Source organism: Ictidomys tridecemlineatus, chromosome 8 (genome assembly GCF_052094955.1).
Source record: "Ictidomys tridecemlineatus isolate mIctTri1 chromosome 8, mIctTri1.hap1, whole genome shotgun sequence".
NCBI lineage: Eukaryota > Metazoa > Chordata > Mammalia > Rodentia > Sciuridae > Ictidomys > Ictidomys tridecemlineatus.
In genome coordinates, this window is record NC_135484.1 from 122974468 (window position 1) to 123180346 (window position 205879).

The 205879-nt window shown below is 39.7% G+C and overlaps 4 protein-coding genes, 2 long non-coding RNA genes and 3 pseudogenes across 11 annotated transcripts in view; 4 read left to right on the plus strand and 5 right to left on the minus strand.

The window, feature by feature from the left end:
* The window catches only part of LOC106145415 (uncharacterized protein C9orf40), a 5053-nt gene extending 3041 nt beyond the window's left edge, over positions 1–2012 (plus strand). The window contains 1 exon segment of the mRNA XM_078020349.1: positions 1–2012. This exon segment is cut by the window's left edge and continues 413 nt beyond it. The gene's annotated coding sequence lies outside the window, so the exon portion shown is untranslated.
* The window catches only part of LOC101959493 (HLA class I histocompatibility antigen, alpha chain G), a 14806-nt gene extending 7758 nt beyond the window's left edge, over positions 1–7048 (minus strand). The window contains exons 1-5 of the mRNA XM_078020348.1: positions 6901–7048; positions 6410–6679; positions 5884–6159; positions 4041–4316; positions 1991–3916 (exon numbers count right to left, since the gene is read on the minus strand). Of these exons, the coding sequence (XP_077876474.1) occupies positions 3678–3916; positions 4041–4316; positions 5884–6159; positions 6410–6679; positions 6901–7027 (1188 nt within the window). The 5' untranslated portion in view covers positions 7028–7048 and the 3' untranslated portion in view covers positions 1991–3677. The remainder of the gene's footprint in view (positions 1–1990; positions 3917–4040; positions 4317–5883; positions 6160–6409; positions 6680–6900) is intronic.
* A 38996-nt stretch (positions 7049–46044) lies between these two features.
* LOC101960068 (dolichyl-diphosphooligosaccharide--protein glycosyltransferase subunit 4) lies at positions 46045–46305 on the minus strand. Its single transcript, XM_005341018.1, has 2 exons — positions 46263–46305; positions 46045–46130 (listed from the first exon to the last, which is right to left on the minus strand). Exons 1-2 carry the CDS (start codon positions 46303–46305, stop codon positions 46045–46047), a joined length of 129 nt encoding a protein of 42 aa, XP_005341075.1.
* A 10893-nt stretch (positions 46306–57198) lies between these two features.
* Positions 57199–74766, minus strand: Trim39 (tripartite motif containing 39). 4 transcript variants are annotated; one of them, XM_040282277.2, is made up of 10 exons: positions 72101–72553; positions 70752–70847; positions 65651–65881; positions 64283–64305; positions 63414–63529; positions 62323–62507; positions 59111–59211; positions 58936–59018; positions 57569–57694; positions 57199–57348 (listed from the first exon to the last, which is right to left on the minus strand). In XM_040282277.2, exons 1-10 carry the CDS (start codon positions 72551–72553, stop codon positions 57227–57229), a joined length of 1536 nt encoding a protein of 511 aa, XP_040138211.1. In that variant the 3' UTR covers positions 57199–57226. The 4 variants fall into 4 exon arrangements, with proteins under 4 accessions (XP_040138211.1, XP_005341116.1, XP_005341076.1 ...); XM_005341019.5 differs by lacking the exons at positions 57199–57348; positions 57569–57694; positions 58936–59018; positions 59111–59211 and adding an exon at positions 74627–74766 and having other exon boundaries at positions 60526–62507; positions 72101–72560; XM_040282276.2 differs by lacking the exons at positions 57199–57348; positions 57569–57694; positions 58936–59018; positions 59111–59211 and having other exon boundaries at positions 62364–62533.
* Positions 74767–75539: 773 nt separating this feature from the next.
* On the plus strand, positions 75540–197511 carry LOC144366285 (uncharacterized). The gene is made up of 3 exons (XR_013425306.1): positions 75540–75628; positions 193320–193592; positions 197388–197511. It is a non-coding gene; the product is annotated as an uncharacterized LOC144366285 (long non-coding RNA).
* Positions 102611–116454, minus strand: LOC101970430 (N-alpha-acetyltransferase 50 pseudogene; annotated as a pseudogene). The gene is made up of 2 exons (XR_013425305.1): positions 116301–116454; positions 102611–115877 (listed from the first exon to the last, which is right to left on the minus strand). The product of XR_013425305.1 is annotated as an N-alpha-acetyltransferase 50 pseudogene (transcript).
* LOC101958919 (myeloid leukemia factor 2 pseudogene) lies at positions 124698–126153 on the plus strand (annotated as a pseudogene).
* LOC144366284 (cytochrome c oxidase subunit 7A2-like, mitochondrial pseudogene) lies at positions 131408–137967 on the minus strand (annotated as a pseudogene). Its single transcript, XR_013425304.1, has 3 exons — positions 136992–137967; positions 136664–136875; positions 131408–133706 (listed from the first exon to the last, which is right to left on the minus strand). The product of XR_013425304.1 is annotated as a cytochrome c oxidase subunit 7A2-like, mitochondrial pseudogene (transcript).
* Positions 197512–201147: 3636 nt separating the features above from the next.
* On the plus strand, positions 201148–204193 carry LOC144366286 (uncharacterized). Its single transcript, XR_013425307.1, has 4 exons — positions 201148–201688; positions 201775–201989; positions 203697–203852; positions 204030–204193. It is a non-coding gene; the product is annotated as an uncharacterized LOC144366286 (long non-coding RNA).
* The last annotated feature ends 1686 nt before the right edge of the window (positions 204194–205879 follow it).

The following is a 205879-nucleotide window of genomic DNA, read 5'->3' on the forward strand; positions in this document are numbered from 1 at the left end:
TTATAATAACTTATTAATAAAATAATTTCTAATACATCTTACTGACTCTTTTTAGTTGAACAAATAACTGACTTGAACATCTATGCAAAATTAAAATGTGGGGATTCTTTGAAAGCCAGTATTATTTTTTAAGTTTTGTAAAAATAAAAAGTAGTGAGAAATTCAATGCTCACTAATAACTTCCAATATTTGATATTAATTATCAACATTTGATATTAAATAACTTCCAATATTTGATATTTGTTGGACTCTATTATGGTTAATCAAAAATGGATAAAGAAAAGTGACTTCCATTTCTTTAATGTGCAGACAGGGTTGAGAACCACTAGATCAATGTTAGTATTCCTGTTTAAAGGAAATTACTAGGGGTTGGGAATGTGGCTCAAGCGGTAGCGTGCTCGCCTGGCATGTGTGTGGCCCGGGTTCGATCCTCAGCACCACATACAAACAAAGATGTTGTGTCCACCGAGAACTAAAAAAATAAATAAATATTAAAAAAAAAAAAGGAAATTACTAATTTGAACTGAAACAATGCCTGTTAATTAGCTTTGTTTTTATTAGTCTCCATTGATGACTTTGTCATAAGTAATTTATAGTGTTGCTGTCACTTTTCATTGTTAAAAAAATAAAGAAATTTGTTTTGTAGTTAAGTATCAATGACTAAGTTAATTAACATTTGTACTGCATCCAGAATATTGGCTTTGTAATTTAGTAACTTGTCCTTACTTGTATATTTTTTTGTTGTTGGGATGACACTAAATCCAAAATTCAGAAAAGGTAGTAAATGCTAGAGGGGAAATTTTTGACATTTTGTATGTACTGCAATATTTAAATATGGGTTGACAATAAGAACAGAAGACAGTGTCTGTCATTGTGGTCAGAAATGGTTTTAAAGACTATACTGCCACTTTCTACCTATGTAGCATTAAACAAGTTATTTTTCATCTCTTAAAAAAAAATAACTTTTTCATTGGGGTCACTGTGACAACTCCTCCGACCTTAAGGGTCTGAAGGAAGAGAGAGAGCAAGAGTACGCTGTAACCCCATTTATTGAGGAGAAGCTATTCAAATGAGATAAGGGGCCAGGTTTCAGGGGGCTGAGTCTATCTTCATAATGTCCACTGTTAGCAGGTTGACTGACATCTAGGTAGGCCACATCCAAGTGCACAGTAAGAGAAGGGTACACACCCAAGGCACTTCCATGGAAGACTCTATCCTAAACAGGGCAAGGGGTTATATTACAAAGGAACAGATGAGCATAGCTCCACCCATGGGGCTTTAGGAAGACACGCCCAGGAACAAAGACAGTCACTCAAACCCTAGAAGAGTGGGGCAGACTAGCATCATGGGTGCCTGAGGCCACATGGCCCAGCAGGGGAGTTAACTCAAGTTTCTCACAAATGAAGACATTCTAGCCTCACATCTGCTACACCGGAAAGTTGACTGAGGAAGAGAACAGGGCAGTATGGGGAGGGGTCTTAGTGATCAGGGATGGGCTCCTCTCGGTTTCCTTACATTAGGATGATAGGAACACAGATACATAATCAGAAAGAGAAGTTGGGACCTCTTGAAACTGTAGTAGGGAGCAGGAAGAGAACTGAAGAAATCCTGTGTTGCTCAGTCCCACAGAAGACAGCTAGCTGTCTCACACTATAAATGAAGGTATTATGAACAAATTCATTGTAATGCAGACACTCTGAACAACCCATTAAACATTCAAAATGTCAGAAATTCCTAGGAGAGTCCTGTAACCCAGGAGTCTCTCCATTTCCCAATCCCTCTCTCTCTCTTCCAGCCCTCCAGGGTCTTACCTTTTTAAGTCATGAGAGACACATCAGAGCTCTCGGAACTGTCATTACCTGAGCAGAACAAAAACAGAACCTGGTCAGAGCCCACAGGAGATGCAGATAATGGAGAAATTATAGGATGGATCAGCTCCCAACTACCCACTATCCCAAGGGTCTCAGGGCTCACTGTTCTTCATACTTACACAAAGCTGAAGCATTGGGCCCTTTTTTTATACCTGTGGGAAGAAAACATCCTGTGAGAGAGCAGGTTAAAAACAGGTCTTAGAGGTACCCCCTAGTCTTGGACACTGGGGACATTTCTAGAACTGTGACTACAGATGTAGGGAAGGACCAGGAGACTAGAAGAAAATAGATGTATAGTGATGGAGCCAACTGCTCTGCTGGAGGTCTGTCCTCAGCAGGGAAATTCCCCTCTGGCCTCTAAATGCCAGCGGTGTAAGAGTCAGTTCCCCCTCACCGCAAAAATCAGGGGAAATTTTTCTCCATTTTTTCCCATGTGCTTTACAAAAGAGTAAACAAGTCCAGTATTGGAGGCCATATAAATTATGGGTTTCTTGGAGCCATTAAGGCAGAGAAGCTGCATAATCTGCCAAACACCAAAGAACCTGTTTACTGCCAAACCGAGAAACAAGACTCCTCCCACACTGAAACCTCATCCCTGCCTTTGATGTACTCTCCCTTAAATAAAGAATTAGGGCATCAACAAATATATTAAAAAATGTTACAACATTGCTAGTAATTAGAGAAATGCAAATCAAAACTAAGATTTTGTCTCACTCTAGTCAGAATGATAGCTATTAAGAATACAAGCAGTAGTAAGTGTTGTAGAGGATGTGAGGAAAAGGCACACTCATACATCACTGGTGGGACTGCAAATTGGTGCAGCCAATCTGGAAAGCACTATGGAGATTTCTTAGAAAACTTGGAATGGAACCACCATTTGACCCAGCTATCCCACTCCTTGTTCTATACCCAAAGGACTTAAAAATAGCATACTACAGTGATGCAGCTACATCAATGTTTATAACAGCACGATTCACAATAGACTACCTAGATGCCCTTCGATAGATGAATGGATAAAGAAACTGTGGTATATATACACAATGGAATATTACTCAGCATTAAAAGAGAATAAAATTATGGCATTTGCAGGTAAATGGATGGAGCTGGAGAATATAATGCTAAGTGAAGTAAGCCAATCCAAAAAAACAAAGGCCAAATGTTTTCTCTGAAAAGTGAATGCTGATCCATAATGGGGGTGGGAGGTGGGAGCATGGCAGGAATAGAGGAATATTGGATAGGGCAAAGGGGAGGGAGGGGAAGTGAGGGGCATGGGGGTAGGAAAGATGATGGAATGAGATGGACATCCTTTCTCTAGGTACATGTATAAAGACATGAATGGTGTGACTCTACACTGTGTACAACCAGAGAAATGAAAAATTGTGCTCCATTTGTGTACTATGAACACATTCTGCTGTCATGTATAACAAATTAGAACAAATTAATTAATTAATTAAAAAAAAAGAATTGGGGCCTTTTTCATTTGTTCAGTTCCTATCAGGGCTGGAAGACCCCTCAGGAACTCCACTTTTTTTTTTTTAATAAAAATATTTATTTTTTCATTGTAGATGGATACAATTTCCTTTATTTTATTTATTTATTTTTATGTGGTGTTGGGGATCAAACCCAGGGTCTCACACGTGCTAGGCAAGTACTCTACTGCTGAGCCACAAGCCCAATGCCAAGGAATCCCGTTTTTTAAATCTAATCTTTGTCTTTGTCTTTATTTCTTACTGATTATTTCAGACTTTTCATTTTCCCACACAGCTCACACCTCCTGAGCAGGAAACTGCTCTGCTGGGGTGCTGGTCACCCCGTCAGTCTAGGCTGAATAAGCACATGTGGGTAGACACTACTTCCCATTACCAAGGCAGGGCACACTTCTACCAGGTACTTGAGACCACCAGTGGGACAAAAATTCGACCGTGCACTTTCCCTACCTGTGTTTTTTTTTCTCCACAAGACAAAACCGGCCACAGCTCCAGTGACAAGGACAATCACAGCAGCAGCAATTCCCACGATGGGGATGGTGGCCTGAGGGGGTGGCTCTGTGAGGGAAAGAGAAGTCAGTTGAGGGGCCCTGATCCCCAGCTCTCAGTCCATACCCTGCTGAGGGTCTCCAGAAAGCCTCCTGCTTGCTTCCTGACAACAGGCTCCGGGCCCTCATCTTACCCCATCTCAGGGTGAGGGGCTCAGGCAGCCCCTCATGGTGCACATGGCATGTGTATCTCTGCTCCTCTCCAGCAGGCACCACCACAGCTGCCCATTTCTGGAAGTTTCCATCTCCTGCAGGTCTGGTCTCCACAAGTTCCATGTCCTGGGTCTGGTCCTCCCCATCCCGCTGCCAAGTCAGGGTGATCTCCTTAGGGTAGAAGCCCAGGGCCCAGCATCTCAGAGTGACATCCCCTTCAGGGCTAGGGTGGTGAGTCACATGTGTCTTCGGGGGGTCTGAGAAAAAAATAGGGCAACTCAGACATTTTGGTATTACCTCTCCTGGGCCACTGAAGCAGCCACTCCCATAACCATCTGGAGAATGCACAACATGATTGGGGTGGGGAGGGAGCACAAAACCTAGACAAAGCCTGGACTCTGTGATCTGGCATCATCTCCTATTCCTTGGAAAGTTCTAAAATCAGGTTGAGGTAATGCAGTGTAAGAGGTTTCAGCTCTGAGAGGGACTTCACGTTCTGATCAGGGTGGAGGCTGAGAGATGTGGAAAAGCTTGAGTCACACCTCCAAAGACACTAGGCAGAAATGGCCTGACAGTGTGTCCTTGATGTCAAGACTGCTGCCAGGGAACTGTGGTCAGTTATTATCTTTCCCATCAGCCAGGGAGAAAGAGACTGCATCCCTTACTTGTCCTAGGAGAAAGTAGCCTTCAGTTCCTCTCTGGAGCAGCATCTGGGAATCCAGGTCCACTCACTTCCCTCTGGACAAGGGTGGTGTCCTAACATGGTGCCATTCTCCTCCCCTTCTTGGGGGAAGCAAGGGAGGAGATCTACAAGACATCATGCAGCCCCTCATACCTAAGTGCTGCAGTGTCAGGGTGATCTCAGCAGAGTAGAAGCCCAAGACCCGCACCTCAAGGTGCTCTTGTGGTCTGAGATGGGATGTTGGGTCATGTGTGTCTTTGAGGGGTCTAACAGGAAGATTCAGAAAACGCAGGCACTTTGCATTTATCATGGGAATAGAGTAGTGTGAACATTCTGACAATAGAACGTACAACTGGAGGGAGGAAAGGGTGCACAAAACCTATTACCAGGACTGCCGCAGTCTGGCTGGGCTAGCTGGCGCCACCTCACAGACCACTCCCCCTGGCAAAATACCAGGCACCATCCAGACTTGTTTACAGACCCTAATTTTTGCCAGGCGCCATCTTGACTTGTTTACAGACTCTAACACAGGACATAGGCATCTGGGTTAATTTCCTTTTCCTTGAGAAGTTCTAAAATTAGGGTGAGATAGTTCAGAGTAGAAGGCTCTACGTCTTTGACAGTAGGTCAAGAGGGAAGGGATTCTGGTGCTGACTTAGGTAGGGGCTGAGTGAATCAGAAAAGCTGGAGTCAGACCTCCAAAGGCTCTGGCTTCGGGGCAGAGAGGGAATAAGGCCAGAGAAAAAGTATCCCCAGTTGTTCCCAAAGCTTCTGACAGAGTCAAGGAACCAAGTCAAAGAGAACCACTGATCAATTATTTCAAGAAAGGTCTTCCTCTAATCCCAGAGAGACTGGATTCCTAACTGTCCCTGAGGGAAAAGTAGCCATCCTAGCGTGTTACTCCGTGGTACAGGATCTGGAAACCCAGGCTACTTTTACCTCTCTCAATTCTGACTTCGAACCTATTTTTCTCTACTTTTTTCCCCTGGCTGGGTATTGAATCCTGAGCCTCCCGCCTTCTAGGCAACGCTCTACCACTGCGCAACACCTCGGGTCCTTTCCTCTACTTCTTGAGGGTCTTCAGCTGCTGGCACAACCCCAGCGTGAGGGAAACTGCGAGAGTTTCCTATAGCCCCTCTTACCTATGCGCTGCAGGGTCTCCTTCCCATTCTCCAGGTGTTTGATCAGCCACTCCACGCACTCCCCCTCCAGGTAGGCTCTTTGGTACTTAGCCTCTTGGGCTGCCTCAGATTTGTGCTTGGAGATCTGAGCCGCGGTGTTCGCCGCGGTCCAGGAGCGCAGGTCCTCGTTCAGGGAGATGTAATCGGTGCCATCGTAGGCGAACTGATTATGGCCTCGCAGGAAGCGGCCATCTCGGCCCACGTCACAGCCGTAGGTCCACTGGAGTGTGTGGGAACCTGGTCGGGTCCCTACGTTAGCCACACCCACGTGGCCCTGCCCCAAGTTAGTACCGCCCACTGATCTCTGGGGCCGTAGGACCAAACTCAAAACGAAACTGAAGCGAATCCCCGGGGGCTTTCTCTAGATTGAGATCGGGCCAGGTCAAGGGGAGGAGGGGTGAATCTCCTCCCCAGCGACTCTGGACGACCTGGGCATATCCGTGAGGGATGAGGATCCTGACCTGCTATTCGGGCCCCAGTCGCTCACCAGAATCACTCTGGTTGTAGTAGCCGCGCAAGGTTCGCATGTTTACTCGAAAACTCCTTGCTATGTCCTTGGCGCGCTGAGTCTGTTCCTCCCAATACTCGAGTCCCTCTTGCTCTATCCACGGCGCCCGTGGCTCCATCCTGGGATCAGCAGCGTCGCTGTCAAAGCGCACGAACTGCGTGTCGTCCACGTAGCCGACTGCCAAGTACCTGGGCTGTCCGCCGCCGGGCCGGGACACCGCAGTGTGAAAATATCTCAGGGAGAAGGAACCTGGGGACCCGGGAGTTGCTCAGACACGGCGCTACCCTCCTCCTGGAGCAGGCGAAGAGAGGGGGCGAGGAGAGAGGGCAGGGCGCGGGCGGCGGAGGGGACCAGGGAAGAGGTCTGGGGCTGCGTAGAATCAATTTCTCGGGGTCCTGTACCCGCGTGGGGCCATCCCTTCCCTCCTTCCCCTCAGAGGCTGTTTCTTTCTTTCGGGACTCCGCACTCACCCGCCCAGATCTCGGTCAGGAGCTGGCTCTCACAGAGCAGCAGGAGGAAGATTCGGCTCGCCGCGGGCTCCATTTCCCAGCTCAGCGATAGTCCTATAATCCGAAATCGCAACTGTGAAAACTTCATCGAGACGATGATTGGCTTTTCTAGAATCACTACACTCAATGGGAGTAAGAAGTGGGGCCGCGTCATGGGTTTCCAGGATGAAGGACTAGACCAGGGCTGAGAAACGAAACTGCTCAGGCGGTTGTCAACAATGGACTTGCTCCTTCTAGACACTTAAGGGCAGGACTAGAGCCGTGTCTGAGGACCTGGGACGCGGCCCTGACTCCTATCCTGAGTGGAGCACTCTGTTACATTGCCTCTCTGAGCCCTGGCTCAATGAATGGTGTGCTTTTTCAGTTCTTAAACTTTTAGGTTTCAGGATCTCTATAAATATATTCAGAGAACTAGTTAGAACTCATCCAAAGGGATTTTTCCCCCCTGTGGATTATGTCAATATTTATCATGTTAGAAATTATTAAAACAGAATTTTGAAAAAATTAATTCATTTGAATAACATAAATAACCATTGTATGTTAGCAGAAATAATATTTTTATGGAAAATAATTAGTTTTCAAAACAGAATTCTGTGTGATCATTTTACATTTTTGCAAGTGTCATTCTTATCTGGGTCATTTGAAGACTGATGCATTTATATTTGCTTGTACATTCTTTCTCTTAGAGTTTTTTTTCTTTTTTTAGTGCTGAAGATTTTTATGTTTAAAACTATAATTATAATTTTGCAGTGATGGAGATAGAACCCATGATTTTGCCCATCCTAGGCAAACCCTATACCACTAAGCTACATCCTCACCTTATTCTCTTGCTCTGACTGATGTTTACTAAAAAAAAAAAACAAAAAAACAAAAAACAAAAAACAAAAACAAACCCAAAAACCTAAGGAAAGAAAGAAATCCACTTGACACAAATATTGAGTTTAAAAAGAAAGGATTAGTTTTAATAGTTTATTCAATGTAATAATTATGTATATCCATCTTTGACACTACACTAAGACCATACAAGTGATAATTTCATAAAGGTTAGTTACAACCTGGAACCTTATTATCAAATATTTCTGTTCTATTACATTAAAATCAGTTGATTTGGGGCTGGGGATGTGGCTCAAGCGGTAGCGCGCTCGCCTGGCATGCGTGCGGGCGGGGTTCAATTCTCAGCACCACATACCAACAAAGATGTTGTGTCTGCCAATAACTAAAAAATAAATATTAAAATTAAAAAAAAATCAGTTGATCTGTAATGCCCATTGAATGGATCTAATGGATGACTTTTTTAATGTAAGTGTTGGTTCACTGAGTATGCAAATCTTTCAAGTGTTAACCCATCTCAACAAATTAACAAAAGGTTAATTTTGGCTGGACACAGTGATGCATGCCTGCAATTCCAGCTACTGGGGAGGCTGCAAGTTTGAGGACAGCCTGGAAAACTTTGTGAGATCCTGCCTCAAAATATAAAATAAAAAGGATGGAGGATATAGCTCTGCCATAAAGCACCACTGGGTTTAGTCTTCAGCATTGCCAAAAAAAAAAAAAAAAAGTTACATTTGTTAATAACACCACAGATACCATGAGAAAAATTCCTAATTTTGTGGAAGCTGTCAAGGCTTAAAGTGATAGATTTCAAAAATTCAATTTTTTTCAGAATGCTTAAATTTTTTAAGAGAGAGTGAGAGAGGAGAGAGAGAGAGAGAGAGAGAGAGAGAGAGAGAGAGAGAGAGAAAATTTTAAGTATTTATTTGTATTTTTAGTTCTTGGCGGACACAACATCTTTGTTGGTATGTGGTGCTGAGGATGGAACCCGGCCGCACGCATGCCAGGCGAGTGCGCCACCGCTTGAGCCACATCTCCAGCCCCGCTCAAATTTTATCTTAGGAAAGAAATATACTTTCCTTGAAATGACAGACTTTCATTCAAATACCCCAAGTGTCCTCTAAATACCCCCAATCTATCCAGTATCCAAGAGAGTTTCTCTATCATTTATTGTTGCCTTTTGTTTGTTTTTCTGATGCTGGGCCAGGGCCTCATTTAAAATGCTAGGCAAACATTCTACCACTGAACTACAGTCTGTGTGTACCACTCATTCTTTTAAGTAAAAATGACATTTCATAAGAAAGAGACTACTTCAGTTCATGCAAATTATTTTCTTGAGCCAAGCATAGCATTTTGGTTTATAGCATAAGTATTTAATGCATAGATCCCACTTTATTACATCCAGTAGTTTACATATTTGGAAATCAAGAATGATTATGTAATAAAGTTAATTTTTATAATTTCAACAAAATATTTGAAACTTCTTCTTCCTCTTCCTCTTCCTCCTCTTCTTCTTCTCTTCCTCCTCTTCCTCCCCATCTTCTCTTTCTCCTTTTTCTTCCTATAAGAAATAGTGGTGAAGAACAAATTAACTAGTTGCAGTTTGGTGCCACAATTTTGATTCTTTCGAAAGTGCCAGTAGAATTACCTTACAAATGTCAAACTGGGGAAAAGGTAACTATTGTCTTGGTAATGCTATGAATTTAGTTTGTCCTCAGTGTGGATCCTGTGAAAGGATCTCAGTGATTTCAGGGGTAGGGGTGCCTTAACAGAGAATAACTCTTCTGAGTAAACCAGAGAGAATCTTCTGATTGCCCCTTGCCTCTTTGCTTCCTCTTCAATTTCCAGAATCCTTCTCTCTGAGCTGGACTGCTTTCCAAAACTTAGGGTGGAACTCTGCTTCTGGATCTTTCTAGAAGAGAACTTACTCCCTGAAAATTTGATGCCAGTTTCCTCAGTCAGAGAACTGGGTGGATAGATAGGTGTTTCCTGTTTGGAATTGGAAACATTTTGTATTTGAAGGCATCAGACAGGTTCACTCATGACTCTTTGGGTTTTGTTACATAGCGCTTTAATATATATTCATATCTCAATGGGAAATTGATACAGGAGAAAAAATATTGATTCCTTCTGTATAGTGCACTTGACCAGAGACCCACAAAGCAGCAACAGCAATGCTGTCCAGTAACATTATGTGTGATGAAGGAATTGTTCTATACCTGTACTGTCTATTATGATAGCCACTAGACATGTGGCTATTGAGCACTTGAAATGTGATTAATGTTATTGAGCAGCTGAATTTTTAGTGATACTGAGGATAGAAGCCAAGGCCTTGTACATGCCAAGCATGTACTGTACTACTAAACTACATACCCAGCCCCTTGAATTTTAAATTTTATTTAATTAATTTTAAAAATGACATGGCTAGCCAGGTGAGGTGGCACACGCCTGTAATTTCAGTGGCTCAGGAGACTGAGATAGGAGGATTTTGAGTTCAAAGCCAGCCTCAGTAATAGCGAGGTACTAAGCAATTCAGGGAGACCCTGTATCTAAATAAAATACAAAATAGGGCTAGGATGTGGCTCAGTGGTTGAGTGCCCCTGCATTCAACTCCCAGTACCCCCCCCCAAATGACACATAACTAGTAGCTATCATATTTGACAGTGCATGTGTAGAGTGCTTTTAGTTTTTAGTCTCCCCTAATACCGTGAGACTCTAAAATTGAAGTATATTAAAATTTTCTTCATATGGAAATCTTGGATATGTCTATGTGAGTCTTAAAATATATCCTTAAATATAGCATGTCTAATAAAATTTAATTGATATGTATTTTAATAACTAAAGCATACAGATATTAATAAAAACATGATTTATCACCTCAAAGTTCTAAGTGTTAAAAAATGTTTATCTTTGGGCTGGGCAATAGTAGAGTATTTGACTAGTATATGTGAGGCCTGGATTAAATCACCAGCACCAAAAAAAAAAAAAAAAATCCATTGTGGAAAGCCATTCCAAATGCACGCACCTTTTAAGTCCTGCTGCACCACTGGGATCTGAAAGATCACTGTAGTCTGGAGTGATCTATCTTTTTCCTGCTTGGATAATAAGTCATGGCTTCAGGAATAGGCATACCCACTGGGGTTGAGCTACACTCACCTATTCCTTTATAACCCTACCCCTTGCCTCGTTTGAATGGCTTCTTCCCAATAAAAGGGTTCAGCATGTGCTCCTCTCTCTCTCTTTCCAGGGACCCCTAAGGTGGGAGAAGCTGTCACAGGACACAAAGAAAAAGGTTTTACTCTGTCTCTGTGTGATTATTTTAATGCAGCCCAGTTCACCTGGAGTGACCCTGAATGTTTAGTTATGGAACGTAACAATCCATTGCTGGTATTAATCCTAGTCTGTTACTCTGCATTATTTGTTTTTTCCTGATCAATGTAAGGAGTCAAATAAGTCTTTATCCCAAGATAAACTATTCACTGAATATGATATTTATCAAATGCCCTGTAAGACATATTTCTTTATATTATATATGTATATATTTATATAATTTTTTATTTGTAGATGGACACAATACCCTTATTTTATTTATTTATTTTTATGTAGTGTTGAGGATTGAACCCAGTGCCTCACAACCATATTTCTTGAACTATAAAATAAGAAATTTAAATCTTAGAATTCTACCACCTTAGAATTCTTTACCTATTGCTCTACCTACCCTCACATTCCAACATTTTTTTTTCTCATTACTCTTGGACCCCCTTTTCCTTGCCGTCACAACGTAGATTGCAATATGCATGAAATATTTAAAACTGTGGAGTGAAGAGGGATTCTTAAGCATGATCTGAAGTTTTTCATCTTCATATGGAAAAATATGTCCTTAAAATATAGCATGTCTAATAAAGTTTAATTGATTAAAAATGATAGCAGTTTTAACTACTCAGTTGGACAGCCATAAATACAAAAATGTACATTTTCCCATAATTAATCTTATAGGCACATAAGAGACTTGATAGGCAAAATAGTAATGTATCCATGCCCTTCAGCCAAAGATGACCAGGAATACAATATGGGTGTAGAAATTGGATTTATTACTTACAACTGGGTACAAAAGTGTGTAGCATGGAAGGCCATGTGACATCTGAGTAAGAGGGTATTAGAAAGAACCTATTTAGGATTTGGCCTTGTTTGGGTAATTCTGGGGAGGGTCTTAGGAAGTGGGCTTTGTATATAGATTATTTGTCATAAAACAGGGGCAAGCTGGGGGTGTGGCTCAGCGGTAAAGCACTCACCTAGCATGTTCAAGGCCCTGGGTTCCATCCTCAGCACCACATAAAAATAAATAAATAAAGATATTGTGTCCAACTTAAAAAAATAAAAACAGGGCAATTCTGTAATTGGGTGTCTTAATATCTTGTCTAGGGAGGGCAGATGAGAGCAAAATAAAGCTGTAATAAGAAGTATTAGACATTCATATTGGTCAGAAAAGTGCTTTGACCAAATTATGGAGTGTCTTGTCTTGGTCTCAGAGTGACCTTGTCTGACCTTGTGTTGGTATTTTATAGGATGATTTATGTTCATCTGGAGAATCACATAGTTTAACAATGAACATCAGGCCAGCTTCACATACACTGAGGCTTAGTTATTTTAAGTGTTAGCTAGTTCCCAGATATCAGAGGCTGCTTTATTTTTCTTAAATTCGATATTTAAAAATCTCTACATCCCATTTGGAAAATAATGAATCATAATGTAATTTGGAATAAAAATATGCAAAAGTCAAGTGTGTTAGTACTAAATGAGAACAAAATTAAAATGTGTTCTAAGAGATGGGAATAAAATCTACCAGCTTGACAAAGATGAAAGCAAATGATAATATTGAATACAGGAAAAATATACTGCCACAAATGTTGATGGGATTAAACGTTGGCATAAAATTTCTTTTTAAAAAATGCCAAGATAAGAAACAATTTTTTTGTGTAGAGAGAAGAAAATGTTATCATCCAAAATATAGAAATCTGTACATCTGTATCACAATCAATATACATGAACTGTGCAAATTTACACCAGCTCATCATTTACCAAATAAAAGATAATAGTGGTTGGGGTTGTGGCTCAGTGATGGAGCGCTTGTATCTTGTTCCTCATGACTAAAACACTCAGGGTCACCCCTTGTATCTTGTTCCTCATGACTAAAACACTTTGGGTCCTGTGATGGCTCCTCTGACCTTAAGGGTCTGCGGAAAGAGAGAGAGAGCATGTGCTGAACATTTTTATTGAGAAGTCGTTCAAATGAGGCAGAGGATCAGGTTTCAGGGGGTTGAGTCTACCTTGGGACGTCAGCTGGCAGCAGGTTGACTGACAACTAGGAAGGCCACACCCAAAGTCAGAACAATATAAGGGGACACAAAGGGTGTTTCCCTGGAACATTCTATCCTAAACTGGGCAAAGGTCTAGTATTACAAAAGAATAGGTGAGTATAGCTCAACTCCACGGGTGACACGCCTACACCTGAAGACACGCCTTCCACTTCCCAGGCTGGGACAATGCCCAGGTCAATACAAAATGTAATGATTGGTCAAAGCCTCCTGCTTCAGGACTAGCAGGCATTCAGAGTGACTCCCCACATGCCTGTTTGGTGTGAGGCACTGGGTTCGATCCTCAATACTGCATAAAAATAAATAAGTAAAATAAAGGTATTGTGTACATCTACAACTAAAAAAAAAAATTGAAAATAAAAGGATGATTAACAAAGTTCACAAATAGATGGTAGTTTGTGAAAAAGACTTTTACCCAATTAAGTACAAGGAAAGTTACAAACCAGACTTCCACTTTCTAAAAATAAGAAGTTTACTCAGGGTGCTGGGATTGTGGCTCAGGGGTAGAGTGCTTGCCTAGCATGCATGAGGCCCTGGGTTAGAACCTCAGCACCAATAAAGATATTGTGTCCACCTAAAAACTAAAAAAAAAAAAAAAAGAAAAAAAGTTTACTCAGTCTTAGATAACTACAGACAGCTAGCTGCAGTTGATACAGTATCTTTTATAAGTAAGTGTCTTTTAAAAAAGCCTGTTGCCACTGCAGATTCTGGTCACTTGTTACTTCCTAAGCCAAAACACAATTCAAGATCTGACTATTTCCCCAGGACAGGCTTACTAGTTGTCTCTATGCACATTTATACCTATTTAAGTGCTCAGTAAAAGTCTTGTAAAATTTCTAGCACTACTATGTTTAAAACAAGCTTTCCTATTGAGCTGCCAAAAAAAGGTTATAAATAACAATTTTCAAGTGTAATAGTACAAATTCCTCTGCAAGATCTACTGCAGAGAAAAGTTGTTTTTTTTTTTAAATACAGATTATTCCTTAGAGGGGATTGATGTTAAAATTTAGATATGTCAGAGAGAAACTGAAAGTACCCTAGGACTTCACTCCATAGTAAATAAAGTGATCATTTACTTGGACACACAGGCTATTAAATCATTGAAGGTACTGTCCAAAACATGGCACTGTCACTTAAAAAAAAAAAAAAAAAAAAGATTTTTTTTTTTTTTTAATCACTCTGTCTTGTGCCAGATCTTCACAGTTGTGACATGATTTAAATTCCATAGTCCAGGCTGGGGATATAGCTCAGTTGATAGAGTGCTTGTCTCACATTCACAAGGCTCTTGGTTCAATCCCTAGCATCAGGAAGGAAAAAAAAAAAGTTATTTTGGAGACAGGAGGCGGCAAGAGAGTGGAAGAGACAGAGATGACGGACCTCCCCAGCTGCCTTCTCCTCCAGCTCTGTCACTCCAAATATCCCAGGAGTTGCATTTCCAGTTCTGTAGGGAGAAGTGGCTTAAATTTCTAAAGAGTATATTTTTAAAATGTATCAGTAATATAATTATGCTTACATTTTGACACAAGAATTTCTCTCTTTCCCTCTCAGTCTCTCTCCCTTCCTCCTACCTCCCTATGGGGTCTTGCTGTGTTGCCCAATCTGGTCTAGAACCCCTGGGCTCAAGTGATCCTCCCACCTCAGCCTCCCCAGTAGCTGGAACTATATAGGCATGCTTTGTGCCCAGCAAAAATTTCTCTTAGGGGCTGTATTAGATATGGAAAATGACAAACCCCCAAAATAGTGAGACCTGAAAAAAGGGGAGTGAGAAGGAAAGGCATACGTTGAGAGCATTGATCCTTTCCAATACATTCTTTTTCTGTGATAAAACAAATCCTGGGGAAGAGGTGTCCATCAAACCTAGAAAGGCAGTCTGGGGAAGGGGCCAAAGCATTAATCTTTCTATAAACATATCCTTTCCAGATACCAACCACTGATCCCAGGCCCTCCATCAGGTCCAGTAAGATAAACCCCAGAGACTGCTGACCCTAGACTCCTCACATTTGCCCAGTAAAACAGACCCCAAATTCCAAATTCCAAGTTGACACACTCATTAATTAAGTCACCTCTCAGTATAACCTACATAAACCCAGACCCTTCCTTTGTTCAAAGACTCATTTTCCACCAGGAAAGTGGATCCATTCCCATAGGTATAGCTCCATTCCTGAATAAAGGCTGAAATGATCTGTGAAATTTGCACCCAGCTTGGTCTCTTTGTTCTAACAGGCTGGGGCTATAGCTTGGTGGCAGAGCGCTTGCCTGGCACATGTGAGGCACTGGGTTCTATCCTCAGCAATACATAAAAATAAATAAATAAATAATAAAGGTATTGTGTCCTTCCACCACTAATAGTATTTTTAAAAATATTTTTCTGTTAGGAATTTATCCTAAGAAGACACCACACACACTTTAAAAAATATATAACAAGGATAGCCTTTGAATTTTGGTTTATAAAAGCAAATGAGGGGCTGGGGTTGTGGCTCAGCAGTAGAGCACTTGCCTAGCATGTGCGAGGTCCTGGGTTCCATCCTTAGCACCACATAAAAATAAATAAATAAACATATTGTGTCCAACTAAAAAATAAATATTTTTTAAAAAACTTAAAAAAAAGCAAATGAATGAAAATAACCTAAATGATATGTATAATCAATTTGATAGTAGTTATGAGTAGTGAACACTTATTGTGTCCCAGACACTTATTATGTCCCAGTAGTGGACACTTATTATGTCCATGAGGACCCAGTATGTGATCCTTTGTATAGACAGAGAAAAGGAGACTGAGAGAGGTTAAGAAGACTGGTGAAGTTAGCTGGAACCAGGGGGTTTTCTCTCAGGGGCCCTGTTGACTCATTTTCCATTGATTCCCTGCCCATCAGTTGGTGGGTGTGACTCTGTACCCCATACAAGTGATCTGTTCTGAAATGTGCTATGAGAGGAGGTAACAGGACTCAGAGCTCAGGAGGACATCAAGGAGCAGTGTGACTTCACTGTCCACATTTTACTAACATCCATCATCTAACAAGTTTCAAGGTCTCTGACACATCAAGTGATCATCTAGACACCAAAGCTGCAAGAAGTAAAGGAAGACCTTTGTGATATGGAACTTACACTGTTAAGAACAAGATGGACATTTAACAAAAATTACCAAGATAAATGTAAAATCGCTACTGAATTATAAGAGAAAATTTCATGATGCCATGAAAACAGATAACAAGGAGACCCAACAGGTGTCCTATCACTATTATCAATAATATGTAAAAGATGTAGGGTTGGGGATATAGCTCAGTTGGTAGAGTGCTTGCCTTGTATGCACAAGGCCCTAAGTTCAATCCCCAGCACCACACACACACACACACACACACACACACACACACACACACACTCTCACACACATAGAAAAAAAAGATGTAATAAAATAGGTAGTATTTATGAAATAGGGACACATGTATATAAAATTATATACAAGAACAATATAGAATCAAATATGAATAATTCAGCAGGTGAATTAAAAGCAAAAAAATGAAAAATGATTACAAAGAAGAAAGATTGCTAAAAATTAACAAAACTGGGTATGATAAAATTAACTATGAATGCTGAACAATAAAAACAAACAAACAAAAAACTGGAGAGGCTAAAAATTAATCTGAGGATGATAAAACTGACAAAGCTAGTGTCATCTAACCATCAACCCCAAAACAAAGGAAAATATATTTAAAATGCCAATCAAGAAACTGCAAGTGACCTGCAGACTCAGCTAGCAGAAGATGAACAACTGGTGAGGCTTTAATAGACCTTGGACCTCAGGTGTCACTGACTGGCGAGTGATGGCCCTGGGCTTGGGGACCCAAGGCTCTTCTTTCTCTCCTGGCAGAGGAAAGTTTGCAGCGTGAGTAACCCTTCTTCTGAGCACTGAGTTTCCAGTTCTGGCTCATCTGAATCCAAGCTGGTCACTTAGGAGAGACTTGAAACATTGAATAAGCATGGACTACCTGGATTCTTCCGTAAAGGAAACTGTGAGCCTCAACTGTGAGTCACATCCTCAACTGTGAGTCACATCCAAAGTCACATCCACAGTTGAGGCTCATAGTTTCCTTTCCTGTAATGAGACTCTAGTCTTTAGGACAAGAGACAGACAGACATATCTATGCTGAAGCTCAGTTAGTCATCTGGGGTTATAGATGAAAAACTGCAGCCCAGCCTGACAGGGCTTTATTATCTGAATAAAGGTTTTCCACTCCCATCCCCAGTGCCCAGCTTAGGGTCTCCATCATGCTCCAGATTCCTGAATACTAAGGGCAAGGTCCCACCCTGTTTTAATCAGAAATCTCCTTTCCCACTCAGTAGGAAGCCTGGCTTTCCACTTTAAGACCCCCAAATCTGCCTACTAAGCTCAGGTCTATCTTGGGCCCTGCTCCCTTACAGGACAAAACCTTTTGGCCCAGCACTCTAGAAAACTCCTGTGAGACAATATTGTTTGCTGAGCAACTGAATCACAAATAGCAAATGTGACCCTACTTTGGGAGGAAATAAGCTGCTATCTCAATTGGCAGTAGAAATAGATACCATCTAGCCACAAACCTGAAAACAAGAAACTGCAAGCAGCAACCATCCTCAAAAGAACCAAACTATTTCACCAAAGCAAAATAGTTAAACCAAGCTGTGGACTTACTTGCCTCAGCTAGCAGAGGATGAACAAATGGAGAGGCTTTAGCAGAGCCGGGAATTCAGTTGTCCCTGGCTTGCAAGCTGTGGCCCTGGACTCAGGGACCCAAGGGTCTTCATCTTCCCCTGATGAAGGAAAGTTTGCAGTGTGAGCAACCCTTCCTCTGGGCTGAGCTTCCAGTTCTGACTCAGAAGTTAGGCTGGCCTCTCTGGGAGTCTTGAAACTCACTGAATGCTATTTGAGCACCAGCACTTGGGTTCTTCTGTGAAACCAAGCTGCTAATGCCATCTGCCCACAGAAACCCATCTGGACCAACCAGGAAAGACCCTGACCACATTGTTAATGTGATCAGAAGATGGGGCTCTGCTGCCTGTGACCTCTTCTGCTCCCACCCTCAAGCTTGGGTCCCCAATCGAGCGTTTAGGGGACCAGGTTGGGGAACCTCTCTCTGCCTTGAGGGCATGCTTGGGGCTTTCTTGGGAGATTGATCACTGTGAAGGAGGAGAGAATAGGCAGGTAGACTCAAACCAGCCTTACATCAAGCCCAGGTCTCCCTGTTTCTACATCTGGTCTCCCAACTTTTCCAAACAGGGAACCTGAAAAGAGATGATTTTATTGCTTCTGTCATTCTCCTTATGTTCAACTGGGAGGGGATATGATATGTAACAAGGAAAACTCCAGCCCACAACAGTGGACCAAAGAGGAGTGGCCAGCCCTCAGCAGGCCCTGGAATGGCAATGGTCAGCTCCCAGTCAAGTTAGACTCCCTAAATTTGTGTTTGTGCATCAGGTGCTACCCTTCCAGCCTTCCTCTACCCACTCCCCATCTCTCTCAAGTGGGACTTAGCCAGAGTTTACCTGACCAGTGTGTCTTTTAGAGAGTGGTCTAAAAAGGCATGTGGAGGAGGAAGGACAGTGAGATCAGTGAAGAGAAATGGGAAATTTGGAATTTCAGGTTAGGACCCAGGAAGGAGCTGGAACCTTGCCCCCACAGGTGACTAAGTTATGGACTTTGAAGGTATAAAAACATCTTTCCATAGTTGGAGACAAGAAGGAGCCATCAGTTTTTTTCCCTATCAGTCAAAGATCTCAGCTCTATCTTCAGTGAGTTCTGGCTGCTTCTGGGGAAAGCTGAGCCCAAGAGATATTTTTACTTACACAGATGAAGATTCTAGGATGAGGTTATCTCTGGTCACAGAGAAGGAAGCCTAAGTTTATATTAGTGTCTTTGAAAAGAGTTTTTAAAAAGAAACAAATAGCATTTTGCTTTCCCCTACTAAATATATATGATCAATTAATTGGTCCCAGGGGTGACATTGATAGCACTAAAGCTAGTCTTCTGGTTCATATTTGTCTCCCCCCACTTCATAAAGCTGCATCTCCCTACCTCTTGAAAAGGGTAAACCCCAGCACAGGATCCCATATCCCCAGCCTGCAGTTCCACTTCTGGTGACCCCACAAGTCACATTAATCAGGAATGGGAGAATAACTCTCTAAAGAGCCATTTGTAGCCCAAGAGCCTGGAAGAGCATCCCTGGTAAGGGATTGCCTCAGGGGTGCTGAGCTGATTGGGTGGAAGGGGCAGGCTCCCATTCAGGCTGTTCCACAGGCACCCAGTGAACAGTCCAGAGTAGAAGAAGAGATCCCTGAGGGCAGTAGGAAAGGGCAAAGGCACTGCTGGGTGGTCCAAACTTTGCTGCAAAACAGGGGAGGTAGATGAGAATGGAGGAGCAGGGAGGCTTGTTTGGAAATCTAGACCAGTGTGGGAAACTGGAATGGGTATGTTACTAACATACATGTCTCAAGGTTTTGGCAGTGAAAAGAGACTTAGTTAAAAACAACAAAAGTAACAACAGCAAATTAAGTTAATTAGAGAAAAAGTGCTGTGAGAGAAGAAGCAAATAAAAATGACAGTAAAATTAAGTAATTCAGAAATTAAAATAATAAGAATAGGATATAAGATAGCTAATCTCACGATTAAAAGTAACCTTTAGAGCATTCTCAGTGAATAAGAAACTACATAATGTCTAGAAATATTTGAAAAGACAAATCTATAACATTTAGAAATTAAAATCTAATAATTGAAATCAAATTTTGATTGATTTTTCCAGATAAGGACAATTTGATGTAAACAGATCTTTACTAAAAGAAATTCTGAAGAATGTACCTCAGGCCAGGTGCAGTAGTGAATGCCTATAATCCTAGTGGCTTGGGAGGCAGAGGCAGGAGGATTGTGAGTTCAAATCCAGCCTCAGCAACTTAGAAGCCCTAAGCAACTCAGTGAGTTGAAATAAAATACAAAATAGGGCTGGGGATGTGGCTCAGTGGTTGAGTACCCCTGAGTTCAAACCCCAGTATCAAGAAAAAAAAATGTACCTCAGGAAAAAAGGGGAGATTCCTGGTGGAAAGTATGAGATGAAAGAAAATATGAACAAAACTAAAGGCAAATGTATTGGTAAATTGAAATTAAGGTTAACTTTTGGAGAAATTATGTTGACAAGATTAAAAATAACAGTATAAAGTTGGGAGAGGATAAATAAAGTTAGTTGAAATATAAATAGTTTTTCCTCTTTTCCCCACACCAATGCTGAATTCTTTTCTTTATATTCTGATTAAAATTTTGAATATAAACTTCTCTTTCATATGTGGTCTGTTTTGTACATTTGATATAGGGAAGAAAAAAAGAGAGTATCCTGTAGGTCTTTGTATGTTGTCCTCATACTTCAGAGACCTTAACTTTGTAAATAATGAAGACGGAGCTTTCTGCAGTGGGCAGTTTTCCACAATAAGAATGACATTTACGGGCTTGGAATGTGGCTCAAGTGGTAGCGTGCTCGCCTGGCATGTGTGAGGCACTGGGTTCGATCCTCAGCACCACATAAAAAAATAAAACAAAGATATTGTGTCCATTTAAAAGTAAAAAATAAATATTAAAAAAAAAGAGGCTGGGGTTGTAGCTCAGTGGCAGAGCACTTGTCTAGCATGTGTGAGGCACTGGGTTCGATTCTCAGCACACATATAAGTAAAAAATAAAATAAAGGTCCATTGACATTGAAAAAAATATTGAAAAACAAAAAAAGAATGACATTCATGGTGTTGGTTGGACCTGCCTGTCAGTTTATTCCTTTCAGAACCGTGGACAGATCCACATATGCTGAGAGGTAGGGAGCTAGAGTTCTTAGCTGGATACAATGGGACACCATGGTCGAAGGTTTAAAATAAACCCTAATAGTCTTGGAATTGTGATTTCAAATGTAGTAAATAATTAGTCTCAAATACTGCATTCTCTCCACCATACTGCTACCCCACAAACTCCTTGGCTATTGATTTCATGATCACAAAAATAGAAGGATCTTTTTTTTTTTTTTTTAAGACAAAGAAAGCAGCTTCAAGCTAGTCTTGGCATGATTATAGTGAACTAAGAGGAAGAGATCTAGAAAAAAAACCAAAAAACTGGAACCTAGTTCTGTGGCCTAACTCTTAATAACTGTGTTACTTTGGTCAAGTTACATAATCTCCATTAACCTCATTTCCTCATTTTCTTGAACAAGTTACTTTCATTTTCTAGATTTCATTTATTTATTACGGATAATATCATCCTTTTTGCAGGGGATACCAGGGATTGAGTTTAGAGGTACTCGACCCCTGAGCCACATCCCTAGCCCTATTTTGTATTTTTATTTAAAGACAGGATCTCACTGAGTTGCTTAGCACCTTGCTTTTGCTGAGGCTGGCTTTGAACTCGTGATCCTCCTGCCTCAATCTCCTGAGCCACTAGGATTAAGCGTGCGCCACCGCACCTGTCCAAAAAAATCATTCTTCTTTAATGATTGTGGTCAATATTGAAGCAAAAAATAACTCAAGTATTTAACTCAAGTATTCAGTGCCTGGAATGTAGCAAGTATCCTTTTAGTGCAGCCATTATGATTATTATCCTTGTTGCTTTGTTATTTTCCATGTAATACCATCAGAAAATTTCCTTTTTATAGGTTGCATACAGAATCTCTAAGACTTGAAGTACCAGCACTTATTTTATATGATTTGCTGAGATTGTGAAATTTCTCTGGCAAGCCCAGCCAAACTTTCACACAAGTTTCCAGTATCTTACCCACAGGTTTCCTTTGATTCCAAATACTAGTCCTGTTTGGGACATCACTTCTGGAGTCCTGATATGTTTATACTTAGTGTTTTAAGAAAAATTATTTCCAAATAAAGTTTATTTTATTGAGGATGAGAGTTTAGAAAATTCCAGTTCAGGAAGCAAGGCAGAACAGTTACTTTCTAAGCAGGAAGAGAATAATATGCTAACTGCAACAGTTAAAATGTTTGCTTTTTGCCATTGATTATAACTGTGTTTTTATTAGTCAAAGGCCTTATGTAGTACCGCCTTCCCAAAAAATTTCTTTAAAAGCCTCTGCAATATTATACCTCTAGATAATGCCATCCTTCCAATCAAATGAGAGCAGAGCAGAGAAGTTAGAAATTCATTCATGAAAAGCTCAAGTTTCCCAGCTGCTTTGAGAGGCTGAAGCAGGAGGATCACAAGTTCAGACCCAATCTCATCAAGTTGTCGAAATCCTATCTAAAAATAAAAAAACAAAAAGGGCTGGCTAGGAATGTGGCTCAATGGTTAAGTATTCCTGGGTTCAATCTCTGGTATGAAACAACAACAATAAAACCCAAACAAACAACCAAATAAAACTCTTCAAATTTCAAGTGCTACATGATTAAGTTTAAATGTGAGAAGATAATTAGCAGAATGCAACATATATCTTGCATGCAGACCCTGACATTTTAGCTTAATATTTATAGGTCCCAGAGAATTTTTATAAGAGATGTGATGAACATATATTTGGTCTGTTAGGTACTATTGCCAAAGATCTCATAGATGCCCATAGGTACTCTGTAAGAAAGTTAATAAAGTCATTTCCAGAAACTAAGTTGAAAATTTAGTAGCATAAACAACTAAGCATTTGATAGAAATCCTGGCTACCCTTTGCCATTTAGTGTAAGTATTGGGTGACTGTATCTAGGTATCTTCAATTTTAGGACTGGAAGGAATCTTAGAACTTACCATAACCAACTACACTCATTCACAAATAAAATTAAAAAATAAGTACCTTGAACTTTCTAACACCCTGCACTGATGTTTTCAGTATATGTTGCTATCATCAGTTAATTCAAAACATTATTTCTAATTCTACATCTAGTCTATTGCAATAACATTTGGTATATGTAATTTTTGTGACACTTTCATACACGTGAACTCATTTGATCCTTATGAGCCTATATAGTTGTCAGACAGGAGTTTATTATATTTTTACTAATAAATAAACAAAGACTAAAAATGTTAAACAAAATGTCCAAGGTGAGAGTAGTGAACTCCTGGACACATAAATCTCTGACCTTTCTATTGGCCTCTCTCCCCCTCTGTTAAACATATGAAAAAACATCAAGTTGATGGTATTTTTATACTCTGGCAATGAACCAACTAAATTGAAGAATAGATTAAGACAATATTTAGACAATCTTATGTCAGAATTTTAAAACTTTGGGCTGGAGATGTGGCTCAAGCGGTAGCACGCTCGCCTGGCATGCGTGCGGTCCGGGTTTGATCCTCAGCACCACATACAAACAAAGATGTTGTGTCCGCAGAGAACTAAAAAAATAAATATTAAAAAATTCTCTCACTCTCTCTTAAAAAAAAAAAGAATTTTAAAACTTTATTCTGTACTGTTGGTACCCTAAGTATGGATGCATGTATGTATTTGTTTTGGTAGAGGCATGAAAGACAATGCTTTGAGAGATTAAATAATAATACCTACTATAATTCCTCCAATTAATAAGCTGCCAACACTTATTAAAAATGTATATATTGAGGTTATATATGGAAGGGGTGGAGGAATGCCTAAAGGGAGAAAATAAGTAGGAAGTCTTTATCCTTGAGATAAAATGATAAAAAGGTCCATTAGAGGAAAAGGACAAGTGGGCTGGGAATATACAGGAACATCTGGGAAAACTGCCAGGATGTGGTGCCTGACTTTCATAGAGGAGAAGGAGAGAAGAAAGGAAACTCAGAGGTTAACTGACTGAAGGAAGCAGATATTTAAAGGTACTGAAGTATGGTATGGTGAATATGAGTCACAGGTCCATTGATTAGTTTCTCAGGATTCCCTAGAGTTTTTAAATGACCAAAATTTTCTGCTTCTGGAGATTTGATTCAGTAGACCTGGAAGGGACCCTGGGTACTGGTGCTTATCAAAGTCTTCCATGGGATTTGGCATGAATCTGGATTCTGGTTTCTAGAATCTAGAATGCAATATAATGTAGGCCAAATTAGTCATGTTGAAGAGGAAAACTGTATCTGGAAAATGCCCTAGAGAATGCCCTAGTTAAGAGAAATAAATAATGTCCATTCTATTTGAAAGTAGAGATTGCTGCTAACCCTTGAGAAATGGTAAGAGGGTGAGAAAGAGCAAAGGTGCAGAAGTGGAAAGAACCAGGGCATGACCAAAGGACAGTGAGGAGTGTGGCCTGGCAAGAGCATGTTCCTGGAAAGGTGGATTGCATCTGAAGAGGGTGAGGAGCCCAGGAATAAATTATTTCTGGGAAATAGTCACTTAAATCTTTGAATAAGGCCAAGTTATGAAAAAAATATCTATCAAGATGTTTACAGTGACTGAAAGACTAAATACCAGAATATTTAACTCAGCCCACCTGGAAATTTCTTAACTTAAGTATGAGCAAATGGAGATAAACACCTCACTTACTTACCTTCTCCTGATGACACCATCTACCAGTTAGGAAGTGGTAAAACCAGGACTACAGGGCTAAAACAGCTCTTGAAACTACAAACATAGTTTCAGGGACAGAGAAATTCAGAATACACTCTGAGACTGGGAAAGATTAAGTATCTGGGTCTGGAGGATCAGCATTCCTTAGTATTATATATAAAATAATATTTAAAATATGAAATCGATGACAGGTCCATGATATGATTTACCAAATAAAACACAAAATAACACTGAGAATAGGATAGTTTTAAGAAAACTAGAATAGAGGCTGGAGTTGTAGCTCAGTGGTTGAGTGCTGCTTAGCACGTGTGAGATTCTGAGTTCAATTCCCAACACGCACACACACAAACACACACACACATGCCTATATTAAGCAAGAAAATGAATTAAAAGGCAAGCAAATTGAGAAGGAAGAAGTTAACTATCTATTGAAGATGATATGGATACATAGCTATACAAAAGAATTCACTAAAATTACAACTAATAAGCAAGTTTAGCAAATTGGGAGGATATAAGATCAAAATACAAAAATTGATTGCATTTCTTTTTTAAAATATAAATATTTTAGTTGTTGATGGACCTTTATTTTATTTATATATGGTGTTGAGAATCGAACCCAGTGGCTCATACACACTAGACAAGCACTCTACCACTGAGCCACAACCCCAGCCCCCCCAAATTGATTGTATTTCTATACTATCAATGAATGAACCAAAATGTTATTTTAAAAGGTCAATTTGTAAAAGTATCAAAATAGAAGAAGTTGAGAGTCCAGAAATAACCCTCATTAAAAATACACACACACACACACACACACACACACACACACACACACACACATATATATATTAGTTGTAGTTGGACATAATGCCTTTATTTTATTCAATAATTTTTATGTGGTTCTGGGGATTGAACCTAGTACCTTGCATATGCTAGGCGAGTTGAGCCACAACCCCAGCCCCAATCACCCTCATTTTTATGGCTACTTTTCCTTTTTCATAGAGATGAAACCCAGGGGCCCTTTGCCACTGAGCTACATCCCCAGCCATTTTTATTTTCATTTTGAGACAGGGTCTTGCTAAGTTTTTTAAGCTGGCCTCAATTTCCAATCCTCCTGCCTTAGCCTCCTGGGTTGCTGGGATTACAGGGTTGCATCACCTCCACTATTAAAAGCACAAATTAAAAAAAAAAAAAAAGAAAGAAAAGAAGGAAAAATTGAACAATATAAAAATTAAAAACTACACTACAGTGAGATTCCACTTCCTACCCACTAAAATGGCCATAATAGAAAAGATAAGAAGGAGGATTCCTGAGGATGTGGAAGAATGCAAACACTCTTCACTGCTGCTGGGAATGGACAGTGGTGTAACCTACAGCTCTTGGTATGTCTACAAGTGAGTTGGTCCTATGGGAGGGATCTGTAGCTTGAAGCCCAAGAGGGCCAGTCACCATGGACAGGGACAGAATCAAAAGGGCCTTCTTTCTATTCTTTTTTCTTTCCCTCCACCATCCCAGCAGTCATTGCCTAATTTACATCTACTGTTATTGATAAATCTGTCATTTGGAGACTCTGAGATAATAGATAATTTTTTTTGAGATAAAGAAAATTACACATCTTTTATTATCAGATGATACTAGATAATACTAAAGAATCACTATTAATTTTGTTGGCAACACATAACAGTAGTAATATAACAGTAGTACTGTTATATACCTTATGGTTATTAAATCCTTACAATTTTTGAGGGAACCAAATACAACACTCTACATGGAAATATCTATACCTTCATATCGTTCTTTTGTGGAAAAGCAAGCTTTATTTCAAAGTAACCCAAGAAGAGAAGAGGGGTCAGGGGGAACACATTTACAAACTGGATGGGAGCACACAGATACTGAATCCATTTGGCAAAGGCTCAGTCAGAAGTCTCAGCAATTCCTGCTGATCCTCCAACACCTACTCAGTTTCCTCTTCAGTCTGAAACTAAAGAGTAGTCTTGAAGATGCCCATGATGTCTTTGTTATCCAAACACACTCCCATTTCAGGAAAGAGGACACCTGGGGTCTTCCTTCTGGGGCATCTGATTAATTATTAAAAATAAATATTTACATTGAGAATATAGTTAAACTAGTAGTTTCCTTCACATTTTCACATTTTAAAAAGAATCAGAGGTTTCATGTTTTAAGCAGTTGAGTTGGTAAAGATCCTGTCTCCATTTTATAGGAGATGGATTACATTCAATTACTCCTTACAACTGAAAGATCATTCCATTGCTTTTGAAGTACTGGATGGGTTGGCATCTGCGATGGTAGCTAAATAAATAAGATTTCTATATAACACATGCTGGTAAAATTGTAGTTAATCTGTGAGTGAGTGGGCTGAAGATGTGGCTCAGTGGCGGAGTGCCTGCCTAGAATGCATAGCATGCACAGGACCCTGGGTTCTGAGTTTGATACTGGACACACTCATTCGCTCCACCCTTGTTCTGATACTCCACGATACAGCGGATCAGCTGGTCATTCTCCTCCAGGAGCTGCTGGATAGTCTCTTGAATGACTTTCGCCTTGCCCCTCATCCAGTCAGGTACAAAGGCCACCGACATCGCTGGGGGCCGGGTCGGCACCCCACCTCGGAAAAAGACGCACACCCTGCGGCCAGATAGACGCTATCTCCGCGCGGAAGTCATAGATAATTTTTTTAAAAACTGTTCTGAGGTAGGGAACGGTATCATTATAGGCTTTTTTTTTTTTTTACTTATTTTAGTATTCTGAGATTAAAGTATCACAATTATTAATATTTGAAAATCTGGGAGTGGAGGAGCAAATATCAGTGAAGTCATGTGATAGGTAGAATAATAGTTTCTGAAAGATGCCCATGTCCTAATCTCTGAAAATGTCACCAATATGGCAAAAAGGAATTTTGAGATAACATTAAACTAAAGTTTTTGAGATGGGAATATTATCCTGGACCATATAAACATGTCCAATGTAAACACAATGGTCCTTATAAATGAAATAAGTAGGCAGAAGCGTCAGAGAAAGTGATGTGACAGCAAAATAAGAGGTGAACGTGATGTGATTGCTGATGTGGAAGACAGAGGAAGGCGCGACAAGCCAAGGAGTGCAGATGGCCTCTAGAAGTTGGCAAAGGTGAGGAAATGGATTTTCCTTTACAGCCTCATGAAGAACGCTGACCTGCTGATACTGTAATGTTAGCTAAGAGACATCCATTTCATAATTCTGGCCTTCAGAAATGTAAAATAATAACTGTGTGTATTTTAAATCTCTTCTTTTGGTAGTTTGTTATAGCAGCAATAGCAGATGACTACCAGTTATGACTGGAGCTCTTGGAAGCTTCAATTGGAAGGTCAGGGAAGCATATGCTGAAGACCTCAGCCTATAGCACCATTGGGGGGTTCTCAACAGCATGTTGGGAGGTTGCTATCATTCCCTAGAACCTCTGAGAAAGCTCTTAGTGTTCATCTCAGTCTGCAAAGGAAAGCAGGTAATTCCAAAGCCTAGTAGAGAAGCTACTAAGAATCTCACATCTGCCTACTCTTCTACCTGTAACCACCAGGTAGATAGAGATCTTTTTCCCTTTTCTCTGCCCTATATCTCATGCAAATACCTTTCATTGGAAAACTTGAACAGGGAAGGGGAGGAGCTACGTTTTTTGTTTTTTTTTTTTAAGAGAGAGTGAGAGAGGGGAGAGAGAGAGAGAAATTTTTAATATTTTATTTTTTAGTTCTCGGCGGACACAACATCTTTGTTGGTATGTGGTGCTGGGGATCGAACCCGGGCCGCACGCATGCCAGACGAGCGCGCTACCGCCTGAGCCACATCCCCAGCCCAGGAGCTATGTTTTGTGTCTTTTTTTTTTTCTGCAGAGAAGAAGGCTACCAATTGATAAGATAAAATTCTGCAATATTGGTTAATATTATGAAGTATAGGTGAACTGACTGACCCTTGATTGAAAAGCAAAGGTTTCAAAAGCTGATATAAGCCAGTGATATATTTAAAAGATTCATTTAAATCTAGCAAATGTTTTGGTAGCTTTGATATGTCAATGATTGTGAAAAGAGGAAATCCATGGTTTGTGCAATTTTTAAAAATTCATTTTATTTATCTATTTATTCATTTATTGGTACCAGAGATTGAACTCAGGGGCACTGGCCCACTGAGCCACATCCCCAGCTGTATTTTGTATTTTTTAAAATTTATTTAGAGACAAAGTCTCAATGAGTTTCTTAGCACCTTGCTTTTGCTAAGGCTTGCTTTGAAGTTGCAATCCTCCTGCTTCAGACTCCCAAACCGCTGGGATTACAGGCATGAGCCACTGTGACCGGCTGGTTTGTGCAATTTATCTCAGTATTAATGAAGACTACTAGAAGCCCACTAATATAGCCAGAACTACACATATGAATTGGAAAAAGCTGTGTTGTGCTATTTTCTAGAGACTTACAGAATGCAGTTTATAGTGACCTGGTATAACAATTTCTAGTTAAGCCAGAAGATTGAAGTGATTTCAGAGTTTAGGGATAAAACTTCAGTGAGATATAGAAAAATAGACAGTGTTTTACCATGTTAATTAACCAATCCCATAAGTAGTTTTTAATCTAAGTTATTTCTTTTCTTGTTTGCCTTTCTCTTTCTGAGGATTGAATCCAGAGGTGCTCTAATAATGAACTATGTCCCCAGCCCCAACTTTTAAACTTTTATTTAGTTGTATATAGACACAATACCTTTATTTATGTATTTTTATATGTAGTGCTGAGGATTGAACCTAGTGCCTCACACGAGATAGGCAGATACTCTACTGCTGACCTACAACTGCAGCCCCTTTTTAAAATTTTATTTTTATTTTTATGTTTTTAGTTGTTGATGGACCTTTATTTTATTTGCTTATTTATATGTGCTGCTGGGGATCAAATGCAGTGCCTCACACATATAAAGCAAGCACTCTATGGCTGAGCTACAACTCCAACCTCCAACTGAGACAGGGTCTTGCTAAATTGCCAGCTGGCCTTAAACTTGCAATCTTTCTGCCTCAGCTTCCCAAGACACTGGGATTATAAGCATGGGCTACCATGCCTAACCTGTAAGTAATTTCTTAGAAATGCTCAAAGAGAGATGAATATGATTCCAAAATTGAATTTTGTAAACACAGAGGTGGCGGCAAAGGGAAACAACAAACCCCAGCATCCCAGAGTCATCAAGTTACCCTCAGCCAAGAAACTCAGCAACAATTGCATTCAAAGGGAAAAGAGGCCATCTGAAGGGGCAATCAGAGCTGTATCACAGAACAAATATAGATAATATCCCAAACACAGTCCCTGAGGTTAATGGAGAAACAGGATAAGAAGTTTGGTTGCAGACATTAACCACAAAGATCCAAAGGTATCTCAAGGTTTACTTTTGGCCTGGAGGGATTGGAGATGGGAAGTGCTGAAGCTCTGTAGAGGCAACATAGCCATCCTGTTCCTCTGGAGAAAACAGAAGTCTCAGATCAGACATCACAGGATCTGATATTTTCCAACACATATTTCAGGCTTCTGAAAGAGAAAATTCTCATTAGAAAATTCTCATCTGAAATTAGCTTTCAAAGATGGAGCAACTACATAAGCCTGAGTAGGAAAGAACACCAATCCAGAGACCAGGACCGCAAAGCTGAGTACTAAACCCGAGCTAAGAGCATTTAGAGGTTCAGGGGGAAAGGAGATGGGGATCTCCTGGGTTGGCATACTGTAGCGCAAACCAGGTTTGCAGGGATTAAATGTTAAATATTTATGGACGAGGAATGAGCGCGAGCAAACGAAGAGAGCAAGGCCAGCTCAGTCAGAGCGGAGGACCGGCGCCTCTACTCAGCCCGGAGACAGCGGCCACAGAGCGGCGCCAATGCAGGGGCCGTGGGCGAGCGGTGGGATCGTGGCAAACGCGACAGTCCAGGAACTTGAGGAAAACCACTTTTCCTACGCTGATTGCATCATATTTGGGTTCTCATCAACTGTTTTCTAGCACTAGAATCCATTGACCTCTCTTCTTCCTTTAGATCCTTTCTTGAATTTGTCTGTCTGCCCCCCACCCCCGCCCCGCGCCTCTTTTTGAGGGAATGTCCTCCTATTGAGAAGTGGCAATCTCCAGTAAATTAAATCGCGAATGCTGTCTCTCGAATTTCCCCTGATTTCTCAGTGACCAGTGTCCTACTCTTCGCACATTCAGCAGGAAGAAGAAGGGCCTAGTCAAAAACCTTCTTCTCCTTCTCTTAGGAAGGCAAGGAAGGATTCTGACACTTCCAGAACCTGGGAAGAAACATCTCAGCCCGGAGAATGCAGACTTCTGGAAGAGTCCCGAGTCCATGTTTGTCGGGAGGTGGGGTAGGGGTGCTCTGCAAGGGGAGGGGCCACCAGGTGGGAGTTAGAGCAGGAGGTCCTAGGGATACCGGAAAGTGGAAAGAAAGGAGGAGAGAAACGTCTCAGCAGCCGCAAAGAGCAAGATCTGGAAGTGGCGTTGGTTTCTCCCATGCATAGCGCAGACTGCAGTGCTTAATGGAATTTCGATCAACTGATAGGCATTTAATATTCTCTACTTGCCAGCCACTATGCTGCACTGCACAGATACAGAGCTCAGGGAACTTTCTTCCTCAGAGTGACTGATCTGTCAACACTCAGTTGGGACCGCAACCTTTGGAAGCGCCTTGGCCCTTTGCGGGCGGGGTCAGTCCCTCGCTGCCGAGCCAGAGAGCAGCTGCAGTGCCTTCAGACTTCAGCAATCGCCTGCTCCCTCACTGCTGGCCTGGGGCAAGGCCACAAGGCTAAGAGCAGGCAAGGATCCCTGCTCCCCATTATCCCCCCAGCTCTGTCTTGCTTGGGCACAAGCGTCTGCCATAGCCAAGTCCCAAGATCCAACAACCCGTGAAATCCCAAGGTAGATTTGATTTTCTATGTCAGAGACAAACTGAACTGTCCAGGAAAATGCATTTGTAAATGCTTCACAGTTCCTAATGAGGATCATTCTCAGGGTGGAAAAAGAGCAAAGTCAGTGTGGAATCTATTCTGATAACCATCATCATCAAACCCCCAAAACTCCAGAATCATTCATTTTAGCAAAAAAAAAAATCTGGAAATGTATGTTGCCACACCTCCAGCTCCTTAAATTATCTTTCTCAAATGAACTGAGTTGGAGGAAGATCAATGCTGTGACTTTGGAGCACTTGGAAAAGTTTAAGAGGCTTGGATTATAAGCACCTAACTTATATGCACCTAAACTAAATCCAGATGCAGCAGCCATTTATATTTAATTCTAAAATGATGGGAAAATCCTTTATTGAGGAAATGATTCCAGATCCTTAAGTAATAAAACAAGAAGAAAGGGCAGAATTCAAATGCAGCAGCTGAGACAGAAAAATCCAAGAAACAGTCACATGCATAACAATCTAGATATGACACAAATGCTAGAACATGCCAAGAAAACAGCAGCAATGCAAGAAATGATTAAAAAAATGAAGCAGAATTTTGATAACAGGTTGTTTCCTATGTGGACAAATGCTTTAGAGGACTGAACAATATCCATGATGTTGATTCCTCTCCTTCTTGCTGAGCCTTGACTCCTCTGGTGAAGGTGATCTGCTCTCCCACACAGAACCTAGAGGCACATTAAACAACCCATGGCCCACAGCAGTTCCCTCAATTCCCTAAAGCTCAGCAACTAACAGCAACAGGGTAGGATCCCTCCACCCCTGGAACCCCCCACTAAAGTTTCACTGCACCAAATAAAGGACCTGGGATGGGGGGAATAAAGAATATATTGCAACAGATAATTGAAAACTCACAGGTAATATACAATGTGTAGGCTTTTCTTCTCTACAAGAGCCACAGCACACTGAGAATAGAGAATCCTGAATTTGTGGCACAGTGGCAGAATTCAGATTTTTTTTTTCTGCCCTGGCATACTTCAGTGAAGTCCATTTTCCTTAGTTACAGGAACCACCAGGCTCATCTCAGTGTTATGACTGTCCTGGATTGGGAAGCACTGATGGCTCTACAGAGTGACACATCTAGCTATGCAATTACCAATAGCACAAGACCGCAGCAGGCATCATACTAATCATTTTTCCAACAAATTCTGCAAACCTCTGTCAGATGGAGCAAATCCACAGCAGCAACCAACTATTACAGTAGCAGATGAACATTTTCCAAAATGAGCTCTTGAACTCTGAGGCAACTAGAAGTTCTAAGAGCAAGAGGAGTTGGTGATTAATATTTAGTTAGTGATTAATATTTAGGAACACTTTTTGTTCTTGAAAAGATTAATTTTTTTAGGGACTGGGGATGTGGCTCAAGTAGTAGCGCGCTCGCCAGGCATGCTTGTGGCCCGGGTTCGATCCTCAGCACCACATAGAAACAAAGATGTTGTGTCCGCCGAGAACTAAAAAATAAATATTAAAAAAAATTCTCTCTCTCTCTCTCTCTTTAAAAAAAATTAATTTTTTTTTATTATAGCTCCTTAAGATGTCTGCTGCATTTTGAGTTTTGAAACATTTCCTGCTAAAAACAAACCCAACAATATATTATTCTAAGGTGAAGTGCAACTAGTGGAGTGTTTATTTGGTTTTGTTTACGCTGAGAAGAAACAGTTTTTACTCAAGGTGGTTATTTATTTATTTTTTTTCTTTTTTGGTGGTGCTAGGGATTGAACCCAGGGCTTTGTGCATTTGAGGTAAGCACTCGATCAACTGAGCTGTATCCCCAGTGCAAAGTGGTTATTTTTTATATATATATAATTTTAATATTTGTTTTTAGTTTTCGGTAGACACAACGTCTTTGTTTTTGTATGTGGTGCTGAGGATCGAACCTGGGCCGCACAGCATGCCAGGCGAGCGCGATACCGCTTGAGCCACATCCCCAGCCCCAGCCCCCAAAGTGGTTATTTTCATCAAGCACTTCCCTTCTGCATTTTTTTTTTTTTTTTTAAATATACCAGGGATTGAACTCAGGGACACTCAACCACTGAGCCACATCCCCAGCCCTATTTTGTATTTTATTTAGAAACAGGGTCTCACTGACTTGCTTAGCACCTCACAGTTGCTAAAGCTGGCTTTGAACTTGTGATCCTCCTGCCTCAGCCTCCAGAACCACTGGGATTCCAGGTGTGCACCACAGCACCTGACTCTTCCACATTGGTTGAAAAAAAAATTACAAATATTAAATTTCACATTTTAATAAACAGAATTTCTTCTACAGCTCACCAGTTTGTTTACTCTCAAATACAACCTTATCAGTAATTTATTAAACTCTAATTTATTAGAGTAAATTAGAGTAATTCATTAGAAGCAAATTATTTACACTCTGCCTGTACTACAATGTTTCGTATTAGGACATTGGAATATATTTTTGGTAAGCAATGTTTTTATATTTATACCCCACATTGGCAGGTTCTGCTTTATTTGTATTCTGCATAGCATGTGTTTTTGTGACTGTGCTTGCCTCACCCATATTAGGCAAGCACTCTACCACTGAGCCACAACCACATCCCCAGTTTCTAACATTTTTGATAAATGTCAAGCAGTAAACATCTTGCTTAAGTACTGTCCTTGACAATATAGTAAAAAATATGTTGGTTATTATTTTTTCTATTATACAGAATACCAACATTGCACCGTCTCTACATTTATGGATTGATTGGTTCTCCCTGAAGGAGGTTTATATCCTGCAAGGAAAGTGTATTTGGCAAGACTTTTTCTCTTCTCCAGTAGAGCATCTGAGATGCAATTTGATTTGTAATTTAGCAATGTCACTTTCATGGAAAGTGTCATATGATGCTCCACTTCCTTTTATATTCTATGCATAGATACAACTGTATCCTGAATGTATCAACTTATTTTCCATACACAGACAATATATTAATTTTAAATTGGAAAAACTAAAAAATGTGGCTGGAATGGAGCTTGGAAGCTTGGACACTCCCAATGTAGGAGGTATGTGTGGGAGGTGAAAGTGACCAAAACACTCCGATGGACCAGGAGATCTTTATTGCAGCAGTGCAAAAGAGGAAAAAAAAAAGAGAGAGAAAACGGGGAAAGAGGGAAGAAACGGGGGTGGGGGTGGGGGAGAGCAAAGAGAGACAGGAGAGGAGAGAGGGAGAGGAAAACAAGAGAAGAAAGAGAGCAAGAGAGGGGGGCCTGGCAAGAGAGAGTTTTTATAGCCAAAATCTAATGGGGTCTTTGGGTCTGCAAACTGCCTTGTTGGCAGACAATGATTGGATCATACAGTAGTCGCTAAGGGTGTCATCTTCTGCCTTCAGGCAGACGGCGCAGGGGTCAGATGTGGGTTTCCTTACACAAAATGAGTGGGGGTCCAGTGTTCAGCCTTGAGTGGAGTTGAGTGTTCAGCCTTGAGGCAAACAGGTGATAAAGGACCAGACAGAGGGGGGTTGGGGTGGGTGGGTCATCCTGCAGCTAACATTTGTTCAGCCTGCCCTGCAGACAACATAGTTCAGCCTGTCCTGCACCTGACAGGGGGGGTCGCTTTTGGTCCTCAGTCACTTCACTAAGGAGTGGCGCCAAGGGACAGAAGACTGATCAGAGGTTGAAGGTTGGTGGAAGGAAAGGTCCAGTGGTGGGGAAAGGGCGCAGCGGATTTCACAGTCCCTGGGATTTAAGCTCTCCCGGAAGAGCATGAAGTGCCTACACGAGGGTGAGGGGGGTCAGCGCTTCTGTCTCAGTATATGACTCCGCAACTTGGGGAGACTCTTTGACCCTGGACCATGCTCTTTGCAGGATTTGGTGGGTAACCTCAGTGAAGGGCGGAGTCTTCCAAAACAGGATGACAGGTGGGAGGGGGAGCAGACTTAGTTGTGAAGATTCTTTTTTCAGGTGTTTCTATTTTAGCAGGTTGATCAGTTTTCTCTACTACTACAGCCCTTCTATAAGCTGGGACTCTGCCTTCTTTCATAGACCAGAAAGTTTCATTTGCTTTCCATATTTTTCCACTTGTGGGAGTTTCTCATCATTGGGATTCATCCATCTCCCTTAGGATTTGGTTTTCAGCTCCCCTGACAGTAAGGATTTAACAATATGTCAGGATGTCCAGTTAGTCATCTTGAATTCACAGAGTTCTGAGAACTCTCCCCGTCCCCGCTCAGATGGGGGTCTCCTTACTTTGCCCTGGGCTGGCTTCAGCTTCCAGAGTAGCTGGGACTACAGGCAGTGGGTTCTCATTGCCTTGGATCAGAAGTATGTCAGGGGCAATCTGCATAGTAAAAACAGAACTAGAATGGTGAAGTCAGATAAATTGAACAAAAGTCTCAACTGGTCTTCCCTTCAGTCATTAAGTCTTGGACATGTCAAGATGTAAATTAGATGCTTAGATGTAAATTATGTAAGCATTAATTGTGGTACGCATAAAATGAATGTAATCAAGTTACCATCTACATTGGAGTTTTAGGAAAACTCGTTTGACACTTTACATTTAATAACCTTCTTTTCACCTCATCAATCATTGTTAATTTCTGTTGCTTCCTAAGAATCTCAAAACCGAATTTATGGGCTGGGGATGTGGCTCAAGCGGTAGCACGCTCGCCTGGCATGCGTGCGGCCCGGGTTCGATCCTCAGCACCACCATACCAACAAAGATGTTGTGTCCGCCGAGAACTAAAAAATAAATATTAAAAATTCTCTCTCTCTCTCTCTCTCTCTCTCTCTCTCTCTCCTCTCTCACTCTCTCTTAAAAAAAAAACGAATTTATTCTTCTGCCAGTCATTTATGAAGTAAGTATGTGCCAGGTGATGTTCAAGTTTTAAGAAAAAAATGTGAATGAGGCATGAAACACATAATTTCAAAACAGAGACCTCAGATAGAGGCACCTTCTCCAGGAGCTCATAGTTTTAGTGAGACAAGCAACATACAAAATAACCTTGCAGTGTGATGAGGGTCACAGCCATGTTTAGGTGGTGTAGGTGTGTCGGGGAGGAAGCCAGCCTAGAGCCTCAGGCTCAGAGGAACTATGCCTACCTAGCAAGGTTCTCAGCATTGACACTAAAAGGTACTTAAGGGGCTGGGGATGCAGCTCAAGTAGTAGCGCACTCCCCTGGCAAGCATGAGGCACTGGGTTCATCCTCAGCACCACATAATAATAAAATAAAGATATTATGTCCACCTAAAGCTAAAAAAAGACACTTGGTGTTTTGGGCCTCATGATGATGATGATGATGATGATGATGATGATGATGATGATTTTAATGAAGGTTGTCTGGTGAATTGTAGCATGTGTAGCAATATACCTGGGCTCTGCCCACTAGATCCCCATAATACCACCACCTGCCCAATTGTGACAAACAGACCAGATATTGCCACACATCCTGGTTGGAGGTGCTATGTATTTGAGAGGACTGTGCAGAGATTAGCTGAGAGATCATGCAGAGTCAAAGTCAAATTCCCACAGAGGAAGGTGAATCTCACTGAGAGGATGGAAGGCATCTTAATGTCATGTCCCACAGTGACAAATTCATCTTTAATGTCGTTTTTCTGTATCTTAATTTTATTATTTATTTTAATGTATGTCAGAAAAATATCAGTACTTAATTCAGAATGAATTACATAATTTTTTCCTTTTAGATATTCATTTGGGAAAAGTGGGACTTGCAGAAAATAGTGAATGAAAGAAACTAAAAATAATTGCAACTCTTGTATATACAATTCCTGGTAATTTTGTAATCATCATGTTAATTCACTCTTCACCTCAAACTCTGTTTCTATTTGTTTAGACCAGGCCTGGAGAAGGGCAGAGTTTGGGTGGGATGCAGATAGTGTAGAGCAAGTCAAGTCCCCTACTAATGGGCAGAGCCTCCATTCCTGCTGTGGAATGCCTAAAGCTTCAAAGAAGGGGTTCTTTCTAGTCCCTTTTTCTCTCCAGTCTCAGCCCCTTCTTAGACTTCACCGGACTTCGAAACTGAGGAATTGTTAGAAAATGTTCTTAGCCATCTGAAGCTGGAGAACACAGGATGAGAGTGCAGGGAAGAAGTGTGTGCAGATGAGTTTACCAGAGAGTGGGGACCCAGATCCTGGAGATGGCAGCTACCTGCAGGAGTTTTAATTTTCCTAAACACTGGTTTGCTCATGTACTGGATAACTTTTCATTCCATCTTCCTACGTCCTGTCCTTGCTATGGGCACCTTGGAAGCATTGCAAAGGCAATGTGGGTGAGAAACATTAAGTCTCTTTCATTTTAGGGGATAAGAAAGGGTAGACATAACAGGAGGGGTCAACCTATTCGTTGGTACGAGTAAGTATGAGACACAACTTAGGATACGTTACCCACAAGTCACATTTTCATAGACACTGGTTTCCCATCTATTAGAGGCTAAACATTTGAAAGTTATTTCTATACATAATTTTCACAAATAAAGTTATTAGGGTCCTACAAAAACATAGATTAACACAAAAGTTAAACAACATTTATCAAGTGGGCAAAGACCAAAGGATGCCTTATTGTGTTGGTGAAAGTGAGGTAATCAGGCACTATTGTGGGTACTGGTAGGGGAGTAAACTGATATAACATCTACGAGAAGTAATTGGGTACCAGGTGAAATTGGGCACATCTGTAATCTCGGTTACTGGGGAGAAAGGAGGTAGAAGGATCACAGTTCCAGGTCTCTGAAACTTAGCAAGGAAACCCTGTCTCAAAAAAAAAAAAGAAAAAAAAAGAAAGGCTGGGGATGTGGCTTAGTGGTAAAAGTACTCTGAGTTCAATCCCCAAATATAATAAAATAAAAAAAAACAGAAAAAGCAATTGGGCATTTTTCATAAAAATTTAAATGCAAAGGTATTTAATTCATTGATTTAACTCTTAGGAGTATACCATGCAGATATAGATTCTGAACAAAAATACTAGCTGTGGCATTTTTTTTCAGTTTTAAAAAGATTTTATTGTGAAAATAACATTAAAACATAAATTCGAAAGAGCACAGCTTAGTTAAGTGTACATACAAGGTAACGACTTTAATTGAGAAATTAACATTGTTGGCAGCCCAGATGTCTCTACCCTAGTAATCTCATCCCTCCCAATTAACCACTACCCTGATTTTTTTTTTTTTTTTTTTGTTACTGGAAATTGAACTCAGAGTACATTCAACCACTGAGTCACATCCCCAGTCCTATTTTGTATTTTATTTAGAGACAGGGTCTCACTGAGTTGCTTAGTGCCTTGCTAAATTGCTGAGGCAGATTTTGAAATCACAATTCTTCTGTCTCTGCCTCCCAAGCCACTAGGATTATAGGCCTGCGCCACTGCTCCTGGCTCACTACCCTGAATTTTAAGGTCATATTCTCTTACTGGATTTTTGTTTTTTTCACCTGAATTTAGACAACCCTAAACAGTAAAACAATGTGTGTATGTGTACATAAACTTTTTATTGTTTCTGAATAGTACACAGAAGGAATCACATTGTGTGCATTCTTTTGAATCTGGCTTTTTTGCTGAAAGATATATTTTAAAGATATATCCATGATGGAGGTATAATTATAGATCAACTGTATATATTATTTAATAACAAAAAGTTCAAAAAGTATACATACTTGGACTGGGTTGTGGCTCAGTGGTAGAGCACTCGCCTGACACGTGTGAAGCACTGGGTTCAATCCTCCGCACCACAAAAAGATAAATAAATAAAATAAAGGTATTGTTTCCATCTACAACTAAAAATTTTTTTAAAAAATATATAAATACTTAGCCACAGGGATCAGGTTAAATAAATTATGACACATTTACATAATGGAATATTATATAACAGTGGAAAATGATGCCAATACTTAGGTACTAAACTTGTAAGAGCCTCAAATTCTGTTGCTAAATAAAAAGTAATACATGAAGTCTGGGGTTGTGGCTCAGTGGCAGAGCACTTGCCTTGCACATGTTAGGGACTGGGTTCGATCCTCAGCACCACATAAAAATAAACAAAATTATTGTGTCTATGTAAAATTAAAAAAAATTTAAAAAGTAGTGCATGAACTGTATATTATACTCTATCTGTAAGGGTCTGGCGGAGCGTCGGAGAAAGAGACCACACAAGAGATTGGCTCCATGCAATTGGCAAAAGGGGATTTATTTGGGATCCATTCCAGCGCACTGGGGCTCCGTGCTCACTCAAGAAGGGAGAGCAGCTTAGAGCCCAGAGCAGAGGCTAAGCAGAGCTTAAGTACACTTTCTGGAGAGGGCGGTGGGCTTTGCATACATCAGAACAAATCATCATGAGGCGCGGGAAAATTGAACAACAACTCTGAGACCTGATTAGCACATTCATTGGCGGGAACAGGTTGGGGGGGTGTGATTGGTCACTCCTAAGCGGGGTACACATTCAAACTGATTGGTTCGGGCCCTGTGACAAACTGCACAGGGCCCTAGGCTAAATGGCCAGTAGGGCGTTGTTTTAACTATCTCAGGAATTTCAGATTCTGGGTGTAACAGAGGAACTTAATAATACCTAATCTTTTACATTCAAGCTTTCCAGCTTAGAAACTTTACCCTTTCATATCATTTATATGAAAGGAAACATCTAATCAATATAAATTTATTTGTTTATATATGTTCGTAATAATACCAGAATATTTTTACAAAATACTCAGAGTACTTGCTTTTTGGAGCGGAAATGGCAGCCAGAGAATGAGAGTAGGAAGAAAATTTACTCCTCATTGTTATCTATTTATATATTTTTTTTGAATTTGCTATATGATCTATTACAGATTCAAAATGAGGCCAGTGAACTGACTTGCCCACAGTGGCACAGCTAACCAACATCAGAAGCTGGCCTAAACCAGTTACTAGGATTTTAAGCCACCGATATTTATGCAACTGCAAAGTCAAGGACAGAGCCAGCGAATGGTCTCATACTCCTTAACCTAGTAAAGCCTTATGAGCACACTCCTAAGACTGAATATTGGTCTCTTCTTTCTTTCTTCCCACTACTTCTTTCCATCTGTGATAGAAGATTTTTGCTGGGCTGAGACCTGGATGTGTTTTCAGCATGACCCACCATACATTCCCACTAGAACCCTATTATCATAAGCTTTGGTTGAAAATTATACAGTAATTTTACATTTGGACAAAGTTCTTCTGCACCAAAGATACAACAATGATAGGAAAAAAATATAAAGAGTAAACTCAGGGGCTGGAGTTGTGGCTCAGTGGTAGAGTGCTCTCCCAGTGTTACTGCTATTTTACTGTGATGAGTCCTTGCTTCCCCAATGTTGAAGTATAACACCAGAGAAGCATGCCGAGGCAAGGTCAGAGTGGAAAGTAGAGGCTTTACTAAAGGACAGCAAAAAAGACTTCTCCCGGAGGAAGAAGGTGGAATCCGTGGAAGGGCAATGTTTCCCCTTTTTATAGCTAAGGTCTTCATTCAGCTTTCCCACATTCCTGTTCTTTGTTCTGTTATCTTTCAGTGATGGAATGTAGGTGGGAAGGCCCAAAGGGTGGGGCACAGACGGGCCAAAGGAGTAATCTGGGCAGGAAGGACTTTTGGGTTAGTACCTCCATCTTTGCTGGGAGCTGTTTCCTTAACTTTTCTTTGGGATGGGCTCTGGGCCTTGGGGACATAAACATTCCAAGAGTTGTTCTGCTTTTCCCGGACTCCATTCTCAACATGGCCTAACTACACTAACTACCTATCTTTAAATATGTCTTCGCTAGCACACATGAGGCACTGAGTTCCATCCTCTGCACCACAAAAAAGAAAAATAAAATAAAATAAAGGTATCATGTCCATCTTCAACTAAATATATGTATGTATATATAAGTAATATGTATAAAATATATGTGTGTGTATATATATATAATTTTAAAAAATGTAAAAGAGTAAACTCGTAGGTGAGTTCAAGGACAAAATAATCACCAAGATTATTAATTTGGATATGCCAAGATCCAGACAGTGAAGAAAGCTGTGAGAGGAGCTGACACTTCTGTGGGCTGCACTTCAGGCACTGTCTTGAAGCCAGGCCCTACCCTGAAAGAAATTGCCACTAACCACTTCCTGGGGCTGTGGCTTTGGCTTCCTGAGAAGCTCCAGGATAAGGCAGATGAGAGAACTCAAGAAAGGCTTGTAGATAAGGGAAATCACTCAAGCCTAGTAACTAGCAGATCATCTAGGTCACCTGCAGAAATCAACATCAAATGGATTAAAAACACAAATGTACCAAGTGAAACTCCAACAGAATTATTTTCCATTGTCGGAGAAACAAACAAACAATGACAAAACAATCCTGAGTCTTAACTCAGGTTGCTTTGAAAAGTACCATAGACTGGGTGGCTTAAAAAACAGTCATTTATTTATTTCAGTTCTGAAGGTAGGAAGTCCAAGATTAAGGTGTCAGCAGATGCAGGTCCTTGTGAGGGCCCCTTCCTAGGTGCCCTCTTGGTTCTCCTGTGGCAGAGGATGTGGGGAGGAAGTGCTCTGCTCCCTCTTCCTCTTATAAGAACACAAATCTCATCATGCCCCCGCCAAGACCACATCCTAACTCCAATTACCTCCAAAGGTTCACCTCTAAAGATCATCACATGGTGGGTTATGGCTTTAGCATATGAATTTTGGGAAAACACAAACATCCAGTCTATACACCCTACAAATAAATAAAAAATAATACATGAAATCAGTGGAAAACTAGGAAATCATCTGAACAAGCAAGTGAAAGAGGAAGAAAATGAATGCTAGATTATCTGAATTGTCGCATAGCATCACGGGTAATCAGAGACATGCAAGTTAACACAGCCAAGGGAAACAATTGACAGTTGAAAGATCCTGTCAAAAATTAAACAACTGGTGAAAAACCAGCCTCTACCTCAGAGTAAAGCCTGTCCAAGGAAGGGTTGTGACCCTTGTCCTTGGAAAGACCCACAGAGCACTCCTAGGCACATTCTCACCCTGCTGAGTTGTTTATCTACAAATAACAGGAGAGATCTGCTGCACCAGGTGTCCCTGACTCAGTCAGGCTAGGTGAGGACCCATAGCAACCCCCTAACAACCACCACTCAGCATGAGACAGGGTGCCAGATGACCCTTCCAGTAGTTTATGGTGGTTGATAACATGTTGGGAAACCATGTAGTTCAGCAGTACTCCCTTTGTGGCTTAAACCAATCAGTTCAAAGGAACCTCCCTCTTGTACTAACCAATCACCCTTACCCAACTTGTTCCTGCCAGTGAATGTGCTAATCATGTTTTAGAGTTGTTTTTTTTTTTTTAAATTTTTTAAAGAGAGAGGGGAGAGAGAGAGAGAGAGAGAGAGAGAGAGAGAGAGAGAGAGAGAGAGAGAGGAGAGAGAATTTTTAATATTTATTTTATTTATTTATTTTTTTTTTTTAGTTTTCAGTGGACACAACAACCTTGTTGGTATGTGGTGCTGAGGATTGAACCCGGGTTGCACGCATGCCAGGCGAGCACGCTACCGCTTGAGCCACATCCCCAGCCCTAGAGTTGTTTTATGATTTTCCCACAGTGTGTGATGATTTGCTACAAGATGATATGATGTATGTGAAGTCCCTGTTCCCCAAAGAGTGTATAAAACTGCTGCAAACCCTGGGCTTGGGGCTTCTCTTCGTCACCAGTTGCTGTGTGCACGTGGAGGACCGAGCTAGCTCTCTATAAACACCTCTTTGCTGCTTACATCGATCTTGGTCTCTGGTGGTCTTTTGGGGGTCCCGAATTCGAGCATAACACTGGTGAGCACAAGGGCAAATGTAGAACCCTGGTGTATTCCTGGGGAGTATAGAGAAGTGCAGGTAATGTTAGTGTCATATATTTGTGCAGCTGCTGTACAGGTCAGATTGAAGCCAGATTTAAAGTTAGGTAGTCGTGTAGATAGGTTGGGTCTAATATCGAGTGAAATCTAAAATTGAGGCCATGCTGAGAATGACTCAGGGAAAACACAGGACAACTCATGGAATGTTAATGAAGTCCCGAAGAGGCCCTAAGCCAAAGTCCACCTCAAAGAAGTGTTAATGAACAGCCCCCAGCAAACTTAAAGATAGCCCATCACAAAGAAGTGTCCCACCCCTCAGGCCTTCCAACCTACATTCCATCACCAAAACTATAAAAAGGGGAGACAACAGCCCTTCCACGGATTCCACCTCTTGGGTCCCCTTCTTCCTCCGGGAGAAGTCTTTTCTGCTGTCCTTTAATAAACTTCTAATCTCTACTCTGGCCTTGCCTTGGTGTGCTTCTTTGGTGTTATTCTTCAACATGGGGAAGCAAGAACTCGTCACTGGTCAACAGCGGTAACAAGATCCGATAGACAAGAGACATTTTTTTTTTCTTGGTAAGAGACAGCATTTATTTAGTAGTAATACGAAAACAAAAGCAATAACAAAAATGATAGTTGAGATGTAAAGACCAGAAAAATACGTCACTGGATCAGGGGAAACAGCTGAAGTCATATAACTGGGGAGACCCAGGGAAGCTTTTCAGGGTCCTAACTGGGAAGTCCCAGGAGGACAGAACACCTTCTTCAAGGGTGATACTCCAAAGTCTTATACCCAGTGGGGTTCCTTAAATACAAGTTAAAACAAAGAAAGCTTCTTTCTATAACCTGCAGGACCTACATATTCTCTTAAGGACACGTCATTCTCCCAAGGACTAGCCAGATCCCTGAGGGATGGAGTGTCAGCCTTGAGATAAGTGAATGACTCAAAGTTCTCTGGAATAAGCCCAACCCAGGGAGAAGTCAGCATCATTTAATTGTACCATCCAAATGTGCGAACGTCATCGCAGGCACATGGACAGGGAGGATCTTTAATATTTAACCCTTTAAACTGAAGGAAGTTTGGCTTTCCTAAGGGAATTTCCACACACAAAAACCTACAACCCACTTTGTTCTCGTGGTCACATAGTTTAGAGGCCCACTCTAATAGGTCCATTTTTTTTTTTTTTAGAGAGAGAGAGACAGAGAGAATTTTTAATATTTATTTTTTAGTTTTTGGCGGACACAACATCTTTGTATGTGGTGCTGAGGATCGAACCCGGGCCGCTCACATGCCAGGAGAGCGCGCTTCCGCTTGAGCCATATCCCCAGCCCAGAAGAGATGATTTAAAAAATATATATATATCTATGGACTGGGGTTGTGGCTCAGTGGCAGAGTGCTTGCCTAGCATGTGTGAGGCACTGGGTTCGACTCTCAGCACCACATATCAATAAATAAAGGCCCATTGAAAACTAAAAAAAATATTTTTAAAAAATATATCTATATCTTTGTAAAACAAGAACAAAGGTCAGGCAATTGGGGTAGATAGATGAATCATGTCAGGTCTGGAAGACTGAAGCTTGTTCAAAGAGAAATGGAATGTCGATACCTTCAGGACACATCCCCCTCACTCAAGGCCAAAGTCACCCACTTCTGGGGGATTGGAATGTTCATACCTTCCAGACAGTTCCCCCACCCCTAACCAACAACCAAAAAGTCACCTGCCTCTGGGGAGATTGTTCCCTCCAGCAGGGAATTATTAATGGGTGTTCCCTGGGTGGCTTCCCCTGAATTGCCCCTCTCCCACTTCCTGCCCCGCCCCCTGAATGGCATGGGCAGGATAAAGGGAGGGGCCTTTAGAAGTAGGAAACCTGGAAATTATAAAAAGGACAAGATTCACCCCCTCCTATGAGCACCCAGCTCTGGCCCCCCTTCTCTGTGAACTCTGTTACTACATATTAAATAAATAAAACTTCAGCCTTTCCTGGGTGTTCAATCTTCACATCTGGGGAAGGGAACTCATTGTCACCGGTAACCAGTGGTTACATGTGTTTGGGGGGGTAGTAGAAAAGCATCCCCTTTACTGGGTCCTGTTCACTGGTACTTCTTGTTCCACAGGGTTAAGGAAGACTTTAAGGAAAGAGAGGTTGTTAGGAAAAATCCAGGTGTAGTTGCTTTGCATGTTTCGGTGGGTAGAAGGGATGAAGTGAAGTGTGAAGGCCGCTCACAACCTCCATTTTTGCCTCAAACTATGTCCTGGAACCCTGGGGTGGAGAAAGTTCTGCTCCCTCACATATTGAAGTTTGAACATTAGAGAAGCATGCCAAGGCAAGCATATAAAGCAAAGTTATTAAAAAAGGGGTAACATAGACTTCTCCTGGGAGGGAGAAGGGGGCCATAGCTGGTATCCTGGTAATCCAGGAAGCAAGGTGTTCTGCTCTTTTTATATGTCCTAGGCTTCTTTTGTTCTCTAGCCTTCCTCTCCTTTTCTCTCTCTTTCCTAGGAATGCTCAGTGGGATGGCCAAAAGTTGGGAAACAGGAAGGTTGGAGCTGGGGCAGGTTCCATAAGGGTGGAGGAAGGGCTGTGAAGGAATTAACATTTCAATCCCTTAGGGGACAGTCTTCAAATTCCCAGACTCACTCAAAATTGGCCTCCTTAATCTGACCTGACTCGATTTACCTACTTATACTGACTGCCTGTCTAATTCTGCCTTCAAAAGTGCCACTTTCATTGCTTCTTTTTGGGATTATTGACAGCTACATAGTGATAGAGAACCACAAACAAGAAGAGCAACACATGGACTGGGGATGTGGCTCAAGTGGTAAAGCGCTTGCCTGGCATGCACGGGGCGCTGGGTTCGATCCTCAGCACCTTATACAAACAAAGATGTTGTGTCCGCCGATAACTAAAAAATAAATATTAAAAATAAAAAAAGAGCAACACACCCAGTATGTTGGCCAAGATGGCAAGCTGTATATCTGTGATCATCCTGAGGAGAAAGGGAGGGGCTGAGCCTGCAGCCAGCATACTCCTGGTGCTCTCTAGGACAGGTCCTGGCCCCCATGAGGGGATTCTATTTTAGAGTTTTATGGTTGGGGCTGTGTGATGTGGTGCAAATTTATAATCCTAGTGATTTAGGAGGCTGAGGCAGAAGAATCACAAGTTTGAGGCCAGTCTCAGCAACTTAGTGAGACCCTCAGCAATTGTGTGAGACCTATCTCAAAATGAAAAATAAAAAGGGGGGCTGGGGATGTGGCTCAAGTGGTAGTGCACTCGCCTGGCATGCGTGCGGCCCGGGTTCGATCCTCAGTTCCACATACAGACAAAGATGTTGTGTCCGCCGAAAACTAAAAAATAAATATTAAACAAAAAATTCTCTCTCTCTCACACTCACACTCTCTCTCTTTAAAAAAAAAAAGAAAAGAAAAGAAAAATAAAAAGGGCTGGGAATGCAGCTCAGTGGTAAAGCACCCATTTCCCAGTACCAAAAAGAAAAAAGAAAATCCCAAACCAAAACTGAAAAACCAGTCTCTATCTCAGAGCAAAGCCTGTCCAAGGAAGGGGGCATGACCCTTGTCCTTGGAAAGACCCACAGAGCACTCCTAGGCACATACCCTTGTTTATCTACAAATAACAGGAGAGATCTGCTGCACCAGGTGTCCCTGACTCAGTCAGGCTAGGTGGGAACCCTTAGCAACCCCCTAGCAGCCACCAATCAGCATGAGACAGGGAAAATACCTGGGATCCCAGATGACCCTCCCAGTAGTTTATGGTGGTTGATAACGTGTTGGGAAACCTTGTAGTTCAGCATTACTGCCCTCTTGACTTAAGCCAATCAGTTCAAAGGAATCCCCCTCTTGTAGTAACCAATCACCCCTACCCAACTTGTTCCTGCCAGTGAATGTGCTAATCATGTTTTAGAATTGTTTTATGATTTTTCCCGCGGTGTGTGATGATTTGCTAAGAGATGCTATGATGTATGTGAAGTCCCTGCCTTCTCCAAAGAATGTATAAAACTACTGCAAACCCTGGGCTCGGGGGCTCTCAGCGTCACCAGTTGCTGTGTGCATGTGGAGTACTGAGAAAGCTTGAAATAAACACCTCTTTTCTGTTTACGTGGATCTTGGTCTCTGGTGGTCTTTTGGGGGTCCTGAATTCCAGCATAACATCACCAGTTGCTGTGTGCACGTGGAGTACCGAGAAAGCTCAAAATAAACACCTCTTTGCTGCTTACATTGATCTTGGTCTCTGGTGGTCTTTTGGGTGTCCTGAATTGGAGCATAACAAAAGAAAAACCCCAAATAAATATATAACAAACAAAAATCCCAAAGTATTACAGTTGGATAAGTATCCCCTGCAAGGCTCATATATTAAAGGTCCCTCAGGCAGGGTTATTGGTAGGTGGTAAACTTTTAGGGCATGGGGCCTAGTGGAAAATCTTTAGCTCACTGGGGAACATGTCCCCTTCTCTGCATCTCTCTTTGCTCCCTGGTCATGAGGAAAGTGAGTAGTTTTGCTATGTCATGTGTTCCTACCATTCATTATGTACTGCCTCACCACAGGACCAAAGGCAATGAGTCCCAATGATCATGGACTAGAACCTACAAAACAGAGTCAAAATAAACCTTCTCTCTCTCTCTTTACATTCTTTTTTTATAGGTTAATAATCGTGAGTATTTGTTATAGTGATGGAAAGATGATTAACACAGATATACATGGTAATATATTGTAGAAACAAACTAGTGAAGCCAGATTTAAAAATAGGTAGTCAGTGTAGTTAGGTAAATCAGGTCTAATATCCAGTAAGATCCAAAATGGAGGCCATGTTGAGAATGAAGTCCGGGAAAAGCAGGACAATTCATGTTAATGTCCCCAAGGCCCAGAGCCCATCCCAAAGAAGTGTTAATGAAACAGCTCCCAGCAAACTTGAAGATGCTGACCCAAAAGTCCTTCCTGCCCAGGTTATTCCTTTGGTCCACCTGTGCCCCACCCTTGACAGAACAAAGGACAGGAATGTGACAGGAATGCGGGAAGGCTAAAGAAGGCCTTAGCTATAAAAAGGGGAGACAACTTTCCTTCCACGGATTCCACCTCTTGGGTCCCCTTCTTCTCTGGGAGAAGTCTTTTCTGCTGTCCTTTAATAAACTTCTAATTTTCACTCTGACCTTGCCTCCGCATGCTTCTCTGGTGTTATACTTCAACATTGGGGAAGCAAGGACTCATCACGGGTAAAGAGCGGTAACACTAAGTGATGATAAATAAGAAAATGGTAAATAAAATGTTTTATGAGAATAATCTATGGCAATCTGAAGCCCTGAATTAGACTTACACATAGTTTACAGATAGATCCTAAAAACATTGTCAAAGAGATGAAATAGTCCAGTGTCACTAAGTTAATAAGTAATGGAGTTGGGTCTAGAACAAGGTTAGCCATCCTAGTTCTGCTTGTCATAGCAAAATGTTGCCAACAGCCCAAGTAAATGTCAGTTGGGATCAGGTGAAATGAACCAAGAAGCATCCATGCAATGCAATATTATTCCCAAGAAACAATAAATCTAATCTTTATGCTGATTGCAAAAATATGGCTATTTTTAAAATGTATGGAAAAACATGGAAAGAACTACCTTAGAAAATTAATCTAGGCCTGAGTCAGGACTGGCTATACCTGGTCCCACCCTCAGTGCTGAGGTTCTAGAGACAGGATCAACCTCAAATCAGCCTCTGATCATGTATCTTCATGGGACAAGGCCCTTCTGCAGGGGTAAGCACAATGAAGTCGTAGAGATGACATGGCTGGGTAATGGCCAAGCCCAAATCAATATTTTTGAGCACTGGCTGCCAAGCATCTTTTAAACTGCTCCTCTACCTCTACCCAGGTTTCCAGCTGCGCTCACCTTTCAAATATTAAGGAAATTTTCTCCATCCTGTAAACCAGTAACATCAACTACAAAGATTTAGGAAAAATACTACTTTTAAGTATACATTTATTTATTATTTCAGGAAATAAATTGCAACTTTAAAGTCACAAAAGTCAATGCAGTGCAGAGCAATGGCAGAAGTTAGACTTTCCAGCTCCTTCTCCCATGGACAAGGAATGTTTGTATAAAGGGAAGAGACCATAAGCTTGGGGTATGAGCAGTGAGGTTAGGTGGTAATGGGCAGGACCAATATCTATTCTTATGCAGATATGGGAGGTGTGTGTCTGAGGAAGATACTTCTGGATTCATGGAGTTTATGTTTCAGAGCACAACTGCAGGAACCAAATGTTCAAGGAGAATCACATCAATGATGATTGCTATGGTGGGGATGGTGAGCTAAGGAGACAGCTCTGGGAAGGTCAATGAGGGGGCTTGACGCCCCTCCAAACTCTGACCCTGCTGATGGTCTCCAGAATGCCTCTTTCTTTCCCTGACAATAGGCTCTGTGCCCTCATCCGCTTTACCCCATTAGGGTGAGGGGCTCAGATATATGTGCTGCACATGGCACATGTATATCTGTACCACCATAACCGCCCATTACTGGAAGGTTCCATCTCCTGCAGGCCTGATCTCCACAAGCTCCATGTCCTATAACTGATTCTCCCCAAGCCACTGATAGGTCAGGTAATCTCTGCAAGGTGGAGATCAGAGAGGTGGTGGATCATGCATATTTAGGGGGTCTGAAAAGGGTAAGAGAAAATTTAGGGAGTTTGGTTTCCTTCCTGTAGACCATTTGTGCAGGAATCATGTGGCCACCCTGGGACTGGATAGGAGAATTTGGTAGCAGGGATGGAGCACAAAACCTAGACACCGGCTTGGATGCAGGGATCTGGGATAATCTACTCCAGTTCTGGTTCTGGGCAGAGGTGAGACCGCTCCAGGTCTGAGAGGAGGAAAGGCAGCTTCTGATTCTGACGCAGAGTCAGGCTCCTAAAAGGTTGTGAGGTGGAGCCAGAGAATGGGGAAGGAGAAAGTCTTCCCTGCACAGCCTGGTTTTCAAGGCCATGCTGAGGTCAAGGCCAACTCCCCTTCCAGATAGGCCTTCTGGTGTTCCATCACGTCATTCACCAGCTTCCTGCTACTGCGCTTGCGCTAGGATCTGTCTGTAGCACAGGTCCTCTTCTCGAAGTTGAAGGCGCCTCAGGTCCCAATTCTTCGCCTGAAATCACCTGAAGAGGGTGAGAACCAGGTAGTCCCAGGTCAACCCTATTTACCCTCCTGCCCAAGACAGCCTGTGATTGGCCAAAGGCGATGTCAGTTACAACTCGGATTGGAAATAAAACCCACCGAATAAAATAAAAATCCTGCAGGCTCATCCCAGGTGTGAGGTGTCTTGTGGGTGACTGCCTCCCCAGAGAGTTCTACCAGTCAGTGGGGGCATGGGTAGATGTGCCTATCCCCCTCGTTGGCCGAGCTTTCTGGTTGTGGGAGTCGCGCTGAGTCCGCAGGTTCCCTGCGTACTTCTGCGTGGCTCTTGAAGCGTGGTGTGCTTCTGACCCAGTCCTCCCGCTCCTATTATACTGGGCATCCTGGCGGGACCACCAAGACGCCGAGGTTTTGAAATAACTTATGGAGTGGGAGCTGAGGGATCCGCAGCTGCTGAAACCCCGCAGGGGGAAAGTATTCAGCTTTTCAACATTAAATGTGATTTTTAAAAAATATATATTTTAGTTGTAGATGGACACAATACCTTTATTTTATTTTTCTATAGTGCTGAGGATGGAACCCAGTACCCTCTGCATGCGAGGCAAGCATTCTATCACTGAGCTACAACCCCAGAGCATTAAATGTGATGTTAATCAAGTTTTTCATACAGGCCTTTCTCCCCTCCCCCAACAGTTCTGTGTGCCCACCTTCCCCCCACTCCCACCCCCATGCTGGGGATTAAACCCAGGGCCTTGTGCATGCGTGGCAAGCACTCTACCAAATGACTTACATCCCCAGCCCTCCCCACAGTTTTTAGTGCATTATAATTATAATGGTGGGATTTGTTGTCACTTATTCATACATGCATGTGATATTAACAACATAATTAGTTCAATATAATTCCTGGTATTTCCCCTTTCCCTCTGCTACCTTTCCTCTATTCTATTGATCTCCCTTCCATTTTCATGAAATTCTCCTGTCTCACCTTTATTTTCCTTTTTCCTCTCCAACTTCTACATATGAGAGAAAAACCTATATTAATGGTTGGGAGTTTGCTTTATTTTGTTTAACATTGTTCTCAAGTTCCATCCATTTCCATGCAAATGATATAATTTCACTCTTCTTTATGGCTGAATAAAAATCCATTGTGTATACATACCACATTTTCTTTATCCATTCATCCATTGACAGATACTCAGGCTGGTTCCATAGTTGGGCTATTGTGAACTCTGCTATTAAACATGGGTATGCGTGTATCACTGTAGTAAGATTATTTTAATTCTTTAGGATAAATACTGAGGAGTGGTACAGCTGGGTTATATGAAAGTTCCATTCCTTGTCTTTGGAGGAACTTCCATACTGATTTCTATAGTGGTTGTACTGATTTACAACCCTACCAACAGTATAAAAGTGTTCCTTTTTCTCTATATTCTCTCCAGCAGTAATTGTTGTTCATATTCTTTTCTTAAAAATTTTTATTTCTAGTTGTAGACAGACACAATACCACATTTTATTTATTTTCATGTGGGGCTGATGTTTGAATCCAGTGCCTTACACACACTAGGCGCTAGGTGAGTGTTCTACCACAGGGCCACCACCCCAGCCTATAATTTTATTCTTGATGACTGCCATTCCAATTAGAGTGAAATGAAATCTCAGTGTAGTTTTGGTTTGCATTTTTCATAAGTCCTAACAATATATTCATATATTTGTTGGCCATTTGTCATATAGGCCTTTCTGAAGTTGTCATTTATTCCTCATCTGCTAAGAGATTTTTGTCAAGAATGGATGTTAGATTTTATCAAATTTTTTTCCACCTTTATTGAGATTATTATATGTCTTTTCCATGTTAGGTTGCTAATATGATGAATTATTGCCCTGGTTCCTTTGAAACAGAAAATTTCCTTCTGATTTATAACACAAGTCTCCAAAAGGCTCAGAATGGACAGTGTCAGGTACTTTCAGAAGAAAAAAAGTCACCATAATAAGGATTGTTTGGAAGATTTAATAAACAGCTTGATTCTTAGTCCCTATTCCCACTCTAAGCTAATGGGTGGGTAACAGTCCTTTCTTCCCTACAGCACAAGGAATCAAATCTGAAGATATTAAGAAAAAAAAAAGTCCATGAATTGGGAACACCCAGCACTATTTGAGGCATGAATACCAAACAGGGAAATTATAGTTACCATATGCATCTTGGGTTCTGAATACCCTAATCCCAATGTTGAAATCCTGAAGGATAAAAATTCTTGTCTAAAATCCAGAAAGATCAAAATCTCAAAAATATAATTCTGAAAAAATAATAAAAAATTTGACTTTTTTATACTTTGAAAGAACATTTGAGAAACAAAAACAATAGATTCCTTTAAGACTACCTTTCATATTAAAATAAGCAATATCATACATCAATACTCAGAGAAAAAATAGTTATATGGATGTAACATTTATTAGCCCAAAACTGTACTCATAAACAAATAGATCAAAAAGTGAGATATAAATATGTATCATTATCATTGGTAAGCACGTGAAACCAGCTTTATAGCTGTGGTCATCTGAAATACAATGGGTGATGGACGACCTAAGTCTTCTGAAGAAATAAATCAAAACCTGCTGAGTCAACACCATAACACATGCAATCACACAGAACTGAGATCTTGAGAAATTTTATCTTTCACAAATGCAGTTGTAAAAAAAAAAAAAAAGACAACTCTTCATTTACTGAGGTACTGAGGAAGTTTCAAAGTTTGTAGTACACACAAAACATTTAAAAGCCAACATATTGATACTGCATTTTCCTGGCATTAAATTTGCAAAAACTTCATAAGGCAAATTAGAATTTTCTAAAGTCTTTTTTTCCTAAAAATCTTATTACAATTTATACCTCCAGTATTTGAAATCATGTTAAGATGAAATATATATTACAAATTATAATATAATGTTGAAAATTTAAAAAAATGAGAAAACACTTAACAAATTCCCCAAACTAAGCTAAAAGGAAAATAGTTGGAAAACACCAAAACAAACACACAAATAAAAGACTCTAAGACTAAATTTAAAAGAAAATTCAGCATATGAAAAAAGTATATTACAGGGAGAAATTATGAGCAACTGCATACAAGTAATTGTAAAAGTTAGCTAACTTTCATGATCATTAACTTATTAACTATATTTTAAAGTCTTATATAGTGATAAATAGCTGCTTTTTCTTTTCAAATTTGTTTTGCAGTTCTGGGTTAAATTCCCAGGGCCTTGTATAGGCTAGGTAACACACACGCTCTACTACTGAGTTACATTCCCAGCTCTGATTCCCCATCACCCCACTTTTTACTTGTAGGGCATGACTCACCTTAGACAAGGCTCACACTCATTTCCTACATGGCATTACTCTTTTTGGAATTCTTTCATGATTCAATTACATCAACATGAGTGTTCCTTATTAAATGTTCCCATCTGCTGTGCCATGCTTCTACATTGTTTTGGGTACATGATAATTCATACCCCATTCACTCACATACAGATCATTAATTTGGAGGAAACAATCATGGTGATCGAACAGCAGAACCACTGTATCAAATGTCTTCTTATTCTTCCTTGTACATAAAATCATTTTCAAACCAGTCATTAAGTTCACAGACTTCTTAGGGGAAATACAATTTTAGTTCATTAGAATCTTCTGGAATTTCATCAGCTGGAAGGAACACCAGCATACAAATGATCCATTTGTGTGTGTGTGTGTGTGTGGCTGGGAATTGAACCCAGGGCCTTGTGCATGTGAGGCGAACATTCTACCAACTGAGCTATATCTCTAGTCCATGATACTTTTTCTGTCTTTGGTGGTGCTGGGGATTGAAGCCAGGGCCTGTGCATGCAAGAAAAGTACTCTACTGACTGAGCTATATCCTCAGCCCCTGTGATACATTTTTTTTTTTTTTTAGAGAGAGAATTTTTAATATTTATTTATTTTTTTTTAGTTCTCAGCGGACACAACATCTTTGTTGGTATGTGGTGCTGAGGATCGAACCCGGGTCACACGCATGCCAGGCAAGCGCGCTACCGCTTGAGCCACATCCCCAGCCCTGTGATACATTTTTTTTTTTTTTTTAAAGAGAGAGTGAGAGAGGGGGACAGAGAGAGAGAGAATTTTAACATTTATTTATTTTTTTCTTAGTTCTCGGCGGACACAACATCTTTGTTGGTATGTGGTGCTGCTGAGGATCGAACCCGGGCTGCACGCATGCTAGGCGAGCGCGCTACCGCTTGAGCCACATCCCCAGCCCCTGTGATACATTTTTAAATTGAATTTTTTTATTAGCTACACATTTACATTGAATTTTTGTCATTGCCCATATCGAATGACCAATCTACATATTCCAATTTTCCAACAAATGGGTTGGGTTGATTGAAAAAAAACAAACTTTATCTATACTACTTTAAAATTTGCTTTTAGAAGCCTTGATTGCCTCTCATTCCAAATCTGTCATTATGGCTTATGCATTCAATTGAAATTTAGTTTCTTTTGCAAAGTCCATTAAGTCATCAAGTAAGATTATAAAGTACCTCTCTTTTCCTAGCCATTAATACATAAATGTGCCAAAAAGTTCTAGAATTTTTGGATTCAATAGGGGTATAAAAATATTTATTTAATAAAACAAAACCAAAACCAAAGAAACAGACGGGAGCCAGGCACTGAGATGCATGCCTATCATCCATCACTAGGGAGGATGAAGCTGAAGGATCACAAGTTCTAGGCCTGTCTGGGCAACTTAGTGATACCCTGTTTCAAAACAAAAAATAAAAAGGGCTGAGGATGTAACTCAGTGATACGAGTGTCCCTAGGTTTAATCCCCAGTGCCTAAACAAAAATAAAAATGAAAATAAAAGGAAAAAAACAATGGGGACAGTTTTCAGAGCACCATCCATATGTCAAACGGAAGGAACTTCTATATCACCAAAGTCTGGTTCAGACAGAGGTCACTGAACTTGTTTTTTTTTTAGTGGTATTGGGTATTGAACCCAGGAGTGCTTTACCACTGAGCTACATTCTTACTCCCCCCTTTTAGCCCCAAGAAGGGCTTTCAGGCCAGGCATGATGGTGTATACCTGTATCTGTAGCTACTTGGGAGGCTTAGGAAGAAGGATTACATAATTGAGGCCAGCCTCTGTAATTTAGTGAGGCCCTGATTCAAAATTAAAAAAATAAGATGTAGCTCAGTGGTAGAGCCCCATTGGATTCAATCCTCAAAATGAAACAAACAAAATGAAAAGCCTCTCAAAGTTCTCCCTGCTTACTTACTCTGGATATGTTTCATCACCTGACATCAGAAAACACTCAAAACAATCTTGAGCTCAGAACTGAAATGAGACTCACTTGGGGAGCCAGGGAAGGTGAGACAAAGATGCCAAGGGTCCAGATATGCATGTCATGTACTTTCAGGCTACATGTTTTTGTTGGCTGTCATAACTGATTCAAGTAGTCACAATTCCAGAAATGAACTGTCAAATAATAACTCAGAAACATTTCATTACTTGTATTCTCAGACACATGAAGGAGTCAGTGGAGAAACAAAGTCAGGGGCAAAGGCAAGTGGTAGATTATATCTGTGGTCCCCAGGGAATGAATGAACCTCCCAGTATTCATATTCTGACACAGCCCCTTCCATGTTGAATTGGCCACATGGCTTGCTTTGGCCAAGAGGATATTAGATTATTGGGTCTTCCAGGTTACCTACCAGCCACTAGCTAAATGCAGCCATGACTCTAGCTGATTCCATCCATATGGAACAGAATTACAGTTAAGATCTTTCAGAATTCCTAATGAAGATTCATTGCTATATTAGGCCATGATATTATGAAGTGATTTTTTAAAAAAATATTTTTTAGTTATAATTGGACACAATACCTTTATTTATTTTTAGGTGGTGAAGATTGAATCCAGCGCCTCGCACATGCTAGGCGAGCACTCTACCGCTGAGCCACAACTCTAGCCCCTGAAGTGATTTTTCATGCAACAATAGAGAGGTGCAACAAAGGGTTTATAAGAGAAAGGGAAGAAACAAAACTGCATTCTAGGAATAGTAAATTTGTGTATTTGGGGGGTAACATGACTACCTGGAAGCTATTAAAGAGGTTAGTCTGGGAATTCTGTCTTGAGTAGGCTCTCTAGGGTTCTCTTAGAAAGCATTTTAGTTTTTTACCAATTCTCAAGAAAAACTTGAGAGTTTACCTATGGGTATACTTGTGTACTATCTGCCAGTATCCTTCTGTTAGTACCCTTGGCCTTATTATTTCAAGTTTGTACCATTTCCCTGATCAGAATTTTGTAGATTACTCAGAGATAAGGAAAAGACCAACCCTGAGTAGGCAAGAAAGACATGAATATTCCCTCACTGCTATCTTTTCACCCTTGCTTAAATAAAAACAGCAGCAGCAACATAGATATTCTGTCTTTAGTCAACAGTCAGGGCTATCTAAATATGGAATGCTCCAAGGAATTCAGATTCTTGCAGGAAACTGTGAAACACAAGTCCCAAACACAGTATTGCCCTGAGCAAGCAGTGATGGGGCACTGGAGTCAAGGCTCTGGAAAGGAGAACTGCTTAATGGGATTAAGTGGTCTATAGAATTTGGGATCTCCCTACAGTATGCTGGGAGTACAAACATTGGAAGGATAAAGGAGAGGTCAGATGGTGATCAAGAAATACAGACAGAAATAGAGGAAAATGGAACTGGGAATTAAAATACCCACAGAACAGAATCATTCAAAGTGAAAAAGAATTAAACTTTATTTATCTGGAAGATGGGATGAATCCGTCGCTGGTTACTGGAACCTGAGGTTGCGCTTGCTCTTTAGGAAAGTGGGTTGGAATGGGATGAGCTGTGTTTGGCAAGGGCTGCGGTGGTCTAGAATCTGGAGAGATCAGCAGAATTAGAGAAGCAGAATTAGTTTTCTAAGACTGGCACCCCTTACATCAACCAGTACCACCTATGTGTCCTCTATATCCTCCATTTTTTTTTTTTTGGTAGTGCTGGCGATTGAATTCAGGGCCTTGTGCTTGCGAGGCAAGTACTCTACCAACTAAGCTATATCCCTAGCCCCATAGACCCTATTTTTGTCTACCACCTCTTACCTGCCTGGGTCCCCAACTGAGCCTCAGGCCGGTCTCCCCAGAGCAGATGCTTGGGGTCATTGAGGAACCTCTGGCTGCGCTGGCATGTCAGGCAGGTCTGTATTGTCCAGCGTTGTCCCCTGCGGCCTGGGGTAAAGGTGGGAAAAAGGAAAAGTGCCCAGGTTCCTCCTTTTGCCTCCAAGTTTTTCCAGTAGGAATCCTATTCCCTACTCCCACTTTGAATGTAAATTTCATGGCATCAGGCCTCAGCACCAATTCCATCAATTTCTTGGAATTTTAAGACAAAAACTAAATTCCTTAACAGGATAAAGATATGGATTGTTTCCCTTAACTCTTGTTCCTGCGAACTCAAATTCCAGCCTCCCCAACTCTGATTTCCTTGACAGTACCACAAATTCTCAAGTCTGGAAATTCTCATCCATGCTTAGAATTTCTCTCTCTAGCTCCCTTTATTTACCATGTACCTCATCACCACTGGCATAAATAATTCAGCATTCTACTTTACCCTCCTCTCAATTAAAGCATTTTTCTCCCCTACATTCTTTTGTTTCTATTTTAGTCTATCTCTCCAGGGTGTAATTTGAATACAGTACTTGACATATTTTAGCAAATAAGGTCTTTTTTTTTGGGGGGGGGGAGAGGTACCAGGGGTTGAATTCAGGAGCACTCAACCACTGAGTCACATCTCCAGCTCTTTTTGTATTTTATTTAGAGACAAGGTATCACTGAGTTGCTTAGGGCTTCTAAGTTGCTGAGATGACTTTGAATTTGCGATCCTCCTGCCTCAGCCTCCCCCAGCAGCGGGGATTACAGGCCTGCACCACTGCGACTGGCAGAAAAGAAATATTTCTTGAGTGAACGAATGAAAGGTGCTACCACACAGTATCTGTTATTGTGCCTCGGTGAGATTGCCTCTTAAGGCATAATTTTTCTTCTACCCAAATAGGAATAAAAGCCAAGCCCAGACTTTAGTTTGTCCCAGGGATATTAGAAATTTAATTTATACGGGGCGCAGTGGTGCACAGCTGTAATCCCAGCGGCTCCGGAGGCGGAGGCAGAGGCTGCAGGATAGCGAGTTCAAAGCCAGCCTCAGCAATTTAGAGAGGCGCTAAGCAACTCAGTGAGACCTTGTCTCTAAGTAAAATACAAAAATAGGGCTGGGGATGTGACTCAGTGACCGAGTGTCCCCGAGGTCAATCCTCGGTACAAAAAGCAAACAAAGAAAAAAACCTTTAACTCAGACCTAGAGAAAGCTGGCTCCAGCATATCCAAAGCCCTACCCATCTCAGGTGAGGATGGAGCGGTTTGGCCCCGCCCTCCCCTCTTCCCGTGCTCCGCAACCACCCCATTTTGCCAGGAGCACTCACGTCTCTGGCGCTGGGTGCTGGTGAGGCCAGGGATGAGGAGGGAGGAGCAGCCGCGACATAGGGTCCTTTTCACCGAGGGGTCCCTGGGGGCGGAGGGGGAAGGTCGTCTGAATGCCCGCGCTCCCTCACCTTTCCTTCTCGGTCCCGCCCACCGCCCAGACCCGCGCCGTCTCACTGTCGCAGGACTAGTCGCTTCGCAATGGTCTTTTCCGTGTGGCAGTAAAACCTCGCCAGCGCCTGGTTCTCGGGGTCCTGCGCAAGGACACAGTGGGCGGCCTGGGGGAAGGCAGCGGTCACTCCAGGGCCCGGCGCACCAGAATCCCTTCCCCACGCGGCACTTGCTCACTCACCTGGTACAAGAAGCTGAGTCTCTGGAAGGCCTCGCGGTCCTTCACTGGTCCCGCCATCCGGGCGCCCCAGCAACAAGCGGACCCGCTCGCAGGCCCCGCCCCTTGCGCCCGCGCAAGGCCTTCTGGGAGGTGTAGTGCCCAGGCCCGCAGCCTTAGGTTTGGGAACCTGTTCTCTGCCAATCCAGCACAGGATCCCTTTATGACTTTTGAGTTCCTTTCAATCTTCCTTAAAACGATCTACTTAGTAGAGACTGGAGCGGCAAATGGGCAGGAGAGGATCTTTTTATTATTTTAGTTGTAGATGGACACAATACCTTTATTTTTATGTGGTGCTGATGATAGAACCCAGTGCCTCACATGGGCTATGCAAGTGCTTGACCACTGAGCTACAACCCTAGCCCAGGAGAGGTTCTTAAAAGTGGGAAATATTTTCAGGAGATAAAGCTGGTTTCCTCATGCAGACAGATTGGGGAAATGGTTATGTGCAACTTATACCTTCTGCTCTACTAAGTCAAAGGCAGTTTCCTGGAAAATCTACAGACTGAAGGAATAGAGGCTTACATTAAAAACAACAAAAAATTGGTGTCCTCTGAGGTCAAAGTGGAAAGGGTCATGAGGGTGGCAGGATAAGGAAGGAGGGCTCCTGGCCCTCAGCACAGCCTGGTTCCACTTTTACACTTACCAATGAAACACTTGTTACAGTGCTGGACATGTAGCAGGTGATCCCTACTTGCTCAGTGAATAGTTTTATATTCCTTGTTGTATGTACAGCAAACTGCCAACAGTATCCTCTGCCCAGACTGCAGCATACTTTCTCCACAGAGACATCAACTTCACACTCCTCTGACCTCTTTCTGCCTCCCATTTGTTGTCTGGCATCCTGTGTTTATCACCAATACCCAGTTAATGACAACTAGTTTCTGAGGTCAAAAGCAGAGGAATTAAAACTGGAGGTACAAAACATGATTGAACACTAAGATAGAGAGGGCAGTATAAGTCAGGTGAGGGTGATATTCTGCTCCCTTCTCAGAAGAAGGAAATTAGCTAAAACCTCCTCTAGGTGAAATTTAGCAAGGGTCCTCAGATTTGAATGAGGAATGTATTTAAAATGTTGAGATCCCCAGGTCCAACCAGACATTGATCAAACACTGCAGGCAAGACCCAGGAACATGCATTGTTCACACCCAGTGATTTTACAATAAACATAAGGCCATGCCCAAATTAGCACTCGACACAGAGATCACTTCAGTGGATCCTTTGTTCCATATTATTTTTACCAACCAAAGTATCTTGCCACAAAGAACCACAGTCAAGGCACAAAGGTAAGAGGAGGAAAGTGGACAGAGTCCTGTTGAGGTGGTAAGAGGAACTGAAATGCCCTCAGTAAAATGCAGCTTCTTGTGTCAGTCTTCTGTGAAGATTACCCAAGCAGCAGATATCCAAGATGTTTTAGTTTGGTTTGGCATGCATCTCTTTACCTTTTTTTGACAACATATATACCCTATAGGTTGTTTATTTTGGCCTAACATTAAAATGATTTACATTCAAAAAGGGGAATGGCAAAGGGTGAAGGATGGCAACAAACAAGCAAAAGGCTGTTGTGAACACTAGTTCCAGGCCAATGCACAGGCAAAAAGGAAGCTGCCTATCCAGCCCTTTCCTAAATGTACCCTGTCTTCAGGGTGAGAAAGACTCCCTTATCTTTCTTCCTTTCTGGCTTGGACACCTGAGCCAGGTGACAAGGCTAATGACTTGGGAATAGTTATTCAGTAACATTCTTTAAGGCCAGGGCTTTGGATAGATATACTTTTCTCTTTTCTCTAATACCTGACTCTCTGCTCTCCAAGTTCTTTTGGGAAAAGTGTAAGTGTAGCTGTGTCTTGCACAATCTCTTCCCCTTGCCTCTGAAGAGGAACAGGCAGTGCAACTTCTTGGAGACCACCGACTGTGAGGAGGCAGGCAAATAGCCAGCGGAAGGCCAAGGTAGGGACAAAGGTTCTCCTTTATTCCCATCCTTTCCTTTTCTCCACATTCCTACCTCTGGCCAATCCTACTCACAATGGCAACCTTACCCTGGGAATAGAACACCGAAGAAACTTCCCTCTCCTTCATTGGTTTCTAGGAATCTGTTGCTTTAGTCCTCTTACCTGATCTTCTTTGTAATATACTTTGATGTCCAAACTCTGCCTTCAGAAAAATTCAACTTCTAGACCCATGACAGCAATGGTCATTCATCTTTTTTCAATCTAGAGGTACACCGACCCCTGTGATTTTCCTCAAAAAACAAGTCTATTCTGGGTCAAAGAAGTCCCTAAGGGTTTCTGTTTTCTCCTCCTACTTAAGCAAGTTAGACTCTCCCATAGACTTTTTGTTTCTGGAAGTCTCTCCTTCCTTCCCAACCTTTCCTTGTGCAATAGAAAACCTGATGGATGTCAGGGAGACATTCTCCTGGCAACCAGCTCCCCACGGTGAGGAGGGAGACATACCCGTGCTCCATCATGCAGCCCAGTCCTACCTACTCCTCCACACAAACCATCCCGGAGGCCAGAGTGTTTCTCCAAGATGACTCAGGACTGGAACCAGGCAGACACCAAGACGTTCCAGCAGGACACAAGAAGGAAGGCCCATAGCTTTTGACCCTGCCTCACCCCAGTTAATCCCACATCTCAACCTGTCACTCCCAATCTGTTGGGGGCCTTATGGTAAGTGGTGCAGCATTCTTCCGACCAGCCCGGATGCCTGGGTAGAAGAGGGGCCAAAGTTTCTCAGTAAACGTATCAGTAAAGGTGTAGATATGAGAGCGGTCTGTGACGTTGTAAAATGATAGCGTGCCAGCCTCATAGTCTAGGAATATGCCTACCCGCTTGGGTTTTACCTTGATGTGCAAAGGGGTAAAAGGTGTAGTGGTAGCTGCATACTTGTCCCCATTCCACAGCCGCACACGCCAGTAGCCAGTCTCAGGGAGTGGAGTCAGCTCGCCCTTTCGGCTCACAGAGTCCCGGCACACACCCACTGCCCAGTGGGTCTTGTCCCCCACCTCTACCTCCCAGTAGTGTCGACCTGAGGTGAAACCTTCAGTAGCCAGGACGCAAGGGTAGAAGGTGAAACGCTGTGGCGTGTCAGGGAGATCTCGGAGTCTTGTCTCCACAAACTTGACGCTTTTACGATCTTCTGACAGGACTAGGTTAGGATGAGCAGTCTCAGGGTCCAGGGTCACATCCGCTGGCGGGAGAAGCCAGAGTGGGGAGCTAGATGAGGATGGGAATAGCTAAACACCCCTGCCTCACTTTTTCAGCCTGCCTGTATATACAGAGCCTGGTCCCTTAAAGGTTCTCAGAACACCATGAGTTGGTTAACATTCTCAATCCATAATGTCACCAAAGGAAAAGGAGGCAACAAAGGTTTCACTTTTCACCCTGATCCTAAAATAAACAGATAATGATCTCTTGACTCTGAAAGAAAAGTCTCTGTGGGGATAGGTTCCTGTCCTTGTCTTTTCCTCATCTGATTTCTTCATTTATCTCACTATATGGAAAAGTGCAAGGTGTGGTATGAGGGCCAGAATGGAAAGTGGAAGAAGAATCCAGAGCAAGTCAGCAGTATGGTCTAGGGACAAGGTTAGCATGTATCTGTTTTCTTGGAATGGTTCTGCTTTATGACTATTTTCCCTGCATAAATATTATGATATTCCTGTTCATGCTCAGCATTGCCCCAGCTGAGATGGTAAATTCTATGGCCACTTCATCTGATGTCTTGGGTAAATTATTTAACCTTTCTGGGTCCCTATTTAGAAAAATGTAGATTTAGAAGTAGACGACATCTATGGCTTCCTTTCACTCAGAGTTCTGTGACTCAGGGTGAGACCGAAAGCCAACTAAAGGGGTGGAGGTAGGAGTGGGCACGAAATAATTGAAGCCCATATAAGGTAGGATTTAAAGACTTTTCTCTTGGGCTGGGGATGTGGCTCAAGCCGTAGCGCGCTCGCCTGGCAGCATGCGTGCGGCCTGGGTTCGATCCTCAGTACCACATACAAAGATGTTGTGTCTACTGAGAACTAAAAAGTAAATATTAAAAAAATTCTCTCTCTAAAAAAAAAAAAAAAAAAAAAAAAGATTGGGAGCAACTCACCAATTAGCTGTTTAAGGATTTTCCTTAGGGCAAAGTATTGTCGGGGGAAATTGCTGAAGTTCTTTTCCAGCTCTATGGATACTGAAGTCACCTCCATGGTCTTCACCTTCTCACATCTAGGACGGATAGAAAGATAGGGGGAGAAAGGGCAGGGTCAGGGGATACCAGTCAAGTGAATATTCAGATGACTTTAGGGAGAAACTAAAATTCTCCATCTTCCCACTTTCTATCTTCTCCCTGAAAACAACTGCTTTCTTGTGTTATCGGTGGAGAGCCATGTGCTCTCCTACACTGATACTTATCTTGAGAATAAACCTCTAAACTTACTTTCTCTCTCTCTCTGTACTTGGAATCCAACCCAGGGCCTTATGCACTTCTACCACTATTTAACATCCCCAGCCCTTTTTGTATTTTATTTTGAGACTAAAGTTACTCAGGTTGGCCTTGAATTTACAATCCTCCTGCTTCAAGTAGCTGGGATTAATAGGCATGCCTCATGGTGCCCAGCATGGGGTATTCTTAGTATAAGATGATTATCATGCAAATGATAATCATCCTTCTTGCTTTCCCATCCCCTTTCTCCTGCCCTCTTGTTTCGACACAATTCCATCCATAGGTACAAGCAGAATATGGTTCTACATTATCATTGTCCTTACCAACCAAGTACTGATGTTTAAAGGGGAAAAAGTAAGGAATTATTACTTTTAATGATTTATTCTCTACCTGGCTTCATGGCTACAATGAACCTCTCCCATGTCCTATCCAGATGCTGCACGATTTCTCCCATCTTTACTACCCCAAATCATTATAATACCTTTAGTCTCTAAGCCAAGACCTAACTTACTCAGAAAGATATAAGAATCACTTACTTTTCCAGGGTACTTTTGACATCCTAGAGGAAATGAGAAAAGAAAGCAAGATTGGTCCTGGTATTCAAGCGTCCTGAAGGCAAAAGGTCCCCCCCCTCCTCATCCCCAAAGTTCTAGATCTATAGAATAGGCACAGTGCAAACTGATAGTTATAATGCAAGGGTTAGAGTTCCAGAGGGATCTGAATACATCTCTCTTAAAATAATCTCCACTTTCAACTGTTGGTCATCTGGAAGCTTGGTAATTTATATCACTTCCAAATGGTTTCTTGTATGTTTGTCTTTGCTCCTCAAGGACACTGGGAGCTCCCTGCAAGGTATATATATTGTGTCTCTCTTTACTCTGTTCCCCAAGTACCAATCACATACCTCAGTCTCCTCGAGAATCAGTACAGATAGTTCCAGATTGGTGGCATAGAACAAATCACACTTTCCCATTGTGGTTTGGTATTCCCTATCTGGCACGGGTTAATAAACAATAAGTGTGTGCCAACCCTGATTTGAGAATACTTGGGGTCCAGAAGACAAAGAAGACAAATTTCTGCCCTACGAGGATTTCCCAATTTAATGCAGAACATACATACATGAAAGGACGGCAATCAATACCAAGCAATACATAACATGTAGATAAACAACATACAATGAAGCTTCACTGATTCAAATGCTGGTATCCTGGTCTCTTAAGAAATATGTACCCTATAGCCTTACTAACATTATGCATCTTTTGAAGAGAACAAAACTATTTCAAACATTTTAGAGGCATCATTAACATATCAAAAGCAATGTTATTATTTATACATAATTTCAAGTATCCTTTAAACTAACTTTCTTTTTAGCACTAGGTAAATCAAGTATTAGGATGAAAAAAGTAATGGAAACTATATTTACAAAATTTTTAATGCATAGTTTTTTACTACGTAGACTAGACTCCTCTCAAGGGTGATTTTTTTTTCCTCTGGGACAAATTAAACACAAGGGCTGAGGATATAGCTCAGTTGGTAGAGTGCTTGCCTCTCACGCACAAGGCCCTGGGTTTAATGCCCAGCACCAGAAAAATCAAAACAAAAACAAAAACAAAACAAAACAAAAAAAATAAAAACAAAACAAAAAATAAAAACAAAAACAAAAACCCCAAAAACAAATTAAGCACATAATTGTTGATGAGACATAAGAACACAAAAATGATTAGAAGGGGATGAGAAAAATCAGAGAAGCTTGCTGTAGAAAAAGATCCTCTGTGTAAGTCTGGAAGAAAGAATTGGACTTGGGGAAGTAGAGCAAGGGAGTGAGCACCCTTGACTGACAGACTGGCCTGTGCAAAACTATACTGTGTTCCACCTGAGGGGCAATGCAGGGGCAAAGGTCGAACCTTAAGCATCTCGAAGCCTGACTGTAAGCACTTGCCCTCCACCTCGGCAGCCAAATGGGCCAGGTCCCGGCGCATGTCCCCAAGGTGAGCAGCATTTTCTCGAAGTCTTTGTAGAATGTCCTGTTCCTCCTCCTCTAGTCTTGAAAGCAATACCTGCTGTTCTTCATCCAGCCGCCTATGAAGCTCTTCAAACTCCTTTAAGATCTGCTGTCGACGACTCTCCACTAGTCTCTGAGGAAAGAGGATATTGTATCAGCAGGATCAGTGGGCTTGGGGGTAGCTTCTCCATGACCCACCTGGTACATGAATTTACAGAGTTCCAGTGTCATTGGAAATAAGTTAACAGGACACATTTTCTCTCTATTGAAATCTATAAAGAATGGTGCCATTACCCACTGATGACTTGATAGTGGAGACCACTGGGAAACTGATTTAATTATTTTTGCAGAACTGAGATTGAGCCCAGGGCACTTTGCTACTGAGCTACATCCCAGCCTTTTTATTGTTAGACAAGTCTTGTTAGTTGTCTAGGCTGGCCTTGAATTTGCCAATCCTCTTGCCTCAGCCTCCTTAGTCACTGGGATTACAGGCATGCCATTACCAAACCCAGCCTACTGAGAGATTACTAACTCTCCTTCCCATTATCTAAGAAAATTAAGTTTGTCAGTAAATAAACTTCTCAAAAGTTAATTTTCATGTTTTAATAAAATATATTGAAGATATAAGAAATCAATAATATAACATCTACTATTTATGAATACTAGAGATATTTCTGCTATTCCCAACTCTGAAGTTTATATAATCTGTTAACAAAGAGAAAGTAAAAATACTAGAAAATTAAGATAAGACTGTCATCATTTGTATATGGTAAGATATCTACTTGATAAAAAACAGAGAACTGGAAAACTATCACAAACTGTATTAGTGGGTTGTTACAAAGCATATATGCAGATTTTAGAACTGAACCTGTTAAATAGTTTCAAGTTATTTCTGAGAATTGGTAGTTTTCATCCCAGAAACAGGTTATGGATGTTTTTTAGTAAATCAGTTGCTTGAAATTTGGAATATGCCTTCTGTATGCCACCACATACATTTAAACCTCTAACACTCTTAGATTTGATAATGTAAGACTCCAACATCAGCCTTATCACTAAGGATTTCAGTGCATCCTCTCTTGTTCCTCCCTGAAATAAGAAATGATCTCCCGAATGGAGGATTCATGTGACTGATGAGGAGGCATCAACCCAAGAGGGAAAAGTGGAAGTAAGGCAGTGGATAAGGACTGAATGGCAGGACTAACGGCAAAGAGAGGGAGAGAATGTAAAGCTTAGGCTGGCCTTACAAGCCTGGCATTTCTGCACTGCAAGCTAGTTCCCAATGGAGGCTGACTAGTTCTAGTTCCAGGGCCACTTGCCGCTTCACTCTCTACTGCTGCATTCTCAAGTGCACACTAGAATAGAATATATTCTCATGTTTGCCATGGAGTAAGATACAGCCTGTGTGCCAGCATGCTTAGGGGTGCTATATAGGCAAAAGTTTAAAATTCCTAACAGTGGTAAATAGGAAGAAAGAAAAGATCCCCTTGCTCTTTAGATGGACAGAATGCCTTTATTTTATTTATTTATATGTGGTGCTGAGTATCGAACCCAGTGTCTCATACATGCTAGCCTAACACTCTACCACTGAGCCTCAGCCCCAGTCCCAGATTTCCCTTCTTTAAAACCCACCATCCCTTTTCTTTTTTCACTCTGTATTTGTAGGACAGTGGTTCTTAACAAGGGTGTCATGTCCCTCTAAGGCTATTATTCCTCCAATGTGTGACAGACAATCCTACATGGTAAACTGTCTTGCATCATTTTTCTTTTTGGTACTGGGGATTGAACCCAAGGCCACTTAATCACCGAGCCACATCCCCAACCCTTATTATTCTGAGATAGGGTCTTGCTAAATTGCTAAGGGCCTCACTAAGTTGCTGAGGCTGGCCTTGAACTTGCAATCCTCCTGATTTAGCCTTCCAAATCACTGGGATTATAGGTGTGTGCCACCACACCCAGCTTCCTTCATCATTTTCTATGTTATGCTGGATATTAAACATGTAGGTATGGACTTGAATGTCATTTTATGTAAACACACAGAGGAATTCTTACATGGTTTAAATATACCAGAATTTCCTGGGAATAACTAAACAAACTCATTAGGACTAGATCTTATTAGAGCTTCAGCAAAAGTCATTCTTTTGAAAAATCATGTCACCAAGAGCTGTTTGTGGAATTTGAGTCACATTACTACACATCTGCCTCAGTTTGAACAAGTATTTATTGTATTATTTATGTTGCATGTAGGTGCAAGCTGACAACTATGCTATAGTGTCTTTCAGAGTTGTCATACCCAAATGTTATACATCATATTTTATTATAAATATGTCTATGGTATATCATATTACATTAGGATATAATAGTCTCTTTAAAATTATGTAGATAGATTAGTTCATCTATACTTTTCATTTTAGCATAGTTAATTACAAACTTGTTTTTTGCTGTACTGGGGATTCCTATACTCTCAACCTCTACCAACTATTTTTTTTTTTAATATTTATTTTTTTAGCTGTAGTTGTACTCACTCCCTCCCTCCCTCCCTTCCTTCCTTCATTTTTATGTGGTGGAGATGAGGGAAAGGGAAGAACACGAATTCAAATAGTCACAAAAAGAATATTTTCTGTGGTAGTTTAAGTGTTGACGAGGATGTGGGGAAAAAGGCACACTCATACACTGCTGGTGGAACTGTAAATTGGTGCAGCCAATCTGGAAAGCACTATGGAGATTTCTTGGAAAACTTGGAATGGAACCACTATTTGACCCAGCTATCCCATTCCTTGTTCTAAACCAAAGGACTTAAAAACATATACTACAGGGACCCAGCCATATTAATGTTTATAGTGGCACAATTCACAATAACTAAATTGTGGAACCAACCCAGATGCCCTTCAGTAGATGAATGGATAGGAAACTTTGATATATCTATATATGTACACAATGAAACATTACTCAGCATTAAAAGAGAATAAAATTATGGCATTTGCAGATAAATGGATGAAGTTGGAGAATATAATGCTAAGTGAAATAAGCCAGTCCCCCCTAAAAAAGGCCAAATGTTTTCTTTGATATGAGGATGCTGACTCATAATGGTGATTGGTGGGAGGGAGCATGAGAGAAATGGAGGAACTTTAGATAGGGCAAAGGGGAGGGAGGGGAAGGGAGGGGACAAGAGGGTGGAATGAGCTAGACATCATTACTCTAAGTACACGTATGAAGTCACGAATGTTGTGAAAATACTTGGTGAATAATCAGTGACTTTTGAGTTTTATTTTTGTGATAAAAATTTGTTCAAGTTTTTAAAAACCTGAATGTTTGCTTTGGTAAAATATATGAAGCACTAAAATAATAATTGCTTTCTGTTGAAATATTATCATTCATTATTAAATAATTAGTGTTTTTACTTTAAAACCCATGTTTAATTTCTGGTGATCCCTGAATTTCCACTCTAAATACTTATTACTTCTTCAGGAAACCTTTAACAAGATCAGATTTCTATGCTGTCTTCCTCCCCTCCCCACCCATGTTCTGGTACTGAGGTTGATTGAGCTCAAGGGTGCTCTACAACAGAATTACATTCTAGCCCCTTTTATTTTGAGACAGGGTCTTAAGACCTAGGCTGGCCTTGAACTTGTGATCCTTCTGCCTTAGCCTCTCTAGTAGCTGAGATTATAAGGTGTTTGCCACTGTGCCTTACCTATATTATTGTCTTATGAACTTGCAGCTGTGCTTTTTGTGCTATGTCATTATTTATTTTCTCCACCTGACTTTAAGCTCAGGAGGACAGGGACTGTGTTTTTGTTCATCATTATTTTATAATGTCAAATATAGGCCTTGGCCTATACCAGGAGCTAAATAAATACTTACTGATTTACAAAGAACTAGTGTCCCTGGTTTTGCCACTTAATGGATACATGATGTTGGACTAGAAAAAGCCTCTTTTTCTCTAGTGTAAACTGGGGGTAATAATCTTTACTTTACAGAGTATCTAAAATTACCCATGTTGAAAATGGCCTTAGGATATACTTCTATTTGTCATCTAACTTTTCTATATCCCAATGTCTCAAGTGTGGCCTGAACTCTTAGACTTCCAACTTGGGAAGAACCCTAAGATTTTTTTTAAAAAGTATTTATTTCTTAGTTGTAGTTGGACACAATACCTTTTATGTAGTGCTGAGGATTGAACCCAGGGCCTTGCACGTGCTAGGCAAGCACTTTACTGTTGAGCCATAACCCCAGCCCAGAACCCTAAGATTTAGTATGACCTTATAAATTTGGAAAGCCATGGACTTCCATTCAATTAATGCACAGAACTAATATTAGTTACATTTGTTACTACTTATTATTTACCATCCAATAGAAGAAATAACTTAGACATCAAAATGCCATTCTACAAATAAGATAATGCTATGAAAAAGATGCAAAATTGTATAAAATTTAATAAAACTAATTTCTGAAGAGTCATGAAAGTCCTAATAGGAAGTAGCTTTTATTCTAACTGAAGGATGACAGGATTCTTCTACAGGTGAAGGATGGGGAGGGGAAGGACATTCTAGGAATAAACCTGCATTTTCTACCTTACTTGAGTTACTAGAATGTGGTCCAGATGTCACCAGGCAGTTTTAGGGGCTGTTAGTCAGCTCCTTTTAACCTTCTCCCTTGTGAATCTTCCAAATTCTTCTCTCCTCAAAGAAAGTCCTATCCCTACCTTCTTAGCAATCTCTTTCGCTTAATGAAAAAAAGGAGATAAACAGACAAGAACTCCCTCAACTTACCAGATTAGATATCTTGTTTTATCCTTCATTGCTTACATTCTTTTCCTCAATTCTTAATTCATGACAAGTAATTTAAGTACAGTATTTAGTGACAATAAAGTGTAATAAATTATCATTTTTGAGAGAACAGCATTTTTCTAATATACTGGAACCAGTGGATTAAACAATGTGTAGTTAATTCCCTCATTTACAAATACTTTGTAAAACAACATGAATGGGATTGCCTGTCTTTACCTTGAGTTCTCCAGGCTTCTTCTCCTCAGAGGACTTGCATCGAGTGATCTCCTGTAGCTTCTGCTCCAGGGGCTCTAGGCACTTCTGCAGTTTTTCCTGAGGGTTAGGGAGGAAGTAGGAGAGATAACATTTGGGTTTGGTTGGTATATCCACTGCTCAAGAGGATAAACCATTTTTTAAAAAATTTCTTCTTCTTCTTTTTTTTGTATGTGTTGGGGATCAAACTCAAGTTCTTGCACACACTAGGTAAGTGCTCTACAACTGGGTCATATCCCCAGCTCCATCACATTTGTTTTAAACCATTTGTTTGCTTTCTATCCGTTTTACCATCTCTTGATCCAACTCTCTTTGTAGACAACAATTTGAGATGTCAACTTCTTGGAGATCCCTCCTCCTGCTACAGCTTAGCCCTAATTCATCCTGCTTACTCAACTTCCTCCCACTGAATCTAGCTCTCATCAATTCTGTATCCTTCCCTATCCATTTTCTTATGGACAACTAACTGCCTATTATTGCCAAATATTTTTTTTTGGTGGTGCTGGGGATCAAAAGTAGGGCCTTGTGCATATTAAACACACACTCTACCACTGAACTACATCCCCAGCCCCAAGCAATCTCCAGATTGCTGAGAATGTAGGTTTGTTCCTGGGATGTCCTTTTCCACCCCATCTTTTGTACCCTGATACCCTTCTTTAAACCTATCCTCCTATCTAAATCTACCCACTTAATTATTATTGATTATTACTTGATTATTATACATATACATATATAGTAATATATTATAAATTACCTTAATTCTCTTGCTTCCAGATTTCATTAATATAATTAAGTATGTGATGAAGACACTAAAATCTTTAGTTTCTATTACTCAAACATTTACCCTATGTCCCAGCAGTAAGTCTGACAAGGCGCCATGTTACCCATTATCTGGGGAAGATGCAAACAACAGACTAGAGTTCAACTTTGTATCAGTCTAAAGTAATGTTACCTATTCCCAATACCGATGGGAAAACAAGAAGTATCCCGAGCAGTGAGGCAGAATGAAGAAACCAGAATACTTTTCAGTTCTTCCCAAATCTGATCTTTGCCACAGGTTTCACTCACTTATGAAAAATATGATATACTCCAAGGACACACATACCAAATATTCATCCATGACTCTTCATGCAGAGGACAACTGATCAGATGTACTGTGTACCCCCATTTATGTAGCTACGAGGGGAACTACATAATGAGGACCAGATATAGTCTTGTCCTCAGGAACTTAAGTTCCTCTACCCAAAGAGTATGCCATTCTCTGCTGCTCCTCCCTTCTTTCCCACATTGGTATCAGGCGTCTGGTGGCCCACCTTATATTCCTGTGTAGCATCGTCCAATGGCACGACAGTGTGGGCCCGGTGGGTATGGGAAATTGCACATATCAAACATACGGCCTCCTGGTCCTCATAGCAGAAGAGGCTGAGGGCCTCGTGGTGCTGGGGGCAGAGGCTCTCATCCCGGATCTTCCGCTTGACAGCTTGGAGCTGCTTGGCAATTTCCACCATACTGCCTAGTTGGCGATTAGGCCGAAGACTGCGGTAACGGGATGTCTTCCGACAGACAGGACAAGGGAAGTCCCTCTCTAGGTCCTCCCACCAGCGGGTGATGCAAGCTTTGCAGAAGTTATGCCCACATTCAATGATGACAGGCTCCTTCAGATACTCCAGGCACACAGAGCAGCTTGCCTCAACTTGTAAGTTCTCCAGAGCTGCAGCTGTGGAGGCTGCAGAGGCCCCGGCCTCTAACAGGCTTGTCTCTGCCATTATTTAACTTGGGGATGGGTACGGAGACAGAGAAAGGAAAAATATTAGTCGGAGGATGAATTTTTTTTTTTTTGCATCTCTGGATTGATATTTATCCCCAGGTTAAACCTTAACTCTAGATTTAACCCCAACTTGGTATTTTCCATCTTCTCTTCCACTATATACAATCTCTTTTTCTCCATTTCTCAATTTGATGACTCTCAGTCTTTGACCTAAGTTTTATTTTTCCCCCCTCTTCAGCAAACTGACACACAACTCCCATCTCTCTTCTCTTTTATTTCTGTTTCCTCTTGTTAGAAACATGAGTTTCCTTGAACTTTAGCCCAGCATACTTCTGGTCCAGTTTCACCCTACTTGTATCTTAGAAACAGTAGTTCCAGATCATTGCATCTTAGTTTGAGATCTTATCCTAACAAACAGAAGAGGAGCATAGGAATGAAAAAGTGCCACATAAGTCGAGATATTAAGATTTCTTAAATTAGGTATATTCTAAAGTTTAGTGTCACATAAGAGTTAAGAGTTCACTGGAGCTTTAGCTTGATTCTCTGTCATTCCTGTTTCAAAGGGTAATAAACTGAATGAGTTAGGCAAAGGTTACAATCTCCTCTTTTAAGGAATGTTTGAAATTATTCTTCCTTTTACCAGGACTAGCCTAGAGGAAGAAGTGTGTCCTCTTCTTGGAATAAAATCTTTCATTTCTACTTGTGTGTATTTGAATATCTGGAACTGCTGAAAAGTGATAAATGTATAGCAACTCTATTAAAGAACACACCACTGAGCCTAGGGCAATAACTTCTTTGAAGAAAGAACTTTGGAGTCTATTCAAAATATTCAGTGGTGACTTCAAAATAGCTACTGATAACTAATTCCTTAGACATACTGTATCTGCAACTAATAGCCTTTGGAGCGTTGGAATTAAAAGAAGAAAAGTAAGGAGACAATCAAATCTCCTTCAGGTGAAGTCTCAGTTGGAAATGCATCAGGATGATTTATAAAACAGAAAACTAGTCCCCCACTCCATCTCTAAAACATCAACACTTTTATACATGGAGTAAGCTGATTTCTCTAGTCCTGTAACCCCTCTGCCCTCCACACCACACCCAAGAGACCCACCAAAGGAAGGAAATTTGGTAGGTTTATGCACAGAGAAGTGACTACGTAATGAGTTGGATTAACAATTATTGTTTCTGTATAATGATGTGGGAAGTGTTTAATTTGGAGTTGGAGCTGGTAAATTATTTGGGCCATAATTTCTTCCCTCAATATCAAGAGAGAAGTTCGGCTGGATGATTTTTCTCCACTCATTAGAATCCAACTTTGACTAGTCTGCTCCTTCCCCAGTCTTCTTGACATTAGGTGGCCTCCTGACCTGGATGAGTTGATTGTATGCACATTTAGAGACCAAGATGGATCCAGACTGGCAAAGTGGTGGGAAAGAGAAATAAGGAATGCATTAGGGAAGAATAGACGACTTGGAACTGGGGGAATAGAGTGGAGAGGACAGCGAGTGGTAGGCCCTGCGTGCCTCTGGGTTGGTCTTTCCTATTCCTCATGTCTTAGGAGAAGGACAAACTTCAGGGACGTCCTCATTTTGTTTCTATTACTGTTCAGGTTCCACCTTGTGACCCTCTCATGAGGGTGGTCCACAACTCTGTCCCACCCCCATCTCCGTGGTCTCCGGCCATATCTGGGGCGGGGAAATTGGAGAGGTGAAAGAGGAAACGTCGTGGTTGTCGGGGAGGGAAGGATGCGTGTCCAGGTGAGAAAGAGGTGTGACGTGAAGGTGGGATGCCAGCCGCTCTGACGCAGCCGAGACCCGCGGTGACGGCGTCAGTTTCACCCGGGGAGACTAGCGGCAACGGGACGGGGGAACAGCGGGGTAGCCAAGCAACGCCGGACGCGCTGACGTCGCCGGGGCGGCAAAACGTCCGCCCGGGCCCTAGGCGGGCGGAGGCAGCTGTGGTTACGTGCGGGGGGCCGGTGACGCAGTTGCCGGGCGCTGGGACGCGGCGTGCGGAGCCGGCCGGTGTGGGCAGGCACCCGGCCTAAGCGCGGCAACGGGACAGCACCTACCTTCCCGGCTTCGGGTCCGGGAGTACGGGGCGCGGAGCCGCCGGAGAGCTGCCTCCCTCCTTCCTCCTCCCCTCGCCCCCGCCCCGCGGCGCGACACACAATACTCGCCGGAAGCGGAAGCGGCGCTGCGCGGAGACTCGTGTCAGTGGAAGCCGGGGTATCGGCGGGCTAACGCGCCAGGGCCTAGCAGTGCCTGCGGAAGAGGAAGGAGCAGGGCCGGAGTTGAGGACCAGCAGGAGTCGTCAAGGGTGAGAAGGTACCCGGAGCTGCAGGTAGCTGAAATGCCGGCGTCCAGATGACCTGAGGACTCCTCCGGAGATAGAGGACGGCGCATGCGCGTGATGGAAAGCTGAAGCCCATTGCTCGCAGGGCGCTGTACCGCCCAGGTTGGCGGAGCTGTTCTGTCCAGGTTGCGGGCCTGGACTCTGGCCAAGCGATGCTGATCCTGGTGAGGCTGGAAGTCGTCGAGGCCCAGATTGTGGGCTTTCGGCCACACTTTTCCTCTCTTCGGGTTAGTCTGGGGAAAGGATGGTTATTTAAGGCGGTGGCCAATTGCGTGGCGGACCTGCGGTCTCAGCTGGCACGTCACTTCCGACTAGTTGAGATTTAGCCTTTTAATGTTTAAGGAGCAGGTAGGCTCTTCCCATGGCAGGCTTCCGATGCCCCTTGTTGCCCCTTCTTGGCGAGCTTTATCGAAATTGACTGCCTCTTTTGGGATGGAAGCTACTAGAGCGGATATCGCGACTCTGCTGCTCACCTTTATATCCTTAGCTTCTCGCTCGGTGTCCAACCGCCCCAGGCGCTCAGTAAAACTTAACCGGGTGAGCGCCAAGGCCCATTCTTTCCAATTTTAGGGCTAAGTTCTTCCATAATAGCAGACGATACTTGCGAGGGAGACACAAGACTTTTGCATCATGGTTTCTCTGCTTTGCTCTCCCGCGGCTGGATCTTCGAAGATCTGATTTTGGAAGAAGTGATGCAAGGGGAAGTGTGCTGGTTGAGGTAGGTGGAGTTGGGGAGGAGTTAATTCTGGGAGGGGTGTGACAATGCTGGTAGCAAAGGTAGTTTGCCTCTTCTGCCTTCCATAGCAGCAAGCAGAATGTTTGAGCAAATGTTAGTGTTTAGGGAAAAAGTGGTTCTATTTGTTCCTGTGTAAGTTTTGTGATTCTGCTTTCAAACACCGTGTTGTATTTAACCTCCTGTCAGAAACTATTATTCCAGAAAACATCATCACATTTCCAAAGTGTAAAGATTTTAGCATCACACATGCTAACTAATTACAGTAGGCCTATTTTTTTCTGACCTTTTCTTCTTCTTGCTCTCCCTTAGCTTCTCTGTGTCTGTCTCTGGTAGCTAACAACTTGAAGATTAAACTCGAGAAAAATATATGTATTAACTTTTTTTCTGCGTTGCTAGTTTGGCTACTAGGGATTATAACAGCAGTACATAAACACCTGAATTCATAGGTAAGGTAGTTTGAAAGACATTAATTGGGCAGTCAGTCTTGACTTAGGTTTGACTTGGAGGGATTGTGAGGCTGCTGAGATTTGAGTTCTGGTTTTGATATGTTAATTTATAACATTTAAATTTGTAAGCCCTTCTTTCTGGCTTCCTGTTCATGGGGGACCAGGAATGTTTAAGGAAATTACCAGAGGTTGTGCATTCCTAAAGACTATAAAGAATGTGCTTGATTGGAGACAGATTATTAAAGGAATTTTATACTGAATATGGAAGGAAAAAGGGGAGAATGTTTTGGTAAAATTAAAAAAAATTATGAAGATTATGTAGTATGATATAGAACAGAGGTTGGCAAATTTTTCCTATAAAGAGAATGTCTTTTTGTCCTTTCATCCCATACTCAACTGTCTTTATAATGTAAAAACATCATTAGATAATATGAATAAAATATAATGTGATGAAATGAATGAGCTTGGCTGTGTTTCAATAAAACTTTGTAGATGCTGAAATTTGAATTTCATATAATTTTCATGTGTCACAAGACATTTTCTTTTTCACTCCTTAAAAATATAAAAATGATTTTTAGTTTCCAGGCCATACAAAGGCAGATAGTGGACCATAGTGATCCACTGAATAATAGTGAAGTATTCTGTATTTTTCAAGAGAGAATAATTGGGAAAGAAGGTAAACATGGTGCTGTGATCTGTTATTTTCATCTGTCTCTTTACTTACATACAAAATAATAAAAGAATTTTGAGATTCTAACACAAATTTGTTTTGTCCTTTGGAACTTGATCACCTGGATTTGTAACTGTACCAAGATACAAGTATATTCTTTAAATAAAGAAGGGTATTCCTTCTTTAAAATTAAAAAGGGATTTTAGTTCAGAAAAACTGGAATAACACACTGAGTCTTTTTTTTTTTTAAAGAGAGAAGGAGAGAGAACTTTTTAATATTTATTCTTTAATCATCGGCGGACACAACATCTTTGTTTTGTATGTGGTGCTGAGGATGGAACCCGGGCCGCACGCATGCCAGGCGAACGCGCTACCGCTTGAGCCACATCCCCAGCCCCACACAGTGAGTCTTAATGCTTTATACCAAGAGATTTCTAACACAGGAATAGACAAAAACGAACTATACTAATGAGATGAAAGATAACTTTTAAAAATTAAATATATGGTGTAAATATTGTTTTTATATCAGGAAAGGAAAACAGAAGAAATGAAGCCATTGGATTTTTTATAGAAAGATACATGAGCTGTGAGGGCAAATAACTGGCTAAGGTGGAAAAGGTGAGATGGAGGTGGGTAGGGCTTAACTATCCAGACTTTGAGATTATTATTCAGGAAAAGGCAAAGCATCTCATGTCCCCCTACCATTTTGTTCCGTTATGCTCGAATTTGGGACCCCCTAAAGACCACCAGAGACCAATAGATGACTTAGTTCTTTTTATTTTTTATTTTGAGTCAGAGTCTCACTAAATTGCTTAGGCTGGTCTCCAAATTGTAACCTTCTACCTCAGCCTCCCAAGTTTCTGGGATTACAGGTATGCACCACTGTGCCTGACTTTTGGTCAGCATTTTTTCTTCTAGGAAATAAAAGGAATCCAGGTGCAGTGGTGCCCAGCTGTAGTCCCAGTGACTCAGGAGTCTGAGGCACGAGAATCTTGAATTTCAGATCAGCCTGGGCAAAATAGCAAGACCCTGTCTCAGACATATGCGCACACGTATGCATGCACACATGCACCAAATGTTATGTCCGAATTCGGGACCCCCAAAAGACCACCAGAGACCCAAGATTGATGTAAGCAGCAAAGAGGTGTTTATTGCGAACTAGCTCCGTCCTCCGCACGCACACAGCAACTGGTGACGCTGAGAGGCCCCAGCCCAGGGTTTGCAGCGGTTTTATACACTCTTTGGGGGAAAGCAGGGACTTCACATACATCATAGCATCTCTTAGGAAATCATCACACACTGCGGGAAAACCATAAAACAACTCTAAAACATGATTAGTACATTCACTGGTGGGAACAAGTTGGGTAGGGGTGATTGGTAAGTACAAGAGGGGGATTCCTTTGAATTGATTGGTTTAAGCCACGAGGGGAGTACTGCTGAACTACATGGTTTCCCAACATGTTATCAACCACCATAATCTACTGGGAGGGTCATCTGGCATCCCAGGTATTTTCCCTGTTTCATGCTGATTGGTGGCTGCTGGGGGTTGCTATGGGTCCCCCACCTAGCCTGACTGAGTCAAGGCTACCTGCCACAGGCAGATCTCTCCTGTTATTTGTAGATAACTCAGCGGGGTGGGTATGTGCCTAAGAGTGCTCTGTGGATCTTTCCAAGGACAAGGGTCACGCCCCCTTCTTTGGACAGGCTTTGCTCTGAGGCAGAGGCTGGTTTTTCAGTTCTTTTATTATGAAATATTACAAATGTACAGAAAAGCCATCTTCAGTTTGATTTTTATACTTACTTCAAACCTGCTACTTTTCAGGTCAGTGACATAGAACCACATCTTTGTTTTTCAAGTCTGTATTTTCATGCCATTGTATTAGCAGGATAAATTTTTGGAAGTTGGACTGCTGGTTCAGGAGATGTGGAATCTTAAAATTTTAGTATATCCTTTCAGTTTCGTTTCCCATCTAGCACATCATTATGTTTTGTGTATGCATCTATTTATATATAAACCAGTATATTATGAGACAGATTAATCCCCTCTTGTCTGTGGTTTCACTTTCTGTTTTTCATTTATCTGTGGGCAAATGTGGTCTGAAATTATTACATGAAAAATTCTAGAAATAATGTTTCAAATTGTGTACCATTCTGAATAGTGTGATGAAATTTCATGTTGTCTTGTTCCCAGGGAATGTGAATTATCCATATGACATGTATACCGCATGGACTACCCATCCCATTAGTCACTTACTATCACCTCAGTTATTGGATTAACAGAGGAGTGTGACATTGTAAAAGTTATATGTAAGTAATCCTTGCTTAATAATGGCCACAAAGTTCTTCATTTAAATGAAAATGGAAGTTCTCAACTTACTAAGAAACAAAAGGAGCAAGATCCAATGCTTAGGTTGCTAACATTCATAGTAAGATGGAATCCTCTGAAATTTTTTTTTTATAAATTTTTTGTTGTTGTTGTTGGACACAATACCTTTGCTTTATTTATTTATTTTTACGTGGTGTTGAGGATTGAACCCAGTGCTTCACAGTTGCCAGGCAAGCGCTTTACCACTGAGCCATAACCCCAGCCCCTCCTGAACTTTTTTTTTAATATTTATTTTTTAGTTTTAAGTGGACACAATATCTTTATTTTACATTTATGTGGTGTTGAGGATTGAACCCAGTGCCCCACACTTGCCAGGCAAGCGCTTTACCACGGAGCCACAACCCCAGCCCCTACTGAACTTTTGAAGAAGCAAAATTCTTGCTAGTTTTACTTTTGCATCTCAATCTGCAAAATATCAGCCACAGAGTGTGTTAAGTGCTTAATTAAGGTGGAAAAGGCATTAGATTTGTGATGGAAGACATGAATGGGAAACGTGATTAAAGGCAATGTGTTCAGTCAGAGCACTGATCTTATATGAACTTGAGCAAGGGGATCCCCTGAAAGGAGGATCATGGGGTTTCATGGGGTTTTATCCACTGGGGGTCTTGGAGCATATGGAACATATCCCGTCTCCTAATAAGGAGAGGGCAACTGTCATCTGTTTACCTTCAGGGGAGCTAGTGATAATATTGATGATATTTTCATATTAAAATGTATTCATTTATTATTTTTTCAAACTTTTGTTGGTAGATAAGAATTTACTTAGTTTCCTATTGATTGTTACTTCATTTTCATTTCTGCTTTAGTTTTTTTTTCTATTTTCTTTTTGTTGCTACAGCAGTGTTACAATAAAGATTCCCCTGAACATATGTCCTTAATGTGTGTTGGATTTATTTCTGTGAGAAAGATTCTTGTTGGAGTGTATTACATATTTTTAATTGTAATACATGTTGCCTTTTTCAGAAGGCTGTTTACTTTTACATTTCCTGACAGTAGTGTATGAGCCTGGCCCCTTCCCACCTCCCCAGCCAAGATAGGTATTATCTGTATTTTGTTGTTGTTGTTTGCTTGCTTGATATTGATGTCTATGTTTTTATTTTTTCTACAGCTAGTAAAGAGAAGTCTTAGTTACTTGAGTTGCATTTTCTCTTTAGTAATTAAAAATTTTATTTTTTAGTTGTAGATGGACACAACAATACTTTTATTTTATTTATTTATGTGGTGCTGAGGATTGAACCCAGTGCCCCACGCATGCCAGGCAAGAGCTCTACCACTGTGAGGATGGCCTTAGGCCTGAGCCTAAGCAACTCCATTCTAAAATTTATTTTTAAAAACTTCAGTTTGAAACCTCTAGTCTTACTAGGCATGCCTAATGGAGTCCTCCAGTGTGGCCTTCTGGCACAAACAAGTCACTTTTCACCCTGATAAACTCAATAGTGAAGCCTCAGGTAGGCTGTCTAAGAGGGAAATGTGAAAAGATCAGGGTGGGGATGACAAGACCAGATGTTTTAACCCCAGGGTAAATGATATCACTAAGAAATCGATGGCATCTGATAAAGGATTGAAAGGTGGGGGAGTCAAATGCCCTCAAATTTGGTATAAATAATAGAGCAAATGAACAGACATTCAGCCAGCTGATAATGATGCCCTCATGCTGAGAGCCTGACTAGGACCTGGACTGACATCCCAACACTTTTCATCATTTGCTGATCCTCTGCGTTTTCCTCACCGCTCTCAAACTCTACAGCCACATCTTGACCCTGGTGAGAGCCGTCAGCTCCACCCCAGGAGAAGCCTACCTTAATTCCTGATCTAATCACCGTGGTCTAAGTGAGTGTGTATCTTCTGGACTTAAAGCCTAAGGCTTAAGACTTTTGATCTGACACTTGAACTTAGCATGCAGAGGGAAAGTCTGTCATTAGCCTGTCATGATTAAGTGTGTTTGCAGTGCTTAAAATTAATTAATCTAGAATTGTTTGCTGTGAATTAATTAATCTAGAATTGTTTGCTATGAATTGATTATGTCTGTTGCAGTGCCTAGCATTAAGGATTGTCGTTTTCTTGATTAAGAACCTAAAGAGTGAAATTGTATTGAGTGATTTGAGTGAAGAAAGCATTGAAAAGGGCAGAAGTGCAGGAACATTCTGTATTTTCCCCCTTGGTCTGCCTAAGTTGTACCTTTTGCCCATTGAGACAGCCACTGAGCCAGAACCCCAGCCCCTCTTTAGTAATTTTTGATTTTGTCACTTACACTTGTTTTTCTCTGCATTTCCAGTTTTGTCCTTTCTTGGAGGAGAGTTGGTTTGGGTTGTTGTTTTTCTTATCACTTCTACATACATGTGTGTCCTCATTAAGAAATGTATTTCTTGGGGCTGGGGTTGTGGCTCAGAGGTAGAGCACTTGCCTAGCATGCATGATGCACTGAGTTTAATCCTTGGCACCACATTAAAAAAAAACAAAAAAAAAAACTAAATAAACAAAGATATTGTGTCCATCGAGAACTAAAAAAAAATTTTTTTAAAAAAAGAAATCTATTTAATAGTTTTTTAGATGATATTTTTTATTTTTTATATTTTGCCTTCATTAAAAAAAAATATGATGTAAAGAGCAGTGCTATCAATTTCTCCAAAGAAAATTTGTCTTGAGTTCCAAGTCTTTATTGTAAGTGTCTTTTATGGTATACAAAGGAAAATAAAAGTGAAATATAATTACAAAGTAAAAAGACAGGTGAAATATAATATGGCTGTTCTCTTTCAGTCAGTTTTATGACTGTTACTTCTTTTTTTTTTTTTTTTTTTAAAGAGAGAGTGAAAGAGGAGAGAGAGAGAATTTTTAATATTTATTATTTTTTAGTTCTCAGCGGACACAACATCTTTGTTGGTATGTGGTGCTGAGGATCGAACCCGGGCCGCACGCATGCCAGGCGAGCGCGCTACCGCCTGAGCCACATTCCCAGCCCGTGACTGTTACTTCTTAATCTATGAATTTGGACTGTGGTAGCTCATGTTTTGCTTTGTGAACATGTATTATGATTTCTGCACTTTCCTACATGTACTTAAATATACAGGTTTCTGAAAAATTCCTTGGAAGATTTTTAAAAAACACCTCCTCTTAGCACAAAACTACTGAAATAAACAGCTAATTGCCTCAGAAGCCATTACAAGTTTTACTGTTTACACCTTGTCCTTTAGTGTAGACAGCAAGTAAACTCAGTGCTGTTTAGTAGTATTAAAGAAAATATTGAATGCTCTCCTCATAATAACACTGGAGATTTTTCAAAGTGAATTGGTATTAGGGAGCTTTTGGTGATCTTGACTGGGAGTGAGATGATGAAAATGGGATTTAGAGTGTTTTCTAAATTTCTTAGAAATGGCTAGCCAAATGGTTAGAGACCAGAGGCAGAGATACACAATGTGAAATGATGGAATGCCTGAATTAGACTCAAAGTCAAAATTGCTACCAGAGAAGCCAGGCCTATGTGTGGGGGAGCAGTCACAGAAGATTGGTGTGGCTCTGCAGAGGAATGTTGGAAGGTGGTGGTCCAGGAGGCCCTCTCTGCTTTGCTTGCCTTTTTTTCCTTCTGTGAGATTTTATGTGCATAGGATTGGTATTTGGCAGAGAGAGAAGTAGGAGAGAAGCAGTGTAAGTGGAAAGGTAAAACTGGAACAAGAGGAGAAAATAAGAGAGACAAAAACCTACCAAGTAATAACAGCTATATAACATATATGATGCTTTATGGTGTAATGAAAGATATAAAACTTGAAGTCTGACCACCAGTAGTTCAAATCTAGAAAGTCTATTTCCTAATTTTCTGACTTTAAACAAATTACTTAATTTTTCCAAACTTCACTTTTTTTTTTTTTTTAAAATCTGTGAACATAGATGTGATTTTCTATAAAGAAATGGTTCCATTAATACCAGATTTATTGTGTGGAACTTGAATTACTTATAGTTTGCTATCACATTCTAAGGTAACCTATCATTTCATAAGTTTCTGTAAATTTTATTTCATGTAGGCTAGCTGCACCCAAGATGCATGATGATGAAATTATAATTGAATTTCTTCTGGAAAACAAGGCTTGCATGCAGAATCAGTATCAAAGAAATCTGCAATGAAAAATCCAGAAACAGCTGTTTAATTTTATTAAAATGCTTTCAGGTCCAGGGTTTGGGGGAATTTAGAGGAAGACCCCTTCCTTTCAAGTTCTTCTATCTTGGGGCTGGAGATGTGACTCAGTGGCCGAGTGCTTTCCAAGCAAGTATAAGGAGTTGACACAACAAACAAACAAACAAAACAAACCCTGCAAACTTTCTGAAGTTTTTCTATATTGTGAATGTTTCATGTAGTTAGTCAAACTGAAACTTGAATATGGAATTTTGATAGTCTTGCCTGCCTTTGTCCAACTTATTCCTACCAACACCATCTTCAGGTGAAAATTCATGTAATTGCAGGGGAGGATATTCTTTTTTTTTTTTTTTTTAGTTAGTTTTTTTTTTTTTTAAAAGAGAGAGTGAGAGAGAGAGAGAGAGAGAGAGAGAGAGAGAATTTTTTAATATTTATTTTTTAGTTCTTGGCGGACACAACATCTTTGTTGGTATGTGGTGCTGAGGATCGAACCGGGCCGCACGCATGCCAGGTGAGCGTGCTACCGCTTGAGCCACATCCCCAGCCCCAGGGGAGGATATTCTGACACATGTTGTCAAGCTTGGCTCTTCCTCTGTCCGGTGATTTGTACAATCTTTGATTTTATCTTCATGTGGATAAGATCTGGCAAAGTCAGAAAAGCCTGTTGATGAGTTTTGTCTCTAAATCCAAGCATTAGTACTTTTGCCAAGAGTGATTGCTTCTGTTTGAAAAAGAAAAGGGTGGTGGTAGAAAAGATTGCTGGTTATCTCTCAATACCTTTCTTCCTCTTCTTCCCTAATAAAATAATTTTTATCTGGATGTATGGCTGACTGAAATAAAATTTACTATTATCTGTATCATGCAACCAAGAGTGGCCCTGTGATTGGCTAGTGAGTGAACAGAATCAAGTATTTAGATTCAGGTGATGCTTCCTTCCTCTTCCCACTGTTTGGGATGCAGGTGTGATAGGCCATTTTGGACCAGATAGATGTGAGCAATCCCGAAGGCAGCAATTCCCAAACTTTGCTGCCCATTAAAATTACCTATGGGATTTTAAAAAATCCTTTACTGGATATGGTGGCCGGAGGCTTGAGGCAGGAGGATCGCTTGAGTCCAGATTTTGAGACCATCTTGGGAAATATAGTGAGACCCTGTCTCAAAAATAAATAGCCAACCAATCAATAACTTAACTAATGTTGTCGGGTGCGGTGGCTCATGTCTGTAATCCCAGTGGCTCGAGAGGCGGAGGCAGGATTTTGAGTTCCAAGCCAATCTCAGCAATTTAGGGAGGTGCTAAGCAACTCAGTGAGACCTTGTCTCTAATAAAATATAAAATAGGGCTAGGGATGTGGCTCAGTGGTTGAGTGCCCCTGAATTCAATCCCTGGTACCCCCAAACAAAAAAATACAAAAATAACTTACCCAATGTTGAGGTCACACCTTCTATCAATCAAACGAGAAGGATTGGACCAGACATTCTCACTTTAAAAAATCTCCATGTGATTCCTAGGTGCAGCAAAGTTGAAAACAGCTGCCTTTGGAGTTCTAGAGCAAGAACATTAAAGTCAATATTGCTGACAGCATACCAGCCCAGACCTTCCTATTATAAAACCATCACAAGTCAGAGTAGCCTGTTATTTGGAATTAAGTTATAACAACCGAACCTATGTAGCAGCTAATAAACATGGGTCATGATAACTCTATTATTTTTATTTTTATTTATTTATTTTTATTTATTTTTTTATTGGTTGTTCACAACATTACAAAGCTTTTGACATATCATATTTCATACATTAGATTGAAGTGGGTTATGAACTCCCAATTTTACCCCAAATGCAGATTGTAGAATCACGTCGGTTACACATCCACAATTTAGCCAATCCCTAAAAAACAAATACCAAATGTCTTCTTTGATATAATGAGAGCAACTATGAACAGAGTAGGGAGGAAGAGCAGGAAGAAAAGATTAACTTTAAACAGAGACATGAGATGGGAGGGAAAGGGAGAGAAAAGGGAAATTGCATGGAAATGAAGGGAGACCCTCATTGCTATACAAAATTACATTTAAGAGGTTGTGAGGGGAATGGGAAAATAAACAAGGAGAGAAATGAATTACAGTAGATGGGGTAGAGAGAGAAGATGTGAGGGAAGGGGAGCAGGATAGTAGGGGATAGGAAAGGTAGCAGAATGATAACTCTATTTTACAGAATAATCTTGTTGCCATGTTTTGCTTATTTTCCACATATTCACATGTGGAATTTTTTTGGAGATACCTTGGTCATATTTCCTTAGTATAATACATCTGAGGTTAATCCATATTGTGGCATGCATCATTAGTTCATTCCTTCTTTTTGCTAGTATAGTGTTTATCCATTTACCAGTTGAAGGGCATTTGGGTGGCTTCCAGTTTGGGACTTGCTTTGGTTTGGGTATGGTATGAGTGTCCTTCAGGGTATATTGTGATTGAAACCTTGGTCCCTGGGGTGGTGTTTTTGGGAAGTGATATAACCTTTGGGAGGTAGAGCCTAGTGGGCAGGCCTTAGGTTATAGCCAGGAGGTGGCTGGATAGGTAGTTCTTGTGGGACTTTGAGGGTTGGAAAAGCCTGAATTTGGTTCTTCCACCTTCTGCTTCCTGGCTCAAGATATAACCTTGCTCCTGCTGGTGCACCTATTGTTGCTCTTTGCCACAATGTGGCACAGCGAAGGGGTGGCCTTTGCTACAGAGCCTGTGCTGTTTTTTTTTTTTTTTTTTTGGACATTAAACCTCTGTAATTGTGAATTAAATAAACCTTTCCTCACAAGTAGCTTGTATTAGGTATTTCAGTATAGTGTTGAAAGGCTGACTAATACAGGGCTGTTTTGAATAAAGCCATTATTAATACTGACTTAGGTTTTTGGGTGAATGTTAATTTTTAAAAAGTTATCTTAGATGCCTAGGTGTGGGATTACTGAGTTTGATAAGCTTCATAAGAAATTGCTAAACTGTCACTGTGCCTGTAATGTTTTGCATTCCTACCAGCAACATATAACAGTATATCTATACCATAGTTGGGATAGTCATTTTCTTGCCTTTTTTTCCTGCTTTAATACGTAATTATTTACCATTCATATATCTTTTTTGATGAATGCTGAGGTATTTTGTTTTTTAAATTTTTTTGCTTTTGTTTTTGAGTTTTGAGAGTGCTTTATACATTCTAGGTATGAGTCCTTTATTGGACAGATGTTTTGCAGATACTTTGTCCAAGGTGTAGTATGCTTTTTTATTTTATTTTTTTTTGGTATCAGGGATTGAACCCAAGGGCACTCTGCCATTGAGCCCCATCTGCAGCTCTGTTTTGTATTTATTTAGAGACAGGGTCTCACTGAGTTGCTTAGTGCCTCGCCATTGCTGAAGCTGGCTTTGAACTTGTGATCTCTTGTGATCGTCCGTCTCAGCCTACGGGGCTGCTGGGATTATAGTTGTGTGCCCAGCTTTATTCTTTTTATAGTATATTTTGAAGAGGCAGACATTTTTTTTTATTGGTTGTTCACAACATTACAAAGCTCTTGACATATCATACTTCGAACAATAGTTTCAAGTGAGTTATGAACTCCCATTTTTACCCCAAATACAGATTGCAGAATCATATAGGTTACACATTCACATTTTTACATAAGAGGCAGACATTTTTTTTTTTTTTAAAGAGAGAGGAGAGAGAGAGAGAGAGAGAGAGAGAGAGAGAATTTTTTTTTAATATTTATTTTCTAGTTCTTGGCGGATACAACATCTTTGTTGGTATGTGGTGCTGAGGATCGAACCCGGGCCACACGCATGCCAGGCAAGCGCGCTACCGCTTGAGCCACATCCCCAACCCAAGGCAGACATTTTTAATTGTGATGAACTACAGCTTTTTTTTTTTTCCTTCTAGTATTTAACAAATCTTTAATCCTGAATTATAAACAATTTCTCCTAGGAATTTTGTAGTTTTAGGTTTACATTTAGGTCTATAATGCATTCTGAGCTATCTGTTTACCTGACATATCGCAGAAGGGCTCTGTTGAGGTTCATTTTATTTTTAGTTTTTGCATATCTACAGTTGCTTTAGCACCATGTGTTAAAGACTATCCTTTCTCCATATGTGGGTTAAAAAAAAAAAATCTCTGTTCCATCAATGCTTTTGCTACTAGCACAATGTCTAGAATACTGCAGATTTAAAATAAATGTTTAAATTAATCTGTGTCCCCCAACTTTTTATATTTTCAATGATGTTTCCCCTGTTTTATTTTTTAAAAAATATTTATCTTTTTTTAAGTGTAGTTGGACACAATGCCTTCATTTTATTTATATATTTTTATGTGGTGCTGAGGATCCTATCATAGGTAATAAAGGTAATATTCTATTACCTTTCCATAGAAATTGTGAAATCTGCTTATTAATTTCTAAAAGAAATCCTAAGGGACTTATGAGTATCTATAAAAAATGCTGGGAACCTGTAAATCAATTTAGAGAGAATTGTCAGCTAAACAATTAAGCCTTCCAGTGTATGAACATAGTATACCTCATCATTTATGTAGGCTTTCCTTGAAATTTTTCCCATGATTTTTTTTTAATATTGTTAGTCTATGGATGCTACCCATATTTTATTTATTTATAAGCATTTTGTGAAAAACTGGTATATTTTTGATGCTATTGTAAATCGTTCTTTAAATATTTTAAATTGTTCATTGCCAGGATGTAGAAATGCAGTTGCATTTTGTAGATTGACCTTAGTTCTGTAATCTTGCTTATTCCAGTAGCTTTTTCAATAGTTTCTTTGAGATTGCTACATAGGTACTCATGTTTCCTGCAAATAGGAACCAGTTTTATTTTTTCTTTTCTTATCTGGATGCTGTTTTTTTTTTTTTTTTTTCCCTTGCCTTTTTGCACTAACTTTTTCCTTCAGTACAACATAAATGGTACGAGCAGGCACTCTTGCCTTATTCCTGACCTTGGGAGGAAACTTTAGACTTGTAGTGTTAAGTGTGATATAAGCTATTGATTTTTTGTAGATGCCTTTCTATCAATTTTAGGAAGTTTTTTTCTGTTTCTAGTTTGCTGAGAGTTTTATCATGAGTAAATATTGAATTTCATCAAATGTTCATAATGCAGCAATTGATATGATAATTTTTCTTATGATTTATTAATTGTGAATTATATTGATTGAACTGCTTTGATTTTGAAGGATAAATCCTACTGAAGTATGAGGAATTGTTTTCATAATTGCTGGGCTCTGCTCAATAGGTTTTTGTTGAGAATCCTTGGCTTCTGTGGTTTATTTTTTTATTTTTTATTTTTTTTGTGATGTCTTGCATCAGAATAATGCTGACCTCATGAAATTAGTTGGGAAATATTCCCTTTCCCTCATCCCCATTTTGTTTTCTGGAAGAGATTGTGTAGAATTGGTATTATTTTTTGTTTAAATGTTAGTTAAAAAGCCTTTTATCTTTTGTTACTTAGATGAGAAATAGCTATGTGGTACTCTCACATTTTTGCTCTGACAGCATTTCCCCTTCTTTAGTTCTGTGTCTTCTGTGACCTCCTTTCCTGTCTCCCATCTTTCTCCTGAGTACCCTGTGGAGGTTTGTGGAGGAAAACCTGCAAGTGGGTATGAACTACCATTTTACCTGTTGCTCCTAGGAGTTCTTTTTTTCATGTTGTCTTTTAGCAGTTCATAAAGAATTTTAGCTAAATACTTCTGATCCACTTGTATGGTGGCCCTATTTTCCATTGTGCTCTACCTCCTGTGAGTGGATACTCACATCCTGTCTCTTTTAGATTTGAGGCTACTTGGGTAGCTTTCTGAGATTTTAAGAAAAATTATTATTATTTTCAATTGTTTGGCTTTTTATTGTCATCAGGACAGTTAGCAGTGTTACCAGCTTTCTACATCTGCAGTGGAAGCCAGAAATGAAAACCAATTTGTTTTGGTGTCCTATCATAGATAGTTGTGATGTTTCTCAGTGCAGGGCTTAATTTTAATAGAAATGGGCATTTCCTGAGCTTGATAAGTGTCTTCACATTCAAGACATGGTATCAGTGTAGAGTTCTTTAATAGTGCTACCAGCCTTCTTTTTTATTATTCCTTGTAGTACCTGGATTGAACCCAGGGGCACTGTTCCACTGAGCTACACTGCCATCCCTTTTATTTTTTTATTTTGAGACAGGGTCTTGCTAAGTTGCTGAGGCTGGCCGCAATTGTGCAATGCTTCTGGCTCAGCCTCCTGAGTAGCCGGGATTACAGATGTGGGCCACTGTGCCCAGTGCTGCCAGCTTAGTGACTGATATGTATTATGAGTTTTATTTATGTACCCTGAAACTTTACTCATGAGTCATATATTGCTTGGATGAGGCAGTTCTTTTAAGATTTCTTGCAAGATCTTTGCCTCATTTTTACTGCTAAATTCTGTAGTCTTTGACTAGATAATTCTTATTCCTAAATAGTCATGTGGCTGAACTAAACTAGACAGTCTCCAGATGAAGGGATTTTCAGATATGGTTTGCCAACTTTTCCTAAACCTTGGGTAGAGATGTGCCTGCCTGTTGCTACTTATACCATTGTAATGACATCTTGTCTCTAAATTTTGTTTTCTAATCCCAAAGAGTCAACTGAGACACATTTCCAAGCTAGTCTTTTCTTTCTACCACATCAGTGTTGTGGTATGATCTCTAAATTGCTGAGAAGTTGTATGGTTTAGTTTTTAGTAGCCCTGGGATTATGGTATCATGTTTGAAACATGAGTTTTTATGTTGAATTCACTAAGAATTCCTTGGTGAGAATCAGTGGTAGGTTGGGGCAACATTGGCAGTACTTTAAACTATTCTAGAGAGAAGAGGCACTGCAGAGCCAGAGATCTGGGGCAGAAGGCAGTGAGATAGTTGTGGGTTGTACCTGGTTTAGCATACATACCAAAAAAAAAAAAAAAAGCCTCAGTTCCCAGTTCTCAAAATTGGCCCCAGTTAAATCAGGGGTTTGATGATTAGCTGCCTTCAATATTTGCAGTCCTTTATATGATTAATTTATCCTTGACAACTTAGTTTGTATCTTTCCTGTTTTAGCCAATGAATGATTCCAGGATGTGGGAGTCATCCAGGGAGGTATACTGTCCCATTTACTAATTACTAGCTTTTTGTATTCTAATTGATTTTCCTACCTTAATCTTGCCAGCCCTTATTCCATCTTCTGTATTGCTTAAAAAAAAAAAAAAGTACTAAAACAGAAATAAGACTCTCTAATTGCTGCTTAAATCAAGGTCCTTCATCATTTAGTTTAAGAGATGCTGCTTCCTTTGCCATGGTGAAGGCCCAATATTACCATATTATATTCATTCCTGTTGAATCCAGATTCACCCTTAGATTTTTTTTTCATTATACTGTGTTCTAAGCAATCACTGTTAATTAGAGTGGGCTTGTGAAATGGAACCCTGGCTTGGGTTTCTAAGGGGGCAGAAAATACATTTAAAGGTGGATTAAGACCCCTGCCCATCCTGGACATTCTTTGATCACTGATCTTAGTGGTTCTGATCTGGTTGAACATCAGAATTGCTGGTGGGTTACAAAACACTCAGGCATCTCCATAGACCTGCACTCATACGTGTTAGGCATTTCAATCCAAGAATTGCTTATTTAGCAAGTCTTACCAGAGATGCTCACAAACATCCTGGGAATCCTTGTCTCTTTTTTTTATTTTTGGTAGAGGGGCACTCAACCACTGAGGCACATCCCCTGCCCTATTTGTATTTTATTTAGAGACAAGGTCTCACTGAGTTGCTTAGCACCTAGTTTTTTTGCTGAGGCTGGCTTTGAACTCGTGATCCTCGTGCCTCAGCTTCTTGAGCCACTGGGATTACAGGCATGCATCACAGTGCCTGGCCTCATCTCTGATCTTATTATTAAATGTGTGATCAGCAGATCAGCAGCATCAGCACCAGCCTTGTCATATAGAATCTTAGGCTTGACTTAAAATTGTCTGCAGGTGGGCTGGGGATGTGGCTCAAGCGGTAGCGCGCTCGCCTGGCATGCGTGCGGCCCGGGTTCGATCCTCAGCACCACATACCAACAAAGATGTTGTGTCCGCCGAGAACTAACAAATAAATATTAAAAAAAAAAATTCTCTAAAAAAAAAAAAATTGTCTGCAGGTTATGGTAACATCCAGGTCATTCTTGTGCACAGGAAGATCTGGGACTCCCTGGTCTGTGTGTCTTCTAGATGCAGATCCAGAACTGTGCATTATGCTCTTGAAATGTGGTTTGATCAGATCACTTACACTGGGTCTCAAGGTCTCAGTCCTTATGCCCTTTCTCTCAAGTAACCATCATTCCCCTTGGTGACCTCATCATATAATTTCTATGATGTCATCTCCCAATCTATTTCTTCTGCCCATACAGTTCTCCTAAATGTGTCTAGACTCATTTGTCCCATTACCAACCTGCATTTTTTTTTTTTTAATGGTACTGGAAACTGAATCCAGGGATGCTTTGCCAATAAGCTACATCTCAAGTCCTTTTAATTTTTATTTTGAGACAAGGTCTTTCTAAATTGCCCAGGCTGGCTTTGAACTTGGGATCTTACTGCCTTAGCAGGAGTTACAGGTATGCACCACTGTGCCTGGCTCTCACTTGGATTTCTTGTGCACATCTCAGGTCACATCCCCTGCACTAAGTGTCTGCCATGTCCCCTATTCTTATATGTCACTTCCAGAGTCTTTCTCTTCTTATCATTGGCAGCTCCATCTCTTTTTATATAGTCTGATATTGTGGGTGTTCTCCTTGACTCCATTTTTCTCTTACTCCAGATTTAATCCATTAGGAAATTCTGTAAAGTCCATCTCCAGGGTGGATCCAGAATCTAGTCACTATTCCCATTGTTCACACTCCAGGTAAAGGGACCCATATATCCATCCTGGAGCATAGCACCAGTTCCTACATTTTTCCCTATAGCCTTGCTAGCATTTGTTTCGATTCTATACTCAGCTTAACTTCCAGAGTGAATCTTTGAAAAGAGAAGATGCACTGTGTTCATCTTTACTCAAAACTGCCTCATTCAAAAGTAGGAATTCTGACATCCCTCAGATCTGTAGCATCTGGCTATATCTCTGCCCTCTCAATGACTTTGCTCAGAATGTCCCAGATTCCTTGCTATCCCCACAACACAGAGAGGATCCTACCCTAGTACATTTGCATTAAAAGTATCCCTAAAAAACTTACTCTGGACATCCTCATCACAAATTCTTTCATGTCTTTTAAATCTTCCAAAGTTCTTTTCCATAAGGCCCACACCGACTGATCTGGTAAAACGGTCATTGTTTCTGTCCCTACATACCCACACTCTGGATCACTTTCCTGTAGTACTTACCACCTCCTATATGAACATTGTCCTTCATTACTCTGCCTGGAGGGTATCAGCTACCTCTTCCTCTTAGAAGATATATTTTATCAGGTGGGAGTGTTAACCTGTTTTTCATTCACTGATATATACTAGATGCAAACATAGTGTATCATGTAGCCAATGCTCAAATATAGTCATACTTTGGAGATACTGTGTGTTCTGTTCCAGACCATTGTGGTAAGGAGAATATTGTAATAAAGCAAAATTTTTTTTGGTTTCTTAGTACATTTAAAAGTTGTGTTTACATTATGATCTAGTAAGTGTGCAATACCATTATATCTGAAAAAACAAGGTATGTACTTTTAAAATACTTCAACACTAAAAATGGCTAACAATCACATGAGCCCTTGTTGAGTTGTAATCTTTTCCTGGTGGAGGGTCTTGCCTTGATATTGATGGCTGCTGTCTGGGTTGGTGGTTGCTAAAGATTGGGATATCTTGGGCCATTAAAAAAATCAATGTGGGCTGGGGATGTGGCTCAAGCGGTAGCGCACTCGTCTGGCATGCGTGCGGCCCCAGGTTCGATCCTCAGTACCACATACAAACAAAGATGTTGTGTCTGCCGAAAAACTAAAAAATAAATATTAAAAAATCAATCAATCAATCAATGAAGTTTTCTGTATCAGTTGATTCTTTTATAAAACATTTTCCTGTAGCATGTGATGCCGTTTGATGGCATTTACCCATAGTAGAACTTCTTTCAAAATTGAAGTCTGTTCTTTCAAACCTTGCCATTGCTTTATCACCTCAGTTTTTGCAGTATTCTAAATTCTTTGTGACATTTCAACAATATTCACAATATCTTCACTGGGACTAGATCTAGCAATCATTCTTTGCTTATTCATGAGAAAGAAAGAACTAGTTGAGTGTGGTGGTGCACACCTATAATCCAGCTACACAGTGGACTGGGACAGAAGCCTCAACAACTTAGTGATAGTCTCAAAATAAAAAATAATCTGGGCACAGTGGCACATATCTATAATTCCAGTGAGTGGGGAGACTGAGGCAGAAGAATTGCAAGTTTGAGGTCAGCTTCAGCAACTTAGTGGGACCCTGTCTCAAAATAAGAAATAAAATGGGCTGGGGATGTAGCTCAGTGGCAGAGCACCCCTCGGTTCATTCTCTAGTATTGGGGGAGGAGTGTGGTGGGAAGAAGGAACTCCTAATCTATTCAGATTTTATCATGAAATTTCAGAGGTTCAGTAATATCTCCAGGCCCTGCTTCTAATTCTAATTCTTGCCATTTCTACCACATCTGCAGTTACTTCCTCCATTTAGGTCTTTAACCCCACAAAATCTTCCAGCAGGGTCAGAATCAGCTTCTTCCAAACCCCTTCCAAACTCCTGTTGCTACCTTCCCCTATAACTCACCATTGTTCTAAATGACATCTGCTATGGCGAATCCTTCCCAGAAAAATTTTCAATTTTCAGATACATCAGAGGAATTGCTGTCTTTGGCAGCTATATCCTTATTAAATGTACTTAATAAATAATAAGACTGAAAGTCAAAATGACTCCTTGATCCATGGGCTACAGAATGGATATTGAACTAGTAGGCCTGAAAACAAGTCTCATTGTACATTCCCACCAGAGTTCTAAGGTGACCAGGTACATTGCTAATGAGCAGTAATATTTTGAAAGGAATCTTTCCTAAACAAATAAGTCTGAACAGTGAGCTCAAAATATTAAGTAAACCATGTTGTAAACAGGCTTATTTTCATTTATAAAGTACGGGCAAAATAGACTAGTGTAATTCTTAAGGGCCCTAGAATATCCAGAATGGCAAATAAACATTGCCTTCAAAGTCCCCGGCTGCTTTAGCCCTTAACAAGAGAGTTGTCCTATTCTTTGAAGCTAGAATTGACTTCTGTAGCTATCAAAAGTTCTAGATGGCATCTTTCAGGGCTGTTTTGTCTACACTGAAAATCTGTTGTAATGTAGCTGCCTCCATTAGTCCTCTTAGATCTTTTGGATAACTTCAAATTTCTGCAGCTCTCTCTCAGCCATCAGATTTTTTTTTTTGAAAGCAGGGATTGAACGCATGTTGTGTTTAACTTCTGAGCCATGGGCTGGGGATGTGGCTCAAGCGGTAGCACGCTCGCCTAGCATGCGTGCGGCCTGGGTTCAATCCTCAGTACCACATACAAACAAAGATGTTGTGTCCGCCAAATACTAAAAAATAAATATTAAAAATATTCTCTCTCTCTCTCCCTCTCTCTCACTCTCTCTTTAAAAAAAAAAAATAACTTCTGAGCCACATCACCAGCCCATTTTATTTTTTAAGACAGGGTCTCTAAGTTGCTTAGGGCCTCACTGAGTTGCTGAGGCTGTCTTTAAACTTGAGATCTTCCTGTTTCAGTCTCTAGAACCACTGGGATTATAGGCATAGGCCACCACGCCCTGCTTCAGACTCAGAATTGAAGAGAATTAGGGCCTTGCTCTGCATTAGGCTTTGGCTCAAGGGAATGTACTGGCTAATTTTGATCTTCTGTCTGGACCATAAAAACTTTCTCCATCTCAGCAGTAAGGCTGTTTCACTTCTCTTACCGTTTGTGTTCAGTGGAGTAGCACTTTTAATTTCCTTCAAGAACTTTTCTTTTTTACTCACAACATAGCTAAAACCCAGATTTTGGCTTCGCTCATTGTTCCATGTGTGTTCCTCATTAAGTTTTATGATTTCTAGCTTTTGATTTAAAGTGAGAGGCCTAGAAACTCTTCCTTTCACTTGAACACTTAGAAAGTATTGTAGGGATTATTAATTTGCTTAATTTCAATATTGTTATATCCCAGGAAATAGGAAGGCCCCGAGAGAGGAAGACAGGGGGAATGATGAGCCAGTGGAGCAGTCAGAACACAAACATGTATTAAGTTTGCCATCTTGTGGTGGTGGTTTGTGGTACCCCCAAACAAAATAATAACAGCAATGATCACTGATCGAAGGTCACTGTAAGAAGAGATAGGATAAAAAAAGGTTGAAATATTGCCAAATTACCAAAATGTGACAGAAATGAAATGAGCACATACTGTTAAAAAAATGTCCCCAGTAGACTTGTTATTCACAGGGTTATGGCAAGCCTTCAGTTTGTAAATAATATTTGCAGAGGGCAGAGCAAAGCACAATAAAGTGAGACATGCCTGTATTGGTGAAACGAGTGATCAGTGTACAGTACCTCCATTTTCTAGTAACTTTATTAATTGCCCCTCAGACCCAGTGTTATCCTGTGACAGCTGCAGTACAACATTCTCTCATAATGATGTTCTCAGTGACATCAGGGCTGCCCACCCTTTCTCCCATACCATACCTTCTGCATTCTACAGCACACAAGTATATTTCTCTAAGAAAAGGTAATCCTTGACTTAATGGGTCTTGTTTTCCAATCAAAAATCAAAATTAGATTCTGCTGTATAAATCCATGTATTGGTATTTGAGCCAGCATTAGGACTTTTTTTTTTTTTTAAAGAGAGAGAATTTTTAAATATTTATTTTCTAGTTTTCGGCGGACACAACATCTTTGTTTGTATGTAGTGCTGAGGATCGAACCCGGGCCGTATGCATGCCCGCTACCGCTTGAGCCACATCACCAGCCCGGCATTAGGATTATTAGAGCAAAGGGCAGGGAGAGGGATGGGAGAATAGAGCAGAAGAATTACAAGAGGAATCTAACAAGAAACTATCTCTGGTAGTTCCAGAATCTGGTTCTTTAAAAAAGATTGGGGAAAACAGCCTTGGAAAGAGGGCGAAGAGCTGGACAGGCCCGAAAATTGGGTTTCCTAAGACTGTAGAGACTTCTGTGTATAGTGACAGACAAAACACCTCATACTGTCAAGGTTGGGGGCACCCAGGTGAAATGAGGCCAGGACTTGTACACAAGAATAAGAATAATCTATAGAAACTAAGAAACAAGCACATAAAAAAGTTTGGGGCTAAGAGACTCAGATCTGAGCCTAAGTTGACCTGGCCACACAAAACCCTCACTACCTGTTGTCTTAGATATAGGACAATACCTGGGCTGTACTTGTGATCAGATCCTTGTGTGACCAAGTTCTACTGAATGGACAAGGGCAACCGAGAAGTGAAGATGACTCAGCTGAAAAGTGAATACACCCAAACCCACAGTGGGCTGAGCACCGACTGGGTACCAGCCCCATCCATATTGGGCTCCTCACAGCTTTTTTTTTTTTTTTTTTTAATCTATCTGCAATAGACTTAGTACAATAAATGTGGATTCTGGAAGGTTTTCAGGTTTTATTCCCTTCCCCAAGTTTTTGAAGACAAATTTTATGTCCAGATTCTTATTTTCAGAAGGGAAGTAAGAAATTGCAGTTAAGTGCTACAAAACATTAAGACAGGATGGGACATCTTGCCTTCTCTCTGCTGAAATAGAAAAGTTGGTCAGGAAAGACCACACAAGTCAGTGTGGGGAAGGGGTTTGGGTCTTCTTATTTTCTCGCATTTTGCTGATAAGAACAAAGACCCCATAGACATATGCACATGCCAGTTGCAGAAGAAGAAGTCAGGAGCTCTTGAAGTCACATTGTTATATATGTGTTGAACCAATCTTGGATCCCTAAGTCCCACACAAGGCAGCTGTCTCATACTGTATAAGAAAATAATGAACAAATTCAGATCAGTCACTGTACTTGATGACATTCTGAACTGCCCACCATACATAATATGTTCAAATCCAGAGTTCCATACATAGTACTGTTCCCTCTGGCCTACCCTCTCTTCAATTTCAGGCCCTCTGGTGTTTCATTATTAGAAACTTTAAGAGATATATCAGAGTCCTAAGCATTGTCCCTTCCAGAGACAGTGACACATGACTGACACACAGCCCACAGGACACATGACTCAAGGAGGAATTATGGAGTGGGCAAGCTCCTCCATGGATTTTCCTGTCTATACTGTCACAGGGTCTCAGGATCACTCACATGCATAATTAAAGGCAGTTGTGTATAGCTTCCTTTCCTTCCACCTGTGAGAAGTCATCCTCGGAGAGGCCAGGAAGAGGCAGGGCCATGAGGCCACAGAGGAACCCTCTAATTCTGGGCCCAGGGAAGTTTGTAGAACTGTGTCTGCAGATGCAGGGTAAGATCAAGAAACACAAAGAAGGAGGACCAACTGTACTCTTGGAAGTCTGTCTTATAGGCCCTTCACCTCTGATCTGCAACTGCTGGGCATCAGGTTCCCTTGGCCACAGTCACCACGGTGATAAATTGGTCCTTGATTTTTCACATGTAATTTACAGAGTGTTATGCAAACAGAACGCCAAGCCTGGTAAGCATGTGTGTGTGGATGGTTCTTCCCATTAATGAGGCAGGGTAAACTTCCATCTGAGGATTAGAATCCCCCAGTGGGACAAAAAAATTTAGACAACTACTTGTACCCCATCCTGACCTGTTAACTTCCGCCACATCAAAACAGGGATCACAGCTCCAGTGACCACAGGTCCTAGGTGAACCAGGCCAACAAAATTCCCATGATAGAGATGGTGGACTGAGGGGGTGGCTTTGGGAAGAGAATGGAAGGGAAGGAAGGTGAAGGACCCTGAATGGATTGTGCTTTCACTGACAACAGATTCTGTTCCCTTCCTAATTCCATCTCAGGGTGGGGGTTAGGGCAGTCCCTCATGCTGCACATGGCAGGTGTATCTCTGCTCCTCTCCAGAAGGCATCACCACAGCTACCCACTTCTACCCCCTGAAGGCCAATCTGCAATCTTCATGTCCTTGGTTTGCTTCTCCCTATTCAGCCAGGTGATTTCCTCAGGGTAGAAGGTCAGAGCCCAGCATCTCAGGGTGACATCATGGTCAGAAATTGAGTGATGGGTCATATGTGCTTTTGAGGGGAGGTCTGAGAAGAATCCAGAAATTCAGACACTTCATTTCTTCCCATTGATTACTGAAGCAGCACTTGCCTGACCACCCTGGGGTGGGAGAAGGAGTACAAAACAGTCACCAGTTTGTACTTAAGGTTTTTAGATGTTTTATTTCATGGAAAGTTCAAATTCAGTTGGGACAACCCAGGGAAAGAGGCTTCAGGTCTTTGAGAGGGACTTTTGGTGACTTGGATAAAGGTGGAGTGACTCAGAAAAGCTGGAGTCAGAGTTCCAAAAACATTCAGGGTTAGTAGGTGTGGTGGTACACACCTGTAATCCCAGTGGTTTGGGAGGCTGAGGTAGAAGGATTGCCAGTTCAAAGCCAGCCTTAGCAACTATGAGGCGCCATGCAACTCAGTGGAGACCTTGTCTCTAAATAAAATACAAAATAGGGCTGGGGATGTGGCTCAGTGGTTGAATACCTCTGAGTTCAATCCCTGGTACAAAACAAAAGCATTTGGGATTGCCTCCACCCCATTATCCCGTTTGCTGCCAGAATTAAAGGGAACTGCTGATCAGTTATCTCAGGGATTGTCTTCCCCTCCAACCCTAAAAAGGGAGACTGCCTCCGTTAATTTTCAGAGAAAGTTGGGCCCTCAGAGTAGCTCTCTGATACAGCATTCGGAGTCTCAGGCGAACTCATCTAGTGTGAACCAGAGGGTGGGCGGTATAGTAGCATAGGTTCCATTTTCCACTCCTTGTGGGGGGCCGGAAAGAGATCCATAAGGTGACCTGCTGCCCCTAGTACCTGTACACATAGCATCTCCTTCCTGTCGTTCAGGTAGAGCCCCTCCATGCCTATAACTTCTAGATAGGCCCTTTATCTTTGTGCTGGGTGATCAGAGCCACATTGTTTGCTGCAGTCCAGGAGCGCAGGTCCTGGTTCAGGGAGATATAATCTGTGCCATTGTAGGCGGCCTTGTAAGTACCGCTGGGGTGTAGCAGCCAAGCATAGACCCGATGGTGTGGAACCCTAGCCAGGATCTACCAATCAGCTGCACTGGTCTGGCGGGGGCGGGGGGGGGTCCCTCACACTTAGCCCCGCCCCCTGGTAGAAAGATGGGCGATGACTGATTAGGGCCTTTCGAGCCAAACCGACGGGAAATCCAAACAAATCTAACAGACTTGGGGAGGTCCAGGCCACTTAACGGAGGATGGGGGCAGGTGGGTCCGGGACCACTCACCGGCCTCATTCCGATCGTAATAGCCCAGAAAGGCCCGCAAACTCACTCACAAAATTTGTGCATTGAGTCTGCCGGTCTCAATATTCTGGCCCTTCCGCTCGAGCACCTCTCTGGGACTTGCGAGTTATTGTGGGTCATCCAAGTAGCTGAAAGCCCCGAAACCGGGCTCCCTGCGACCAGTGGGGTCATGGCAGTGCAGAAATACCTCAGCAGGCGGGAGCTTGGGGGCGGGGAGGGGCTGAGACCTGTCACCACGGTCCTCGGTCCTCCTGATGGTCCTGATGGCTGGGGCGCTCATGAGACCGAAAGGGGCAATGAGATCAGAAGGGCCAGACTCTGAGACTGGAGAAGAGGAGGCGGGGCTGGGTTCAGAACAAGGAGTTGACGAGGTAGAGAGGACTGGACCGGAGGTGGCTGAGACACTGTCCTACTCTGCAGAGTGGTCCCTTCATTCCTCCTGAGAAGAGATCATTTCCCTCCTGACTCCTGGTCAGAACCAGCAACCCCGAGGGCAGCAGGAAGAAGGTTCCGGGCTTCATGGCCTCATTAGAGACTTTGTAACCTGGAGCCGTGGCGAAACCGATTGACTTCTCCAGGTTGCCATAACAAAACTCAGTAGAATGAATGGTTTAGATAACAAAAATTCTTTTTTTAAAAAATTTTTATTTATTTATTTATTTTCTCACACTTCTGGAAGTTCATGGCCCTATATCAAGGGTGCAGGATGATTTCCTTCTCCGTAATACTCTTTTTTCTTGGCTTGCAGAATTTATTGTAAGGATCCCTTCTTCTCCAGTTACAATAAAATATTCCACATGTTCATCTGAGACCTTATCACAATGGTCTGTGATGTCTGTTTTAAAATCGATCTTTTGCTCATGATTACATATGATGATAGAGGCTTTGCCTATAGCTTTCCTCTTGTCTTTTTGGACCTTCACCAGAACTGTCTTAAACATCTATATTACTACCAACAACACCTTCGAGCCAATCATGTACCGAAAATTCTTCCAGCCTCAACCCAGTTCCAAAGTCTCATGTACAATTTTTGGCATGTGGTAAAATAACATTCCACACTGGTTCCAAAATCCATCTTAGTTTGCCTAGACTGCTATAACAAAAGACCACAGACTGGGTAGCTCAAACAAAATATATATATATATATATATATATATATATATATATATATATATATATATATATATATATATATATATTTTTTTTTTTTTTCAGAGTTCTGGAGAAGGAAAGTCCAAGATCAAGGTTCTGGCTGGTTTGCTTTGTGGCCAGGGCTTTCTTCCTCAACAGTAGATGGCCACCTTCTCACTATGTTTTTGTCTGGTCTTGTGTCAATGGAAGGGGAGGGGGAAAGAGAGAGGATAAAGGGGAGGGAGAGAGGAGAGGAAGATCTCTTTTTTTTCCCTACTCTTATAAAGCACCTGTCTTATTGGTTTTAGGGCTCCACCATTTTTTTTGTCTATTCTTCCCTTCCCCTCACCAGCCTCCTTATTGTGGGTTAGCTTCCACATATCAGAGAAAACATTTGACCTTTGGTTTTTTGGGACTGGCTTACTTCACTTAGCATAAGAGTCTCCAGTTCCATCCACTTGCAGTCTAATGTCATAAGATCATTATTCTTATGGCTGAGTAATACTATATTGTGTATTTATACATTATCCATTCATCTATTGAAGGCCACCTAGGTTTGTTTCATAGCTTAGCTATTGTGAGTTGAGCTATAAATAGCTTAGTTATTGTGAGTGGTGCTATAAACATTGATGTGGCTGTATCACTGTCCTATGCTGATTTTAAATCCTTTGGGTATATACAGGAGTGGGATAACTAGGGTAAATGGTGGTTCCATTCCAAGTTTTCTGAGGAATCTCAGAAAATTCCAGAGTGGTTGCATCAACTTGTAGTCCCACCAGCAATTCATGAGTGTACCTTTCCCCCCACATCCTCGCCAACATTTATCATTCTTGAATTCCTTATAGTTGCCATTCTGACTGGAGTGAGGTAGATTCTCAGTGTAATTTTAATTTGCATTTCTCTAATTGCTAGAGAAGTTGAACATTTTTTCATATATTTTTTGACCATTCATATTTCTTCTGTGAAGTGTCTGTTCAGTTCCTTTGCCCATTTGTTTATTGAATTGTTTTTTTTTTTATGTTGTTCGACTTCTTTATATATCCTGGAAATTAATGCTTAACTGAGATGCAGGTGACAATGATGTTCTCCCATTCAATAGGCTCTTTCTTCATGCTGTTGATTTTTTTTCTTTGCTGTGAAGATGTTTTTTAGTTTGATGCCATCCCATTTATTGACTTTTTTTTTTAGTTGTAGTTGGACACAATATCTTTATTTTATTAATTTATTTTTATGTGGTGCTGAGGATCAAGCACTCTACTGCTAAGCTACAACCTGGCCTCTGATTCTTGATTTTACTTCTTGGGCTTTAGGAGTCTTATTAAGGAAGTCAGTTCATGAGCTGGAATGCTAGAGGGTCATGACTACCTTTTCTTCTGGTATGTGCATGGTTTCTGGTCTAATACCTAGGTCCATGATCCATTTTAAGCTTGATTGTGAAAACAGGAGTATTTTAGATGTCTCTTATCCTATTAAGCTACTCCCTACATGCTGGAGAATGATCAGACAAAAACCATTCTTATTAGTAGAAGTCATGATGATATTTGCATAATTGACACTTTATGCTTCTACCTTTCCTAGAAGCAATTTGTTGTAATAATCCCTCCTTCAAATTGGGTGTCACTCTACTTTATATACAAACAGAGATATGAAAAATTGTGCTCTATATGTGTAATAAGAATTGTAATACATTCTGCTGTCATGTATTTAAAAAAATAAAATCAATTAAAAAAACAACAATTTCTTTTATTCCAAATCCTCACTTAGTATTGTAGGCACAGAGTATAAGAAAATTTGGGATGTTCTGCAATAGATAAGCAATAACAGTCATGTTATTCTCGAATATACTATCTAGATATTCTTTCCTGTACACTGAAATGTTCAGTGGCCATACTGCATTAGTTGACATTAAATGCATATATTGTGCTATAAGTCCATCTAAATTTTCTTTTAGATATTTTTAAATATTCTCAGAGAAAACACCTGTTATACATTGATTTAGGGGTACTGACTTAAAAGAACATTAACTCCATTTTTAAGTTTAGATTATTAAGCTTACCAAAGGAAAAGAATAGGAGGAAAAAAATCACAACACATTTATTTCCTTTTTTCTTTTGTGGTGCTGGGGATTGAACCCAGGAACTTATGCATGCAGGGCAAGCACTCTACCAACTGATCCATATCCTCAGTCCTAAAAGTCTCTGAAAGTATTAAAACTTCTGTTGGAAAGAAAAGAAAGGAAAAACAAGAACAAGGAGAAAGGAAAGCTTAGGAAGGGGGGTGTGGGCAGGGCATCAATGGATCTCTTTTATTTGGCAGCAAAAAAGTTCATTTGTGATTTGTTAAGTTTTTTTGTGCATCTGCATTCTGACCAGAAGGTTTGAAGTTTTTCTGAAGCACACGAGCATCTGCATGTTCTATCCTCTTATAGAATTTCTTCTGTCTCAATAATCTCAAAGCCAAACTTCCCCCCTGGAAGTCCATTTCTGACTCATTGCTCATCTGGATGTGCAGATAGATGTTGTCAAAAATGCCTCTTTTCCACAGATGTTTAAGACGTGGTTTAATATTTCAGTTCCTATTCCCAGTCTTTAGTAAGGTGCAAGACATTCTAGTGTTATGATGGTAAGTCCCTTCTGATTCTGAGAACGATCCACCCTGCAGCATACTGCACCTACAGCAATATCATTGAAACAGGCAAGTTTTGCTAGTTCCTTGACCATCCTTATAGAACTTGTCATTGTAGCTAACTGGAAAGATGACCTGGTTCAATTTCTTCAGCTGTTCAAAATGGTGTGGTGTTCCATCCCCTAGCTCCATCCCATTACTTTTCATCTTCCCACATCTGCTAACGCTGGTTACTAGGGTTATCAAAGCCAGGGGTTCAGGGATCTCCCTTGAGTTTTTGTTTTTATTTATTTTTTCTGTGCTGGGGATTGAATCTGGGTCCTCATGAACCTTAGAGAAATGCTCTACCACTGAGCTACATCTCCAGTCCTCCCTTGTAGCCTTTATGCTCATATTTCTCTAAATGGAGCCTCTGCCTATTTGTCAATTACGTTTCAGGTTTTTGTAGCCATACCTGTCACTGATTCCTTCTGTTTTCTGTGCTGGTAAGTTGTGATTCTGTCTACCTGTCTGTTTCTCTAATTCTGGGGATAACCATTTCCCCTGTGACCTTTCTTGTCTAGGAAGAGTTGTTGATTCCAGTTTGTTTAGCTTTTTATTCATTGGTAGAATAGAGTATTGACTGGAGGATCTGTACTCGTACCAGAGATTGGCAGACTTTTAGGATTGTCTGAGGACTGAGCCTAAACAACTCCATTTTAAAAACTCCAGTTTGACCTGCAGTCTCACCAGGCAACACCCACAGATCCCTCCAGTATGGCCTCAAACAAGTTACTTCCCCTCACCCTGATAAAGAGAGTGAAGCCTCTGGCAGGCTGTGCTCACCTGATGATAAGATGGAATGGCTAGAAGATCAGGGTGGAGACCACCAGACCAGATGTTTCTGACCCCAAGGTAAATGATGCCACTGAGAAATCTGGTGGTAGCTGATAAGGATTGAAAGGGGGGTCAAAAGCCACCAAATTTAGTATAAATGATAGAGCAAATGAACAGAGATTCAGCCAGCCAAAACAAGGATGCACTTGAGCTGGAGAGCCTGATGAGGACATGTCATCCATCACTTGTTCCTGAGCCTCTGCGTGATCCCCCAGCTCTCAAACTCTGTGGCCTTGTCTGGACCTTGGTGAGAGTTGCAACTCCTCCCTACGACCACCTCCTCAACTGGTCATCCACTCCACGCCAGGAAAAGCCTGCCTTGGTTCTGGATCTGGTCACCGCGGTCTTAGTGAGTGTGCATCTGCTGGACTTAAAGCCTAAGGCTTAAGACTTTTGAACTTAGCATGCAGAGGAAATGTGTGTCATTAGCCTCTCATGATTAAGTGTGCTTTGCAGTGCTTAGAATTAATCTAGAATTGTTTGCTGTGAATTCATTATGTCTATTGCAGTGCCTAGCATTAAGGATTGTCATTTTCTTGATTAAGAACCTATAGAGTGAAATTGTATTAAGTAATTTGAGTGAATAAAGCAAAGGAAGGAGCAGAAGCATGTGGACATTCTTTATTTCTCCCCTCGACTGCATACATCACAATTTTGCCCCCTCGTGACACAGATGAAGTTTCCTTTTGATCCATTTGTCTGGTCTTGTATCAGGGTGATATTAACCTCATCAAATTATTTGGGAACTATTTTTTCCTCCTCTATTTTTTTGAGGAGTTTGTGTAAGATTGGTGTTTATTCTTAGAGCAGTGATTGAATTTACCAGTGAGCCATCTGAGCCTGGAATTTTCTTTTTTTTCTTTTTTTTTTTTGAGAGAGTGAGAGAGGAGAGAGAGAGAAAGAGAGAGAGAGAGAGAGAGAGAGAGAGAGAGAGAGAGAGAGAGAATTTTTTTTTTTTTTTTTGAGAGAGTGTGAGAGGAGAGAGAGAGAGAGAATTTTTAATATTTATTTTTTAGTTCTCGGCGGACACAACATCTTTGTTGGTATGTGGTGCTGAGGATCGAACCCGGGTCGCACGCATGCCAGGCGAGTGCGCTACCGCTTGAGCCACATCCCCAGCCCGAGAGAGAATTTTTTAATATTTATTTTTTAGTTCTTGGCAGACACAACATCTTTGTTGGTATGTGGTGCTGAGGATCGAACCCGGGCCGCACGCACGCCAGGCGAGCGCGCTACCGCTTGAGCCACATCTCCAGCCCCCTGGAATTTTCTTTGTGGAATATTTTTACATTATGTTTTTTGTTTGTTTGTTTGTTGTTTGTTTATGTATGTGTGTGTGTGTGCTGGAGACTAAACTCAGGGCTTTTCACATGCTAGGCAAGCATTCTACCTCAGGGCTATGTCCCTAGCCCCTGGTATGGATGCATGTGTCACGCACACACACTATAGATATCCTTATGTATATACATATAAATAAATATATACATGTATATACATATATATTATATGTATTTGGTACTGGGAATTGAACCTAGGGCCACTTAACCACTGAGCGACATCCCCAGTTCTTTTTTTTATTTGAAGACAGGGTTTCTCCAAGTTACTTAGGGCCATGCTAAGTTGCTGAGGCTGGCCTTGAACTTAAATCCTCCTGGCTTAGCCTCCCAAGTAGCTGGGATTACAAGTGTTCACTATTGTGCCTGGCCCCCTGGAATATTTGAAATTATGAATTTAATTTGTTTAATTTACATGTATGGGTTCACATTTCTTATTTTGTCTTGATTCAATTTGTCCAGTTGTGCCTTTAAAAGTATTTATTCATTTTGTGTCATTATCAAATTGACTTCTTGGCATAACTTGTGTATTGTAGTTTCATTATTATTTGTTTAAATTTCCCTCAAAAGACTGCTTCAGTTGCATCTCTCACATTTGGTTACATTTTTTTTTAAAAGAGAGAGAATTTTTTTAATATTTATTGTTTAGTTTTCGGTGGACACAACATCTTTCTTTGTATGTGGTGCTGAGGATCGAACGACGGCCGCAAGCATGCCAGGCGAGCGCGCTACCGCTTGAGCCACATCCCCAGCCCTAGATTACATTTTTAAAAATATTTTTTAGTTATAGTTGGACACAATACTTTTATTTATTTATTTTTAATTTTTTTTGAGAGAGATAATTTTTCAATATTTATTTTTTAGTTATCGGCGGACACAACATCTTTGTTTGTATGTGGTGCTGAGCATCGAACCCCGGGCACATGCATGCCAGGGGAGCATGCTACCGCTTGAGCCACATCCCCAGCCCTTATTTATTTATTTAGTTTTATGTGATGCTCAGGATCAAACCCAGTGCCTCACACGTGCTAGGTAAGTGCTCTACCACTGAGCTGCAACCCTAGCCTCTTGGATTACGTTTTAAGTTAAAAATTCTGATTTCTGTTGTGATTTCTTCTTTAACTCATGGATGTTTTAGAAGTACACTGATTGATTTCCAAATATTTGAGGATTTTCCAGCTATCTTAATGTTATAGATTCTTAACTGTGTTTAGAGAATATACTCTATAAATTCAGTTTCTTTAAATTTACCGAGACGTGTCTTAAAGTCAGGAAATGGTTGGTTATGGAGAATGCTCCATATACACTTAAGAGAATGTCTGTGCTAATCTTGTATGTGGTTACTTAAAAAATGTCAAGTCCAATCAGCCTACAGTGGGGTTTCAATATTCTATATATTTATTTACTATTAATTTTTACTTGTTCTGTTAATGAGAGAGAAGTATTGATCACCAAATATAATTGTGACTATTCCCATTTCCTTTTTATATCTTCTAAATTATGCTTCATCTATTTTCTGTAATATATTTATAGTCATTTCTCCCTTCTGAGACAGGTATTTTTAGGCATTTTCATCATGCTGTGAATACAGAGTGTACTTATGCAGGACTAGGTGGTATGGCTTACCACATACCTGGCCGGATGGCATAGTCTTCTACTCCTAGGCTATAAACCTTTGAAACATGTGACTATACTTAATATTGTAGGCAATTGTAACACAATGTAATCATTTGTATATCTAAATGTATCTAAATAAAGTAAAAAACCGGTATTCCTGTATAGGGCACTTATGATGAATGGAATTTACAAAATTGGAAATTGTTCTGGGTGAGTCAATGAGTGAGCAATGAGTGAATGTGGAGCCCTAGGACCTTATGTACACCACTGCAGACTTCATGAATACTCTATGCTTATGGTACAATAAATTCATTTACATTATTTTCTTCAATTATAAATTAACATTAGCATACTTTTTTCTCTATAAACTTTCTAATTTAAAAAAATTTTTCCTCTTGAAATAAAAGCTTGTTTATCTTAAAACACACATTGTGTTGTAACTATACAAAAATATTTTTTTCTATTTTTAATATTTTTTTTTTACTTATTAAGCTTGTTTGTTTGTTTATGTATTTATTTATTAGTGCTAGGGATTGAACCCAGGGCCTTGTGCATGGGAGGCAAGCACTCTACCATCTGAGCTATATCCCCAGCCTACTTATTAAGTTTCGTTGTTGTTAAAACTAAGACATAGCCTGCCATGGTGGTGCATGCCTGTAATTCTAGTGGCTCAGGAGGCTGAGACAGGAGGATTGAGAGTTCAAAGCTAGCCTCAGCAACTTAGCGAGGCACTAAGCAACTCAGTGAGTGAGACCCTGTCTCTAAATAAAATATGAAATAGGGCTGGGGATGTAGCTCAGTGGTTGAGTGCCCCTTAGTTCAATTCCCAGTAACAAAACAAAACAAACAAAAAAAACCCACCACCAACAACAAAAACACCTAAGACACAAACATACACATTTATCATGGGTCAACACTGAGGATCATAAATATCGTTGTCTTCTGCCTCCACATTTTGTCCCACTGGAAGATCTGCAGGGGCATAAAGCTGTCATGTCCTATAATAGTGCCTTCTTCTGGAATCTTTTCTGAAGGACCAATCAGAGGGTATTTTTATAGTTAGTTTTTTTTTTTTAAATAAGCTTAAGGAGTATACCCTAAAGTAAGGCTAAAAATTATAGTAAGTACATAAACAAGTAACAGTTGTTTATTATCATTATCAAGTAGCATGTACTGTACATAACTGCATGTGCTATATTCTTATACTATGGGTATGTTTACACCAGCATCACCATAAACCTGAAAGTAAAATGTTGCATGACATTACAAGGGCTTCCTGTCAGTAGGCAATAGGAATTTTTCAGTTTCATTATAATCGGAGGGATCTACCATGGTACATAAAACATCTTTATGTGGTGAATGAATGCATTTTAAACACTTTATTATTGTACAGTAAATAATATGCCTACTTTTTATTTTGTGATGCTGGTATTGGAGTTTTAAATTTTTTATTTTGTAATATTTTTGTGAATCCTCTGATAAGTTGCCCATTTGGTTCATCTTTTTGAAGAATCATTGGGTTTCATTGATGCTCTGTATCACTTCTTTATTCTCTATTTCACTTACTTTCACGGCAACACCCCTCCTCATTTAGTTTGCTTGCTTCCTTTTTTTGCATCTCTCTCTTCTTTTGAATTGAACCCAGGAGCTATACCCCCAGCCCTTTTCATTTTTTTTTATTTTGAGATAGTGTCTGGCTAGATTGTTGAGATTGGCCCTGAACTTGGCCTCCTCCTATCTCTGCTTTCCAAGTTGCTAATTTGCTGAATTAACCACCAGTATGCTTGGTTACTTTGCTCTTTTTTCCTTCTTTTGGAGTTAAACCCAGGGGCACTCAGATCACTAAGTCACATCCCCAGCCCTGTTTTGTATTTTATTTAGAGACAGGGTCTCACTGAGTTGCTTGGTGCCTCACTTTTTGCTGAGACTGGCTTTGAACTTGCAATCCTCCTGCCTCAGCCTCCCGAGCTGCTGGGATGGCAGGTGTGGGTCATCAATGGCATTCTTTTTTTTCTTCTTAATGGAAAATTAGATTATTCACTTGAGATCTTTATTTTTTTCTTTTTAAAAAATATTTATTTTTTAGTAGTTGGACACAATACCTTTATTTTTGTTTATTTATTTTTATGTGGTGCTGAGGATCGAGCCCAGGGCCTTGTATGTGCTAGGTGAGTACTCTGCCCTTGAGCCACAACCCCAGCCCTCTTTATTTCTTTTTAACATAGGTATTACAGTTATATATTTCCCTCTAAGTGCTCCTTCATTTGCATCTCTGTAGTTTTGGTGTGTTGTCTCTCCATTTTCACTAATCTGAAAGTGTTTTCAAATTTTGATTTTATTTTATTTTTCTTTGATTCAGTGATTATCCTGTAATGTTTTGTTTCCATTAATGTGTGAGTTTCTCAAATTTCCTTCAGTTAGTAATTGATTCCTAAAATTTTATTCCATTTTGGTCAGAGGACATAATTGAAACATTTAAAAAAAATAACTTTATTTAATTAATTTATTTTTTTATGTGGTGCTGAGGATTGAACCCAGTGCCTCACATGTGCTAGGCAAGTGCTCTACCACTGAGTTACAATACCAGCCCTTGAAACTTTTTCTGTTCCTTTAAACTTATTAGTATTTGTCTTGTGGCCTGACATTTGGTGTGTATCCTGAAGAATGTTCCATATGCATTTGAGAAAAAAAAGTGTATTTTGCTCTTGAGAGAAATGTTTATGGATATCCATTTGATTGGGATAGTTTATGGTGGTGTTCAGATATTCTTTGTTGATCACTTGCTTAACATATTCGTTAGTGAAAGTGGAGTCCTGAAGTCTTCAACTAAGATTATTGTGTGTATATTTCTTTGTTTTTTTAAGTTTCATCTTTATGTCATTTGGTGTTTGGGTGTTAGATGTATATATGCTTCTAATTATTGTTTGTGATGGACTGACACTTTTATTACTGATTAATCTAATTAATAAAATAAAGTCTATTTTGTTGATCATTAGTGTAGCCACTCCAGATTTCTTATGGTTGCTGTTAATATATATCTCTTTTTCACTGTTTTTTTTTTTCCCTTTAGTTCTCAGGATTGAACCCCCAGGGGTGATTTACCACTGAGCAAAAAGCCCTTTTTAAATTTAATTTGAGACAGGGTCTCAATAAGTTGCTGAGAATGGCCTCAAACTCCTGCTTCTGCTTCCAGAGTTGCTGGGATTACAAGAGGGCACCATAGCCATTACTTTCCATCTTTTTTATCTATGTATGCCTGTGAATCGTAAGTGTGTCTAATTAGACAGTGTGTAGTTTAATCTTATTTATCTAGTGTGACAATCTCTGTCTTTTGATTTGCTTATTTATTCCATTTCCATTTAATGTTAAAGAACTTTGTCTGTAATTTACTTTGTCTTATGTCTTTTCTCCCTCTTCCTTTACTGATTCTGCATGTATTAAGTGGATATTTTCTACTATAATATGTTAATTCTAATTCTTTTTCATTATAGTTTTCTTCATGGTTGCTCTTGGACTTACTTTATACAATTTGTCTATCAAAAACTACTTCAAAATTCATACTTAATTTCAGTGAGATATGAAGATGTTATTCTCTATTTCTTCTTTGTTGTGCTGATATTTTTAAACATCATATCAAATTACGTCATAAACCTGACAATATATTGTAAGAATTGCTTTATGCAAATTTTGGAAAAGTTTCTATTTCTTTGTCTCCAAGGTCACTGATCTTTTATTCTTCAGTACAGTCTACCATGAATCCCACCTCACATTTTGTACATTTGACATCTCAGATGCTTTTATTTTATCTTTGGAATTTTGATTGTGATCTTTTATGTGTCTCATGTAACTGCTTGAACATTTGGAATAAATTTATGAACACTGTCTTAATGTCATTGTCTGCTTATTCTAATATCTGTGTGAAGCCCAGTGTTTTCCTGGCAGCTGGATGTCAGGGCTGCCCTCTCTTCCCCCACTCTACTTCCCACACCCTGCACTCCACAACACATGAGTACATTTGTCTCTTCACCAAACAAGATGCTAGGATCATAGGCCCTATATTTCAAGCAATAAATGTCTAAATTAGATTCTGCTTTATAAATCCACAAGTTTGGATTGGAGCAATCACTAGGATTACTAGAACTAAGGGCAGGGAAAAGGGACAGGTGATTAGAAAAAACAAAAACTTAACAGGAATCTATCTATGATGAGAAATTATAAAGTCCCTCTTTTCTGCTAATCCCCAAATCTGGTTCATTTAAGAAGGTTAGGAAGTGGATGGGAAGTACAATCCAAGGAACACTTCTAGAAGGAGGGCAAGAGCTGTATAAATCTGAAAATTCATCTCTTGATGTCACAAATTTCCTGTGTGCAAGGGCTGGCTGAACCTTGTAAGGGTAACACTATAGTTTGGATCTGAAATTTCCTTCAAAAGTTCATGTTAAAGCTTGGTTCCCAGCATGTGGTTCTATTGGAAGATGGTGGGAAAAATATGAGGTGGAGCCTTGTGCGAGGTTTCAGTTATTGGGGTTGTGCTCTCAAAGGATGTCATGTGGCCATGGTTTCTTCTCTCTTTTTTTTCCTCTGCTAGATGCTGCCACCATGACATGCTGCTTTGCCAAAGGTCTAAAAGCAATGGGGACAATTGATCATGGACTGAAATCTCAAACTATTAGCCAAAAATCCTTTCCTCTTGTAAAGTGATTATCTTGGGTATTTTTTTTTTTTTTTTACAGTAATGGAAAACTGACTTAGACAATGAGAGGACAAACAAGAGGGACTAGATGCTTAGGGATAGGCTCGTGTCCACATTTTCTCACATTATACTCCTTGGAACACAGACATGTAAGTTTTTAGAGGCCGGTTGCAGAAAGAGAATTTAGAAGCTTCCCAAAATCTCAATGTTGGGGGGCACTTGAACAAATCTTGTATTTCTCAGTCCCATACAAGGCAGCTATCTCACACTAAAAAAAAAAATAAATAATCAAAACCAAATTCATATCATTCACCGTAAGTGGTGACACTCTGAACAGCCCACCATATACTAAAAATGTACAAATCCAGAGAATCCCCATAAACTAGGAGTCTTCCCTTGCCCTCCCTTCTCTTCCACTTCAAGCCCCCCATGGTCTCACCTTTACAAGCCAGGAGAAATACATCAGAAGCCTGGGAACTGTCACTGCCTGGAGCAGAGCAAAAAGGGCCCATAACAGTTGTGGCTAAAACAGGAATTATGGGGTTGGGTGATCTTCCCCATGGGCTCCTGTCTACACTGTTCCCAACGGTCTCAGAGATCAATTCTCTGCATACTTATAGGCAGCCTGAGTGTAGCTGCCTCATTCTCCACCTGGGGGAAGAAAACATCCTGTGAGAAGCCAGGGTTGATCATGAGTCATGAGGTTCTAAAGGAATTAGCAAATCCTGAACCCTGGGGAAATTTCCAGAACTATGACTTCAGATCAGGAGCAGGATCAGGAGCCATGAGGAAAGAAGAGGTAAAGGGGTCAGGAAACTGTCTTCCTGGAAGGTACCTCATCAGGGACCTTCTTCTGTTACCTGCTACTGCTGGGAATCAGATTCCCATCATCACCATCACCAGAGTGATAAACTTTTCTTTTACACTCATATGCTTTAATAAGAGGCTCCAGGGGCTGGGGTTGTGGCTCAGGGGTAGGGCACTTGCCTTGCATGCAGGAGGCACTGGGTTCAATCCCCAACACCACATAAAAAAACTAAATAAACAAAGGTATTGTGTCCATCTACAACTAAAAGTAGAGAAAAAAAAAGAGGCCTCAGGCAAACAAGGCCTCAGGGTGGATAAGAACTTGTGTGTAGATGGTACTTCCTATTAACACAGGACACCTTTCTACCTACATTTGAAATCCCCTCATGGGACAAGAACTCTGACCCCACTCCTTCCCTACCTGCATTCTTTTTCTTCCACATAATAATACTGACCACAGTTTCAGTGACCACAACTCCAAGGAGAACTAGGCCAGTGATGATTCCCATGGTGGGGATGATGGACTGGGCAGACTGCTCTGGGAAAGGAAGGAAAGCTGAGGGGCCCTATTATGGTTTGGATAGTGTTTGTCCTCCTGGGTTCATTGGAAGTTTGGTTCCCAGTGTGGTAGTGTTGTGGTGGTGGGATCTTTAGGAAGTAGTGCCTAGTGGGAGGTCCTTAGGTCACTGAGGGTCTGCTCTCATAGGACCCTTAGTTCTCTAGAGAACAAATTACTAAAAGAATCTCTCTCCTTTCTATGGCTTCTAGTCTTGCCATGTGATTTCTCTCTCTTTTACTAACTCCTACCATTCTGGTGCCATCTGCTATGAGGTTGTCACCAGAACCCAACTTATGCTAGTGCCATACCTGTGAATCTCCAGAATAAACTTCTTTACTTTATTAAGTACCCATCTTCAGGTATTTCACTGTAGGAAAATTGACCTATTCATGCCCTGATGTCTAGCTGTCATCCCTGATTCTGCTGAGGGTCTCCAGAATGGCTCCTGTTTGCCCTAATGACAGATCTGTGCCCTCATCCCCCTCCTTACCCCATCTCAGAGTGAGGGCTCAGACAGCCCATGATAGTGCACATGGCATGTGTATCTCTACTCCTCTCCAGCGGGTACCTTCACAGCTGCCCATTTCTGGAAGTTTCCATCCCCTGCAGGTCCCCACAAGCTCCATGTCTTGCGTCTGGTCCTCCCCACTGCAGCCAGGTCAGGGTGATCTCCTTAGGATAGAAGCCAAGGGCCCATACCTCAGGATGACTTCATTGTCAGAGATGGGGTGGTAGGTCACATGTGTCTTTGGGGGCATTGTAGAAATATCAGGAAATTAAAACATTTCGCATTATCTCCCTTGGGCTACTGAAGAAGAATTCTTCTGATCATCCCAATAAGTGATGGGACAATTAAGATGGGAAAGAGTGTAAAACCTAGCCACTAGCCAGTCCTCAGTTATCTGGACAGTTCTAGAAGCAGGGTGAGACAGCCCAGGATGAGGTGCCAAGTCTGTGAGAGGGACCTAGAGTTGTGACTTGAGTGAAGTTCCAGGGATTGGAAAAACTGGAATCAGACTTCTAAAGACACTGCTTTGGGGGCAGAGAACAAAGCATGAGAGAAGTCCCTCTGTAATGTCTAAGGTTGCTGCCAGAGTCAAAGGGAACTGCTGGTCAGTTATTTCTGGGACTGTCCAATCCAGGAGAGTGTGAAGGAAAGGTAGAAGGGCCTAGGCAGCAAGAGCAAATTGACAAGTGAGGAAGGAGATCAGGGCAGGGCCAAAACAAAGGAGCATGGAGAGGGTCTTCTGATGAGGTCAACTTCCTGGTTGAGGAAAGTGGACACAAGCAGGGGACCCAATTAGACAGACACTTCCTTACTCCTCCTTCCAAGTGGGGGGTCCAATAGAAAACCTAAAACAGACACCGAGGACAGAGGGGGCATCAATCAATAATATTGAGGAGAACGTGGACAGGGAAGGAGATAAGAATAGGAGGAAATTTCAGAGACCATAAAAAGAGCAGACCCCCGCCCCCCCACACACACCTGATTCCCAGCTCTGGGGCCCTTTCGCTTCGAGAAGTCTCTGTAGCTTTTGTAATAAACTCGCTGCTTGCTTGCTATCTCTGTGTTCTGTCAATTCTTTGCTGAACTGAGACAACGAACCCAGCACCCCTAGATGGTAACAACTGGATCCTTAAGTCATCTCCGAGAGTAATACTCTCTAGTACAGTATTCGGAAACCCAGGGGGATTCCATCCTTTCTGGATTCAGGGGAGAGCGATATTCTAGCATTGGCCCAATTTTACTCCCCTTCTGGGGGGAAGGCAGGCAGTGACATCGGCAGATCATGGAGATACCCTCAGCCCCTGGTACCTGCGCGCTGTAGCTTCTCCTTACTGTACTGGAGGTATCTGCGGAGCCACTCCACGCACTCCTTCTAGAGGTAGGCCCTACAGCGATAATCCTCACTGGATGCCTCCCATTAGCGCTGGGTAATCTGAGCCGCTGCGTCCGCGCAGTCCAGGAGCGCAGGTCCTCTTTCAGCTCACTGTAATCCACCATCGTAGGCGTCCCGACAGTACCCGCGGAGGAGGCGCAGGTTCGGCCCCGGGATGCAGCCACAGAGAGTCTGGTAGGTATGAGCTCCTGGCACCGCCACTCTTGTCAGTCCGGCCCCACGGACTTTCCCCGCGTGACACTGAGGGGCGGTGATTGATCAGAGCCTTTTCCCAACGAAATCGAAAACCCAACTGGAGTGAATCCCTGGGGCTTTCCCCAGGTCTACGTGACCCGCGAGTCCCGCAGCCTTAGGGTGAAGCTGGGCCATTCCGACCCGTTCATGGAGAATGAGGGTGTCTCGTGTCCTTCGCTCTGGGCCCGGGTCACTTACCTGCGTCGCTCTGGTCTAGCCGAGCAGGTTGTTTAGAATCACTTGTGCACTGCGCTTGACGATCCGTGTGTTCCGGTCCCAGTACTCAGGTCCCACCTGCTCCATCCATGGCACCCGCGGCTCTGCCCTGGGATTCACCACGTCGCTATCGAAGTGGCCAAATATTTAAGTCATCCACGTAGCGGATAGAGATGTACCAGGCCTCCCCGCCGCAGGGCCAGGACACAGCCGTGGGAAGTGGAGTGGGAGAAGGAGGGAGTGGTGGGAGCCTGAAGACAGGCAGCAGCTGAGATTTCCTCCCGGCACTGGACCCGGGGATCCCACGTTAGTCGGATAGGAAGGGCGGGCGCTGGAGCCCGTGGGACTAAAAAGGGGCGGAAGGATAAGGCGACCAGGCAGCAGGGAATGAGGTGGGAGGATCAAGACAAGGAGCGATGCGGGTGGGGAGGGTCTGGATCTCCGTGCAACCGCTACCAAGGCTAGATTTCCCCGGGTCAAGTGTCCCCGCTGGACTGTGCCCTCGCCCCTCCCCTAACAGAGGCCATTTCCCTTTAGACCCTGAACTCACCAGGTCTCGGTTAAGGCCAGGGTCTGAGAGAGCAGCAGGAGGAGGGTTTGCAGAGCCAGGACCCCCATCCTCGGGGTCTGGAGGATCTGAATCTCTGCGGGTCTGTGGGAACTCTATAACCCAGAACCGCAGCGATGCCGATTGGCTTCTCTGGAAACCCAACACGCAATGGGAGCGAGAACTGGGACAGCGTCATGCGTGTCCAGGCAGAGGGAAGAGACACGGGTTTGGGAAAGGAGAAGTGAAACTCCTGGAGGTCGGGAATCCCCAGTGTGTGGTTTCCCTAACCCCGCCACCGTTCTAGGGTCAGAGACCGGTTAGAAATTAGTGTGGATTCCCAAAATAATTATGTTTACGTGGACATATTAAAGGTTAAAATCACTCTTAAAAATGTGACTCATTTAGAATATTACTAATAGCATGTTAACATATAATATTTTAAAGGAGAAATAACTATTTCCCAAAAGAAAACAACCACAGTGAGAAAAGTGACCTTTTTGCATTTTACAGTTTTGCAATTTTTTTTTGTATTTCTCTCATTGGAAAATTCTAGACTTTCATATCTTTGGCATTTAACCTGTTATTTTGGTTGAAATATAGAAAAAATGCAGCCATACACAAATATGTAGGAGGAATGTTTTTTCATAGCATTTTAGATAACTGGATATTTACCATTAATACTACACTGAAATGACACAGTGTTAACTTCTTTTTTTTCTTAAAAGTTCTATGAAACAATATCATTGAATAGTTCCTATTCTGTTGCTTTTTAGTACATGGGTTTTTCTTGCATGTTGAATGAACCTTGTGCCCATAATGCATCATATTCTTTAAATTCATGCATGGTTTGATCCAGTGTTGATACATTAAAGTACAATTTATAAAAAAAATCACATGTTGATATTACTGCAGATTTCAACAGAAAAATGTTTTAAGTATTGGGAAGCTGCCAAGTTTATCGTTGTGGATTCAGGTTCTCCAAGATTCTAATTTCTTCTTGAGAGCTTACATTTTATCACTGGCAAAAAATACTATCAATGGATTATCTTAGAGGGAACTGCTTAGGTTATTTTTGACAATGTTGGCCAAATATTTAAGTCTAAGTAATCATAATTTGTCATGCTTTTTTTTAAAAGTAGGAATGTTATTCTGTAAAAAAGGGGGCTACTACAGCTCAAAAAAATATCCTCTTGTCACTGGGTATGGTGGCATAAGCCTGTAATCCCAGTGGATCCTGAAGCTGAGGTGCCTCAGCAACTTAGCCAGGACCTAAGCAACTCATCAGGAACTTGTTTCAAAATAAAATATATTAGGGCTGGGGATGTGGCTCAAGCGGTAGCGTGCTCGCCTGGCATGTGTGTGGCCCGGGTTCGATCCTCAGCACCACATACCAACAAAGATGTTGTGTCCACTGAGAACTGAAAAATAAATATTAAAAATTCTCTCTCTCTCTCTCTCTCTCTCTCTCTCTCTCTCTCTCTCTCTCTCTCTCTCCTCTCTCTTTATAAAAAAATATATATATTTAAAAAATTGTTGACCCTAACACCTTACTTTGGAATGCAGTATTTATGTGTATTTCCCATTTAATCACATAAGATATTGTAAAAATATAAACTCTGGAATGGAGACTTAATAAGATCAATAATTTTTAATACTCCAACCAGGACATGTTCAAGTAAAAACTTCTTTTTTCTTCTGTAACTAAGAGGTGGTAAAGAATGTAATAACTACTATTGATGTTTGGTACCATAGCTTCCATTCTTGCTATGTTTTATTTTCATGAAAATAATGTCTTGGGGCTGGGGATGTGGCTCAAGCGGTAGCGCGCTCGCCTAGCATGCGTGCGGCCCGGGTTCGATCCTCAGCAGCACCACATACCAACAAAGATGTTGTGTCCGCCGAGAACTAAGAAAAAATAAATAAATGTTAAAATTCTCTCTCTCTCTCTGTCCCCCTCTCTCTCTCACTCTAAAAAAAAAAAAAAAAAAAAAAAAAAGAAAATAATGTCTTACTAATGCTGTAAAAATAGTTTTGACTTTCCAGGTCCTGTGAAAGGATCTGAGCACCTCTCAGATCCTTTCACACATCACATGTTGAGAACCAGGGTTTTGAGTAAACCTTGGAGAGTTTGCAGCTGACTCTATCCTCTTTGCCTCTTCTTCATTTCCAGAATTCCTCTCCCTGACCTTGACTCCCTGCCTTCCAAAACTTAGCTAGTACTCTGCTCTGGACTCTTCTACAAGAGAACAGCTCCCTGGAAATGTCATGCTAAAGAGCATGACAGTGTGGGAACAGGACTGGAGGGACATGTGTTTCCCCTTTGGAATTATGAACAGTTTGTATGTGAAAGTATCAAGAAGATGATTCAGTCATGGTGCATTTCGGTTTTGGGTATCCATGTACACCCCCAGTTCTTGGCTCTTTCATTTTAAATGGATCCATGTAGCACCAAGAACAGTGACATTCACTCATCAGACTGTTACAATAAAAATGTTATGGACAGGGTGACTTATAAATGACAGAAATTTCTTTCTCACTGTTCTGGAAGCTGGAATTCCAGTTCAAGGGGTTGGCCAACTCCATGTTTAGTGAGGGCAACTTCCTCATAGAAAACCATCTCCTCACTGTGTCCTCATATGGCAAAAAGGGTCACAAAAGCTTTCTGGGGTCTGCTTAATGAATGTCCTAATCTCTTTGTGACCTAATTACCTCCCAAACACCCAATTTCCAAATACTTTCTCATTTGGTATTAGATTTCAACATATGAAACTGGAGGTACATAAACATGGGGTCTATAATGCTGATACTGTCAAGGGAACATTTTTGATTTTTTTTTAGCTAGCTTTTGTGTTGCTGTGACTGATACCCAACAAGAACAACTTAGAAGAGAAAAATTTATTTGGAATTTATGGTTTCAGATGGCTCTAGATGGCTGATAGCATTGCTCTGGGCCCAAGATGAGGCAGCAGATCATGATATAAGTGCCCGGTGGAGGGAAGCTGCTCAGTGCATGGTGGGGGTCAGGAAACAGAAAGAGTGATGGATGAAGGGACCCTTGGGAAGTAGTGCCCTTCCAGGGCACACCCCCAGTGACCCACCTCCTCCAGTTGTGCCCCACCTGCCTACAGTTACTGCCTAGCCATTTAAACTAGGGTGAACTGATGGTTACTGCTCTCATAATCTAATAATGTTACCTTTGAATATTCCTACATTACCATAAACTTTTGGGGGATACCTCATATCCAAACCATAACAGTGATGACAAAATAATTTTATCTCTCCACTGTTCAACATAGTAGCCACTAGTTATATGTGGCTTTTGAATTCTTGGGATGTGGCCACTGCCCCAAACAGATGAATTTTTAATTTCATGCAATTAATTTTCTAAATAAATAATTCCCCTTTGGAATAGGAACAGTTTGTATGTGAAAGTATCAGGAAGATGATTTAGTCATGGTGCATTTTGGTTTTGGGTATCCATGTACTAAGTTTGATGCAATTTATATGAGAAATAATATTGACCCTCCCACTCCGCAGTGTAGCTAGCAGTTACCATTTTGAGTCCAGTGTCTAGAGTATATATAGAATATGGAAACCATGGATTTTTCTGTGTGACTATGAGATATCTCTAAAATACACCATGCCTAAGAAAGTTAAATGTGTATTTTAAAAATTAGAAAGTACAGACTATCTATAACATAATTTATCACCCCCAGTCATAAATTTTCAAATATGCCCATCTCTAGAACTTAATTCTTGTCTGATTTCATTGGTACACTCAGCATCATTGTTATTTTTAATGGACATAAGGAGGTATATAAGTTTACTCTTAGGCAGAAGAAAATAGGTATTGAAGGCAACATATATAAAGTATCCTGCAGTTCCTGTAGGCATATTTAAAAAAAAAAAATCAACAGAAGATCTAGACCTTGGAACAGCACCTTAGAATTTGCTGTGGTTTAGATTTGACTGTGTCCCCCAAGGGTTTATGTATTGAAATTCAATCCCCATTGCGAGGTCTTGAGAAGGTGAGAGCTTTGGAGTGGAGTCTCCAGGATTAAATACAGGTGGCTACAGAGAGAGAGGGAGGGAGGGGGAGATAGAGAGATAAAGTTGGGGTGGGATATTGCAGGAAGGACACACACACATGTGCTCCCTGTCTTTCCTCTTGTCAAGCTCTGCTCCACCTTGGCATCCTGTTAACAGGAGGGCAATTTCTAGATGGGCCCCTTGGCATTGCACCTCCGGAACTGTGAGTCAAAATAATTCCTGCACAGTCCAGGGCTCTCCAGAAGTGTCTTTATCTCAACCTTGATGTACATTCTCCGGAACGGCCCTCTCTGCCCCACTCATTTCACAGCTCAGTTTTCTTCAGAGCTGTTCCAGAAGGTTCTGAGGGCAGAGCAGCGGCTGGCTTCCGGGTGCAGCCACAGGGTTGAGCACTGACGACTAGAGCTACTTTTTTCTAGTCTCACCTGGATCTGCGTAGGGTCTTTTTGGGCTCCCAGCAGTTATACAGGGCTCTTCACACCAGAGGGCGCTGCCACCCAGTGTCTGATTCTGAAGTCCCAATTGCTATCCAAAATACAAGGTAAAGTATGTTTACTTCCCGTTAAGTGACCTCTACCTCAGGGCACATCTGTGCCTTCAAGACCATAAAGGACAGTTTCCCAGAACTGGAGTGGATCCCACGAATGTACGGGGTGCCCTAAGTCTCCTGGAAAAACCCTGGACTATTGAGTCCTTGTTTTCTTGCTGCTTCCAGGATGAAGGGGTCCCATTCAGGTAATCAGCCCTGGATTCTCCAACCCTAGGATGGAGCAGAGGTCAGAAAGGACCCTGGAGTTTTAGCTTAAAGAGGAGGGAGGCTCCTGGAGAAGGGAAAATAGAAGAATCGGTATACTAAAGAAATGGTGGCCAAAGGGGAAGGAAAGGAATCTAATTGAAAAGGGACATGGGAAAGGCTCGTCTAGTGAAGGGCTGTGTGGGAGGGGTAGATGCATTTAATATGAGGTTAAGGGGCTTCTGGCTGGGGCTGGAGGACATCCTCATTTTTTAAAACCAGGATGATGATTACACAGATGTTAGTTTTGTCAATCAGTAGGTAGATTCCTGCACTTGCAGGTGTAGTATAATTCAAACACACATGAGAGAAATGGGTAAGGAAAAGTCGAGGGAGGGAAAGTGACTAAGGGAATTCTCCGTCTTCTAGAACCAGCCTCCTCCCCCACCCCCACAAAATATGGTAGTGGCAGGCAGAATCAAGGAGGTGAGGGGACAGCCAGGTCTGTGCCCCATGGCAAAGTGTCCAGACCTGATCTCTGATTCTGGGATTGCCAGGGTCCCACTCATTTTGCTACAATGTCATGGGCTTTCCAAGTCCAGCCCCAGGTAATCTGAATAAGCCTTGGTTACCTGGATATCTTAAGTCAGTGGGAGCTGCCATAGAAACCTGGGGCTGTGGGCTGAGAGTTGGCAACACTTCTGGTGGCCACAGAAATGGTATCTCAGAGGGTTAAGAGTAGGTGTGGTAGAAGCTGAAGAAGATATTGAGATACAACGAGATCTGTGATTGGTGGGAGCCCAGGCATCTGCCCAACATCTCCTCTGGAACCCGAGGGTTTTCTATCAACCTCCCCAGACATCCAGAGCCCAGGTCTCCAACCACCAACCCCATGGACATCAATGGTGGACCCTTCTTCAAGTCTATAGCCCTGAGACTCCAGGACACAGAAGTCCTGCCTCTTTTCCCTTTTGGGACCTAAGCAGATGGTCTGTTACATTCCTCACACCCTTGCCACCTCCATTTTTCTAAATGAATGGTCCTGTGGTTCTGATTTTTAGTTCCTGCCTTGTGGCTTCAGAGTTTTTTTTTTTTGCCTGGGGAAGCCCCCAAGGTCTCCATTGGCTGCAGCTGGGACAGGGATGGGAGATTGAAAGTAGCAGTGAATCCTGGAGTTGCAGCTGGGGTGAGGAGGACCTCAGTGTGTCAGCATCCCATGACCTGGCCAGCAGCCCCCTTAACCCTCCTGATTACAAATCCAAGAATTCCCCTACCTTTTCTCTCCTAAGATTCAAGGAGTTTTGGTCTTTGGATTTATTCATCCTTATCAAGTGTCTGAATATCTATTATGTGCCTGGCACTATAACAGGCTCCTGGGATATATCAAACCAAACTCCAGCAACAATGGCTGCCCTTATGGGGCTTACATTCTGATGGAGAACACAAACCATAAATAATAATAACTGAAGTGAAAGATAGGAGTATCAGAAAGTAGAATGATTTAGAGAAAAAGAACAAGGTAGGGAAGATGAAAGAGATGGCTGTAATTTTTATTGCTTATTCTCATTGTAGGCTTTACTGAGAGCAGACATTTGAGCTCAGTCCTGAAGTGGGAGGGTCAGGGAGCTTGTAATTTTGGGGACAAAGAATGTTCTAGGATCACTGTCTGCACATCCTGGCCTACTGGGAATGCATTGAGCTTGAAACATGAATGGAGGTTGGTAGACTTAGGGAAGGACTTTCTGTTGGTGATTCTGGGCACAGAATTTGTGGATCTCAAAACTAATTTCTTTCTTTTTTTTTTGTAAAGATATTGTTTTATTTTATTTTATTTTTTTAGAGAGAGAGAATTTTTAATATTTATTTTTTAGTTCTCGGTAGACACAACATCTTTGTTGGTATGTGGTGCTGAGGATCGAACCCGGGCCGCACGCATGCCAGGCGAGCGCGCTACCGCTTGAGCCACATCCCCAGCCCAAAACTAATTTCTATTTGTATACCATGAAGGCTTTCTAAAGTCCTGGAATTTGGGGAGGGTCAAGTACCTGGTGTGTGTGGGAAGGTTGAAAGTGGAGGGAGCAAGCTGAGGTGGATTCCTGCTCCCAACTCTATTTCTGTGCTCTTCTTCTCTTGCATCCAAAATTTGAGGTGTGAGCCTGACATGTTCAGCAAATTGTAGAGACCCTGGATCTAGAAGACAGTCACCACCTGTCAGGATCTAAAATTAAGGACTTTCTAACCCTTAGATACTCAAAGCAACCATATCCAGGAAAACAAGTATGGATACAATGTAAAATATTTTATCATTAATCAAGTATATAATATTTATGTAGCTAGTTATTCTTTTTTATATAAAGAAGTTACCATGTACCATAATTTCCTTCAAGACAGTCAGTTTTATTTTTTTGGTATTGGGGATTGAACTCAGTGACGCTCAACCACTGAGTCACAACCTCAACCCTATTTTGTATTTTATTTAGAGACAGGGTCTCACTGAGTTGCTTAGCACCTTGGCATTGCTGAGTCTGACCTTGAACTCTGTCTTAGCCTCTTGAGCCACTGGAATTACAGGCATTCACCACTGTGCCTGGCTTGCCTATTTTTTGATTAGGTTATTTGACTTTTTTGGTGTTAAGTTTTTTGAGTTATATATATAATTATATATATATATATATATATATATAATTCTATTCTATTCTAATTCTATGTGTTTATATATAATTATATTCTATATAATTATATATATTCTTGCTATTAATCTCCTGTCAGAAGAGTAGGTGGCAAAGGTTTTCTCCCATTCTTTAGGCTCTCTGTGCATGCTCTTGTTGTTTCTTTTGTTGGGTAGAAGCTTTTTAAATTTGAAGCCATCCAACTTATTGATTCTTAGTTTTATTACTTGAGCTTTAGGAGTCTTATTAAGGAATTCAATGACTGTGCCAATATGTTGGAGAATTGACCCTATGTTTTCTTCTAGCAGTTGCAGTGTTTCTGTTTGCTGAAGGCAATGGGTCTTCATCAAAAGACTTCTAGAACTGATAAATAAATTCAGCAAAGTAGCAGTATACAAGATCAAATACAAAAATTAATAGCTTTTCTATATTCCAATAATGAATCTGCTGAGAAAGAAATCAAGAAAACAATTCTATTCACAATAACATTAAACAAACAAACAAACAAAAACTTGGGAATAACTGTAACCAATGAGGTGAAAAACCTGTAGAGTGAAAATTATAGAACACTGGGATAAGGTAGTATGTAGCCCACCTCCATGTGCACATGCACAAAGAGGACCCCCATACATCCAGGAAACTCCTACCTTTCCTCTCCCAGACTGGGTTAAAGGGGGTCTGATCCATCGATTTCTTCATCCTTAACAAATGTTTGAGTATCTATTATGTGCCTGGCACTATTCCAGGCTCCTGGGATACCTCAAACCAAACCCGGGTAAAAATTGCTGTCCTCAAGGAGTTTACCATCAAATGGAAGAAGACACAAATCATAAACAACAAAGTAACTGAAGTACAAGAAGGAGTGCCAGAAAGTAGAATTTTACAGAGAAAAGGAACAAGGTAGTACAGAGGTGGCAGCTGAGGGAGTAGGCGGCGCGGAGGCCGTGGAGCTCAAGCCCAGACCAATCCCTGCGTCCGGTCCCGGGCCACGACCCTGATCCTGCAGCGCAGTGAGAAGCGAAACCGGCCGGATGGGCCGCTGAGCCCGAGTCGGGGACCGTGCGGAGCCCCCCTGAAGCTGAGATCAGGATGTTCTGCTTCATGAGGGACGTGGAGCCTGAGGATCCCATGTTCCTGATCGACCCCTTTGCTATTCACCGTCAGCATATGAGCCGCATGTTGTCAGGTGGCTTTGGTTATAGCCCCTTCCTTAGCATCACAGATGGCAACATGCCAGGGACCAGGCCTGCCAGCCGCAGGATGCAGCCTGGGGCTGTCTACCCCTTTGGGATGCTGGGAATGTCGGGTGGCTTCATGGACATGTTTGGGATGATGAATGACATGATTGGGAATATGGAGCATATGACAGCTGGGGGCAATTGCCAGACCTTTTCATCCTCTACTGTCATCTCCTACTCCAATACTGGTGATGGTGCCCCCAAGGTCTATCAGGAGACATCAGAGATGCGCTCAGCACCAGGCGGGATCCGGCAGATACGGAGGACTGTCCGCGACTCAGACAGTGGACTAGAGCAGATGTCCATTGGGCATCACATCTGAGACAGGGCTCACATCCTCCAGCCTTCCCGAAATCACCGCACAGGAGACCAGGAGGAACAGCAGGACTATATCAACCTGGATGAGAGTGAGGCAGCAGCATTTGGTGATGAGTGGCGAAGAGAGACATCCAGATTCCGGCAGCAGCGCCCTCTGGAATTTCGAAGGCATGAGGCATTTGTGAGTGGGGGTCGAAGGGCCGAGGGGCCTCCCCGCCTGGCCATCCAGGGACTGAGGACTCCCCCTCCCGACAGTCCCGCCGCTATGACTGGTGAAGGCCCTCTAGGTCCTCAGCCTTTCATGTACAGGTTGAGAGGCTGAGAAATCATCCCCTGAAAAAACTTTTTCCTGTCCAACTCCCACCCCCAATTTAATATTAAATTAACAGACAAGCTGGCCCCCACCTCTCCCTGGGGGTCTCAGGGAGAACTTTACACTGCCCTCGATACCTACATTTTCTGTCTTTAATCCCCCTACCACACAATGACTCCACTTGTTCTATTATCCACTAACTTGATTTTTCATTTTGCTGCTCCATCTTCAAACCTCATTTTCTCCATTGTACCCCTGCCATGCGCAGAAGGGGTGTGTTCTGGGTTTAGAGACCTCCTCCATCCCTTAGCTACCCTGGATCTTTGCCCACCGGTTCCTCAGAGCCCTTAGTACAGGAGTCATAGTCCTGTCCAGGGCTGTGGAGAGTTCCCAACTCTTGTCTCCTTCTGCCCACGCTCCCATTCACTCACATCACAAAAACCTTCCCCATACCCTTCTTTGCCTTTATTTTTTGATTTGTGCAACTTGTAACTAGGTGTTTATGGAATAAAGGAGAATGAGAAAAAAAAAAGGAACAAGGTAGGGAAGAGAGGGAGATGATTGTAATTTTTCATAATTATCCTCAGCACAGGCCTTACTGAGCCATGACATCTGAACTCAGCCCTGAAAAGGGAGGATTAGGAAGACTGTGGATTGGGGGAAGCAGAGTGTTCTAAAATTATGAGCTGGATATCCTGAGCTCTACTGGAGGAATACACTCAGGCTGCAACAGAAATAGAGGTGGGTAGACTTCAGGAAGGACTTCTTGTTGGTGCTTATGGGCACAAAGTTTGTGGAGCTCATGATTACTTGTCTTAATTGCCTCATGAAGACTTCCTGAAGTCCTGGAGTTTGGAAGAGACTGAAGTCTCTGGTGTGAGGAGGAATGTTGGGAGAGGAAGGAGCAAGTTGAAGTAGGGTCCCACCCCTAACTCTATCTCTGTGCTCATTCTCTCTTGTGTCCAGAGTTTGAGATGTGAGTCTGAGCTGTTCAGCATATTCCAGAGTCTGTGGCCCTAGAGGAGATTAGCCACTTGGCTAAAATTAAGGACTTTCTACCTCCTGCCCCCAATTCTTAAAACAATAGTATCCAGAAAGGATAAGTATGAGAACAATGTAAAATATTTCCTCAATAACTAAATATGTAGTATTCGTGTTGCTATTCCTTTCTGTATGAATGAATTACCATATAGTATCATTTCCTTACAGGACTTCATTCCAAATTACTCATGGTGAAGGACTGCTAACAAGGAATTCTGTCAGCTTTTACTTACCTTAAAGAGAATATGTTTTTCCTTCTTTCTCCCTTTTTGTTTATTATGATATTTTTGTGAAATGTGCTAATTTGGATATAAAATTACATGAATATTGGTAATTGTTTAGAATCATGGAACTGTCACCACAACCAAGATGTTCACTTCTCTACCCTTGCCATAGAAAGTTTCCTCATGCCCCTGTGCTTGATCCTTCCTTCACCCTAGTCTTGTGTGACCACTGATCTCCTTTTGATTATTTTAGAATTTTATATGCATAAAATCATATGCAATGTAGTCTTTTTAATAACAATTATTTTTAAGCTTCATCCATGTTATTTGTATTAATATTTCATTTTTGTTACTAAATATTACTGAAATTCTAGTTTATCAATTGGTATATATACTGAAAAGTTGATAAACAGGTGTGTCATTACCAGTTTGGGTCTATTATAAATAAAGCCACTATGAATATTTGAGTACAAGTCTGTGCAGACATGTTTTCTTTTTGGATAACACCTAAGAATGGGATTGCAGGGCCATAGGCAAGTGTATATATATATTTAATAATATCAGTAATTATGATAATAATTTTGTTTTATAAATGGGGTGTAATATTTTTCCATTTCTTTCAGTAACACATGAGATTTCCAACTGCTGCACATCCTCTTAATATGTGGTATTATTATAAGTGTTTTTTTTTGTGTGTGTTTTCATACATGTACTTAGGGAATGATGTCCATCTCATTCCACCATCTTTCCTACCCCTATACCCCCTCCTTTCCCTGCCTCCCCTTTTCCCTATCTGAAGTTCATCTATTCCTCTCCCCCAACCCCCATCCCCATTATGAATCAGCATCTTTATATCAGAGAAGATATTTGGCATTTAGTTTTTTTGAATTGGCTTACTTCACTTAGCACTATATTCTAAAACTCCATCCATTTACCTGCAAATGCCATGATTTTATTTTCTTTTAATGCTGGGTAATATTTCATATATTCCATATATACCACATTTTCTTTATTCATTCATCTACTGAAGGGCATCTAGGTTGGATCCACAATTTAGCTACTGTGAATTGTGCTGCTATAAATATTAATGTGGCTGTGTCCCTGTAGTATGCTGTTTTTAAGTCCTTATAAACTGAGGAGTGGGATAGCTGGGTCAAATGATGGTTTCATTTCCAGTTTTCTAAGGAATCTCCATACTGCTTTCCAGATTGGTTGCACCAATTTGCAATCCCACCAGAAATGTATGAGTGTGCCTTTTTCCCCACATCCTCGTCAACACTTATTGTTTGTATTCCTAATAGCTACCATTTTGACTGGAGTGAGATGAAATCTTAGAGTAGTTTTAATTTGCATTTCTCTAGTTGCTAAAGATGTTGAACATTTTTTTTCATATATCATCTTCTAAGAATTGTTGGTTCAGTTCTTTGGCCCATTTATTGATTGGATTATTTGTTTTTTTGTGATGTTAAGATTTTTGAATTCTTTATATATCCTAGAGATGATGTGCATGTGGTAAAAATTTGCTCCCATTCTGTAGGCTTTCTATTCATTTCACTGGTTGTTTCTTTTGCTGAGAAGAAGCTTTTTAGTTTGAATCCATCCCATTTATTGATACTTGATTTTAATTCTTGTGCTATAGAAATCTTATTAAGGTAGTTGGGGCCTAATCTGACATGATGAAGATTGGGGTCTACTTTTTCTTCTATTAGGTCCTTGATCCACTTAGAGTTGAGTTTTGTGCATGGTGAGAGATAGGGGTTTAATTTCATTTTGTTGTATATGGATTTCCAGTTTTCCCAGCACCATTTGTTGAAGAGGCTATCTTTTCTCCAGTATATGTCTTTTGGCGCTTTTGTCTAATATTTTTGTGGATTTATCTCTGTGTCCTCTATTCTGTACCATTCGTCTACCAGTCTGTTTTGGTGGCCAGTACTTTGCAGTTTTTGTTATTATAGCTCTGTAGTATAGTTTAAGGTCTGGTATAGTGATGCCACCTGCTTCACTCTTCTTGCTAAGGATTGCTTTAGCTATTCTGGGTCTTTTATTTTTTCAGATGAATTTCCTGACTGACAAGCATTTTTAGTGTTGTCCTTTCTAGCTAATGTGAGGTGGTATCTCATTGTAGTTTTAATATGCATTTCTTTGATGACAAGTGAGGATGAGCATCTTTTCAAGTATTTATTAGTGACTTCTCCTGGGAACCGTTCTTCACATATTTTGTCCAGGAAGGAAAGTGTTGTTTGTCTTGTCATTAAGTTGTAAATCTTCATCTCCTCCTTCTCCTCCTCCTTCTCTATGTCATCATCATTGTCTTCTTCTTCTCCTTCTCCTCCTCCTCCTCCTCCTCCTTCTTCTTTATTGGGGACTGAACACTGGAGCACTCTACCACTGAGTTACATTCCCAGTTCTTTTTGAGATGGGTTCTTGCTAAATTGCCCTGGGTGACCTGGAAACTGATATCCTCTTAACATTGTGCATAGGAAAGTCTGGGAGTCTCTGGTCTATGTGTTTCTAGGCACACTGGGACTTCAGGGCTCAGTCCTTGTACCCTCTCTTTTCTATAGCCATTGCTCCCTGGGTGCCCTCATCAGTTCTCAAGGTTTTAAATATCATTATAAGATGTGACTTCCCAAATTTATCTCTCCAGTCCCCAAATTTTTCTAAATGTCTCCAGTCTTGTCTTTCCCATTGTCAACCTGGCCATCTTACCTGAATTTTTAGTGGAAATCTCAGCTTAACATATCCTGAGTATCTGTCACATCCCCTCCTCAGGTATGCCTTTATAAGCATCCACACCATTCCCACTGATTGCAACTACATCTTTCTAATTACACAGTCATATATTTTTGATGTTATTCTTTACTTTTCTTTCTCATACCCAAGATTTAATGCATTAGGAAATATGTAAAGTCCATCTTCAAAAATGTGTGTAGAGTCCAATCACTACCATTTCCTCTGCTCACTTCCCAGGTGACATAACTGACATATCCATTATGGAGGACTGCAGGAGTTCCCTGCACTTTACCCCACTGCCTTGTTAACCTATTTTAATTCTGTTCTCAGCATAGCAGCCAGAGTAATTCTTTGAAAACAGAAGTTGTACTATTTTCTCTTTTTGCTCAAAACTGCCCCACTCAAAGAACCTTTCCAACAACCTCTACAACCTCCAGACTTACTGGAACTGGCTGGGGCTCTGAGCTCCTCTTAATGACTCTGCTCAGGAGATCACAGATTCCTTGGTCCCCAGAACACACAGACAGGATCCTGCCTTGTGCATTTGCACTGAAGGTTCCTTCTGACTAGAATAAACTTCCTCCAAACATCCTCATGACAAATTCCTTCATGTTCTTCAAATCTTTATTCAGAGGTCATCTTCCCAATGAGGCACATGCTGACCACCCTAGAAAAACAGCCATCTTGCCTGCCCCCAACTCTCACACTCTGGATCACCTTCCTCATAACACTTGCCACCTCCTAACATGAACCATATTATTATTATTATTATTATTATTATTATTATTATTATTATTTGCTATTTAGAGTGTGTCCTCTGCCTCTTTCTCCTGGAACACTTGCCCTACAAAGCTGGCAATTTTGACCTTTTAGACTTCTCTGATGTATCCTAGATGCAAAAATTGTGTATTCTATTCATAGTACTCAATAGATGTCAGTGAGTGAGTGATCACTGTAGAGTACTTCTCTCTTCTAGAAACACTATCTTTTTTTTGTTTTCATTCACATATTTATTCCATAGTCAAAATAAATCATAATTTAAAGCCATAAGAGATAAAGTAGAATTTGTGGCACAGATGCATTAACAAGACAGATACCAGTCTAAAGTGCAACACTAAACAAGTGTTCTCTGTTCCCGTGATGGAGTACACAACAATTACACATAAAATTTCACTAAAGATCTGGGATGAGGCATATAACTCTTTGAAATAAACTGTTCAACAAATACAGGCAGGCTGCAAATAATTGCTATTAACATTTTGCTGTAAGATGGAAATATTCCCAAGGTGACTACTGACTCAAACCCCTCATTTCATGCACCTGGCCTTAGCTTCTGTCTTCCATTCTCAGTCACGCCTAAATCCAGAATGGTTTTTGCGCTCCATGCATAAAAAATGCAATCCCAAATCCCAGAGGATCTCAGCACAGATTTATGTTAATGAGCCTGTGTGCAACCTTCATCCAGAACCTCCAGGGAAATCAGGAGTTCCAAAACACAGTGCAGTGTGTGTCTTTAAATAATAGTTTTAACTGTCAAATGAGCCTGACATCTGACAGGCCATATGCATTTCATAAGCAAACCAAAATACTGTCTTCATATCTTTCTCATTTTTATTTTTTGAGAAAATATTAAGTAAATCATTCAAGTCAGAAGGTGTGTGGGGGGGGAAGAAACAATGAAATTTCAAAGGGTTTATGCCAAAACACAACAAAACAAAACAAAACAAAAAAACCCAAAAAACAAAAAAACCAATCATCTGTAGCCTGACTTCTTTGTTTTTTGGGCTGTGAAGCCATATAGAGGGCAATCAGGCAGTAGATGGTCCCTCCCACAGTCAGGCCCATGGTGGTCTGGTAAAGCATTTGGTCAGGAAGGCCTTGTTTCAGGTGAATGGGCACACCACCAGATTTCTGGAAAAACTTCTGTAGCTCTGGAACCTTGTTCTTCCTCACATAATCATAACCAGTGGGACTAGAGGTCAGTTTAGTTGGTGTGGCAAATATGATAGGTGGTGCTTCTGTGGAAACCACTGGCCTTAAACCCTGTGGGCTATAGGCTTCCGAAGCCCATGCTCCAGTTAACTTCTGTGTGAATCCACTAAATTTGTAATACATGATGCTTGGTGTCTAGCTTCCTGTAGCCGCTGCCTGCGCGACTGTCCCAGAGAAAGCTGGAGACACTACCTTTATTAATGTAAATGCAGGACAAATGATGCTCTGAAGCATCTGCAGCACAAAGTCCTTTCACACTCAGGTCATGGTCACTTGGGCTTAGAAGTTCTGCACTCTCTGACCTGACTTATGGTTCCTATTTGCCAAGCAAATAAAAATCTATATTAGACTCTACTATATGAATCCAGGAGTATTAATTTGAGCCAGAGCTAGGATTCATAGAGCTAAGGGCAGGGAGAGGACATAGGTGAGTAGAGGAGACAAAAACCTAACAGGAATTTATCTAATATTAGAAATCATGGGATCCTTCCTCTCCACTATTCTCTAAATCTGGTTCCTTTAAAAATATTGGAGAAGCCAGGCTTGATGGTGCATGCCTGTAATCCAAGTGACTTGGGAGCCTGAAGTGGGAGGATCATAAATTTGAGAGCAGCCTCAGTAACTCAGCAAAGCCCTAAGCAACTTAGGGAGACCCTGTCTTAACATAAAAAATAAAAAGGGCTAAGGATGTAACTCAGGGATTAAGCACCCCTGGGTTCAATCCTTGGTACCAAATATATTGGAGAAATGCTTAAAAATACAATCCAAGAAATAACCTTAGCATGAGGACAAGAGCTGGACATGTCTGAAGATTAATTGCTGGATACCACATAGAACCCTGTGTGCAGAGACTAGCCTAGGCATTGTGTGACGATGACAGGAAAATAGTTCCTGCTGCTGTCAGAGACAGGGACACAGGAGGATGAGGCCAGAACTCATATACAAGAATAAGAAGAGATATGTTCTATAAATGAATTAAGAAACTAAAAAGGATATGGACTGAAGTTTGGACTCAGGCCAGAGCCTAGGCATGTACAGCCTCAGGATTCTCCTGTTGCCCATGATCTTGGAGAAAGGACAAAGTCTTTTCAACGTCTGAGTCCTTGTGATCACAGGTTCTGGTGGGGCAAGGTTCCTCTAAATGTACAAAGATATAAAGCAGGTAAGATGACCCAGATGAAGAATGACTACATCAAGCACAGGATGAACTGCCCACAGACTGGTCACTGCCCTGTCCACACTTGGCTATTCACAGCCTTCTCTTGTTCCCATCTGCAACACACTCAGCACAGCAACAACAGATTCTGGAAGGTTTCAGTTTATATTTTCTCTTTCAAGTTTTAGAAATCTTCCTTTCATTTATTAACTCAGTAATAACATATGTTAGCAAGAATTTGAAATATAAATCCATAACCAGATTCTTATTTTTATTAGGGAAGTAAGAAGTTGAAGCTCAGTGTAGCATAAAGTTAAGACAGCCCTGTTTTTGCTGGAACAGGAAGGTTGATAAGGAAGAGACCACATGTCAGTGTGAAAAGGGGTCTCAGTGTTCAAGAATGGGCTGGTCTCCCCATTTCTTCACACTATGCTTATAGGAACACAGACTTATGGACATAGTCTGATGTCAATTGAGAAAGAGAAGCCAGGAGCCATATCTCCCAGTAGAGATGGTGGGGAGACCTGAATAAATCTTATATTGTTGGGTTCCACACAAGGTGACTGTCTCACACTATTAAAGAAAATAATCATGAACAAATTCAGATTAGTCATTGTAAGTGGCGAGTACTTTGAACATCCTCCCACCCCCAACATTTAACGTGTTTAAATCCTGAGTCCCTCACTCTTCTCCTGACTTCAGGCCTTCCAGGATCTCACCTTTACAAGCTGAGAGGGATTTGTCAGAATGCTGGGAACTGTGCCTGTCTGGAGTAGGATAAAACAGGACCTGGTCAGAGTCAATAGGAGATGTGGCTACAGGAGGAATTATGGGGTGCTTGAGCTCCCACATTAGCTCCCCTTTACTCTTCCAAGTGTCTCAGGGATCACCCTTCTCCATACTTACAGGTGGCCTTAGAGTAGCTCCCTCCTTTTCTACCTGTGAGAAGAAAACATCCTGTGAGAAGAAAGGGCCAGAACTAGAGGAATCTTCTAATTCTGGACCCCACCCCAGAGAAATTTCCAGAAGTATGACTATAGACCTAGGGGAGGATCAGAAGACATGAAGAAAGGAGACATTCAGGGAGAAGATCAAATGCCTTCCTGGAAGTCTGTCCTCATCAGGGAACTTCTCCTCTGACCTCTATCACCATATCATCAGGGTGATAAATCTGTTGTTTATTTTCCATGTGCTTTATAATAGAATATCAGCAAATAGGGCTCCAGGTGGGGAAAGCATGGGTGTGTGGATTCTACTTCCCATTAACCTCCCAGTGGAACAAGGACTCAGACCATAACCTTCCCCACCTGAGTTCTTCTTCCACTTACCACAGCTCCAATGACCACAGCTCCAAGAAAAACCAGGCCAACAATTCCCATGATGAAATGGTGGGCTGAGGATGTGGCTTTAGGAAGGTAAGAGACTGGAAGAGAGGTTGTGGTGCCCTGATCCCCACTTCTCAGTCCTGACCCTGCTGAGAAACTACAGAACAGCTCCTGGTTTCCTGACAACACGCCGGATATTGAGAGCCACAGCCGAAGGGGCCCCAGCAAACTTCCAGCTGATTGGCTCACCGTGGCCCCAGCAAACTTCCAGCTGCCAGCTGATTGGCCCCTCTTCGGTGATGCTCATTGGGCTATTTCCCTGCCCTTTCAGACCATGGAGTTGCTCATTAGGGGACTCTTGGCTCTGCCCACGTGACCCAGCCAATTGGCCTCAAGAGCAGGAGGAGTGGGGGTTGAGAGGCTCGCTGGAAGCCGGTGGTGGCAGTTGGGCTCTGAGGGAATTCCTGAAGAGCTCCTGTGGTGCAGGGTGTGTTCTAAAAATAAAGTTCATTTCTGCTTGACAAGTGGCTTGTGAATTATGCCCAGCCAGACTGTGGCATTCATTAGCCCAATGTCTCCCCCTACAGCATCATGGGCAAATACCTGGTATTCTACTCCTTTGATACCTAGTTTTGTTAAACCCTCCTCCTATGGGGCAATTCCTTTTAAAATGTCCTGTTTGTTCACAATTGTAGCTTCTTCTAGTGTAGAGAAAATATGTATGTCATGTGTAGTTTTATCTGCTAAATCATTGCCCAAACTAAGGGCTCCAGGCAATCCTGTATGTGCCCTGATATGTCCTATAAAGAATGGATCTTTTCTGTCCCAGATTAGACTTTGTATAGTGGAAAGCAAAGAGAAAACAGTAGAGGAAGGGGAAATCCTACCAGTATCTTCAAGGGATATTATAGCATTAACTATATACTGAGTATTGGAAAATAAATTAAATAAAGAATCTTTAAACATCACAAAAGCTTGTAATACTGCATTAAGCTCTACCTTTTGAGCTTGTAAGGGTCCGACGAAGCGTCAGAGGAAGAGACCACAAGAGACTGTCTTCATGCAATTGGCAGAAGGGGTTTTATTGATTCAGCATGCTGAGGTTCCAGGCTCACTCAAGAAAGGAGAGCAGCCCAGAGCCCAGAGCAGAGGTCAAGCAGAGCTTAAGTACACTTTTTGGGGAGGGCGGGGGGCTTTGCATACATCAGAACAAATCATCATGAGGCACGGGAAAATTGAACAACAACTCTGAGACATGATTAGTACATTCATTGGCGGGAACAGACTGGACGGGGGTGATTGGTCACTTCTAAGCAGGGTACACATTCAAACTGATTGGTTTTAGGGCCTCAAGGACTACATGACATACTACACAGAGTCCCAGGTTATTAGACAACCAGTGGAAACAGTGGAAATATTTACTGGGCAGTTCCAGTATTGTCCTAACAGCTACAGGGATTACAGGTTCTGGGGGTAGCAGAGGAATTTTAACAATACCTAGTCATTCACTTTTTAACTCAGGCCCTGCAGCTTGGAAACTTTACAATGCCCGGTCTTTTACACTGTAACTTAGGCTTTGCAGTTTAGAATCAGCTTAGAAATTTTACCTTTACAAGCTGATTGTTTGGGTACTAAAAATGTACACGTTTGTACACCAATGAGCATCACCGCAGGGGAGCCAATCAGCTGGCAGCTGGAAGTTTCCTGAGGCCACTTCGGCTGTGGCTCTCAACAGCCCAGCACCCTCATCCCCTTACTTACTCCATCTCAGGGTGAGGGGCTCATGATTTACAAGGCACATGTATCTGTTCTCCTCTCCAGAAGGCTTTACCACAGCTGCCCACTTCTGAAACTTTTCATCCCCTGTAGGCCTGGGCTCCACAAGCTCCATGTCCTGAGTTTGTCTTCCCTATCCTACTGCCAGATCAGGGTGATCTCTTTAGGGTAGAAGACCAGGGCCCAGGCCCTCAGGGTGACATCTCCTTCATGGGTAGGGTGGTGAGTCACCTGTGTCTTTGTGGGGGAGTCTGAGAGGAAAGAGGAAAATTCAGACAAATCTGTATTACCTCTCCTGGGCCACTGAAGCAGCCCTAAAACCTAGAACCAGCCTGGACCCATGCTTCTGGGGTAATCTGTTCCTTGGAAAATTCTATAATGAGTTTGGGACAGTCCACAGTAAGATGCTCTAAGCACCTGAGAGCTTAGGAGTTCCGACCTCGATGGATTAAGAGAGAATCATAAAAACTTGAGTCAAACCTCCAAAGACACCAGCTTGGGGCAGAGAACGAAGCCCAACAGGAAGACTGTGAAGCCCTGTGAGGCCCAAGACTGAGGCCAGAGTCAAAGAGAACTGTTGGTTATAGTTATTTCAGGGTCTTGTTTCCCCTCCAACCACGAAGAGCCTTAGTTTTCTTGAGAGAAGGGCAGGCCTCAGAATCACTCTTTAGCACAGCATCTGGAAAACTAAGAGGGCTCCCTCCTCCAGAAGGTGGGAAGTATCTATTCGTGGGTGTTATTTTCTTGCAGAGAGATCTAGAAACAGTTGAGGCCACATGCCGCAGCTCTTAGTACCTGCTCATTGTAGCTTGTTCTTCCCACACTTTCTGCTGTGCCACTCCACACACGGGGTCTCCAGTAAGGCCTTGCGCGTTTGGCCACATCTGCCGCTTCCCACTTGGGCCAGGTGGTTTGAGCAGGGGTGTCTGCTGCAACCCAGGAGCTCAGGGCGATGTAATCTGTGCCATCCTAGGCGTCCTGATCATACCCGCGGAAGAGGCGCTCGTCTGACCAAAGAACACAGCCTGACATTCTCTGAAGGTTTTGAGAGCCTGGCCCCGCCCCTCAGTCAGTCCCGCCCACTTAACCCCACCCCACCAGGCCCAACGGCAGGGATTTCTACCTAAACTGAAAATGAAACTGGCTGAGTCCTCAAGGGCCTTTTCCGGGTCTAGAATCACTTCGAGGTGTTCCTCGGACCTGGGCATCCGGGATGACTCAGGCCCGTGGTCACTTAGCACCCTCGCTGTGGTTGTAGTATCTGAGCGTGGCGCGCAGGTCCACTCGGAAATTCTTTTTTGTCCTTGGCGATCCGTGTCTCCCGATCCCAGTACCCCGGCCCCATGTGATCCCCCCACTGCGCCCGCGGCTCCTTCCTCCCACTAACGGTGTCGCTGCAGAAGCGCACGAACTGCATGTAGTCCACGGGAGACGAAGCAGGGCTCCCCGCGGCCAGGCCGGGACACCACGGGCGTAGAAATACCTCAGGGAGTGGGAGCCTGGGGAAGGGAAGCCACTGAGGCGCGGCGCGACGCGGCGCAACTCCTCTCCGCGCGGCAACCCGGGATGCAGGTTGATGGCTCAGGGAGAGTAGGAAGGGATGCGGGGGTTCGTGCGACACAAAAAGGGGCCAGGGGAAGCGAGTCAGGGGAGGGACCAGGGCGGGGCCGAAGTGTGGAGCGACAGGCTTAGAATAAGCGAGGAAAGGACTGGAGCGGAGGTGGGGATTGTCACCTGCGGCGGCTGAAACGCGGCTTCCGGAGTCCTGCGCCTCCTGATCCCGCATTCACCTGCCCAGGTCTCAGTCAGGCCCCCAGCCCCGGAGAGCAGCAGGAACACGGAACTGGACCCCAATCTCCGGATTTGGGGACTATCTTAATCCAGCCTGGAGGGTGAGGATTTCAGAACTGAGCGCCACGGGGATGCTGATTGGCTTCTCTTGGAACCAATACATCAGGGGAATGAGAACTGGAGCCTCGTCCAGAGTGTCCAGGCAGAAGAACCTGACTCAGGTTGGGACAGGGAGAAGTGAAACTCCGGCAAGATGAGAATGAGAACCAAAGACTTTGCCCTGATTGCTCTCCTATTGCACCGAGAGCTGTTTGTCATATCATTTCCTGGATTCCTAGCCCAGGGAGTAAATCAGTGGTTTTCAAATATTTTGGTTTCTGGATCTCTGACACTCTTAGAAATTAGTTGTAGGGAAAAAAAAAAAAGAAATTATCTGTAGACCTCAAAGGTGATTATGTTTATGTGAATTATACCTATTGATATTTGACATTAAAATTACAATCATTTAAAAAGATATTTGAGGGGCTGGAGATGTGGCTCAAGTGGTAGCGCGCTCGCCTGGCATGCGTTCGCCCGGGTTCGATCCTCAGCACCACATACAAACAAAGATGTTGTGTCCGCCGAAAACTAAAAAATAAATAAAAATATTCTCTCTCTCTCCCTCTCTCTCTCTTTCTTTAAAAAAATATTTGATTCATTTTGAATATCAATAACTAATTTCATATTAACAAAATAATAGTTTTAAAGAGAAATAGTTATTCTTCAAAATAAAAGGATATAATAAGAGAAGTGGATCTTTTAACTTTTACAATTAAAATTGTTTTTATCAGTGCATTTTAGTTATACATAATATTGGGTTCATTTTGACACAATCATACGTGCTTAGAATACAGTTTGGTCCACTTTAGTCACCGGTATTTACTCTTTTTCTCTCTTCTCCTCCTGTTCCCCTTCCTCTGCTGTTCTTCCTTCTATTCATTTAATGTTTTTTAAATTGGTGCTTTATACATACACATAAAGATGAAATTCACTGTGGTATATTCATATATGGTCATAGCATAATTTGGTCAATTTCATTCCACACTTTCTCTTTTTTTCATTCCTTCCCCTGTAGCACCTTCCTCTACTCCATTAAATTCATTTCTATATTCATGGTATCTCCCCTCTTTAAAAAAAACATTTTAATTGGTGCATTATAGCTGCACATAGTGGTGGGGCTTGTTGTTATATATAAATACATGCAAACAATATAACAAAATAATTTGGCCAATATAATTCCCCAGTGTTTCCCCTTTCCCTTCCCTCCTCTTTCCCTTTGGTCCTTTTCCTTTATTCTACTGATCCCCCTTTGATTTTCATGAGACCCACTTCTTTTCTTTTTCCTCTCTAGCTTCCACGTGAGAGAAAACTTGTGATTCTTGACCTTCTGAGTTTGCCTTTTTCACCTAACATAGTGATCTCCAGTTCCATCCATTTTCCTGCAAATGACATAATTCCATGTTTCTTTGTGGCTGAATAAAAGTCCATTGGGTGTATATACCATATTTTCTTTATCCATTCTTCTGTTGATGGTTAACTAGGCTGGTTTCATAGTTTGATCATTGTGAATTGTGCTTCCATAAACATGGGTATGCATGTATTGGTATAGTATGACGACTTCAATTCTTTAGAAATGGTATAGATGGGTCATATATGGTGTCTCCATTCCTAGTCTTTTGAGGAAATTCTGTACTGATTTTCATGGTGATTGTACTAATTTGCAATCCCACTAACAGCGTTAAAGTGTTTCCCCTTCATCCTCTCCAGCATTTATTATTGTTTGTATTCTTGATGGCTGCCATTCTAACAACTGAGATGAAACCTCAGTGTAGGTTTGATTTGCATTTCCCTAATTGCTAATTATGTTGAACATTTTAGGGGCCTTATTAAGAAAGTTGTTACCTGTGCATTTTTTGGAGTGTTGATGCTGTTTTCTTCTATGGGTTGCAGAGTTTCTGGTCTAATTCCAAAGGTTCTAATTGATTTTGCCAATATCTGCTGTTTTTGTTACTATAGCTCTGTAGTATAATCTGAAGTCAAGTATTGTGATGCCTCTAGCATTACTTATTTGGCTTAGAATTACATTGGCTATTCTGGGTCTTTTATGCTTCCAAATGAATTTTAGGACAGTTTTTTTTTTTTTACTAGTTCTGTGATGCCATTGGTATTTCGATGGGGGTAGCATTGAATCTATATATTGCTTTTGGTAGCATGCCCATTTTAACAATATGAATTCTGCCTATCTGTGGGAGGCCAACCTTACAGGTGACTGAGTTACACTCCCCAGCTGGGTGCTGAGGTGCTCAGTCACAGAAATGGTTGTGTCTTGCTACAGCCCCATGGGTGAAGCTATGCTCACCTGTTCCTTTGTAATATAACCCCTTGCCCTGTTTAGGATAGAATCTTCCATGGAAGTGCCTTGGGTGTGTCCCCTCCTCTTACTGTCCTTGGGTGTGGCCTACCCAGGTGTCAGTCAACCTGCTGACAGTGACATCATGAAGATAGACTCAGCCCCCTGAAACCTGACCCCTTGCCTCATTTGAATAGCTTCTCCTCAATAAAAGGGGTCAGCGTGTGCTCTTGCTCTCTCTCTCTCTTTCTGCAGACCCTTAAGGTCAGAGGAGCCGTCACAGCCACCCCAAAGAAAAAGGTATTTGTGTCTCTTGTGTGGTTATTTCATGCAGCCCAGTTAGCCCAGTTTAACTAGAGTGACCCCTGAGCCTTTTAGTCATGAGAACAGAAACCTAGCACCTATCCATGAACATGGGAGGTCTCTCCATATTCTGAGGTCTTCTTCAATTTCTTTCTTCAGTGTTCTGTAGTATTCATTGTAGAGGTCTTTCACTTTCTTGGTTAGACTATTTCTAGGTATGTATGTATGTATGTATGTATGTATATATCTATTTTTGAGTTCATGAGATTGTTTTCCTGATTTCTTTCTCAGAAGATTTATTGTTTCTACATAGAAAAACTATTGATTTTTGTATGTTGATTTTGTGTGTTGATTTTGTTTGTTTTGTTATTGGAGATTGAATTCAAGGGCACTTAGCCATTGAGCCACATCCCCAGCCCTTCTTTATTTTTTATTTTGAGACAGGGTTTCACTAAATTTTATAGGGTCTCACTAAAAAAACCTATGAAACTTAGTGAGGCTGAGCTGAACTCTACTAAGCTGAGGCTGGTGTTGATCCTTCTACCTCAGCCTCACAAGTCACTGGGATTATAGGCATGTGCCACAATACCTGGCTGTATGTTGATCTTGTAAACTGATACTTTGCTGAATTTATTAGGTCTAGAAGTCTTTTTGTGCAGCTCTTTGTAACTTCTAAGTACAGGATCATATCTTTTGTAGTGACAATATGATTTCTTTTTTCCCTATTTTTACCCCTTGTATATCTTTCTCTTGCCTAATTGCTCTGGTTAGAATTTCTAGCACTATATTAAATAGGAGTTATGAGAGTAGACATACTTATCTTGTTCCAGATTTTAAAGGAAATGCTTTCAGTTTTCCTCCACTTACTATCTTGTTGGCTTTAGTTTTCTGTATATTGCCTTTATGATGTAGAGGTAGGTTTATGCCTAGCTTCTCAGTGTTTTAATCATGAATGGGTGCTGAATTTTGTCAAAGGCTTTTTCTGTATCTGTTGAGATGACTGTGATTTTTGTCCTTAATTCTAGTTATCTAGTCAACAACATTTATTGATTTGTGTGTGTTAAACTTTGCTTGCATCCCAGATAAACCAACTTGGTCTTGATGTACAATATTTTAAATATGTTGTTGAATAAGATTTACTAATATTTTATTAAAAAATTTTACAGCTGAGAGTGATAGCCCACGCCTGTAATCCCAGCAGTGCAAGGAGGCTGAGACAGGAGGATCATGAGTTAAAAGTCAGCCTCAGTGAAAATGAGGTGCTAAGCAACTTAGTGAGATCCTGTACCGAAATAAAATAGGGCTGGGGGTGTGGCTCAGTGGTTGAGTGTCCCTGAGTTCAGTCCTCAGTACCAAAAAGAAAAGAAATTTTACAACTGAATTCATCAAGGATATTGGTTTGTAATTTTCTTTTCTGTGTCCTTTTTGGTTTTGGTATGTGTGATACTGGCTTCAATTTGGAAGTGTTCCATCCCTTTCTATTTCATGGAATAATTTAAGAAGCATTGACATTAGTTCTTCTTTAAGAGTCTGGGCCTTTTTAGGGCACAGCTGAGAATACATCTGGTCCTGAGTGTTTCTTTTCTTTTTTCTTTTTTTTTTTGTACCCGGGATTGAACTCAGAGGCACTTGGCCACTGAGGCCTATTTTGTATTTTATTTAGAGACAGGGCCTCACTGAATTGCTTGGTACCTTGTTTTGCTGAGACTGGCTTTGAACTTGCCTGTTTGAGCCTCTGAGCTGCTGGGGTTAAAGGCATTTGCCATTGCGCCTGGCCTGGGTTTTTCTTTATTGGTAGACTTTTTATTATGGCTTCTATCTCATTGCTATTTTTTGGTCCACTTAGGGTTTCTATATCTTCTTAATTCAATTTTGGCAGGTCATAGGTGTCTAGAAATGTATCCATTTCTTCTAGGCTTTTGTGGTGTTTGTGAGAATGTCTCCTTTTTCATCTCTAATTTTATGAATTTGTGTCCTCTTTGTTTTTTTTTTTTTGGTTAATTTGGCTAAGGGCTTATCAATATGGTTTATCTTTTCAAAGAACTGACTCTTTTTTAATTGGTCCTTTGTACTGTATTTTATTCTCAATTTCATTGATTTCAATCCAGAACTGGTTTTGGAATTGGCTTGTTCTTCTTTTTCAAGAGCAATTAGATACATTAGATTATTTATGTGGAATCTTTTTGGTTTTCTTATATATGCATTCATAGTTATAAATTTTCCTCTTAGAATTGCCTTCATAGTGTCTCAGAGGTTCTGGTATGCTTTTTTTTTCTTTATAATTTCTTGCTATTTTATATCATTATTTTTATTTGATTTATAATTTCTCCCCTAATTTCTTCTATTTCGTATCCATCATTCAAAAGTATATTATTCAATTTCCATGTATTTATATGGTTTCTATAGGTTTTTTGTTGTTAATTTCTAATTTCATTTCATTATGATCTGATAAACTACCAGAAATTATATTATTTTTTTATATTTGCTAAGAGTTGCTTTGTGGCCTACAATATTTTGTAGATGGTTCCATGAGCTGCTGAGAAGAAAGTGTATTCAGTAGTTGTTAAATGAAATATTCTATAGATTTCTGTTAAGTTCATTTGATTTATAACATTTTTCAAGTCAAGAGTCTTTACTGAGTTTGTGTCTGGATGACCTGTCTCTTGGTGAGAGAGCTGTGTTGAAATCGCCCATGTTACTGTACTGGAGTCTATTTGAGGATTTGATTTGAGTAATGTCTCTCTCTCTCTCTCTTTTTTTTTTTTTGTAATTAGTTGCACCAACATTTGTGCAAGAGATAGATAGATATTTACTATCATTATATCTTCTTGTTAGGGTTTTCCCTTTATCAGTATGAAGCAATCTGCTTTTTCTCTTCTGATTGATTGTGGCTTGAATTCTGCTTTGTTGGATATAAGAGTAGTTACTCCTGCTTTGTTTGTTTTGGTTCCATTCACATAGTTTATCAGTTTCCATCCTTTCATTTTCATCCTGTGATTATATTTGCCTATAAAGTGAATCTTTTGAAAACAATATATAGTTGGGTCTTTTTTAAAAAATTCATTCTGCCAGCCTATGTCTTTTTTTTTGGTATGGGGGATTGAACCCAGGGGCACTTAACCACTGAACCACATCCCCAGCCCTTTTTTGTATATTATTTAGAGACAGGGCCTTGCTGAGTTGCTTCAGACCTTGCTAAATTGCTGAGGCTGGCTTTGAATTTGATAATTTTTATAATAATTATTTTTAATTCTTAATCTGATAATTTATTCACTTAAATATTTTGGGGATAAGTTCCTACGAACTATCAGAGGTGTTATGTTACCTTATTTTTCCATATTTCTTGTATTTCTGTATTGGGTTTTATGCACCCATTGGGATAGATTTCTCTTCTCTTCTTATGTGTGGGCCTTTTTAGGGCATAGCCTTCTCTTACCAAAATGTCCTAGAGTGGGGTCTCTAGTTTGAGACCTCCTCATAGGTGCGGTATCTGCAACATTTGTATTAATTATCTGTTTTTGTTGTTACAGTGAAGGTCATGAGTGGAACCTGAGGTTCTAGCCCATCCTTAGCCCTTCCTCCTTGGGGTCTGGTTGTTAGTTTGGGTTTTTATCTTTTCTAGTTTTTGTATTAATATATGGCTTAAGTTTTAGTGCCATTAGTTTATATATGGAGCGAAGCATACTGTTTTTTGGTTGTTTTGTTCAACAGCAGAGTCTCTACATTGCAAACTTGTAGTGTCCCTGAAGGTTCCCAGCATTTAACAAAATAGGAGGAAACAAACACTAGCAAAAACTGATGTATACAATATAAGCATTAATATAAATAACTGGTTCTTAATATGACACCTGCAATGTTAATTACCATAAAAAATAGGAATCATGGAGCCTAAAATTGCCACTAGCAAAATCAATAGGTAACCATGAACTAGATCTTGCATTAAAGCAAACAGTAGGTACCAGCTATGTTTTCCTCAGCAGTAATAATTGCAGTAGCATGAATAGTGGGGACAGGAGTTATATAAACCAATTAGTTCTAAAATATGGGTAAAAATATAGTTCATTAAGGAGAAAGAAAATGTGATAGGAAGGTAGAAGAGAGTTTATAATTTCAAAAAAGTGTGCAGAGAGAGTAGAGGAGATGCAGTGGGTGATGGTTATAAGGAAGGAGGAGAAAAATAGGAAAAACAATAAAGACAAAAGTAATAGGAGAGAGAAAGAGAGAATAAGAGAATTTCACCATTAGCAGAAGAGGCAAAATGAGAAACAAACAAAACCAAAACCAAAATAAACAAACCCCAAACCCTAACCCTCAAAAGACAAGGCAAGGAAAAATAACTATATTAAAAATGCTAAAAATGAGTAAAGAAACAAATATGTATATATGCCCATGAACCAATCAGCACTGCAAGAAAACACACACACACACACACACACACACACACACAGAGAGAGAGAGAGAGAGAGAGAGAGAGAGAGAGAGAGAGAGAGAGAGAGAGAGAGAAAGAAGATTCTTAATGAAAAATGAAGGAATCATCTCTTCTGAAGTGGTCAAGATTGGAATGGATGATGATTGCCTATGCCTAACTGTCCTTCTTTATGTACAAAGAGAGGAGTGGGAGAGAGACAGAGAAGGAGCAAGAGCGAATGCCAGCGAGGGCTAGGAGTTTTTAACCCCTTCCTCATTTTGTATTGCTCACCAAGCTGCCAGTTGGAATGACCTAAAACTCAAGCTGGTTGAAACAGCTGTCAGGTTCCCTTCTCACCAGTATAAGGCAACATGAAATGAAAAGTTTTGTGGATTCAAGTCTTGTCTAAAAGACCAGATCAATGCACTCCCAGGATGGGGATGTGCAGAGTTCTGTGAGGGAAGTTTTGGTGACTGGGGCTTAAGTCTAATCAAGCCTTAAGGGCTTTGTTGGTGATGTTTGTTCTGGAGAGATTAGATCAACCCAGCCTTAAGACCTGGCAGTTACCAACCTCTGTCTGGAGTCTGGATCTCAGAAGCTCCCCATAAATTCTACTCATGGGGCAGGGGAACCAATCCTTTACACACTATGCTGCCCATGGAGACAGCCTTCCCAGGGTTAGCCCCTGAGTGTATTCACCACTGCCTGTTCAGATTCCTAACCTGCTTCAGTGGGTAATGTGAGCTGCCAGACTCAAAGGAAAAGTGAATTGGCTCCCCTTTATTTTTCTGACTTGAATCTACCTGGTTACAATCTTCTTTGTGCCTGTTTCACTTGTGTTCTTCTAGATATGCCCTGGGCCACATGGTAAGCATAGGCAATATTTGCCAAGATCTCCCAGGCTCTTCAGCAGAACTGCAGTATGGCCACCTCAATATGACTCCTGCTTCAGGTCTCCACTGCCATTGAGAAATACAGAGCACTTTTCAAACACCAGTTCACAGTGCAGGCTCTGGATCAACTGAGTTCAAATTGCTTTTTTGAGCTCAGGTTTTTCCTTGCCAAATCTATTTGTTATATTTCTCTCTGTGTTCTCCCTCCCTTCTGTGGTGAACCAGCGCTGCTACTGCTGCCTCTGCCAGAACCAGTTTGGTTGCAATGTACTCTTTCTCCTTTGTTCAATGTACCCAAAGTTCTGAGTCTTTAAGACTCTCTGACTGTTCAATATTAAATTTTAGTGAAATCCCTCTTCCACCCACCTCACTGAGAAGCAGTATTCCTCTGGTTGAATCCCAAGTCATAGAGCAGGTAGGAATGCAGTCTTCCTGTAAGCCACCATCTTGAATACATCTTTGATTTAGTCTCTTAATGTTATTCTAGATTTCTTGAATATTCTAGTCATGATCTCTTAACATTTTTTTTAAATTGTTGGCTTCATTTTCAAGATCATGTACTTGGGAAGAATGAAATCATGTCAACTGAAGAAAATGGATGGAACTTGAGAACATTGTGTTAAATAAAATAAGCCAGACTGAGAAAATCAAGGGTTATGTGTTTGTTCTTGTATGTGGAAGCTAGAGAAGAAGAAGAAAAAGGTAGGTGGTGGGGGAGAATCTCATGAAAATCAAATGGCTCTAATGTCAATTTTGATCTTATAGGTAATATTTTTCACACTGAATCAATAGATGTTGTTATTATTATTCATTATTATAATGAAATTACACCTTAAAGTGCCACACCCTATACACAATGTATAACCTCTGCTGTTCCCAGTATCAGTATAGTAAAGAAAAAGGGCCAGGGGAGGAGAAGTGGGGATGGAATGGGGAAGTACTGGGGAATTATGTTATAGTATTGCATGTATAGTAGTCAAATTATGTTATACTATTGTGTGTATGTAAGAATATATAACAATGAATCTCACTGTTATGTACAATTCTAATGCACAATAAAAGTATGGAAAAATTAAAAAGGCAAAAAAAAGATTATGTATTTTTTCTTTGAGGTCTGAGAATCTGTCTTTTATTGTTGTAGGGACAAGCAAGGCAAGGCACCGAAGACAGCAGGAAACAGTTTTTTTTGGCTGCAGCCAGGTTCAGAGGGTACAGCCTTTGCTGTAATCAATCAATCCCCTGAACCCTGAGTTCAGTGTTTTATATCCATCATATAAGGGGAGGGGCTCAGAAGTTCACAGTCTGCAGAAGTTCACATAAAAGCAGCTTTTTCTTTCACTGTTCTGGGCAAGTTAACTCTTCAAGGACAACACCTGAGAAGGGGAGAGCCTCTTTTCCCCTTTCTTTCTTCCCCCTGCCAGCTGTTACCATGGAGCCCATTTGTAACTTATCTTAAAAATGTAGACATCCCTGTGAAGTCCAGCTCAAGGCCAGAGGCCTTGTTTGCACATTTCTTCAAAGTACTATACTGGATACGTTTGTGAAAAACTAGTAAGGGGGTGTTCAGCACCTGGAGTGCTGGTATCTTCTCGGCCAGTGGCCAAGTAAACAGGGCGACATGAAAATAGGAAGTTTATCTACATTGGACTCTTTTGCTGACAGTCCTAAAATCAGTCATGGTAAAGAGGGCTTTTCTGTGGAGAAAGGGGGTGCCACTTCAATTCCCCCGTTTAATGATGCTCCCCATAATTTAATCCTTTAAATTTAAGAGCATCATTACCATTATCTTGACTTAAAGCCTTATATAATGCCAAAACCTTAGTTGTTGTAATCCTTTCAACAGCAGCTTCTATAGTGGACCCAATAGTTTTAGAGCACAATGGAGTCAAACATGGGAGCACTGAACATGTTAACAGCAGAATACCAACTATACCAGTTAAGCTTTTAAATCTACCAAGAGTTGAAAACTATCTCCCAAAAGCATGTTTGGGACCCAAACTTTAATGCCCTTCTAGGTATGAATGAGCACATGTGCTAGTTCTCTTGTGTTATTGGCTATATCCTTAAGTGTTTGTCTATTGTCATCCATTTGGATGCAACAATCTGAGCTGTTGAACTCTCCACATATTTTTTTTCCCTCAGCCAGTAAGTAATCTAATGCCAAGTGGTTTTGATAGTTAGCCTCTTGCATCTGGCCTGTTGTGTGGCTAGGAGGTCAAAGGCTGTGGCAGTCTGATTAATAATAATTTCTAGTACAGCTTGTTAGTGAATAATTCTGTTTAATAAGTAAATAGGAGTTCTATAACTCCAACTGCCATTTTGTGCCCTGTATTTTGTATCTGGAGCATAAGTGGCAGTAATCCTCTGGGGTGGCCAGTTACCTTCACCCCAAGATTGGTGACCTCATAAATCAAGTTTCTTTCCAATGGATCTCTTTTTCCTTTCCAAACAGTCATCCATCTATAACATTCCTCTGGTGGGACAGGTCCTAAATATATGTTTTACCACCTCTTATATATAGTGGATTGTCTTAACACATGGTTCACATGATCTCCATGGTTGGAATAAGAGAAGGGAAGAATCCCTTATGGTTATCAAAGGAAACCAAACTAAATAATAGACTAACATTTTGGTTAGCATAGGTTAAACAGCATGAATTAACAAAGCCAAACTAATTACACCAAACAAATCCTAGAAAGCTTATATAAGCAAGATAAAAAAATATAAGTGACATTTTGTTACCCAGAATCCAGTCAGTAGGAGTTAATAGTTATCAAACCAGTAGCACAAACCAGAGAACTGTGTATATATCTAGAAGCAAAGGGTGGCAATGTATTACAGTATAAGAACTATCTCAGAGGTTGAAAGAGTCCATTAGTCCTGGTGGGAAGTTTATCTTTCATCGAGCATTGATCAGCCTGCCCCTGTGTGGCTGAAACAGGGTTGTAGTCTCCTCAAGCTTCGGCCGTGCGTAGACCAGTCAGCTTCCGGAGTGACTGGAGCAGGGCTGTTGTCCTTCTGATCCTCAAGCTTCTCCGGTGCTCCTTTTTCTTCAGGATGGTTAGCTTCAAGGGTGTAGCAGCATCTGGAGAACACTCCCAGTCCGCAGCTGCAGGCGTGAGTTTGGTGTAGTGAATCCAGGGACTTATCTCTGCAAACTTTACTGCAGTTGAGGTGGATAAAATAACAGTGAAAGGGCCCATTCCAAAGAAGTTCAGGGTTGAATATTTCATTCTTTGACTCAGACTCAATCTCCAGGCTTGAAGGAGTGTGCACCTGGGTCAAAATTACTGACAATCTCTCTCTAACCATTGGTTGAGAACCTGTAAAGTTTTCCCTAAGACCTGAAGCTGTCATCTCAGGGTTAATTTTCTTATCTCTCTTAAGTCTCCCTGTAGTTCCCTAATAAGGGGGGGGGCTCCCATATATTATCTCAAAAGAAAAGAATCCAGTCCTCCTAGTGGGAGTGGATATAATCCTCAGCAGTGTAATAGGGAGGAGTTCATCACAATGTAAATGAGTCTCCTGACACAGCTTACCCAATTGAGCCTTAAAGTCCTGTTCATCCTTTGAACTTTACCAGAACTCTGCAGCCTATAGACAGTATGTAACTTTCATCTGATATTTAAACTCTTGGTTAGTAATCGTATCACTTCTGCCCCAAAGCTGGCCCATTGTTTGAGCCAATAATTATTGGGACGCCAAATGTAGGAATAATTTCACAGAGAAGCATCCTAGTATCTCCTTAGCTTTTTCAGTGTGGATAGGAAAGACTTCCACCCAGTCAGAGTATGAACACACAAAAAACCAAAAGTTATTTATATCCCTGTAAGCATGGTAGTTCAGTGAAGTTTACTTCCAAGTCTTCAAAAGGTGCTTCTCCTATAGTTTGGATTCCTGGTGAAAGCTTTGGCCCCTGACAAGAATTTTTGTGAGCACAAACCTCATATTGTTTGCAGATCATCCAGATGATGCTTGTGAGCTGGGGGACATAGAAATGTTGACTCAGAACTGTCTCAAGTGCTGTATGTCAAACATATTTTCCTGCAAAACTGTTTGATAAAGACTGGGGCTAGAAACTCCAGGATGGCTATTCTGGCCATCAGAAAATCTCCACTATCCTCCTGGGAGAAAATTTTCTTTTTCAGTCTTAAATCACTTACTTTCATGATGGGAGTATGTTGGCTAGTCAGCCAGGCAGAAGGGCAGCATTTAAACCTGGGAGTGGATTTTCTTCCCATTTCTTGCAGACAGTTAACCTGGCCTCTCTGTTAGCTCTCCGGTACCCTGAAAAACCACAGAGTTTCCCTTTCGATGACCTTGGCAATATATAATCATAACCTTCCTGGGAGCCCACAGTGCATCCAAAAGTTCAAGAATTTCTTGCCCATACATCATGTCCCCACTTTTTATTCCTCTCTTGAGTTAATTAGCCTACCTAAGGCCCTATGAACATGAAGGGTAGTGAACACATTTTGAATCTATGTAAATATCCACACAGACTCCTGTTGTCAACTGAGGTGCTTGAGTCAAAGCAATAAGTCTTACTTTTTGTGCTGAAGTTTCCTGAGGCAGAGGCTATGCCTTGACTGTAGAGTCCAGAGTGACCATTGCATATCCAGCAAAACATACCTCATCTTTTATAAAACTACTTCTATCTGTGAAGTACTCTGCATCAGCATCCTTGAGAGGCTGGTCTGTTAGGTCTGGTCTGCTGGAGAACATTCCATTGATGACCTCAACACATTTGTGATCAGGATTTCCAGGTCCAATGGACAGCAAAGTTGTTGGGTTTAGAGTTCTGACGACCTCAACGTGGATACATGGATTTTCATATAACATGCTCTGATATTTGACCATTTTTAAATTAGTCAACCAATAGTGTCTTTTATATTTTAACAATGTCAAAATTGAATGAGGAACTCCAACAAACAGTTCTTGTCCCATGGCCAGTTTATCAGCTTCCAACACCAGAAGAGCTGTGGCTGCAAGGGCCCATAAAAAAAAGGTGGCCAGCCCTGGGCTACAGAGTCCAGCTGTTTGGACAAATAGGCCACTGGACGGTGCCATGTCCTTAGCATCTGAGTCAAAACTTCCATAGCCACTCCAGACCAATCATGGACATACAGAAAGAAAGGCTTTGTGAGGTCAGGGAGCCCTAATCCAGGTGCCTGGTGAGTGCTTATTTAATGTCCTCAAAGGCCTTTTGCTTAGTTGGCTCCCACATCAGAGGATCTCATTTTCCCCCCTTTGTGGCTTTATAGAGGGGTTTTTCCATAACTGAAAGTTGGGGATCCATATATGGTTGAACCCAGTAGTCCCCAAGAATTTTCTAATCTGATGGCAGGCCGAAGGGACTGGAATTGAGCAGATCTCCTGTTTCTTTTGAGGCTCAGTGGTTGTTCTGTTCTGTTGCTGAGTCAGATGGTAATCAACGTATTTGACCTTTTTCTTGATAGATATGGGCTTTTAAGTCAGAGTCCAGTGCTGTCCCAAGGATAGTGTACTTGAGCCCCCGAAAGGAACTGTCATTTAGAGAAGGGAGGCACACATAGAACCTCTGGCACTTTAAGATGCAGGAATTTTTTTGTTATCTCCCAGTGCAGGATCTTAGCTGCTAGGATTCTCCAACCCTTAAATCTAATGTAAATCTTAGCAGAGACTGATGACCTGGGACATCATTTGTATAAAAGGCACCTATGTAAATCTAGCTGGGGCTGTCTGTCAAGGTTGGAGGGCAGTGGTGTGGTCCCGTGCAGGTCTCAGTGTGGCAGCCACATTGTGCCCACCTAGGTGTTGCTCTTTGTGTGGTTTTCTCCTTTTGCCGAGTGGGAGCCTGCTCTAATTGTATATAGGAGCTGCCCCGCTTGTGTTTTTGTTCAGTATGCCTGGGTGCATGGGGCTCTGTGGCCCTTTCTGCTGGTGGCTCACAGCGTGTGGCTTGGAGCCAGGGTGGCATGACCTTTTGGAGTGAGCACCCTATGGCCCACGACTGGCTGTTAACATGAACATATTCCTGGTTCATTTGGAGGCTTGCAGCATCTGAGCCCTCCTGAGGTGCTGGGTCCCGTGCAACAGATGCAGTTGTGTTTGTCTATCGGATCCCTGCCATATTTGTCAATCACAAACTTCCTAGCAAGTGGGAAGAAACTGAAAGGAGGGGCTGAGGCCAAAACATTCATTCTTCTCTGTTCAAATTTCAGCTTTTGAGCATGGCAGTGGGTACTTGTCTGTCAGGGCCATTGGTGGCTTTCCCTTTTGTCTGGCCATGCTTTTTTTTTTTTTCCTTCCTTATAAACATTTGGACCATTGTCTTTGTACTAGTGAGACCCCCCCCCCTTTGAGTGACCTCTGGGTTTGTGGTGAGGGCAGCTGTAAGGAGATCTATCCTCCTTTTTATATTTTTGGTCTGCCTATCTTTGAGCCTCTGGATCTTGATTGATGAAAACTGTGGTGGCCACCTTAATCAGCTCACTGGCCCACTTCTCAGTAAAGCCCTCTAGGATTGTAAATTTTGGCAAATGGCTCTTTGAGCCTGTCCCACAAAGGCTGCATTGATCACCTGTTGCTTGCACCTGTGCATTTCCTCACTGACAAACTTGCACTGTGGCTGCTACACTTGTATGTGCCCTTCCTCCCCCCAGGCACCTCTGGGCAGAGAGAGGGGTGGCAGTGGTGGTGGCCTGGACATTTAGCTCTGAGTCAGTTTGGTACATTTCTTTTGATCATTGCTGCCAGTTTCATAGGGCAGAGGGGCCTTAGGCAGATGTGGGAGAAATGTTCAGGGCTATTGAGGGTGTGAGAGGGAGATGCTGGAGCAGTGGGAGGCTTATCTCAGCTCTGTTTGTCTGCAGATGCTCGGTTTAGGCTAGGGCTCAGGGCTGGCTCTGGTTCATTCTAACTCTTGGGAACAGACAGTGTGTTTTATTTTCTCTCTCTCTCTTTTTTTCTTTTCTTTTAGACTTTCTATGAGGGCTTCTTGACATCTCTTTATTTTAGACCTTCTTCTTTGTTAGGGCCCCATCCTAGGTCTGGATAATGGGCTGCATCAGATCAGACATGGCCCAGGGTTTCTCCTTGTAGGAGGGAGTATGGTTTTTCCAGCTTATGAGCGCAATGGTGGAGAAAGGCTGGCACACAAAACTGCCTTGTCTCCCTCAGACATTTCCCTTCTGGACAACATGGGTATGTCCTTTAGTCCCTTGCAGGGGCATCTGGAGACTTTTCATCTGAGTTGTGGCTCTGTTCTTGGGACAAATCTCCCACCTTCATCCTGGGAGGTGAAAGAGTCTTTGGTCCTAGGAAGCCTTTGCCTCTGAGGCCATCACAGAGGAAAGAATAGCCAGTATGTTTGTTGCCTCTGAGGACAAGGGGGCTGAGGGGACAGTCTGCTGTCCCAATGGCAAAATTGGTCTTGGGTCCTCTTCTGGCTCATGGGGAAAATTTTTTCCTCTCCTGTCTTTCCTAGTCAGGTTTTCTGTTTAGTTGCTTTCCGCTGGGTCTTAGAGACCACTGTGCTCCTGGCTAACATCCATTTAGACAGGCTCTCAACCAAGGGGACTGCTTCTGAACTATCTCTTGACAGCAATCAATATAAGAGAATTGGTTCAGGGGTTCCAACAACCATCAAAAGGACCTCAGCAATGACTCTCTCACCTAAAGATCCTTCTGGTGGCCAGCCCACATCTTGGGAGAGCCACTCTAATTCATAGAGTATGCAACTTTTGTGGAGTGAGTCTCACCCCACAGTTACCAGGAAAACCTTCCTAAAGGTTTCTAACACACATTTCAGAAGGCTCAGTTTCCTTAAGTGACTCCCATGTTTCACCCTGCATCAGTGTCGCACACTTAGAACAAAACACATTTAGGACAAGTCTCGCTTCGTCCATCTCCAGCCACTCCCCTCGCAAGGACTTAGGACCCTCTTAGCCTTGTGGGTCGGTATCAACCCCTGACCTGGAGCTTTCACCTAGACGTTGGTTGGTGAAATTCCACCATAGACTGTATGAGGTGCTATGGAACCGTGGATCAGGACTCTGCCCTTGCTTTGGCCCTCAGGTTGGGTCGGAACTCTTCCCTTTGTCCGTCTCATTCTCACACTTTCACACAGACATGGCCAGGACAGAATTTTTATATTGCTCAAATTCCAACAATTCCAAACCAAACAGAAAAGGGGGTCAAGATTTCTCCTCTGCTCGCTGACCCCGAACAGAGACTACTTGGGTGACTCCTCGGGTCCGTTTCAGCTCCAACCACTTTGGAGGGTACTTGGGACCCAACAGAGGTTGATCAAGCCTCTCTTCCACCTGCTTAGGCCTCGAAGGGGAAGTCAGGTGGGTACAAAACAAATGGACCTGGGTCCTACCTGTTCAGTTAGGCGGTGCTCCAAAACCCTAATTCCAGTTCCTGCTGCCTGTGGGTTCCATTGTGCTCCAGGCTGGCAGACCCAGGGCGCTAGGAGAGTTGATCCTCCTTCAGGCCAAGAGTGGCCTGGGCCTGCCAAGGGGACCACTGTCCTTCATCGCCCAGGGGAAGCTGGTCCCTGGAGACAAGAGAGGCAGAATAGCCTTCCTTACCTCCTCTGTCCCATCTGGGTCACCAAAAATGTTGTAGGGACAAATGAGGCAAGGCACCAAAGACAGCAGGAAACAGTTTTATTTGGCTGCAGCCATGTTCAGAGGGTACAGCCTTTGTTGTAATCAATCAATCCCCTGAACCCTGAGTTCAGGGAGTTTCAGTGTTTTATACCCATAAGGGGAGGGGCTCAGAAGTTCACAGTCTGCAGAAGTTCACATAAAAGCAGCTTTTTCTTTCACTGTTCTGGGCAAGTTAACTCTTCAAGGACAACACCTGAGAAGGGGAGAGCCTCTTTTCCCCTTTCTTTCCTCCCCCTGCCAGCTGTTACCATGGAGCCCATTTGTAACTTATCTTAAAAATGTAGACATCCCTGTGAAGTCCAGCTCAAGGCCAGAGGCCTTATTTGCACATTTCTTCAAAGTACTATACTGGATACGTTTGTGAAAAACTAGTAAGGGGGTGTTCAGCACCTGGAGTGCTGGTATCTTTCTGGCCAGTGGCCAAGTAAACAGGGCGACATGAAAATAGGAAGTTTATCGACATTAGACTCTTTTGCTGACAGTCCTAAAATCAGCCATGGTGAAGAAGGCTTTTCTGTGGAGAAAGGGGGTGCCACTTCACTATTATCTAGCCTATAGATGATGCTTTCAACTGAATTTTTAATTTTAATTTGAGCATTTCATTTTGAGGATTTCTGTTTGGTTCTTTTTCAGAATCTCTCTCTTGATTGAAATGAACTTTTGCTTCCTGTAGCTTCTTAGTTCATTCCTTACATGCTGTTTTAGCTCTTTGAACATTTTAACTATGAGCTTTCTGAATTCTTTCTCCAATATTTCCTCCATTGTGGAGCCAATGTGATCAGTTGTTGAAGTGTTGTGGGCTGTTTGGGGTGGGTTTGTTCCTTTGATTTTTTGCTTGTCTACCCATCTAATGGGATGATTATCTCTTCTACTTTTATGAAAGGGACTATTTAGTGAGCTACTTTGTTTTAAGTTCCTCAGACTGGGTAACTGTCCAACTTTTGATACTCCCTTTAAGATTCTAAACTCTACTAACTGCAATCACTTCAAAGCAAAGTCATGTAATAATAAACTTTAGGGAAAAAAGTTGTTGAAAATGTTATCCAAAGTTCCTCTAATCAGGGTATAAGATTGCAGTAATGTTCTGGAATAAGTTGAGAAATTAGTTATTAAAGATAGTAAAATTTACTATAACCCTATATCAGGATTTTAAAGGGGAGAGAGAAAAATTGGGCAAAGGAAAAAAAAGAGAAAAGAAAATAATACAAGCCAAGATAAAAAGAAGAAAAGGATGGCATGTGTGTGTGTGTGTGTGGGGGGGATTAAGGCAGAAGCAGGTAATACAAGAAGAAAAAAGAGAGACTAAGGGGAACAAGTTTAATCTTGAACTAGAAAAACAGAAGATAGAATGATTCTAGTTAATGATTTAAAACATTAGAAGAAATACAATCAAATGGGTTTCGAGCTGCAAAATTGAATAATAATAACATCTATTGATTCAGTATGAAAAGTATTATCTATAAGATAAAAATTGACATTGGAGCTATTTATGATAATCCTTGTGAAGAGGGGGAGCTTTCTAATTGAGTCTTTCTGATTTGATTTCATTAGAATGTGGGAACTTTAGAAGATGGCCACTACTCCTTAGCTTTACCTCTACATTTCCCTGGGTATGGAGGTAGAGCATACCAGTTCCCCTCTAATACAATTTTCAGAGGCACCTTCTGATCTTTGGTGTGTCTGAGTACCTAGTAGCTTTCACAGATGGTCCCTTTAGTGGGTGCAGTCTTGTGTACCCTCTTGAAGAAAAGCTCCATGTATCTAGTGTTGTTAAATCCAGTATTAGCTTTCCCATGTGTATTTTGGAGTGTGTGGGGTGTGGCACTCTAAGGTAGAATTATTGTAGTCTGGTTGATGTGGTGCTGAGTATTCCATGTGGGGGGTGTATATCTGCTATCCCACCTGGAGTGCACAGATCACAAGTGAGTGGACTTGTGGGTGGTGTACATCCCTTTGTGGGATGTACTGAGCTTGTGCATGCATGAGGTTCACTGCTGGGTGCATTGGATCATCCTCAGGAATTGTCTTCTGTGGGTCCATGTGTCTGAATGAGAATTGAGTTAACTGGCAACTCTGAGACTCATAGCTGTGGATTTTCCTAGAGGTGATTGGGCATAGGAACTACTTCCCTGGTTGCTATGATTTTCTCACCGACCAATTCTTGTTTGTCAGCCAGGGGGCCTGAGTCAGCCAGGGGGCCTGAGTGTGCATGTTAATGGAGATAAAATTAGAGATAGAAATAGAGATGGAGATAGGGAAGGAGAGAGCAATAAAGGGGGAGGAGATATATATATCTGTCTTACTACTTTATAGAGCACTAATTTTATTTGATCAAGGCTCCATCATTTTTTATTTCCTTCCTCCCTCCCTCACTTTTTCCCTCCCTCCCTCCCTACCTCTCCACTCTTAAGACCATATTTAGCTGCAATCATCTCTCAAAGACCCTATCTCCAAACACAGTTACATTGAGGGTTAGAACTTCAACATACAAATTTCCCATGACCTGGGGGGAGGGATGGGTTATACAAGCATTCAGCCTGGCCCCCCAAAGATGCTCTTGTGGCATGCAAAATACATTTACCAATCTAATAACCTTCGGTATTAGGTTCTCTAGAGGAACAGAATCAACAGGAAGTATAATTATAAAAGGGTATTTACTAGATTGGTTTATACAGCCAGAAGCTGGATTGTCCCCAGTGACCATCTGTAGGGTGGAGAGCTGGGAGATTCAGTTGCTACACAGTCTGAGAGGCTGCAGGCCCAGAACAAGAGGGATCAATGGTGCTACCCTAGTGATTTCTGGAGAATCACTGTCAGAGTCCACTTTGGAAGAGTGAAGAAGTGAGAATCCGATATCCTCAGATGACTGCAGCAGCAATCAAGAACTCCTTCAAGAAGTATAGAGCTTGCATTTACTGTTGCTTCTTTGTTCTTTCAAATTTTATTCCATCCAAGACATCATTCTATTGGTCAGTGCAGACCCACATTAGGGAGGGTCTTCATTTTAGTTGGCTATCCCATATGCCAATCATTCCTAGACACACCCTCATGTCACACACCTAATCCCCTTAATTCTCAGCATCCTTAATCCAATTAATTTTACAATTCAAATTAATCATGACACCTCCCATCTTAGCTTATTCTAGCATTTTTTGTGTATTTTCCCTCTTTGAACATTATTCTAATGTTCATGTCCATAGTCTCATCTAAATGTTATTTAAATTACACACAGGTCAGATACACAGTACAATTCATCCCAAAACAAATCCCTCTCAAACTATGATCCTATAAAACAAGACAAGTTATATGTGTTATAGTTAAAGCTTCGTCCCAGGGTTTCATAAACTGACTTCCAGACCTCTCACGTATAATCGAATCAAGCCTTTATTGAAGCACACCGGTGGTGGCTGACCAGAACATAAAACTGTTCCCCTGATCAGCCATGAACAATCGCAAGGGCACTCCTTATAAGCCTGAAAACCGCAAAAGGGATGTTGGTGGGGGGGTCTAGCCAATGCAAGCAAGCCAGGTTACAGAAGCGGGACAGTGCAGTCAAGCAGCGGGAAGCCTAACCAATCACTGTTAGCCCAGTCACCCCAGTTATAGAAACAGAGCCCCAGTTCCCTAGTTACAGAAACAATACCCCATTAGGTAGTTTTGTGTTCTTAAAGGTTTGTATAGCAAAAGGAAAAGAACATCTTGCCCCAGTCATGACTCTTCTACTTGGCATGGTTGTTTTACAGGATGAAGTCATAAAAAAAAATGGAGTCACATTTGCTCCTACTGTCACATATGCTTTCAAAGTACAATGGTGAATTGGACACAAGATGGACATTCCAAAAAAAAGAAGCTGCAAGGAAAAGAGGAGTGATGAGACTAGTGGTTGCTCTAGGTCTTATTGTCTCAGAAACTACTTCAAATTTATACTAACAATTTTAGTGAGATATGTTGTTTTATCAATTAGAGGATGAAAATTTGATAGCTTACCGTTTCAAAGGTCTCAGTCCATAGATGGCTGACTACATTCCTTGGGGCCTTAGGTGAAGCAGAACATCATGGTGGAAGGGTGTGGTGGAGAAAAGCAGATCAGCACATAGCCACCAAGAAGGAGGGAGAGAGAGAGACACCTAGGCAGAGATAGCACTTCACTCAACCAGGTCAAAACATATACCCCAAAATTATGTCCCCAGGGATCTTTCTCCTCCAGCCACACCCTACCTGCTAACATTTACCACCCAGTTAACCCCTACCAGGGGATTAATGCACTGATTAGGTTAAGGTTCACATAACCTAATCATTTCACCTGTAAATTCTCATGTATTTTCTCACACATGAGCCTTTGAGGGACACCTTAATAACTAAACTATAACATATGGAATTCTATTCTTTATAGCTGTATTTTTTTCATGCTGTTGATGTTATATATAAACGTATATCTGAATATGTTATAAACTTAAAAATATATTATTAAAATTTCTTTGTGTAATTTTGAAAGGTTTCTATTTCTTTGTCTTCAAATTCACTGATTTTTTATTCTCCAGGCAGCATCTAACATTAATCCCACCTCACATCCAGTGTATTTTACATCTCAGACACTTTCATCTTTGGAAGTTTGTGATCTTTTATGCTTCCCCTCCCTCCTCCTCCTCCTCCTCCTCCTTCTTCCTCCTCATCCTCCTTCTTCTTCCTCCCCCCCCCTCACTAGGGATCAACCCAGGCCCTTGAGCATGCTAGGCAAGCACTGTAACCTAGATGATCTTATTTTATTTTGAGACAGGGTCTTGCTAAGTTTCTCAGGCTGCATTTGAACTTGCAATCCTTTTCCCTCAGGCTTCTCGGTAACTGGGATTACAATCACGTACTCCATGTCTTTTTTGTTGTTGTTGTTGTTATTCTTTTTTGTCTCTTATGTAACCTTCTGAACATAAGTAATTCATTTTAAATAACTGTCTTAATCTTGAGTTAGTCTGGATTGTTTTCTCTGCATTGCATATTCTTGTTTTCATTGCATACATGGTAATTTTTTAGTTGATGCCACCATGTTATTTACTGATAGTGTCACAGACCTGTTTGAATACTCTGTCCAATGTCCAGAAAACTACGAGGCTTTCCAGCATGGACAGTGGAAATAGACACGCATTTTCTTGTCCTGTGTATCCCTTGGTGCCATTGTTTCCTCTGGCGCTTCTGGCTAATCTTTTCCCATCCAAGGGGATGGTGTTCTTATGAGTGGGTGCTGAAGAACTGAGGACGTGAGAGGTGCCCTCTAGACCTCCCTACGTTCTCTATGTGCCTTCATCTTGCATATTCTGCTCTTGTAGCCTGTGCAAATACAGGTATCTGTCCCCTTAACTCTCTGAGGCTTATGGGCTGTGTAGGGCTCCTCCTCCCAGTACTGTGTCCTGGGAACTTCATCCAGGAAGGAAGATGGACAACTGAAGGCCTCGCCTCTTTCATTCCTTTTCTCTCAGAGATTGCAATCTCTGTCATACTTGTCCAATGTCTTAATACCTTTTTATTTTTCATGTGTTTTTTTGAATTTCTAGTTTTTCTTAGTCCATTACGACTCAAAGCAAATGTTGATGAATTGAATTTTTAAAACAACTGTTATGATTTTTACTTTCTAATAACTGAATTTTGTGTCTTTGAAAAACAGAATGGCATGGGTGCTTTCCTACTTCTGCAGGCATTTTGGAGGTTGTTATTTTTTTTTATTCATAATACTGGTTATGATGTGTTATTTTCGGTTTCTTAATTCACGTATGGACATCTATGAGCCTCTTTCTACTGATTTTCAATCCTGTTGTCATTTTTTAACTTGTACTTACACTTTTCTGCTCCTGGCTTCTCATTTCCTTTTGTAATGAATTGTGTAAATTGTTTGACACATTGGTTACATTTGGATTCCTATAGAAATCTTTATTCCTTTCCTCAAATTTTGAGTCAATACCAACCCAGGAACACTTATAAAACAAAATTATGGTTTAAAATTATTTGACCCCAAATGGTAAGGCCAACGAGGACAACAAACTGGTAGGAGTTCAGTGTGGCAATTATAAATTTTCAAAAACAGATGTATTTCTTCCTTTCTTTTTATTTTTTATTTTTTGACTTAAGGAAAATTTCCTAAGAATACTCTTGTTTGGGGGAAAGAAACAGATTTATTTTATTTTATTTATCTTTTTAGTTGTTGATAGACCTTTATTTTATTTATTTATATAGGGTGCTGAGAATTGAACCCGGTGCCTCACACATGCTAGGCAAGTGCACTACCTCTAAGCCCCTGCCCCAGCCCCCAGATTTTCATTTCTTGCTCAGAGGACATAATCTTTTGTTTCTCAGACTTAATGAAATGCAAGAGTGTCTCCTATCATACTGCCTATTCAAACTATCTCTGAGGATGATTACCTGTATGCTTGTTAAAATTGAACGTTGAGTGTTTCCAAAGCCCATGTGTTAAAGGACTGGTCTCTGGGTGATGCTACAGGGAGATGGTACATGCCTTGAGAGGTGGGGCTGAGCAGGAGGACCTTAAGACATTGTGGGTGGGAGGGTGCCCTTGAAGGACATTGTTGGACACCCGCCCCCTTCTTATTCTTCCTTATTTCCTGGGGAGGAGGTGAGTGGTTTGGGTCTGTCAGGTGCTCCCAACATGATGTGTTGCCTCACTACAGGTGTGAAGCGGCAGGGCCAATTATGGACTTCATCCTCCAAAACTGAGCCATAATAAACCTTTATTCTTCTTCTCCTTTGTTCCCCCATCCTTTTGGGTACTGGGGATTGAACCAGGGCACTCGACCACTGAACCATATTCCCAGCCTTATTTTGTATTTTATTTAGAGCCAGGGTCTCACTGAATGGCTTAAGTGTCTTGCTTTTGCTGAGGCTGAATTTGAATTCATGATCCTCCTGCCTCAGGCTCTTGAGCCACTGGGATTACAGGTGTGTGCCACTGTGCCCAGCTAAACCTTTCTTCTTTATAAGAGAATTACCTCAGGTGTTTGGTTACAGTGAAAGAAACAAACATAATAATATACCTTGAGTCTAAGAAAAAAAGCTAATTTTTTCCAGATTTGATAAATGCCTTCAGGAAAATAGAAATTTTTCTCCATGAATTCCTGCCCACATCTATATTTTTGAGCTACAGAATTGCCATCTAACTTAAACTTCTCTACTTTTGGATGCTTCTTAATTTTTAAGTCTTCTTTTTAGCTGATTTTAGTGGAACAGGCAACCTTTAAACCACATTAGTGAAAATGGAATCATCAAACTACTGATTCCTTCTTGCTATTGGTCTGACACCAATGCTAATGCTGGAACACTATTCTGTCTACAGCAATGCTACTCAAATGTGTACTAAGTGCACTAGCTCTGGTCTGTGAAATGTTTGTTTCCAATCCACAACAAGACACAAACAGAAAGTGAGGGTGAGCAAGGACACCTCTAACCTCACCTTGTCCCAGACTGATACCTGTCAAGCAAAAGATGCATATTTGCATCAAGCCCTTGGGTCTGCTGAAATCAGTTTGATCATCAGCTATTGGTATAGCAGTTTGAACGTCTCAGCTCAACTCTCCACTAAGGGTCTGCCTCTTCTCAACACATGTGACTCTGATTATAGTGTCACAAATATTTGGTTTTCTTATTTCCTCTTTCTCATTAGGAAGTGCTGTAAAGTCTATCTTCAAAATGTGTGTACTATCCGAACAATTCCACTATTTCCCCTGCTCATACTCCAGGTGAAGCGATTGACATCTCCAACATAGGACTGACTAATTCCCCACAGTTTCCTGCTGCCTCGATAGTCCTCCTGTATCAATTCTGTTTCCCCTTTGAAAAGATGCACCATGTCTGTCTTTGCTCAAAACTACCTCACTCAATGCAAAATTTCTTCTGTCAATCTCAGGTCTTTGGTGACTGGCCATGAATCAGAGCTCCTCTCAGTGACCCTGCTCAGGAAATCCCAGATTATTACTTCCCACAGAACACACCCACAGGACCCTTCCCTGGTACATTTACACTGGAGCTTCCTCCTGCCTAGTAAGATCTTCCTCCAAACATCCTCCTGACAAGGAATTCATGACAAATTCCTTCATACCCTGCAAATATTTACTCAAAGGTCACTTGCTAAAAATCCCATGCTGAGCACCCTGGTAAAACAGCCATCTTCCATGTCCCCACACACCCACTCTGACAACTTCCCTGCAGCACTTACCACTTAATGTGAACCCTGTCTTTATTTACTGTGCTTAGAGTGCATCTCTTTCCTCTTTCCTATAGAACACAGGCTCCAAAAGTTTGGCTTGTTTTCACTTCCCTGATGTATCCTAGGTGCAAACTCTGTGTCATCTATTCAGTATTCAACTAATCAGAGCTGAATGAATGATCAGTGTCAGCCCTCCCTCTTCTAGAGACACTGTCTTTATTAATGGAGCCTCAGATCAAATGCTGCTGTGGCATCTGCAGCACAAGGGCTTCTCGCACTGAGATCAATACTATTTGGACTTTTCTCACAAATGCTGCCCTTCCTCCCTCCATCCAAGCCCTCCTGCACTCCACAGCTGTTAAGGATATTTGGATCTTCAGAAAGGATGATCCTTCACTAAAGGGTCACATTTTCCAACTAACCATCAATTAGTCTCTGTTTTATCAGTTCAAGAATCTGTAATGGATCAAGTGCTAGGATTAGTAGAGCTAAGGTCAGTGAACCTGCTGACTAGAGAAGAGGGAATTTATCTAAGATGAGAAATCATGAGATCCTTCCTCTCTGCTATTCGACAATCTGGTTCCTTTAAAAATACTGGAGAAATGATGGAAAATATATTCCAGGAAACTGCCCTTGGTTTTGTGGGACAATGACAGGAAAGAGGACTCCTGCTGCTGTCAAAGATGATACACCCAGAGGAAAACGAGACCAGAACTAATACTTAATAACAAGAACAGGGATAATTCTCTGTAGAAACCAAGAAACAAAAAACGGTGGGAGCAGAAGGTCAGACTCAGTTCTCAACCTATGTTAACCTGGTCACGTGATGCCCGTGGTCCTGGAGACACGACCAGCCCTGGTGATGCTTGAATCCCTGTCATCGCAGGTCCTGGTGGGATGAGGTTTAACTGAAGGACAGGACTAAGGATCAGGGAAGATGATCCAGCTGACAAGGGACCACACCAGAGACCAGGATGGAATGAGCACAGACAGAGTGACACCTTGTCTATCCTCAGCTCCTTTTATTCTTCTTCTATCCCCACCTGCAGCAGACTCAGCATATCAAACATGTGCTTTCTGGAAAGTTTCAGATTTTATTTTCTTTAAGAAAGTTTAGGAATCTTCCTTTCATTTTGCCGGGGTCCTGCCCTAGCCGGTCCAGGGAGTCCTGAAGGATGAGTGGCGTCGGGAAAAGATGAGACAGGAGTCATTCCGTTGGAGCAATCTCCAGAGAGAGAGCTAATGCAGCTTTCTCTGGGTCATCTTTTATTACAATTTTTCTCATCATTATAGATTCAGAATACGTCATTGATTATATAATTTAAAACTTTGCCAAGACATGACATTTCCTTAACCATGAGTGGGGGTACAAAAATGTAACATTAATTTACATTTTTCCAGGATATGACCTTCAGTTATGTAATTATTAAAAGTACAGAATCATTAATAAAATACATCACTAATTTACATTTTTCAGATTTTCCCAAGATTTACTATTTTCCCCAAGATATGCTATTTTCTTATTAACAAATGCCAAACTACGTAACCAGACTCTAAGTTTCCTAACCAATCATTAGCCTAAAGTACACTTGTACTTTATTTCTAATCTAAAATTCCCATCTAAGAAAGTCCCCTTAAATCTTATATTTAAAACATCCTAAAGTTTATAAATCATTCTTAAAACATATCAGAAACCTATACAACTAAAAACTTAAGAATTTCTATAATTAAGAATCTAAATAAAGTAATATTTCTAACATTATTCTAAAACTGTGTCTTATAAAGCTATTTTAATTAATTCCTAATGTCTAGAATTATGCTTCTTAAGCACTCAGTACCTCTTATAATTACAGTATGTGAGCAATTTATATGGCTATCTGTTCATAAGGAGAGCTAGTCCCTGGCAGGACAATCTAGCTCCCCAAAACAACTTCACACCCAAGAAGGGAGAAGATGGATTTTTGGTGGACAGTTAGCTGTGTCTGCCACAGGTTGGGACAGGAAATAACCTATCAGTTACAGTTAGCCATCTGTATGAAAATACACTAATTTTATAAACAGGGTATTTTTTTTAAAAAAGTTGGCCATAAGTGAACTTCCTTATTTCAGGCTTCAGTATTTCTAAAGAAGCAAACTATGTATGATAGAAGACTTCATAGCTCAGACCTTCTTGAAGTTTGTTTTCTAAAGCAGAGTGTCTGATAAATTTAATTTTGTATTTTTAGGTGGGAAAAGGATCTAGAAAGATATTAGTTGTTCTTATTTTAACTTAATTAGAACCAATAGAAAAAATAAGCTAGTGATATCTAAATTCTAGAAAGAATCTTTGGAGATAAGGGGCAATGTCATCATGATTTTTATTAAAAGTATCAGGGAAGAGAATATGTGTGCCTTAGATTTCAGGAATCATGAGAAAAGCAGTAAGAATATGATGTAAGATTCTAATAATGTACCACCCAAAGGAATGAAAAGTCTAAAAATGCTCCAAACATTTTATAGGTAAAGTACAAGCACTCTGGTGGGAGAGGGAGTTCAGAGTTAGACTAGGACTGTTTCTATATTTACTCAGCACTTCTGGTAATTGAGGAAAGACATTAAGTAGTCATATCAAAGAATTTGATGGGGGTGGTAGCAGGTAGAAATTAATAGTGAAGCTGACATTCCCTCTCCCCCACCATGTTACTTGCTCACCTTTCCTTTCACTACTCCATTAGCTACTCCTCCTGGGGCTTGCTCTGTTGTGTTTTTGATGAATGTAAATAGGAGGAGGAACTCATAATAAAGTCAAGTAGAAGAGAGGGTCATGAACCTGTTAGTATATATTTTTAGATATATTTGTAGTTGTAGTTGGACACACCACCTTTATTTTATTTATTTATTTTTATGTGGTGCTGAGGATTTAACACAGCGCCTAACTCATGCTAGGCGAGCACTCTACCATTGAGCCACAACCCAGCCCCCTGTTAGTATATTCTTACAGTACAAATAGGATTTTTAGAATGACTGCTGTTTAGGAGAAGGAAAAACTAATAATAAGAGAAACATCATAGATCCACAGCGTAGGATAATAGAAATAATAGACGACAGAGAATACCTTGTACTGTAACGATTAAAATCATTTAACATTTGTATCAAGAGGTTGCTCTTTAAATAAAAAAAGTTAAAACAAAGATAAGAAAATAGTTAATAAGAGAGCATTTAGCTTTAAGTTATTTCAAGTCTCTCGGTTCGAAAGAATTATCTTAAGTTTCTGAAAGACTTTTTTTATATTCCCAGAGCCACACCAGTAGTAGAGAAATCATGGAGATAGGTAGACATTTCAGAAAAAAGTAAAATGATTAAAGGGTAAATTTTAATAAGTGCAGACACTGAAGTTGCCTTTAATTCTTGATAAAATTCTAGAACTGTTTATTAAACAGATGTTTGTGATAGTTTTTAAGCAATTAGGAGATTATAGACGTATTTTTAAGAATTTTTTATTAGTTGTTGTTGAACCTTTATTTATTTATTCATATGTGGTGCTGAGAATTGAACCCAGGGCCTCCCACACACTTGGCAAGTGCTCTTCCATTGAGCCACAATCCCAGCCCCTATAGAATTACATTTTTTAAATAGTTACTTGTCCAGCAATGCTTTATTGACTCACTGAACCTCTATCTCTATAGAGTTGAGTAAATGCTGCCTACAAGATCATCTGTCAGTAGTACTTTCCTGTGCCATTCAGTGGTCAAACCTGAGAGGTTCCCTTCTGACAATAAGATCTAGTGATTCCTTTTTTTATCTTTTGGGAAGGGTGTGCTGGCTCTCTTTTTATTTTTCCCACATCCATAATTATTCTAATGACATGATAAATTGATTTATCTTTTTTGGTGATATTAGAGCCTGGAATATTAAGAGCTTTAAGGCTCATTTTATATCTTTCCAGGTGTTTTGTTTTGCTCTTTTAGGAAGATTGAATTGGAATAATATATAAGCCTGCTTATTTATTAATAATATCTGTAAAATTGTTTTACTTTTGCTAGTATGTGAATAAAGATACCTTACTTTTGTTTCGAGGTAGGGTCAGACAGGTCTCAAACTTATGGGTTTAAGCCATCCTCTCTCTGCCTTAGCCTCTCAAGGAACTAGAACTCCAGTGTGCACCACTGTACCCAGCCCCTTAAAGTTACTTTAATTTGACTTTCCAATTGAAGCCTACTCTACATTTTTCCAAATGGTGAATTGCTTTGTCAGTAACCTTTGCCAATTTTTTTGATTGATTTTTAGAAGCTCTTAATTTATTGTGGATATTGATTCTTTCTATGTCTTTAGGTTGCACTTTCTCCATATCTGTGCTTGTCATTTCTTCATCTAATTCTTATATCTTTTTTTTATTTTTTGGCACCAGGGATTCAACTCAGGGGCACTCAACCACTAAGCCACATCCCCAGCCCTATTTTGTATTTATTTAGAGACAGGGTCTCACTGAGTTGCTTGGCACCTCACCATTGCTGAGTCTGGCCTTGAACTCAAGATCCTCCTGTCTTAGCCTTTAGAACTACTGGGATTACAGGCATAGCTACCGTGCCGGGCTTTCCTTATATCTTTTTTTTTTAAAGTATGTTAAAATAATTTTCCTCTATGATTATGGATTTTCTGTTTCAAGAATACTTTCTCTAAAAATTTTTATCTGTCTTTTTATCTATCAGATAAGATAAAAATATCTTATACATAAGAATCATTAAAAAAATTCTATTATAGGTTTGTATTTTGTTTCACAATGTTAATTATTTAGCTCTTTACTCTGGAATTTATGTATGTTATGAAGTAAGAATCCGGTTTTTTTTCCCTTCAGATGATAAAGCTTTCCAGTGCTAGTTATTAAAAGCTTTTTCACACCCGTGGCATTTACATTTTTGTTTTTTAAATACCCTTGGGTCTGGTTCTAGACTTACCCCCCACACCTCGCCCTTTTCTTTTCCAGGAACTTCAATGTTTATTCCTATGCCAGTACCACATGGCTTGATGCTGAGAACTCTGACCATGATAACAGTAGCAGCAGGGAATAAAATGTATTGAGCGTTGACATGTGTCAGTCCCAGTGATAAATGCTTTGATGTAGTTTAGCTGATTATTTCTTGCAAAGCTCTTATGAGTTATGTGCTTTTAATATCTTTATTTCTTCAGGTAAAAAAAGCTTCAAGAGATTTAATTTACTCAAGTTACCAGATTATTCTATAACCCATGTCGGTTGGTCTGTGTGTGTGTGTGTGTGCGTGTGTGTGTGTGTGTGTCTCTCTCTCTCTCTCTCGTCAGTTTTTAACAAAAGCAACTTTAAGAATACACTTTTCACTAGTGTTTGCATTCATAGTTTCCTAAGTACATATTATTATTTTCTTTCTTTTTAGATATACCTGACAGTATAATATTTTTTGACATACATACATGAAGTATAACTTATTCTAATTAGAGTTCTATTTTTGTGGTTGAACATGATGTGGAGTTATACTGATCATGTACTCATATATGAACATATGAAAGTTATGACTGATTCTTTCTACCTTCTTTCCTCTTCCAATTCCTCTCCCTTCCCTTCATTTCCCTTTGTCTAATCCAATGAACTTCTGCCCCTCACCCCCTTGTGTGTTAGTGTGTTAGTATTCATATATCAGAGAGAACATTTGGCCTTTGGATTTTTTGGAGATTGGTTCATTTCACTTAACATTGATTGTTTCCAGTTCTGTCTGTTTACTGGCAAGTACCATACTTTTATTCTTCTTTATGTCTGAGTAATATTCCATTGTGTATATATACCACATTTTTGAGCATTTTTTTGTTACACTTATTTATAGATATTTGTATGTGTACTTAAAAAAATGTTAGTTTAGAAATAATTTCAAAGTTGCAAAAGAGTTTCAAAGAACTGGATACCTTCACCCATATCTACCAGATGTTAACTTTTTGTCTATGTATTCTGTGATCCCCTACTTAGATACAGGTGTATGTATATGTGTATCCCCCTACACCATTTGAGAGTTAGTTGCAATCATACTGTCTTAATACCCTTGAATATTCAAGGTGTATTTCCTAAAAATAAGGACATTTTTTTATATAACCACAATATACAATTATCAAATTCAGTTAAGTTTTTAGTATCGCTATGATATCATTACCTAATTTCTAGTTGTGGTTATTAAATTCTATTCCTCAAAATGTCCTTATTTATTCACCCACCTGTGAATGTGAATGTGACCTTGTCATATTTGGAAATTGGGTCTTTGTGGATATCATGAAGTTAAGTTGAAATCATCCTGAATTAGGGTGGGCCCTTGATTCACTATGACTGGCATTCTTACAAAAGGAATACACCATGTGAAGACAAAGACATCAAGGGAGAATGCCATATGACAACAGGCAGAGATTAATGTGATGCAGCTATAAACCAGGGAACACCAAGGATTTCCAGCCACAGTCAGAAGGTAGAAGGAAGCACAAAACGATTTTACCCAGAGTTTTAGAGGGAGCATGGCCCTGCTCACACCTTGAGTTTGGAGTTCTTACCTCCAGAAATATGAGAGAACACATTTCTGTTTTAAGCTTTTTTTTAAATAGCAGCCTTAGGAAATATTATAACAGACCATAGTCACAAATTTCCAATTGTCATAATTCCTTTTATAACAAAAATCTAGAATCCAATCTAGGAGCACATGTATTTAGTTATATTTCTTTAGTCTTCTTTAACCTGAACAGTTCTTCAAATCTTTCTTTATTTCTCCAAACATTGATGTTTTTTTAAATCAGACTACTTGTTTTGTACAGTGTGTATCAAGATTTGTCTGATGTTTTCTCATGAGTAGATTAAGTTTACAAATTTGGGGCAGGAATACAGCATAAGGGGTATTGTATCCTTCCTCATATAACACATTAAGAGGCACACTATGTTAACCTGTCCAATTATTGGCAATATTAACTTGATTGCTTAGTTACAGTGATATTTGTCAGGTTTCTTCAGTGTAAATTTAGCATTTTTCTCTTTAATTAGTCAATTATATGTGGGTAAAGTTTTAGCCTCCTCTGATGATTCTTGCCTTAATTCACCTGAGTTAATTATTGCAATGATGGTTACAGAATAATACTTTTCTAACTCTGTATTCTTTTTCTTTGGGGCGGCAGGTACCTGGGGTTGAACTCAGAGCACTCAATCACTGAGCCACATCTGTAGCCCTGTTTTGTACTTTATACAGAGACAGGGTATTACTGAGTTCTTAGTGCCTTGAGGCTGGCTTTGAACTCTGCATCCTGAGCCACTGGGATTACAGGCATGTGCTACTGCTGCTGGCCTGTGTTCTTTTAGATTTATTAGTTGGGATTCTGTAAGAGAATATTTATTTATTATCAGAAGAATTTATGGAGTTATTTTTAGTTAGCATGTTATAATTTATGTATAGTATGACTATGCATTTTGGTTCTCAAATTTATTCTAGTTTTGGATAGCAAGAGCCTCTTTAAGCTGTCTCCTGTGTACTTTTGATAGACACCCAATATTTTTTGAGTAGTACTTCATTTATTTTTGGTATATGATGTCCCAGGTGCATCTCATGTTTGCCTTGCTGTAACTTTGAAATCTGCCACTTATTCAAGGAGTATTGGTTCCTTTTAGCAGGTGTGAATGGTTTTCAAATGGTTCATTTTTAAATTAATATATTATATTATGGTACACACCTATAATCCCAGTGATTTGGGAGGCTGATGGAGGAAGATCACAAGTTCAAGGCCAGCTGCAGCAATTTAGAGAGAGCCTTAGTGACTTAGTGAGACTCTATATCTCAAGTTTTTTAAAAAAGGACTAGGGATATAGCTTAGTGGTAAAGTACCCCTGGGTTCAATCGCCAGTTCTACCAATCAGTCAGTAAAACTTTAAATAATTATATTATGCAGAAATAATGATTATAATCCTAGTTTATTGCCAGTATTTACCCATCTTATTTAAAAATGTTTTCAAAATAAAAAAATTGTTACACATTTTAATTAGACTATTTCTAGTATTTACTGTTCCAACTATGATGCCAGAGTTTGAGCTTTAAATATAGATATATAATATACAGAAGATTCTTCTATTTCATAAGTTTTTATTTTATTAAATGTAGCAGTAGATGTTGACTTAAATAATTTTCTTGGCTTTTATTGAAAGAAATGCCTTTTCTTGTTTTTTAACGTGTTGATGAGCAGACTAATGATTAGTAAACCATTCTTACATTCTGAGAATAATTTTTTTTTCTCCCAGTGGAGAAGGATAGAACAGGGATTATGAGCATTTTCCAGTGTAGTATCTACCAGCTAGGAGAAACAGTTGAGCACTTAAAGCGTAGCCAGACCAAACTAAGATGTGCTATAAGTGTAAAATACACGTGAGATTTTAAAGACTTAATATAGTAAAAAATAACGTAAAATAACTTGGTTTTAAAATGTTGATTACATTTTGTGTATATTAGGTTAAATTAGATATTTTGTTAATCTTAACCTGTTTTAACTTTTACCCTAAATGTTTCTACTAGTTTTTTGTTTTGTTTTTTTGAGGGGGTGCGGGGGAGCAGTAGTGAAGATTGAACCTTGGGCCCTTGCACATGATATTTGAGTTCTGTACCCCTGAGTTACATCCCAGCCCAGATACCAGAAAATTTAAAATTACATGTGTAACTTATGTGGCTCTCATTGTATTTCTGTTGGACAATCCTGCTCTAGAGCCATACAGCAGACACAACATCTTTGTTTGTATATGGTGCTGAGGATTGAACCTGGGCCGCACGCTTGCCAGGCGAGCACACTACCACTTGAGCCACATCCCTAGCCCTATTGAACTGATTTTTATTTGCAAATTATATAGGAATTTTTATTATAACAATAAAATTAAGAGAAAAGGTAATAAATTAGAAATACAAGTGGGAAATTCCAGTATGTTTACAAATAAAACCCCCTTTTTTGTTGTTGTTATTTTTCTCTAAATTCTAAATATTTAATTCATTTTCTTATATTATTTTGTCTTTAGTAAAGTTACATGGCTTTGAATTTTTTCTGACTACAGCTTTTGCTATAGCTCATTGATGTATAAAGTTGTTATTTTATAATTGTAGTTTTTGTTTCTTGTTTGACATAAGAGCATTGGATCATGAAAATTTTTCATCTCACTTAGGAAAGTTTGAAAAAACAGATGTACAATTTTTTTAGGACTTCTGGTCTATATTCTGTTTTTATTACTCAAAAAAAATGCTAATCAACACTATGAGGAAATTGTTTCCAGTCAGAATTAATTTCAGCATGTAGACATGAAATTTTAAACACCCATTCCTAAAACAAACAATATAAAATATGGACAATTGTATGACAAATGTTCCTACAATTCAGTTCAAAAAACTTTTATATACTTGCTCTGAGCAATCAAAAACTGCTAGTAGTATTATAACAGTCTGGTAAGGGTATAAAATAGTATCAAGATTTCAAATGTTGTTAACATGTTGAATTCTAATATAGTTTTTCATAGAACTTTGTGTATTTCTAAATTGGAAACTTTCACACTTTTATGTGATAATTTGGAAAATCAAAATGTTTTTCATTTTTAATAAGACTTTTAAAATGTTGACATTCATACACATACTTATTATGTACATGTTTTTAAAAATTATTTCAGGCTTGAAATAGTACAGCACAGAAGTAAAGAATATTTCAGAAATATTAAACCAAGATTGTTTCTGGCTTTCTTTGGTCATCTTTAAGAAACTAGATACTGAGTATAAATGATCAATTATATAGCGTATGGTAAAATGCTCCCTATAAAGCATCAGCTTTTATGTGATGAAAAACTTGTTTATCTCCTTTTAATGTGACAATTTCATCAGACTAGAATAAAACCATCCATGCTGTTTCCACATTCATTTCTTGACTCCTGTATTTTGTTCAAAAAGCAAAACAGACAAATTGATATTTTTTTGGAGATTCAAAATGTAAATGCATTTGAAATTCAAAATATAAATTGATTGAAGTCCTTCAGAGCATATATTATATATCTGTTTTTGCCTTTGTAATATAGCCCTTAGAGCTCAGCTATATATAATTTGATAAATACCAGATCCTATTTTCTCATAATTTTTTACTTTCATTAATTCAGGTGCCTTTAAGATTTCTACCTATTTCTACATTGAAATAGCAGCAATTTCTAAATAATCCGTAATGCAAAAAATAGATTTTTATCGATTGTCATTGTCAGAATGAACTGATAAACTTTGTTGTAAATTGATGCTACCATGAATTGGCATCTGTGATTTTTTTATATCCTGTTGAGGTGAGGGATATTGGATATTAGAACCAATCCCCCATAGATACCAAAGGATGACTGTATGCTGATTCCAAGTATGGGTCCTGTGAGAGACAAAATCATGGCTCCCTACGATGTCCATGGCCTGTGAATATATCAAGTTATATGAGATGGCTTGGTCTGTTTTCTGTTGCTATAACTGAATAACAGACTGTATAATTTTTAAAGAATAAAGGTTTATTCAGCTCAATCTTGAGGCTGGGAAATTCGAGGCTAAGGAGATGTCTTTTATGTGGGCCTTGCTGGTGGGACCTGAGGTCCACAGGGTGAGAGGGGTCCATACAAGAGACAGTCAGACTGGCTTTGATTACAAACCCATTCTCAAGACAACCCATTAAGCCATGAATAGATTAATTCTTTCATGAGAGAAAACCCTTCATGACCTGCTCCCCTTTTAAAGGTCCCACCTGCTCCATCTCACCTCTTTATGCCTCACAATGGCAATTAAACAGCAACATGAATTTGGGGAGCAGACATTCAAACCATAGTACTTGATAAAGGGGAAATTACAGTTGCAAATGGAGTTAAGGTTACTATTAAACTGATTTTTAAAAAGGGAGCACATACTGGAGTATCCGGGTGGGCCCAATCCAGTAACAAAGAGTTTTGTTTGTTTGTTTTAAGGTGCTGGGGCTTGAACCCAGGGTGTCATTCATGCAAGGAAAGTTGTTCCATCACTAAGCTACATCCCCAGCTTCAGTAACAAAGGTTTTTAAGAATGGAAGAAGGTAGAAGAGTAAAAAAATAAATAAATAAAAGTGTTGCTGCCTTAAAAGATTGAGGAAGAAATCTGTAAGTTAAGGAATGCAAGCATCACCTAGAAGCTGAAAAAGTCAAGAAAACCCATTTTGTCTTGAGAATGCGTTGAGTCTCTTTGAAATACAGCCATGCTGACACCTTTGAGTTTTAGCCCAATGAGACTGCTATCTGACTTCCAAAGTATTAAGTTTGCATTGTTTTAAGCCACCAAATTTGTGGTAATTTATTATAGCAGAAATAGAAATGGCACTGAGTCTTCAATCAACTTTTAATTCTGTCACTACTTTAGTGACATACAGCTTCACTGCTCAGGCCTCAGTTTCTCCATCTGTAAAAGAGATAATAATAGCACATATATTGCAAGATGTGGTGATGCTTGCCTGTAATCTTGGTAACCTGGGAAGATTGCAAGTTTGAGGCCTGCCTCAGCACCTTAGTGAGGCCTGAAGAAATTTTAGTAAGACCCTGTCTCAAAATTTAAAATAAAAAGAGTTGGGGATGTAGCTCAGTGGTAAGGTGCCCTGGTTTCAGTCCCCTGGTGCTTCCATTGCATACACTTACATATATCTGTTGTTTAAATGGTAATATTGTGAGTGTATTCAGAAATATGAAATTAAAAGAAAAATGCTCAATACAAAAGAAATTAGACACTTAGCAAATATCTTCTGGACATTAATAATTACAAAGAATGTTTCTTAAAATGCGCATTTTTTGCCAATATGAAATTTGGAAAGATTCCATCAATATCATTCCTGTTGTTTAAGGTATGAAAATGGATCTTCTTATACTTAAAAAAAAAACTAAGTAACTCTTATTAAGTTACTAAGTTTTATTTATACAGTGTTAATTGTATGTTATAAATATTAATGCCAGGTGAAAAAGTACTCAGACTGTGATACAATAGAAGCTTAGAAAAATCTGTTGTGTCAGCATGTGGGAGGCAGATATGTTATGAGTTCACTCACAGAGCACCATTTTATCCTGGTTTTTCCAATTCAACTAAGTCAAGCTTTCAGGTTCAATTTTGGTACAATATTGCAACCATTTTTTTCTAGAATGCCATAAAAGGTTATGTGATGGTTTTTCCCACATGGTTTTTCTACTTTAGGAAGTGTTTTCATGCCAGGCATGGTTTTTCCCACATGGTTTTTCTACTTTAGGAAGTGTTTTCATGCCAGGCATGGTGTAATCATGCCTGTAATCCCAGTGGCTCAGAAGGCTAAGGCAGGAGGATCGAGAGATCAAAGAGAGCCTCAGCAAAATTGAGGTGCTAACCTGTCCCCCCCCCAAAAAAAAAGAAGTGTTTTTATTTCAGTTTAGAACAAGACTATGCTAGTTTAAATTGTTTTTTAATATCTTTTTTTTTTGGGGGGGGTAGATGGACACAACACAATGCCTTTATTTTTATGTGGTGCTGAGAATTGAACCTGGGTCCCGCCCGTGCTAGGTGAGTGCTCTACTGCTGAGCCACAATCCCAGCCCTGCTAGGTTAAATTTTAAAATGTACTTTTGAGGTCTTTTCCTAACCTTCTCTTTTCATCTTTAAAATATGCTGTACATTTATTTGTTCGTTTGCTATCTAATTTAATAAAAGTTTTAAAAGAATATCCTTAATCCTTATCCTTTTAAAAAGAAATGTTTACCTTTGTAGTCTATTTTGCAACATTTAGCTATTGAGATAAGAAATTTAGTAAAAGAATTTAAAACAGGAAAAAACTAATTCTTTAACATGTTTTATATTGATATACATTTTTCACTCATAGGTCATAGAAATGTAACTTTAAACTTGTGACTGATAACTACTACATTTTTATTGTAGTTGGTTAACTTAAGTTTTTAGTTCTCCTGAAATGCTGCTGCCTTTTACTTATTACGTGCAATAATATTTTGATTGCCCAGACTTCTTAAGACCCATTTCACCATCTCAAAGTTAAAATGGGACCTGCTGTGTTCCAGCAGCAATCCAACCTTTGTCTAGAAAAGACTCACCCAGAGGGAAGTTCAGAGTGCTTTAGGAATTCAAAGTTGATTCTTAAAATCTCTGTCTTAACTGTAAAATTAAGACTATAATATGTTTTACCTTGTGAAGCAAAGGGCTGAAAAGGCCATTCTGCCACAGGAGAGCAGAATGAAGCAGATATATAGAGGGGCAGAGTTCAAGATGGATAGAGACTGAGACAAACTTGTAAGAGGGGAGCTGAGATGAGGAAAAAATGGGTATGATAGAGGGACCAGGAGAAAGAGAAGGTAACAAACTAAATTTCTAGGACTTAGATTCCTTTTTCTAGTTTTCTTTTATAATTTCAAGTTCCTTGTAACCTTTCAGTAACCTTTATAAAAATTTTCTTTTTGCTTAAGCCAGAAGTCTTAATCAAAGCAAACACTTGCTTTTCTTAGGGTATGTACTGGTTGCTTTACATATGATATCAGTTAATTCTTAGAACCTTGAAAGATAGGTATTTTTCTTCTGAATAAAAATTAGGAAACTCGGGCTTGGGAGAGATTAAGTATTTTAACCAGGGATCACAATAATATGTAATGAAATCATAATTTAAATGTAGGTCTAACTCCAAAGTCACTCTAAAAATATTTATTGGGTATTAGCTATAGAACAAACACTGGAAAGATTTTTTTAAAAAATTATTTAAAAATTGTTGCCCCAAAGCTTACAGTTCAGAGGAACATAGTGAAAAACAGGCAGTAGCAATTCAGTAAAGTGACTTGCCTTATTTAGGAATAAAATATTAGCATATTTATGAATAAAATGTGCTTTGAGAAATCAGGGAAGATTCCTTGAACATATAAGATAAGACTTGAGAAGGCTGAGTAGTCATAAGCCAAGCGTAAAGAAAGAGGTAGGTGGATGTATCAAACATTTATGAAAGCAGTATTTCTAAAATAAATTCAGTATGCCAAGAAGCACTGGATATAGGAAGAGGGATGGGAAGATCCAGGAGAGGTAAATAAAGCAAATTATACAGGGCCTTCTGTTGCATGTTAAGGAGTGCAGACTTTATACTGGGAGAAAGGAAGTGGGAGTCAGGCTAATCAAGGCTCATAATCAGATTTATTTATTTATTCATTAATTCATTTATTTATAGATACATACATACATACATAAATACATACCAGGGATTGAACCCAGAGATGTTTAACCACTGAGCCACATTTCCAACCAGCATACTATTTTTATTGATTGATTGATTGCTTGATTGGAGATAGGGTCTCACTAAGTTACTCAGAGCCTCACTGAATTGCTAAGCTTGCTTTCAACTTGTGATCCTCCTGCCTTGGTCTCCTGAGCCACTGGGATTACAGGTGTGCACCATCACTGCATATGGTTTTTTGTTTGTTTTGTTTTGTTTTGTTTTTTGAGAACATGCAAACATACTGTATAATCAGAGTGATAAGAGAACTAACACAGAGACAAGCTAGTCAAGGAAGCTTTTGCAATAATCTAGGTAATGAATAATAGGTAATTAAGGGAAGTAGTAATTAGCTGAAGAAGTGAAAAAATTTTTATAGATTATGGGCTATTATGATCAGGTATTGGTTACTAATCATATGGAACATGGGAGAAGTAGAAGTTAAACATGACTCTCAGGCTTCTAGTGAAGTGTGGATGGGAGCACTGTGCTTACCGTTCACAGAGACATGAGTGACAAGAGGAAGGAGTAATAGATTGTGATGGGAAAGATGACAGGTCCCATTTTGGATAAGGTAAATTTGAGATTACTGGAAGATATTCTAACAGGTGCCTATAATACACAGCTATATCCACTAAATGAGCTTTCTGTGGAGAGTATTTTGACAAAATAAGACCTAATCTTTTATTTTATTCTATAAGTTTCAGGAAAAGAATGACTTTAGGTATCTAATACATTTTGCTATTTTAGATGATCTAAGAGATATTTTCTATTCATTTAAAAAGTAAGGTCATGTTCTTTCCCCACACCCTCCCCCCAAAAAATTGCTAGGAAAATCATTGCTTGTCTTTACTATTCTTCTGTGTAATTGTCATTATTTCTCAGACATATTTTTGGGAAAATTCCTGTTTAAAAAGTAGAACAGAGGCCACTGCACTGGTGTACTCCTGTAATACCAGTGGCCTGGGAGATTGAGGCAGGAAGATTGAAAGTTCAAAGTTAGCCTCAGCAATTTAGCAAGCCCTAAGCAACTTAGCTAGACCCTGTCTCAAAATAAAATATCTAAAGGGCCAGGGATGTGGCTTAGTGCTTAAGTACCCCTAGGTTCTATCCATGGTACCAAAAAAAAGGCAAAATTGATATTTTATAGATCTTTTTACCTAGAGGGTATCCATGGAATTATATTAGCTTGATTTTGAATGAGACAAAAGCTAAGAAAACTGAGTAATAAGCACTTATTAAACACCTATTATATGCCCAAACCTTAGTTTTTTGTTTAATATATTAATTACAAGACAGAACTTTCTTAATGGAATTTAAAAATTAAAAATTTTTTAATGTGTTTGGAGATTTAAAAATTTGAAGCAAATGTCAAAATTTTACTGATTTCTAACAAAACCAAAATAAACTGTTTATTTCATGAAGTAATATATCATGGTTGAGAAGGAAAGGTTTATTAATCACCTCTCAAGGACAGTGATTGTATTTATTATTTTTTTGTAGTACTGAGGATTAAAGCCAGGGGTATGCTACCCCTGAGCTACATCTTCAGCCCTTTTTATTTTATTTTGATATAGAGTCTCACAAAATTGCTCATGCTATGATCCTCCAACCTTGGCCTCCCAAGTAGAAAGTCACAGGCATGCACCATCATGCCTAATTTAAGAGAAACCAATTACAAATATGTAAAATTATTTCGGTATAATGAATATTATATTTTGGTACCATGGAGTTTTTTGTTTTTAACAATGGAAAAAATGCAATGGTTTTAAATGTAGTTTATATGTACAAGTTAAAATGAAATTCTGGTATACCAGTCTCAACTTATTTTTCACAACTTATTTTTTAATTACTTCCATTACCAGATATATTACCTTGAGTTTGATAGGCACTGTTATGGCTTCTGCTAATTTCTAAGAGAAGATTAGTGGTTTAACAAAAATACAACATCTGTAACAAAAGCTCCATGGTCTTAAAACTTATTGATTGTGGTTTCTTGCTTTGCCTCTTCAACTCATCTCCAGCCATGCTTGTCATCATGTGATTCATTTTGTTTTCTTAAATCACTTGGCTATTCCTTGCTTTTGTTGCTTCATTGCTGAAAACTCCCTTTCCTTGGGTCTGCTGTATTATTGTCATACTTATAGTTGTGTACATTTGACTTATATATCAAACTTTTGGTTTTAAATCTGTTGATTAAAACATACATTGAAATTCAAGATAGTAATAAGTAAATATCCCAAGAATTTGGGGAAAAGTAAAGAGTTCCAGTCAATAACTAAATCCCATTTCTTTAGTTTAGTCTTACTTAAAGAAAAAAAACAGAAGGGAGATACAATGTTGTTACACAAATAATTGTTTAAAGAAGAGTCCATGTAGCATATGAGGAGCATTTAACTGACCAACAAAGGTTAAAGCAGTATCTGATACAGCAATTTGCTCCTAAAAAATCTTAACAAAAGTCAGACATGGTGGCACACACCTGTAATCCCAACTACTTGGGACGTTAAAACAGGAGGATCACAAATTGAAGGCCAGCTGCAGCAGATTAGGGAGACCCTGCCTCAAAAAAAAAAAAAAAAAAAAGGGCTTGGAATATCTTGGGGCGGGGTACCCCGGTGGTGGTGGTGTTGGTGGAGGATATTGACAAAAGATGTGAAAATCTGAGAGGTTAAAAATTCTTAAGGGATAAAATCAGCTTACTTTTTCAAGAGTTGGCAGAATTTGAGAAGGGAATAATGCCTAATAGTTCTTTATAGGTGCTTTTCTACCAACAAATTGTTTTTAACAATTGTTGAAAGTAGCTAAAAGTAATTCATTCTTACACTTGGATCTGATCTATGTTGAATTTAATTCACTTTTTAAATCTGTGGTTTAACATTGATTTGTAAGTTATTTTTATTACTATAATCCATAGCAAAAAAAAAAAAGAAAAAGAAACAATGAAGGATTCATTTTTTTACTTCAGACCCTTGTCAGACTTAAACCATGAGGCTCCAGGGATTTGGAATGAGTTGCTTATTTTTTAAGGTCAATTGTTAAAAGTGTAAAAAAAAAGAAAGAAAAAGGATTGCAGTGGTAGAAAATTGCCACCATTAGAGAACTCTACAAGCCTCAGTTTTTCATTGCTTACATTTTCTATTTCTTTCACTCTTGGAAAATTAAGTTATTTATTTGCTTTTACAAGACAGGAGTTCACGCCCTTTAAGCAATCTGCTTCTTCCTTCTCTTTGCTTATGTTTTCTGTTTTTTTTTTTTTTTTTTTTTTTTTTATGATCCTGCTGTCCTTTGTGCTTTATATTAAAGGGGAAGATTTAAAAATGAAAGATAAAAGTCACTGACTTATGTTTATGACCTGTAAGGCTTCTTGATTTCACAGTCAAATGAAATTGTTCATTTCATACCTTATGAAATTAAATTTATAATTTATCTAAGATTTCTTAAAACTCTGTGGTAAATTGGAACCATCTGGGCAAAATGCCAAAGTAGGACTCTGGCCCTTCCCCCAAACTGGATATAGCATATAATGAATGCCACAGTTGGTTAGATTGCTAAAGTCAGTACATTTAACTCTTTCTTAAAGTTCAAAAATGTGTTAAATTAGCCAGGTAGGTGATGTGTGCCTGTAATCCTAGCTACTTTAGGAGGTGGACATAAGAGTATTCTAAATTCAAGGCCAGCATAGTCCACATAGTGAGATCCTGTCTCAAAAAAAAAATGAAAATGTAAAATGTGTTATATTACTTGAGAATTTTTATTCACTGTTACTACCAGTAATGCAACATGGTTAGAGTGAAGGATGGAAGACTGTTTTCAAAGTTAATAGATTGGTGTTAGTTGTGCAGTGAAGCTGGCTGCCAATAATGTTGTTATGTTTGTAATGTTTTCTAAAGAGTTAGTATTTAGTGACTTATCAATGAACAGAAAATGTCATACACAATTTTCTTAGAGGTTATGTTGAGTAGTGAAAAGAATGCAACTTGGAAGTTAGAAAATATAGTTCCCTGGTTGTGTTTCCTTTTAGCCTCAACTCCTGAACAAGACAGCTTCCCTGGGCTTGAGGTTCTATAATATGTAGAAATTATGCCTACTTCTCCTGGTAGTACATTAGGATTATTATGGGGTCAAATTAAATAATAAATATTTCAGAGACAGAAAACATTGTCAAAGTGGAAAATATTATTTAAAAGATACTTAACACTATACAGTGTAATAATGTTATCTGCTAATGATTAAGCCAATTGCATTAAAAACATTTCAAATTTGTCCCCAATTCACTGAATACAGTGTTATAGATTCTTATATAGTGTAGGTAATTCTGACATATACCCACCTAAGATAAAGCTGAAAAACTTTAATCTGCCTTAGGGAATTGATGTGTTAGAAACTTGCTGGAAAACTTAAGTATTTCTAGACCTTTTGGTATGCTTGGCTCTTTGCAGGGGATATAAATATTAGGTAGTTGTATAGAATTCATCAGCATCAAATTTTAATTCAGTAATTTATTTCAGTGAAAATTAAATGAATGCCAGTGTATAAAATGCAGCTTGTGTCAAGTAGAAAGAACAAAATCTCTCTGAGATAGACTGTTTCCTATTACTATCTCTTCTGTTCTCATCTTTCCCTTTTTATTTGTATGTTGTACTTCAGCATTGAACTACTTAACATTCTTAAAACTCACTTCATTCTTGGGTTTGTAGTAGGCTTTTTTTTTTAGTTTAATAGGGATCTTTATTTTTGTTTGTTTTATTTATTCTAAATTTATTACATATGATAGCAGAATGTAATTTAATTCATATTATACAAATAGAGTACAATTTTTCATGTCTCTGATTTGCACAGCATGCTCGCTCTGCTTAAAAGGCTGTCTTTGCCTCCTGGTAGACTGTCTCCGCCTCCTGGTTTTCTTAATTAATATTGATTATCCTTTTTTGTCTTCCCTAACTCTGAGGCTGAGTTTTAGATTAGTAGGTGATAGGGAAAGCAGAATGGGAAAAGGAATTAGGGAAATTAGCCTGAAGTACTGGGGCTAAGGGAGTTCAGATTTTATTTTGTTGGTAGTAGAAAACCTGTGTCAAATGTGGCTGATGGCTAATGGTCAAGTAAGATGAGAGGACTGAAAGTTGGTCATTGGATTTAGCAGTGTGGAGTTATTTGGGGACCTGTTGGGAAGTTTTAATATAGTGAAAGCAGCAAACACAGTCAGAAAGAAAATTCAGATTATATTTTAAGCAAGTGTGAGAAACAGGAATGTTGGAATGAAGTTTGCTGAAAGAATAGGGTATGTGGAAAGAAAAGTGGAAAAATATAGTGGGCAGGATTAAAAAATCAGAGATTTGAAAAAAAGAATACCTGACCATCTTAAATAACTAATAACAATTTTTGGTGCTGTCACTATCTTATCTTTTATTTCCTACCGAATTTTGAAACAAAAGACAATGGTGATAGGGCAGATATTTTAGTTCAGTGATTTATTTTCTTTTGAAGGGTGACAAGATGGCTATATAAGAAATGGGAAAGGAACTGTTTTACTTCTCTGCTCCTGAGAATTTGCCCTATCAGCAAAGCCCTTTTAGTTTTACTCTTCCTTTTCTTACTCATTATCAAAGATGAAAAAGTAGTTCAGGTGTGATGAGAGAACAAGGTAAATCCTGATCTTCTGTCCAGTAAAAATAAAGTGACTTTGTGGTGGAACTGGATCAGCATTCAAACATTAATCTTCCAGATCTCTGAAGTCATCTCCATTAAAGAAAAATAATGTAATGTGGTGATTTGCTTCAGTCTGAGAAGTTTTTACTTTTTAGTGCATTTTGCTAAAACATGTGTCAACACTTGCTATTAAAGCAAGAACAATCCAGGAGACTTTGTTAAAGAGTTTACACTGAATACTGATCAGTCATCTTGGTTCCTTCCAGGCTCATGAAGAAACCATGGGATGAACCAACAGCCAATTCATAACTGGTTACAAGGTTAAGGCAATTGGGTAGTACTTCATATTCTTTTAATTTTGCTCATTCAAATGCAAAGTCCCAAAATAGGCAAATCATATAATTGTGGAATATTGAGAGACCCTTGAGTCCGTCACAAATGAATAAAGTATGTAGAAATTGTGAGATAGATAGGGAATCGCTGTGTCAGTAGAAAGTGAAGTAGTTGGTTTTAAAACATCAGAAGAACAAGGACCAGAGGTGTAGTCTGGTGGCAGAGTACTTGTGTAGCTTGTAAGAGGTGCTAGCTTCGATCTCCAGCACTGCAAAAAAGAAAAGTACAAAAATAGAGATGCTATGTCCACATAATGGAAGGGAAGCAATAAACTCCTGACAATAAAACAGTGATTATAGTAGTAAGACTGCAATCATTATAATCAGATTATTCTATAGCTTCTGATTTTTATATATTCTTTCTTTGATTATGCTTATCTTTATAAGAACCCCTCTTCCCATCTAAAAGAGCCTATCTGAAGCTGAGTATAAAGTTTAAACTAATCAGATACATAAATGAGTACTTAAAAATGTTTCCTTTCTTCAACTTGTACAAAAGAAAAATGCCACAGAGTACTTTTAACAGATTATAGTGAAACACCTAAAATTTATTTGAAGGTGATTTATTATTAAGGGATAAATTCTGTTATACAAACTGAAGTACAGATTTATTAATATTTTTAGTTACACATGGACACAATCTATTTATTTTTATGTGGTGCTGAGGATCAAACCCAGTGCCTCACATGTACAAGGCAAATGCTCTGCCACTGAGCCAACACCCCAGCCCTGAAGTACAGATTTATTTAGAAAGTAATACCCTCTGCACTTTGATGATATTAAAATCAAGGAATGAAATATTTTTCTGGATTTAAACTTTTAAGAACAAATTAAGTGGTCATGATGAATTTAATCCATCCCCAGCCTCCTTCCCCAAAAGCGTGAAACCTGGACAAAATAAATTGAAGCAGTGATTTTTTTTTAGACAGTGGATAACAGCACTACACACAGTGGTCCCTGAAAGACTAGAAATCAGGTGCAGTTTTCAGTTACCTAACCCCCTCAGCAAAGGTAGAGAATGATGGCCTTAACAAGTTAAAGAGACAGACTTCAGAATTTATGGAAACGGAGGTAGCTGGAGTTTGCAGAGGAAAAGAAAAGTTCCAGCTGACACAATGTAGACAAATAATGTTAAAAGTGTGTGTGTGCATAGAAGTCTTTTTACTTTTTCTTAATGTAGGCATAGAGTGAGACTATAAAACTGCACAAAGAGTGGCCAAATTAATGTGACCTGAAGTACATCGGGGGTCATAGATGAGTGGTAGGTATTTGAGCTTTTACTAACCAGAGGGGAAAAGTTCTTGTTGATCACTCAGGGCATTTAGTGAAAACTCCCAAAGAGCCTTGGGCCTTGCTGGGGGAGGGTGGGGCTAAACTAGAGTAATAATGGAATGTTGTAAATGACTTTATGCTGATATTAATTTAACAACTGGGATGAGTTTAAGAAATCCTTGGAAGTTAATGCAAGAAACAAAATCAAGAATATAAATAGTGCTATATATTAAAGATACTTAATTTATAATTGAAAACTCCAGGCCCTAATAGCTTCTCTGGTGAATTCTTTTCAACATTTAAGGAACAAGTAATACCTGTCTTAAATTCTTTAAAAATACACACACATACAAATACACACACGTATGGGGAATTCTTCCCAACTCATTCCATGAGGCCAACATGATTAGTCTAATACCAGAAGCAACACAAAATTCAAAAGAAAATTAAAAAATAATGTCTCTTGACCACAGACCCAAAAATAGTTTACAAAATATTAACTTTCAGAAATATACTAAAAGGGTGATAAACTGTGACCAAATGTTCTTCATCCCAAGAATTCAAAGGTTCAAAGTTTGATTTAACATTGAAAAATCAATGTAATTCACCTTATAAGTTGAATAAAAAAGACCTATATGATTGTATAAGTACAAATAGAGAAACTGGAAGAAATTCAACATCCCCATTAATGATTTAAAACTCTCAGGCAAACAAAGAATTTCAAGGGAAATTTCCTCAGCCTGAGGACAGTCAACTACCAAAAAATCCTTCAGACAACTTAAAGGTATCGATTGAATGTTTTTCACTTAATATTAGGAGCCATCGCAAAGATGTTTTCTCTCTTCACTTCTATCAACATTGTACTGTAAAGGAGCAAGCCAGTGCAGTAAGCCAGGCAAGCAAAGGCATACATTGGAAAGGAAAATAAAACTGGTTTGTGGTCTTTCTGGATGTAGATAATTCTATGGAACCTATTTTAAAAAAACTAGTAGAACTGATAACAGAGAGGCTAGCAGGAACATAACAAGTTAATACACACATCAGTATAGAAGTATCTTTTTAAAAATCATTTTATTATCATTATTATTAGATTGGGAATTAGACCCAGAGTTGGTTTTTTTTTTTTTTTTTTTTTAACCACTGAGTGACATACCCAATCTTTTATCTTAAAATTTGAGACAAAGTCTTGCTGAGGATCCCAAACTTGAGGTCCTTTTCCCTCCCTCTCCTGAGTCATTGGGATTCCAGGTGTGTGCCCAGGAAGTATCTGTCTCATGAAAAATTGAAAATAGAAATAAAGCAATATCATTTATAATAGTATTTAGAAAACCAAGAAATGCTTAGAGGTTTACTTAACAAAAATTGGACAAGACCTATAACATTAAAAACTACAAAATATTTTTGAGAAAAAACTTGAAGATCCTAAATAAATACAGTACTACACTTAGGTGTCTTTCAGTAGATGAATGGATAAAAATAATGTGGTGTATATATTCAATGGAATATTACTCAGTTTTAAAGAAGAATGAAATTATGGCATTTGTGGGTAAATGGATGGAGTTGGAGAATATCACATTAAATAAAATAAGTCAATCCCAAAAAACCAAAGGGCGAATGTTTTTTCTAATGTGTGGATCCTAATTCACAGGGGTGTGTGTTTGTGTGTGTGGGGGGGGTGAAACATAGACAAGAGGATAGAGTTACCTCAGATTAGGTAGAGGGAAGGGGAGAGGATGTGGAGATAAGATAAATAGTTGAATGAAACAGACTGCATGACCAATGTGAAATTATATCCCATCTGTGTATGATATATCAAAGTGTATTCTACTGTGATGTGTAACTAATTAAAACAAATTTAAAAAGTCAACCTCCCCCCCCCCACCTCTTGGCACTGGGGATTGAACCCAGAGATGCTTTACCACTGAGCTACATCCTCAGTCCTCATTATTTTATTTATTTATTTTTAAATTTTGAGACAGGGTCTCACTAAGTTTCTGAGGATCTCACTGAATTGCTAAGGCTGGTCTCAAACTTGTGATCCTTCTGCTTTAACCTCCCAAAGCACTGGAATTCTATTGTGCACCACCATGATCGGCAAGATATCAAATTGATCTGTAGAGTTAGTCCCAGCAGCCTTTTTTTTTTTTTTTTTAAGAAATTGACACTCCGATAGTAAAATTTGTATAGTAATACATAGACTCTACTTCATGGTTTGGCAGACTACTACTTGCAAGCCAAACTGACTCACTGTCTGTTTTTTTTGGAAATTGTGTCATTGCAACACTGCCACACTTAATGTATTTGTGTATTGTGCATAGATGCTTTTGCAATAACGTGGCAGAGTCAAGTAGTTGTTACAGAGACCAACATGGTCTACAAAACTTAAAACACTGTCCGGCCCTTTACAGCAAAAATTTACAGACCCCTGGCCTAGAGTATCCAAAGCAAATTTGAAAAACAAAAAAATGGAGGGCTTATTTAATTTCAAGACTTACTCTAAAGCTACAGTAATGAAAAGAGTGAAATAATTGATCATAGGCATAGAACAGGGAAACAGACCATAGAAATAGTCTTAAACAAATATGGTAAATTGGTTTTGACAAAGGTACCAACGTAATTCAGTGGGATATAGTTAATTTTTTTCACAAATAGTAGTTAGGAACACTGGATGTCAAATTCGGAGAAATTGAAACTCATACTTGACTTTACAGAATAATCAAAAGTTAGCTTAAAATAACCTGATAGTCTTGATGTAAGAGGCTAGAATTCTAATGAAAACATAAGAGAAAATCTTCTACTAAAGAATTCTCAGGACGTATAAACCACAAACCATAAAATTAAAAATTCTTAATTGGATTTTATCAAAATTTATAAAACACATACAAGGGCCTGTGGCTATAGCTCAGTCGTAGAATGCTTGCCTAGCATGTGTGAGGCACTGGGTTTGATCCTCAGCACCACATAAAAGTAAATAAAATAAAGACATTCTGTCTATCTACAACTACCAAAAAAATTTAAAAAAAAAACACGTACAAGGATACCATTAGAATAATGCAAAGGCAACATATATTCTGAGAGGAAATAGAATAATATATGTATATCTGACAAAGAACATGATTCCAGAATATATAAAGACTATAGAGTGTTATAATAGCAAATATTTTTGTTTCCAGTACACAACCCAATTAAAGGACCAGTTTAAATATATATGTTACCAAAGTAGATATGGTTAGCAAAGTAGAAAATAAGCATGAAAACATGCTCAATATCAGGTGCTTAGTCATTAGGGGAAAGTGAATTAAAACCATAGAGAGATCAAGAGATCTCAATTCACACTTATTAGAATAATTTAAAATTTTTGACATAAACAAGTGTTAAGAATGTGGAACAGGGGCTGGGGATGTGGCTCAAGCGGTAGCATGCTCGCCTGGCATGCATGTGGCCCGGGTTCAATCCTCAGCAACACATACAAACAAAGATGTTGTGTCTGCCGAAAAACTAAAAAATAAATATTAAAATATCTCTCTCTCTCTCTCTCTCTCTCTCTCTCTCTCTCAAAAAAAAATGTGGAACAACTGGAATTCTCATTTTGTTGGTGAGAATGCAAAATGTTAAGGCCACTTTGGAAACATTTTGTCATTTCTCCTAAGATTGTACTTCCATACAGGCCAGCAGTTTCACACCTTGGTAATTACTCAGATGAAATGAAAGCTTATTATGTTTACAGAAAACCCTGCAGGTATATGCTGATAGTGGCTCTATGTGTGATTTTCAAAAATTGGAAACAACTCAAATGTCTGTCTATTGGGGAATGAATAAACAGTAGTATGTGCATACAGTAGTATGTGCATACAGTAGTATGTGCATACAGTGGCATAGTACTCATTTCTAAAGGAATGAACTGTTGACATTTGCAGAAACATGCCTGCATCTCAGATACATTAAGCTAGGTGAAGGAAACCAGAATCAAAAAGCTGAATATCATATGATTCTATTTGTATAGTATCTGGAAAAGATACAACTATAAGAACAGGAAATAGATCAGTGGTTCTCTGGGCTTGTAAGGGAAGTACAGAGGGGAATAGGAGAATCCTGGGAGGTGATGCAATTGCTCTTTATTGACATTGATGTAGCCAATGTGCAATTGTATGCATCTGTCAAAACTTGCAGACCTGAGCCAGACATGGTGGCACACATCTATAATCCCAACTACTTGAGAGGTTGAGGCATGAGGATTGCAAGTTCGAGGCCAACCTGAGCAATTTAATGAGACCCTAACTCAATTTTTTTAAATGGCTGGGGGTTGTAACAGTGGGAAAACACTTGTCAAGCATGTGCAAGGCCCTGGGTTTAGTCTCCAGGACCACCACCAAAAAAAAAAAAAAAAAAGTGCATACCTGAATAACCTGTATATTAATAAGGGTGACTTTAAATTATGTAAGTTAAATCCTGGTTTTTAAATAGGATTTTTAGAAAGTGAGAAACTGATCCTTGAAGCATTGCAAATGTAAAAGATTCCTCATCATATCTTAGTAATTAATGTGCATGCTTACTTAGTTTACCATTGAAACTGACCTAAGTAAAGAAATAGTATATTTTAGAAGATAGGATGTTGTTTAACTGCTTTTTGCTGACTTTGGCAAATAAAGAGAGATTAAAGATGATGTGCCATTATTCAGTACCTGACTGTAATTTGTATCAGTGAATTGGTTAGCGTTAATATGTAGTTCATCCAAAATAAGGAGAGAAATGAATTACAGTAGATGGGATAGAAAGAGAAGATGGGGGGGGAGGGGGATAGTAGAGGATAGGAGAGGTAGCAGAATACATCAGTCACGAGTATGGCATTATGTAAAAATGTGAATGTGTAACCTATGTGATTCTGCAATCTATATTTGGGGTAAAAATGGGAGTTCATAACTAACTTGAAACTATTGTTCGAAGTATGATATGTCAAGAGCTTTGTAATGTTGTGAACAACCAATAAAAAAAAATATGTAGTTCATATGATTTTTATAATATCAGTTCAGCCAGATGCATTTTATGATGTCATATACCTTTTGATATCAATAGATTTCCATTGCCAAAGCTTGGAAATGTAAAACATAGCTATACAGAATATTTGGATTCTATCCAAATCCATGTAGGAATATGACAAGTTTTTGACAGAAAAAAAGAAGTATTGTTGAGGACGTAAAGCAACTGAAATTCACATTGATTACTGGTGGGATGCAAAATGGTATAGACAATATGGAAAATAGTTTAATAGCTTTTGTGATAAAAGTAGGCATAATTTTATATTACATGATCAAACAGTTCTATTCCTATATATTGCTGGTGGTGGTGGTGAAGAGAATGACTCATGTTCACCCCACCCCTGAAGACTTACTGGAATGTTTATAGTATCTTCATTTGTAATAGCCTCAGACTGGAACATCTCGAAAAACCTATCAATAAGTGAATGTGGTTATAGGCAAGTGATGGGATTCTACATAGCAATAAAAATTAACAAACTACTGATACATTGCAATGATATGGAAGTATCTCAGACAGGATTTAATCAAAAAGCTAAATACAAAATACATATGATTTTATTTAGGTAAGACCCTAGAAAAGATAAATCTATAGTTAGAAAAAACAGATCATGATTGCCTAGGGCTGAGGTTATGGATTGAACTTAGGATTTGCCTGGAGAAGGGTACAACTGAACCTTTTGGGATGATTAGAATATTCTGTATTGTGAATATAGTATATAATTTTACACATTTGCCAAAACTCATTGACCCTTATGCTTAAAATGCTTGCCTGTTATTGTATGTAAATTATATCTTCAAAGTTGATTTTTTTTATTTTTTAAAGAATTTTAGATAAAAACTTTATGACAGTGTCAGGAAAGATTTCCATGATTTTTATATAAGTTCATGTTTAAAAAAAATCTTCAGAATACCAGTAATAAATAAGATTGAGAGTTAAAACATTGTTTTCCAGCAAATATTCATACACATATCAGAATAAAATAGTTTGACTATGATTTTAAGGTTTAAATTTTACAACTTAATATTTTATGGAGGGCTGGAGTTGTAGCACAGTGGTAGAGCAATTTCCTTGTATGTGTGAGGCACTGGGTTCGATTCCCAGCACCACATATAAATAAGCAAATACAGTAAAAGTCCATCAACAACTAAAAAACTTAAAAAGAAAAGAATATTTTATGATTATATAAACACTTTGAGGGAAGTTTGAAATCTTTGTTGTTATGCTATTGAATCCTGATATCTGGAGCCTGGGAATGTAGCTTAAAGATAGTGTGCTTGCCTAGTAGGCACAGGATTGTTCTGGATTTGACCTCAAGCACAAGGAAGGCAAGAGAAGAGCTGATATGTCCTTATGATATGTTGAAAAGAGACTTTAGGTTTATACAATATTTGAGTAACACTATCTAGGACCCAAGTTCCTTATGTCTTCCTGCCCTTCCATTCTCAATATATTGGTATGTTACCTCTGCTAGGTACTTGAGGTCTCTGGATGGTAGCCCCAGATATGGGCATTCATATTTGTGAATGTAACAACTGTGCAAGAAAAATGGAAAGTAAGGAAATCTTTCTAGAAACCTGTGTTCATGGCTCAACAAGCAAACTGTCAAGGGAATGAGACTCCTTGAGTGGCTTAAGTCAATCATTAGGGCTAGAAAGGTGTCGAGCCTCCTCTGAATGACTTGGCAAATGAAAGGAGGGTAAATAAAGTCAGGGTTCTTCTATCAGAAAACTGGAAAAATGATTGTTCAGTAACCAAATGTCTGTTGTATCAGATTACATTAAGACTGTGAAGGAGAGGCTCAGTAAATTATACAAAGAAATTATAGAAGCCATCTTGATAGTAAATGTATGTTCTCAGCTGATGAAGCTGTAGTCCAAAAATTATCCGTATTTTTATGACCTAGTCATTATTGTATTCTTCAGTATACTGTAATCTATCCTATGTCTTCATGACATTAAGAAATGTTCCAGCTGGGTACAGTGCCACAGGCCTGGTAATCTCAGCCAAGGCAAGAGGATGCTAAAGCAAGAGTATCATAAGTTCAAGACCAACCTAGGTAACTTAGTGAGACTGTCTCAAAATAAGAAAGTACTAGAGATATAAGTCAGTGGTCAACTTTCTGGCACCAGGTTCTATCTCCGTTGGTGGGGAGGGATTGGGGAATATTCCTGAGACTGGGAGTATGGTTCAGTGGTAGAATACTTACCTGGCCAGCTAAACTGGAGGGTCCTGAATTTGATTCTCAGCTCTTTGAAAAAAAACACTAAAGCCCCTCTCAGGCTTCTAATTTCTAATCAGCTAACCTTTAAAAATCAGTTTAAATGTCACTTCATTTTGGTCTTTAAACACTGTTAGTCATTTTTATCTGGAGAGTCTGTGTCTTTATTCCCTCTGTACTATTCTACTTATTAGCACTTGTTAAAAAATTACAACGTACTTCACCTGAAAATAGTTACATAATTACCTACATTTAATACATTAACATTTTTCACTATTTGTTTATGTTTATTTTAGGATAAAAATGTTATAGTTGAAGCTCTTTCCCACCCAACTCATGTCATTGTCTTAAGCTTATGATTATCTTTTTCAATATGGAAATATTAACAGCTGTAATTGCTGCTTATCTCTTATATGTAGGTATCCTCCAGCATTGTGTTAATTTTTCATTTTCCTTTAAATCTGTACCTTGGGTGAGTTTTATTATCTCCAAAAGAGTTAAACTGTGAAAATATTTTGTTTATTTTTTCTCTACTTCCCCACCTTTTTCTGAGCTTTAAACTTATTATCCTTCACTAAGCTTCACAGGCACCTACAATATACATCTGGAATTAAACTCATTGGTCAAAAAAAAAAAAAAAAAAAAAACAACTTATCCCTCTCTACTTGTTTCCTTTCAGCTATGGTTTTTCTTTCCACTTGATTGAAACTACAAACTTTGAAGTCATTCATTACACATGTATAAAAACTAAGTGTCAATAAATACTATAAATACTAAGATGAATAAATGACCACTTTTTTCTTTGTGTTTTCTCTCCCCATATTCAGCTTATCATCTACACTTATTTATTCTGCATATCAACTAACTCATTTTTCCTTTCATAATTTACTGCTCCATGTTTCTTATTTTGCTTTTTTCTCATATGGGTCATTAAATGATGATGTTTCCTAATACTTTTATTTTAGTAGCAGTTGCCTTTTTTTTGGGGGGGGGTACTCAGGGGCACTCAACTTCTGAGCCACATCCCCAGCCCTGTATTTTTATTTTTATTTTTTATTGGTTGTTCAAAACATTACAAAGATTGCAGAATCACATCGGTTGCACATCCACATTTTTATATAATGCCATATTAGTAACTGTTGTATTTAGAATTTAGAGACAGGGTCTCACTGAGTTACTTAGTGCCTATTGCTGAGGCTGGCTTTTAACTCATGATCTTCTTACCTCACCCTTGTAAGCCACTGGGATTACAGATGTACACCACTTGCCCGGCAGCAATTGCCTTTTTTTTTTTTTTAAAGTTGTAGGTGGACACAATATCTTTATTTCATTTTTATGTGGTGCTGAGGATTGGAAGAAGTGCCTCACATGTGATAGGCGCACACTCTACTACTGAGCTACAGTGCTAGCCCCAGCAATTGCCTTTTATTGTTTAGTTTATAATTCCTTCATAGTTTTCAGTATATATTTAAATTCAGTGTATACTTAAATTTCCAGACCCATCTTGTTTTGATGTGTGTATTCAATTGTCACATTCTTTAGAATGTGTCCACTTAAAGTAGTGATCTGAAAACCCTTCAACTGTGAGTTTCTGAGACTGCTTCTATTTTAATATTTACAGCTATATTTTGAATTAATATTACATAACTGAAGTTATGAATGTTCACTCTTTCAGAATTTATCAGGCAGTCATCATTCACCTGCTTTCTTCTGAATGTTATAGGATGGGAAAAACTACAACTAAGAATTACTGTTTTTAAAAAAGAATTACCTTTAAAGTTACTATTTGTAGTTTATTTGCTGCTCAATTTAAGTTTTTATAGTTGTCATATATAGGATAATGGGACATAATTTAATACTGCTTTTTTTCTGGGTAGCAAGGCTGGGAGGATGCTTTATTTAAAGTCATATTTTCCATTGTATTTTTTTAAAGTATGATGTATATTAACTATTTCTCAAAATACTTGCCTGTTTCCTCTGTAGATTTGATAATGGGCTGCATTAAAAGTAAAGAAAACAAAAGTCCAGCTATTAAATATAGAACTGAAAACACTCCAGAGCCTGTCAGTACAAGTGTCAGCCATTATGGAGCAGAGCACACTGCAGTGGCACCATCATTTTCAGCAAAAGGAACTTTGGTTAATTTTAGCAATCTTTCCATAACACCATTTGGAGGATCCTCAGGGGTGACTCCTTTTGGAGGAGCATCTTCCTCATTCTCAGTGGTGCCAAGTTCATATCCTACTGGTTTAACAGGTGAGATTTAAATGGATAATTATGTTGCCTGTTTGAGAACATAACCTTGGGCAGTACATACTTATGGTCTATTTGCTAAAAAAAATATCTTACTTGAGGACTTTTAAAAATTGTATATGTGAAAATTCAATATCTAACATAAAAATTAAAGTCTATATATATATATATATATATATATATATATATATATTTCTGGGAAATTTGGTGACAGTTTGATAGGGTTATACTTTTAATTATTTCATTAATTTAACAGTAATTATTAAGCAATTAATATGTAGCAGGCACTGGGAAAATGAAGATTAAAAACATACATTCCTCTTCCAAGAATCTTATAACTTCTCAGGATTAGAAAGTGCTAACTAGTATTAAAGTAATCCAGTAGTTACTTAATAAGTGTTAATTATTTGGCATTACAGTCACGGTATTGCAGTATTTCTATCAGATACTATGATTTATAAAAGAAAAATCCTGAGGCTCAGAAAAAATTTTCCCCCAGAGATTATAAGCATAAGAGCTTGGATTCAGTGTCATACTGCAGGACTCCTATTTTTACATTATCATATCTTTTCAGAGAACAGCAAGAAGAGATAGTTGACAATCTTCCATGGATACAGAATGCCCTAAAAAAGTAGATTTTAAAAACTTGAAAAAGAGAAAATGAGCTCTTACATTACATGAGGGCTCCCACATCAGGATGCTTTTCACTTGAAATAACAAAGCACAGGTAGCTAAAGCAAAGAAGATGAACTTCAAGATTCATTTGTGTGACAGTTCCATGATATCAACAGGATTTGGGTTTATTTCATCTGTTTCCTGTTTATCCTTAGGCATAAACAGCTACCAGCATCAAATGGAGTAACATCTGTCTTTATTTTTTAAAAAAAATTATTTATTTATTTATGTATCTTTTAGTTTTAGGTGGACACATTATTTTGTTTTTATGTGGTGCTGAGGATCAAACCTGTGCCTTATGCATGCTAGGTGAGCACTCTGCCACTGAGCCACAACCCTAGCCCTAACATATGTCCTTATTAACAGCCTGTGGGGGCAAAGGAGAAATCTCTGTCACAAGCATGGATTATAAATTTGTCTCCTCAGTTTGTTCACCTCTGAACCAATAATAGTGAGGACTGCCATACACTGATTCTGTTAGACAACATTTGGAGAATATTGGACATCACCACAATCACAGTCCTAATTCCAGTGTTCTGACTGCAATTATTTCAATAATCTATGGCCATGATGATATTTCTGTCATTAGTAAAAAGTTTAACTTATTTTCAGGATTATATGTTTTTGAAAGTTACTAATTCAAAATGATTAAAATAAATTTTGATACTTAAAAGACATACTTTAGTTACTTTAAATTTTTATTGATGTGCATAGTGGACATGGTGGTGCACACCTGTAATCCAAACAACTGTGTAAGCTGAGGCAGGAAGATCACAAGTTTGAGGCCAACTATGGCAATTTACAGAGACCCTTTTTCAAAATAAAAAGGGCTATGGCTGGGGATGTAGCTTAGTGGTAAAACTACAATCTGGGTGCAATCTCCAGTACTGAAGAAAAAGAAAAATTATTTAAACATATGAAATACCCCATTCAAAGATGTTCACTTATTAACTCTTGTAAAAAACAGAGTGTCTTTGCATATAGGTGTAAGAGATGGGCAAGACAAACAAGGCTTCTCTCCTGATAGAGTTTACCTAATAATGTTGATTGAACAATAATTAGTGAACAAACAACTAAATAAGTTGAGATCAGTATTTCTTAATTCTATGAAGGAACTAGCAAGAATAATTGGTAATGATCCTGTAGTTGATCAGGGAAAGCCTCCTTGAGAAGAAATCATTTTAACTGATATTTGATTGATGAGAATGAACTATCTGCAGACCTCAGGAAAGAGCAGAATTTCTAGGAAGAGGGAATAACAAACACAAAGTTCAAGAGAAACAAATGGACTGGAAAGTTTTTAAGAACTGGTGGAAAGAACAATGTAGGCAGAGAGGAGAGTTGTATGATGTGATATTGATGTTAGGATACCACTATTACTTAGTACTACATAGACTCTAGTAAGGAGTTTGGATTTTTTCTGAAGCTGGGAAGAAGCTCATCAAGATTATATGTAAAGGATTTTGCATGATGGAATTCCCTTTTAAAAAAACTCATTCTTGCTGCTCTGTGGAGAAGTAGATTAAGTAGCTAGTACTCATAGCCCCAGCAGTCCCAGTAAGAAATGACATGGATTGGGATTTAGGGGGCAGCAGTGGAAATGGAAAATAGATAAATGAAATATTATAGATGTAAAACTGGTAGTATTAGTAGTAGAATTGGCTCAAGTTATTATCTGACTTGATTCTAGTGCTATTTGCTTAAATAGAGAGGATTTGGGTAAATACAGATGAGAGAAGAAAAATCAAGAGCTTCATTTTGTACATGTTTTAAATGGTTATTACACATTCAGTAGTGATGTCAAAAAGCAGTTGGTACATGACTAAAACTTGGGATAAAAGCCAGATGAATGAACTTTGGTTTGCTATTATTTTATATTTAGAGACGGTAGATTTTATACTGCTTTTTACATTTTGTATTTAGAGACAGTACGTTTTATACTGCTTTCTACATTTCATATTTTTGCTTAGTCTGTAATTTTACTAACTGCCTTTCTTCCTACCATTAAAAAAAATCTATTGATGGATGGATGTAAACTAACCATTGATATTTGCCAAGTCAGCGGAATTACTTTGAGTAAAATATATACATATTGAAATTAAGAATATGTTGGAACAGAACTCAGTGATAGAGCATTTGCCTTGCTTGTGCGATGCCTTGCTTGATCTCTAGCACTGAAAAAAAAAATTAAAAAAGAATAAGTTCAAGTCTATAGTACAATCTAGTGACCATAGCTAATAACAATGTATTGTAGTCTTCAAATTTGCTGAGAAATTTTGTTTTCTCACCACAAAAAAAAGAAATATGTGAAGCAATGCATATGTGAATTAACTTGATTTAACAATTTCACAGTGTATTCATGTTTCAAAACATTGTGTTATATGTGATAAATATATACAATAAAAACGAATTATATATTATGGGAAGTTTAGCCAGAATACCTGTCTGAAATAATTTTAATCACTGACAAGTCATGCATATTGTATACATTTGTTCTATTGTTATTTGTTTTGCTTATATATAATAGTTTGGCTGTTCAGTGCGCTCTTCTCTTAAGCATCTGCACATGTTGCTAAATATGAGTTATTTTTGGAATTTATACTTTTTAATTCATATCGGCCATGCCATTAAACTTCCACGACAAACCCAACAGTTTTATTTTTAAGGTAAGTATATAGTAAGTTAATCTTACTAAAACCCTAGTGTTTAGTATTAATGATTATGGATGTAAATGTTCACCTGTTGTTTATAAGAAGTTGAGAAGATTAATGTCAGTAGTCTATAGTGCTCCAGTAGTGTTCTTCCTTCCAAAGAATTGGTTCAAAATTTGACTGTCTTTTTAAGCCAGAGGCATTGGTTCAGAATCAAAATTAAATTTGTTTCCGAGTCTATAGAGTTTTTGAATATGTAAACTACAGTGATTTTGTGGAAGGTCTTAAGAGAACATCTCATTATTTAAACTCCAGCTGCTTAGAGCCCCAACTTTTAGAAGCCCCAATTGTCTAAAAATAGATTTTGAAAACTAGAGAGAAAAAATAAGATTTTTGCTGGCAATATTTTTTTATTTCTCTTTTGTTTCATTTTATCTATATAATTTACCTTGGTCTTTTTTTCCTTTGCTAGGTGGTGTTACTATATTTGTGGCCTTATATGATTATGAAGCTAGAACTACAGAAGATCTTTCATTTAAGAAGGGTGAAAGATTTCAAATAATTAACAATACATAAGTGTTGAGTATTCTGAGAGGGAGAAATTCAGACAGACACTTGTTCTTTACATTGAAACTTATAAGCTAGTTTATGATCTGGAGATAAGCATGACAGGGTATGAATCTCTGACCTCTGTGCTGGATAGATTTAGTTCCTTGAGACACGTGACATAATACTGCCTATAGAAGTTACTACTTCTACAAATTGTGCTGCTGTGGTTCAGCCATAAAGAGTAGAGATTTAAGAATGAAGAGTTGTAGCTAATAAAAAAATTTTTTTAAATGAAGAGTTACTGAGGGGGCATATGCAAGTATATTACTTTAAAAAATCTTTTATAAAGAAAATTCTTTGTTCCTATTTAAGTATCCAGATGATTTAAAGATCTTTTCTTTTTTCTAAAAAACAAAGTCAAAAAGTTGAATAAGGAACTTTTGTACTCCCAAATGGACCAAATTAAGTTGCTTTTTCCTTATGTAACTCTCAAGACTTTCTGTCATTTAGTGATCCACATAGAAAATTTGATCCTTGTTTTGGAAAACCAGCCCATAATTTCATTAGCAAGCATAACAATCACTTATAACTTCTTGAAATATATACTTATAGTCCCTTTGATTCCAGTCATGTTTCCCTCTATCTTTGTTTCCATCTGTTACCAGTTATTGTTCCAGAATGTAAAATACGATCATGACTGTCTTGCTTTAAAGCAAGTCAGTCAAAAAAAAAAAAAAAAAAAAAAAAAACAAACATGAGTAGCCATCGTTCCCTGAGGATTTATTATGTGTTTCTTCAAATCCTTTTTAACTCTACCAATCAGCCATACTGTAGTAGGTGGAATTTTCTAAGTACACTAGAGTTTCTTGCCCTTTCCATGCCTTCACACATACTACTTTTTTCTGGAGTGACTGTTTCTCCATTCTCCTCCTTCTCTCCCTTTTTCTGTCCCTTCCTTTGTGCTGGGGATTGAACCCAGGGTCTCCTGTATATTAGACAAGTGTTCTAACATTTATGCTCTACAACCCATGTCCTGCTATATTGTTTCTATTAGGTATTCACATAGCACCTTATGCAGACTTCAGTCACAGCTCCCAGGGAACTTTTAATTTGTCACTTAGCTTGTCATTCTTTTAGGTTAGTAGTTCTCAACCTGGGGCAAAATTACCTGGGAGATATTTGGCAATGGCTGGAAATATTTTTGGTTGTCATCAGGGTATTGCTACTGTCATCTACGAAGTAGAGGCCAGTGATAATTGTAAACATCCTACTATGCATGTAGCAAAGATTTATCAAATCCAAAATGTCAGTATTATTGAGGCTGCAAAACCCCACTCTAGACTGAGTTATTTAAATTTAAGGACTGTCTTTTTACCTTTTTTCCACACGTCCTGAGTGGCATCTATCACTCAGTAGGTATTCGGTTCATATGAATCATGATTGCTTATCAGGATCAAATACAATTCTGTTTGTATGTTTCAAAATAATTAACGAACTAGAAAACCAAAAACCAAATGTACGAGTTTGTAAATGTTTGAATTACCAAAGGGCTTTTCATTTCAGTTTTTGAGAGCAAAATCAATGAATATTTTTAAAATTTTGGTCTAAAAGATACATTTAATCTTTTTTTTTATTTTTTATTATTTTTTTTTTTTGGTCAATGGTGCCTCACACATGCTAGGCAAGTGCTCTGCCACTGAGCCACAACCCTATCCCTACATTTAATTTTAAGTAGTGAATGTCATGTACATCATCCTTATTAGAGACTAATATTTGTTCTTTTCATATTACTTTTGTAACAGTCAAGGTTTTTATACCACAAACCATATAGTTCTCATATTTTGAATTATGACTTAATTTGAGTATATTGAATTATTTTTAGATAACATTTTTCTAGAAATTGAGCTTTTTATTATTGTTTATTATTAATTGCTTTTCTATAAGGAGTGCTCATGCCTCATAATTTTTTTTCTAAAATGACTAAAACAAGAACATTATAATTTTGTGTACTGTTAAAAAAAAAGCATTCAACAACAACAAAAAACTATTGATATGTGCTAAAACATAGATTAACCTTGAAAAAAATATATGCTGAGTGAAAAGCCAGTCACAAAAGACCACATAGATCATTCCATTTATATGAAATGCCCACAATATTCATATCCATAGATGGACAGCAGTTAAGTGGTTGCCAATAGTGGAAGGGGTTGGAGGTGATTACTCATAAGTATTGGGGTTCTTTTTGTGGTGGTAAAAAATATTCTAAAATTTATTATGAAATGGCTATACAGCTCTATGAATATATTAAAAACCACTAAGTTTGTACCTTAAATTGGAAAGTATTATGGTAAGCAAATTATCTCAAGCTCTTAAGAAATTCAGCCAAAGATGAATAATTTGAAAGTTTATTCAAAACTACTTAGTTCAGTATAGTTTATTGTTTTAGGTTGAAAGAATTATGAAGAGGAATAAAAGATATTATAATTGAATTTTTAGTTTATGGTGTTTGGGGCTTTTGTTGTTGATTTATTGTTGTAGTATGTAATTATACTTTTGCTTAGTCTTAATTTCTTTAATTCATTTAACTTATTTTTAAAATGTTGTTCTTTTACAATGTTGAGTTTAATTCTTGATCAAGTGAATGCATAAGTAGAAAAATGGAAGTTATATCTTTCATTTACTTGAAATAAGAAAGTGCAATATATTATACGTTGTGGTAATTTTTGTTTTATGTGTTTCAGGGAAGGAGACTGGTGGGAAGAAAGATCAATTGCTACAGGAAAGAATGGTTACATCCCTAGAAATTATGTAGTGCCTGCAGATTCCATTCAGGCAGAAGAGTATAGCAGTACTTCATATTTTATTGATTATTTTGATTTTTAAAATGTTTTAATGCACATTCTACTTAGCTACAATTTTACACACACACAATTACATACCAGTCTTAATACAGCTAATGTATCATTAATAGATGTTACTTGAGAATGCATAATTAATGCTGTAGTATCTGCTTAGATTGGTATCCTGAGTAAATCTTAATCATATTTTTATGCCTTGTCTTTTTCCTTTAGTTTTCCACTTAGTTTTTAAAATTATCTAGTCCTTTTAATATTCTGCAGACTTTCTTCAAAATTTACCTCAGATAGGAGATTGTTTCAGTGTTTAACTTCTTGATTTAGGTATTTGCATTGTGGTTATGTAGGAACTGTCCTACAGAACTATCCTTGTCTTCTACAAAGCATACACTGAAGTATTTAGGGTAATGATTCAGCATTTTGGCAACATTCAGTCAGTTCAAAGGGGAAAAAAGATGTAAACACATGCACCCAACATATAAAGGAAGGTGGGAAATAAAGAATATAACAAAGTAAAATATTAACAGCTGGGGAACTTGGGAGTTCTGTGTACTATTCTTACAACTTCTAAAATGTTAGAAGTCAGTTTCAATGACATATTACTTTTTTTGGTCCAACTAGTTGTTCTGGAATCCATAAATAATAACCTCTTTTTCATATTACAACAGTTAACACAGCGTCTTGTATATAGCTAGGGGTTATCAATACTTGTTTGTTTTATTAACATTTTCCTCAATAATTATTTTTACTATAACATTTGTTACTTTTGTTCTTTTGCCTTCTTCACTTTTCTGTGAGTCTTTTCATAGCAAAGATTGTCATTTTTATTCATTAAACTTTATTAAATCAAACTCATATGAAATTAGAGTTCCTCATAATTTGAGTATTATATACTTAGATCTTATCAATACAGGTGATCACATGTTATCAGAGAACAACTTCTGTTCTTCCTACCTGTATGTGTCACTGACAGAAAAGATCTGTTATTTGCTGTCTTTCTCCATTTGCTGTTTCCATGACTGCCAGGTAGAGTTCCAGTGACAGGTTGAGTAGTCAGTACATGGAAATACTATCAGATATTTTAACAGTGATATTTGTAAATTCTTCTTTAATAAATAAAAATTTATGTTTTACTATATCCTAAGCATGTTCTGTAGCTATTCTTTGTCAGCTCTCCTATCCCATTTCACTCTTATTTATTTGTGAATATAATTTTTCTGACCTTCAAACCTTCCCAACTCAAAACATCATTAATTTTTTTCTAGATGGTATTTTGGCAAAATGGGGAGAAAAGATGCTAAAAGATTACTTTTGAATCCTGGCAATCAATGAGGTATATTCTTAGTTAGAGAAAGTGAAACCACTAAAGGTATGATTACTATTATATTAATATAAAATTTTGTTTGTCCAGTATTTTAAGAAAGAGATAATAAGCATTTATTTTCTTCCTCCCAGGTGCTTATTCCCTCTCTATTCGTGATTGGGATGAAGTAAGGGGTGACAATGTGAAACACTACAAAATTAGAAAACTTGACAAAGATGGCTACTATATAACAACCAGAGCACAATTTGACACTCTGCAGAAATTGGTGAAACACTACACAGCTAAAAATTATTTCCTCATGCTCTGTTGTATGAGAACGAAATTCATGTCCTCATCTCTCTTAATGGTTAGCATACTACTACTTTATACACAGTATGTGCCCAGTGTATGTTAGTATTCTAGTTTTAAAATGAGAACAGGTAGTTCTTAGTATCTGAATTGGTTATTGGATAGTGTGCTAAAATCAGACTGTCGTTGAAATTTTTATATCTTACAAGCATAATTTTTACAGTGGAGTTCCATTTCATAATGTACAAATACATTTTGAGGCTGGGTGCAGTGGCACATGCCTTAAATCCCAGCAGTTCCAGAGACTGAGACCAGGAGGATAGTGGGTCCAAAGCCAGCCTCAGCCAAGAGCAAGGCATTGAACAACTCAGTGAGACCCTGTCTCTAAATAAAATACAAAATATGGTGTGTCTCAGTGGTTGAGTGTCCCTGAGTTCAATGCCCAGTACCACCTCCCCCAAAATATATTATGGAAATAAATGAAAAACATAAAAGCAAATATTTTATTTATAAACACAGGTAAGTAGCTAAAGCTAAACACTTTGACACAAAAAGCTACATCACATATCCTCTTGGATTACCTTCCCCTTCAGCGGCTGATCTTCTAAGATTTCCTAGAATATAAACCCAATAAAATATGGTCTGAAGGTATATTTTTCTTAGAAGATTAACCTGTGGCAACTATAGATATTCTTGTCTTTCAAAGATTTTGGAAATATTCAACTGTGGAGTCTTATGTCTCAGAATTTTTCATTATCAATTCATTATGTAAATGCATCTAAGTCTTTAAATGATTAGTACTGGAGGAGGGAAAGTTTCCATGGTAATATCTTCTTCAATGACAGGTAACTATAAACTGAGTCTACCAAGTCAATCAGCAGTCTTGACATCAATCAAATATGTTACCAAGCAGTGCCAACATATAATTGCCCTTGCTAGAATAGAAAATTTGTGTGGTTGGTAACCATTCTTGATGAGAATGGGAGGAAACATGTCTCATTTACAATAAGAAAGACTGTGTGAGAAAGATGCACAGATCAAGCCATTATAAATCTGAAGTTCCTTACATTGTGGCTCTCTTATTCAAAATTCAGTTAACTAAGTGAATTTTTTCCTGCTGGGAACAGTGGTGTGCATAGCTGTAATCCCCATGGCTTGGGAGGCTGAGGCAGGAGGATTGCTGGTTTAAAGCCACCCTCAGCAATTTATTATGGCCTTAAGCAATTTAGCAAGCTCTTGTTTCAGAATATAAAAGGGCTAGAGATGTGACTCAGTGGTAAAGTGCTGGGTTCAATCTCCAGGAAAAAAACAACAACAAAAAAAGAAATAACAATTAATAAAAGCATTCTCTTAGGGATCAAATAAATCCGATTTATTAAATCAGAAATTTGGAGGTAGACAGACCTGGCTTTGAATCCCATCACTTATTAACTGTGGGACCTTGAGAAAGTTTCCTAAATTTTCCAAGCCTCATTTTTATGAGCAATTTATAAAGAGCCAAATTAACATAATAGCTAGAGCATAAGTATTCAGTAAACAATAACATAAAAATATATTTAACAAAATGTTTCACTTCTTATATGTGGGTTTTTTGGTTTTTTTTGTTTTTTTTTTTGCTTCTTGTAGACAACTTCCTTTTTGTTTTTAGAGAAAAACTGATGACAGTTTTTCTATAATTTATGAGCCCTTTTTAAGCATTTATATACTCTGTAGCTTATTTTTATACATAATTCATTTTACATTGTAGTTTTATTCATTTATCTAGAACATGCTGATGGTTTATGCCACAAGTTAACAACCGTGTGTCCAACTGTGAAACCCCAGACTCAAGGTCTAGCAAAGGATGCTTGGGAAATCCCTCGAGAATATTTGCGACTAGAGGTTAAACTAGGACAAGGATGTTTTGGTGAAGTGTGGATGGGTAAGAAGCCTGAATTTTTGGTTTTTGTCAATTTTTAGCCACAGATTAAAGTGCCACAATTTTATTACAAATATATATATATAATATTAAATATGTAATATAATTACTATTCATTGAAATTTGTTCTAAAATCCCTTAAAATATTGATTAAAATAGTAAGAGGTATTGTTTCTCTAGGAACATGGAATGGAACCACAAAAGTAGCAATCAAAACACTAAAACCAGGTACAATGATGCCAGAAGCTTTTCTTCAAGAAGCTCAGATAATGAAAAAATTAAGACACGATAAACTTGTTCCACTCTGTGCTGTTGTTTCTGAAGAACCAATTTACATTTTCACTGAATTTATGTCAAAAGGTAAGTGTATATTAGTATCTCTTGGAATATTCATGTTGGTAACTTCTTTACAAAAGAATCATTCATTTCAGTTTTTATAAAAATGGAGTCTTATTGCATAGTACTTTCTAATTTATGATTATTTTTGGAAGCATTTGGAAAGAGAAATGGGACATTTTGGTTTTGTTGTTGTTGTTTGCTAGTCTGGGGATTGAACTCGGGAATGCTCTACCACTAGAGTTATATTACCAGCACCCCCCACACCCTTTTTTCTTTTATTTTCTTTCTTTCTTTGTCTGTCTCTCTCTTTTTTTTTTTTAATTTAGACAGGGTTTCACTAAGTTGTCCAGGCTGGCCTTGAACTTGCCATCCTCCTGTCTGAGCCTCCCAAATTGCTAGGATTACAGGCATGTGCCACCATGCCCCCCAAAATGTGACACTTTGTTAATGAAATAGTGGTTAGTTCCAGTTATTCTGGAGGATTTACAAAGTTTTAAAGGATGACTAGGCAGTTTGAATTTATTTTGAAAGAGGTTTTTTTTTTTAAATATGTTTTTTAGTTGTAGATGGACACTCAGCACCACATAAAAATAAATGAAAGTAGATTTGACTAAAGGAAAAAACAAAATATACAACAAAATATACAAACTGAGTTAAAATGATAAAATCAGAATGATATTCAGGTAGTACTGAAGCAAAGAAAAAAGGTAAAATTAAAGGAAATTTGTTTTAATGTAAACACAGTCTGTATACTCAGGACTCCTAGAAACTTCTTTTCTCCAGTACTGTCAACTGCAGTTTCTCCATCTTTCAAACACAGACCACAAGGTGAGATCTTCTGTAACAGAGCTAGTTATGGCCAAGAAAAAGAGAAAAGAAAGTTGATGTTCTTTCCTCTTCATCCCTAGGCTACTGATGCTTTAGAAGAAGGACCAGTAAATCTGCAAGTATGCTTACTGGCTCAATTTTTACCCATTTGAATTTGATCTTTTTTTTTTCTTTTAAGTTGTAGATGGACACAATATTTTTATTTTATTTATGTATTTTCGTGTGGTGCTGAGGCTCGAACTCAGTGCCTCACATGTGCTAGCAAGCACTCTACCACTAAGCCATAACCCCAGCCCTTGATCTATTTTTTAAGTTATTTTATTTTTTTACTCTCTTGAATCAAACTAAATAACTGCACGGGTTATGTTACCCTCTCCATAGTCTACCTTGACCAATGATATAGTTCCCTCTAGTGGTAACAAGGGCAACAACAAGATACATATTTGCTATAGGAATTTTTTTTTTTCTCAAAAGGGACTGAAACAAACTGACATAGCCTGTTAATTGATAGTCAAAACATACCTAAACCCAATAATTCATGGCTCTCTTTGGGAAGAGTTTCTACTGTAAACAGCTTCCAAGTATACCTTTTCAAAGAGTACTCTGCTTGAACTAGAAGACAAAGGAGAAAGGGATAAGGAAGAAATTTAAATCAAGACATTGCTAACAAAAGAAATATAATGGAAGTAAAGCTAATGGTTCATTTATCTCTGTATTATTTTACAAATTATTTAATTTTGAGAACATGTTAGAATTCTGTGTTGTCAGATCACTAGTTTAGGATTATTTCTAGGTAAGAGGTTAAGAATACAAGATAACAAAAGTCCTTTCTAGTTTTAAAACTCAGAAATTCCCCATTTTGG

Coding starts and splice junctions, on each gene's coding strand:
- LOC101960068 (XM_005341018.1), bottom strand. CDS start 46,305: ATGATCACAGATATACAGCTTGCCATCTTGGCCAACATACTGG. Junction 46,131..46,262: donor CATCTTGGCCAACATACTGG/GTGTGTTGCTCT, acceptor TTACCACTTGAG/CCACATCCCCAGTCCATGTG.
- Trim39 (XM_040282277.2), bottom strand. CDS start 72,553: ATGGCAGAGACAAGCCTGTTAGAGGCCGGGGCCTCTGCAGCCTCCACA. Junction 65,882..70,751: donor AGAAGCCTGGAGAACTCAAG/GTAAAGACAGGC, acceptor CTCTTTCCTCAG/AGACTAGTGGAGAGTCGTCG. Junction 59,212..62,322: donor GACACTACTGGGAGGTAGAG/GTGGGGGACAAG, acceptor GCCTTCCCCCAG/GCCGCCCACTGTGTCCTTGC.